This window comes from Danaus plexippus, chromosome 6 (assembly GCF_018135715.1).
Source record: "Danaus plexippus chromosome 6, MEX_DaPlex, whole genome shotgun sequence".
NCBI lineage: Eukaryota > Metazoa > Arthropoda > Insecta > Lepidoptera > Nymphalidae > Danaus > Danaus plexippus.
The window spans coordinates 3,249,226-3,537,583 of NC_083540.1; the positions used below are offsets into that span (position 1 = coordinate 3,249,226).

Below are 288,358 nucleotides of genomic sequence, written 5' to 3' on the forward strand. Positions count from 1 at the left end.
AGTGCCACAAGCCACTTGAATATACAAGTTGTTCAGTAAAAGAAGAAATTGTCTAATATCTATAATAATACAATATTCGGGGTAGGTCACTATTTAGATGCTCATTTCAATTGAACTTCCCAAGCTTTGTTCAGTGGCTCTTTTTTCTTTAAAGGATGTTCGGTGAATTGCAAATCTTTTCAGACTTCAAGGGAATGGCTTGGTCGGAGACTGTGTAAATATTTAATGCATATTTCATGGAGCCGGCGTTTTCTTTGTAAGAGATCGGATAAAACAACTTCCCGGTATAATGATGGCTTAAGATTCTCTCCTAAGTTATTAAAGTGTTTGAACGTATAGTATAGCACCGTTCAGTTATTTTATATGCTAATGTTAAGTTTGAAAACTATAAAAGTTTTGTGTTATGTTTAATTTTATACTAATATTTATTGATTACATACTGATTTACTATTCCTCATCAAATAAAAGAAATAGTTATCATCTGACTCTTAGATGTTAAAATAATATGACAAATGTGAAATTTTGTATATTTTGTTGGTTAAAAAAATCAAGCAAAAAATTACAGTGGCAGTGAAAATAAAACATAAAACTCTTTATTTCTCTAGAGTCCTTTGGGTTCAGGAGTCAGGACTGTCACACAATATTCCAACATGGCTAACGTTTAAACGATATACAACGACTCATAGATTACATTTAAATTTAGGACCAAATGCTATCAATAAAATCAAAAAATTTTCCGTCATCTTTTTGTTTCCCAATCACATTAAGAAGAAAAGGAAATTATCTTAAAAGTAAAAATTTTTTTTGATCAAAAACAATTTTTTCACTTTTCCTGTTCTCTTCCGTTTCAAATGTCATACATTACCTTAATTACTTTTAGTATTACGATTAGGTTAGGATACGCTACTGTTTAACATAATTTTTTTATCAGTTTATTATATTTTTCTAAAAAAATATTTTATTACCTTCATATTTGATTTAAAGCTTAAACGATATTCCTTTAAATTAAGCCTATTGATGTTTTTGTTACCGTATTTCTGGTACAAGAGAGACAAACTCTCATATCTTTTTAAATCAAAGATCATACTTAGCTACACATAAACGTAGATATCTACCACATCACTTAAATGTGATTTCCTATAATGCCCACCTCCTCATAAATATAGAAAAACTTTTATAGCCTTTCTGTCTTTGCGTAAGGGACTTAAACTATTCCTATTTTATAACTTACAAATAAAATATATTTTTTAACGAGTTTTAAATTTCACATTTTTATTTTAATCGAAGCATTTAAAATGATTTGTAATTTGTTTGCCCGTAGCTGTACCAAAGTTAACGAGGGCTATTTAAACTGGTAGCTCGACTCGTTTCGGGGGTGGAAAAAAATCGTTTTGCTTTGAATAATATCCCGAAATAATGACGTAAAACTCATAAGAGTGGACGAGACTGAAATAGCCCTCGAACCCCTACACCCGTTTATATTAAGCGCCGGCGACGGTCTGGTATGAGAGATAATAGCTCCATTTCAGACCGCTATGTATTATAACTCTTCGTAAAATTAATTTCTTCAAACAACAACATGCAAATAAACTGAATATTATATAGGATAGACAAATAATAACTCAATCTAAAAATAAAATATCCAAAAGATTCTATAGGAATGAAATGTTAAAAAATCTTGTAAGATTATGTTAATGAATCTTGACTTTTATAATCTCAACTAAACTCATTCTTTCAAATCCAATGAAAAACTCGAAGGACCTTCGTGAATTATGGGCTTTTGGAGCACTAAATCTAAATTTCGACAGAAGTGTAGGGTATAAATCCATGAGATGTTATGCGTGACTCGCTCGCGTGCCTTTATGTACAATTTATTATAGGGGAAAAGGAAAAAACGACGCTCCGATGGGTAACGTCCAATTGCAAACCACATTTCATACCACTAAAACAAATATTAGATAATTTCTACATTTCTCTTATTTCAGGAAAAGGGCGTGAATAAAATAGATATATGTGAATGTTATTATAGTGAAGTTGTTATTTTGTATTCAGTTATATTTTATTCTGCAAAGGAAATATAGTAAATTATAAATATTTTCTTAGCAACAAAGAACTTCTAAATTCTACATGAGGGTATAATCATATGGATGAATGTACAGTGCTGGTTGAATACACTATATAAATAGGATAAGATTTAATATCGAAATAAACCTTTGTATGTATTAACAAAATAATTGTAATTGTATTTTATTAAATAATAGATCAAGAACACAAAATTCTTTAACTTATACTTGATAACATAGCAGTAATATTAAAAATTGTGAGATGTGTTTTACGAAACCGTGATCCTGCATTGTAAAACAAGTAAAAAAAAATGAGGTCATGTCATGAGACTTCGGCTTTAAAAAAAAGTAAAGATTGCAATCTGAATGTTAGCGGAAGCTTCAAATATTTTCAAATTCCTAGACTTTACATAAGCTATTATACAATAAAATAGTAATTAGAAAATTAAAATTACTCTTAATTCTTAGCTTGATTGAATCATCATAATGAATTAAGTAATTGATAATAATCATAATAAGTTATTGTAAAGTGGACTTGTAACACTTAAAATTGTATTAGTTAGTTTTAGTAAAGATAAGACGAGATAAATATATATATCTTTAATTTTTAATTTCATAACATTATTTTAAAAAATAGATAAAGAAAAATAAATCAACCCTACACAAATCCCCCTCTAAGTCCTTAAGATCTAAAAAGCTTACTTACTTTAAAATTATAGTTTCGCGAAATGCACATTTAACCGAACATGTAGCAATATGCTGACATGATTTTGAAACACAAAACGTTCAATTGTTCACGTTCTGTACCTTCTTTTGTTAAGGAAAACGAGCGTGAAGAAATATTCGCTGCGACATCAGGTGTGCTAGTGGAAACAATCGCGCTTCATTAGGGCAAATCATTTTTGTTCTTTCTCTCTATTTTTATACATTCTACATTAATGTCGCACACGCTCTGGCTTAAGGATATGTTTCGATATAACTTTTTGTCTATTTATACTATATATGAGTGTTACATCAATAAACAGAAAACGGTTCCCTATAAATTAACCTTTCATTATAATAGCATTCCCTATAAAGTATATACGAACTAGTGGTATTAAAGTATAAAGTATCAGACATGCCGTACAAAAATCTTTTTACCAAAATGGCTTAGCATTCGGACGTTAATGTTAAATCATCAGATATATAGCCCAGTTCGGAAGACCGGGCTGATGAATCACTCCCATGGGTGTCGCTTCAACGTCGCGTTTAAGTTGAAAAAGCTACTGCCTCTTACATCCTGACCAATATACGTATAGATCAAACACGTTTACTGTAAATGTTATTACAAGTTTAGTAACAATAGAGTAATTTTATATCTTAAGTTAAATTTATTTTTAATTTTATCAAGTCGGCAGAACAAAACCGTATCCGTTAAATGTTTAGCGGTTACGGTAGCCTAAGTAAAGCAACTAAATTTTTTTAGTATTAACTTATTACAATGACAAATCATTTAATAACATATTACTAACCTAAACGAACAATAAAATTTATAAGTTCATTAAAAGCGATATAGAATGGCTGCGGACATAATAAATAACGAAATAAAGGCGCTAACGAATGAATTATAAAGCGAGCTTAAAAACAATTTTCACAAAACACTTAGTCGTTTCCTTGAAATATTAACAAAAGTCAGTTAGGTAAAGCAAATGCTGTAACATTGTCACGAAATGGAGATTTCCTCACACTAAATTAATTAGAGGAGGTGGCAGACGTCAGAAAGGAAGCAAAATTGACTCTTAACTAGAAGAAATTAAACTTGCAATTTTCATGAAAATTAACTTGACCTAAAATATTTGGACCCTTTTATTCTGCGCTTAGTTGCGACGTGAATGCTAATAATTTAAGGGTTGTTGTTTAAATTTATTACATAATTAAAGTAATTTCTTTGAGTTGTTATGTCCAATGACAAGATTTTTATGTGAAACAATATATTTTTAAGCACAATTTAGAATGTTACCAAGACAATATTTTTCATTCCCAATAGTCCCATATTTGATAACGAATCATAAGAGTAATAAAAAAATATTCCATGATTTTATAAACAACAGTTTTTCATTCGTTTCATTCAACAAAGACCCAATATCCACTGAAAGGATAACGATGTACGTCGCGCCACAAAATGTTTGAACTGTTGTTGAAAACTTTTAGTAAAACGCTACTCACAGCCTTTCTTCTATCTTCAAATGTTACGAGAACTTGTTTTAAGATGCTGAATAAATGACAGTTCAAGTTTTATAGTCTTCAAAGCTTAAAAGGCAAAATACTTTTTTATTATTTTAGACGCAGAAAAAAAATATATAACGAAGGATTATCTATTACTTTTGAAATGTAATTTAGTTTTCATATTTTAATTTAGTACTAATTTAATTACGATTAGACTTAATTCTTTATCATTCGGATCTTTGGATCGCCGTTTTTAAAAAGTTTAATTGTTTAAAAATTTAAATTAGAAGTTACATAAAAAAATATCTACATTCAATCCAATATCTTTTAAGACTTTTAAAAAATATTCTAAGTGAATCTGAAAAAATGTGATCTTTGAAAGAAAATGGAGATACGTTTCAAATATGTTTAACGTTTTATAACGTGATGCTGTAAATACATATATTAATTAAACTATTTATCAACCATTTTCTCGTATTTACGTTGTTGAGAGCGGTTCCTGTCATCCTACGCCACTGATTAACGGCGATTGGACAGTTGCGGTCGTGCTCCCCGGTATCCTGGCTTTACTTTTCACAATTATTACAGTTGTAGTTATTTGTATTGTCATCGATATGTTGTATTGCATGTTGTAACCGATGTACACCGACGAACCCACTGAATCATTAAATGATTGTTTTTACAAAAGAAAGAAAAATCATTTTATGTTATTGTAAATTCAAATTATCATAGTAAGGATAACAATCTGGGTGTCTAATTATAGCTATCCACTATCATTAATAAAACATAGATACCTAGACAGCGTAAAGTGTCTCTAAAAGATTCCTTACCTAAATTTATATTGTAAAACGTAATGCGTCTAGGTTGTAATTTAATTTGCTCGGCTTTAAAGCAAAGACGTGTTTTCATACAGAACGAAGATCCCTGGGAGTTATTTAACTAATTTTACATGCGGCCCAAGTTTTAACCTCACTATCTCTCTATGTTACCGCTGGAAGTACTACTTTCCGGATATCTTTTTATATAAAGTATAAATACCGTCTGTTTTATTATTTCGGCCTTACCTCTCATTCATATATCATCATACATATGGTCATCACCATGGCTTATTCATATAAAGATTTCATTCGAATTAAATTAAAGTATAATTCTAAGTCAGTAAATATTAACAGACTTAATAAAATGTCTAGATTTTATTTCTAGCAATAGTCTTAGAAGTTCTTTTCGCTAACGCAATAAATAATGCTTGGCAATAAAAGCCGAAATGGGAACAGTTTCGCAAAGAATAGTAGCAACAACGAGCATATTATTCAGTGTCACCAACGGGACGTGTTGTAATATATGCTTTAATAAAAAGGTCTCAGTTCCCACTAGTACGTACATCGCAGGAAAGTATCAGAACCTTGAATTTATTGGTGATGGTTACAGGTGCAGCTGTAAATCATTTTTAGGTAAAAATACATCGAACGCTTTTAATTTATGTAAATCTCCATTATTTATAGCCCATTTCGTTCAAATAAAATGGGCTAATTTGTTAATTTTTTTTTATAAAAAATATTAAATGTATATAAGTTCACGATAATTGTTTATTCTCTTTATCTTGCTATAAATATTTATGTGTAAAAATTGTATATATTTTTATATTGAAGAACACATCGTCCCGATCTTAGAACCAGTTTACATTGAAGAGATAATTTTCTGTTGAGTCCCACTAACTGTATATACTACTGTACCAACAAATATTTTTTTCTATTTTCATTTAAACTTCACTTAATTTGTGTACACTGAACTTTTATTATTTATTAAGCAAAATATAGTTTCATGGGATATTGAATAAAAATAATGTTACATGACTTCATTGCATAACTTTCCATAAAAATTGTAATCCTCATCACCGTGAGACATCTTATTTATCTAGCCATGGACAAAATCATTGTTTCCTTTATTTTCTCTCAAATCGCCTAATTACTACCTCGGCCAACAGATGAACTGTAGGCCTCGCACCGAAGGGTCAATCACTAAACAAGTAGACTACATAATACATAAATACTATTTGACATTAAGATTCTATGACTATAAAAACATGAGTGACAATGTTTTATAAGTGAATCATGTGCTTTAAATATAATTATTTATTATAATTTTACCAGCTTTAAATTACTAAACGTTAAATATTTACTATACTAAGTTGCTGTTAGGGATATTAATTCCTCTTTACTTCACGTTCCATTTGATTGCACATTCGTAAGAAGAGTAAAGAAAGAATATGCCGCGTTCATGATCTGTAAAAAACAGCCCTTGAATTATTTCTGGTGCTGATGTATGAAAATTGTAATTTGACTTTTATAGTCGAAGTTTTAGGAAAGTGACTTTTAGCACTTTCTTCGTGAGGACCTTATCAAAACGCATACGAGGGGCATATTTATAGATTAAAAACTTACAGAAGTAAAAGTGACAAGAGAAAGCGGAAATATTTTCCCTCCTGTTATGGAATGAGGTCGCAGAGATCTTTCGACAAACAATCTCATGCTACTTTTAAACCTTCGTGATCTCGGAGTCCAATCACAACTATACACTGCGTGTGACAATTGACTACTCTGAAAATAATAGAAATTTCAAGTTAATTTTGATTAACCATGAAAATCTAAAGAACAATTTGCGCATGAGCTCATTCATACATTGGAATCAATAGTGTTCATTAATTCATTTAAATGAATTTCACTATTTTCAGTGGCCTCTTATCGAGATTTTGCATTTTTCTCTTTTTAAAATTTTAAAACTTATGTTATTTCAAGAACGAACTTTCAGCAACTTGGAACTTTTATTTGTACTAATTATTATAAGCTCCTTATTGTTATTAAATTTTTAAAGATTTAATATCTTTATATCTCATCAAAATATTATAAAATCATATTTAATATTTCTAAATGTGGTCTGTAATCGGAATTTATTAATGAATTTAAATGTTTTAAATAAACTCTCTTATACCTTGTCCATGATCCGAGCTCCAAAGAAACATGGCACAAATATTTGGATAATCATAATAAATAAATAGCTCCCTAAGAACAAGTAATATGGTAGGGGTGCTGGCTGCAAAAGGAACATTTTTTTATTATTCTATTTTTCATTTTCAACTTATTATTGAAATTGCTTAAAAAAAACTCACCTGAGTTAAACGGTATAAACAAACGCAAATTACAAACGAAGACATACTGAATTGTACGAAAAGAGTCACACTAAAGACTTCCTCCACTAGTAGGCAAAATCTAAAATTTAATGATTTCAAAAGTTCATAAGGTATTTCATAAAAGTTTTTATCTCACGATTGTTAAAAGGTCGAACGGTCACATACTTGCTTATATTATTATAATGCAGAATACAATCATTCAATTTTCTTATACAAATTTCATCAATGTCTCTGTTTACCATCCCATCAGCATCCCAGATATTGGTCGCAATATTTTTTAACTTTTCATCTAGAATATCGATTTGTGCGATCGCTAATATCAAGAGACCAATAAAAAACGAGTCTATATTAATATTATAAAGCATATTAAAATGAATGCCAACTGCCTGAAATAAGTAAATGTAATACAAATTCTCTCTTCTACGATCTTCAGACAAGAAAAAATAACCACTGACTGGGAATACCACTGGTACTGAATCAATTAGATGAAGAATTATAGGAGTAGAAACATGTGTGATGTTACTGGAATATGACAATATAGCAACTACTTTCCAGTACTTTTCGTTAAATTTCTTAGCAGCGTTTATAATTTGCATTTCTTTTTCATTTTTAGGTTGAAATTTGTCGCCATCCAGGAATCTTAATATATCTCTTATACTTTCTTTCCTAATGAAATATGTCAATACTTTAGACATTATTGAGAGGCAAGTAAAATATAACACCAAGTCTTCAATAATCACATTCAAGTCGCTTGGCAAAAAATACAAATTTATGGTAAGCAGACAGTTGTATAGAAATATAAACAGAAAGACAAATATTTTAGAGTAAAATTTGTACAATTTGAAATTGATTTCCAATGGATAGATTCCAAGGAACATCCAAAATTTCAGATTATTGTTGAAACAATCTGTCTGTTGAAGGAATTTCATTTTGTTTTATCTTCTTGCAAACAAAATTATTGTAGCACGCGTTGCGAACTGAATAGTCGTTTCCTCTTTTACTGTCGCCATTTCTTTATATAGTAAACCTTTAACACCCTTGCTTTGTTATTAGTCTTTTTTTAATTAAAAGACTAGTAAAAATTATACCTCGCCTCAGCGTCAAAGGAGGCCTCCAGTTATTTTTTATATTGAAATATTCACTAGATAACATCAGTTCAAAGGAATAAATTCTCAATAAACACTGCGTTTATAATAAAACGATGTAGGTCAACTACAGGTACCATACTTTATAAATGAGATGCAATTAGTAAAGGAAATGTCGCCGCACCAGCAAAATAATCCAAGAACCCTCACTAATTGCAATCCAACGATTCTTAGAAGGTCTTCTATTTACAAAAAATATATCTTGTAACTTATTTTGATTACAAAAAACTACTGAAGGACACCGACATATGCTTTTATCTTTGAAAATCTGCAATTTGGCACCTCGCAATCGGGCTTTATTACGGATGGACGCATAATATTTACTCTTGAAGTGAATGCATACGAACAGTAATAAATACAACGTGAAAATTTTCGTTTAAAAAACAAGAGATTTATATCCTTTTCGGAACAAAGGATTACAATTATTTGTGATCAAATATGCTATTTGATACAAAATTTAAAAGAGTGATTGATAAAACTGCTTACAAAAAAAGTCCGTGAAATAATTCGACGTGGTAAATATTTGAATCTTTTCAAGTAATTTGTGTTATTGTTTGTTTATTAAATGAGTTCTTTATTAACGATTAAAATTAAATGTGCCTAGAGTTCTGATTAGTCTTTTTTAACTCCTTGAAGAATTTTGACAAAAAAGTAAATAGTTTAAAATAGTATATATTATTTAGAAACAAGTCAATATATCCATGCATATATATACATTTATATTAATTTTTATCACTGTGAATAATTAAAAAAATTAACAAAAATATTCAGAACCCTATATTTTTTAAGACTGATGGATATTGAAGAAGCATGTGAGTAGAAGTTAACGCATATTATAAAAAAATTTAACACAATTTTTTCTCAAACTAACCGAAACCTACTTAAAATTATACCAATTCTAATAATAATTGCTATTTCACTAGGAGTATATAAAAATAAGATTTCTATTCGCATCCTACTAACATCAACATTTCGAACAATTCATCGATGTAAAATGTTAAGTGTAACATTGTGATATTGTGCTCCTAAAAATCAACCAACTAAGCTAGATGTTTGAGATTGTTGTTTTGTGTGGAGGGCGATGAGCCTCACACAAGTCCCACTTGATTCTGAGAGCGTACAACAAAGGAACACGCGTAGTGCCATATTTTCAGGTAGGTTCATTAGGTACTACCTAAACAATACTTTTATGCGCTAGAAATTCCGAGGCATACTACATTCCTTTATTTTTTTACAGAACCAGACTAAACAAGAGTCACAGAATGCATCCAATAATCTTTATTACAATCATAATATAAAATACCACTACAATTAATTAAGAACGTTTAATTTAACGAACTTTTAGCTGTGGTGAGTATTGAGTTCTGTTAAATTCTGAAACTTTTAATATCTATATCTATAATCATTTGATTTGCGTAAAATGCATAGATAATGGTGACAATGTTGCAAGATATTTTATAAAATGATCTTCGCTTCTGAATACTCTCGTACAATAATAATGGCACGTTGATTGCGAAACCTCTTATGTCATAAAGCCCCTTTGTGTCAGTTAACTCATTATTTGCTAATAATTAAATCTGGCACACTTGAATGGTTTGACATAATTTAAATGTAACTGTATTTAAATATTTGAATTTTGTAAGGGTAATTATGAAATATAAGCAAAAAATGTGTACCATAGAAAACATAATTATTAAATTTATTATTTGTTTTGTTCCATCTTTACAGAAGCGTTTTTTTTTGAAGTTTCAATTTCGTTTATGAATTGAACGGGGTTTAGTTCACGTATAAGCCTGACGTGTACTCAAGAAGATGGGCTTAAAAACGCCTGATAGAGGGTGATATAAACGGCTTTTGAAACTCTGCAAAAACTCTACCATGACGGAGTGCTACAAATTTGCAAGAAAATATATGGTTTCAAACTGGTAAAAAAGTGGACTTTGAAAACCAATTTGTATGTATATATACACATGAAGTGAACTGATTCATTACAGCGACCTTATTTAAGAATAACGTGAATGCTTATGCCGTCCCACACTCGTATTATAAATGAGGAAATTCTTCGATTACCTATTTATGCCTTGTTCATATGAATAAGAGAAAAATAAATTTATCTCACAACAATATTAACAGGTCAATGTAGTAATTAAAAGCTTAAATAAAATGTTAAAGTGCAAAATAGCAAACGATTATTTCATGTACTATTTTCTTAGAATTTGTTCCATAAGTGTAGGTCTAAATTTTTTAAAAGGTACTCAACTCACAAAGTGTCATTCAGTCCAAAGATTTCACGGAGTCCATAACAGGCTCATTAGCATTATTCAAGGGCACTACGCATTTTAAGTAAACAAACTTAAAAATAAACATGAAATGTGAGAAGAGAAATGAAAGTTTTTAAAAGGAAATTCTAGCATTTATTTAGAAATTCTTTAAAATTTTCATAGTCCATTGTTCTATAAAAAAAGAACATTACGAAAGCGTTGAGTTCCATCTTTCATCCTAATTTAAAAATATCTGTAACATGAACTTTACATGTATGTTTGTAAATATTGTCCTAAACTTTTTATTTAAAAATAAATACCTATTTCTTAGCTCCTTAGTTATTTGACATGTATGCTCATAAAATATACCTATATAACCGTAAGTGGAGTTAGAGGTTGTAAAATTAAAAACATCCGAAAATAATGATAAAAATACAATAGTCAAGTTTATGAATATCCGTTTTTATCCGCATTTATGGCGAGTCTGAACCTTTAATATTTCATATTGACTGTGTTGGTTTAGGTCAAATACTAACACTGAATTCCGTCTATTTATTCAAGATTTGTGTAAACATAAAATTTTCTATATCTTTTTCTCCGACATATAATAACTGAAAACAAATAATGTTTTAATTTTAATGGAAAAAGTTTCTTTTAAGGAAATTTATTTTATTGTATAAATATCTTCACAACGCTATTTGTTTCTACTGATATTCGTATAAGTTTTTTTTTTAAGCAAAAAAAAATTATATTACTGTACTTCAAGTGGCGGCTGTACTTTCCCCAACTAAAGACAGCAATCGGTCTGGCTAAAAAGTATTGTTGTTTTTTTAAAAGATAGTTATAACTATAGTTTAGCTGTTTGTCATGTTTTATGACATATCAGCAGTACTGTAAAATCTTACGAATATCTCATCAGTTGATTGTGTGTGAACATCATAAATGTATATTTTTTAGCTTTACTAAAATGTATTAGAAGCACAAAGCTTTTTAAACCGAAAAAAAAATTTACTCATCCCATTACGTGTTTAACATTTTTTTGGGTTAAATTATAACACAGTGATAATATAGCAGATTTAATCCATAAATATATAGACTATTATATCTATTTACTAAACAATAGGAATACATGAGCTACATTTATATATCGACACTATCCGTAGAATACTATAAATTAACTTGTCAAAACTATTGTATTACTTATAAATAAATAGTATATCATAATGACTATACAAATATATTTTTTTTGTTGTTAAAGAGTATAAGGGTTCAATTAATTAATTTATTATAATTTTTAGATCAATTCAACTATCCATACGTATACACTTATATAATTTGTTATTATGGAATATTACTTTCATTTTGCATATTTCTCACCAACGTCATAAATGAATAAGCAGTTTTCATGATCTGAAAAACCCAGTTAATACATAAATTTTGGTGACGAAAACTAAATACAACAACTGAATAAACTTACCGATGTAAAAGTTTCTAACGACAAAGGAAACAGTTTTAAGCCATCAATAACAACGGGTGTGTTGGTTCGTACCATAAAAATCTTAATACTCCTTTTAAATGACTCCGACCTCGCAAACCAATCGCTATTGTACGCTGCGAACACTAACTCTTGATTCTAAAACAATTCACACTACCTATGCAACTGAAAAGCGGTATTGTACCAAAGAAAATATGTCAACGTGTCAACGTGGCTAGACTTTTGGTAAGCACTAACTTCTTTCGATTTAACGACTGCCTCTGCACACTCAGCTTATATATGTGACATTGTTATTTGAATAATCTCGGAAAATATTTTATTCCGAAAATCAAATTCATTCTAATATAATAAAGGTCAAATGCGTGCTCTGTAGCTTTTATTTATTTTGCAGAATATACAGTTGTTTCAACTTTAATGTCAACATTAATAAAGTCAAATGAGAAACAACTGAAGAGAATTACTTGTATAACATAATAGTTGTTACTCCTCGTAACTATACAGAGCTATCCATTTTACTCTAATGTTAATAAACCTTTTGCCTAACATTTTATATACCTATATATTTTTAGTTTAGTATATTCAAAAAAGATATATATTTTTTGTATATTTTTAGATATTTTGTAATAATAGTACTTACCTGGTAAGTTATTAGAGTTCCTAAAAAAGACGGAGCAAATATTTGTATCACCATGCCAAATAGATATGCAAACACAAAAGCATATTGCTCCTTCGTCAGTGGCTGAAATAGAAAACGAATTAGTTATCTGACTGTATATATAAAAAAAAAGTATACCAGTAACGTCTCATTTTACAAGAAGTAATCCACAGCATACGAAGCAAATGACCAACGAAGACATTATATATTGGACGAACAGAGTAACATTAAAAATATCCTGAATCCCTTTGCAATATCTGAAAATTAAACAAGAATATTACATAGCATATTAAAAATTGTAACCTGAGGCTATTTATTTAGCAATTTTGATAAAAATTATATATATTTCCTTAGTGGAAATGGACCGATCATATGTCCAGACAATCGGATTATGATTGAAACAGAAACGTAAAAGAAGGGTCTCTCCAGCACGTTGCATTGACTATATGACAAAAGTAGCATTTAGCAGGTGAATGCGGTCTAGCCCACAATCGTTAAAGTTGGTGCAGCTTGAGCGAGTCCATTCAGCGGCAAATCACGATAGGCTGACTTTATGACAAATATTTTATAGAAAATATAAATTACCATTACATAAAAATCAATGTGAAAAATATGTAATTACTTTAAAATGTTGTCGTAGTGTTTCAGCATTTGTTTAAGTTTCATCATATTAATCCTTTCTATTTCATATTTGTTAAATTTTGAATCTCGTTCCGATTTAAAAGTGCTAAATTTATAATTCAGAATTTTCAATTGTGTTATTGCAAACGACAGAAATCCATTCACAAATGTGTGAATGGATATGTCGTACACCATCAACCCATAAATTCCAAAGGATTGATAGAAAAATATAAGCATGAAATAATCATTTTTAAAATCATCACTTAGAAAAAAGTAGTTGGATGTGGGCAGCTTTATTTCATATGAGCTAAACAAGTAACTGGCGGCTACAGGAACAATGCACTTAAAAATGAAAGCCAAATTTCCGTTACAGAACATCACATTCCAGTACATATTATAATAAGAAATATCCGTGTTTAAAATATTTCGACAAGCATTATCCTTGGGCTGAAAATCTTCGCAATCTAAAATTTCCAAGACTCGATAAATTTTTTGTTTCTTTACAACCACCATTATAACTTTTGATGTGGTGGCTACTAAGGTGAAAAAAAAAGTCACTTCTTCGATTAGTATTTCGATTTTGAGAGGCGTATAGAATAAATTTATTAAGAGCAAAATATCGTAAATTATTAATGTTAATAAAATGAACAAGTAGGAGCAAATTTTGTAGCATTTGTTATTATTATTTTCGGGCCAAATGCCTACATATTTCCAACACAGAAAAAATTTATTTAAACTGTGCAATTGCCGCGGCTCCTCCATGTTTGATTTTTAATTAAATAAAGTAGCAAGAAAGCGGTGGCCGCTGAATTTATACATTTATTTAATTCTTAAATAAATCAATAATTCATACTCGTACATTTAACATGCTATTACACGTTTTTTCTATTACAATGAGTATTCTATTATTTTTAAAAGGAAAATTATTATAAATGTCTTTATAGGTTCCGTTAAGGAAATCTTTGTCATAGAGTAGGTACTCTGAAATTTTAGATTTTCTTTTTTGAGTTATTGATTTTATGTAACTTTCAGAAGATAATATAAAACAGAAAAAATATGTGTGCATATAAAAGTGATTTAATATAAAACGAGCATCTTTGAGTTCCTCAACATCTCAATACCAATATCTATAAATGTAATAAAAATATGTTTTTTTGTATTTTAAAAGCATAAGCTATATATGATTTACAGCTTCAAATAAATTCCTATTCCTAGTTTCGATATTTATTTATTATTTCAGGTCCGTTGACATGTTATAATAATTTTACTATTCTGTTACTTACGTGCAACACTTTAAAAAACAAATAAACATCGCCGGGGTAACATCGTTGTATGATTAAAATATCATATTACGAGTGACGTTGCTGGCACCGCGGAACGAACACCAAGCCATGTGAACCAGAAGATTCCTAATACCACAGAAGTAATAGAATGGCATTGCTATCCTAACATCGGGGCAATCACGAAATCTTAGTTAGTTAAAAGTTTTAATATGTAATTCTTATTATAATATACATATAAGTAAGTTTCGTAGTTTTCCTGGAACCTCTGGTTGCCACCCTATACAACTATTTTATAAATATTAAAACAAAACAACGCCGATCTTCAAGTTCTATCATGGTTTAAACGTTACGTATCCATAATAAAATGATTATTGAACTCATTAATAAACAATGAATTCTTAATGCAATTTCAGTGATAAACAGACAACACATATCCCACTCTAAAAATTATTAGCCTATATATATATTATACACATTATTATTCATATGGATGCTCACATAAAATAATTCGGACGTAATTATTATTACTAACATAGTCATTTTCTGAATGTTAAAATTAACGCTTTATAATTTATGTACTATTATACACATCAATTTCAGAGCCATGAGCTCGTGTTTGCTGCATACAGCAACGAGTGGATACAGAGATTGGAGAAATTCAAACGAAGTCGGAAACTTTTTATGGGACGAGCTAACACTAGTATTGTTTTAACAGGATGGAGGGCTTTGCTATACTAACTAGCTATTGGTATATATAACTATCTCTTGAGACTTTCATATCTGTAATTAAAAGTAATATTTCTTAATGTTTTCTAGAATTTTCGTGCACCAAAAACAAAGTTTTCTTATAAAATAAAAATATCTGGAACGAATATAGAAGTTCACCGATCTATCATAATAGTTTTAAATAATACTATCTGTTTTTAAATTTCCATGAATAAGTCATTTAACATATATAACAAAGTACAATAGTGGGCGAGTGAACAAAGTGAAAAATTTTGAAATTTTTGCGTTTAGAAACAGCCATGATCGTCGACTGCCCTTATGACAATTGCGTTTGACCGCATTCGAAACTTCTTTACAAACTTCTTTTCTTTACTACATGAGAAAACTTTTAAAAATATTAAATAGATATAAGTGAGAATTATTTTTTTAATTATATATTAGGATAATTGCTTTGTAATAATTGAAATATATTTTTAATTGTTTACTTTAAGTTTATACAATTTGCCATAGTTTTAATGTCGGGTCTTAAGTTTTTAATACATTTTATTTCCGTATTTTTAATATGAAAATAAATGAGATAAAATAACATGATATTCTACAAATATCGTTGATAATATTTAAAATTCATAAATGTAAATTTTCTATTGAAATGAATACCTATTCATTCCCTTAAAAAAACCTTAAATTTTAGATACAACCTAACAGATTAATCCAATCATCTACGAGTATTACTAAAATATGTTATTATATACAAAATTTACACTTTCTCCTTACTTCATAATTGGGCTGAGTTCCCAACCAAGCTGGAACATAAATTTGTAAAACGTCGGCTACTATAAATTTCTTAGGTTGAGATCTAATTCAAAAGTTTTTTCACCGTATATAGGTATCAAAGTATTATAAGCGGCGTAGAGTTGAAAAGTGTAGTGGACCCACTGTGAACGCTGGTTTCCGTCGCAGCCAACGTTCGTTTTAGTTTCCCTGGTGTTCTTGCTTGTTAAATGTACACGGCATTGAGCACCGACATGTTTTTTTTTTTAACTGAAACACCGGTGACAGTAAGGGGCGGTAGCACATACAGTATTATGGATCAAATGGAAAGTCGGCGGATCGTAGGGAAAATCTACATAAAAATGTAGGGAAAGACGGTTATCTTCAATATCTTGCATCTCAAGAAGTGGCATGATCAAAATAACGCTGCGTTTGGTCTGAACTGAGGGTGGAGCGCGGGCTGGGCAAAACGTTACCGCATCCGCCCTCCTCCTTTGCGGTGAGGAGGAAATACGCTGGTTTTTTCTATGTAGACTGGGCTCTTTATTCTCAGGAGTCCCGCATAATACAGCTGACGTCCCCAAACTGCGTTCCACTTCGACACAGTAAGCAACCAAAGAGCTTTTTTCGTTGGTGGCGTGTTCCTAGACCTGGACAGTCTAGGTTTGGGTCCCCCACGGATCAAAGGGCGGCCAGCGCTGTACCTTTCGTCGGGTCTCCCGAGACCCAGTGAACACGTTCAAAACGTCAAAACGAATTTAAGCTGATGTAGGAAAGAAGTCATTGCACAAATCAACAAACCCGCGAAAAGGAAAAGGTGAGAAAAGGAAAAAGGGCAACCGGTTCTCGCACTCATCTGACGAAACGCAGCGATTAAAAACTACTTTACGCCGAACTTCTGTGATAGGGTGGTACTTCCCGGTCCAGCTAGCCCTAGCTATGTATCTAGTTATGGACTCAATTATTGTTGACTTTATTTTCTCTCAAATCGCCTTATTACTACCTCGGCCAACAGATGAACTGTTGCTATTGCCTCGAATCGAAGGGTCAATCACTAAACAAGTAGACTACATAATACATAAATACTATTTGACATTAAGATTCTATGACTATAAAAACATGAGTGACAATGTTTTATAAGTGAATCATGTGCTTTAAATATAAATATTTATTATTTATTATAATTTTTCCAGCTTTAAATTACTAAAACGTTAAATATTTAATATAATAGGTTGCTGTTAGGGATATTAATTCCTCTATACTTCACGAATTTGATTGCACTTTTGTAAGAAGAGTAAAGAAATATTTTTTTATTATTCTATAGTTCATTATACAACTTATTATTGAAATTGCTTTAAAAAAACTCATCAGATTTAAACGGTATAAACAAACGAAAATTACACACGAATATATAGGGAATTGTACGAATAGAGCCACACTAAAGACTTTCTCCACTAGTAGGCAAAACCTAAAATTAAATGATTTCAAAAGTTCATAAAGTATTTCTTAGAAGTTTTTATCTCACGATTGTTAAAAAGGTCCAACGGTCACATACTTGCTTATATTATTGTAATGTAGAATACAACCATTCAATTTTCTTACACATATGTCATCAATGTATCTGTTTATCATCCCGTCAGCGTCCGAGATATTGATCGCAATGTTTTTTAACTTTTCATCTAGAATATCGATTTGTGCGATCGCTAATATCAAGAGACCAATAAAAAACGAGTCTATATTAATATTAAAAAGCATATTAAAATGAATGCCAACTGCCTGAAATAAGTAAATGTAAAAATTCTCTCTTCTACGATCTTCAGACAAGAAAAGATAACCACTGACTGGGAATACCACTGGTACTGAAGCAATTAGATGAAGAATTATAGGAGTAGAAACATGTGTGATGTTACTGGAATATGACAATATAGCTACTACCTTCCAGTACTTTTCGTTAAATTTCTTAGCAGCGTTTATAATTTGCATTTCTTTTTCATTTTTAGGTTGAAATTTGTCGCCATCCAGGAATCTTAATATATCTCTTATACTTTCTTTCCTAATGAAATATGTCAATACTTTAGACATTATTGAGAGGCAAGTAAAATATAACACCAAGTCTTCAATAATCACATTCAACTCGCTTGGCAAAAAATACAAATTTATGGTAAGCAGACAGTTGTATAGACAAATAAAAAGAAAGACAAATATTTTAGAGTAAAATTTGTACAATTTGAAATGGATTTCCAATGGACAGATTCCAAGGAACATCCAAAATTTCAGATTATTGTTGAAACAATCTGTCTGTTGAAGGAATTTCATTTTGTTTTATGTTATTGCAAACAAAATTATTGTAGCACGCGTTGCGAACTGAATAGTCGTTTCCTCTTTTACTGTCGCCATTTCTTTATATAGTAAACCTTTAACACCCTTGCTTTGTTATTAGTCTTTTTTTAATTAAAAGACTAGTAAAAATTATACCTCGCCTCATCGTCAAAGGAGGCCTCCAGTTATTTTTTATATTGAAATATTCACTAGATAACATTAGTTCAAAGGAATAAATTCTCAATAAACACTGCGTTTATAATAAAACGATGTAGGTCAACTACAGGTACCATACTTTATAAATGAGATGCAATTAGTGAAGGAAATGTCGCCGCACCAGCAAAATAGTCCAAGAACTCTCACTAATTGCAATCCAACGTTTCTTAGAAGGTCTTATATTTACAAATAATATATCTTGTAACTTATTTTGATTACAAAAAAACTACTAAAGGACACCGACATATGCTTTTATCTTTGAAAATCTGCAATTTGGCACCTCGCAATCGGGCTTTATTACGGATGGACGCATAATATTTACTCTTGAAGTGAATGCATACGAACAGTAATAAATACAACGTGAAAATTTTGGTTTAAAAAACAAGAGATTTTTATCCTTTTTGGAACAAGGGATTACAATTATTTGTGATCAAATATGCTATTTGATACAAAATTTAAAAGAGAAAAGAGATTTTAAAGAGAAAAGAAAATTTCGATTGATAAAACTGCTTATAAAAAAAGTCCGTGAAATAATTCGACGTGGTAAATATTTGAATCTTTTCAAGTAATTTGTGTTATTATTTGTTTCATTAAATGAGTTCTTTATTAACGATTAAAATTAAATGTGCCTAGACTTCTGATTAATCTTTTTTAACTCCTCGAAGAGTATTGACTAAAAAGTAAATATTTATACTCTTCGCACTATTTGTATAATAATATTTGTACTCTTCGCACTGTTGAACCGCTTCTCCATCAACCACTATAGGGTCAGTGCGAGGGGTAAGCACATTGCACAACATGTACTGGGTCTTCGAAACACTCAGCACTAGGCCACCTGCCTGCAACTGCCTCTTCCATGCCTCCAGAGCGTCTTCTAGGGCCTTGCGAGCAGTTGTACAAATTGCTATAACATCCGCGTAAACAAAAGTCCACGATGCTTTCTGTTAAGCATCCTCGGTGAGTGTGTCCAACACGAGGCTGAACAAGAATGGACTTAAAACCGAGCCTTGATGAACTCCTGTGACTGGGATGGATTTTGTCACTCCTACAATAGTTCTTATGAACGATCGAACATTTGTGTACATGTCGGCAATAACTGAGACGTATGCATCGGGGACATTTCTTGCCCTGAGGCTCCACCACATGGTACTTCGAGTCACACGATCAAAAGCCTTTTCCATGTCAAGAAATGCGATGTGTAGCGGCTCTTTTTTCTCTCTGTATACTTCAGCGATCATGGTCATGGCGAATGTCGGGTCAATCGTTGACAGGCCTGGTACGAAGCAGTACTGGTTTTTGGAGAGTGAGCATTCCATACGTAGCCGGCTATCGATAACTCTCTCGTACAGCTTCATGGTGTGGCACATCAATTTGATACCCCTGTAGCTGTTACACTCATACCGACTTCCCTTGCCTTTATAGAGAGGGATTATCTTACTCATCCTCCAAGCCTCTGGCATACATGCGGTTTCCAGTAGTAACTTGCTGAAAAAGTTAGCCAGTATTACAACTCCCGCCTCACCCAAACACTTCCACGCCTCTATAGGGATGTCACCTGGACTTATCGCCTTTTTATTTGCCATTTTCTTAAGCGAGTCATTAACCTCTTGGGGTGTTATCGGTGGTATAAGGCCCAGATTTTTGCTCACTGCTGGTAAGGAGACGTTTGTAGTGGAAGGGTTTGTGTTAAGCAACTGGTTATAATATTGGTACTATGTTTCTAAGATATCACTATTATGGTATACTAATGCTCCATCTTGACTTTTCACTATTGTAGACTTTGCAAAATCTTTGGTAGCCTGGTTCCGCAACTTTGCAAGCTTAAAGATAAGTTTTTGGCCGTTTTTCGTCTCAAGGGAGTCGTTTGGATCTTTCAACACCGACCACTTTTCTAGCTTCTTTCTTTTTTTCCTTGTACAACTTCCTATCAGCATTAGTCTTAGTTGACAGCCATGTCTTAAACGCTTCTTTCTTTACTTTAAGCGGTTCCTGCACTGGCGCCGTTCACCACCATGTTTCTTTGGGTATTCGCTTTCCACCTTTCGTTTGTCCAGGTACTTTATTTGCTGATGTAAGAATCTTTGCCTGCAACCAACTTTGTTAACGTCATTGACATTATCTGCAATTTTGAGATCATTAAGTTTATCACGAAATTCCTCCATCTTTTCAACCTTTAGAAGCCACCATTTGGTCAGCACTGGTTCCTTTTCTACTCTCTGTGTTGTTCTGGATCTAAAATTTATGTCCATGACGACAAGACGATGTTTCGGTGCTATACATTCTCCTGGAATTACTTTACAGTTCTTGACCCTTCCACTGAGATGTCTGTTAAAAAGTAGATAGTCGATCTGAGAACAACTCGTTCTACTTTTGTAGGTAATCGGATATTCTGGCTTTTTAATGAATAACGTATTAACGGTAGCAAGATCTTGGGACATAACATATTGCATAATTGATTTACCGTCCTCATTTGCGGTACCATATCCGTGTCCTCCATGAATTTGCTCACATGGTCTATATTTTACTCCAACATTGCGTTAAGGTCAGTCCCCAATACCTTAATATTGTTTCTTGGTATTTCTTGTAGGACGTCATCCAAGAGGTTCCAAAACAGATCTTTTTGTGGCGAAGCGGACTTTATGATTGCATTCTGGTACTTGCTTCTTTAGTCAGATTCGTCCTTGGTCCGATAGCCCTAGCCCATTTATCGCAGATGTAGGGCCATGTGTCTGCACGTCGTTTTGCGGCGACGCCCTATCCATATACCGAATTATTTTATGCAACCTATTCATGCTTTCTTTAATAATAGACTTTTTTTAGGATTTATTAAATGCTGTACTGACTGTCATCTGATGTACAAAAACCTTCTCTTGTGAGATAGGGAAACCCGCGAAGCATTGATGTTGTTTCTTCGTTGTAGGTATTTAGGTCTACACAAAGCGATATCTGGTGATACCGCTATACACTCGGTCGCCAGAGCCTCATCCGTTATCTAGCAGGGAGCACCACGGTGGCTGTTAGACCACCGTTGCCGGCTATTCATACAAACTACCGGCGCGGGCAGGTGAGGTTGACAGTTGCGCCGGGTAGGATGTTAGTTCCGTTCTCCCCTTACTCCCCTATTTTCTATTACAATACAAATTTCTATTAAATTTATTTGAATGTTTTAGTATAGTTGAATCTATAGTTAATTGCTCTTTGTATCCTCTGTGGTACTATATTCCCAAGCTGGCTTATGGTTCTTTTTCTTCTGTATGCTTGTAACTTCTACATTACCTGCCTTTATTTTATAGTCAAGTTTTGTTATTATTACTAAAGCAGAACAATATATTAATGTAAGTAGATGCGGTAAATCGGAATCCAATGTGAAAAAATTAGAGAGTATAGAATTTTAAAGGTGTAAATAAGATCATAAAGTAATTTACTCTCTTTTAATCGCGGTATTTTTGGTCAGGTTTTAGGATTAGTACCTTGAAATTTTTTTTAGTGCTGTTTCTAAAAGATTTTTTAATTCTTCAATGTTTTCTTGTTGTAAGATTTCTAAGCTTGTAGCTGGAGTGTATTCTACTTCTATGTCATAAACTAGCGATGTCAAATTTGTCTGTGTAGCAGCATAAGAAAGAAGAAATAATGAGAATCTGGGATTTAAATAAGATATATATTGTCCCTATCGTGCTTTCCACTACTGGAGTCATTCCTAAATACTTACACCAAAGTTTAAAAATTCTGGATTCACCACCACTCACATACATCACCATGCAAAAAGCTACTATTTTGAATACCTGTCGAATATTGCGTAACTTTTTGGAATCTGATAAAGAGTCGACTGACTGACTTTTTCACACCCAGAAACACTTGGTCACTGACCCGTGTGACTGGAATATTTTGCCCCATTATTAGGGACATAACTAGTATAAACCAAAAATAATAATAATAAGAATGATCGCCACTAGATATTCCGATTTTATAATTTTCATAAAGCGGTGATCAACAGCACGTAATACTTTTAAGGTACTTTGATAGATTTATAAAATATATATTTGTTAGTTAGTTTGTAGGATTTGTTTGTTGTTACCCTACCCCAAATCTCTGTGAACACTCCTGGAAAATAGTACTAAATATTACTTGTAATTACTAATGTAAAAGTACTAAGAAATAGCGGAAAGATCGTCCATCCTTTTATAAAAATATTAGTCTAAGCTCGATCCATAAAAAGTTTCAGACTTGTTTTCGGAATTCCTCCGATCTCTATACAGAGATACCCGCTCGCTGCTGTATGCGGCAAATACGAGCTCTTGGCTCTGAAATTTGATTGTATAATAGTTCATAAATTGTTAAGCATTAATTTACATATTCAGACAATTAGTAGATTAGTAATGCTAATGACGTCAGAATTATTTTCTGTGTACAATAATTATTCTCTATGTGTACGAAATGCATATATATTGTAGTATCGGGAATATTTGGTCATAAAGTAGTCGTTAGAAATACGAAAAAGTATTTTTGTAAGTAATAAAAAAAAAGGTAGAGGTTCAGAGTTTCCTAAAATTGTAAAATGTACAGTATAGATGTAAGAAGGTTTAGGGTCTAGACTCAGGTAGAAAATATTGAAGAGGCAGAATGGTGACTGCTCTCGAGCAGTAAAGACGTACACACAATTTGTACATTTAATATAGTAAGTTTAATTTTATGTCCAAGTTCGTTTCTTAAACTTAACATTCTTTCCCTTAGTTCCGATAATTAATTTACTTACGTAGTTATCTTTCAAAATAGACACTACATATAGGCTTATAATTGTTTGAGTGGGATATTTGTTGTCAGTTTGAAATTGCATTAAGGATTCAGTAAAGAAAAGTTCAGAATAAATACTATTAATGAGTTCAATAATTATCTTATTACAAATGCCTAACATTTCAACCATGAGAGAACTTGAGGGGCGACGATGATTTACTTTAATATTTATAAAATAGTATAATTATTATAATTTATTAATAAAATATGTATTCTTGCTGTGGGTTGCATATGCAGTATTATTATTGCAGTATGACGAAATTGATGAGCTGCGACTGTGACTACGTGTACGGTAATGATTACGCTGAAATTTACGTCTATAATTATGTTGTACCTTAACTTGTACAATTTCTAAAGATAACTTTTTATTAGGTGCTATCAATTTGACTCGGTAATTCTTGATTTATAGTAGGAATTGATGGTGTTGGGTCCCCGATGACGTAGCTATAGCGGATATTTCGTTGTGAGAATGTTCGAGCATTTTATTTGCAGGCAACGCTATCTCCTCAAGTAGGGTATGGTTGCTAATGGTTTCACTGGCAGCTAATATTGATCGTACGTTTCGTGACATTATGTTTGACAAAAGCAAACGTACCGCACAATCAGGTACATTAGCGCGTGAGAGGCTTAGGCTTTTGGTCACCTAGGTCCATGACCGATAATAGTTTATGTAGCTGTCGCCTCTCACTTTCGTGTCGGTGTCGGTTTGTCGAATGTCGTTGGATCGTAGGGAAAATTGGTGGGTCGTAGGGAAAGTTGCTAATCATGACGATATCTTCTATCTCAAAAAGTAGAATTGGTTTCGCTTCTGATCTTTAGTAGTAGCCAGCGACGTGGCATACCATGATTATGGTCGAGCTTTGTCATTGATTTCACCTGGTGTAGACATAGTAGCTGTACTGGATGAGGACGTAGCTAGCGATTTACAATGTTAAGTGCAACATTTCGATATTGTGCTTCTAAGAATCAGCACACTATAATAGATGTTTTAGTTTATTGTTTTGTGTAAAGGGCGATGACTCATTATTTGTTAATAATTAAATCTGACACACTGCAATGGTTTGACATTATATAAAGTATCTTACGTAAATAATTGAATTTTGTGACTTTAATTATGTAATGGAGGCAAAAATTTTGTACCATATAAAATTTTATTGTTTAATTTATTATTTGTTTTGTTTCATATTTACAGAAGCGCTTTTTGAGAGTTTCAATTTCTTTTATAAACTGAACGGGTATTAGCTCATATAAAACTTTAACTTATAATTTTATTACGATTAGATTTCATTCTTTATCATTCGGTACTTTTGATTACCGTTTCTACAGAGTTAAATTGTTTAAACATTATAATTAGAACTAACATAAAAATGTGACTACAAAGCCAAAATATATCAAATATTCTTAAATTTATTCTACTTGAATCCCAAAAAATGTGATGTTTGAAAGAAAACGAAGAAACGTTTCAAATTTCTTTCGTAGTAAATAACGTGATTCTATGAATACATTGGTTTTGATTTTCATTTATGAATTAAATGAATTATCAAACATTTTCTCATATGTACGTTATGGAAAGCTGTTCCTGTCATCCTACGCCGCTGATTAACGACGATGGGACGGTGGCGGTCATGGTCTCTGGTATCTTGGATTTACTTTTCACAATTATAACAGATGCAGTTTTTTTACTGTCATCGATACGTTGTATTGCCAAATTTTAAACTACACCGACGAACCAACTGAATCATAAAATAATTGTTATGCAAAAAAAATATGTTTTATGTTATTGTAAACTGAAATTATTATAGTAAGGAGTATCCCGTTGTCTGATGGTAGGTTTATTTAATGACATATTACCGCCAATATTGTTTGAAACTTGTAATATATTTATCAGTTTTTTTCTATCATTAATACAAAATAGATAACTAAAAAGCGTAAACATTACCCTAAAAGGTTCCTTAAGTAAATTATTTTATATCGTATAACGTAATACGTCTAGGTTGTAGTCTAATTTGCTTTTTAACCTCACTATATCTCTATGTTACCGTTGGAAGTACGTCTTTCCAAATTTCTTCGTATATAAAGTATAAGTACTATTTGTTTCTATTATTTGGGACTTACCTTTATTTATATTCACATATGAAGACCATATCTTATTTATATAAATATTTCATTCAATTGGAATTGAATCATAATATAATTCTAAGTCAGTAAATATTAAAAGACTTTATCCAAGTTCTGAAGATGGTAATGTACCAGTACCATAAGAGAGCTAGAATAGGTGCTTTAGAATAGAAGTCAGTTCAGGAAGTCTTAAAACCTTCTGACGTTGAGGGACGACAGGACAGCACGTACAGAGCTCTGGGTTAACCACACAATGCGAATTATAAAAGCATGCATTTTCGGAAGCATATTCGGAATGAAACATACATTTCATCAGAATGTTTAACCGCTTATCACATGTTCAAAATAGCATCCGCTATTGCGTTCGCGCACATCAAAGGATCTTCCGAAAAAAGCAGAGCTGCCTCCAGTGACAGGATGCGTAAAATTCTCGTAATCCATCCCAGTCTGCTAAGTTAGAGTGCCATACCAAACGTCTCCTAGGTGAACGGAGAGTCGTTGTATGCACAAGTTGTAACCCGGCGTGTACCAAGCAATGGTCAGATGACCCAAGGCTTGCATTGACAGACACCCGATAGCAGTCCGGGCGAGTAGTCAATAGAAGGTCCAATAAGGAGGCATATGGTCTGGTGATCAACATCTGGGATCCGAGTGTATACCAGTGCCTAATACCAGTTGAGTTTAACCTTAAGTCAAAGTAACGTTATTTGCGACTTTCCCAGCTCACTTTATGGTACCTGAAACTAACCATTCACAATGGTGGGCGTTAAAAGCGCCTAGGGTCACTCTCTCCGCGCTGAGTATAAAAGACGTTCCACTTCGATGTTACCACTATGGGACCTGTAGAAGCACGCTTTGATATGGTTTGAGCTACTGTTATCCAACCGCACCCACGTCACTAACAGATCCCTGTGTTTAAAGCTTTTAAACACATCGGCCCACGATATAAAGATGTAATACAGATATTAATTGAATAATTTTGTGACCTGCAATAGCCCACTATAAGAGAGGCAACGGTTGCCGATGTAAAAACCTTTTTGTTATTATTATTTAAAGCCATAGTTTTTTTTAAATATTTTGTTCAAATGAAGGGAATGACGGAAAAATGCTGATAGTCCAATAACCATACTATCACGGAGCGTTGCCCGTGTCCAAACTGAGGGCGAGGCCGCGGGCTAGAAGAAACGTTGCCGCATCCTTCTCCTTTGCGGTGAGGAGGAAATATGCTGCTTTTTAGTAGAGAGACTGGGCTCAGAAGTCTCACATAACCACTGCTACCCTACCCTCGGCCGTAGGGTGTGCGAAAAATATTTTCCATGTCGACCGGAAAAAAGTTGGTCTGAACTGAGGGTCAAGTTGTGTGTGTACCAGCGGGTACAAGGTATGGAAGGGGCCTCGATCCTACACATGGTTGCAAACAACATTCCACTCTGGCACGGCAAACAACCGACGGGTTTTTTTCGTTTGTGGCGGGTTAGCTTCCCAAGTCTAGGTTCGGGTCCTCCAAGGACCAAAAGGGCGGCCAGCGCTGTACCGTTTCGTCGGAGACCTGACGAATCCCATGCTAATAAAACAAACTCTATACCTCCAAACGGACTTAGGCTGATGCAGGACAGAATGTCATTGTACAAATCAACATACCCGGAAAGGAAAAGGTGAGAAAAGGGAAAGGGCAACCGGGACTCGCACTCATCGGACGAAACGCAGGCAATAAAAACTACTTCACACCGAACTTCTGTGAGAAGGTGGCACTTCCCGAGTCGAACCAGCCCATGTTCGAGTTGTAGTTGCTTGATCAGAACCGGGCCCTACGATTCATAAATTTATTTCTAGCAACAGAATTAGAAGCTATTTATAGCCTGCTTCGTAGAGATATAATGGACCTATTTGTAGTTATTTTTATCTATTATAAAATATTAAATTAATATAGCAAGTTGTCAAAAATTTCTTATTGTATATCTTTATCAGTGGCGTGTACACCATAGATGCAAATAAGCACTGCATACCATACCCATATAACAACTAAACTTATAATGTTTAATTCTTACTTGCATACTTTTAATCATACATTACGAAATACAAATGTTTACAGACATTTAAAATGACATTTGATTCACTATTTGTTGAAAGTGCCATCTATCAATGTAAAAACGAGACATTTTCGATCGGCCGCTGCTAAATGCTACCGCCGCTATGCAGCCAAAGCGGTGGTAGGCACAATTACTCGATGCTTATTTTCTATATAAAAATTTTTAAGGACGATCTACAAATCTCATGTTGTATTAGAAAATATTTGCATGTGTGTGTGCAAAAACCTGTGTTGCATTCGAGAAGCACTGCATCCTTTTTAAAATGTCGTAGAAAGACGTCAAATGAAACGGGACTCTGATTGGTCAGTAAACTGTTCATATATTTTTTTCGGCATTTTGTTGTTGTTGAATGTTGTGAATTAATTTATTAACAAATTATGGAAAATAATAACTGGTTATGTGTGTTTAACGAAATTCATTACGAGTAAATTTTCAATTGTCGTTTGAGTTTTGAATTTGTCATTGTCGTTTGTAGTTATTTGATGATACAATTAAAATAATTACAAAGGGAAGGTGTGTGACCAGTTGAGGAAGAACTAAAAGAAAGGAAATGTTATTAGTTTTAATAAAAAGTATTATGATAGTTTTAATTAGCTAGCAGGTTGGGTATACACAAATAAGCTATTTTGCTTTCCTTGTTTGTTGTTTTCAAATAATAATAATAATAAGAATTTTTGGATCTCCAAAGGATACTCAGATTTTTATAAAGCGGTGATGAATAAATCATAATCGTTTTAAGGTACTTTCGTGGCTCAGATGTATGTAGTTGAGAGATTCATAAAATATATAGATGTTCGTTCTAACTGGACTGCTGTAACTTTATGCGAAATATTATCGATGTTTAAATGAAACTAATATTTTCGGATTACTTCGCGTATTTTATAAATAGAAAATACCCCTAGGATAGTCTGAGAAGGGGGCGAAAGATCTGTCCAGCGATCGATACCTAAGGTGAAAACGGCGCGAAAACGGACTTGAAATTCCCTACGTGCTGGAAACAGTACAAGAGACGATCCTGGTTTATCAAACACCTAAAACACCTAAAGGTCAATGGAGGTCAATGCGTTTCTACGGTTACGCAAAATGCTCCTTTTAAATTTCTCGGTCGTAAGATTGATAATATAAGTCGTACTCCATCTTTAGAAGGAATAGTAGATAGCTTTTTGAACGATCCTAACAAGGTCGATAACCAACCGATTAGTAACGTCAAAAAAGCTTGGATCTACGATAATTATCTAATATCACGTTTGAATTCGCCTTTCCTCGTCTATGATTTTAGTAAGACCCTTCTGTCAAAACTAGATGTAAGCGTCGTTAAGGTTTTGAAATTGTGGCTAGCGCTATCGGCTGATTCGTCAGCATTATTCAGATCAGATCGAAATAATTTTGGGATGAATCTAAAAATGCCATCGGAGCTCTATAAACACCTAAGAGTTTCCAAGAGACATATCCTGGGGAAATTCCAGGATGACGTTGTTATATCACTCCCAAAAGACAATGATGCCCTAGAGCTAGAATCGAGACTTCAATCCTACAAACAGTTTATGATAGGGGCACAAAGTAATAGAGTAGGGTTAGGATCAAGTAGGAAGGCCAAAGATACGGATATATTAGAGACCCTTATTCGGCAAGATGAAAATACACCTCGTTTCGATCCTAACACCAGTTTTCGTTGAAGATTGATTTCGTTCTGATGAGTCACGCTAATTGTATACCAAGATATTTTTGCTGTCTTCATTTAAACTTCACTTTATTTGTATACACTGAACTCATATTATTTATGTAATAAAATTTGGTTTCATAGGTTTATGAATAAAAATAATGTTACATGACTTCTTTGTATAACTTCAAGTGGTTCTGTGATAATATGATGAACAATGCCATAAAACTTGTCACCCTCATCACCGTGAGACATCTTATTTATCTGGCTATGGACACAATAGTTGCTCTCTGAAAACGCCTTATTACTACTTCGGCCAACAGATGAACTTTCCGTTGTTGTCTCGAATTTAGGGCCAAATCACTAAACAAGTAAACTATACAATTATATATAATCTGTTTGATATCATAATTCAATGAATATAAAATATGAGTTCATATTTTTTTGAAAATGGTTTAATATTTATTATTTATTATAATTGTACCTGCTTTAAATTTCTATAACGCTAAATATTGACTAATATAAGACGTAGTTAAGAAGATTAATTCCTCTATACTTCACGTTTCATTTGATTGCATATTCTCAAGAAGAGTAAAGAAAGAATATGCCGCGTTCATGATCTGTGAAAAAAACGACCCTTGAATCATTTTTGGTGATGATGTATGAAAACTGTAATTTGACTTTTACAGTCGAAGTTTGAGGAAAGTGACCTAAAGAAGTTTCTTGTTCGAGGTCCTTATCAAAACAATCGCATACTAGGTGTATTGGTTGTTATATTTATAGATTAAAAACTTACAGAAGTAAAAGTGACCAGAGAAAGAGGAAATATTTTCCCTCCCGTTATGGAATGAGGTCGCAGGGACCTCTCGATAAACAGTCTCATGCTGCTTTTAAATCTTCGTGATCTTGAAGTCCAATTACAACTATACACTGCGTGTGACAATTGACTACTCTGAAAATAATAGAAATTTGTAGCAAATTTTTATAAATCCTGAAAATTTTATGAACTATTAGAGCAAGAGCTCATTCATCCATTAGAATAAATTGTGCTCATTTATTCATTTAAATGAATTTGGCTATTTTCTGTAGTCTCTTCTCGAGATTTTGCATTTTTCTCTTTTTTAAATTTTAAACTTCTATTATTCAAGGTACAAACTTTTAGCAACTTAAACATTTATTCGGACTAATTATTATTATTTTCTTATTTTTATTCTTTTATACTTTATTAAATTTTAAAGGATTGAATATTTTTATATCTCATGAAAATATTATAAAATCATAATTAATATTTCTAATTGTGGTCTGTAATCGGAATTTATTAATTAATTTAAATGTTTTAAATAAACTCTCTAATACCTTGTCCATGATCCGAGCTCCAAAGTAACATGGCACAAATATTTGAACAATTATAATAAATAAATAGCTCCCTAAGGATAAGTAATATGATGGAGGTGATGGCTGTAAAACAACATATTTTTTATTTTCCTATAGTTAATTATTAACTGTTTATTGAAATTACTTTATAAAAACTCACCAGAGTTAAACGGTATAAACTGACGCAAATTGTACATGAAGATACAGTGAATTGTACGAAAAGTGTCACACTAAAAACTTTCTCCACTAGTAGACAAAATCTAAAATTAAATGATTTCAAACGTTCATTAGGTATTGCTAAGAAGTTTTTATCTAACGATTGTTAAAAAGTCCGACAGTCACATACTTGCTTATATTATTATAATGTAGAATACAATCATTCAATTTTCTTATACAAATTTCATCAATGTCTCTGTTTATCATTCCGTCAGAGTCCGAGATATTGGTTGTAATGCTATTTAACTTTTCACCTAGAATATCGATTTTGGCGATCACTAATATCAAGAGACCCAAGAAAAACGAATCTATATTCATATTATAAAGCATATTGAGAAGAGCACCAATTGCCTGGTAGAAGTAAATGTAATAAACATAGTCTCTTCTAAAATCTTCAGACAAAAAAAAATAACCATTGATTGTGAATTCCAACGGAACTGATGTAATGAGATGATGAATAACAGGAGTACAAAGAAGTATTACGTTACAAGAATAGGACAATATAGCTACTACTTTCCAATACTTCTCGTTAAATTTCTTTGCAGCGTTTATTATTTGAATTTCTTTTTCGTTTTTAGGTTGAAATTTCTCGCCATTTAGGAAATTTAATATATCTCTTATATCTTCTTTCATAATGAAATATGTCAATACTTTAGGTATGATTGAGAGTAAAGTAAAATAGAACACCATGTCGTCAATGATCATATTCAAATCGTTTGGCAAGAAATAAAAATTTATGGTAATCAGAGAGTCATATAGAAATATAAATACAAAAAAAAGTATTTTAGAATAAAATTTGTACAATTTGGAATTAATTTCAAATGGATAGATTCCAAGGAACAGCCAAAATTTCAGATTTTTGTTGAAATAGTGTGTTTGTTGAAGGAATGTCATTTTGTTTTATTTTATGATTGCAAACAAAATTTTTGTAACACGCGTTACGAACTGAATAGTCGTTTCTTCTTTTATTGTCGCCATTACTTTATATAGTAAACCTTTAACACCTTTGTGGATATGGGCTTGGTAATTAGCATCATTTTTTAATTAAAAGAGCAGTAAAAATTATACCTCTCCTGTGCGTCAAAAGAAACCTTCAGCAATTTTTCATATTTAAATATTCACTAGATAACATTAGTTCAAGGGAATAAATTCTCAATAAACCCTGCGTTTATATTAAAACGGTGTAGGTCAATTACAGGTACCATACTTTATAAATGAGATGCAATTAGTAAAGGAAATGTCGCCGCACCAGCAAAATAGTCCAAGAACCCTCACTAATTGCAATCCAACGTTTCTTAGAAGGTCTTCTATTTACAAATAATATATCTTGTAACTTATTTTGATTACAAAAAACTACTGAAGGACACCGACATATGCTTTTATCTTTGAAAATCTGCTAGTTTGCACCTCGCAATCTTGAAGTGAATGCATACGAGCAGTAACAAATACAAGGTGAATATTTTCTTTTGAAAAACAACAGATTTATATCCATTTCAGAACAAAGGATTAATATTATTTGTGATCAAATATGCTTTTAAATAAAAAAAGGAAATAAAAAAAAATATTTAGAACCTTAGCCTTCTTAAGCCTGATGTACATATTAAATATTTTATATTTAAGCATGCAATTAGTAAAGGCACATTTAAAAATAATCAACACAAATTTTTTGTAATAAATTATACCTTTTTCAATAATAATATTTTATTTAACTGGTCTATACATCCGAACATATAATAAAATTGCAGTGTTTGTTTGAACTCGGTAACCCTTTTTTCACTACATATATAAGAGTATAGCTTACGTTACATACCTCAAAACTATCTTATATACAATTTTAGTCTGTCTGTCTGTTTGTTCTGGCTAATCTCTGAAATGGCTAGACCGATTTTGACAGGTTTTTAATGGCAGGTAGTTAATGTAATAAGGATTAACTTAGGCTTTATCAAATTGTCGAGTCTTTGTCCTAAATCCCAATCCCGAAATTAAGCATTATCAGGTGCGAATAGACCGGGGCGCAAGCGAGCGCGGCGGTCAACAGTTTTGTCATTGCTTTTTGTTTTTTTACGCAGACCGAGCCGCTGGTAACAGCTAGTAGTTTATAAAAATAAGTATTCGATTCGCATCTGACTAATATCAACAATTTGAATAATTCACTTTAATGTAATATAATATATTGTGCTCCTAAAAATCAACCAACTACGCTAGATGTTGGAGATTGTTGTTTTGTGTGGAGAGCGATGATCACATAAGTCCCACTTGATTCTGAGAGCGCACAACAAAGGAACATGCCTAGTACCACATTTTTAGGTAGGTTTATTAGGAACTAACTAAACAATATTTTTATACACTAGAAATCCCGAGGCACAGAATGAATCCAATAATCTTTATTACAATCGTAATATAAAATACCGTTTCAATTCAATTATTACGTCGAATTTAAAGAACTTTTAGCTGTGGTGAGTATTGAGTTCAGTTAAATTCTGAAACTTTTAATATCTATATCTATAATCATTTGATTTGCGTGAAATGCATAGATAATGGAGACAATGTTGCAAGATATGTTATAAAATAATCTTCGCTTCTGAATACTCTCGCACAATAATAATGGCACGTTGATTGCGAAACCTCTTATGTCATAAAGCCCCTTTGTGTCAGTTAACTCATTATTTGTTAATAATTAAATCTGGCACACCTCAATGGTTTGACATATGTAATTTAAATGTAACTTATTTAAACATTGGAATTTTGTGAGCGGAATTATGAAATATAAGCAAAAAAATTGTACCATAAAAAACATAAGTTTTTAATGTTTTATTTGTTCTGTTCCATCTTTACAGAAGCGCTTTTTGAAAGTTTCAATTTATTTTACGAATTGAACGGGGTTCAGTGTTCACGTATATGTCTCACGTGCACTCAAGAAGATGGGCTTAAAAATGCCTGATACAGGGTGATGTAAACGGCTTTTGAAACTCTGCAAAGACTCTACCATGACGGAGTGCTACAAATTTGCAAGAAAATATATGGTTTCAAACTCGTTAAAAAAGTGGACTTTAAAAACCAATTTGTATGTATAAATACACATGAAGTGAACTGATTCATTACAGCGACCTTATTTAAGAATAACGTGAATACTTATGCCGTCCCACACTCGTATTATAAATGAGGAAATTCTTCGATTATATATTTATGCCTTGTTTATATGAATAAGAGAAAAATAAATTTACCTCACAAAAATATTGACTCTTCATTATATTAATTTTTACTCTTTTTAGGTGGTAGAGCCTAGCTGTAGTGAAGTTACTATAGCTCAAACATGGGCTGACTCGACCGGGGAAATACCACCCTCTCACAAAAGATCGGCGTGAAGTAACCTTTAATGGCTGCGTTCCGTCTGATGAGTGAAAGAGCCGGTTCACCTTTCCCTGTTCCCACCATTTCCTGCTATTTCCTTAATCCCCCCCCCCCTTTCCTCATTAACCAGGGTTGGCAACGCATCTGCAACATATACGTTGCGGATATTCAGGTCGACGGTCACTACTGCCCATCAAGTAGGCCGTCTGCTCGTTTGCCACCTTTAATATAAAAAAAAAATTAAAAGCTTAAATAGCATTTTAAAGTGCAAAATAGGAGACGATTATTTCTTACACTATTTTCTTAGAATTTGTTCCATAAGTGTAGGTCTAAATTTTTTAAAAGGTACTCAACTCACAAAGTGTCGTGCAGTCCAAAGATTTTATGGAGTTCATAACAGGCTCATTAGCATTATTCAAGGGCACTACGTATTTATAATAAACAATACTTAACAATGAACATGAAATGTGAGAAGAGAAATGAAAGTTTTTATACAGTTTCGAGCATTTATTTAGGAGATTCTTAAAAATTTTCATAGTTCATTGTTCTATAAAGAAAGAACATTACGAAAGAACTCTTTTTCAACTGAGCTTGGATACATCTTTCAACCTAATTTAAAAATATCTGTAACATTAACTTTACATATATATTTGTAAATATTGTCCTAAACTTTTTATTTAAAAATAAATACCTATTTCTTAGCTCCTTAGTTATTTGACATATATGCTCATAAAATATACCTATATAACCGTAAGCGGAGTTAGAGGTTGTAAAATTAAAAACATCCAAAAATAATGATAAAAATACAATAGTCAAGTTTATGAATATCCGTTTTTATCCGCATTTATGGTGAGCCTGAACCTTTAATATTTCATATTGACTGTGTTGGTTTAGGTCAAGCACTAACACTGAATTCCGTTTATTCAAGATTTGTGTAAACATTAAATTTTCTATATCTCTTATTTCTTTTTCTCCGACATATAATAACTGAAAACAAATAATGTTTTAATTTAAATGGAAAAAGTTTTTCTTACGGAAATTTATTTTGTCTTATAAATTTTGAAAATGTTATTTTGTTTCTACTAATTGTGATAATATAAATGTGATGATATAAAGAATTCGTATTAGTTAATTTTAATTATCATAAAAAAATTGTTATTTCCATAGTTTAAACAAAGGCTGTAGTACTTCCCCAAACTAAAGACAGCAATCCGCATAATGCGTTAGCTCATTAGCATAAAAGATGGACCGACTTCCCTTCATAACCACCCATGTTACTTTGACATTTATATACTTCAAAAGTTTGTACTTATTACATTAAAATTATGTACATACCAGAACTGATAAGAAGATTATAAACATCTTAACCTTCCTACAAGTACTTGTAATTTATTAAAAATAAAACTTATGCAATTCAAGTATGCGACATATTCAAACAATTTCTGTGGGGGACTTTCCGGATTTTAAAATATTCTAGAAAAAAATATCCTGAAATAACAGATACTTAAAAAATATATCATTGGTTCTTCTATTTGGTAGTTCTTTATATTTCACTACGCAATATACTCTACAATTTCAGAGCAATGACTTCAATTTCCGAATAATTCCCGAGACAAAAAGTTCGAGTTTCTTTTACAAGTTTCTCTTCTTGCACACATTTCGTTTTCATTTTTTGTGCAATTATGCAAAAAAAAAATACTTTTAGCGGAACAGCTCTCGATCTCACAGCGTTCTAGATAAAAAGAAACTAACACAAAAACTCGTTAACTAAATAACTTAAATGCAAACATTCATTTAATTATATTAGATACGCTGCGAACGATATCAGGAAGAATGAAATGTTTAAAATTTTACGAAAATGACATGTAATATGGAGATTATACCCTATAATTATTTCTCTACTACGGCCACCATGTATGGAGTAACATACATTAGTTCAACAATTCTTGCATATTTCTCTGTAAAACATACAAACTTTAATAATTAAAATTGTAATAGGTTTTATACAAACAAAACAGAATTATATATTATATTATTTATTTCGACAGAAACAATTCAATATGATTTAGCAGTAGTAATGGCTATAATTATAACGGATATTCATTACTAAAAGCAATTAGCGCAGACTGTCGATATAGCGCTAGTGATTTTAATCGACGACAATCCTGAGTTCTCACTAATGAGTGTTTGCAGGTGTTACCGGCTATTAGCAGAGCGTGAAAGCTCCTTTATAGTTTCTTGAAATTTCCAAATAGGATAATGGAAGCCACGCGTGGCAATTGTGAGCACGTTTAGAGTGAAAGCGCCAAGTAAAACTTATTTTATCTTACCGATTTTAAGCCTTATAAGTAACCAATATTAAACTTAAATAATACTTACCTGGTAAGCCTATTACATATATATTTATTACGATAAAACTGATTACGATCAGTAGCAAGGAATCACAATTTATGTACAATAAATTAAAATTCAATAAAATAAAAATAAATTCTATTCTTGGAAAGCAAAATTGTAAAACAAATAGATCGGTAAGCCGTTTTTCTTTACAAGGACTTAAAAAAAGAAGTAAACTTGAAAATTATTATCGCAGTTACCAAGAGGCGACAAGAAATTAATATTTCAATCAAGTATAACGTTGCCTTCCGCGTGGCTAACATGCACCAAACGGACTAAAACCCTTCCTTCGATGATGCTCCAAAACATTTCTAGAGAGAGAGGGTTCAAAGTAAACTAGAAAATATTATCATTCTGTATAATATCATTCGGGTTTGCAGAGAAGATTAGAACAATGAACGTGTTTGCAATTTCGAAAACGGTGCAACCCTTTGGGTGCGTTTTAATTGCACGGAGTTGAGAAGGGAAATAATGCCTATAAAATCTTTTGCCTTAATTCCTAAATACCATCCCGGTTACTTCAATGAATACTAATAATGTGGCTATATTAATTATTTGTGGGAATGACATTGGAATTACGCAAGGAAAAAAGCATAACGTTATTAAATAAAACCCATTTCCAAAATGTAATTGGTACAAATTGTATACTTCATTTTATAAATTAATTGAAACTTAAAAAATTTCGTCATATCTTCATAGAATTATTTTATTTTTAAGACATTTGTATAGTATTTAGCATTTTTTATAACAGATTTTCAATTAGGACGTCATTACTAATATGCCGCTTTACATTTATATGAAATAGTAATAGTAACATACAAAGTGAAAAAAAAAAACTAAAAATGTTGAATTTATTATTTTAAGCAAGCATATATCATATTGGATTAATAAACATATTTAGTACGTTGTTAACTGCACATCACATTACAAATACCTCGAATACCAAGTCATTTTGGTTGTAATAAGCATGCATGTTGGCTTTTGATTTACTGGAAATTCGGATTTGCATGTAACTTGGAACTGTTTCTAGGGAACCATTAACTACAGTTTACCAACGATACAAACTATTGAAGACGATACACCTATCATTTCTGTTTAACGAATATAGATATATGTATTTTTAAAACACGATTATAACTCCGGGTTTTCTAAATATTTTTGTTATGTGTTATGACATATCAGATGCAATACTGTAAAACCTTTCGTACATCTATCTGTTCAGAAGATTTTGTGCGAATTTATAACAAAAATTTATATTTTTACCTTTACTTATATAGATAAACTAAACTTATTTTACTTTTTTTGTTTGACCGTAATGATAAAATCTACTTAATTCATTCCATCACTTGTATAACATTTATAATATTTTTTTATTAAGTAACATAGCTGGAGGCAAATTGAATGTATTTTTTATTACTCTCTGCATGTTGTGACAATGTACAAGTTTATAAAAACTTCTATTGTCCATAGAGAAATTTTATTGAATTGGCAATTTTTATCTAAACATTTTAAAATGGTTTCACTATAGACACAAAGTCGTTTTAAAAAAAAGTGACAATAACGAACATTTGGAAAAAAAATGGTAACAGATTCAGCTTTCGCGTGGACATGGCAAATAGCAACAGAAAAATCACCGAAACAGCGAGACACTCCATTGAGTTGGATTTCGAATTTATTGGCCCAGAATAGAACAATCGAGACCCAACTGAAGGAAAATTTGTAACAAAACTTTAAAAGACAGTGAGAATTGTTTAAAATATATTAACTTGAAATTATTAACATACAAAATTAATTTCCGCAACGGTTTCATGTAATCATATATTTCTAAAATAAATTGTAAATTTTAACGTTTATATTTTAAATAATAAATATATGATAATATTGCCAAATTTATAATCCTCTAAATATTTCAAACGTGTAAATATAAAAATACTGTGATAATATAGAAAATGTAACATTAATATGTATTTACTTAACAATATGAATATACGGGCTACATTTACATTCTCTAATATGTCAAAACTATTGTTTTCAATACATATTATAAAAGAATGTGCCTTTCTGCGTCTGTGTCTGTTTGCGATTAACGGAAAGACTACTGCACCGATTATATTATCAAACAGTTATCACCACTCGGTAGCGTGATTCTCGAGAAAGGTTTTAGTACATAATTTGTTAAGTTTTTGTATTTATATAAACATATACCTATATAATAAGGTTTAAAAATGTTAGTTGTTTATGATACACTTCACAAATATATTATTTTTGTGTGTAACTCTTATGGTGAAAAGTATAACTACAGATTAAACAATTTATTGCAATATTTATATTTCATCTTGCATATTTCTCACCAACGTCATAAATGAATAAGCAGTCTTCATGATCTGAAAAACTCAGTGATGTAAAATGTTATTGAGGGAAACAAAATAAAACAACTAGTTTAACTCACCGATGTGAAAGTTTCCAACGACAAAGGAAACAGTTTCAAACCATCAATAACAACAGATGTGTTGGTTCGTACCATAAAAATCTTAATACTCCTTTTAAATGACTCCGTCCTCGCAAACCAATCGCTATTGTACGCTGCGAACACTAACTCTTGACTCTAAAAGAATTCACACTAGCTCAGCAACTGAAAAGCGGTATTGGACCAAAGAAAATATGTCAACGTGGCTAGACTTTTGGTAAGCACTAACGTCTTTCGATTTAACGACTGGCTCTGCACACTCAGCTTATATATATGTGACATTGTTATTCGAATAGTCTTGGAAAATATTTTATTTCGATAATCAAATTTATTATAATATAATAAAGGTCAAAGTGTGTTTTGTACTTTTTATTTGTTTTGCAGAATATACGGTTGTTTTAATTTTTATGTCGACATTATCGAAGTCAAATGAGAAAGTACTGAAGAGATTTAGTTTTTATAACAAAATTGATTAAGTATTTATAATATAATAGATTTTATTCCTCGTTGGGATACAAAATTATCTTAATCGAAATAATTATTTGCCGTATTTCAAAGCATAATAACTTTAGTGTAAGTTATATGTAAAAAGATTTAATTTTTTGGCCACCAATCTAAGTGTATGAAATTTCTAAAGATTTAAAAATAATATTACTTACCTGGTAAGTTATTAGTGTTCCTAAGAAAGCCGGAGCAAATATTTGTAACACCATGCCAAATAGATATGCAAACACAAAAGCGTATTGCTCCTTCGTGAGTGGCTGAAATAGAAAACGAATTATAAATCTGAATGCATATATAAAAAGTTTAAACAAATAACATTTCATTTTACAAGAAGTAATCCACAGCATACGAAGCAAATGACCAAAGAGGACACCGTATATTGGATGAACAAAATAACGTTAAAAATATCCTGAATCCCTGTACAATATCTGAAAATTAAACAAAAATATTACACAGATAATTATATATTTTCTTGGTGGTAATGGATCAATTGTGTGTTCAGCCAATCGGCTTATGATTGGAGCAGAAACGTATTAGAATGGAGTCAGCGTTTAGGTAAAGAAAGCGCAGGATACCCTACAACACGATGGACTAATAATATGAGAAACATAGCGGTTAGCAGGTGGATGCGGTCTGCCCAGAATCGCTACAGTTGGCTCAGTATGAGCGGATCCGTTCAGCAGTAGATCACGATAAGCTGACTTGATGACACAGATTTTCTAGAAAATATAAATCACCGTTATATAAAAATCAATGTACAAAGTGTATTACTTTAAAATATTGTCGTAGTGTCTCAGCCATTGTTTGAGTTTAAACATATTATTGCGTTCTATTTCATATCTGTTCAATCTTGAATCTCGTTCCGATTTAAAAGTGCTAAATTTATAATTTAGCATTCTCATTTGTGTTATTGCAAATGACAGAAATCCATTCACAAATGTATCAATGGATATATCGTATATCATCAACCCATAAATTCCAATGGACTGATAGAAAAATATAAGCATGAAGTAATCATTTTTAAATTCATCGCTTAGAAAATAGTAGTTGGACGTGGGCAGCTTTATTTTATATGAGGTAAAAAAATTATGGGCTACTACAGGAACAATGCATTTGAAAACATAAGCAAAATTTCCAACACAGAAAATCGTATTCCAGTACATTTTATAATAAGAAATATCCGTCTTTAAAATATTTCGAGAAGCATTATCTTTGGACTGGAAATCTTCGCAATCTAAAACTTTAAATACTCGGTAAATTTTTTGTTTCTTAACAACCACCATTATAACTTTTGACGTGATGGCTACTACGGTGAAAAAGAACGTTACTTCTTCTATTAATATTTCAATTTTGAGAGGCGTATAGAATAAATTTATTATAAGCAAAATATCGTAAATTACTATCGTAAAAAAAATAAACACATAAGAGCAAATTTTATAGCATTTGTTATGGCTGTTTCCGGGCCAAATGCCTAAATATTTCCAACACAGGAAAGTGTTATTTAAGCTGTCCAGTTGCCGCGGCTCCTCCATTTTTGTTTTTTTAAAGAAAATACCAAGAAAGCGGTGGCCGCTGAATTTATACATTTATTTTCTTCTTAAGTAAATAAATAATTCACACTCGTACATTTAACATGCTATTACACGTTTTTTCTTTTACAATGATTACTCTATTATTTTTAAAAGGAAATATATTATACAAGTCTTCATTGGTTCCGTTATGGAAATCTTTGGCATTAAATACCTATTTATTTGAGAATATAAAGAAAATTAACGCATACGAGTTTAAAAATCTATTTTAATTTAAACTGTTCTGGGATTTTGTCATTACATTATAATTAGTTTTCGCTCGCAAATTTTCCCGATGACTGTGATGAGTAATTAAAGTTTATTTCATTTAAATCATAAATTTTACATCCTTTACTATAATATAAGATGCCCAGGATTTTAAAATATAATACTATCTAAGCTAAACCCTACTTTTGTTCAAGCTACTTTATTACGATATGATTATAGTTATCAATAATACCGGTAGAATATCATGTTATATTACCTCATTTTATTATTACCTTTTAAGTGTCTGGTTGTTTAAATGGAAAATAATTTTTAACCTACTTCAAGAAAGCAAAAGCTTCCCCTTTCATCATTCATTTTTTATGTTTTTTTTTACACAATATTTCCGCTAAAATGTAGATCTGTTACAGGGATATTTTATTTCGTTGCTCATACTTCTTCGATGGTTCTATATAAATTCAATGCAAATTATTAGCTCTGTGGTTTTTAAGAAAACCGACAAAAACAAAAATTGATACTCAGGTAATGCTAAGGATTTTGTTTAAACCTTAGGTAAAATTTTGAAAGACTTTCTTATTTCAAATTTAGAAATAAAAATTAAAAAGCCGAAAACCCGACATTAGAACTATGGCCAATTGTATACTAAAAAAAAACAAAAATAAATTTAAAAGCTATTATTCTAATAGGTAATTAACAAAACAATTCATAGGAGCCATTCATTTATTACGAAAAACAATTTAGAGGGTAAGGGGGTCGAACATGTCTTATTTTTTCTCACAAGGGGGTGGGAGGTAGTCTTGACAGTTCTTACGAAAGATCACAAATGTGAAATGTTAAAATTATACTTTTAAAAAATGCGGGCAACGACGCGAGTCTGGCATTCGGGTATGCATTTAGACTATAGGTACGATATCCTAATTTTATGTAGGCAAGGATTTTCAGATGTCTGATTTTGAGATAAATTATTAAAACCAAAGTTTGTTACTAATCAAAAATAACAATTGTTAGAAGCTTTGTAATTTCTAGAAATTGTTACTTAGAAAATTGCTTCTTTCGCTTGGATTCTAACGTAATAAAAATTTTATAGAGGAGGAGGTCGGCATATTCTTATTTTTTCTTATAATAGGAGGGGAAGGGGTCAAACACAAGCCAAAATAGTCTTACTTAATTAGTAAATGGCCCCTTTCTGATATCTATTTAATATTTTTAAAAGTCTATGTCTAAGTGGCCATTGCATGGAACTATCGATTTGGTCGAACGCAAGTCGCAAGGCAACAATGATGACAGAGTCTAAATGCAAAAATTCGTGCCATAATCTCGTCCGTTGCTGATTTAAGACTAAATCAAGAGAAGAATAAATACCACACTGACAATTAATTAAACTTATTTCCAAGCGTAGAAAATAAATGGAAAGCAAAATAAAAATCACCTCGCTAATAATTTTTTCATCAGATTATCATAAGTTATCCTTGTTCATGATCCTCAACGTTTCTTATTAACGTGAAAAATGAGTATGCTGTCTTTAAAATCTGAAACGAAACAAAAATAAGAATTTTTTCCCACCATCGAATTGCGAAGTTGGAAACCTAATATTTTCACTGTTCACCATTTTATTTTATTATATACAATAAATGACTTTTTTAGAAAATATTAAAAACAAATAATATTATTTAAAACAATTGTGAGAGTTCGGTGAATATGGTTGTGAATATTCTTGCTAGATATTTTTATTACATAAGAAAACAGGTCTTTGTTTTTGGTACACGTAAGTTCTAGAAAACATTAAGAAATATTTCTCGTAATTACTGATGTGAAAGTATCAAGAGATAGCGGGAAAATTCTCCATCCTGTTAAAACAATATTAGTGTTAGCTCGTTCCATAAAAAGTTTCAGACTTCGTTTGAATTTCTCCGATCTCCGTATCCACTCGCTGCTGTATGCGGCAAACACGAGCTCTTGGCTCTGAAATTTGATGTGTATAATAGTAAATAAATTATGAAGCGTTAATTTGCATATTCAGACAATGATTAGATTATTAATGATAATGACGTGCGTATTATTTTCTGTGAGCATACATGTGTATAATAATAATAATTCTCCATATGAATAGTATGCATATACAGGCTTATATGTAGTTGTTCGAGTGGGATATATGTTGTCAGTTTGTCACTGAAATTTCATCAAGAATTCTGTGTTTATTAATGAGTTCAATAATAATTTTATTATGGATACCTAACATTTCATTTGTCGACGGCCGTGAAATAATAATAAATAAATATCAAAACTAACGATAAAGAATATTTATTTGAAGCTGTAATAATTCATCGCTAAGGCTTTTAAATACAAAAAAAATCCATATATTTTTTTTACGTTTTTAGATATTGATATTGAGATCAACAAGATGTTGAGGAACTCAAATATGATCGTTTTATATTAAAAAACTTTTATGTGCATACATTTTTTCTTTTTTATTTTATCTTCTGAAATTTGTAACATAAAATCAATAACTAACAATTTGTAATGTATCCTTATGGAAAACCTAAAATTTTAGTTACAACGTAACAGATTTTTAAAAACATCTATTACTAAAGTATACAAAATACAAAAATTCCACTTTTCCCTTACTTCATAGTTGAGCTGAGTTCCCAACCAAGCTGGAACATAAATTTGTAAGATCATGGTAAATAGATAGGTGACCATAAACATTAATGCTTCAACAGATGCTGTCTAAAAAAATATAAATATTTAAAAGGATTTTTTTTTAACTAAATAGTAACATAAATTATACGATCTTCATTTCAGTAGTCACCGTTTTTAATTACTTACAAATCTTAATCCAGACAGAACTACGCAAATTATAATTGATGCTATTCCAAATTGGACGAACATGGATAAACCAACTATATCTTGAATAGCCGAACAGTAGCTGCAAAAACGGAATCAAAGCACATATAAAGCTTTTTTTCTTTATCTTTGTAAAAAATGGTCGAATAATAAGATAACTCACTTAAGTAGTTCTTCATAATGCTTCAAATGTTTATGAAGTTTAAATATTTGTGACCTATCAGTCTCCCTTTTATCTTTTAAGGGGCTGTCAGGTTTGATATTCTTTAGTTCATACTTCAATACTTTTACTTGAGCTATCGCCATTATAAGTAAACCAGAAATCAGAGTATCGATATTAACATTGTACTGCATGTGACCATAAATTCCAAGAGACTGATAAAGGTACAAAAACACGAAATATCGTCGAACATATTCCTCGTCTAAGAAGTAGTATTTGCATATCGGCAACTTTATATTCGTGTTGAATATGAAATATACGATTATCGGTACAAACACTTGCGAGGAATACGCAAAGTTCGACAAAATGGCGTACAAACTCCAGTAAGTTTTGTACTTAGAGACATGGCTTTCGACAATTCGTCTGCTGATATCGTCCTCGCCTTTAAAAACTTCACAATTCAATATATCGAAAACACTTAAGATTTTCTTGCGTTTAAACATTATCATTAGCACTTTACCAGTGACTGCCACCTCTGTAAATAAAAATATTACCTCCCGTATCATATATTCAATTTTACGTGGAGTGAATACGAGATTCAGAATCAATAAGGAGTTGTATATGATGAAATTCACAATAATAAATATGGCCATGTAATATTTGTAGTATCCTTTCCAACTTTGACCTGGCCATATTCCAAAGAATTTAAGGTGCAAGAAATTTATTTTAAAGCAATCAGATAGCTTGGACGTGATCATGTTAACCAAACAAGTTTAATGTTTCAAGTGAAATAAACTCCTTCATTTTAATTGACATCGGAAATAATTTTACGTTACATTTTGAAGAAAAATTGCACTATCAAATTATGTGATTATCAATGTTGATTTGATGCTAGCCGTGTTGGCTGTGTGGTTAAGAAATTATACGCTTATGTAGGGTAATTATGCAATTTTCTAAATGAGACATTAGAATTTTATAAGCCTTTCCTCAGAAAAAAAGTATAACTAGAAGTTTTAAAATAAATATTTGAAATTTATTATGATTTAAAAGATGTCTACGACATATTCAAGTAGGCAGCATAATACAATACTACATAAATATTATACATTAATTCCATAATATCATAACCGTATATTTCAGACCGTATAATAGAAATGGGACTTTTAATATCCCGAAAAGCATTCTAGCAACGCACAACGAAGTTGGCTGGAACCAGGAATGAAAGACCCAGTTTATACCTACAGTAATGATGGCTGCAGGCCACAACTCATTGTGCCAACAGCGCCCGGAAAATTAAAGCAACTAAACTTAGAGGAAATTTTACCATAGGCGCAGTTTGCATTTCAATTTTCACATACTTAAAATGCCATATGCGTTGCCTGTATGTTTTACGCTTATTAAGTTCCTTTTGCATCTGGTGATTGAAAATATAATAAACAAGAATTTTATTTTCATTAAATTGAAATTTAATTTCTTTTTTATACATATTTTTTAATAAAATAATATATTAACCAAATCTCTTTTCAGTCAGCCACGTTACTTAAAATATAATATTTATAATTTATTAATTATAATTCAAAAAAAATGTATTCATATTTCTGTTGACAGAATAAAGCATGTATAACTTATAAATGCGTATAACAATATATGTATATATATATTTACAGTAAGTAGAACTCAATGACAATAAAAACTTATGAATGGTTGAGTACTCGTTGTTCCCACTATTATTCACAATACCGCATCTTCGCTTCCAAGCCTACGCTTCTTTTATTAAAATCAAAAAACTTTTCACGCCTCTTTCCTGTTTTTTAATTAAGTGTAACTAAGAGGCTCCTTTATACAAACCTCGGCTGTTAATTGCCGGCAGTCAGTCACTTGTCTGCAACAACGCTTTATTTGCCTACTTGTGTTTATGAAATCTACTGTTTAGCAAAAATTAATTTCTTAATAGCCATTACAGCCTTCGGCCATTAAAGAAATTTCAGTGCTGTGATTAGATTGTAAGGAGAGATTTTTTTACGTCCTAATTAATCTTATAAAAATAATTACATTATATAATATATTTCATCTTTGAATTGATCTTTTAAGATGATGGGTAACAAAGAACTGCCTCCGCAATCTCATAGCAAAGTTCATCCTATTTAGTATGCATTAATCACGTGCGCGTTTGTAACCTGATTGAATCTATATCCTGGGGGACCTTGTTTACCACCAACTGACAACGGGCTTCAACATCGGGACGGATTAAACCGTTTTAAACCAACAAGGACTACACACCAATCAATCATTTATCATAACAAATGAAATATATGTAAAAAAATACTAGAATTAGCCGGATATTCGATATCTTATTAGATACCATTTAGTTAGTCGAATACTATAAATGTATACGTTAACAAATAATGACCACGCTCATAACATTGGTACAAAAGCGTGCATGTGTTTCATTGTTGTAATAATTCCCAAATTTATATCAACAGAATATAAACAGAATATATACTTTTAAATTATCGTAGTTTTATTTCTACACAAAAAAAAAATATCTGAAAAAGATATCTCTGTTTTATTCAACATTTATTACCATGAGATAACTGAAATAAACAGAATCTGATAAAAAGCGTTATCTGGCGCGTGTTATAAAGTAATGAAATAAAAATAAAAATTTCAATTTTCATATTGTGAACAATAAATAATTTACGTCAAATAATAAATAATTATTACGACTATCTTCTCGGAACAGCACGGATAATAAATCAGTTTAAGGCTGAAGCAGTTCTAATTCTTCCAACAAAAGCTTCAGGGGCTATTTATCGTGCAATTCAAAGTTTACACTTGTATAAAGTTCCGTAAATCCGTTAGCACATCCTAAATTGACTTTAATTAAGGTTGTAGATTTAACAGAACAAAAATGTTGTTAGTTAGTATTACTTGTTATTTCATTAATACTATCGGTTGTAAACATTTCTTGCCGACGAAGTTCATAGCTTGCAGCAGACCAATATCTATAATAAACTTAACTACCTTTTCACGGAGTCAAGGAAAACAAAGTAAACAATATAACACAAGCTCATGAAACAAAGAGTTAAATTAAAGTTCGCCAACACTATTTATCTAATGGGTAATCTGGGAGACATATATCTTTACGCTCATGAAATAAAATGGATGAAACGTGCACATCCAACCTTTCTAAGCCACTTACATAATCAGTGTCCGGCGAAACATATTAAACTTTTTCCCAGAAAGAGAAAACGAAGTGTACTTTTTGTACGTCTGAAAAAGTGGTGTAATTTATTTTCCCTTGGTACAATATTTAGTGCTGTCCATTACTACAGTTCGCGGCCGGACATTATTCACGGCCATCCGTCTTTTTTCTAACGCCACTTCCTCCATATTAACTTTTTCATTCCCATCCATGAGGATCTCCGATATTGCAAGTCGTTTTGTAGATTTCTCATTTTGCATGTCAACAAAAAAAACTTATCGGTACTCAAATTGCATCTACTGATATTGCAAGAGAGATAGTAACTTTCTTTTAAAAACTAGTTCTCTTTTTAGTACTTGCATTAATTCTCTCTTTATGACTTGCATAACAGGAGTTTGAATTCTTGCGTGTATTCCATTTTAGGTAATACTCCTCGCCGGAATGTTTGTGTTGTTGAAAGCTTGGAGTGTTGTCGCAAGTGAAGGCGGATGTCCGCCGGCGCCGCATCGCTAATGCGACTTGCACTTAACCGTACTTGGCTCAATCACCAGAACATGCTCGTATGACAAGATAAGTACCTGAGTCGTAAAATTTCTGTTCATTTTGGCAACCATAACATCTGCAAGTCCAAATAACAGCCACACTTGGTACAAGTACTTAAGCAACGTCTCTATTAAATTTAGATCGTTAAGTTTTACTAAAAGGAAACCTATCTAATATAAACTCCGGCTCGTCAATATGAGAATATTGATCTATCATAATCATATACATATCTAAACAAAAGATAGCAAAATAATTATTATATATGATTCCGTATATATCATTAATAATCCGACTTGTAAGTGAACTTGATTTTTTGATAAAAGAATATTAAAGAGCTAGCGAACGTAGAGGAACGTCTTGCTATACCAAAAAGACCGATGACCTGCCAGCCAGACGGGGACCTAATATCGGTTCGCTTTTATACGAACTGAATTTATTTGCGATACCTGACCCACTTCTGCTACATCATTTAATATGAGGGTTAAGTCGGAAACTGAAGATCTGTGTTGAGTTAATGTTAATAGTACGAATATTAAGAATTGAGGAATATATTTTTATAATTAAAATTGATACTTGATCAAGGTTTTCATAATGAATCAAATTTGTTTAAGCTGAACTTATATTGAATATGCATATGTATAAGTAATTTTATACATAGGTAACATAATTTACATAAACTAAACTTATATTGAATATATGAATACATGTAATTATTGAGGTAACATTTTTTAAAATGAAAAAGACTTTAAGAAGGAATGCAGTGACTATAACAAATTTAAAGTGCTTTTAAATTACAACGTTCGTTAATTACTTGGACACTTTAAACATTATGGATATTCTTGAAAACATACTGAGATTATTAAAATATTAAGTAAGCAGAACATAAAAGTAAAAGATTTACTTAAGCGAGGAACCTTTCGTTTAACCTTTTAACATAGAATCGTCTCAAGATATAAATCCCCATATTCATAAAAAATTAAATATCCAGAACAGAAAGGATTTGTGGAATATTTTAGTAGCTACGGGAAGAGTTTCTACAGAGAAAAAAATAAGCGACTCTCTAGTCATTCACGATAAACGCGGACTTTTATGAAAATGTATCAGATATTAAAATTTATGTAAACCATCCCAGCACACCTTTGAATAAATAACAACTTGGAGTGTCGTGTTTGTTTTTCGACCTTAAAGTACAAGGTATGCATACATAATTCAAACGAGCTAATAATTATGGCAAGTGGTAAAACGACTTCAAATTATTAAAAGAATTTAAACTATAGCACTTGAACAGGATCGATATTTCCATAAAATTAAAATGCAAGTTAACCTCAAATGGTATGACTTAAGTAAAATGTTCTGTATCACGAGCTTTAATCATTGACTCAGTACTCGTAAAGCCCACTGATTAATTCCCATCTGTATAATTTGGGTCCATTGTCAAAGCATTCGGTGACTTGGATTATAGAGGCAAGGGATTTCACGTAGACTAGATGACAAAATGTTAGTAAAATTTTGTAACGTTTAAATAAAATAGATTCATGTCAAAATATTTCATGGACTAATACAACTATGATGTAAAAAAAATCGATTTCTTTTCATGTACGTACATTACAAATGAATTTTAAATGATAGCAAAGCCTTTTAGATTATACCTTTTTGGTAATAACTTCTTACTTATAATATTAATACCGTAAAACATATCGCGGCAATCGTGTCGTTCGAATTAAATGGAACTAAACAAAGCAATTTACGTAAACACGCCACACGTAACGTAGTCGTCAAAAACGTTAGGAATTATGTACGTTGTAAATACGGAGGAGTGTTAACAATTTAATGAAGAAATGCGGCCTATTTATTATGGCTTTATTACCGCATTATAAAAGCAATTTTTTTAAGTATGTCTCCGGAAAATACTTATTACGTTTTCTGTTACAAAATTCCTTGTGAAAATAAGTGGAACCAATTTATATCAATGTAAAATCAAGTCTTAATTTTTCGTTCACACATTACTCATTTAAAAACTATCCCATATACGAGACACATAGGAAGCATTATAAAATTTAACTCAAGCCTAAATACTTTCTCCATATAAAAAATATACTTATTAAAAATTTTAGCTCCAGTTTTTGCAGTCAACAGAAAAGGTTTTTAGACTTTTACCGACCGGTTACTAAAAGTCACAGAATAAATTATAAAAGCGAAACTACAAACCTGATGTTATAAAATGTATAATTGTTGTGTTAGTTTTTTTTTTAATAAACATTTCATCAAATTATATCTCCAATTCACTATACATTATACACAACACAAATATTTAAAACTTGGTTTATTATAAATTACTAACGATATAAAATAAATATTCATTTAGTTAAATTTAAAATCTATAAAACGTATATTGATAAAAGTTGATCTAAGTTTAATAAGAATTGCACCTTCTACTACACCCTATGCCCATATTGTATTCTTTGGTAGGGGTCGTTATGGACCCGAGTGGTCGTGCCAGCTTGCATTAAGCTCTACATAAATGCACCAACGCGCTCCAAGGCGTCCGTACACTTAAAAAAGTTATAACGCATCTTCCCAGAACGCTAAACATTTACCTGCCATGAAATCCTACACTGAGCCGTACTAATTAATTCGCATGCTTTGGAATTTATGAGAATGCGCATGTGTGCCTTTGTTTTAGTTTCTTTGTACATTGTTCTGAGAGACAACGACCCCAGGCTATATTAAAAATTATGAAGACTACAGACATCGTAAGAGTAGCTTCGGCTATACTAATTATACGTTAAATAGCAAAATTGCGACAAGCCAGAGATGTCAACTAGAAATATTTTTTATACATAGAAAAAGATAAATACAATTATTATTTCATTATTTATGAAATACTTTTTACAATTTTATGACAACAATACGAGTCACTCTAAATGTAAATACTTTTAATTTTTTATAAACACTTTTTGCCGGAATTTTCAGTCCTTAATTTAAAAAGTAATAACAGTTGGCACTTAAGTTAAAATCTCTCATTATTTTTCCTTCTCAATGTTACATTTTTTTTGATAATTACTTATTTATAACAAATTAAAATCTTCAATGGTCGTAAAGCATTTAAATTATGAATTATTTAATCTCGACCTAATAACAAATATGTTGGTTTTCATTTATACTGTTAGAATTATGTCTTTTCCTTTCTATAGGTATAATTTATTAAATCCACACGACAAATACTGATATTAATGGACTTTTTTAATAGAATTCGTATGCTTTACCAATACATGTTTTGTATGTATATATTATACATTGAAGAAAATTTTGTTGTTTCAATTCTTGGGTTTGATACCAGGTTTAGGGAAAAAAATATTGTAGCCAAACTTATCAGTCTTTTTCTCATTACCTCCACTTTATCAAAAAGTACTATAAGTACTTTAGCCTTTTTGTTTCTTATTTCTTTTTAACTTATGTAGGTTTTATTAACAAATATAGTTATATAATCGCCGTAACGTTATCTCACAGAGGTACTAAATGTGACCAAACGGATACTTACATCTTATAATATCAAGGCTAAATTAAATGCTCGCGATCTTAGTGGTTTAAATTTTAGAGCATAAATTTGCGTCCACAAATTCTAATTTGACCCCAAACCGTTTGGAGAACATTAATTTAAAAACATAGCTTAGGAGTTTCCCCTGTAAGATTTAATGAGAAAATTAATATTTCAATACAGCTAATATACGATATAATTTACTTTAGCATAATGTAAATAATCTTAATACAGCTTTATTATGTCGGGCAACATTCAATGGTACAATAAAACTTGAAGGGTGAATAACCCTTTTGAAAGGGTAAGATGCTATTGCACTAATTAATTGTTAACGCAACATAAAATTTAAAATCTATTCCCCAGTATAATAAGGGGAAAAGTATTAATTACTTTATTATATTTCACAATAAAATGAAATATTTCTTTTACGTTTTGACATTTAGATGATGTAGTTTGAGACTTGGCTTTTAAATAGACATATTTGTACATCATCAGATGTGATAATTGTCTATTAAGTAATGTCACAAAATATTAACTATAATATAAAGTATAAAGCAGCAATAACATAAGACACCTTTAACATCAATTTAACTGACAACTAAGAAAATTAATCTCAATCAAATCTACTATGAAAGCAACATATTATGCGTTCAAAGACTTTGCATAAAGTATGTGCATAATTAGTTAACTGAGATATGCTTTAGAATATAATTTCAGGATTTTGGAGGTAGTAAATCTAACATCAAAGGAAGTCAAAATTGGAGACAGGTCATTTTAAATCCATCCGGTCGGTTGGCAAAGTAAAAAAACCATATACATAAATTTAAAAAAAGTAATTAAAAATTTTAAGCTAGAGCTTAGAAAATGCTGATAATTGTGCATTGTGATTTGATTGTGACAGCATTGTGATTATATTTTTATTATGAATTAGTTGCTGTTAAATATAAAATAATTCATTCATATATTCAAACGTCATAGAGCCTCGAAAAATTTCTACCCACGTAGTTGTTAATTAGGAAAATAAAAAAAATAATTAATAGAAATATTCACTTATAAATTTATTCTTTTAAAAATCATTTTATAATTAGATACCAGCTAATTAACACTATCTTGAAACATAAATTAATATAATAAATACATACTGTGAATAAAGTAAGAAGAGGATTTAGATTTTTGAAAGAGGAAAAAATTAGATCGATAAAGAAAAAATCTTAAAAAATACACAACAAAATATAAAATAATATTATAACGCAATAAATTTGCACACATTAAAACAATACGCTAAAACAAACTATGTCTTCATATTAGGCGCCTAATAAAGAACTTATTCAAATAACAATTCGTCACAGGTAAAACATACAATACGTCTCAAAGTCGTAAGTCATAAATTCAGTCTTTCAGAAAGTAAACAAAATTAAATTATATCGCCGCATTAAGGCTTGATAAAATTTTCTTTCCAAGTACATCTGACGAAACTTGTAAAACGATTCCGGCAAGCTGTCTGCTGTCCCAACTGTTTTGCATCAAGAACTTAGCGGCCATTTTGTAATCGTTGATTCCCAGCCCGGCCAGGTAATCGTACACGATATCGAACAATTCAGACAATTTGCCTTTTATATCTTGCCAAATGTCCCGCATTGACACAGCTAAAATAAAATTTTTAACTTAAACCAAATCCAAATTAATACTCTAATTACGAATTATCAATCCATCATACCAAGTATAGCAAAATCTTTGAATATATTTAATTGCAGCCAAATTAAAAATTTCCATTTATTCTTACCAATAATTCCAAGCCCGCACACACCACCAACCGCTCCGCCAACAGCTGCTCCAACTTTTCCTCCATAATGTTTTCCGATTAAACTTCCAGCCAGAGTCAATCCTGTAGTTATAGCAATTGCACTTTTTACTCTGCTATCATTGAGAAGTATGCGAAAGTTAAACTGATCACTAATAGATAAAATAATATTTTCAATCGATGTGGGATCAAAGGGCAAAGCACATGTCCCAGATCCACGCTGGCAACAGAGATCGTATTCATTTTCAGTTTCGGATTCAGAAAAATCTGATTCTGTATCTGAATCACTATAATTCTCCATTTTGGGATTTGTTATTTAATTATCTTAATTAGAAAATGCAAGTGATATTTAGCTTTTGAATGTTTCTCCAGTTGGACGCTACTGAAATTCGTCAGACTTAATGTTCAATGGCTTCTGATATCTGGAAAATTATTCCGAAAAAAATATTGACATCTTTTTCTTACTACCCCCATTTATATTTAAATTATATCCTTAAATATTGAAATTAATAAATATCCATATGTTTTTATAATTGTTTCAAAAATAAATTAGCAATTTATTCTTTCATAAAAATAAGTAAATTTAGTAAACACAAGTTAAAATATTAAATATTATTAATGAAATGATTTTTTCCGTTAGAAGAAAAAAAAAACATTTATTATTTCCAATGACTTTAAATATTGGTACATTTATTTAAGCTTTTAAGACCTCGTTATTATGTAGTAACTTATGTGGGTTTTAATAAATACCGTTAGTTTTCAATTTACTTTATAACTACTTTCGTATTTTTTGGGCTTTTTCGCCGGACATGGTCATAATAAAATCGTGTCAATCTGAAAACTTATATGGTTTATTATAAATCATTGATACGATTATAGTTCAGATTCTAAATTAAATTAATTCATTATTAAATATATTTAATTAATCAATACTTTAGTTTTCTTATAAAAGATGAATCTGATTATTTAATCTTCTAACTTATTTTTTTATTTACTTTTTCTCGATAAATTGGTAAATTTTTTATGCTATGTCTTTTTGCCAATGTCAACGTTTTTATTTGTGGGACAAATTATATCAACTAATTATTTTACGACCACTTTAATGTGTGCTTGTTTCATCTGTGTCATTGACACTTAAAATCAGAATCTAATATTTTTAATTATCTAGGTAAGATATTGTTTGACAACTGACATCCTAAATATTTTGAAAAGAATTGCCGCCTGGTTTCATAAAACTCACTATACTTTACATTTGCAATTTTTCAATTAGGAAGTCCTACGTTTACATAAATTTTAATTCTAATTACACTTTTTATTTCGTAAAAATGCGATTTATAGTAACAAAAGCGGGTTGCTCCAGTGAACGCATTGGTAACCTAACTGGTTTTGTGAAGTGTCCTAATGCCGTAATAGAAACTCCTACTTCTGGATTGTTTACTCAGGTATATTACATTAATGTCTGATTATATTTCATGCTAAATATCTCAGATTTTTATATCAAATGTATAAATTCATGTCACGTGGCTATCGACAGGATTAACATAGACTTACCTTCTCTATGTATACCTAATACATAGTTTATATTTGTTAAAAAATTTTACTTTTAAATTTAAGCTAAAATCAACTTCAAGTCGGACAGAAATGTTTACAGTATTAAAATTTTAAAGACAGGATTTTTCCTGTAGTTTAATTTGATGTGCCAAGTAAAATATATGGTGAAATATTACCTGGCTAAGAACAACTTTTTATAACTTTCAGGGAGGAAGCATTGTACATTTAACAGCTGATGTTCTTGCTCGTGTTTTCACTAATTCACAAATACTTGTCATGCCTTTAACGAATTCGATTCAATTAGAAACAGGTGTCAAGGCCCAGAATGAAGGTGTGACAAAGTTTGCTGGCCTACCTGAACATGTAGCATGTGTTACAGTTAATAATTTCTATGAGACTGTACCACCTGGTCATTTTGAACCAGGTAAAATTCCTTTATGGACTAAACATGGAAAGAAAATGATCACCGCTGACAAGTACGGTCCTAACATATATAAAATTCATACTATATAGGAGTACCGAAATATTAATGAGGTAACATTTGGTATCACATAATTACAGATATATGGATTTAATGGAAATATTCAGACCAGATATGTTTTTGGCGATTGCAGATGGCTGCATGTCTGTCAATGAAACACCAAAAAGGGCTAGTAAGGCTGTCGAACGTACCTGCAAGTTACTCAACACATGTATAGATAGATATAAAGCATCTAAGGAGTTGAAGAATAGCGCTCTGGTGGGTGAGTATTACTTGTTAGCACATACTATGAATATGTTATGACCAATTTTTTTTTTTGGAATATCTTAATAAATTGATATTTTCTTAGTTATGATAGATAGTGTAACACTTCAATGGGTTTTCAACAAGAGTCAAATTTTAATATCTTAAACCTATAATGTTATCTAAATAATCATTTAATAAATCATTGGAAACTGTTTATAATGAAAAATTTATATATAAAAGTATGTATATGTGTTATTTCTATAGAAATTAAATAGTACAAATGAAAAGGTACACAAACTAATGTTATATAAATTATCATTCTTCATACAAGAATCCAATTTTAAGTTGAACACTTACACTTCCAAACTCCAATTAAACTTCTGGTATTTGCATACATAGAATGCAATAAATTCTTTTAAGTGTTCCATGAAAAAGTGGCTTTGTAAGCCAAGTTGAAATAAAAGTAAAGGAAAAGATAGAATAAAAAACAAACTAAAAAAAACAACCAGTAACTAGAATGTCATTTAATTGGGTATTAATGAATATTCTAATTAAAAAAAATGTTTTTTTAATAATTATGTTTGGTATTATTAAGGTATTTTTTAAAATAAATAATTGTAAAAGAGACAAATAAGTGCCCTATAGAAATTTGAAAACAATCAAAACTTATATAATAATGAAATAACACTTAAATATAAATATAATATTGTGTATTGTAAAGAATTATACATATTTAATTTTCTTACAAAAATTAAATTCCTACGGCTGGACATTATTTTTCGGGATGGAATATTTTGTAAATGACATTTGATAAATGAAGTATACATAGATAAATAATAATAATAATTGCCAACTGATGAACAATAATTGGCTGAATGATTTAAACCAAATACTAAAATATATCAATATTAATTTATGAATTGTTATTTTTCCATCTTCCAGGTGTCGTAGTCGGTGCACAGAACCAAAAGAAATGCGATGAATGTATTGAAAATATATTGAAACATGTAGATTGTATATCTGGCGTAGCTCTTGAAGGAATCACCGACGGAACTGATTTCCTAAAAGAATACACTAACCAATACTGTGATATATTTAAGAAAGTTGGTGTAAGTGTTTTGTAGACCTGAATTATAAATACAAAGCAAATGTTAGCCTTATACCGCATTACAGAGAAACACTAAGTTTTTATGAATTAAACTGTGCTTTTCAAGTTATTATATTGCCTTATTATTGAAGTGATATTTTTTTATCGCAATATTAAAACAAATGAATTGTTTCTATAACCATAAAACGTAATTCAATTATAAATAGAGAGATTTTTTTTATGTAACTCAGTAAATTTTTATAGCAAAACACTTATATACGCTTACTGCCTAATAGATGCACAGATAACATCTGTTTATGATAATTTAATTAAAGTAATTTCGCATTTTTACTTTGTTTCAAGGAAACCATATTCAAATATCCGAGTTCAAGCTTAGTTAAATTAATTAGATCTTAGATTTCATCATAGCAATAATAACTTGTCTATTGATACATATATAAAAAGTATGTAGAACTTATATTTTACTAACTTCTTATTTAAGGATGGTCTTCCCAAAGAATTTTTCCGTATTCTAGAAGGATGTTGGAATCCTGCAATGACATTATCAGCGATTGAACATGGCTGGGACATTTTCGATGGAACTTATGCAGTCAAACTGACGAATATGGGAATTGCTTTGAAACTAAGCTTTGATGTCACCAAAGAGAATGAAACTCCATACTTATTGGATATGATTGATGAACTGTGAGCTTAATTTACACATTAAAACAATATAACATATAATAAGATTCTGAATTTATTTATATAGAATTAAGTCACAAACTAAAAATTTAATTAAAAAGATACAATTTTTTATATATTTTTTTTAATTAAGTATAGTGTATTTTTTTTTATGAATACTAATGAAATTTTATGTAAATAATTTTCTATTTTTCAACATCCCTTCTCATCGTAATTTCTCATATCGATCAGAATTCTTTATCAATTTTCTAGAATTTTATTATCAGATATCCCTTTAATATGTTTAATTTTTGCAGGTACAAAGAAGATTTCAATCCCATCCTCAAAGGTTGTGAATGTTTGACTTGCAAGAAGCACACGCGGGCCTACATAAGACATTTGTTGAACACAAGGGAAATGTTGGCCTCTGTGTTGTTGAGCATGTAGGTTTAATTTTTTTGTTTTAAAACTCCTTTAATATTATATTCATTAAGATTTGTTTGCAAAATTTATTACATAATCACATGTACAGAAATCTATGCATATGTATGTTATGATTTTTATGTATTAAAAAAAAAAATTGCTTTAAGTTTTAATCATTTCAAATGTATGAAATAGACATGTTTGTCAAAGTTAATTTATATCTTTTTTTTATGATTTATATTCATAGTATACTAATATTTTCATATTAACAAGAATTATGTACCAATTAATTAACAAAAGCAATTACTGTCTATTATTAAATGTGGCTTTGTATTCAAAAACATGAAAACTGTGATGTGAAAACATTAATATTATTTGTAATACTTATACTCAAAAGAAAAAATTCTTTCTTAAATGTATGAAATAATTCATAGTAGGTATTCTATACAATCTCCAAATCATTATTAAATATATTATAATTTACTATTTATTAGTTCTTTACATTTATTTTTTATTTACATATATCTTTTCAGACACAATCTCCACCACTTCGACCAGATGTTCATCCATGCTCGTGAACACATCAATGCAGGAACATTCAACACATACAAAAATCACATCACAAAACAGTGTGACATGTTGAAAGAATTACCAAAATATCGATATAAGGGCTCAACGAATACACCGGAGAAAACCAATGTTCATATAAATAAGAAGAAAAAAGTAGATGTTAATAGTAATTAACTGAGATTAATAAGATTTCAGGTCATTTTTTTAAATTTATTTATTATTTTAATTTCCCTGTTTAGTATTAGTAAGTTTACGCCCTTAAGACAATCCGATAAGTCCATTCCTTGTTTATTTAACAATTTCATTCAAATAATTTACCAAACATGTGATGTTTACTTGAAATGCGATTTCATAGTGAGAGAAAGTAAGCCAAATATATTTATAATTGTTGTGGATAAAATATGTATGCATAATAATAAAGAGACAAAACCGAATACGGCGTAATGATGAAAAGTAAGCTATTATGAGCTTGTTATTTACATTGGGGTGATTTTCATAGTGTTGTGATTCAAAACATAATTTACGATAAAACTTTTCAATACCTTTCACAGATACTAGGAATAGTTTCTGAAATTCAGGATCTAATTTTTTTTTAATGTCAATAAAATTTTCTTTGTGCTCATCACTAAATAATAAGTTTCAAACAAATAACTTTCAGTCAGAAAGACAATAACTTTCACAATTATGTAATTATTTTAAATAAATCAACTAATTTGTTTTATTTCATTCAATATTATCTCAATATTGAATTGTCTTGGATATATTTTGGTCAGTAGAATGTTAATTTTATTAAACACATTCAAACTAATTATTAATATTTTTATTATTTTTTCATATGTGTGTATGCTGTGTGATAAGTGAAAGTAGTGAAAGTAGCTTAATTTTTAGGTTAAATGTGTGCATTAGATATTTTTTTATAAATTTAAAATGTGCTTATATTCCCATATTGAAGTTGTAATGACTATTAAATTGGGAAATATATGAATATTAAATTAGTAAATTTGTTATATAACTAAGAAATTGTTCTTAAATATTTTATCCAGGTTACTGTTTTAACCCTCTGGCTCAGTAGTTACCATTGTGGCTTGGGAACGATAGTTCTTAGGTTTGATTTCGAACCTTACAAATAGAGTATGTCATGACAATCAATAGATCTAATAAAGGAATTTAAATTTCTGTAACTTCAGGTTATAAATGTACAATAATGTCCAATATTGTGAACATAAGGTACCTCGTGTAACTACTACCAAAAATATTTTATATAGCTAATGATAGTAAGGATGCTTACTCTAAGTTTACACTCACGCTACTTACGGAGCGCATCCAATTTTTCATTCGTATATCTTAACAGATTATAGTATTAGCGTAGTGTATTGAATGAGACCGGAAACGCTTCGTATGTAGAATGACGATTCAAGCTTGGACTATACTAATAAATAGTAAGCTATGAGTGATGTTTGCTATTCAAGTATTTATGATAAACAGAACCGGCACTTATGAAAAATATGTAGCTATTTAATGTTTAAAAAAGGATTTATATAACCTATCAGGTATTTGTCAAGGTACAAAAATTGTTGCTAGCGTAAAAGTAAATGTCTTAAATATGTTAAATAATTGGTACCTGATTCTCATTACTCGCGTACACAGGCTAGTGAATATCTGAAACATGTTATGACATTTACGTATATATATTTTTTAATATATATAATTAACGGGCTCAACATTCCGCGTCACAGTTTGTGCTAGAAAAATATTGTAATTTTTAATCTATACTTAATGTAGGTTATTTGTTGTAAGCGTTTGATTAAAAATAAAATTAAACTTGCATTTTATTTATGTAACTCACTTATTTCCTCTTATATACATTGTTTGAGTATATTTATTTATTAAATAATGTATTAATCACTTGAATCGACAAATTATTTGTGAGTATATACCGGCTGCGTTATCTGAAACAATACTTTCTTTGAAGTGCTATAGAACTTTGAACTAAAATAGAAACATCAATGTCACGTATAGATCACTTTTCTAATAAATTTTCTTTTATTATTATTTTTTTACAAAACATTGCGGTTTGGAATAGTTTACTATGATATTTCATAGAATTACAAATTATCTCGTAAACGTATACGAACTGGTTATAATGATAATATATCCATAATGGACTTAAGTCGACGGGAATATGGTGGGGTGTAGCATACCCCGCCAATTCTTTTTACTAGCGTACATTTTTATTGTTTACTCCTGTAAGTTACGTAGTAACGGCCGGATGTAAGGTAATGCGGGGGGGGGGATCACTGGCGTAATAGATTCGTGGTGTCAGACACACGTGTAACACGTGATCATACCTAGATGGGGTAAGTGATACCCCGACAAACAGTTTACGTGTGTATCCAATGCTAACATTATTCATATTTAATTTTATTATTTCATGTCTTTTTTATCATTTTGACAAACATTGGTGCAAATAGTAAATAAATTTTTGAGAGTGGTAGATCTTGAGACGACAATCAAGTTTCAAATAAGCGAAAACTTGGTCTTTACAAATTGAATCGGCAGTCTAAGTCTGCAAGGGATGATCGGAAGAAAATCGAAAATATGACTCATATGAGAACTTACACCAATTTGTTTCATACTGCCAAGAAGCTTACATTCCACATGAATACATGACAATTAATGAGATGCTGTAAGTCGTAAGTGTTTAGAGGACGGTGCCCTTTCCGTGTTTGTGTGCCAAACCAACTAACGAAGTACGGAATCAATAATTCTAGCACTCGTAGATGCCAAAAGTTTCTACATTTTTAATGTAGAAATGTATGTATAATGTGACAGTTTTTCATTTAATAATAATTTAAAATAATGAATTTTAATAAATAAAATTAAAGTTTCATTTACATTTACATATGGGTACAAGAATTTTTATTCGTGGACATGTCATACCCCGCCACATAGTCGATGGAATATTTTTATTTTTTTTAATACACTCCCGCCGCGCCGGATTAATCATGTATCAAGATGGAAAACTAGATCACAGGATTATTTATATATTTAACACTAAGAGTCTATTTCTCGCTATCTTTATCTTTTTGTTATGATATTTAATTAATAAAGTACTAATCCTCTCTAAAGCAAATAAAATTTCGAAACAGAAGAGTCATTACCTAGGGATGGCAATGGAGAGGATGTGCAATGCATTAGGGTCCACAGCTTTCCTACTTTTAGTGAAACTTAATCATATGTAAAAAGGGTTAAATTTTGTATGGTATCCGAAGCTCTAAGTATCAAGTTACAGAAAAACCTCGCCCCACAGGGTCCAACCAAACCATTTGTGTTTCAACTTGTCAATAAATAACATTCGTTAAAAAGTACTGTCGATTCAAAATGTCCGGTCAGCTGACAGACTTCGTTTGCCATTGACATAACGTTTGTAGACATGTTAAGCAATTTTTTTACTTTCACCTTTTCAATGGAATAAAGATATCTATTTCGTAGTCCACACACTATTATATGATTTAAAACAGTTTTAGATGTATCCCATTAACTTTAAAAAATGGAATTTGGTACCTGTTTGAGGAATAGTTTCAGACTTGATTTTTAAAGTTCAGCGTTACTATCAGTAAATGTCTTACAAAATGTTCCATTACGGAATTAAAATGGTTCAGTATTATAATTAATTACGATTAGTCATAAAAATAATTCTAAGGATTATAGAATATTATAACCAGTACGGCACTGATGGCGCTTCTTGTAACACTACCATCAAACAGTATCGTGATATCGATTTATTGAAAAAATGTAGATAAGCAAATTTTTGCATATGAATACTCGATTAAGTGCCTGATGCGGAAATGACGATGAGTATTATAGTAATGTCTTGTTGGTGTAGCTGGTAGGTGAAATAAATAAACATTTTTTACATAATATTTTACTGACAATATTTACACAATATTTATAGTGACCACACTTATTGAGCTAGGCGTATATGAAATGTGCATTGTGTAATTGAATTACATTACAAATCTTTATTACATTCTAAGGTAGATTTAGAGGGTGTTTGGCAGGAATTTGCTTTAATTAATATCCAAATACAGATCTAATTTGACGTTTTTTTTTTTTTTGGAAAAAATATTAAAATTAACAAAATGTTTATAAAATATATAATGAACCATTAAAACTGTTAAATGTATAACAATATAAATATACATTTAAATAAACTATCAAATGATTTTAATTTACAATACCTATAATTTAATTAGGATAAAATTTTAGTAAATTTTGGCGAATGGATTCACAAAAAAATTGGCACAAATACAGCAATGTAAATATACTAACTACTCTATGCTACATACATTTCATAAAACATTCATAATTCCAATAAATTAATATTTCTATAATATTTAATATGTAAAAGAAAAATAGTAACATTCTTATTTCATTTGAGTATATTATGACTTTAGATATCAGTGATAATTTTCAACATGAAGCAATTTTTATACAATTTTATATAACTTAAAGTAAAAAGTAATATATATAAAAAAAAATATATAACATTAAATTACAATGCACCAGGCACAAGCACACATCAATACAATTACATATAAAAAATTGTTCACAGGATAGAATCAAAGAAGAAAAATCATGGAGAAATATTAAAAGATCACACCGTATTTAGTATGCGATATGTTGACCACATTTTATCATGTAATTGCAAAGGCGAGAGAGAAACTGATCTTGCATTCAGACATATTGTGTTAGAAAAGATTCAATCATGTGACAATCGGGTTATAAAATTTTGAGATCCTCAACAAATTGATTATGTTTGATAGCAGACAGCGAACTCTGTTCCAATGAGCTCCACGATTCACTGCACTATGCTATCAACTCACTACATAATGTTAGCTGATTAACACTGGTTTACACTTTAAATTATCACATTTCCTCCTTTTTCTTTTAACATTTAATGACATACAATTATATTTACTGCCAGCTCGTACACTATACAAAGTCATTTGTACCAGGTGTATTGAGTGGTTCCTGGGCCTGTGAAGAAAACGTTTCCATTAAACAAATGATAAACCAGAATTTTTACATTGACATAAATATTTTATAAAGATTGATGATGATAATTCGTTTATCTAAGATAATGTCATCTACATAGAATGAATTACGGTTGCTAATTGATAACACTTACCAATATTTTTAAAGCCCTCGTATGTTAACGCATGAAAAATAAATATCTCAGCAGTAAAACAACAAAATTTCGTCTAATTTTACATAAATTCTCCAGAAATAATGGAGCATTCGCTATACTATTTACACGACACCTACCATTTATACCATATTTTGGCAACTATTTTTAATACTGATGTGGTAAAAATGTTGGCACAATTTATAGCCATATCTTAAACTAACGGAAAAAATATCATCTATAAATTCCTTAAATAATTCCTAGTAAGTATATTTAGACTAGATACATCAAATTTAAAACGTCTTAGGCAGACCTTATGGCTTATATCCATTTTCGACTACATAAATATTTTTTTTTTTTTTACTATTTACATTAACGGCATAGATTTCAAGGAGGGGGTTGTATAATGTAAAATTGTTAAAATATTGTTTATCGAGCGTAGATTAAACAAAGTTGAGCTTAAACTACAGTTTATAACAGATTATCTGAGACTGTTCTGTATGTTGAGAGTACATTCCATAGCAACTAGCGCCCTCACCTCTTCGCCGACGGTGCTGGGGTACAATTTGCCGCCCGGTGCGTAGCCATTTTGTTCCAATGAGAATTGATTCTCAGTCGTTTTGCGGTAGACCGGATTGTCGAAATTCATTGATGTGACATTACGATGGACGTAATGCCGGTACATTACAACCGCGATCTGTAAGAAAAATATGAAATCTGTTCAGATCTGGATTATGTAAGTGTTGAGAAATACTTTGTTCCATGAATTAATTTCCGCGTTTTAATTAAAGAAAAGATAGAGTAATCGATCATAAGATTTTATCTTAACTTCCTGATTAAACGTTTGATGAATTCGCTTTTGTGAAGATAAAATATTAATTGCAAGTTTTATTATAGATATGAATTAGATAAAAATAATTAGAAGCATCCAAGAATGTTTTGCAATATTCATTTAGAATTTTGAATGCTCATGTTCGTTCGATTCACTATAGCAAGGACAATCGGTGAATGCAACGCTTGGTACGAGTTTTGAATATTTTTAATGTCACCTGTAGCTCTCACTATTCGTTTAATGTTTACATTTTAACCTCAATAAAATGACAAGAAAGGTCCAGGTCTAAATGTTAAGATATTTATTGCTTTTATAATACTGTAATAAAATATAATATTAATACGAGATTTATTTTTATATATTAAATTAATTACTATAAATCTATTTTATATATTAAAATTTAATGGCAGTTATTTATAGTAAATTATGAATAAAAAACTATAGTTATACTCATGGTATTGAAGAACGAGTTTGTTTAATGTTTGTGATAGCTTTATCGTTTATGTATGGGGTGTATTACAAATTATTTGTATACTAACCAAAGCAGCGAGTATAATAATTCCTGAGATTACAGATACAACGATGCCGGCCACCACGCTCGCGTCGCGGCCGCCGTTTGAGATTCCAGAACCTACTTTAGGAGTTTCAGGCACACCTGCAAACAAACATCACTTATGAGCAATTGAATAAAAAACAAAGTTTTTTCTTTGACCTCCATAGCGTATTATCGAATCGATTAGTTTATAAATTCGTGGTAATTAAGCTTATATGAATGCAAATAATTTCAATGTATACATTAAAAAAAGAAATTTAGTATTTTATTAGTGTAATTTACGTACATATTAATACGTTTGAAAGACAAAGAAAAATACATATGAAATTGTAGTTTTAACAATGTTATTCGTGCACCCGTCACCGTAGCAAGCGTTTATGGCGAGTATGGAGACGTGATTATAACATACAGACAAGACAAATAAATTATTATATATATTATTCGGTTATCTGTAACGAAAATAATATTAATGTTAGTGTACAGGAATTTTTTTTTAGTCTCAGTCTCAGCCGCAACAAAAAGCTATTTACAGACGTCATAGTAACGTGCCAAATGTTTAACAGAAATATCTTAACCTAGAATGAATGTACATTTTTTTAATTAACAGTATGAGCGTCAGTTTTTATGATAATGCTTATTTTTTGCATAAGATTAGTTACAACCTCCTCGATAGTTCAAATGTAAACAATTCCGATTTCTCGGTATTGCACTTCTATTAGCTTACTCTATGTTTCGAATAATGAAATGTTATTCGTTTTATTATTAGCTTAGAACACAATTTTATGTTATAATGTTCATATACACTAGTGCATGCGCCCGAATCTGTGTGTCTTCCTATCATTCTATATAAATCAAATTATAATAATAATACATTACCCTTAACGTTAAAGTTTTTGAGAGCGTCAGGCAAATAAACAAGACTCAATCTTTCGTAACTGTAATGAGATTCTTGGATTGGTTTTTCCGTCGTGTCTGGTATCCTGTCAAGAGCCGCGTCTTTGAGGAAAAGGTCTATGAACGGTTGTTGTTTGTTTTCCAGTTCCTCTTTATCGCTCTCCCAGTAAGCCTTCATTGGCTCAGCTTCAGGATCGACCGTGGGTTTTGTTTCTTCGGGTTCTTCCGGAGCGTCTTCGGAGTTAGCGAGAGCACGCCCCAGCTTAAAGAGAAGGCCTAGCCCTTCTCTTCTAAAATTAACCATATGTGTTGGCCCTTTCCTTAATTATCGACTTTCAAATAAATATTCATCACTTTGCAAATTAGGAGTTTTGCATGCCCTGCGAATCAGTCAATGAATCCCATATTGAAGACACACAGATATATATCTTGACATTCACAATGTTATGTTAGTAGACAGCGATGAGATACTATGGCTCAGTTTACTGATCACCCGATTATATAGCTATGTATAATCTTTATCTTATCTGATGTAATGGAAATGATTCAACCCAATTTAGTTTAAGCATCAGGGAATTCAAATTTTAGGCATGACTTTATACTACAAATTTAATATTCCGCTTACTAGATATTTAGTTGCACGCTGCATTAATTAATGCCAATACATCGTTACTTGACCTCGCATGCCACAAATTTGACCCTTACCGATACAAATGCACAGTTAGGACAGTATATGACAAAAAGTTATAGTTTTTCATAATACTCACTTGGCTTAGAATTTTCCTCAACTATATTAAGTTTCTTTGAATCATTACTTGGTTTATGCACCTCCACATCAGGTCTTACTGAATCTGTAGATTTATTTAAAGACCTTCATGAAATTTCTTGAAAAGTTATAATGCGAAATAAACCTTTGATATGTTTATACACAGAACAACACAATTTTGTTAAATAACATTAGCCGGCCTTATAATCCGTCCACACGTACACAGCCGGCCATGAAATGAAGTGAAATGACAAGTCAAAACTCCACGCCGACTGCGCGCCATTCAAATGACGTTCCCCTACTTCGGCTGAGTATTGCCGGTTGGTTACATTTACTGAGCGCGATCCGGCACTCACTTTCATTTTTTTTTATTCAATATTTCAATACATTTTATATTTTTAGTATTAATTAACAAAATATATTACACTATATATCGGTTACATATGGCAAAACAACTAACACTAACTATTTTAATATTATTACGTAAACCTACAACAGAATATTGTGTTTTTCGTATAAAGAATAAACATTTTTTATTGCTCCTAAACAAATTATCTAATTTTAAAACTCGAGGTCGTGCCCACCGTTATAGTAGGCGCACACCCGGATCGCGTGCTGATTGACTAACAAAAGGTGGCGTGATGTCGTGACGTCACTTCGCCTCATTCACTAAATTGAGCCTTATTGTAATACATAACTAGAATCTATGTAGTAGGAGTCGGTTAACTTTTAATTAATTATTAAAGTATAGTTTATTCTTCAATTGATTACTATAAAATTATAATTCGATTTTAATCGCTCGGAATTTATTTATATTGTATCGATTAAAATTCCAAGTATACCATTGATTCTGCCCTCGATAGCTTATTAAACAGCGGTTTCATAACATCTCTCTTCATAAATTCATATCAACTGCAATTACGATAATTGTTGACATTAATATCAATAATTTACAATTACTATTAAGATAACGTTTACGATGTAGTATTTGATGTGATAACAAAAAGTACTGTGATCACAAATAGATTTAAAGCTTCTTCAAAATATCAATATTCGGTAGGACGCATCGCATTTTTAATTATAATCGAAACATCGTACGATTTTGCGTCATTCAATGACGTGTCTTTCTTTTAACAGTTGCGGTAAATATCATGTATGAATTTTAGATTAGGATATTTATTGTATATTAATGTTTTTTTTAAGGCGTATTCCATTATATAAATTGTTTTCGACGTATTCTTATGAGTGGTAAAATTAAAGAAATCTGTGTACTTATACCGTATCATAAATTTTTTAACCAAAATATCACAACTAAATACTTCAACTACAACTATTTGTTATATATTATTATATACTTATTTAAAAAATAATAATAATTAAATTATAACTATTTGATATTATTATTTCATTGGGGTATCTTTGATTTATAAGAACAATTCTTGTACCTCCGCGTACGTCTTTTAAAGAGGCCAATTATACACGTAGTATTTTAAAAGCACTGAGTAATTTTAAGTAACGATTTTAAATTTTGGATACGAGATATATATTTGTAGTGCCATTTTCTCGGATACTAAATTCCTTTTGTAAATGATTTAAGAATAAAATGATTTTTCTAATCCGTATCATACTTCACGAAATCATCTCTTTTCAAACTAAATACTTAAATGACTAGCTATGATTACATAATATTGTATCCTCGTGTGTTTATTGTTAAATTGAATAAGAAAATAAACTGATGTATATAAAAATGTAACTAACACAATGACATACCTACGTTTATTAATCAAAATATGATAGTATTCAAACAAAATATTAGTTATTATATATCTATTACCTTATAAACGTATACCTGTTTTACCTATTACCTATTTTACCTAAATTAGGAGAGTCATATAAGAGTGGTGGAAATATATATTTTTTTAAGTTACAAGTCCTAGATAAAATTGGATTCCAGAGCTGAAACACATTATTAAAATAAAAAAAATTCGTTCCATTACTCTACGTTAAGGTTTAATATTATTGACCTTTTGTTTGTTACTAATAAAATATATGTGGTCATCACATTAGAAGTATGAATTCAACTATTCAAGCACCTAAAGTAACATATTACTAGATAAACATAGTTTGTTTTTACATTTACAATGCTTTTAAAAACCATGTTATTAAAGATTGTTTGTATTAATAAAGTAAATATTGTATGAATAGTAACAATGATTGTATAACAAAAATCACGTTTTAATAAAAAAAAAATACATATATAATTAATTTTTAATCATGTTCCGTATTTACATCTTACGTATTCGGTTTTTTTTTATAATGAATTTTGGTTTTCAAATTTTTTTTGAACATGAAAAAATATGGTTAAAAAAGTTAATTGTTTTTGGTTGGCATCAGTTACAGAAGCTAATGGATGTATTTAAAAAAAAAATGTTCTAGACTATTCTTATACTTTGCAGTGTTCAGTGTAATTGTTATGAATATTTGTCGTTAAGTTCGTTTTAAATAATTTCATCGTCGTTATTCCCTTACAAGGCGTGCAAATGCAGGAATGTACAAACTAATAATAAACTTGACAGACACGGTATTAACAGACATTAAAAATGATGAATGCATAACAAAAACAAGATAAGATACTGGTTCTGAGAATGGATGCAGCTTTTATTTATGCATGATCTAATAAAATTACCAGCTTGCTTATGGTAGCAAAATTTAGCTTTTTATGTAATTATTATTGTGTTATTTTTTTGGCTGAATAAATATTTGAACATCTACGGTATGTCAGAATGCAAAAAAAAAATTGTTTGGGTCTTCATAAATTACTGAAAGTGTATTCATAATTTAAAATTTTATCACAAAATTCAATGTGGCACGAGTCTATAGTCTAAAGACTTTTGTTTTTTTATTTAATTTGTTAAAACGTCTTGTAAATTTGCACCAATTCGTCAAAATCGGTTATAATTTTTCCAAAGAATTGTCCTTGAAATCTACAATAACTATAATAATAATTGTAAATAAAATGTAATGATAATAATTCGTTTAAAATAATGCGTTTAAATAAAAGTTTAATATGTTTTTTTTTCGAAGCCCGGCGAATTTGTGAGATAGAAATTTCCCACAAAACATCGTCCCTGTTTCGTGTAAGTAAAAAGTTTTTAAAGATTTCCTCCGTAGAAAGACAGAATGATGCATACATTTTAATCTGTCTGTTAAAACCGAAATATGATGTTTATTGTTTTTTTAAAGTCATGTTCTAATCCTGACTCATTGATTATTGAGTTTGAAATTTAAAACATGACGTAATTTAGAAACAGATCATTTAACGTAATGCAATGACGTGGTATCATTTTACGTTAACGACGATCGTGTTCCATATTTGAATCTCTTTTGATGATTTGATATATTATAATATATAAATTTATGATGGAGATCATACTAATATAAAAGTGTAATAGACATATAAAGAACTAAATATCAAATTCTATCACGACATAATTTTTAATTGCGATTCAATAATTCAAGAATTCCAACGACATTGGGTGTCTTTTTATTAACCTTGTTCAATTGTTCAATTTGCCGTATAGCATCAATACGTCAGACGTCAGGCTTCAGTTTAATTTGTTGGATCGTTGTTTACATCATGCTCTCTACATACAGTTGATAGATATTTTTTCTCATTTTCTTTCCTTTGTTTTATGAGTAAATGATGTTACAATTTTATAGAAATGGAAAATAGTATTTTGAATGGAAAATAATTTATAAAAAATAAGGTTTCATGGTCGGTTGACGTACACGGTGATCAAACACCGACGGTGGAAGGTCGTCCATTAGCTTTGTCAGATGATGACTCATTACGTGAGGCTTATTTTGTATACAGCGCTTCATAGACATAATATGGAAAAGTACACAATTGAACTCCTTTTTTTAAGACGCAAAAAAGATAAGATATAACACCTTAAATTACCTACAAAATAAATATTATCTATAAATAAGGGATAAATTAAACGAGGCTTATAGAATTATTTTATCTGACTTACATAATAAATATGTCTAGATTTCATAGTATCTAACATTAATTAACATTTATGTAACAAAAAAAAAAAAACATTTAATTTTAAAATTGGAATTAAATAGCATGGAATGCAAAATTAATCAAAAAAAGTCGTTCTATTTGTCGACCGGACGCTGGTTTGATGTGAACGCGCCCTAAAAAACCTAGAAACGTATGTATTATAATAATAATTGAAGAAAAAATACAATACTCACTGTCCTCGACGCACATCTGGTTGTCGGGAAGGAGTCGGAGGCCGTTGGGGCAGGCGCAGGAGACTCGCGGTGAATTGGAACCGATCTTTGGGGCTGGGAGACAGAGGTGAGAACAGTGACCGTTGACAGCGGCGCAGTAGTTGACACCATCCGGCTGACGGTACGGATGGTACACGTGGATCACCATCGGGTTTTGAAGCTGTTCACATAATAATAAGTTAAATTAACTCAAAGATGTTTTGATATAAAATGATTCCATCGAAATATATGAAACTTTGGCATTTCGGTTACATACCTTCGCCCGATATTGCATTGTAGAAAAGTATAATTGTCTACGAATATGAGAATTGTTTATGTACAATTTTTGGATTTTTTTTTATAATACTTGAGGTAAAACGATTCAGCAAGTTGGAAAAATGATAAATATATTTCTACCATTTAAATAACAAAAATTTATTTTTACATTATTTGTAAATTTAATCCCACAAATTACCGAGTCTAGACATGGATATACTTATGAAAGCTTGTATGAAATAATAAAATATACACAGGTTTGAGGTTACTGACCCCCAAAAACTACAAGCAACGATATATGTACAGTGCGATGTTTGAAAAATAAAACAAATGAAATCCTCCGACTGAATTCAGAGAATAGCAATAAGAATGTGTTGCCAGAATAAAAAAATAATTGATGCATGATCGGACCAATGTTATTTCAAAAGGAAGAGAACACGACGCTGTCAGTTAAAATGTATGGTATATTTTTAAATGTTAAAAATGTTGATCGCTATAACATAACATATGTATCTTTTTTATGAATATTTTTAATCATCAATTACGTTTTGTCTTCATTCCATTTTTAAAACGTTAAGGTCTGAATATAATAATAAAAATATCTTCTGATTGCTTACAAAACTCTAAACAATTATTCTTAATTCATAATTATTCTTAATTCGTAATAGTCACAATATTATTACGTCTGTTATGAATTGAATAACTTAATAAATACTTTTTTCCAGAAAACCTATATACATAGTACGAAAGAGACCGCAAGTGAGCAATACTTAATGAGTATAGCATCAAAAAATACTATCAGTTAGAGACGAAAATATATCTAATTGACCTACATAATGTTAATATTATGACTGAAAATATTGAAACACCAATTGTCATCGGATGATAATTAAGCGATCGATTTTATTTATCGCGTGAGAATCTATAACAATATAAGACTAGACAAATATAATGTAGTAAAAGGCCAATGTTCTATCATTGTAATGATAAAGCGTTTTGTATAGCATTATACCTTTTTAAGCCGATTTATATTGTAATTTAGCCTTATGCACGCTAATCGTAAACGATTTGTCATATTGCAAATACATTTTCTCATAAAACGAAATCATTATCTGCGATGAAGATAATAATTTTATTTAATAGAAATAAAAAATATATAGATAAAAAATACAGATGAAAAATGCTGATTCTAGAATAATTTTTAAGGACTTTTTTTTTGTAATATCTACTTATTGGTTGTTTTTGTGTTCTTGGATATGACAATATTATTTGGTCGCATTTCGGATGTATCGTTAACTGAATAAAATACATCAACATAATAGTTTCACTTTTATAGAGATTACCTTACCTTATACACGAGTATATACACAAAAACTTTTTCTTTTTTTTTTTTAGTTTTTACTACAGCATAGACGAAATGTTTTATAGAAAATATAAGGCATAGCATGTATGGAATTAAATTGTTTGAGAAATTATGTACCTACATATTACTATAAATGTTACCGTATGAGTTGAAGTGATAGCTTCAATATCTTTTCCATTGAACTTGTTGGCGCGGTAGACGGCGGTCTTGTCCCAGTCGGTCCAGTAGACCCAGTCCTCGAAGGTGGTGATGCTGAAGGGGTGGCGGAGCACCTCGCTGGAGTACAACACCACGCGCCGACCCGAGCCGTCGTAGTTGCATGACGATATTGTGTTCACCTTCGCATCCACCTAACACCAAGTACATATACACACTTATTACTAGAACTTTTATTATTATTGTTTAGTGATTTATATTTTAAGATTTATTTAAGAAGAAAGGTTTTATCTTATTTTTTACATATTTTTATTATAGTATGTAGATGTTACTAACAATCATAACGCCTTAATTTGTGACTTTTTCGGTTATATTTATTTATATGTAAATAATATATTTGGATAGATAAGCGGTTTTCGCAAACAAATTTTTAAATTAAAACATCTCTTATTTCTAAGATCTTAATGTAAGTTTTTTTTTACTAATCACAAACGGATGTCACTTAAATATTATATATATAATTTTCTTAATACTTTTAACGCGTTATTTAGTTCTTTAGAAGCGAGCGGAACTCTACACTGGCGACTTAGGTCGATCATCCAGGGAAATGATCTCGGCTAACGAATGTCCGATCGATTCTGTTGTTTTTTGTCCGATAACCCATTTATTTGGAGTGCCTAGTTTTTATCATAGAAAAATTTTGATTGGAACCCATGTCCAATAGAAGAACGGTTCAGTACCGAAACGCTGAGGTAGTTTCACTCAACTAGTTTATTAAACAAAAAGAATACACAATCACAAATTAACAGAATTAAAACAATATATATTATTTATTTTTATAAAAATTTTCTTTACCCAGTATACGCGTTTCCGGACGAGGTCGAGAGTCAGACCGTTGGGCCATTTGACGTCATAGGAGACGATGGTCTGTCTATGGGATCCGTCCATACCAGCGCGTTCGATCTTGGGAACCTGGCCCCAGTCGGTCCAATACATCCATCTGTTGAAATTAATATAATTTAAGAAATATTACAAATAATTTTGTTATCTACAGAGAATTATAAGGAATATTTTTATAATCTACAACTTCCGAAAAAAAATAATTTGATAAGTTGCAAAAAAAAAAATTATCATACAAATTATGCTAATCCAATAGTTGTTTATGAGATAATTATATCCATAAAAACAAAATAATGTTATCAGCACCACTTGTCCGATTATACTAGATAAGACTTTAGCGACATTGATTAATTATGTTTAAGGACTGACCCATCCAGGGGGTTTAGAGCTATGGCTCTCGGTTCTTCGAGCTTGTCTCTGATGAGTATCTTCCTCATGTTTCCTTGAAGGTCGGCCAGCTCGATGTGGTTCTTGCCAGTATCTGTCCAATACAGGTGGTTGTAGATCCAGTCGACAGCGAGACCATCGGATGTGATCAGCTGATCTCCTATCACCACCGTGCGTTGGCTACCTTCGTCTATTGGGGCCCTGTGATAATCATTGTAAAGACATCTTTAATTTTTCAAAAGCAATCACATCAGGCGTGAATCACCTGATGATATCAATTTAATTGTTAAACTGTGTTTTTAAAACTATCAAAACAATTTGTAAGTCATTATTTATACACGTGTCATTGTAAATGACTGGACGGAAGTGACGTCACAGGTCACTTTATGGTTTAAAACATAGATATGTCGAGGCTGAGGACATGTTCTAACGTAATGGGTTGTTCGTGATATCATATTATAAGTCTTGATTCTCATAGTTATGTAACTACAGATCACGAGCTTAAATACTTATTTATTGATGTCAATTAATTGTTAACACATGTAGTCATGGGCCGTTCCCGATAAATTGTGTCATATAAAATCTGTATGTCATATATAATAAGTGATCATTATTTTCGGTTGTCTTTGAGAAGTAAATTATTCTGAACAAAATTTTTGTTTTTACAGTTCGTTCTTTGGGTTGTGAAGGTAATAGACGTTTAATATACCAATAATTATAGGTAATTATCATATGTCCAGAGAAATGGATCGGAACGTATTTTTCAATATTTCCTGTGATAACATTTGAGTGATTATTTCCAAATTTTTATTTGCATAACCCTTGTAGAGGGAATACTATAATTTTATCATATCATTCATATATTTCAAATAGCAACGAGGGAAATTAATATAATGTATATATAAGGTGTATTATAGAGATTTACTTGTAAATTTTCTCATCGATGACGTCACTCCAGAAGATCATTCCGGTTCTGAAAACGTAGTCGAGGGCTGTGGCTGACTTGGTGTCGTTCACTATGGCGACCATCTCATGATGGTCCAAGCTGATCTTCCTGATGTCGAAGCGTCTCGCGAACAACAGTGACGGATGACCCTCGGTGGCCTTACAGCGGGTCCTGTCACGAGGGTCCCTCGCGTAGCCGGGGTGACACTCGCATTTGAAGGTGCCTTTCTCGTTGGTGCATATTTGGGAACACGCTCCCGGATCCAGACATTCGTCGATGTCTGGAATTAAGGATATTATTATGAAATCGCTGTTTCTCGGATTTAACTCAGTCTTATTTTTATTTACTTCTTTAGATGTGTTTTTCTTTAAATATGTGATTAATTTTGGTATTTGGTATTATGAACGGTGTATTTACGTTATCATCGACTAGAATGTTTGTTATTTATAAAATTTGGATTTCGTCGAATTTTATGACTTTTTTATTGCCTGATTACATTCTGTTTTGTTATAGGTCTGATTAAATCGTACGATTGATACAATATAACGGCTCATGTTCGGATTGCCAAATGGATAAAGGGATTTGTGAACTAAATATTTGCCAAACCGCATCCGAACTCGTTGAAATTTCGTTCCAATTATTAAATATCTGACAAAACTAAGTGATAGATCCTAATTTATGTGCCAATAATTTAAATCTAATATTTTAATTTAATGTAGGTAGGTATCGGATACGATATTATCGCTCATAATCCAATCATGATAATACTCTATAAATCCAGTTATTACCAGTTCTTATCGGTTTTGGAAAATTCATCAACTCACCTTCGCAAGTCCTGTTATCAGACAGTTTGTATCCTTTCTCACAGTCGCAGTAGTACCCCACTGGGGTGTCCACACACTTTTGTGTACAGCCTCCATTGTTTACGGCACATTCATCTTCCCCACATCTATCACGAGGTTCGTCTTCGAAGTTGGGACAGTCCGGTCGTTTGTCGCAGACCTTAGATAAGGGTATGCACATACCGCCGCCACAATCGAATTCTGTCTTTTTGTCGCACACGTGTTTTGGTTTAGCTGAAATAGTTTGTATATTAATCGATTGTTTGTTCTCCAGGTAACAATATTATTATTTTAATTTAATTAATCACTGAAAATCATATTGACGAATACATATATATCGTTTTTAAAGCTAGTAGTAGTGGATATATATAAATATATATATATATATATATATATATATATGTATGTATGCCTTCCAAACTTCTGAGTTTCGTTTTCTGATGTTTCTTGATAGTTTATGGACGTCATTTAGACACACTTTTCGGTTAAACCATACTTATTGTTATTATATATTGCCATTCAAGAAGTAACCATGAGTTTTAATTTATATAAACTAGGTAACGGACACGGTTGATAAAAATTAATTGAAAAATTAATTTTAAATATTATTTATATTATAACAAGAACCGGTTCTAAATATTTAATACAAAGCATTGGAAACCTGATTGTCCTATTTATTGTTAATATTCCACTTCTTATTAACATGCCGAAATAATATTATCGTGAATATTAGTGTTGCGCTCCAAGAGTATTGTATAAAGTGTGTAAAACAATTTATATAGTAACCAACGTTGCAGCCTTTTCATTTTAAATAACCTAGATACGAACTGCAGTGCCATCTGTCGGTCAGATTTTTGAATCTAAACCATGTAGGGCCGCACCCAAATGCATATAATAAAACATAGTATCTCATATTCAAAGTACTTGTGTGTGTGCTTACAAATACAAAATAGGTATGAGACGAAACCTCTCCGCATTCCATAGATTCACCGTGCGGGTGCTGGGTCCATAGCGTTGCAGAGAGAGGAGCTAGGAGAGCTAGGGGAAAGGAGGAGATCCCCTACGGACTAACGGATGGCCAGCGGTTAACCGTTTCATTGGGTCTCAATGGACCCCCATGCCAATGGAAAACGTTCAACACTTCAGAACAGACGTAGGCAGGACAGAGGGTCAATGTACACATCAGCATTCTGGGAGAGGAAAGGTTGGGAAAAGGGAAAGAATAACCGGCTCTTTCACAAATCGGACGAAACGCAGTCAAAAAACTACTTCACGCCGATCTTCTTTGAGAGGGTGGTACTTTCCAGGTCGTGCTGGCCCATGTTCGAGCTGTAGTCGTATGACCATAGCTAGGCTCTACCACCTTAGGAAAGTACCTTTAACAGTGCCTGGGACTTGCAACTCAGGAGTATTTTTAAACTCTTAAACGTCCAAGATCCTCCCTCTACCTAACCTAATTTGAAATGAACCTATTAGGGCTGCATTCGAAGCACGTTCCAAGAACGGATTGATTTTGGTTCCGGACATGCTCAAGTCTTTTAGTAGGATGTAGAGAGACTTGGCTGTTATATTCTCGCTCCTCCTTCTACCGCATACAAATATACAATGACCCTTTTCTAAGTGAGTTCGGTATCAATTCCGAACTTCACTATGTAAATGAATCAATAATATTATCATTATAATACTCACTGCAGTTAACTTCGTCGCTACCATCCGGGCAGTCTTTATCTCCGTTGCAGTACAGTGCTCCTGGTATGCAGCTGTGGTCTTTGCATGTGAACTGATCTAGTCTGCAAGTGACGTTCCCGCGGCAAAGCTCAGGAGCTTCATCACCGCCGTCAGCACAATCCTTATCACCATCGCAGACCCAAGCTCGGTGAACACATGTGATGCGGTCACGACATTCAAACTCAGTCGCTATACACGGGGATGTTATTTTAGGTGTTGTCGCGCAGCCCTGGAATCGGAGACAGGTTTTTTTTTAATTTAACGGAGTTGGTTTTTCTGTTTTAATATTCATAATGACGAAGTTTCTTTTTTATATAGCCATTTTTGTCTTACAATTATCTTCTGTCAAAGTAGTCCACATAAAATTTCTTGCATGTGAATTCTAGAATTATGTCAACATAGGTCTATAATGTGTGTTGTTTGTCACTTAAATTGTCATGACAGTGTGATGGTACGATACGATTAGACTAGATTCTGTATAATTACATAAAAAGCGGAGCATAACAATTTCACGGTACCTACTTACCATTTCATCACTACCATCAGGGCAATCAATGTCGCCGTCGCAGCGCCATCTAGCTGTGACACAATGTCCGTCAGCACAGGAGAAGTGGCTGTGGGGTTGGCAGGTCGGTGCTGGACACTTGACCTCATCGCTTCCATCACCACAGTCGTCATCACCATCACAAACCCATCTTTGTTGTATACATTTACCATTTCCACATGTAAACTCATCGGACCGGCAAGTTTCATCTATATGAAGAATTTAATGTTATCCATTCGTTCTTTATATCTTAATTCTAAAAGAACATTCTATTAGAGACGCAACTAATTAAAGTAAAGATGAAGCTAAACAGTGCAGGCGGTATTAAAGCATTCCACGAGCGAGCTCTAAGTGGCCAAGTAATGAAGGAGAAATAAGAAATAGCCAAGAACACTATAATGAGAAAAGCAAAAAAATACCAGCAATCATATTGTTGAGAACTAACCCCTGAACTTAAGTAGTTATATTTGAATGAGAACATTTATAAGTTTATGAATAAATGTAAAAATAAGCGTTCTATTATGTTAAAACATTTTTCTTTGCAAATAAACAAATTAAACATTTAGGAAATATAAAAATACGGAATGCAAATATCTGTAGCAGAATGGATCCAAGAGTAAGAAACGACAAATGTGTTTTTCGTGCAACATTTTATAATATGGATGGAAAAGAGATCTTTCTCTAAAACAGTCCAACTGCTGCGACGGAATTTATGTAAATATTACAGCTCAGCTAAAAGTTTTCAGAAAACCGTTTTCAACTGGAATACGTTGCTCAAATCAACAGCGCTGACGTGAAGTATATCATGAAATTAATATATGTATATTGCCTCTTTTATATTTCTCGTATTCATTCTCACTCTTGGATTTTTTTTTATAATATTTAATTACACGACAGTTTCAAATTGACACAATTTTGAATATTGAGGTTATATTAAGGTTATATTTTAAACGTCTAAAAAGGAATTGAATTGTAATAAGCTAATACAAGAACCCTGTTGATAATTTTTTTACAAATTTTCATTATTATGATGATTACATTACATTTAAATTCGTTTTTTACAAAAGAAAATGTTATGTAATGGTATCCTTAGCATACATATATTAGAATATTTTAAACTAAAATATTTTATATAAAATATATGACTACAACTTGAAGCGATTTAATCTTATAGAACTCTGGCTATCGGCTGAGTAAACAGTTTTGATTGAACGATGTAATATCGGCATACGACCTCTAAATCGGGTGTAAAACCTCTATCCCCGGATTTAATAACACTGGCTTTACGTCTACCACTTCCGTTTAGTTATTAAAAATATTGTTATATCAAAATTTCATAAGAATACTCATATATTTAAAGCATTAAAATAATCCAGATATGAATAGTGTATAGCCATACAAATGTCATACCATGCTTGTGAATTTAGAGTTAGTATGTATTGATATATATAAATAATGTTTAGCATACATTGTTAGTAAAATGAGCTTACTGCATGCTTTCTCGTCAGAACCATCTGAGCAATCAACGTTATCGTCACACATCCAAGTCAATGGGACGCATTCTCCACGTTTTCCTCTGCATGTGAATTCCTCTGGGCCGCATGACTCCACCTCTGCGAATACAAGCCATGCAATGTACAGCGCTTCGGTAACAATGTCAGTGATTCCTTTATGGAAATCGATGATTATTGATGAGATAAGTTGAAATAACCCGCTATGTATATTTCATTCGTAAATCCTGGTTGCTTACAGAACGTATTATAGTTAAAACTACCAAATTCTGTATTCCATTTATATACTGAAATAAACTTAAATAATAATAAAAATTAACTGCTTAATAGAATAAAGTAACGCCATCATTATCTCAATAAAAAAAAAATGTTAGTCCAAAGTCCAAAAGTCAATGAACCTATAGGTATTTAAATAACATGAATATTTTATTTTATAAAAAACGTAATATTTTATAAAACTTTCGAATGATGTAAAAACAGATGGCGGTTTAATTGCAATTTTCAGGAACCCGCGATTTATAATTTGCCTTCCGTTGTACTGTTGCGGCCTTGTAAAATTTCAAACCGTTATCCGGAAGCCGAGTTTATTAACCTACACAAGAGATGTTTGAATATAATATTTTTGTTTATATTATATTCGGTACTGTGCCTATAATTTATCATCCTAAAAGACTCCTAAGTGTGTATCTTCGCTCTTATCTTAGCCTTAATCTTAGCGCCATACCATAGTGTAGACATGAACTCATTTGTGTATGTATACCCGAAGCAGATAGCCCATGCTGCATGCCTAGTTCAATTTAGAATCTTACCACAATGATGCTCATCAGAGCCATCAGGGCAATCCGGGGTGTCATCGCAACGCCAGGCCCCGGGTATGCAATGCCCGGTTGCACAAACAAAATTGTGACCAGTACAACTACGCTGCGACGCTGGGTATAAAAGTATTGGTGACGTATTTGAATGTATTGTTTGTTGGATATAAATAGGGATGGATAGAAAGTAAGATAAATAAAAAAAACAAAAAGAGTAAGTATGTTCTAAACGTTTCTAACTAGTAATGGGCTAATTCTCAGAAATGTAACAGCGCGAAGGTCTCAACGTTACTAATAGATAGAACATGAACTTACGTTTAAAAGGCTTTAGGTAGTAAGTTAAAAATGAATTTTCTTTATATATAAAACAAGGTAGGTATCAAGTAAAACATAACCAAGCCAATAAGTCTTACTCTTCAGTCTTGTTGTGAACTAAAGTCCGTATCAAATATTAAGAATTAAGTTTTTTAAAATATATACATAAATTTTCTTTTCACTTCATAACAATTACAGTTGAAACATACACAAGTCTCGTAGGCTTTACACAATAAATGCCCGTAACAAGATATTGTATGACATTCAAAAGCTTTGTGGTCGAGACATTTATATCTCTATGCTCCTAAGCATTTGTAGAAAATACAATACGGTTTTAAGACAATGATATAAAAATAATGGTATACGGCCTGACTACTCTTTGATATAAATTTAGGTAAATATTTTACAAGTTTCATATATTACTTACGAAAATGCTACCTTTATAATAAAACAGTGCGTGTTCGGGTATTAGAGGATTTTCCATTATAATGGGTCCACTTAACTTGAAGTAGACAAAGTAGTGGTCGAACGCTGAGACCTTTTGTGAGAATAAAATAATATCTATGTGTTTATGCTTATTAAGAAAAGTTTAAAAATGTCGTCTATTTGCAGATTTCATATATACAATTAGTATTAAAATTGAGAACATTATTCAATAACTTTAAATTTATTATGTTTCAAGAGATCTCGTGAATCTTCACATTTGACATTTATGGATATGCAGATATGCGTAGGTTTTACTTGTTTAGATTTACAGTTCGGAGTAATTACATAGCTTATAAGTTCAGTGACACATCGGCAGACTTTAATTTTGCTACAATTTGATATATGACGAATAGTAAATAAATCAACGTCCCGATCCTCATAGCTGCTGAGATTTGTAACAAATAAGAAGTCTCCTTATAGGTGCATGATTTTGTTAGAAGTAAATTTATCGTTTGTTATAAAATTTATTTCCTAAAAGCAATAGATCTCACTAAATTATTAACAGAACCAGTCAGAACATAGAATGTTCGATACCAAAAGAATCAACTGACTCGCTGATCTAGAAACAGTTATTCTCGAACATTTCTTAAAAATAAATACATTTGGACAATGTTTCGTATTTATAAGTCAGGCGAAAATTTTGACATCTAGTAAGTAATTAAAGGAGTGATGTTATTTACGTAAATTTACATAAATTCAAAGTATTTAATTTATCCCGTGTTGGTATTCCAATTTAATATTTAATTCAAATATTTGAACCGAACTGTATAATCGATGTATTCAAATGGAATTCTAATTCACAATTCATAACTGAAAGAAGGTGGAAAGGGCAAGGATTATAATATTAGTGAGGGGAACTTCCGAACCGTAATTAAGATTTTAATCCGCGTCGGAAGCCCCGCCGAGGACAACGTGCTACCTCAAAACTTTCTTCATAAATCGCTAGATAATTATTTTTTGGGGAATAATAAAAGTTTTTACTACCCAGTACTTAAGATAGTAAGCATACATATTTTTATAACGTCAGCTCAATATATTTTTGTTTTTATTTTAAGTATATTACTATATTAGATAATAATTTACCAACTAAATTCTAATCTTATATTAAAAAATAAATTAGAGGAATGCGTCTCGAAGTTAATAAATCTACGTCTTTAATTTCGTAACGGATGTTTTTCGATTTTTTTTTAACTGATTACCTTAGATAAAATCGACTGACATGTAAATTTAGAAAAACTTATCGTACGTATACTCCTTTTCATAGTGATTAAAAAAGGTACCCGTGCTGAGGTTATCATATCTAAAATATATCTCTAACATCTCAACATCGCTATTCAATAAAAATCATGACAACCTCTTAAAAGCTCTTTAAAAATCATGTTTATACGTGGTTATTATAAATGACAAAATAATTTAAGCTCTATTTGAAATACTTCAGACATTATGAAACACGACAATAATTTAAATGGTTACTCGACTAGATTGGCTTTGTAAGTAATTTAATGTAGGCTTACTGTTAAGCAATATTTATATCATAAAGGAAATTTATGATCTTGTATAATTTTTAGTGTTATCATCATAACACGTCTAATTTGAAAACCTACAGCTAACTCTATCTGTTTTGGAACTGTACAGCTCTGACATTTGCATTTTTGACGTGGCCCGTATCGTATAAAATTTATTTTTGTTCTGTTTATTTAAAATAATTCTTTTCTGTTTATTCAATTCAAAATATATGTATAATCTTTGCTAAATTTCATACAAGAAATTAGGAAAGTTATTCTAAACCCTATATTTGGCTTCAACATCATTAAGAAATATTTCTTGAAATATATAAATTATGAGTTCTTTTCACGAACGAACATAATGAACGTAGATTTTAATCTAACATTTTCTGTGATTAATTACAGTATAAGAAACGTTTAAACCTTTCGAGATGGATTCGACTTAGCGTGTTGAGATATAAATAGATTATAACAATTTTATAAGGAAATTCTAAGATTTGTAAGTCGTTTAACCCGTTAAGAGTAAATTTTTCCAATAAAGACGGAGACTTGGACAATAGAAGGCCCTGTAGACTTAACAGTATTTGTTTAGTTCCTCGAAGAATATGAACAAGATATAGTTCTACAATACGATTAGATTCTTCTCGTGTAAATGCTACGTAAAAAAATATTTCATTATTATTTGGAAACTATTTATTGGTGTCTTAAAAAGATTTTTTTTCTATAATACTGAAACTCGTCACTGTATTTCATGTACAGAAATATTTTTCTTAAAATTTTGATCTACCAAAAGAAAAATCTAAGAAAACATATTCTTTGGTATCGAGCTGCAATTTCGCTGTTCACGTCACATTTTCCACTCTAATATTTAAAATGCAAAATCTATTTATTCTCTTTCAATGAATGCGAAAGAGAGCTCTTCTTTTTAGTGTCAAAAATTCTACTATGAAATGGTTATAAATATGGTTAACTATTATACTACAAATAATAATAAATATTAAAAATAATAGCTGTATTGAACACAAATTAACAATATTTAATAAACAATACAAGTTTTCAATTACAGCGACCTGTTATTATATTTATGTAAATACTCCCTATTGCCTTGGGAGAAAAGATCAATTCAAATCATTTGAATAAATAAGTCTCAGTAGGAACGTCACATTGGAAGATGAGTTACAGTTTAATATATACTTAATGACTGTATGTTTTTGTGTGATGTCAACTTACTGCAAGTTCCAGGTTCTTCGTCCGATCCATCTGAACAATCCTTCTCGTTGTCGCAGCGCCACGACATCGGCACGCAGCGGCCAGTTTTGCATCTGAACTCAGACGATGTGCAAGTTCGACTCTCTGGAAATAAAAAAAAATAATTACGTCCTACACATTTCTCTTGCAATAATTATTGCTATTATACCATTACAAACGATTTTTATCAAGCAACTGTCCCAGTTCCTAGATATACTTAAAATTTCTACAATACTATAAACTTATTAAATATTTTGATTGAATCCGTCGCCCGTAAATAAACATACTCGTATTCGATAAATCGTAAGACAACGAACGACGACGTCTGATTCGAAATTTATGACATCCATTTCAACGAAGACACGAAACGTTGTTTAAGAATATCAACTTTATCTCGTAGTGATTCCCACGCGAACGAACAATTTGTAGGCAAAACGAGAGTTCGAATAATAACAACAAGACGAGAGTTTAGAGTGTGTACTGCGCACCCGTTTTATTATACCCCTTGTAATAAATTGTAGTATACGACATCACTTGTATCTTAAAATGTTTATTCAAAATTACAGTACCTTATCCCGTCATTGTTATTAAGTCACTTTAATACTTAATCACCAAGCTTTATGAAACAATTTAGCATTTTAATTATTGCCCCATACAAGTATTATATGTATCTAATATAATGTTATCTCATTTATTTATAACCGTACTTAATTAGATACATTGGATTTGATTTACTATTGTTGAATTTCACAATTATCTGATTAACAGTTATGTTCAATTTCAGCCAGAACGCATTTTAAACAATATCTTTGATGATTATTACACAAAATCGATTCATTTATGCTACTCGTTTGTTTGTTAATGAAGAGCTGGGTTTTTTTATAATAAAAGAAAGCTTTCCTTAAACTTTAAAAAGGTGTCTACTAAAAGAAAATTGTTATAACGACTCTTCTAATTGGCAATCGGCATCCATTTTCAGCAAAACAGAAGGTCTAAAACGTTCTCAAGTAATTGACTTTACTTGAGCAAAATGATCCTTAGAAAAATTCACAAGAACAGTAACGGCGAAAATAAGTTTTCAGGCCGAAGTATCTGGAGAGAGTGAATTGAGCTATATGGAACTGAATTTTTCATACACTGACCCTAATTTAGAATGTGAATGTTATTCAAGTTGTAAAAATCTACTTTTATACAGGAGTAATCCTCTTTGGAGCGCCACGACTCTTGGAAGCTCGGATGTTATTTTATCTTAAGAACGGTGTCTGTAATAACCTAGTTAATGCCTTGAGCACATTATAGTGTGGTGTGTTGGGGAGTCATGATACTTGTTTCAAGGCTAGCTTATCGTTGTATGCAAATGAATTTCTTGCGTGACTAAAATTCAGATCTATAAACACTGAAGGCACTGAAAGTAAATTGCGCTATGCTAAAAGTTCTTTCAAATTTTTAATTATACTTCCTTAAATATATGAAAATTCATTTACAGGTGAATGCTTATTGTTGTTTGATACAAATATTAAAGTCTAGTCACATAGAACACCTAAACTGTACCTATCCACTAAATCCACATCAATAAAACAAGGAGATTGGAGATAGTGAACGTTTAATTAATCCCTTGGATATAAGGTCCTATTAGCAGAATAGTATATACCGCCATTGGTCGCAATGCAGAAACGCAGGTTGTTAATGCTGACGACAGTTACATTTTAATATGAATATAGTGATTCCGGCAATAAACAAACTATTACATATACAATTTGTCTTTGTTTGTAATTTTGAATGTACCTACATTTCTGTATTACGTTTATATAGTTGCAAATAATATCTTTGTTTTATTTATCTACATATGTCTTTATTTTGTCTACTTGATTAGGTATTGTGATGATTTTATTTAATGGCTAGATAAGGAAAAATTAACAAATATTTTAGTACACCAAAACCAGTCAAGGCTACTGAAATTTGTAGACGAAGCCACGACGTAACGGAAGTGTCTATACGTAGATATAAAACCAAATTTCTTTATAGACTTAGATTAATTTTGACACCGACAACGATACAAGTAACGAAAGCCTCGTTCCATAGAATATTAAATTTTGAAACAAAGAAAGAAACACAATACGGATATTTCTTTTTTTACGCCTCGGAACATAAAGCCATTATAACACTAAATGAAAAAGTTAAGACTTATTCATCTTATAAATTGCTTTACACTTGCAATAACATTATCAAAGGAGAGGAAAGTGGAATTATAATTTGAATTAGGTCAACACCGTCGTTTCTTAGACTTCATTAAAGGTAATTTCTTGGTTTTTATTTGGTTATATATATAGGACATGTAATAGTAAATTGCTATCTTAAAATTGCCCGGAGCTATCTTACATGGATTGTGTTAGCCACTGATGTTATTATCTTGGTGTTCGAAGATTGGATTTACGGGTTTTACGATCCCTTTATATTCTATATGTATCTACATCCTCGTAAAATATCCTTCCTAAAAATTTATCTTAAAGGTACTTGTAAAAATTAATAAAAAAAAAAATCTGTTTTACAAAAGTACACACGTAATAATTATGTTAATTGTTATAATGTTTATAAAAACAAAAAAATGTCAAATTGTACAAAAAGACTCGCTTAAGTGTGAATTTGAAAAAAATATCTTAATTAGAGTTATAGTTCTAGTACATGTTGTGTTGCATTAAATAAATAGTACGTTTATCGTGTACTTATTATAAGAAACATCGACATGAAATGCTTAGTCTTAGTGCAGCAGGCATTTGAATAACGAGAGCAGCCTAATTTTTCAGAATGTCGAATACTGATTATCAAAGTGGCATAAACTTTCTGGTACAAGAAAGTTTATCCCCTGCCAAAATAGATGAACGATTGGATGGCGTGTAAGATGGGTCTGTCCCCTTCTATAGCGCAGTGAAAAATTGGGTCAAAGAGTTTCGTCTCCGAAGAGTAACCGTCAAAGACATTAGCCACGATGGTCAACCTGTGGAACTGCGCATTACCGAAACGTTTGCTCTTATCGAAGAGGAGATTTTGAGTCAACGCCGTTTGCAAGATTAGAGAAATTGCAGCGCGACTTGGGCTTTCTTAAAGTACCGTCCAATGTGCGATCCATGAACATCTTCATATGAAAATGGTGAGTAGAAGATGGGTTCCGAAACTTTTTTCAGAAGTACAGAGACAGGAAAGAGTGTGCGCGCTTTAGAGTTTTTAAACCTTTGTGGCGCAAATTCAAAGGCCTTCGATCGAGCGGCTAGTGACTAGTGATGAAACTATGATCTTGAATTATGATCCACAAATCAAGCGCACGTCAATGGATTTTCGTTATAAGTGTGAAAAACCCCCCTGGAAAGGCAAAGTTGCAACAATCGATTAAAAAACTGATGTGCAAATTCTTTTTGATTTCCAAGTCATTTTGATGGTGGATTTTAAAGAACGTAATACAGTTGTGAACGGCGAGTACTGCGCTTCTTTAATATATAAACTACGGGACAAGATAAAGAAAAACGAAAAGCAAGGTGTCTAAAGATGACATGTTGCTTCAGGACAACGACCCGATTACCGCTGTATGAAATGTAGCAATGTAAAAATTTGGTAGCAGTACGACTTACTTAACTATTTATAAAAATCCTACCATAGAAAATTCCTGACATATTTTTCTTTACGATAAATATTTTCATAAATTTACTACAGCACGTACTCAATATAAGCTTATACTGAATTATGCATTCAATGGGGCGAAACATTTTTATTTAGCATCAAATTGTTACATACGAGATGCAAGCATTAGACAAAATTGTTCCCAAAGCGGCAGTAGCTTCGAAGTGCAGAGAAATTGTATTACCGGGCCATCTTCGCGAGGCGATAGCGATGTGCATTCGTTACTCTAACAACGGACCTGAAGCGCACTTAAACCTGACGTCCTCAACCCTCGACTTCCATTTCATTATGAATGTTGCATAAGTTTGCTCAATTTGTTTCCCATTTTAGTCCAGGAATTATCTTGTATTAATACATAACAGCTAGGCGATAGAGTCGTTTATTGAATGCCGCCAATCCGTACATCCGATGTAGATAGGAGTGGCATCCAGTTGCCTATTATTGTTGTAGATTTCATCTAGTAGCGTAAATTGAAACCAAAACAATGTTTTGAATATACTTTAACATTTCTCGCATTGCTATTATTGACGTTCGCCTTTTTAAATATTATTTTTTATATGTTTCATTGAAAAGTGATTGGTATATAGAAATCAATTACATTTTCTATCAAAAGCAAATTACTTGTTAATTCATACAGTGGTCATTATCACTATCAGATAGCAAAAGGATACAAATCTATTAAACTAAAGTCAAATGTATTCATTTTAACTCACAAAAAATATATGAATTATATTTGGATACTCAATACATGAAAAGGTAATAATGTTTCCAGATAGAATGTCATGTCATGACATCAATAAATACATTACAAAAATCCGTAATGCATGGAAAATTCTGTTCGAGACTAAGTAATGATATTGATGTTTTAAACATGTATTACTTATATTTGCTCTCTATTAGGTGAGAAGATTTTATTACAAAATTTATAAATTTGAAAATAAATTATTTGTAAATTAAATGACTTTTAAAATAGACCATTGTTGGATGACCTACTAATTTGTTACTTGGATTACTCATTATAAGTCATTTTTATGTGACCATTTTTTACTTTGTTTAAATTTGAAATATGGAATGTATGGAATTATGAACACTAATGACTTGCAACGCTGGAATTATATTTTCCAAAAAAACAATATCCCTTCGATCTTGTCTGGTGATTCTTATAAATTTTATGTTCTTTAAATACAATCGATACCTTTTAAACAATAAAATTTTAAAATGTTTAACGTGATAAAAGCTGTTAAAAGACTTAAAAAATACTAACCGGATGATGCATAGTCGTATGTCCTTGTATATGGGTCGTATTCGTCGTCATAAAGAGTCGCATCGATCCTCATTAGGAGGCTGCAGGATGTCAGCCAAAACAACCACCACACGGCCATTTTTATTCGCACACAATTTTTAACACTTGAAAGGTCCACTTACTCATTAGCTTTAATATTATTAACTAATTTTATTGTGGCTAAAAGAAATGACAAGTTACAAACGTATTGAGATTATTTATGACGCAACCAATTTGTATTAAGTATGCAATTGGCAGCATCAATAAAATATAGGAAAAAATATCCCAATTGCGTAATAGGAAAAAGCAGCCGCACTAACGTTGACCCAGTACTATTAACGTACGTATTAATGACCCTCTATATCCATGAACCGACGAGATAGGTACCCTAGTTTTATATTTGTGTCACACTGAGAACCCGCATATCATTCGCACTCCTGGCGCACAAATATTTAACATATCATTACGTTATTAATGTATATATTATGTAAATAAGGCGCGGGAGACAATCAAACAGAGATTATCGTCCGACAACGATGTTGTAAACGAAATGTTTTCTCGTATTCAGTTCAATTATGAATCAGGAACACCCTGAATTAAAGCAAGTACCGATGTGGGATTATCCCTTGCCCCTTATCCGACGTAGATTTGTAAATATGTATGTGTATCAAAATTATAATATGGTACCATAATCTCTTAATTATTCAAGGATATAAAATTTTTGATAATGGAGTCGTAAATGTAATGGATAGATTCACACGTAAAGAAAATTTACGTCTATTTAAAAGCAAAGAACAAACATTAAAATACACCACCTCACGTTTCCTGCTCCCTAATTTTGAATTAAATGCCGAATAGAAACTTTTGAGAGTTAAGCTGAAAAACTTGTTTCACGAAGTAAGTCTTTTCCTGGACATAAAAGTTCGAAGTTTTCTATAAAGACCGATGATATTAATAAGATGCCTTCAATATTATACGTTAATTGTAAAGGTATTAAGAAATAAATTAAATTTAAAAATTAATTATCACAAAAGAGTAATTCTCATTCTCAATATAATAAATAGTATGACGAAATTCAAGAAAATAACCAATAAGAAATATTTTACGAACACTTTTTCCCTATCAAATTTATGAAACAAATACACAACGAAAATAAAATGAAAAGTTAATGAATGTTAATACGAAAAAAAATCGAAACAAAATCTTATTAAATAAGAATAACGAAGTGTTGAACATTTTGATGAGTGTACCAATTGTATAAATTTTAAATCAATATCTTCAGAAATTATTCGTTCGATAACAAAAAAATAAATAAGATTTGAAAAAATTGTTTAATCTGAAATGAAGTTTGTAGCTAAATTTATACGTCGTCTATAATAAGAACAACTTGCCTTAGACCCACGAAAGGCTAGAACAGATTATTAAATTAGTTTGCTTTGTTAGAAACCGTTATATTTTGTACTTGTGAATAGAATAATTAATATCCTACGTCAAATTCACACCCATCACTCTTTACTCGACCACGCCTAATTTGGTGTAAATTTCCAATTGAATTAAACCAAGATTGTAATTTGAAATCAAGAAATTGAAAGAAAGATTTATTTCTGTTAAACTAAATTAGAATATTTTAAGAACCAACATTTGAAATAATACGTATAGAAAGTATTTCTGTTCCATTTATTATCAAATATAGGGTTTTCCATTAAGGGCGCTTGATCGTGCAGAACTTCCATCGTAGCGTGTGCTGTGTGGCACGTAGCGCCGTCCTGTTGAAACCACATGTTGTCCAGATCCATATTCTCGATTTCAGGCCAAAAGAAGTTGGTTATCATCGACCGGTATCGCTCACCATTGACGGTGACGGCCACACCATTATCGTTTTCGAAAAAATACGGACCAATCACGCCTCCGGCCCAAAATCCGCACCAAACAGTCATTTTCTGCGGGTGCATTGCCACTTGGTGAACCTCGTGTGGATTGGTCTCGTCCCAAATACGGCAATTTTGCTTGTTGACATAGCCATTCATCCAAAAATGCGCCTCGTCGCTGAAGATGATTTTTTTGCCAAAATCGGCGTCAACTTCCAACTGCTCTAATGCCCAGTCAGCGAACACACGGCGCTGTCTATGGTCATTAACCTTGAGCTCTTGGGTCAGCTGGATCTTGTACGGGTGCAGGCTCAAGTCACAACGCAAAATTCGCCAAGTTGTCGTCTGCGAAAGGCCGAGTTCCTGTGCGCGACGCGGAATTGACTGCCGCGGGTTTTCGAGGACACTGTCGCGCACAGCGGCGATATTCTCGGCAGATCTCGCGTTACGTTGACGCACGGGAACCGGCTGATTGTTAACTGACCCGGTTGACTCGAATTTGTCCACCAATCGACGGATAGTCGACTCGGCAGGACGATCATCGCGACCGTAAAACGGGCGAAGTGCGCGGAACGTTGCTCGAACTGAAGACCCATTTTCATAAAACAATTTTATGATTTGCACGTGCTGCTCGACACTGTAACCTACCATGGTGGTTTGGGAGGACGGAATGAATATAACACACTGCATTTGACAGCTGTCACTCAAACAACATGGCCGCAATCAGCTGTCAAAGTTCAAGCGTCCCTATTGGAAAACCCCTTATATAACTACAGTTTCTACATTTGGACATACTTTAACAATAATAAGAAGAATTTTGTTATCATTCTTAAAATCATTTATAAAACATGAATTAGAAAAAAAAAAATAACGACACAAAATATTTAAAAGGTAAATTAATTCAGTTTATACTTACATACGTAATATATGTATTTTGCAATATGAGTGATAGTTATGAAGACTGAGCTAAATTAGTTTCTCTAATCAAATTTCTTTCTAATATACTTTGAAGTCGCTACAATTATGTTGTATGATTCAATCATATTTCTAAAAGAACCTTTTTTGTTGTCACGATTTCTTACAGAAGATAACCGTTTGTTTGTATTAAATTTATTTCATAAATATATATTACCTTAAACAAGAAATCACGTTTGTAATAGTATCCAAGTCGTAATAACAAATTAGTAGTGAGGGTGATTACGCAGTGTTTCAAGTTAATAATTCAACATCAAACCTTTCATTACGATTGCATTATGTACATTTAAAGCTAGTCTAAGCTACATTGTAGGCTTCCTGTGAAATAACATCAGTGTGTATGATTAAGAAAGTTGTTGATCTTGTTTAAAACCTGACAGGTATATTTCGTTGAAATGCTTTCCCTTCTTATATATTTATGAGCATATTCTGATGATAGATCGGTGGGTATACTCAGGGGTAACAAACGATATTATAATTTTTCCATTATCTAATTCTGATCCTATATATTAAATTTCTTCGTTATATAACATTTCGAAATTAAGTGCAGAATCGTTTTACACACTAATGAATCGATGCATCAATTCCAACACCCCCATATAGTGGACTATTTTCGTAAATTTACGGTTCCGATGTGATACGATTGTAAACTGGTTCCATTTTAACTTTTTCTAAATGTTAGGACCATATTGGTAATTAATGTTTTGGATTTATAGCACACAGGCTGAAGCTATTACGAAGAGATATACCAGACATAGAAACTAGCTTAAGTGTCCGGATCGAAAGCGCGACTTAGGTTTTTATGTTTAAAGCTGCATGCCTTCCAAGTGGAGTAGAACAAGTCGGTTTACGTCTTACTACATTTACGGTTTGATACTTTGCCTACATTACTTAAATGAATTAAATTTTCAGTTTTTTTTTTTGGTAGTCTCACTACTATATTGGGGCGGACTTAAATGTATATGCATTCGTAATTTGGAAAGCAATGTTGTATTTCCTTTATTAGTAGCTTTATTTTATAAACTAAAAAAATATTGTGTGTATACGTCAAAGTAAATTTAATTAATGTAACGTCTCAAAGTATAAGCCTGGATTAGTGAGCGAAAGAAAGATAAACTGCCTGACGCGTGAAAAATTGCAGATGGTGTCCGATTGGAAGCTGGCTTGATGGTGAAAAATGATCATTGGATGACATTTTACAAATAGAGTCGATCGATTAAATATTTAACTTAAGATGGACAGATGGAGGTGTCTACGTGATATAAGAGTTTACTCAAGGAACATAGAACAATGAAAAATAGGTGGAGAATAAAAAGAAATTAAATACTTCCAAAAAATAAAACGAGCAGTTTTAAAAAGAAATTATTAATTTGGAGAAAAAATACTCTCACTAAGTCCTTCTTTCATTTTAAATTAAAAAACTGAAAATATAATTTAGGAAAATATGTAAATATATATTTTTTATTACTAAAATAATTAAATATAAAATCACCAAATCACTTCAATTAGCCACAACAAACCTTCACCGTTTGAAAATAAAACACGCTGCGTAATTTAGTAAATACGGTACGCGTAAATTATTGAATAATCGGGATAGCGAACGGCGCGATCGGTTGCGCCGAGAGCCAGGACGCGAATGCGGGGGCGATCCACTTCTACCCAGTACCCAGTTTTCCTTCACCCTCCCCCGCCATCCCTCCCGGTACGTCTGATAACCTGCTACTTCCTGGAAGTCACTAAACACCCATGAATGTCACCCACCAACGTGACGTGATATAGAAAACGTGATTTTTATTGAAAAAGGGGTTGGGTGAAGCATAGCTCGCTTTGTGTGAAAATCGATGCTTTATCGCTTACTTATTATGTGTTACGAAATCGACCCGTTTGCCGTCGGTGCTCTAGGGACACTGTTAAAAAGTCGATAGCGCTCTGCAAGATCTTTAATTCTCACACGTTATGTAGATAACTTAGCACTTTTTACATTCACATTATTCGTTTCATACACATATGTTGTATTTAAAATATTGTTAAAATGGTATTTCTATTTATATTACAAATTATATATAAAAATTATCAGAACTTAAAATCGCGTAGAATATTTCTATTATATATCGTTAATATTTTACGTAATTAACGTTCGTGTAGTTTAAATTTATGAAAATGTAAATTATACACTTCATCTATAAACCTCATAGCGATGTTTCATTCATGTTTATTATGAATCCATTGCGGCTATAATTTAATATAATATTATTTCAACTGGCAAGCGTAACGAATGAATATTGGAACATAAAAATCGGTATTAAGGATAATTTTGCACCAGGAAGAGTTTTTAATACAGACGGAATTCTCGAGCGTCGTAACTTGAAAGTTGGCGTATTTTGTTATGCGCGGGCGCATTGCGTCAGATATCAGGGGGGGCCCAGATAGTTACCGATTGCACTGTAACTCTCTTATTGATTATATTTAGCGTTCTAATATAAATTGTATACTATTATAATTTGAAGACAGATGTTTAAGGTTAAGGGTTATTATCTGTAATTCAAAATATATTTTTTGATATAGGAGTTATTTAAGTGTATTCTCTTAAGTTTCCAGACAGGTCAACGGTCGGAGCAAAAGTAAAGACGTCTGGAGGGAATATCGCATAGGTAAGACTTGTTATTGTGAAATGAAATAAAAAGTGTTTGATACGAAGTTTAATTTCGACATTAAAGAGAATATTTATTTACTCTTAATACAAACCTATCTAAAAAGAAATTTAAAGCGAAATCATTATTTAAAATCAGTCAGTCCAACACGTAATACTGGATTCTTATCGACGCCGTCTCAAAATTGCATCAGAAACATAATTACCATTGCAGGAACTGGTCTCTTGCACGCAGTATACCTGGCTTTTGTTATAAAAACACTTAAATAACTGTTTTGAGCTTCCATTTATAGCGAAAACAAATTCTACGCAAGTTTAATGCATGTTGATAATTGTATGTTAAAAAAGGGAATAATCCTTCCATAATATTGTAGAATACTAAAGTAGCTATGAAAATATAAAATTTACAAACGTGAGATTGGGATACATAAAAGTTGCAAAATGAAACCTAATACTACGTACTATGTTTTGTAAATATCATAAATATTTGACAAATGATACTGATAATAATGATTATGTGAGAAAATGTTAAACAAGAAAGAAGCATTTCAAAAATTTGCGTATACCATTCATAATAAAAGTATATTTATGAATGGTATACGTTGATACTGTCAGTTTAGAGTTTGATATAAACTAGTACTAAAAATACAGGTAGACAGACGGCACTAATGAAGCTGAGTGTAATGTATCACTCGCTTGGGACGTAACACAGAGTGATCTCTCTTGATAAACAATCTCTATGTAATTCATAATTAATCAAAATCTCAGCAGTGAACATCTTTGTAATCCTAACGTAATTTGTGCGCGTAACATTCCCTTTAATGCTCTGTTTACACTTGAAACTCAATTGGAAGTGAATTAGGTCGCTTATAACACTTATTTAAACTCTTAAGAACATCCGAATCAATATCAAAATATTCAATAAGAAATAGGAAGTTCCACATTTCAGTATAAAGAAGTATCTTATTAGATTTCAAGATGTTATCATTTAATTTATTGTTATTTTTACAGATTTTATCAACAATGAATATTTAGTTTTCTTATTTATGTGAAAATAGCTAAAAAAATAAGTTAAATACGAGATATTAACAGGAGGCCTAATTCAAAGATGTCAACCGCATACATTAAATGTCATTGTCGGTAGCATTGAGGTGCGGCACGTCGACACATGAGTGACGCCTTCTCCCTCGTTTATTTGTAAGGTAGATACAGAATCTGATGCGACGCAAATATAATCTTCAAATCAAGACCTGTGTCTATGCAGTGTGACAACTCGGGGGAGCTTTGTGACTTATAACCTATTCTGTGATACGACTGTTTACGTAAACGTTGTATGTTTATGCTCATTAATATTATTGCAATATATTAATCTTAGCGTAGCAAAACAAATCTAAAAGTATTAAATACACGAAATAAGAACTATTTTTTTTTGGACAGTAGTAAGATCTTACGAGCAGTCTTAATTAGGTGTAACCAAGCTTCTATAAACAACTAATACTTTAACAAAATCTCGTAAGATTTCCTGAATTAATCTTTTATTTTGCGCTTCATCGAGTTTCACTTTCTACTGCTAGGAGTATGCCAACAAATTCTAGGTATACTACTTGTAGGTGCTTATTTCTTGGAAAGTATAGATAAATTATAAACTCAGAGAAATACCTTCCTGTTACGGAAACTTAAATATTGAAGACTACAGCTTTTATTCCTCGTAATAAAGTTTGAAACTCCTTGATGTCACATTTATTAAAAAAAATATATATGAAAAAAAGTTTGTACACATATTTTGTTATGATAAACAGTACAAATGTTATAATTTTTAATCATTATGATTACACTTAATTACACACGAACAATTCAGTTCCTTGCTAATGTTTTACACGCCACAGATCTATTAACTGCCACGGCACAAGATCAAATAGCCGAACATTTAAGTCTGAATATTTACTAAGCTTTTTGTGTTATCAGATCCCTTTTTTATAACCTACAGATCAAGAACTGCCACAGCACACAATCAAACAGCCGAACATCTAAGTCTAAATAATTAATGCGCTAATTGCGATGTCGATAACTCCGGATACGACCCAGTTTCTCTGTATGTGGGCTACGATAGCACTTATGCACCACTAACAAGTTAACATATAAACTACTATCCAAATTCCAAGAACTGATTTATATGATTATGATTAATTCAACTATAAATTTCTATATTTAAATAGTTTTTTAAAAGCTTATACTTAATATTATTTTTGTTTTATAAAAAACTTGTGATTATGTCCAAATTGTTTTTAATAGAATTTTTTAAGAAACAAATCTGAGGTGTCTATGAATTTAGTCTGTTTTTCTTTTCTGTTATATAACCTACGCTAAAAGTTTCTTAAAAATATATTGAGTAAATTATGAGTAAGAAAAAAATATGTATATATATACCTGCAATTTCTAGATAATTAATTATTAATATATTCGAATTATTATTAGTAATAATATAAATAATTATTTAATACTTTTTTATATGAATAAATTATTCCCGGGTTCGATCCTCAACGGAGTGAATGAATGAATGTATGGTCACTAGTCGTATTTATCAATAGCTGTGCGCCTAAGGAAAACTTTGTGACAACACCAGCATCATATAATATTAGTATTTATAAGATTACATGTGTGAGTAGATAGGTGTGGCATTTTTTATTTAAATTGTGCATTTACTTATGTGTCTTAAGTATACCTTATAAATTAAACTTGGCTCCTTCACCTAAAAGTTACTTCTGTTCCTTTAAAACGCAACCCAATAATTTCAAGAAGAACGTTATAAATTAAAACCGTTTTCACATACCTTGGAACATTTAAAGTTTCCCGACAAGTTTGTTTAAAGGTGACGTCTTATTCATCGTGCGATGTTTCTTAAAACTAAAACCTCGAGACATTAAATGAAAAGTGATGTGGTGTTAATGAAGACGGAACGCCGCTATAAGAATTACATTTAGACGAATTGCGACCATTATTCGTCAAGGAAGTAAGTTGGATCGAAAATGAAAACGAGTAAGATATACTCGTGTAGGAACGAAATGGTTGTTTGCTGACTTGATGCGGGCCCGAAGTTGACACGCGTCATGAAAAAAATATCGGAAAAGTTTATGTGAGAGCTCCTTAATCTGCTCGACAATTTGATGAAAGACATTTATGTGCAAAGGATCGCGGCGTTTCATTATTTTTATCGTTTAAGAACATCGTAGTAAAGACGTAATATTTGTTACTATTTGTGTCAGATCTCTCGATGTCGCAGATACATGTTTGTAAATATTGCATGACTGACCGAATTTCCTGCGTGCGATAATGTTATCTAGTGTTCCATAGGTCACTGCGACATGTCACACTATTTCCGACGGATATTTAAAAGAAATAGTCAACCACGGTTACAGACAGATCATTTTAGGAAATTTCATACAATGTTAACGAAAATTCACGAGATAAAGTATGAAACCTTTAACTCCCCATCCTAGTGCTCGCGGGGGAGATATAAATTAATTTCTACGGAAGACCATTTAGTGAAAAAAATTATAGAAGCTAATTAAACAAGACGTCCTTCTTCATTACATAGACTCGGACGCCTTTTTTACTTCTAATGAATTTATATTTGTTCTCATGCTTCCATCTCCTTCATTATAAAACGAATTCACGGACAAAAGGAGTGCCAGCGTTCCTGTTTCTATATTTATTATTTAATAATGAACTTTTACAGCGTCGCCTGTATAGCAATCTATAAAGCTTTCTATTATAATGTAGCCAACAGTAGTACAGGCATCTTTGAAATTAAAAACAGTCATTTACTCATTTTAATTAAAATAAGTAATCATAAAAAAGTATTTGTCTTTAAGAAGCACAAAGTAATTTTTAATAAAAATATATAAATAATAAGGTGAACTAAAGCTGACTTCTTTATTTTTATTGGGCATTTAATTGATGATATCGTTATAAGATATAATCAAAATAATTAATAAACAGATTTATTTGTGTATCATGTTTTGTTTAATCTGTGATTTATTATTGTTTATTAAATAAAAATAAAAGTTTTTTTTTTAATAATATGTATTCTTTATGAGTTATTGCGGCCAATAAAACTATTAATATCATTATCATAACAATAAGAGGAAGTAAAGATGAATATACACCATAAATATTATATTATTATATACATATGATTAATTTTTTATCACGTAGCTATAACCGAGTTTAAACGAGTCCGTTAACTTAGGACTTAAGAGAACAAGTTTAATGACACAAGAAAAATATAAATATTCGTCCCGACGTTTCAATTTAATTGACAGGCAGTTTGTTATGATAAGGTATTTAATATAACTTATTACCGCTCACCCGTCATGGGCTTATTATTATGTAATGAGTATATATCGAAAAGTTTAAAATATAAAAAATATTTAGTTTTTATACAAAATCATAAAACACTGTGATACGGCCAACAAAATAAAATGTTTTTATTTGCGTTTTAACACACAGAAAAATGGTTTTTCTATTAGAAAAATAACATATTTCGAAGCACAAAAACAAATTGATTGTATAAGAGCATTCTACGGCTCGCTGTATGCGAATGTGTAATAACTGTTTGGTTTCGACAAATTCATATTCAGGCTGAAAGTTAAAAGCCTATTTTGCGATTTGTCACTTTTTTTTTGACGTTTTGTAGTGTATTCATAAAATATTTTTGGTATTCTTAATGACTTGTTTAAATAACACAGTTAGTATATAGAAATACAAGGTACCAACAATGCCTAAATTCAAAACTTTTTCAAGATATTTGCTGTCAAAATGATGTATTTAGTTGAATACGTGTTACACTTAAACTTATGACAGTTTATTATTTTATAATCTTATCCACAATATATTTTACTGACCTCGCTTAAGATTTAGTTTGTGCCGTTCGATAGTATCTACCCTAATTAAAATACATTATTTCAAGAGATAAAAAAAATCACACACATTCACTGATAATTTGAACAGTCGGTTAACTTTAAATATTTATCTCATATTTTCTTATTTAAAACCTAAAACCATTTTTTTTATTCCAGAAATTACGGTTTCTGTCATTACCAATTATATATTTTCTCTAGAATTATTTAGAGAATATCAAAATGCATACCACATTCTTGACAACTTTAATAGTTTGCGTTTAGGTAAGTAGAAATCTTTTATTAATTAGAGCACTTATAATCTCTATATAAATAATTAAAACGGATCTACCGTTTACCTTTATAGATTTAAACTAAATAGGTCCATTAAAATTTTATCTATTCAGCATATATTTTAAAGTTTAATATTTTATTTATTTTATATTAAAATGTTTTCCAAATGTCCCTCGTATAAATTAGGCTTTCACGCAATTTAGTTGGAGCGGTACTTGTGATCTTTTTGTAAGATGACTTCAAACGGAGTTGCCGATAAAATTGACTGCTACAAAAGCCCAAATTCCTAAGAGTAAAGAACAAAAGAGGATACGGATACTCTGTAAGGTTATGATCCATCTTAAACCTTATTTTATTAAAATTGAACGGAAAAGCCTGAAGCGCTGCCATAAACCAGCTTAGAAAATTTTATATCATGTGGTCTGAAACGTCGAATGTTAAACTTTATTAAGCAGGAATCAAGCTTTATGTATGGAAATTAACAATAACTTTACACGTTAAAGTTATGAGAGAGAATGTGTATTTACTTCTTAAAGAGAATACGTTGGCGGAGAAAATTTATAAGAACTTGTTCGTAATTAAAAAGACAGGATCGTTGGAAGTTTCCAACTTGGTAAATATATGGTAAAATGTTATGAGTAATATATATATACATATATACATTGCATCATGGTAAACGGTATTGAAATGATATTTTTTAATATCAAGACCGTAATATAAAAAAACTTACAGAATTCTAATATATTACTATCACAGATAATTAAAATAATAGTTGATGCATACTTCTAACAAAACAATAAAAAAAAATACTTAAGATTGTTAAGATCCATAAAATAATTTATTGCTTTGTACCAGTTATAAAAGAGACATTCACTTTTTTTCCATCTCATATGTAATTAATTTGTTTCCTCTTAAGAGCAGACTTTATAATTAATAGGGGCTATCATCTATCATGTGTATAAATAATGTACAAAGATAACAAAGGAGTTTCATTAGCGTGGATGGCAGCCGGAATAAATAACAAATAAATATATAGCTTGGGATTACAAGTAATAGCCTCAACTCATAACACTTTAGGGTAGTTGATGGACTTTGACAGTGTTGTTTACTGTTACACATGCTTTTTACGTATATTAAATAGAAGAGACTATGAATTACTTATTGTGGAAAAATCTCACAGTTAATTATATTGAAAATGTTTGAACGAGTAAGGTTGTTTGATGTCTTATGTAACCGATCTTCCACTGGACGGTGGCAGAATTTTCGATATAAATTGAAAAAAATATAATTATTAAATCGATTAAAACTTTCACTGCACTATTTCAGAACCACATTTCAAACGAAAAGTAAATTTACTATCCATGTTTCATTATAATTCAAAGATAATTGTGGCAATCCTCGTGTGTCTGGGCTTGTTTATCACAAGTGTCTATTGACCTTTTGTCTGAAAAGTTCAGATTTCTCTGCCTTTTAGAATTATTTAAATATCTCATATATGAGATTATTTTTACATGTTAAATTTATCAGTATTATGTATATATTATTAATTAATTCGATAAATATAGAAAACGGTGAGTGCATTTTTTGCACTTTAGGTAACATGGTTATGTACTAATAATGTTGTAATTCAATTATATACGACACTTTACATATTATAAACGCACTTAAATTTACCTATATGTATTAATATTACAACATTTGGAAAGTATGGCTATAAAACAGATCATTCTTCTACAGAAACTTAAAAGCATTTAAATTTATAAACTATTGATTCTCAATACCTTTTTCTTTATCTTATTGAACATATATATGACATTTATCTAAATAATGAAAGGTTTAAATCATCTGACGTAAAATTTATTTTAGGGGACAAAAAATTGTATTAGCGTAAATGGACTTAGGATATAATAATCATATTAGATAGACAACATACTCAAAACATATTTTACAATAAAAGTTTATTAAAAAATGTGAAAGAACCTTTTGCATCTTAGACATAAAAGAAAGTAATTAGTTTGTTGGTCTTTAAGGCTTCTAAGAAAGGGGTGCTTGAGGAGCTCCCACGGTCGCGGTTTCATTAACAATAAATATTTTATTCATATTTTTTTTTTTATTCATAAAACCACATCACACTTCACAGTGGAAAATAGACTTTTACATACTTCGGAGTATCTATCTATTGTTTTAAAAGAGAAACCTACGTTATCGTTATATTGTTTTCAGGATATAATAACCAAGACGAACAAAGAATGTTGTGAACAAGGCAGATCATAAGCTTTATATGGCTTCATATTTTTGTCCATATAGGCGACTTAAATAATGTGAGCAGTAAACTCAAATCGAACCTAGTAACTAATAAACACAATATAGTATTACGTGCTCGGATATTGTAAAAGAATTCGACAGGGATTTAACAATACAGCAAAACTTATATGATTTCATTCTACGTAAACACTCTTGTGAACAGATAAAGCATACAAAAGATGTATGTTATGTGAATATAAATTCTAAATTATGTAATAAAAACCCTCTACGGCATCGCGGTAAAATGAGACCTTAAACAGGCCCAATTTTACAGCAAAAGCTAATCTTACTGAAGCAGCTCCACTTTCATTAGCATTTGTGTAATTTTATCAGTAGATCTTGGTGCGAGGGCGTCGTGTCCCGGGTTACTTTCGCCTCATTTGTCCCAAATTTTGTTCCAAAACGAACTCGGATTTTGATATTTTATGAGGGTATAGTAAAATTACAATTTTTGTTATAAATAATATTTCCATGTAAAAAAATTTACACGAATATATATTACAAAACTATACAGGTTCCTGAAATGTATATAACTCTATGGTACAGTAAGTGATGATGGCGGTAAGGCTTCTACAAATGAAGCGAAGCTCCTACGTGTGAAAAATAGTTTTGTTACAGTTTTTTCATAAAACTCTAGAGCTTATTTAATTCGTCGTATGTGGTATTGGCATTAGTTCCATTTATAGCTCTTTTAATAAATTTCATCCCACATCCCAACTCTAAGCGAAATATACAAACTCTATAACTACATAATTTCATAACTACTATAATAAATTGCCTGCGACCAAGGCTTTGTGTAATTTATTTTTAATTGGCATCCAAAAAGTTCGTGTAATATTTCAAATAACTTACTTGTTTTGTGAATATTGCCACTAAAGTGGACTATTATTAAATGAGGAAAGGATTTCAGTTAGTATTATTAACGAATTTGTTTACTTAATTTATAACAAGTTGTTTATTTTACCAACTGTGGCTTTGGAACAATAAATCTAAGTACTTTGCCTTTTGTGAAACTGTAATTAGACCTTGTTTTATAAAGAACTGGAAACAAGAGAAAGCAAATCAAGTCATTAGTACAAGTCTTTGTTTATCATTTTTTAATTTGTCATTAGTATTAAAATCATCCTCATATGAAATTTTCTTTCTGAGGAAGTAAATTTTACGAAAAAAAAATATTAATGTGAAATGATAAATCGGACTATAGCTTTAACAAAAAAAGGGATATCAGTGACTGATGTGACTTTATACATAAAAATTGCCCATTATTCTTTCGCATTGCCGGTCTGATAACACAGATAGCTTTATATTTATTTACATACATGTATGATAATGCATTGATCACAAGGAAATTTCAGTACTTCACGTCGAAGGCGGTGGCTTTACTTATACCCATTCCCCGTGAAAAATATGTCACAACAAATTTGTGGCTTTTCCCATCTCGCTTGCGTTATATCGCTTTTTAAGATATTCTTATAAAACGTGCGTACCGCAAAGGAATACTATGGAGTTTTCTTCCATATTATTTATACTAAATATAAATAATATGGAAGAAAACAGCGTTCGATTACTCTAGTTCAAGGACATGCAGGGGTCTTTGTGACAGTTGTTTAATAAGTTAGAGGAACGTGGAGAGCGCCGTCACAATGCAACACGTATTAAAGTTACGGGTTGTTCATAGAAGTTATATGAAGTAGACTTTAGGCGAACCCCTGACGGGCAGTTTCGAAAGCCACATTGAATAGTCATTCTATCGCAATTTGGCCCCAAAAGTGCCCGAGGGTCTTGTATGGAACCTTCGATAAAGCTTTCAAAGTAAAATGTGTCAAGTGAGGACGATGGTCTTTTATTATTATATTATATACATAATAATACCTCTGCATAGTTTGTTTCTTTCTTCATTATATTAATTAAATTAACGTTTAAACTCCGTGTTAGGTCAAAAATAAAATCAAATAATTCTATGGTGTCACGGGAGCAGCGTGTTAGATTAACTCCAAACATATTCCCTCTTAGGATTCGATGTCTGACAACTGTAGTGGGATTATGTTTCTTCCTAACAACTTGCTATATCTATATTCTGCTTGATTCAGAATTCCTTGAAATTCTTAGCACCACGTCAAAGGTGGGATTTATATTTATCGAGGAGCTAACACTTTAAGTACAATGGAAGTTTTCTTAGAGGATTCTTTTATTTTTTTTAAATAATAAAGTTTCCATTTCAATCATGCATATCGTTACAGATTACAGATATCTGACAAAACACTTCTTTTGCAAGTGGACCATCGGTTTCTTTGTCCTCTTAAGTTAATAATTATATATTTACATCGAGCCGAGGTTATGGCATTTGGAGTACGACATCAAATCCAGTAAAAGTACAAAAAAAAAACAAAGATAGAACAGCAATGTTACCAAATATACAAAGTTTTAAAAAATAACGGTCAGAACGAAATAGTAATTTTCACTTATAGACCCATAATTGTTTGATATACAGCCATCAGAAATCTTTTATGATGATATTGTATGTTTTTAGCCTTTAAGTAAAAGTAAAACTAAGAAGCAAAAGGGCGAATAGTCAAAATAAATAATAGATCTTCATAGAGTCCCAATTTTATTTAAATATCTTTTTTTAGCTTTTTGGGCTTCACTAAATTCTTTTTGGCATAAACTATTTTTACCTTCAATAGACTTACGAGATATCTAGGAAATCAAACAACAAAACAATGTGTAACGCTGTTGAAATTGGAAGCGAATTGGGGCTTGTTTACCAGCGGGTCGTCTGATTGGTTCGTCCACTTTACTCTCAAGAAACCTTCAGTAGCCACTAACGAGTTCCTATGTTCAACGTTCTTTTATTACCAATTCAATCGGCCGTTGTTTGTCGAGCTTGTCGCTTTCACATCAACTTCAATAAATTTAAATTTTCCTTTTATGTTCGAGTTTTCATACAATTATACTATGAGTTCAACATTGTTATTATTCATCTAATAGAAAAAATTGGTATTAGTTTGGTATATACGACAAAATTGTAGTTTTGCATGACAGCAATTTTGACTGTTAAAATTAACTTTCGAACATTTTGTAATAAATAAAATTCATATCCTCTAAACGGTGATTATCTAGACGTAGAATCTGACGTACAGCGCTTTGGTCACCAGTTTAAAGCGAGATAAGAAGATTTCTTACTTATTGTAAGTCTGGAGACTGTTTCCCAGCTGCGACTCTATTGTCTGCAGTTGGTCGTCAGTTTACACGATAAACCTCGGTCTTAGAAATAAATAGCGCACAACCTTGCACGGACCATTTGAGAAATTTATTGTGCGCACTTAACCGCAAATAAATTGGCCAATGCCATGTGAACTACTCTGTAACTGGTCATTTCTCTCAGAGTTCAACTATTCTGTCGTTTCACCTTAATTTCTTTTATTATACTACTATCAGATATAAATCGAAATATATCAATCCTTACCGTTATAGATTTCAGTTACCAGTTAAAACTTTTGTAGCGCTGACGTCATGCTAATTTATAACAGTAATATGAATTGTTTTTTAATGTTCTTATATAATATTTATGTACATCTATACTTGGAGAAGCCTGCTACTGTTTCAAAAAGTAACTCGATTTATATAAAAAAAAATGTATGTTTCAGCGATGCAATTGATAAAATGTCAAAGTGATGCAGATGTAATCATATTCAAAATAGTACGGGGAATTATATTGTAATAATGACATATAAATACGTATATACACATGTGCACTTTATTTAAGGTTTCATAAAATGTTGAGAAATACATTTCTGTTCATACAACCTCATCACTGGTTTTCTGCGATTTAATAATAAATTCTTCATACTTAGATGCTTCTTCGAGTCGCTGAATATTTTAAATTTCCGAGGACTACATTTATTTGAGTTTTTTTTTTGTATAATATTTTAATAAAACATATGCACACTTCATACAAAAGAATAAATATCACTTGAATATATTAATGGAAAGATTTTTAAAATAAAAAAACGAAAAAGAAACTAAAAAAAATGATCACAAATTCACGTGAGATTTATATTTATACTTTTAAATGAAATGTGTATGTGTGTTATTAAAGTTATGACTGAAAAATTCAGTTTCAACTGAAAGTTAAGTGTCGTGGAGTGAGATTAAAAAATAGGAGTATTACGAAAGCCTATTGTTCTGTGAACTTTGTTTTGAACAAAAATGCGCGGTCAATCTGAGTCCTACCCTCGGGAAATGAAGTCCATTCGGAAAATGCAAATTACTTTTGTAGATGCGAAAATAAGAGCCGACATAAAAAAAAAAATATTTTAAATCAAGAAACTAATTACACATTGCCAGACTGAATATAAAATATGCATTCAATGACCCCTCCTTGATACATTTTATGATATGAAATAAAAATATAACAAGTTTTACAAAGTCAATAAAAATCAAAATACCATAAAGATCGTACATCTATAATGAAATTATTTGTATAATATTTCCATTCATATAATATTCCGATGATGATGATAATTTCAAAGTAAATTAAATATTATCTGAATTATTGCGAGGGGATCTCAATGGGAAACCCTTTTTTGGAGACAAATGTTAAAAGTTCGATACTCACACAACAGAGGCATTCGACAGAATTGATTATAAACTTTTCTCGGGGTACGAGTTCTTTCAAAGCAAATGTATGTATTCAATAACATTTAACAAATAACTTCAAATAAAAGTATATTTATATAGTATAGATACAAATAAATTACTCCTCAGACATATAAAATTCTTACTAACAATATATGAATATTGATGTATGTTAAGTACTTTAATAAGTACTGATGTGGATCCTTTTCATATTGAGAAAAGAACTGTTTATAAATAATACAGAATAACTCGCTACGTTTACATATTAACTTGTTTATTGAATAACAGTTAATATAACTTATTGAATATTTTGCATACATTGTTATAGCTTTAAAATAAATATATACATTTTGCTTTGAAATAATAAAGAAGATTAATTCTTCAAACCATTTTTAGATTAAAGAAGTAAAAATATCAATCAAATCAAAAGAAATATTTATGTATAAAAAAGCGTAAATATATGTGTTCAGAATGCCTTTGCATGTTTCTTAGAATTAAAGACAGGTGTATTTTGACAAGTTATCCGTAAAACAAAGAAAAGAACTTAAATTGTAACTTAGAGTGTCAGTTACGCTCGAAAGGAGGGCAACTACAATGATTTGAACACATCATAACGAATTACTACCACATTATTGCATACATCCACAAACTTTCCTTTGTTTTAAAAATTATACTAAAGGCAGCGGTTTTGTTTTTGCAGCCCCGTTTTACGTAACGCTTGCGTATACCCTTTTTTGTAAGATTTAAAAAGTTAATTGTATAGTTTGTTTGAAAAATTTATCAAAAAAATATAGAAGTAAAATAATCTCGATTATCTAACATAGTATTGAGGGTATAGCCAACGCACAAAGATAGTAGACAGAGGAAGAAGCCTTTGGCATACGAATGAAGTACAGACGTGACATGTAGCGCGGCTACAATACATTGGACTAGTTCATGTACAAACAATTACAAAAGAAAAGAATATATGTATATACCATATGTCTTGTTTCTCATCATATACAGATATAATTTTTTTTTTTATTTGCAGATAATAATATTAACTCGTAAACTTGCTGATATCAAATTTTATTCTAATGTATTAATAATGCTTTCCACACTCACAAAATTAATAAAACTATAGTAACTATCTCGTCTGCCCGTGATCACGGTTGCTGAAAAGTAACCGAAACGTCGGGATTATGTAGTTTTTTAAATAATAAAAATCCACGTAGTTTATCCGAAAAATATTAGTTTCATTTAAATGAATAAAACTCGCGAAAATCTTGGATCTCACTATAGTAACTTTTATTCAGAATTAAAGTTATAGTTTTTATGGTTGAATTTAGAATTAGTATGAAAGTTAGAGTTTTTTTATCATTTTCAATTTCATCCTCAACGGAATACAGATACAGAGTAAGCCTCCTTTAAAGACAGGAGTTAAAAATACTTTGATTTTCTTTTATTGAAGGCTTAATTTATCTTTATATAATCAACACACATTAGCATAATTATGCGTCTCAATTTATTTATAAATTTCGTTAATAGCTTTTATTTTGTTATGCTAACTTTTTTTTGTTTGAAAAAATTTGATCTGATTTTTTTTTTGCTACGCATAAGCAGTGCTTTACATAGTTGTTAAGAATCTGCAATATTGTCTGTAAATATTCAAATAGGTATATAAAAAATACATCGATCTTAGCATTACATACTTGATACAAACACTGAGGGAGCAGGTAATATAATTAATCCATTAGTGATGCAAAATTTATCTTTCAATCTTATTTTTAGGATATTTTTATAAAAAAATAACAAAAATGTTTTAACATTTTTTACATTTTGACGATTTACCAAAAAAGCATATATCATTTAGGTATATGTAGTTTTTTCGTGAGTATTATTTGAGTATTTTGTGCTCTTACCGAGATTAAATGGCCATGTTGAAATGACATTTTTTTTTACTTTTTTGCTGAAACGAAAACGCGAAATGTTTGTATATAAACATATTTTACTAGAATTTCAATATCTGAATATTATTCGCAAATATTTATTTTTTTAAGCTCGTTGATGTTTTGACTAAATTAATTTTAAAACACTGCGAATAATTGAGAAACCTACGATTGTTGCCATATGTCATATATTATGTTTGTGAAATATATTTTTTTTACACCATTGAAATTTTAAATGAATGACTCCGTTGCAGTATTCTATTCAATTAATTGTGTTCAGATTGTATTGTGTTACTGTTGCAATTGATAGTAGAATTTCTTGATTTATGTTATTGTTTGTGACATTAAAAACAATGATTTTATTTTTATGTTCGTATTTATCTATCGATATTTTCGTAAGCAGACTAAAAGTAATCTTAGCAATTTCTTCTTAAGGGTTCGTTACTTTAATCTCTCAGAAAATCTGTTTTAACAGAGTTTATCTTACAATGAATTTACTTCAAACTTTAAAGACTTTAAAGGGGCTATGAAGCTCCATAATCATAAAGCGAAAGGAAAATTCTACTGAATTGATAGGGCTGCTCAATCAAGACAACAAAGGAATTTCGGTAGTGATTGAAAAGTTCGTTGCCGTGGGAGCAGTTCACCGCTGCTAATCCCAGTAGATTCGGACAAACCCCCATTACCCTGATTGATTCTCGGCACTGTGGCCCTGGTTACAAATACAAAGGTCTGCAGCAATTCGGGAACGCTTTCAATTTGCTAGAGCCGCTCACTCCTCAATTTGTGGCTGGCGGAGCGTTCAATCGATTAGCTCAGCCGACCATTGACATCTTTATGTAAAACAACACAATTAAAGGTATCCGAACGCATATATACAATACACAACAAGTTTTAAGACAAGCAATCATAGCGTTATAGAATCCATTGTCACCTTTTTTATTAAAGGAACATTGTTTTACACTATATTTTATATGTTGAACCTAACGTAAAAGAATCTTAAGTAAAATGACGCAATCAACTTACGAGTACATACCCAATCGAAACTTGAATTTAGTACAAGTTTTATAAACGGTTGTAATAAATAAAATAATAAAGATGTAGTATAAGTTGTAATGAATGCGTTTCTTTTCATCCATTACCATATGATATGTGACGGTATACTTGGAAGTAAGCGGGCTGCCTACTGCGATATTCATGACGTGTGCTGCTGCCTCTGACTGATTGAGACTTGTATTTATGTTCACGAACATTTTCGTGTCCCGAAATATGGAAGGTATCAAATATCTTTATTTTTATTAAACATTTTAGGCAACAAAGGTATAAAGTTATTTGAACCATAGAATATTATTTATTAACTGATAAAAATGAAAGATAGGTATATAATAACTATATAAGCATAATCAAGCTGAATTCTGGCGATATCCTTTTATGGAAGAATAAAGATGCATGAAACCCAGCCAGCAGTATAAAAATAGAGCAGATAGTCTGCTATAAAAATTATCACAAAATTTTTCCGAATAATTTCATTGCAAAATTTGTCCGAATCTTGAACGAAAATGAATAATCCACGAATGTAGAGCTCGGATTCACCTAATTCTCACGCTGACTGAAAATTAAAGAAGTCCTAGGAGAATCCAATTTCACGGGAACGGTAATCTCATTAGAGACGTCTGGCATTCATTAACATTTATACTGTTCTGAGAGGAAACTTAGAGTCAGTTGCCTTTTCTTCGAACTGAACTTGTGATGCACTAATCTAAATTCGGAGCATCGAGCCGCAGGTGTTGGTATAGAGTTGGTTTTGCTCTCACATTTCCAGACTTACAACTTATGCTAAAACTAAAGTTATTTTTGTTTTATATTATTATCTGTTTCCTTTTCTTCGATAATATACAAATAGAATCGAGATTTTTTTTTTAATTTTTTTTATTTTATTATAATAAATTAATTGTAAATAGAATTTTATACTTGGTAATTTATATAATGCATTAATTTTTTATCCTTGTTGAGATATGCTTTAAAAACTAAAACCAAGTTTTTTGAATGAAAGTAATAAGCAACCATTTGATTGAACAAAAAATTTAAATTAAATTCTTAACTAAAAATATCCATATAAATAAATTTACGTTTATTAGGCAGAGACAAAGGAATCAACTTTCCTCGTTTATCGAACTGCAGATCCTTTGGGATAAGGTTGCGCAATCTAGCGGAAATAGAAATTCTGTGACTGTTTTACATAGAAGATTTATCTCTTTAAAATATTGCCACCATACGTATGTGGGTAGATAGCATTTTCACACCTGCTGTGTAAAAAACAGGTCGCAGCAAGTGATTTATTCTACGGTTTATTTATTCCTCGTTGAAACTAATTCGTTATAATATGAATAGGCACTAAACAAATTGATTCGAGGTATCGTTCATTACTTTTGCAATGAGAAAACCACCTTTTAACCTCATTGATTAGAACTCACACCTTTAACTTGTCTAAATGTATTGTTTAATAACATCACAAACCCAAACGGTTTAAACTGTCTAAAACTACATCTTAATATAACAAATTTTACCAGCACTTCTCCCTCTTTTATGATAAGTAAGTTAGTATAAATATTTTTACAACAGATGCTTATTTTATGGTTTTATATAAACCGTTAAACCTTTAATATGATCTATAAATGTATTAATTCATATTAGAAACTCTCACGAGAACTACCCGTCAGCTTTAACATGAGAGTATTTAAATTTTGACAACATATGCAAGTTAGTATTAATATTTTCAAAAGCGGTATAGACTTTACAAAGAGATGTGAAATTGGAACCGTTGATTTTTGCTTGCAATGTACGAAGCTTTTACTGCATACTTTTTTATACTGGATACGAAAATATCGTATAACGTTTTCCTTTTAGTTTTCATATGTTATTGTGTCTAGATATACAGCACTACCACCCTCACTCAATACAGTTAACTTGAATATGTACTTTAGACAAGTTGTCGGGGGTTAAATTCTTTGGAAGTGTCTCTAATATATTTGGGAATATCCTATAATATCGAGTATCAAAGTAGACTTATTTACGAACTACGAATGCATAATTGTATAATTATTTCAATTGTCTATTTTATTATTGGATTCGTGACAAAATTAAATTAAATTAATCTTTATAAAAATTCAGTGTAATAATAAAGATAAAAATTAAAATTTTATCTTACTTATTGGATAATGTCTGAAATTATATTTTAAAAATGTATGTTTACTTTAATACATGAGATTAATCGTGTTTGTGTAATTTTCACATAGTAGTAGATTTTTTACATTTTGTTTTTATTTATATTCAAACTTTTGTGAAATAAATTTTCATTTCATTGATGATGCTAATTAATGAAAAATATTTTTTGATAATTGAATAAATATATGTCTCTTTTCATTGTATTGTTTTTATTCCAAAATTTAATATAGAATATTGAAATTATAAAAAAAAAATCGAAATTAATATTTTCTTACAACACGCGATACTGACTGATAGAGTTATGTCTGATCTTGTTGTTATCATTAGTGTACGCTTAACCTTTGTATTATAAAACTGTTTGGAGTCTTCTATTGCGCAGTTAAGAATCCACAAAGACAATATTGACATTAGTATCTTATCCAGACGCTTTGTTTCTTCGTCCCCATATTACGCATTATCAAGATGTGACGTAGCGACGCGTGCGGAAGGTTATCAGAAATTCCAGCGCCCAGACGACCCCTTTCTGACCCAATTAGTTATCTCTAACGTAATGAGTTTTGACTATCTCGTTCTAAAATTTATTGGTTACAAAACACAACCTTGACACTTTAACCGATTTTACATGGGATTCATTTTTACAACATTACAACCGATTTTACATGCGATTCATTTTATTGGTGCTTGGTGTTTTCAACCAACATTACTTTTAAATATATTTATATATGAAAATCACGAAAAATGGAATTCATGTAACGGATTTGAGAGAAATATAAAATATTCATTTCATGCCCAAAAACCAACTGGAAAAAATTGCAACTTTAACCATACCAATATGATGTCGGCTTGTAATGCATTTACCTGAAACGAAACAAAGCAATTAATTATAGAAAATCTATTAATGATATTTGTTACCTTATTGAATTTGATTATGAAAATAGCTATAACAGTGTGAAAAATATTTAAGGAAATTAGGAATAAACCGCAATGTATTTGCGTAATGCTATACTACGAATTTTTTTTAAATTACGAGCTTCAGTGGGTCTCCCTGAGGCCATTATTCACGCAGCCAACCACCCACCTCAACATTTGCGGGCAGCTTCAACTAATTTATGGCCCTTTAAGTGCCTCCGACGGCAAATGCGTTTTGGTCGGAGGTTAGAAACAACTAACATCCCAATGATCCTAGGAAACTCTAAATTACATTAAAATTAGGAAGCACTATATTTGTCAAGAAAATAATTTGGTATTAATTGTTTAAATTGATTAAAACTCTTTATTAAAACTTCTGCTCTAAGAGCATGTAGACAGTTTTATAATTGCCCGTTTTAGAAAGTTGTAAAATTGCCCCTTGAAGTCAGCTTCACGACTTCGTGGCAGTGAGTTTGACTTGAATGCACGCTTTAGGAACACGTATTAAAAATAAAGGTGAAGTATATCACAATAAAAAGTATTTATTAACAACTAAGGCATAGCAACGTATAAGTCATCAAAAAAAGAATATATTAAAATCCATTACCGCTGACTCCAGAATATTCTTTTTATATGAACACAAATTCCTATCACGCTTTAGACAATTGTATATTTTTTAATCCGAACCGAAATAGAAAAACTGATGAGCTGGAATTCAATTTTCCAATTTAAACCCAGCGTATATGGATTGGAATGCGCCCAAAAAACCGCGCCGATTAATACAGGACATGCTGTATTGGTGTTCAGTTACTAATCACGATACCAGAACTATTGCTATCGTGAAAAACTTTTCACTTAATTTTCTTAACATTGACATCTACCTACATATTACTGTCGAAATAAATTTAATAAATATGAACAAATAATTTATTTATGAATAAGAACCGGTAGAAGCAAACTTTACCTCGACAAGTAGCCGCAAAAGTAAGTTTTCACAGAAACGAACTGTGCTAAATTATTGCACCAGGAGACATTGTCGACTTTTATTCTTAGTTTAAAGGTAAGTTATAAAACACTTTGCTCCTATTCTGTTTAAAATATTTTACCGGTTAAGATTGTGTACATTTTCAACTGTCACTAACGTACAAAACCTATTTGTGTATAAGCTTGTATTTAAACAAACAAGCGTAATATTGCAATGTTATATTCAAAACAACTTAACTCATCCCAACAGAACTGATCTAATTATGCAATATGCTTCGTCATCTGGGAACTGCGATTAACTTACAATTTGTTATCGTATACCAAATAATTGTAAAACGACGTATTTGGTCTTTTGTTTTTCGTGTAGAATATTTAAAAACAATATTTAAAAATAGAATTCCTTTAAATATTTACTCATATCTTTTAATGAACATGGATAAATCGTATGAGAGTAAAAAAAACCAACAGGCTTCCATAATTAAAACATCATCGGTCATATTTCACTTAACGGTGTTCGCTATTTAAATAAATGCTTGTTAATTTTACTTTTTACTTATAATATTTTAGCTTTTTATTCATTTCTGTGTAATTCAAGCTAGGTATTTCTACTTATAAGGTAATTCTTTTATCAAATCTTTTATAATATAGTAATACCTAACCAATTATTTTGACGAGGCAGCGTGTCTATACGGTTAGAAAATAATTCGAAAGCAAAATTTTATCTCAATTGCTTTAATATTCCGAATAAATAACCACGTAAACAAATTCTGTCTGAAAATAAATCATAATCTTCAAAATGTGTTTTTTTTTAATTTCACTTCATTTCAGACATTAACAATAATAAAGTTATTTATCAGCTAAATTCTTATCACATAACATCCAATAGAACTGTCCTGCAATAAAAATTGAACGCAGTTTAGAGATAGTAATACAAAGACATAATAATCTTTTATTAGTCCGACGTTGTCTGCCCTTTGGCTTATTACCTCGTTTGATGGCAACTTATCTGCACTTAGGAATAGTTTTATTACAAAAAATTATCCAAAAGACATAGTCGACGAAAGAACGTCTAGTTGATTATATATTCTTAACAATGTTACTTAGACTTATAGACCATAGTACACAGGGTTTATATACTTCTACAATAATCTAGCCATGATGTTTACATAATTTTGAAATCTTTTAATAATTTAACATTTTAACGATTCTTAGGCGTATTTACCTCAAGAATTTACATCTCATTCAAATGTGGTTTTAAGAGGAAAATAACTGTTACCTGAATTTCCTCGCAGTACCAAAGATATCCTTATGGCTCCAAGTGTCCTTAGTCCAAGTATTACTTTGAGCATTAACTCAAAAGGTCACAAAGCGTTTTTTGATGGAATAATTATTTTCTTCAATTTCAATTCAAATAAAATTTAAACGTAAATATATATATATTTACATATATATATATATATATATATATTTACATATATATATATATATATATATTTACATATATATATATATATATATATTTACATATATATATATATATATATATATATATAAATCTATTTTTACTAGCATATGTGTTTGTAGAAGTTTTTATCCTAGAGCCAATACAAAGGAACCTGATTTTCAATTATATCTACAAATATATGTTACATGACGCGTTCATGGGTGAGGCCAATAAACAAAAGTTGATTTTATAAATGAGATATAAGCAAGTGGAGTGGGTCCGATTTAAAATTCAATGCAAAGGAATATCGTATCAATTTTTGGATGGTAGTTTTCTCTTAAAAGTAATATGGCTTCTTGAATACTATTTAAAACCAAGAAAAATATCACAAAAAAAAAAATTAAACGTAAAGTTAAAAAAAATTATATTGTTGTGAAATGACTATACGTACTTATACATAGAATAAGCTTTTTAGAATTTATTGCCGGAACAATATATTTTCTCTTCTCATTTTTAATATGAATATAATTGTATTTGATTTTTGTTAATGTTTAATACCTTCTTTTATATACCAAAATTGTTGATAATTAATTAGTTATGACATTGACAAACTACAACTGGGAAGAAAGCCCTTTGATGGAAAGCCCTACCAATGTACATTTTAAAGGAAAGTAACGGAACTTCATAAAATGAATTAAGAAAACTATTATGACATGGACACTTATTACTAAGCAATATAATCGTTTATAATGATAAGTTATTAATAAATATTTTTCTCATACAGAATTAAATTTATTCGTCGGGTGTGCCCTTTCATATTTAAACTAATCTTTGTATATTGAAGTATTCGCACGTCTTCGATTTATATGAAATCTGAATGTTTCCGTCGTCACGTCTCCATATTTGTCTGTATTGGCTTTGATTTGATCTCAATAAATACAAAATTTATGGAAGATTTTGTGTACTTGCGTAATTCTGTTATTTTAATAAGCAATCACCAGTATCCAGGAAAATTTACGTCGAGTTCAGTATACGTATCTGCAGTTGAATTGTGCAAACACAATCACTTAAACCGAATTGCCTTTCGTTACTATTTAAACACGGTGTTTTTAGGCATGTACTTATTTCTCTGCTAGAAATAGAAGTGTTTTTGGACAAAACATTTTCTGATGTGGAGGAAATTTTCACAAATAAATATTATTCTTTTTTCTTTCATTATTCATTTTGTTATGTTCATTTCGTGTTTTAATTATTTATAATAGGTAGGAGTTAAAATCGATGTCATTATTAAGACCTTTCAATAATCTAACAACATGTTTTTCAATATCTATCTTTGTTCTTAAGTCAAAATAATATAGCTATTATAATGACATTCCATTCATACGGGATATTACGGTAAATTTTTACGGAAGTAATTTTAGCAGGCCAGAGCAAAGGTTTGCCGCCTTGACGTCCTATTTCCGGAAAACACTTCCAGGTTGTCAGCAAGCGCTAAACCTCGTGGGAAAGAGCAACGGTCAGGATAGCTACAGACAGGAAATTATCTGTCGACCTACGTCAGTGTGCCACACATTCTGAGTAGCCGAAAAGTGAAAAAGCATGAAGTGTTTTCACTTCAATGTGATCCTTTAAGTTAACGATTTCCTTTTATTGTTCGAGTGTTCCAAAAAATAGACTTATTATGTAAGACTTGTAAGTTACAATAATATTATAAAACATTTTATAGCTAAGAAAGTTAAAATTTTCACTTAGTATAATATCCTGTACTGTAATATTGCTGATAGCAATTTAAATAGCTGAATACCGTATCGTATTCGAACAAATGTTTAAAACGAGAATTCTGGTATCAGATTGTTACATTAACAAAACCCCGCAGTAGAACTCATTTATAAAACAAACATAACACTAGACAACAGCTGCTTTAACAGTGAACTAGGTTCTAAAAGAAGGTACATATTCAAAACTCGAACTATGTAAAATACAAAACATTATAAGCTATTTTACGCATGTGACCACTATATGGGCGGAGTATCTTGGCAGGGATCCAGTAAGTACGACCATTTTAGCAATTTCATACATACATTTTACTTTCCCACACCTACTACATTCAGCCAGGTGTGTGAGAGGAATAAAGAGATTCGTTGAAAGGAAAACTTTTAAATATCTAAGTACCTGCTAATACTCTACTGACTCATATTGGAAAGCTTTCGACTTTTCATTTCAGTATCACGAAAATTGAGTCGGAATTTTGATCTTTTAAGGCTTTATTCATGTAGGTTTTTAATACTAAGAGCCCTGGGCTTGTTGTAATAAGAGCAAGGGAGAACAGACGTTTTAAAAAAGATCCAAAACAATTAAATGGTACTTTCTTGACAGGTCTTGGTTGGTTTCAAAAGCTTTATTTATTTCAAGGTAACATAAAGTTTTACTCATACGTTTATTTTTGTTAGTATTTATGTTATTAGCTGATTTAGATTTTAAGAAGTTCTAAAATAATAAACGTAATTATTAATATAAATTATAGCAGAGAAACGAAAAGTTTATTATCAAAATAAATATGAACACTAACTTTTGTATGGAACTCAATACGATAGTGGAACTCAACTCGATACGATACAGAGAATAAATAAAATGTACAAGGATGAGAATGATTGATTAGCCTGAAATAAGATCTAAAACATATTTCATAAATGTTTCCTATCTATTAGTTAAGCGGTATTTCTAACGACAAAATTTAATTATAAAAAAAAGTTTATGCACAGGTGATATGTTTAATTACTAGCGATTTTACAAGCTTTTGCCTAGTCTACAATGTTCGGTGTTTATTTTTCTATTTTCGTAGTAGTTTTAGGTAAAACTTTTTTAACCTGCAGCTATACTCTCAAATAACAACCTCTAATCTAACGACACGTCAGGCTTTGTTTTACCGGATTTTTCGCTTGCATAAACAAACTGTTCTATTAAAAAATAAAAACGGTTCAGATTTCTTTACTTACTAAGCAACGATTTATGCTTGTGCGTAAACGGGTTAATAATATTTTTTTCTCAACATGTTTTTTATAGTAATAGTGATTGAAACTAAAAATAATTAAAATTAACATTTCCATAAGAGAAAACAATAGCAACGAAAAGTTACAGTGAGTTACTTTACGATTGCAGAAAACATAATACTTTCACATTGATTTTTTTTAAATAGTATTTTTTACTCTAAGTAATTCTTAGTCGCTTGCTCGAAGATTTCAGTATATATATCTAAATATGTGTAAAACAAGAGTATCCCAATGAGTTGCTCTTACACATTCTAACTTAAATAGGTTCATATAAATTGGTATGCTATTACAATACGAATTGTTTCCTCCGAAACGTCGGATCGTTATGAGCAAAGAATATTACTACAGAGTTCGTAAAATTTACGAAGCGGTTATTTGGCAAGATATAAACGACGTCGGTCTGGACAACAAAAAATTTTACAATGTAGACATAAAACAATATATCATTTTTAATTATAGATTATTTTTAACTCGTATATTTGTGTTAGAAACTGATAAAATATGTAAAATAAAATACGAGCCTTGGGTAGGAAATACTGGGAGGTTTATTTTGTTCTATTGCTTTTATAAAAATTCTAATAAGCTCTGGGAAGCTAGCAGAAGTAAATGGAATGAGATTAAAATTAAAATGGGATGACATTTTCCGTATGAGAGAGCAACGAGCAGTAACTTTTAATCGATAATGAATTATGAAAACAGCTGCATTAATGGTATGGAGGGCTAGAGTTCTAGGACCTTTTCCCTTTGAGTCCAATTCACAGATTTTTGTCCAAAGTTCTATACTCTTTAAGGTTGAACCGCACCAAAATCACTTTTAAAAATCTATTATCCACTGCTACTACTTTTGATTAAGTTACTTATTTTTTTTTTATTCCAACTTCAATGTTTATATTGGAAAATAAGCTAAATAAAGTAATTACTTATTTTGTAAATATTTTTACTTCTATCATCAAAGGTAAAAGGAGAAACATGTTCAAGTGAGGTAAAAAATATATTTTATATTAAATATATTACTTATAAACGAAAACACTCATTTTCTGATTAATCATGAGTCCTCTACAACTTTACTTATGAATAAGAAATTGGCTACGAAGTTTGTGGGTATTAGACTTTAGTTATGAACGGTTTTTGTGGTCTTATTTAATCCAGTATAAGGGTTCTTGAAAGCCTGAAAAGTCATTAGTTTTACTAGTATTGTGTAAATTAGTACTTGCAGGCTATTTTACTTCTATACTTCTCTTTTAATATGTTTCACCGGGACGACGATTTTGTATTTTAATAATCTATACATAACTTCAACTAACAAAATATTATTATTTTACACATAAAAAATTGGAAATTATGAACATATCTTTTTTCATTCTTATCTTAAATGGCTGCCTATCCGTGAACGAAAATCTTCTAGATATTATTGCCACTTATTTTTTATCCTAAACTAACCAATTATTTCTCAATAACGAAGAAATTCTCAAGACTTACATCTTCGTTCTTCAGCAGGATTTACACTTTTAACTTCTTCGCATCGAACTGGTTTCCTCTCCAATTCTTTCACAGTTCAGAAATCCAGCACTGAAATGGCTTAACAGAACTCATCAGACATTCCCCCAACAGAAAAATCTTCAAAAGAACTTTAACAGAGCATTTATAGGAAATTTTAAAACCTCATAGGGATGCTTTATAGTTATATTTATTTTCTCTTTTTATTTATATATCTGTATTTTGATTAGGTATGTATGCATCTGTAATTTTTTAAGTAAGTTATTCTTTATATTTCCTTAAGCACTATGTTTTTTTTTTATTACACTGGCTTGGTTTTGTACAATTGTTTTATCCTTTAGGGTGGACTAGTAGCCAATGCTTTTAGAGTTAAATTTCTCTTTTTGATTATCTTTTGAGCAATAATAAATATATATAATTGGAATTTGTCCCAAAACGCTTTAACAGTTCTATCGCGATCTGAAGTCCCACCAGTATAATTATTAGTAAATTTTGTTTATAAATAAGTAAGAATTTATAGCTATCTATTTGTATGATGAAAGCAATATCCGACGAAATTAAAACTTCAATATTTTTACAAACAGCGTCATCTTGCCAAGACGTGAGTAGCAAACAGACAATAAGTTCGCCATCAAAGTTCAACTATTTCTTAGCCAAAACAATATATCTTCTTATGACGTGAGAACAATAACTTCCGCACGGCTCGACTCCATTTACAAAAACGAAATGGAATTCTTTTAAAGTTTATAGTATAATTAATTATTTATTACTTATAGTTGGCATATTATTATAACGATTATGTATTCTTTTATAAAAGGTACGGAGGTTTTGAAAATAGGAAACAATTAGAAATTATAAAAATTTTATTTAATTTGTTGAATTATTTAATAAAAGATAAAATTGTTTCAGAGTAGGAATTATTGGCAGCGATTAAAATATAAGTACGTAGCCGCAAGTAGGGACTGTAAGGGCTTCCTCCGCCCTTTTACAGTATGTCGACTTGGAGTAGCTATTATAGCTACGTTTCTTTCCGAGAGATTTAACTTAAACCCTCAAATTTTCCCCCAGTCACCTTTGAAATAAAGCGGATATTCACGACTATTTCATGACATTTGGTAATCACGTCGTTAAAATTTACTCATAATGAAACTCCGAAACGTAACAAATAATCAAAAGGGCTTATTATGCTCTGATTTACCAAATATAGGAATAAATTAAAGTAACCTCCAACAATTTACTTTAAACATTTATATTTTTTTGTTTTATTTATATTTTAGTTATAACCTTTAAATATATATATATATATACATATATTCTATTACAGCTTACATAAACTTTGACTTTGGACAAGACTGGATTCTGATGAATGTTTAGAAACAGCTATTAGCTAAGCTTTCACTAGTCATATGCCAATATAAACAATTTGAAATGCACTCCGAGACGTATCACAGGGTATTTGCTTCGTTTTCAGTTGAAGAAATATCATTTCAACGTGATTCAAACAAGAAAATATACCAATATTGTAATGTTGCAATATGTGTTTTATTAAAATACACGTAATTAAACAAAGAATTATATATAGCATAATGAAAATGCATATTTTTACATATAAAAAGTTACAAATGATACGCTAAATTGAAAGATTAGAAGACGAGTCTAATATTCGCCGGCACGAAAGTTGGTTGAGACTTCAAAAAAGCCTAGTAATGGAAGAAAACAAGCTAACGAAGACAAAGTATGCAAAAATATTTTATTCAACGGAATTTAGGAAGGAAATCTCATTTCTGAGTTTCAAAGGCAATATAGCTAAGATTTCTTTTGTATTTACCTTGGTCTTTTATTCGCCTAAATAGTTAGAAAATTTCTGATTATATTTAAGGTAAAACATGAAAATTAATTATTTTACTCTTTTCCTTCCTCGCCTGAAACTTGCAAATGAAAAAAAACTTGATGTTAGGTCGTAGCAACTTATATAGTAAAACTACTCAGTCCGTCATAACGAAGTTGAAATTTTATGAAGTGAAATTTTTGGATACTTTTAACGTCGGAACGTCGGAGCCACAGAAAATTTTCATACATATAAACTTTAAACTCTCAACGTGACTGCAGAGACATTAAAAAATCGAAATATATAAAACTTTTTAAGTGTTTGAAGAGGATAAACTTTGCAAGAACCAAATTGTTAGTGTAATTCGTTTTAATGTCAATGATAGCATTCTCTGTTAATCTGGCAGAGATCCAGCTTCCGCAAAATCATGTCAGCAAACAACGTTCCGTCGATCGAACAATGTAACCAAACGAATATAACAGTAATCAAATTTTTACTGACTGAAAATATTTTTATCACCGACAATATTTTACATAAGATTCTAAAAGTACTAGAAAATGGATCTGTTAAATATAATAGTCGTTGCACATTCTTTTATAAAAGTCTTGAAGTTTTATTCACCTCTAACTAGTATAAAAGAAAATCTTAGAAAGCAAGGAAATAAAAGGTTATATAAAATTAAACAAAGGCTTTCTTGCGTTCTATTATTTATCAATGGCTGTATGTACACAGCATAACTAACTGCAACCACAAAAGAGATTGTTCACTAAAGTTCATTTAATTAATGTTATTTTGTATTTAGTTAAAAGCAGTATTGCTTGTGATATCTTTATATTCAAAAGAGGCTATAGATATATCAATAACACTACTATACAGTGGTAATGCATAGTAGTTTTAAGGGATTTTTTTTTTAAATATACTAATTTTTCATTTACACTAATCAATACCTTCTTTTTGACTCATACACAAAATATCAACGTGATTACAAAAAGAGTCGAAGACATTTTTTTTTTTTTAAACATCTTAAGGTAGAAAAGGTTTAAAAATGAATCTTAATCCGTTGAGAAAATACCGGTTTTTATAATTTTCGCGAGTACACCTTTTAATAAAACTATGTTTTCCGTATAATACAGTAATCGATTTTTTTACTTTACTTTTTACTTGACATAACGGTAACGTAACAGATAAAAGGAGTTAAGATGATCACTAGTAAACGCAATGGAATTGATCATCGTTCCTATAAATTAACAGAATGGTCAGCTAAAATGTAATTAATATTATTAATTGCAGATTGTTTCCGAAAATAATAATTTAATTTAAATCGTGTTTTTTTTTAAATATATTATGTAAAATACATACATTGTTATATTTTAGAATCCTAAATACTCTGAGCCTGTTATGTTCCAGTATATTCAAAAATGCAGCGTTATCAGGTAAGATTTCCCCAGAGTTTCGCGAGGGAGGTCTTTGGATATTTAGATTATATCGGAATAAAAGTAACGCAAACAAATACATTTTTAAAGTGTCCGATGATTTTTACAATAGTATCAGCTAAGATTTTTTTATTACCAAAATAAAATATTTAAAAGTAAGTGAATTCCTTTTTTTAAGATTATCAATATGTATATGTTTATATATATAAATCAAACAAACCGCGACTCTGTGACAGTTTAATAACGCGTGGTCTTTCTTATTATTATTATAGCTGTCAAAGCATTAATGTTTTTTAAGGACTGAATCTTATTCTCAGTCTGTAAATTAAACTGATTAATTTTACTTTATTTAAAACTTCTGACTTACTATGGTTTTTTAAGGACAAAGGAAACAATAACTACGGAAAGGTTTAAATGAAATTAATATATTTCCGATATACTACGCGGATTTTATCATCTCGTCTGCCGATCACGGTTGCTGAAAAATAACCGAAACGTCGGGATTATGTAGTTTTAAAAAAATAAATCCGCGTAGTATATCCGAAATATATTAGTTTCATTTAAATGAATAAAACTCGAGAAAGTCTTAGATATTATTACGGAAAGGTTTTTCATTATATTATTTCTTTTAAAAAAAGATCATAGCTCATTAATACCTAATTAATACTGAACAAAAAGCGTGAATTTAAAAGTCTGTATTTTGTTATTCAGTAATAATAATAGCAAAGTATTTTTAATTGAAACTTATCTTTTATATTAAATCATAAATATTTAGTATGCATTATAAGAAATTTTCTAGAATGACGTAGTTAAACTCATTATCAGTTTAGATAACAGATATTTACAATAAAAATTTTCAAACCGAGCAAGGTGAGATTATGTTTAAGTCTGTGGTTACAAGAATTACTTTATGTTAAATCTCTCCACATCGCTCTGTCGGAAAGTCTGGCGACGATCCAGAGTTTACAAATGTCTAGAAATTCTCAAGTTGAAATCATTCTTGGGTGGAAAAGTTTTGCACGGTGTAAGCGAGGTACAAATAAGCAATAAAAACTTGTTATTTTTGGATTTTTTTTTTTGCTTGATGATGGTGTAGATTGCTGTTGTTATGCTATCAGACTATTCACAATGGTTTTTTCAAGTACACGTGAGCTGCATGAATTTATAATAACATGAAATAGGAACCTAATGACAGAATTTATAAAGATATTTTAAGAAGGTTCAATAGCGATGACATTTATTCTCTGGCGATGTTCTATTGTCAGTGTATGTGCTTTATTCTGTATATAATAAAACTTGTTTATATTGTTTTTGTTTGTTTACAGACCGCAAAAGTCGTAACAAAGTTATTGTTCGGCGCTAGCGGCCACAACCATCCAATGTTCGCCTTCACTGTGTTTGGCTCGTTGTTGTTTCATTATTAAAAAATAATTTCATATTTCCAACAGCTATATTTTAATTCAAATATTAGTTTTATTTGAAAAAATTGTTTTAATATTATGGAAAACAAAATACAACTTAATTTTAATTGATCTTTTTTAACATTCCAATATTCCAAATGGCAATAAACTTTACGCTGCCTCGGCCACAATACCAAATATTTATCTTCAGCTTTTATAGAGTACTATAAAGCTACAGTCGTTTTACTTGAAAGATTAATTTTATAGTTATTTGTTAATTTTCTAATGAATATATTGAAGAGAGATAAATATGATGATTTCTTTTATTAATCATAACCAGATTTGTAAATTTTTGTAGATATTTGTATAATTCATATATTCATAATCATTCATATATATTACCAACACCGGTATATAGAAACGTATTCTATGAAGAGTGGAACTTCCTAGTAAATTGCATTTAAAATTGAATTTCAATAAAGTGGCCGTATGACGTGCTCGGCAGTTTGTATTTTATTGGAAGAGCTCTCGGTGACGGTAGTTTATAATGTTATAATATTTAAATAAGTTATGGTTACTCAACTATATCATGTTGTTATAAATATATTAATTAATTCAATCAAACGTAATATTGACAAAGTTTTTCAATTTGATACATTCTCTAGAATTATTATGAAGATCAGAAATACAATATCGTGGAACATAATTAACAGTCCATAGGACTGAGACTTTGAACCATGAACCACGTCTGTTAATTAACAACTTGTCTTCCACTGTAAAACATTTAATATTCATATTTTCCGTCATATAACCTGCTCTGAATATTTTAAGTGTTCCAAACTTTATATAAATTAAACCACGCTTACACGTTAAGCCAAGGCGCTGAGTATAGTATTAAGTTACACAACATAAATTACAAGTTGGCCTGGCTTGGTCTGGGCTGGCGTATAATAGAGTCGATTCAAGAGCTCACCGCGTCCTTTATCATCCGTTACTTGCAGTCAAGTATACAACAATCACAGCTATATTAACACTCTTAAGCTTCTCTTTGTCCCGGCCGTATCTAATGACACATTTATACAAATGTAAATCAAACGTATTATTATAATAGCTTTAAAGGATTTTCATTGAAAGTTGTAACGGTTGTTTACAATTTAATAATTAACTATAAATGAAGTGACTATTATATTGTACTGATGAACAAACTAAAAGTTAAATTTTTTGAAATATAAAAAATATTGCACCAATGTCTTCGGAGTTTATATTTCTTATAGCTAACTACGCGAAGAAAATTTAAAATGATACAATAGAAGAGTATTTAAAAACCATGTTCCTATATTTTCTATGCACTGAAATAACATAATCAAAAGTCGAAGCGCTTTAAAATTATATTTCTTATATTTCTACGGAGATTGTATCAACAGAAATAACTTCTGTTGATATAAAGCAGCTTTGTGCATACCTTCGAAAGCCTTTCAACGTATATAAATCTGGGATTCATCGAAGTCTGTGTGAGACTTAAACAGTGTTTGCGGACGTATGTGAGCATAAATCGCTTCCCAATAGACGAGACACTGAAAGTCCCCCGAAGTAGCGTGCAAAATTGAAAATGCATAGACAAACTGGAATGTCTGAATAACACAAATCTTCGATTCGGTGTGAACAAGCCCCGATATAAAGTAAGATTTAAATGAATTGTTTCTGCATTTATAAATTTAGACAAATATTCCTTTTAGCTCATTTTCTTTCAATTTGGTATGCTTATGCAATCAATCAGTTTATTTTATTTCCTTTACATCTAGACTTGTTTGATAATTTATTATCTAGTTAAAAGCTGTACCAGCCTAATTTTTATATATTAAATTATATCTAGACGATAATAGTTTTGAAGACTGCAATATAACTTTGATTTTTGATATTTATTTGATAGCTATCGCCATTTTAACGTCTAATTGCGTATTACTTACTCGTAATTCGAATTACTTCACAATAATATTCTAAAGACTACTTTTACCACAACCAATCATACAAAAATATTGTATAAATTTAATCAAACATCCAAACAATAAAGTTAATTCAAGGAAATTGAAATTGGTCTTATTAGCCTCAAGATGAAATAAGTTATCATCAAAGTAAACATAACCCTGACATCAGAAAAGCCACAATTATAACAATTAGCGACAGAATAAACCTTAAAGTGAAAATAATGAAAACACAAAATTTCAATCAAGGACCGAGATGTCGACGTAAATTATTCGGCTAATACGACGCCTGTTGCGCTAAGTGTTCAATTTCGCTTGGGAAATCAAACTGTACTGGAATTTTTAATAATTTGTTAGACTTTCATAAATTAACTCAATAAAAATACGATTTTTTTCATAATATACTTTATAGGTACTTACAAATATTCTGATCAAATTCGTTAAGTAACCTTTAGATATATATAAATTTAAAAAGACATTTCAGTGGGTAACATATTATTGAATTTCGTTAAAGGCTTTTTCTCACGCGTCCATTCTTTGAAGATATTAATTTATATCTATCAATTGAAATTGCTGTTTTAACGGTTTAATATCATAAAATACATATTTAGTTTTAGTATAATTATTGATTCCAATTAGATATAGTAAATGTTTAATTTAGAAGTGTATATAAACAGCATCACATAACGGTCATTACTTTCTGTGCTATATATGTATATGTAGCTATTATGTAAAAGTTAATACATATAAATAGAATATATTAATTCTAAAACTACTTTAATAACAAAGCCACTTGTGCACGGGTTGTTGATAATATAAACTTCGCTTCAATATCTCGGACACTTATGCAAAATATACGAAGGTAATTCTAAAGTTTAGAACTGTATCACTGCAATATGTACTCAAGGACAATTTGGACAAGATAGTGTTTTGAGTACGACTTAATAGTTAATGTTATAACTTATACTTTAGCATTTTGAAATGACATCTGCAATGAAAGATGCGTTAAAGAAAACTTCTGATACTTAAAATAATTCTTATACATATAGCAAGGAATAAAGGTTATTAGCAGGCAAAATAGGATTAAATAATTAATTTCCTTAAAACAGGTAGATGATAAGTAAATATGATAGTTTAGTTGGAAATTATATTCGTTCTAATTAGCGTATGCTGAAAACAATTGCAGTTTAATGAAAAGGCTTTGCGAGCCGCGAGCTTCTAACGTTAGCTATTAACTCAAATGATTATAGCAGAGTCATTATAATTGTTGTTGTATTTAGTTTATTTTGTATAGATTAAACGATTAACATTCATGATATAATTAGTGTTATAAACGAAATTATGAAACTTCAAAAACAACAATGATAATGTTTTCATTGATTTAGTTATGACATTGGTAAAAATAACAACTGCCACTAGGTATTGATTGGCAATATATGAAATGGATTCTGAAATTTAAAATAAATACGCCCAGCTGGCGGTGTTGATGTTTTAAGAAAGATTTGATAACCGTTATATTTAGTGAATAAATATAAAAACCTAACTATTTCTATTACAGAAAATAGATTTTCGAAATAGAATAAATATGTGCCTTTATGTCACAATCGAATCAAGAAAGGACTTTTGTTGGATGGAATAAAAAATAAGGAACAGGGTATAGCCGTTCTGCTTGACGAAGCACCTATATTACAAAGATAAATACGGAGCTTAACTCCCTCCTGGCAACCCTATTCACTGTGGATTAAAGAATCGGAGAATTCAAGTTGTATGTTTAGAAATACAATATTTTGGACAGGCGAACAGTTGTAGGGCAGTGAATCTAAGCTAGTCTGATCTTTCACTATGTCGTATACGTATTTTTTTGTTTCCCGTTAAATGATTTTAATGACATTTTTATCCAGAGGGTGTCCTACTAAGTACTTTTCCAATATTTAGCCTTGGGCATACGGGTACGTGACCCCGGATCCTCGAGCCACCACTTTCATACCTTTACCCTCAGTACATGAAGGTGGTGTCCTGTAACTCCCCCCATTCCCCTTTCCCAACCTCTTTCTATCTTTTCCTTTGTTTGGAGGTCAGACTGCAGTCGCTCCGTTAAAACCACTCCTCACCACTCACATGGTTGACAATCGTTAATGGACTGGGTACGGCTAGGGCGTCGGCGATAAACGACGCGCAGGCACATCGCCCTACACCTGCGACAAGTGGGCAAGTGTCAAGTACGGGTACGGCTAAAGACGTCAGTACCCCAATGGAAACTCCGCTTTGCAACGTGGAATATTGGCTCTCTAACCGGACGATGCAGAGAACTCGCAGATGTACTAGTACTGTATAAGATTGTGGTAGCTATAGGGGCGTTAAGATCATGAGTCACACCATGAAGCTCTTTGAGCGCATGATCGACCTCAGGCTCCGCCGAGAGTGTACTGTCTCAGAATGTGATCCCTGAGACCTAAATTGACATCATCAGGGACATGTACCGCGATTCCGTTTCGATTGCTGTTGGCGATACAAAACCCTTTCCGATCTCAGTAGGGGTTCACCAAGGCTCGGCTCTTAGCCCCTTCTTGTTCAATGTAGTGCTGGACAATGTCTCGGCTAACATCCAGGACCAGCCTCCATGGCTGATGATGTATGCCGATGACATAGCGCTCATTGATGAGAGCAGGTTGACGCTGGTCTTAAACTATGTGACGAAGACCGAGTACATGGCTTGCGGAAGCCCGGACTCTTACCCTATCTAATAGGTCCTGAACCAGCCGTTAAGTCGGAAAAGTTCAGGTACCTTGGATCTATTCTGCATGAGTCCGGAGGCATCGATCACGATGACCAAGCCCGGGTTAGCGCTGCTTGGGCGAAATGGCGTCAGGTCACAGGTGTGGACTGCACCCAAGCTCAAGGGACTAATATACAAGAGCATAATCCGACCGGTTCTCTTATATGGCAGCGAATGATGGCCAGCACTGTCCAGGCACACTCAGGAGCTTCACGTCACGGAGATGAAGATGCTGAGGTGGATGTGTGGCGTTACGCGGGCTGACCGTATACGTAACACATTTATCCGAGGTAGTCTTGGAGTCCGTGACGTAGCGGATAAGCTTCAAGAGAGTCGCCTGAGATGGTATGGCCACGTTGCACGCCGGCCTGAGAACTACGTCGGAAAATCTGCCTGGATATGTCGGCCCCTAGAGCAAGACCCCCAGGACGCCCAAGAAAGCGATGGCTGGACACTGTGAAGCAGGATATGAGAGTCAATGTACTTACCACCGAGGATGCTAAAGACCGTGCAAAGTGGAGGAGTTTGAGCAGGAAGGCAGACCCTGGCTATTGCTGGGATAAATTGCCAGGAAGAAGAAGAAGATATTTTTATGACATTTTGAACTTTTGTACTTAATTTTTGATCATTTCACGAATATATGGAATACATGGAAGCTTGTTTTTGTTATCGTTAATAAATTTGAGAACGCCTGCAAATAAATAATGACATTTTCTAATTAACTGGTATAATTTGCAAATATATTACTACTTCAAGGCGCAAGTAATTGCTATTATATATATCTACTTTAGTTTCAATAAGAAATATTCATTTGCATAAGCTTTCATATAAGTTCATCATACACATATTTGGTGACATTACAATGATATCGGGTATATTTCATTTGGGTTTCTGGAATCATATGGTAAAGCTAAAACAAGCTTTGAATACTATCGAGTATGTGACTTGAATATAGTATATAGATATAATATAAATCCAAACAGAACCTCAAACAGTATAACTGATTAATTCAAAACGTCAGAAATGTACCAAGTAATAATGAATGCAACAAATCCCGCTCTCACGATGTAAACAATGAAAGCGATCTAGCGAAGTTTGCAAGACTCTTGTTTTCAGACTGTGCAAATTCTAGATGGTATCGATTTGTCAAATAGACGAGATTATTGTCCCCTTGAAACTTTTAACCTTAAGTTAAATATATGTTGGATCTTTACTTGTAATCATTATGTCTTTTCTTGTCTTTGCTTTTTCGATAACCATTTCGTAAGTGTATCATATACTATATATTTACATATATTGAGTGAAAGAATTGGTAATAATTGTGACATAAGAGAAGAAGCAGATAATTATTTTCTATATTCCTTTACATTCTTAGCGTTCACATAATTTACTCAACCAGACTAACGAACTTACGTAAAACTTACGCCACAGATTTCAATGAACGTTCGACATCAAATATTCAAGACTTTATTAAGTTTTGCTAATTCAGTGAATTCGCCGTATGAAGTATAAATTTCAAGTAATGTCGGATTCCATTTCTACAAACTCAACAAACTATTTCCCACTGAATTATTTATTCCCTTTTTACTTTAATAACTTTACGACTTAAGACGAACATAATAAAAGATGGGTTTGTTTAAATGCTTCAACGTTTATTGATTAAATGTTAGCACCAAACTTCTTTTTAGTTATTTCCTACATATAATCTTATATTGTCCACAAAATTATAAGGAGTTATTGTTAGGCTTATCTTTTTCTTTTACACATATTAATAATAAATAAACAAGACGGATACTTGTCTATGCAATCTTTGTTCCTATTATACAAGTAAGAAAATTGTGTCAAGTAATAGAAATAAAGGACAATTTTATCACTAAAATAAACTTGCGGATTTTCATAATCTGAGGATAGGAATATGAGGTAGTAGTATTTTTTATGAAAGCAGGTATTTCGAAATAACTAATAAAATTTAACTCCAAAGTAATGTTACGTCATCACAGTAACTTCTTGACCAAACCATAAGCTGACGATTGATTCCAAATCGCAAAGGATTCGTAGCGAACCAAGAACAACGTCCGCGAACTGTCAGCGCTGTCAGTTTTATGTCATTGACAACTGTCACTCCGAAATATTATAATTAATCGACTATTAAAGGTAAAGGTCACGCGCCAACTAACGAGCTGTTAAATCGAGTCATTTGACAGTTATTTTGAGCTGTGCGCGGTTGGTCCCGATATAAAGCAAATACAGTATAATCGAATTTGTGTAAAACACTATTAATATGACAAATTTATTTGGTAGTTTTGCTCTGCTCTCAGATGGCCTACGAGTCTTATTGTTCTAAATTTTTTTATTAAAAAATATTTTTTTTAGGACATGCCGCTTCCTGTTATAATTAAGTCCCTTTCTATATTCTTTATAAAACTTTATCGCAATAATATGTTTTTTTTGTTATTATTCATGGCTAGAATGTACTTGGTAATTATGTATGTCTGTGAATTACAAATTATGACTATGGAACTAAAACATATGTGTACAAATTAGACCTGTTGCACAGAAAAACTAAAAAATCACTGAGTAAAGTGTTGTACAAAATTGAAATCAAAAATATATAGTTGTACATATAATGAACTTTCAGAATTGCATCTTGATTAAGAATCAGCAATATCTAGGCTTTGAAAACTTAAGAATGGATTTTACTACGGTTGATAATAATAAAGTTACCAAACAAGTTTAGAAACACAATTCAGATAATTTCTAACAATAAATAACAACTGTTCTATTATTGAACAAGAATAATATTAATACATTAAATCTAAAGGAAGCTTTCTTAAAATAAGCCCTTTTATTTGAGAGCATTACAAATACATTTTTACATTTTTTTTTACTTTTTAGTTCTCGCAACTAACGTTTTCTTTTTATTCTCAGTGAGCTCTTTTATTTGATATTTTATATATCCACATTATCAAAAAGTATTACAAATATCTTACAAATATAGTCCTCCGTCCTGGATTAGCCGTATTTATTGGAATGAAGAATGACGTGACAAATTTAATCATAAATTGTCATCGAAACTGAAATTGCATTCAAAACTTGAAGATCTGCTTTTCAAAAACAAATTGCGAGCTATCAACCGAAAAAATTAAATACTTTTAACTATGTATATTAGTTGCAAGTCAAATAAATCTTTGTAATATGAATATAAAATAAACTTAATATTACCTCCATCTTTATTTTAAATAATATATTAAACAACAATAAACTAAACAACAAGCCTTTTATACCCATTGAAGAATACAAAACTTGACATTTTACATAGTATGAATTTTTAAAATGGCATGTTAGGCTAAATGAGAAGCTATGAGAAATTGTGAAAAGTAATGAAACGGGACTCGGGTTCGATATTAAATGTTTCTAGATTCAAAAACCTCCTTTCCAGATAGTAATCGAAGCCATTGATGTGAAAAACCCATACCGTGTTATTTCTCCACTTGACAGTGTACAAGCCTCAGAACTAAGTAGAAAAATACATATAATATTAACTAGAAAAATAGTTTTCTTGATTTCAACACAGTTGGCGCGGGCATCGCAAGAATTGTACAGTAGTCATACCGCAATTTTATTGATGAAAGATATTTTAAATATCTACTATAATATTGTAAATTTTGTTCGACGTTTCTGATTACTTCGCAATAATGTTTAGTAATTTGTTGAATTATTTATAAAAGCAATACCAACTTCAAAGTTGTTTGAGTTTGGACATTTGAATATGGATTGAATCAATGACGAACAAATTTATCTACTGAAAGCTTATTTTGCCAATAAGTGAAGTGCCAAAAACGCTTTGTGATTAAACTTTAGCAAATATCCTCATCATGCCTCCTTGGTATTTGGAAAAAAGGTAAATAAATTAACATAAACAGGAAATTTATCAAAAGAAAGTGTAATTTAAGATATTTTGATTGATTTTGATAACTTCAATAAAAAAGCGACAACGATAGAATGATTGTAATGAAGGATTTTTTTAAAAAAAAAAAGATGTTTACTAATGGATTTTATTGGTTGAATATTACTTATGGGAACTTATAGAGGAATTGAAAGGTTCGAGACCGAGGCTCTTTTAAAAATATGCTCAACTTGAACAACACTAACTGCTAATTACAGATATAATATAATCAGTATGGACAATGTTCCCCATTATGTTTAACAATCAATCAGCTAAGATTTAAAAGTTAGCTCACATGATATAAAAATATTTTAACAATAAGAGCTAACTTACTTTTTGTAGTAAGTCTTCCAGCTAGTAATTTATTCATTTTTATCAAATAGAGTAATAATGATGTCCGTTTTTTTCTAAGAATTTCAGTTGCAAATATAAAAATTGAACAAATCCATTGGCACATCTTTAATTTTTACTAAAATATCAGGTTTGAAACCCTTTTCCTCGGTACATCATAGTTTTAGATGTCGACAAGTATGGTCAATCGAACAATTTTGTATATCAGTGGGAAGAAACGATGTTTTTAAGAGTTCCTCCAGAAACAATACTGCTTCTCGTCTTTAAATTATTGTTTTGTTAAATATAAACAAAATAATATTATAAACATTGATAATTCTATACAAGCAGATGTTAAAGATCATCTGAATACGAGACTATGTTTAACGAAGCCACATAAGTTTTAAGTGGCCTCCGGGGTTCACAAGCTGCCAGCGGCCTTTCCTTAACAACAAAGTTATTTGTTACTCTATCTACCATCTTACCTAGAACACTATGCTAACCTACTTTGATATAAACACGAGTTCAATTTCAAAAGCAAACAAATTTTAAAGAAAACTGAATTATATTTATGGATGAGAAAACTGATATAACTTTGTGCACCTTTGTTTATGATATGCAAAGTAAAACTGAAGACGGTCGAAACGTTCATGTAATGAGAGTGAAAATTCATTTTTTTTATGTTACACCCTTACTTTTAGCATTAGTTTCACCTGCTTTTTCTTTAATGTGTGAGGCGGGACTTAAAACTTCCCTTTGAACTAAAAGTAATACATTCGAAGTTTTATGTCGTTGGAAATGTTGTTCGTACTCTAATAAGGTGTCGGGAAAAATTTTCTTACAAAGCTCTTTTCACCTGCCAACTTATTTAAGCGTGTTCTGACAAAGGAACTTGATAATAGTATTAACATTGTGATTAATAAAAGAAAATCAATGAAAGATGTTATTTACATTGTTGTACCAGCATTATTGTACCAGCAATATTTAACTTAAATAATATTTTCCATTTAACAATTTAATTTATAATTTTACATTAAAAGAAAATGAGTATTCTCACATATGTACGTACGTATGTGTGAGTAATATGTATACAATAAGAACACACAGAATTTTAAGTCGAATAAAAATATTATACGCTAGTTACGTTCATAAAAAGGTAAATGAGGTCATGAAATAATGTTAAATCAATAAAATTGATCGCAGAATATAATTCCACAGTTATATTAAAAAATTAAATGTGAGACGTACATTGTCGATTGCGCCATGCAATGTAGCCAACGGGAAAATTGGTTTTGATATGTTTAATCATTTTCATGCAGATTTTTTTTTTATCACGCTACACAAATAAAACCAAGCTTTCTTTACAAAATTTATAAGGGCTGCTCTATACTTATATTTGGACCTAGCATAGGCTTACTTTTCCTTTGAAACAAGGGCTGGATTTTGAAAATTTTATGGCAAAATGTAACACGCTTCTGGAACATTAGAATAAAATATTTTAGTAACTAGAAATGATCCCCGAAATGTTGCACATAAATTGAGAAACTTGATCCTTCTAAGACTTAACTCGTACCATCTCACCGCACTGTAATCGATTAATCTAAAACTTAGAATTTAAACACAACAGAGACCTTCGGGCTGTCATAACATTGTTCGAGGGATGCTTTGGACATTTTATTCCATTACCGACTCTTGAAGCTCACCCACATACCAAATGTTGAGTAATAAGACTGGGTAAGAAATAATTATCGAACAAATTTTAACATACCATCTCCGAGTATGTATCATATAATTGCCGACGGAATGAGTATGCACATATTAAAAAATAAAACAAATTAAATAGGTGGTTCCAAGTAAAGTTTCCACTCATATAATATTTGTTAATAATATATTAGATAATGTATGTTATCTAAATAAGTAGAATTATTTTATCTGAGACACTTTATATATACGTTTTAACATTATCGGGATGCGGTTCTATTTGTTTTTTATAACATAATTAATGTTTCAACGGTTTATACCAATATTGGAACGAAACCGTAAAGGTCTATGAATTAATTTTATTGACAAAGGGAATCCTAAAAGCTTCAGTTATCAGTCGCGGAACAAAGGGTGGCCGCCGACTGAATCTTGCGAATTTCAAAACAAGGGCAAAGAATTTTAATAAAACCCTTATTATCTATTCACAGCAGCAGTCACTTTCTTTTACGACCGAAACGGCAATGGCAACTTGGTGGCGTCATCTTTTACGACTTTCTTTGTCGGAACGCCAATAATATCATTAAGAGTATTTGAACCGCACTTAATTAAATTACACAATGACCGTTATAAATAATAAACAATGTGTTATTACCCTTTTTTAATTAAGACCATTCACAATGATTATAATTTTACTAAAAATTACTTATTTTATTTCATATTAATATAAATATTTCCGGGAATGAATGTCAATTCATTTCATATTTGGTCCAGTGACACATATTATTAGGACGAATGAAGATTATCACTATGGCGAAAACATTTTCTCATAAAGGATACATCTTATGGGAACGGAGGAAGGTCAGAAGGGTCAGTTGATATAAATATAATTCATATTGCATGTTAGTTTTGCCGCAGATGTCTATGTGACACGAATGAAATTAAGTGTTATCCTGTAATCAGAGAATTTTCTCACACATCCGAAACATTACTATAGTTATATTTATTCTGTGCAATTGTATTTATTCTAATAGTCGTATCAACATATAATCCACTTATGTACATACGATAATTAAAGTAAAGACTTAATTGATGTTCTTTAGGGTTTCTTAATTCGACTTTAGGTTAAATTGGCAGTTAGCGGTAATTTATGGTCAAATTGAGCTAAAATGTAGGACCGTGGGGGATGTTAAAATTTATAAATTATAGTTAATTTGTAAGAATATTAAAAATCGTATTTTTATAGTCAGTTTATTTTTCAGAAGGAATGGAGTGCTTTAAAAAGCTTTTTAATAAAGTTTTTAGTATCTCTATATTTCCTCTTTATTCTGTCTGTTAGACAAACCATGAAAAGTTAAATTACTTACGCAATAAAGTAAACAGCTGAGGACAGGTATAAAAATGATAGACAATCATTTGTAAACGACTTAATATATGTCATATGGGCTAACTAAATCGCATTACTGATTCCATTGGACACGTACGAATACAATTCATGAAATGGGCCAAGTTTTCGGACCTCGCCTGTAAGTTTCGCACAGTTTGCAAATAACTAAGAATCTGAACGTAAGATTAGATCACGTCCATTGGATATGGATTTAATAGAGTTCCTAAACGAAGAAAATAATAATTGAGTAAATTAGTTAAAAAATAATATATAAACATTTGTTTAAGTTATCGGAAAAGCTTTCTGATAAAGGAACCCTCATTTACAGAGTCAACAAAGTCGAGCAATTATAGGTTGCTTTTCTTTATACTTTTATCTTCAAAAATCAATCTTTACTGGGGTAAGCATTAACTGTTTACTCTTGAGTTCTGGGTTTGCAACATTTTCTAGTATATTTTTACATTATCGAAGCAATATTGTTCAATCAAAATGTTTAAAAATAACACAATATTATAAAGAATATAATATATCAAATTTTTAGTATTTGTTTTATAAAGAAGAAAGCCTTTTAAAAATACTTGTATAGACGTGTGAGCAAATTTTATAATTGAATTAATATTTTTAGCACTGAAAAATCCGATAGTGATGTTGATTAAATAAATAACAGGCTAAAGTGAACTTAATAAGATTATTTTGTTTTAGTATCAAACTTGTACTACTAATAAAATGTCAGACGCTATTAAACTACTGAAGTTGTATGTGTTTTGGAACGTGACATGGCGAGAAAGAATATTAAGGAAAAAAATGTGTGACTATAACCGAATATTATCATTAAACTTAAGCAATAATTTCAAGTAAAATTGATGTAATATACTCAATTCATAGCACGCGAACCGCTTTTCTAAATAGCTGTGTAATTGCTTCCTGCTTTTTGAATGCCTGCGTTCAGTTTGAAGCACTACATAACTTTAAATCATCGGAATCCAAAACTATTCGTTTCCAGTTCAATGAGTTCGATAAATTCTACGTACGTTTATTTATATTCGATGTTTAATATGTAGAATAAATTAACATTCATCCAAGAGCTATGAGTTAATTTATAAACTTTTTTAATAACAGTGGACTATAAGTAGCAATTTAATATTACACGGTAAGTTAATGTTTTCGCAGCTGTGCCAACACCTGAAACATTTTACTCTGTAAATGGATTTGCTGCACGTACTATTTACATAACTCCAGAGTTCTGCATAAGCCATTTGTGGTTCGCTGATATCTGAGACGTTGTATTGATTTTGGAACCATTAAAGTTAGAAGAATATTAATGACTTTTATAAGCTTAAAAGAAACATTCCTTAAACATTACATAAAGTAAGCTTACAATGTTTTTAAATTTTTACCAATTATTCTAACCTTTGATCATATTTTGATAGAAATTCCATTGAAAGTACTTGTTTTTATTTTGCATTATCACTAAGTATGAGAAAGATAAATAAATGACAGATATTTTAACTATTTATCAAAAGTCACGGGTTTGTATTAAATGAAGTATCTTTTCAATTCAAATCATCTCACAGCAGCGAAGATTTACATTCAGCTTTGAATTCATTGGGCCATTTGAATAAAATTTTTCTTAAGTTAAGAAATCCAATATCATATTTTTTCCTTATAATAATTAAGGCTATTGAATTTATTTTTTTTATACTATCTGTAAGCATTTCATTACAAAATCTTCTTTGAATAAAAAGCTTGAGCAATTTTATGGGGACTTTTATTGTATAGAAACAGTAACTTTCAATTAAAATTTTGGAATTCTGTTATCCATAAATAAAATCTTTAGTTTTTCGTTCATCAATTTCATAATATTTTACATTTGTTGAATATCAAAAACTTTGTCGGAAATAATTGAAATATTGTAATAAAAAAAAACAATGCATAATGAAATTAAAATTTAAATTATTTGTTAATATTTTAGCAAAATCCTATCGGCGATTATATCTAGACCTTATTTATATCAAACATAACGTAGGTACCTTTTTTTTTATGACGCAGGACAACTCTTTTTGCGAGTTGTCCAACCGGCCTTGGTGGGGCCGGAAGGGGTGTGTGAGGCTCGGCCTGGGCAGGCCCCTACTCACTAAAACCACTGCGAAAGCTATCGGCCGCAATGTCGGTGCACCCCGGATCTGTCAGCGACAGGGCACACCAGCGACTGGCCGGTCCTGGCAAAGACCGGACTTACTCCCTCGGAGAATGGGGGCGATCCCGGCAATTAGGATCGCCCCGAAATAACGTAGGTAGGTACCTGACATATATCTAACTGTTCAATGGACCTACTGTTAGTCTCTGCCTTTTCCTATGACGACAAGAATAGCTTATAAATTGAAAATTTTTGACACATCAGACAGAAAAAAAAGTCATACAAAGTTTGTCTAGTAAGAGATAAATTCCAACATGTCAAATTTTGAAACAACAGTCGCCAAAAATGATTTCCCAAAAATAAAAAATATTTTTTGGGAAACCATATAATGATGGACTCTTATCATACTTGTCAAATAAAACTTGTGTTGATATAACCAACGTGTCTTAGTATAAATCTTGATATTTTCTGTCCACTTATTTTTTTTATTTTACACCTTTTCTATGAATAAATAAAATATGTAAAATATGTGATAAAAGAAATACCTCAAACGTGACAATAATAACAAAAGATGGTATTGAGAAAATATTTAGTAATATATATTTTATGCATACAAACTAATAAATAAAAGTATATTCGAACTGTAAGGAAAAATAGTCTATAATATCTGTCAGTTTACTGCCATGATGCAAAGCTTAAATTTTTCTTGAATACTAGTAAACGTCACGGAAATGGGTTAAACTTTGAATGTTAAAGTGACATAATTCGTAACTTTAACGAGAAAAACTTACTGTATTTCATTCAACACGCTTCCAGACGGTTCTAGGTTGTTAATAAGTCTTGTTTAACATTCCCCAGGACGCCATCTATCACTGTCGGCGACATCGTCTGCAATCCTCCGACGTTATATCTTTTACAATACCATTAAATATTTATAGAATTGAAATGCTTACCTACATTTTATACTAACAAAATGCAGTATATATTTTATAAAAGAACCCTTTTTACTTTCAGAGAAACGGCTATTGTCAGATCATACAAAGTATCGGTTAAATTGGGACAACAGGGGCTTTGAAGCGGAGATCGAAATTAATAACATTTAAATCCACCCTAAAGCTAAATGTACGCGATTGAGTTAATTTGAATTTGCTCATATTGTTTAGTCCTCTAAATCTGATTCTATTTGTGGTCAAATGATATCTGCTGCAATAATCTCTGTGTAACTCAGAGCGATTTGGTAGTAGATGACTTTAGCAAGGAAATCTGTTATCGCGATAATAGCAACTGGTAGTGTGTTTGTTTGTCGAATGAATGATATCGCATTTATTTATTTAAAGCAAATATTAGATTTTATTACATAGATTTTAATAGTATTGCTCCGTAGCACAAATATTAGCTTGTCGGTTGAAGTTAAGTTCATATTTCGATATGTTTTAAGAGTTTCAATACAGATCTACCTTTATTGATAACTATCCAATGCTTAATAATAATATGGTTGAGTAAGGACATAAAACATTCAACAGGGATCATTTAACTAGATCTACGTTCAATTTGATCCCGAGTAGACGTTACTTCTGGCCGTAACTTTATATACGCTGAGGAAAATGTAACAGTATTATGTATGCAACGAGCACTAGCATGTACCACAACTTGGCATACCTTATGACATAAATTTCTTTCTTTTCTTCGAGGTAATGATAATGAAGTTTAATATAGAAATGAAATGTTTGCGAGATACGAAAATTATACTCTTGAAAAATATTTTTGAAGAAAAAATATTGTTTTGTACGTTAATGAATACTTGTTTTTCAATACGTTTTAGTCGATGGATTTTACACAGATAACAGCTCGATGAGATTTGGAATAAAAAACACGATAATGAACCATTGTTGGAGAATTCAATGGTAATACATTTCAAAATCAATAAGAGTTTATTGGAAATACAAGACATTTATTAATTTTTTCATGATTTTTATTTCTGAAACAATTTTTTTAAATTTATACATTGTTTGTACATACATAAGGGACTTTGGACATACGTTACTTTAATATGTTATACGTTTTCTTACAGAAATAGTTTAATTAAAAAAGGAAATTTGTTTTCCAGAAATTTAATATATATGAATATTTGTAGGTATTTATGAATAGCAATACTAATCTATAGTTTACTTGAAGACAATTCAGTGAAACGTATTTTGTTAATTGAGTCGCCGTATTACTATATAGGGTTAACTGAAATCTAGGGCGAAGCTTTGTCTCAACAGACACGAATACAATAGACATACCAACAATACCATTGGCGGCCCACGGAATGTTTACTCAATTATACAGAGTATCTTAGTCCGTAGAATTTAATTTACTTGCTGCATACAAATATTAATCATTGTATCGGAAACAATGTTGTTTGTTCAAATGCATCGCATTGTTATTTGTTTATGTGAGCTATTCTAAATTATATTGATTGATTTTACATCATTCGCAACGAAATGCACATAACATGTTTTATGAAATAAGTTAGAATACAAGTGACGTGATTAGTTGTAATTATTCAGGATGCCAGCGGTCAGCCGCAGTATTGAGAATAGTTGAGGTATTTGAACCCTGAACCACAACATTTCTACTCATTCGTTGCGGTTCACCCACTTCACGCAAGGTGCATCGTATTAGGGGTAAATTTTGGAAGTTTACATTTTATAACTATTTACGTTGTATAAATGAATTCATGGGCATAATCCAGCATAACTAAACATTTACATTAATATGACAAACGTATTTGTGATTATTAGGTACATTGCATTAATGTAGTTTTAATGTTTGATTTAATAATAATTCATAAAAATTAAATGACTTCGAGATTTCTTCATTCAAACGCAATACTGGAGGGCGCTCTACTTATCTCTATTTTCGGATACACAACCTGATGTCGTCTAATTTATACAGTGTGAACGTCAGCTGGTACGGCATTTGAGCTCTGGAGTCAGGTTGGTATATTAATCTAATTTATATTCGAAGAATTGTGGAACAAACAAAACATATACGCAAATGAAGCAATGTTTTGGACTTCATTTAATTTGTACATTTTTTAGACGATAAGTTAAGTAAACGAATCCTAAACAAGCTTTACATTTCTTTGGGCTGGTAAAAATGATTGTTAGAAATTTTTAAACAGTTACTGACATTCAACATGGAGTGTTAGAGTGTTACCTAGAAGCTCTCGCAGTGGCGTTCTATAAAAGAATTGAATTTCTTATTCACGTTTAGTAGCTTTATTACATTTTCCGCATAGACGCTTATGTTAGATGCTCAGCCAGTTTTTCCTAGTATTTTTACCTTATGTTATTTACTTGTCTATATTCTGCCACTATATATCCGTCTAAATTAAATTTATTCGGCAGAAGTTAGTTTGCAAACTTACAGATATACCGACTGTAAGGAACTTTTTGTGGTTAATATTTCATTTCCAATATCATTGATAGGAATCGAAACCTCAATAAAGTTTTCTAAAAAATAATAAAAACCTCTTTTCATAGTTTAAAATATTCTACATAACTTCCACGAGATTTAATTGTCTGAAATATCTTCGTCATTCGAAAAACGGATTAATGTTTCAAATTAAATAAACTTCTAGGAATTAAATGGGACTCATTCGATTTTATTTCAGAGAGACTAAAATAAAGTTGTTTATTAAATAATTTAATTATATTGGATTGTATTTAAATATAAACATTTCAACTCAAAATAAGATAATATAGTAACGAAATTAATTTTTATTTAATTTTGAAAACAAAACTCATTTGTTAGATGGCACTATAAAGCAAACTGCAACTACACGCACTGTGCTTCAGAAACAGTCCAATATCTTTCCACTGTTTTATGACCACATAAAATGTATACGCCAGCAAAATGTGGGATACTAAAAAATAACTGTCCCGTGGCAATATGTTGTACCTAATTGATACTTTTAACATATTATGAAGTAACTCAATGTCTTTATAGCTATCGAAATTATTTTATCCGAGCTAAAAAAATACGAGTGTATCATTTTTCATTTTTTGCATATATTCAAGTATTTTATCATTGTTCATGTTTTTTGGTCTCTAAAATGACATAAATTATTTCGACTTTATAATCATCATCTATACTTACTAACCATTAGGTCTGGCCTTGGGATTATTACCATTTGTGGCCTTGGTAATTGGTGAGCAAACCTTATATTTTACCCCCATGTTAATTTGTTTATGATCATGATCATTTCAAATAATATATATATACATATATACTCGTAAGTGTAGTCATATACTTTCGTAACGCACTCACAACTTAAAGGTCAAATTGTCTTAATTTCTCCTAAGGGCCCACTTTCGTTGTCAGGGATGGTTTATGGTTCACACATGTTTTACTGTCTGTTTATGAGAAATTTACGATCACTGCATTGTAAGGTGAGGTAATCAAATTATTTTATTATTTCCAAAATTCCCTTCAACTTTACATTTTTACGGCTCTTAGTCAATGTATTTTTTTTTTCAATCTGTGATCCCGAAAAATTTTATGTTTTGTGATGAAACCCCATTTACGTGAGTGACCTACGGATAAAGCGTCTGCCACAAGCCGATTATTCGTGTGTGACTAGAGTCTAGATATTTATGTTTCTTCTCCATAATTACATTTGTTGTCTAAACTTTATTATAATTACGTTTAAAGGATGCATTAATGATCCTTTCGTTTGAGCTATATAAGCATTCTAATTTATAATAAATTCTATCATTAAAATTAAAACAACAAAACCAAATTGAAAACGAATAAATATTGGTTTCCTTGCTTATTTACAATTTCAGTATGTTTATACTTTATCCTTGGGAATAAATAAGTATTCATGAACGTTTACTTTCCAACATTGAAGCTCGTTAAAACAAATATACATTTATTCTACATATCTCATTGCAGGAAAAAAACTACTTCAATTACATAAAGTTCGTTTCACAATGGTTGCCACAAAGCGAATTGCCACAAATAATTAAACAATAAAACTGGACGGTTTCGAAGTAACAATGCGTATAGAAAGATAAATGAAACATTTATCAATGTCGAGTTTGAACGAGGGGTCCACGGGGCACGCCTTCTGTCCACGTACATAAAGGACATGCGGAACGTTCAGCGGTTATCATCAGCGTTCTTACTGTGCATTGAAATATACATTAATTATAATATATGTATTATAAATAACGTTTACGTGGTCAAATATCAAGGCAGCTATTCATAGCTTTCCAGACAGACAGATAAGTTATGAAAAAAGTAATGTATCTATTATAAAAATTACCCTTTAACGTTTTTGAAGAGAAATTTGCATTTATATAAAACTTATAACAATATGCAAAGTCTATATTATAAAGTGCGTATTAAAAATATTTAGGAGAAAAAAAATATCTAAAAATAAAAAAATAATTACAGTTGCTGTTAATGTAAGGTTCTAATTACTTAACTCGACTCCTCGGAGACTTTGAAAAAGTAGAATACAATATATAATTCAATTGTATATTTTCATGGCTCGAGAGTTTATTGACGTTACTTCAGAGATTACGTAAAGGTTGCCCTCGCTTCCCTTAAGAATAAAGAGATCTCACAATAGGGGATTGAACGACCTACTTCTTGACCGAACGAAAATAGTTAAAGCTTAAATTAAGCTACCGTTTTTGGGGTGAATGCTGTGAGGACAAGAAGGAATGTAAGAAAAGAATGGAATATATATTGTTATTACCATGTCTCAGATAACTGTCGTGACCCATTGGTTGAACATTTCTTTTTACAATTTGAGACAAACCAATCCAGAAATAAAATTAACGCATAATAAACAGTTTTATCGACTTAAACATATAACGAATAAATATATAGAATAAGAAGTTTAATCTAAGATTGTAGAAGAAACAAAAAACAGAATAGGGTAAGAGGATAGTTTTACAGTGGGTTTTTACAAAGCTTGGAAAGTGAAAGAAATTCAGGAATCGAAATGACCAACTTATTCATTTGAATTACAATAGGAGATGGCAGACATAATCATATTCAATAAAATGAAAAAAAAAATCCTATTGCAATTCTAATCACTGCCGTTATATTTAAATTTTATGGATAGCAAAATGATTGTATTTTTTATGGTTCACACACACACACACATATATATATACCGTTTTCGGTACTCGCTAAAATATTACTGGCAATATTGGACTTACTATAAGCAATTCGATATGAGAATAATTGGAAAAATCAAAAATATCAATAATAATATTATAAATATAACCTAACAATCTCTTTCGACTGATTGACAAATAAAAAAAAACAATTAAGTTGGTAGCTGTAGAGATGATAAGCTGTAGGCTGTAGCACTATCTAAGAATCCTATATACACACATATATGTATTTGAGGCAGAGGGGTATGAGCTAAATATAGAAACCTAAACCTAAAAATTGTCTTAGAGGAAGTAAGTAGTTTCATTACCTTCATTTTCTTCGCCGCCAGACAAAGTCGTTTATAGACGATATTTTAGCATTATATATTCAGACTGAAGGTGTGATATATAATTTTAAGTGCCACAAGATAAAACGAATTAAGTAAAATAAAGAAGGACGTCCAATAGGACCCGTTGTTTCAGGGTCTCCCTGGACCCCATCCAAATGAAACACGCTGTACACCTCAAAAGAGATAAAACTGATGCAGCACAGTTCATTGCATAATTCAACATCCCAGGAGGAAAGGGTGGGAAAAAGGAAAAGGCAAACGACAGTCTACTTCAGGTCGATCTTCTATGAGAGAGTAGTACTTCTCCGATCGAGCCAGCCCATGTTCGAGATGCAGTTGCTTGATCACAGCTAGGCTTTACCACCTATTTTTCAACTTTTATAAATTTCACATATAAAGATAATAAAAACGAAACTGTGCCGAAAACAGAATACGGTCTTCTTCTCCTAACGACGAAACAACGTTATTATTAAATAATGAACGAATAATAATTATCTTAATAATCAATTTGTAAGAATTAGATAATAATTATATTGTAATAATTAGATACAAGCAAAACTTGTAAGAAGAGCGTATTTTATAATAAGTATTTATTAATTTTGTGGACGGAATTATTATTTATAAAGAATATTGAAAACTTTAAAGAAGATGTGAATCTGTTAGAATATATTGAAACGCAAGAAGTGCCTTTCATTGAAATTTTTTTTCCATTATGTATCTCATTAATACAATAAGTGCCTATTAAACTATACGGAAGAAGTGTTCTATTTTATTCCTAGATTTAAAAGGAAATATATTTTTATAAGTACAGTATCCATATTTTCAGATATCATAATATACGCGGAGAGTTCTGCGAACCATATAAGAATAATAGAATTGTAACGATGACGGACTAAATATTGAGTGACGAAGCCATTTCATTCAATTTATTGTGATACATATGTACATAGTGTAGCGGCCGCCCAGAATGTAGCGTTCGAAATAAAATCCACCGAAACCTTTCGGAAAAACTTCTTTTGTCCCAAGGGACGAGCCGAAACGTTAGGTTAGATTAAACTTTTTACTACGCAACAACACTTTGTCCTTTTATCAGAATTACAAATATTCTATTCAAATTTATAGGGTTCGAATACGATTTGCTAAGGGGTTCTACTACTCTTTTATAAAATATACACTTCAACATCAAAAACTCTTAGAAATCTCAATCTTTTGTTGAAGCATGTACAAAGCAGTTAAAAAGTCACTTCTCACAACAGACGAGTTATTTATTTATGACTTATGGAACATAATAAACATTATCGTAGAGGTCATTGTTATAAAAAATATATATGACATCTGTATGGCTCAAATATTGTTCTCATTTTTAAGTTAACTTTATTGAATTTAATAAAACTACATGCAGAACTTAACCGCTTTTAGCATAAATATTGTTATAGACAGTTTACTTAACTTAAAACGTATTTCTTTATCCTACCCTAAAATGAAGGACAAATATATTCTCATGGTAAAATATTCACAGACGAACTCGTTTTCAATAAGAGACTCACCAAATATATAATTCAAGTCCAGCTTACGACGCCATAACCAATACGAGTATATACATGTAGACTAAACATTAACAACAAGACAAAATATTAAGTCAAATAAAAATAATGCATTTATATAAACAACTTTGTACATACATGAAATAACAAATAGGAATACCTAAACTAATGTTCAAGAATGCTCTAATAAAGCCATTGAAGTGAATTTCAATTAAAATCTCGACATTTCTTCAGATAATATTATTGTAACAAGCGTTTCTTGCTCGTAACTTTCCACTTCTCACTACTCATAATAGGAATTGAATAACTAAACTTCAACTGACTTTATTACTTTGATATTATTGTAGATCTTAATTCGAAAGGAAATCGAATTCTATTTTCTATAGATCCCGTGATGTATATTTAAAATTCTATGCAAGCTTAAATTTAGTACACAAGTCTTACATATCATTTAAAATATCATGAGTAATAATAATACTTCCGAGCGAAAAACAACCGAAAGCCAGTAGCTATTTGTTAGAATTAATTATGAGGGAAGGGGGTAACTAATCCAAGGGTCTGAATAACGCGAACGTTAATTTAGTATGTGATTGAATACAAACAATTTCTGGAATAAGCGCTTGATGTTATTAAGTACGAAGATTTGTAGATTGTTTAATAATAATCAATTAGGATTACGATCACAATTAATGCATGGCAATTACTCTTTAGAGCGGTGGTAATGAAACTCATCGAAATATATATAAAGACACTTACAGTAAATGAGAACTGATTATAAATAACAGTGGTTTAAACTTCGTGTCATACCGTAACACTGAGAAACTCTCTTAGCGTGGAGGATATCTGGCAGAATGTGAAAATCATCAGCACGACTATGGGATATCTTTTCCAAACATGTGAATTCCTCAACCTTGTATACAGAATAGAAGAAGGCTATATACGGAATAGAAGTGAAAAAGCAATTAAGAAAGAAGAATAATAGATTTATAATTAGAGAGTTGATATTTAATTTTATTTATACATTTTATTTATCACTTTCCAGAAATTAAATTCAAGGAGATATTTGTTTTTTTTTTTGACATTATTTAAGTTTTAATCACTTTGAATTTTTAATGTTGAATTATTTACAGTGATTTCTATATTAAATGTCATTAAAGTGAAGTAGGGTTTGTTTGAGACCCTATAGCGATAAAATTTCATACAACCACGAAAAGTATTTTCTACGACTCGCTTTATATCGTATATTAGGTACATTACCTTAACGCGACAGTACGCTCTCTTTCGATTGGCTAAAAAAAAATACATATCTATATTTGTTGTCAGACATATTACCATATAACAGACTCAGGTTATAAAAAACAATTTTTCTTAACGTCTTTGAATAAACTTCGTAAGTACAAGACACTCGAGCTTAAACTTTTTCCGACAGATAAATCATTGTTAGGAACCCTTAAGTGATAAAAACCGAAAGAAAACTCTTTTGAACGCAAATGTTTATAATGTAAGTTAAACAAGAACGCAGTCTGCAAGAAATGTTTTAAGTCCTCGAAACTCATTTCATACATCCGAGAGGGTGGCAGCCATAAATTTATGCTTTTGTGACACTAACAACGCCAAATCTACAGTTAAGTACGATGTTTTTTTTTTTATTAAACTAAAAACAAAATATGCAACATGTAATAAACAGAACAATAAACAGAATTCGTTATAACGTTGAGATTAAAGTTTTCTTTGTTGTAATAAAGAATTCCTAATCTAGAAAATAAAAAAGAATTTATGAATATAATTCCATTTTAATAATTTAGCTTAAGTTATATTTTTTTACATACAAAACGCTTATTTATATTCCAGGCGTTTATAAAATGCTTGACCTTTATACCTATATTACGCTAATGATGTACAGTATTAATATGTTTTATATGACAATTTAACTGGAAGGTAAAGGAGGTACTTTAACCTTGCCATAAAAGCGACCCTTTACGACAACACTAAAACCCAACAACCGCGACGCATCAGCGCGAACATTATTCTGGAAAATACTTTTATGTTCAGAGGTCAGAACTATTTATAGATTTGTAAGTAATGTATCACGAGAAGGAAACCGTTATGATTTAGAGACCTGTTACGGATGAAATATATATAAAATATCGATAAGTACAAGATATATGACAGCGATCCCCTTTATTTATGGAGGTGATACTTAATGGACATAAAGGAAATGATTTCATTGCTCTCCGAGCAAAAAACGCTATAAAATTATATACAAAGAACATAATTTTTTATTCTTAATAAATGAATTATAATTTCAAAGTCAAAACGTACTAATTTTCGATTTATACTTTTGTTAGTAGGGACTGAGGATGTAGTATATAATTTAAATAAAAATATTCGTGTAATACTTTTCACTTTTAAAAATTTTCTTCCTCGGAGTAATGGCCAGTTAGAAGAGATTTTAAATAGATAAGTCCATCAATTGAGTCTTCATTTTATTTTATATATTTTGTGCATAGATAAAAAAAATATTTAAATAAATATCAGATATTATCATATTTCATACTCGTAAACTGTCAGAAGATTGTTATGATTTTTGTAGTGTTGGAAAATATATCTTAACTGGAAAAATATACAGCGAAATAAGACATAATTGATAAAAAAGGTAATTTATAACAAACTTGAGTTTGCTTGTTCCTTTAATGAGAGTTCGATTTCCTTATTATAAATTATTTCTTGGCTTGTTTAATGATACTATAAAAATATCTTCTTGGAATATAAAAACAAGCATAGATCCTTTATTAACAGTCTAAATCGACTTTATGTAAAAGGTTCTAAATAACCTTTATTATTAAGATTAATAAGAAGTATAAAAAGACATTCTTAATAATCAGTCTCTACTCAACAACTGCTTTTAAACTTTAGAGACAGACTTTTCTAAAAAAAAATTAAAGCAAAAAAAATCGATAACTATAATTAAATTGTAGTTACATCATCTCCGGTTGGTTTTACAAGAAGCACTTCGTTACAAGAAAACAACAGAGAAAAATTAATATCCTGTGATATTTCTACATCACTGAAATAAAATTATTGTTAAAATTAGTCCTTAGTGTAAATCACTTTTTCTACTTATTTTATTAAGCATTACTCATCACAGAAAAATAATTTACCTATCATATCTTGAGAAACATTCTAAGACTGTAACACAATTGTGACTTTAACCAAATCGTTTCCATATAGCAAACGAAAACCTGAGCCTAGAAACGAGATATTTTATTCTCAGAGACTGTCTGTCAGTTACTTCAATAAAAATCCAACTTTATTTAAACAACTGTATTTTCAGATTTAACGGCCGTATATTGGACTACATTTTTTATCAAGCCAATGCAAAATTAATTTTGTTTACGCGAGTACTGAATAACAGTGTCAGACTAAAAGCGTACAGTTAATTTATAAAATTAATCTAAAGGTTTAAACCAAAAATATAATTCATTTAAATGAAATAATCCGATTAAGGTAATCGTTGATTCGTCGCTCTGAACTTTAGCATTAACGAAGCACAAAAGCAGTTAACATTAAGTCTTAGAGGGTTATTCTAAATACATTTGCAATGATGTTCTCACATTACGAATTCCTAACGCTTACCTGAAATAGACGTGTGACAAGGATTCAACGTGATATTTTTATGAAATCTCGTAGTAAAGATACCGTTCCAGTGGATGCGCAAGCTATCGAGTGCGTACGAACCAATTAGTCGCAGTCAGCCACGTTGTTAGCGATGGTTACAGTCAGACTAGTGAACGTCATTCGACAATACGTTAAAAATATTAGAATAACTTTTATTCCAGCAGGTAACAATGTAACAATAGTATTCCGTCATAGAACATGACATAGAATAATATTTTTTTGTACAAATTGATGCTTCCACATATATATATATATAATGATTATTAGAATTTCACCGTCTTACAAATAATATCAACATAAAATGTATGTATCCATGTATAAATCCGTACATCAGATACAATGCCAATTAATTTCATAGTTATCTATTGAATAAGTATGTTGTCAACAATATTTAAACTAGATTAGCTGTTCATTTTGTAAATACGTTTGTCATTAATTATGATAAGCCCGTTCTGATTTTAATGAATCAAATATCGACTATTTAATTATTATATAATCAAGTCTTTATTAATGACTGTGGATTTTAATGACATATTAATATAAAATATTTTAATGAATGACTTGAGTAAATTTTAATATTGTACAAGTTATTGAAAAGGTATGTTAAAAGATTTGACTTGTCTAAGCTCGTCTGCATATCCTGTAGAGAAGATCTACACTCGTAGCACCTCGTAGCATGTCGTCTAAAACGTAGCACCATTATGCAGTAATGTACTTTAAAAGGATACAAATTTAGCGTTCCATTAACTTTACTGTATCTATTTATTTTTCGGAGATAGCATTTTTGTAAACAAGCTTAATGGTAGTAAAACATGTTTATTGATTTTTTTTTGTTTAAAGTAATGTTATTTAAAATGCGTTTAAAATTTACTCATTGTTACATAATTTTTATGTGAAATTAATAAAAATGCAGCGTGATAGAAATAAGATAAAAATTATAATTTTCACGTGAAAAAATTCCGCTCAAAGATCCGAAATGTTCTAAAAAAATATTGTTAAAATAATATAGGCTCTGCGACCTTTTCCGAGCATAAAATGTGAGATGAATATTTCGAGTCTATAAAAAGTAATATTGCGAATATATTTTTTATAAAAAAATGTATATTATCTTCCACAATCTTCGAGGGGAGATTAAAGCGTGAAATCTCGGTTTCCTTCCACCCGAAGCATCCGCTCCTGATATCAATCACACGATTATTGAAATATTATTTTAGGATTGAAAATATTGTACATTCAGTTAATTATGAATTCTAGATAAACAAACAATCGCTTTTAAAACAGTATTAAATAAATAAAAGCTCTGAACCTTTCCTAGGTATTGGAAAACTACACACCGACGGTTTGACTTACTTAATTCATATATACACCTGACAGTATGTATAAATAAGTGATATATATGAATAACTGGAAATTGCTCATGTTTTGTTTGAGAATTCAAATTCCTTTAAGGATAGGGGACTGGTGAAGGAATACCAACTTATTTGCGAGTGACTTATAAAAATACCAAAAATAATATTCTTCAATTCTTATAACATGCCAGATACGTTAAAAGCATTTATTTTTATCAAACGAGCTGTGTAGCACAATATAAATTGTATATAAAGCTATCTTTTTGTTCCATTAACCAAGGCGAGACGTTAAGAAGGGGTTGCTCTTGTTTGAATGATATGAATTGTATGTACCTAGGATTTGGGGTAATGTTTTGGATTACGATAACATTCGTGGCAGTAACGAAATTATTTTTATTTTCATTTAACTTTAAAAGAAGGAAATTTTAATTACAATTAATTGCATTTTAATTTTTTTGGTATTATTATGAATTTTATGTAATGTATAAAGCTTTATTTACTTATTAATGTGAGTGGAAATGTTGAAATTAATTAAAATGATAGGACGCCATCAACAACATAAATATAAACACTCGTAATTTATACAAAATTATAAAAAATGTAAAAAAAAAACTTGTTGTGAACAGTTAACCTCGGGGAGCTAAAAATATTTCTGTATTTAAATTGTTATTGAAAGAGAAAAACTCGGCAAATTTCCATCCATTTCCACACTGAATTTCAAAACGCCGTCATATGACTGATAGGTACCAACTCGCATGAAATATGTTTTGGTATCAAAGGGGTCGAGCACTTTTACCATTTTTATTCGAAAGTCATCAATCAGATTGGGTCCTAGTGGCTAAAACAAACGTATATTACGTGTACAGGCCTATATCTATTATTTTATTGGAATTATTTGCTTCGAATGGTGATTTTTTAATTTTAATATTTTTTTGCTGTAAAATTTTTGTTTGGTCTCATACATTCCATTACTTTGTTTCTTAAATAAAATATACATATATTTTAATAGAAAATAAGATGGCAGGAAAAATTTATGGACATTTAATATTTATGTTTGGTTTCCACATAAGATATGGGAGTGTATAGAATGGGTTTGTGATATTGTTTACATTTCATTCCCCTACCTGTGCTCCCGAATAATGTAAATTGTTTTACATTCACCGGTTTTGTTCTTTTTGTATATGGCAATGTTTTATAAGAGTTCACTGTTAAATAATAAAATTATATATATTATACTTATATCTAATTTGATAATTATGTATATATATATATACGATTTTAGATTTTTTTTTGTTTGAATGACGGAGATAATTCATAAATTAATATATGTACATACATATCTACATACCTGTGTGTATGTCTACGTGTGTGTGTGTGTGTGTACGTTACTTATTAGTATTTTACGAAATTACAACAACATGTTATATCAACTTTTCGGCCCAGACGTACCGTCCCATCTATCAAAAAGACAATTATATTGTCCCTTAGATACATCATTCTGTTTGTCTTCCAAAACTTGTGACAAAAAATATTCTTAAAAGCTTTTCATATTATTACTGAGCAAAATAATAAGCGGTCCCTTATCAGTATGTGTTTTTATAACTTTAATATTAATGTACACAGTAACATAAAGGATAAAGAATATATATAATAAAACGCTAGACTCATTTAATTTGTAACTAACAGACGTTGACTTAATATTGATAAAACCGCTAACCAAAAATGCGTTTTATAAGAGATGGGAAGGTGTTTTATAAACGATCGAAGCGGTATCTTTATTGGATCCCCGTTCGGTAAAGCTTACCCGTGTTTTTGAATTTAATTAATTAAAGTAAGGTCTGGCTTGAATATATAGTAAGGTGAAACTAACCATTAGTTTCGATTGACACCTTAAAAAAAGATTATTTAAGGGTTCAACTTAACATGTTATGTTAATTTTATAAGTATTATTAAATACAGAGTTTATAATTAAATAATGGAATATGAAACTTCAATTTCCCCTGCCAAAGTCGAACAGTAAATAATTAAGTAAAGAAATTCGGAATCTACCTTTGGGAACTTGATAAGGATCCACTTGTATTCTGTAGTGAGTCATAGCTTGTAAAATAAGCTTGGAATCAAAATAAACCACATGCAAAACGAATAAGATTTTAAACAAAATGTTAGATTGTCACAAACAAACACACATTAATAATCGAAATACATGCAGACAAATGTACATAGACGCTTGTAAAGGAATCAAATTACTGACTTAACTTACTTATTAACCTATGGTTAAGGATGATTAATTATTTTATGGTGTTTAAAAATATATGAACATGTGGGATTTTTTTTTTTTTTATTCATACAGAGCAAGTAATAAAAATATACATGCAATATATAGCCAACAATATATTTTTAGTAACGTTTTACTATTTTCCCCCACATTGTCTAGGAATCTTCCTAGACTATTAAATGGTTATTAAAAATTAAGGGCAAATATTTGCATGCAGACCCACTAATGATTAAGTCGAGTAAGACTGTACTACTTTAAATTATTTTGGTAATTTTGCAACAAAGAGTATTTTCAAGGAGAGAATAAAGTTAGGAGTATTTTCAAGGAGAGAATGAATTTAGGAGTATTTTCAAGGAGAGAATGAAGTTAGGAGTATTTTCAAGGAGAGAATGAAGTTAGGAAATGAATGCATTATAAGTTTTTCAACAAGATAAAATTAACAGTACTCATTGTGATTAGTCCGTCAGGTAAGATATCGGACCTGTTTATAGATACTGTAGGTTTGGAGGCTAATATCACTAGAATATCAAATATTTTAAAAACTTTTCAACAATCATATTATATTTTTTTTTAACCACTTAATTCATTTATTTTATAGTTTCAGAAGTCAGGAACATCTTAAATTTGAAGAGATGAATAATATATAAGTATAAAATAAATTAAAACATATATTTTTTTTATTTCTTTACACTATGCCTACATATTCGGTCACTTTGGCATAGTTCTGGTTAGAATGATCTCTCATAAAAGAAAACAAAATAATACGGAGACAATACCGATGCAGAATACAATATTAATGAACATTACGTAGTAGGTAAAGGAATTAAAAAAATACAATACATTTTTTTAAAGACGGAATTAATACATGTTTTTAATTCGTCTTAATGTTGTCATATAAAATATATAATACATTTGTTGTTTCATATACATATATATAAATAAAACAACAGAATAAATCGGAATAATGTTTTTATAATTTAATGGTGGTATTAAAAAAGGAGATTTATTGAAGTATTCAATAATAATTAACTGCCAATTGTTCGCAATTAAAAAGAAAATATTTTTATATTTATAAAAATAATTCAAGAGGGAGATATAATACTATATACTATATTTGAATACGTCCAATAAACTATAGTTATTTTTCATTACATACACGCATACGTATATAAATTTTGTAAACGTAATCATTAAATAGAGCGCACTTAATAACGCTGTACGAAACCCTTTGGTTCAACGTCCTTTATCTTTGTGTGCTCACGGTTGATTTACTGCATCATGGAGTCAGAGGTCTGAGAATGGACTACCATGCATCAATATTACAGGCAAATTAAGAATTTAACACCATAAAAATATACATAGTGATTTGATATTTTACTATCGTTGAAGTTATAGTTCATAATGCTTTTGATTTAAAATATTAAATTTAATAGATAAATGTATCTGTTTATATTATATGAGTTACAGCTATCCAAAAACAGATTAAGGAGTTCGAGTAAATTGCCACAAGTGCATAACTAGGTATATAAATTTGAAAACAAAAGAATAATAAATAATGATGACACAATAAGAGTGATGTCTCATGATAAAGTACTTTATTGTTCACAAATTCCACTTCTTATTTTAAGTTACAAAACTGGAAATAAAAATAGTATACAATCTGCTATCATTCATTCACGTTTCGTGGAAGCTATTTGATTATATACTTTCAAACCTATAATATTTTAGTTACAAAAAGTTTTGTATTTATAAGTAGGTAAATATTATATTAATACATATTAAACATATAAAATTATGAATGCTAATAAAGCTTGATATGACTGATGAAACGCAAAATGCAAAGTAATTAAGTGACCGAAGGTAATGAGTTTGATTATACAATCGAAGAGACGGGCTCAATACATTAGGTATGACAAATTGAACTTAATAAACAATTTAACATGGATTTTTTATGTCTATTTTCATCGTCTGAAAACTTCTATATTTATATTCAGAAAACAGATATCAGGACATCTAACCTCATACAACGATTACCTTAACAAAATTATCTACGTCAGTTGTTAACCTCCGCCACTAAAGTGGGCTATGTTCATAAGTTTGGCGATATAAGTATCACTTAAAAATTCGATCAAGTCCATTTTTTGTCCCAGGATAATCTATAATATTATATATATATATGTGTGTGTATTTTATTTAATGGATAGGACTTTTATTAAACTTAATAAAAAAAATAAATTGTAATATTTTGTATATTCCATTTCCAGCTCTTATAGGCATGTTGTTAAAATGCATTGTTCTGATTAATTTAAAATAAATGTAAGTTACGTATTCACACAAATTTTTCACTTTATTTGTTCATCATATAAATATATGACATATATATTTACATTGATTGATATACCTAACGTTTGAATGATATTAACAATTTTATCTTACAACATCACCACGATACAACTCAACAGTCCACGCAATGAGCTCAGTGATATATCAAACTAATTCAAATGAAAATAAACTGTCAGTTGTGCTGATAAGGTGCAAAACATCGTGCGTAGATCCTGATAATCTAGAATGAAGACCGTGTACCATGATATTCGGGGTTCCCGTACCAGCGCGACAATTACATTCATCTCCGGGATAAAACCGCACGCGATCTCGTAAACCCGCGTTATTAAGGTTTCGTTTAATTTAATCTGAAAGCGTTGTTGCTATTATTGTTAATAGAGGCTGTATGTCGTTGACTCGTGGCTCTCGAAAAGAAACATATATAAGGAAACCCATTAGAGAGCATAAAAGGAATAAGTATAAATCAGAGGCGTCGGCCATTACCGTTGGACGCTTTATTGTGCGCTCCGTCACGTTTGGGTTATACGAATGTGACAAAATAACGTTTATAACAAAACAAATATTTTCCCTTTTTGCAGGATACGTGAAATGTCACATTTGTTTATTTACAATTTTATTGTTTCCTATTGAATTGGATTAAAACTAGGAGGATTCAATTAATATTAATTCCGATCTAGTCATAACATTCGATGTAATTTAATTTATACACTTTGACTGTTACATAATTTAATATAAAATATTTATACTCTGGTGCATCGTATATTGCAGGATCTGAATTGATAAAACCTTAAAATAATATCTACTCTTACACTTATATTAAATTCCCGCTAAAAATCAAGAAAGGTACAACAATTTTTATATTACACGCTGAGCTTTTGTATGGTTTTAAAAAAACTTTACATTACCGATGCTTTCATATCGGAATAACACAGTTTATTTTTTTTTTTAAATTTCGTTCTGCGAGTAAACCTGCAAAAAGTACCCAGTATCAAAAAAGTATATGTATACGTAATAGGCATGGTATAGCAGGTTATATTATCTCTGCTAAAGGCAAAAATTACAATGTACAAATTTGAATTCAACTACATTTTATAAAGTGCATTTTAAGAGTGTGCTTCGGGATTATTAATAAGAATAAAACTCATCAATATATCAAATGATTCTTTAGCCGTCCGCCGAAACGGAATCTTATTAGCATGAAATTCCGGGCTAAAATCGTATCCCGGGATCGAACCGTAAACCGGAATGTTAACCGTCAATAAATCGTAAATTAGAGATAACGCTTGATTACAACTTAATTTATGACCAAGTTGCTCTTGTATTTATGGTATAAGAATTTCAAATTGATTTTATCCCGCTATGTTCGTATGGCTTCTTTGAATCGAGTTTCCAGGAATATGTACTTTCCTCGGTATAATGTAATAACTACAAACAGAAGTGACATTTTATAATATAACTACTTCTTTACTCTTACAATACAAAAGGAAAATATAACTGCTGTAGACGTAACTTAGTTTTCAGAACCGTTATTGGTAGGCAATTCCAACGAATGTTTCCCGGAATTTGTTCAGAGACAAGCGATTTTTTTTTAAGCGAACTAGCTCTATTTTGAGACTGAGCCGAAAATAACTGGAGCAAACTCGCTTTGACCTAGCTACTACTTCACATTCGAACATAGATTGACCCGGTGACTTTAGATCTGTTTTAAGTCTGTTTTTAATATAGATGTATCATTTTTGTAATACTTGCAAGGTGTGTTCTCGTATTATAAAGGTAAAGCATTGAGGTAATATCCTATTTTTCCCGTTACAAGTCAAAACAACAAAATACATCACATTCATATTAACAACAAATGTAAAACATATCTAAACATAACTAATTTGCATACTAATAACAGGAACATCAGACGAAAACAACTTTCCTGAATAACGTCTATATATAAAACAAACCAAAGTACTAACTATAAAAGATATAACAGGCGCCTGTTTATTTAACGGTAGGCGAAGTTAATGATGCTGAAAATTTCGCCAAAACCCGAGACTATAGGTTCAGATGACTTTTGCATAACATTTTAACAGCATTCGAGGCTGATTTGAATGAGATACGGTGTTTGTAACATTTACAGTGTTATCTCCACGCATTCTATAAGGCATGCGTGGGTAGTCATAGAATTAAATAACGTGAATGAATATTTATACAATTTCCTTACCTTAAATCAATTTATATAACATGCATACAGAATTTTATGAAATTAAATATGATTTTAATAAAATTCCAACTCATTTTAAACGTACAATATAACATCGGAAAAATCTAATCACATTCAGAATATTTTCAACCGGCGCTCATTAGCATTTAAAGGCGCGGAGGAAAAAGAATAATTCTCCATGGCGGAAATTTCATGTAAATTGGATGAAGTACGAAACGAGTTTTTTTTTGTGATTCGGTTGAAAAAAAAAACAAAAGTTTTTATTATTATTATTAAAAACGATCTCGTCGCTGGAATGCAATTAATTTATTTTATGGTGATACTGTATACGTTTTTACTGGGTCTCATAAACGGTGTTAAAAAAGTACTTTAAATAATTTGCTAGCATAAATTGCATTAATGCGATGCGGTTAACAGAATTATAATTATAACACATTTATCTTTGCTTAAGTAGTTATATGATTTTTTATTATTATTATATAGCCAAATCCTCTGTATTGATATCATGATGTCGTTCGTATCAGCTGTGTTTTGCCTAGTGTGTGAATGGTGAAATTATTACTTTTTCTGTGGATATTGGGGTGCTATCGTGAATTCAGACAGCTGCGTAAAATTTTACAGCGCAACCCTCCAGCTACGTGACCGGACTTACGATAACTACCGAGTCGTATACTTCGGACCATAATTGACTACACATGTTTTTAGGTTAAAATTTTCATAAATCAGTACCTTTCTTTTAATATAAATAGTTTTGACATACTAAATATGACATTTAGGCACCAATCGCATTACGTATTTTTTTAACGAGAACTCACATGTCACACACGTTTTGTGTTTAGTCAAATGTTTGTCTTTACCCATTAAGTAAAAGTGTTTTATATTTCATCTCAACTAATCTTAACTAATTGGATTAACGAATCTAAGAAAAATTATCGTAACAATATTAACAGTATTTAAATTAAGTCATGAATTTTTACTTAATGGATATAAAAAAAAAATTATCACAACAGTTATGAATTTTAATTAAAAATAAATGAAACATTTGCTAGTATACCGAATATTCTTTTCTTACACTCTACGCACGACTATCGATTCGAGCAATCTATAACAATATTTTTTGAAGAATGCTTGCCCACAAATTGTTATTCAAACAGCTCAACAAAGTACTTTGGGCCCTCCAGCTTTACTTTAGAACAAGCTCAGGGATGCTTGAGACTTGAGTATCTTTATAACATAAAAGGACATTTTAAAGACTTTTATAAGATCATCAATTATTGAATCTATACCAGATAAAAAATAGACAGGTTTTTTTTTTTTTTAAAGTTGTTAAACGGTATAGGTACAAATTTTTCAATATGTTCCGATTACGGCGTATCAAGAACGTAATGCCATTTTAATTGTCTCTCAAGATTCAGTTTCATTATGGTATTGGTGTAAAAGCCCGTTAAAATTTAAACGCTCTCAGATTACTGAATCCATACCATGAAGAGATATTTGAAACAACAACGTTAATCTTGTTAATAGCCTAAAGCACTCGACAGAATTGAGTTTAAAAATAAATGAGAAGTATAAAAGCTTGAATCGATGGAAGTAGGAAAATTTGAAAAGCACTAAAATTTTATATTCAGACTTCTTGTTTGGATGATAGTAGGACAGCACATTTTATAGGACAATAGCAATTACTGGCAACCTTCGTCTTGAATCATCTCGAAATGGTTCTACGTTTTATGTTTTTGGGAATCCGGTGGTATCTGCCGTTTCTGTCTTTAATGAAATCTCCTTGAAATGTTTGCTCTCAATATCATATTATTAAGTATTCAACAAATTTCTATAAAAACACAACATCCACCGAAGCGGGATAATGTACCTTCAAAAATTCGCTTTTACTTGCTTATTACTCGAGTGTACTGTATTACCGATAACGTTTGCTATGACTTCTAGACTGGCTTATATATTTATTTGAACTCGTTGGAAACCAATTTGTTAATGTAAATGCATTATAAATAAACTCAACCAGGTATCTATAATATATATTATGTAACATTTACCAGCAACGTACTGTTTATTACATGTTATATTTTGAAATAGTTATAGGTGCATGTTACAACACCATTGTGCGTATATTATGCTACCCGACTCTAATTCGGCTAATTGAAGATAATATACTTATCTACTTATTTTCCTAATGTTCGGTACTGACCCGTCTATTATACTTCACTTCATGTCTTCAGAAATCACAATAGTGTTAAAATTGTATAAACATTTAAAAACTGAACTTTAAAACGTATATATTTCAAAAACACACTCGGCTCTCTTTAAGAAAAATGTCACATTGCATGCATACCGCGAGGAATTAATAGCGCGTGAAATTCACAATATGTCACTTGCATCAAACTATTTTTAACATACAAAATGGCTTTATATATCTTTGCATGGTTCAAAGTTAGATAGACATGAAGTGTTATTCTTATCTGATAAAAAGTTTTAGTTTGGGAGCAGATACAATAAACAACTTATTATTTTTCTGAACGTAACATTTAAGAAGTAAAATGTAATTACAATTCAGTTTTTTTTTTAAGATAAAAATACAATATATGATCACAATACCCGATTTTACCTGTTGTAAATCGATTCCTTTCTTTAGGGCTCTCTTAATGTTAAGTATCAGCCATAAATTCTGATATCTTAATATCAAAACCAATTTATCTAGACCTGATAAAACCCATGAGACTAATGTCAGTTTTAACGGCCAGGGATTGAAGGGCAAAACCTGTGGTCCATTTATTTAGGGTTCGTTCATAGTACAGTACGTTTATCCGTTACTCATCGCCGTTTTCATCGCCGACTTGGAATACGAAAAATTTTCCGAGTCGATTACGTGACCTGCTTTGATGCTGTCTAGGTTTTATAACTTTTCATATTTATCATGATACTCACGTTGTATTACTTAATACTCTTTAATAATTATTTATTTTTGATAATAATATTAACTATTTATAAACAAGTAATAAGGGATATGTCATTATTAAATAAGAAGAAAATTAACTGTAGGCATTTTAATATAATTCTTTGTTCCATTTTTTATCATGGGTTTCTATATTAAAATTCCATGAAACAACAAAGCTGGTAACTAGAAATGAGATATTCATTAACGTATATGTTATAAAAATATTAACATATTCGCATATATTTTTATAATTTAAATATATGCTCTTTAGAAATTCTTAGTAAATTTATTTGTTCGTTTCATTCACAAACTTTTATAAGGTTTGTAAAGTTTCTCAATATATTTCTTAATTAGTTACTGTTTGAAAAGATTACAGAAGAAAACATGTAGAAAATACTTACTTTTTATTCCTCTAGGCTGTTAAGTTATAAAAAGTTAGTTAATTAGAAACTCACAAAGAATGGAGCTATTTAATTAATTATGGAATAAAATTTTAATTTATATTGTTGCTTTCATTTACAATTTTTAATGAATTTACCTTGGTTACCTTTATAATGACCAAAAACAAACCTTCCCAATAATTTATATTATCAATGTTATCACAATTTATTTAAATTGGCTACCTAATAAAAGGTCTAAATTTTAATTAACCTAATTGTCTATTAATTTCTGTAACAGCCATTATAATCGCTGACACAAGCTTTTTAATTAATTATTATTGAGTAAAATTAGAATTTAATTGATATTAAAAAACATTTGTAAAAAAAATACTGCCAAGACTTTCACTGGCATTGATGACACGTGAAGTTACTGAAATTCTGTTTCTTTTTTACATGAACTCGACCGACGGAAATACGTTTTTGACATCATATTCATATCAATGTATCACCCTAATTTCCCTATATTTTTTTCATAAAACTGGCCGCTCTTCAAAGTTTAAAGCAACAGCGTTTTTTAACAATTTCAGCCCCACTGTCCTTAACGCGAATTAATCTTACAATTAATACTGACAGTCTGAATGTTTTTATTTCATAACTCTTCAATTCTTATATATTAAACGATGTATAACTGATATATTTTAATTTTTTCTAGAAATAAAGGTTCACTTTGTGCTGAGGATATCCATTAAGAATGCGAGGCGGCAACTTTGAATGCTATTTTTTATAGAAACACAATTTTGCGTTTTTTACCCCTTCCTTGGGACTACATTACATAATATCGCTTATAAATACAGCTGTATTTGCTATCTGTCACGATGGGTAGTATGTTAAATGTATTTGTTGTTTTTATAGCAAAACCATTTATTTAGTTTCTGGTATTGCTAAAGCGACCACAAACCGACTAAAACCGGCCAAAACAAATATTCTGTCACTTTCGGTTGCAATAAAAAGGTCACAATATATATATACACATAGATAATTATGATAGTATTTACAAATTATTGTTAGTTTATAAAGCATATAAGTTTTATATAATCCTACAAGAACTTACAATAATACTTGTTTTGTACTCATCTTATATTGAATGAAAGATTACATATTTTGCTTGTTTACTCAAACTCGGTACCCTAATGGTCTGTAAATTGGTTAATTGTAATAGAACATATTTTTATTATATTTTTTTGAACAGTTTCTGTATGAAGCTTCTATTCTTTACCTATCACAATATACGTTCTCAAATTAAGACAAACCCAGTTTCAGAGTTCGTATTCAAAAAAAAACGTAATAGCGGACAGGTATCAAGAACGTTCTTAAATTAGGTATGACTTTCAACACAAAAGCTACATTTGAAAGGGATAAAGGAGACGACGGTTAACATTTTAGAGTATTCTTTGTACTGCTGGGGACCGGGTCGGGACCCTTCTTATCATCAAACCTAACGTCAAGACATTAATCGGTTCGATGAACTCCATATAATCAAGATAGACGGAGCCAGTGTTCATTCGGAACGGAAAAGCGTTGTTAGAATTATGACTTAACATTTTGTATAATATGTCTTTTAGTGTATTATAATTTTTAATGTGATTTTCTAAAAGTTAGATATGTTTTAACTACAAAAACTCTCTTCACATGGAAGATATTGTATATATAAAATTTAGAATATAATATAAGCAGATCTATAATCGAAAGTAAATATTAAAAAAAAATGTTAATTTTGATGCAACGACTGTGATACGAGAGTAAAAACTATATATATTTATCATACACGATACTGCAAAAACATCCAGGTATACTTTACAAGTCCGTACTTTCATTTCCGTATAGAAATAAAAATCGCAACGAGCTAAATTGTAAACGGAAGGGTAAATATTGCAATTTTCGTACTACTTCCATTTTGACCTAGATATTATTCACACAATGTAGGTACTACATGAAGTATACTTTAATATATTTTTGAGGTATGATATTTTTGTTTATGTTTAATATGAAAAGGAAACACATTAGTTTTAAATAAGTTTGTTAAAATTAAATATATGAAAGCAATATTAAAGAGGACATTCACATTAGAGCAATCCTTATGGCTGTTGAATTTGTATTTGGAATTTGAAACGAGGATACAATTACCTTAGAGAACCTATAAATATAACGTTTATGTATCTTTCTCCCGTAAATAAGAGTATCAAACCATGTAATAAACTTTAATATAAACTACGGTAAATATTATCCTTGTTAACAGAAACAGCTTTTGCAAATATTTCTTTTTATTTCTACTTCCTACAGGAAACACTGAAAATATTACAAACACCAAATGTTTTCTATTTCATATTTAAAAATAAGTGTATCATTCGAGTTTTATCACATTTTTGTTATTTAACTACATTTAACAATACACCATATTATACAAGATATATGGACATTGAAATTTTTTTGACAGTCTTTAGAAGCTGGACTTATGTTGTTAGATTTTATGAAGTATATACTGCTCATAATGATGACTGACAACTAATTTTTCCAAAAACATTATCTGTTTCGTCCACTATATGCTGTATTGAGAGCTGTTTAGTATTAGTCACGTCCAAGGTTATTATTTTTATTTATTTAAATCTTCACATAATTACATCAGTAACAGACAGACTCGATCATAATACATACATATCTTCTATCTAGTATGAATATTGAAAACTGGCGACGCATGCGCAATATGATGAACACGGCGCCACCGAGTCGGAGCCAGTCATCTCCCATCAATAAAGGAAGCCAAACAATAATAGGTAATCAAATCTACTTTGCTTACACTGTAATTAATATCAAAGGAACGTAGTTGTCTCAGTTTTTATTCGTACTTCTTGGATATCGAATACTATATTTTAAAATGTATGTCTTTTTACATACATATCTTTTGAACAGTATATCAATAAAACTATTGATTTGAAATGTAGAGAATACTTTTTAATCGTTTTTTTTAACCAATTAGTTATTTAAATGTCACAAATTTTATTGATATGTAAATATATATAATAATATATAATAGCTTAATCATATATATAATTGAAACAAAAAATACCTTTATAGGTATAAAAAACCTTGACAATGAATACCTATTAAATAGTAATTTAACTGGTCTCTGATAAATTATCTTTCATATATGAACAACTCAAATAAATAAATACAGTATAAAATGATAATCAATCACGATTATATCCTACTAATTGCTGGATAATAAAATTTAATATGTATGTTATATTACATTAGCACATTCTAGCAATTCGTCAGGATGATTATCGCCGGACTCAAGGTTTGCATTTTTTCCTGTATATAGTTATATAAGGATTTTATACTCTTTACTAGGTTCTCACTATTTATTTTTAAAAGCTTCTTGAAATTTTTGATTATAGAACAATAAAAAAAAACAAAGTATTTCTTTTAAAACTATTATAAGAATACGAATAAATTTAAATAATTACTAAACAGGACTAAATGAGGTGTTTGAGTTGTATAAACATCATTTTATGATAATCCATTTACTTAAAATACTGATTCCGCATTATAAAAGGTCTAATTTACTTTGTTTTTGTCGTTATTTCCTATATATTAACATTCGTGGGTCTAAAGCGCCCTTCGTTTAGAGGTCGGTAAGAGGTTAAAGTTGAAAACAAGTTTTAATTGAATAAACAATGTTAATTAACAGCTATCAATAATGTCTTTAGATAATGACAACCAACAGGTGTTGACACAAACTTTAATGTTATATATATTACGAGCTAATATTTAAGTTACTAATAATTAGTATTTAAAATCATAGGTTTTCATAGATATGAACTTATTACTTTGATGTATTACACGAAAAGCAGAGGCTTTTGATAAGAGAAAACCTATGATTTGAAGTATCCACTAATTTTCAATTTACTTTATAAAATTTCACTTTACAGCTCGTCTATTTCTCTAAATAGGCAAGCTATAAAGTAAAATTTTGAACGAGCTGTACTGTATAAGATTTAGGTTTGTTGATTAAATGTATTTTTTACTAGAATACGACAAGAGCTGGTATGACAATAAGAGCCAAACTATTCTTTAATGTAGCAAAATAAAGTAATAACGTAATTCTGTTAGGTGTTGAGGTAATATTCCTCCTTTCCCTTCCTAATAATATCGACTTAATAGTTTAACGACACAAAGATTTCAAGGAAACTATTTACATTTGTATGTTAGCGCTATATTTACTAATTTAAATTATTTTTACTTCGTCATAAATTCAATTCATTTTTCAATATAAAAAAGTCATTAAAATACTCAGCGAATAATAAAATCTCTGATTTGATATAAAGGAGAAAATCAAAGAGCCTTGATAAGTAAAAATATTTTTATGATTTAAAGTAAAACGGACGTCCGTCACGAATTGGTTGGATTCGCATTAGATTCAAACCGAACCATCAAAATAAGCCTCATTTTAAGTTTTTAAGTTCCAGAGCTTTCAACAAGCCGGGAACAAACCCACGATTTATAGAATGTGAAGTGGCTATATTTTTTTCAAGCACCTGTAAATAATTAGCCAAACAGAGTCAGCAAAAATGTTGCTTGACAAAGGTCTTTCATATATTTTTAATATATCTGCGCATCACCTTATCGAAGTTCAGTAACATATAAAATTGATCTAGTTTGCCGTAAGAGGTATTGATTATTTCATTAAGTACTACACAGAAAAACAATATGTCTTACCTATATAAAATGTTGTTAAACGTGAGTGAAATTACATGTAATAATCCGCTTAAGAAAACGTTAGTTAGTTTTTAGATTGAATTACTTTTAATCTAAAAAGTTATAAGAATTTATAGATATCACCGAAAAAAAATTACTTACAATTTTTTTTTAATAAAAATCTGCAACATAAGTTTTGGGAGTGTCCCAACCTACACATACACATACAAATAAACACAGTATTCGCATATTCCCACAGAACATCTGTCATTATTCCGAAACCGGTAGCCGTATTCAATATATCCATAGATTATATTATCTAATATAAATTTGAATAATGTAATGGTCACCATCAATATACTTATTGATATTCAAGGTGAAATGCATTTTTTCCGTTATATTTTAATAGCATTTATATAACTCTGAAATCGAAATTATAGTGTTTGTTTATTTTTAAATATTCTTATTTGGCCTTATCGAAGTAATAAAACTATTTGTCAAAAATAAAATACATATCTCGCCTTGAGCGCCCGTTTTGATAGATACGGTTAAAATTTTTACGATGTCTAATATTCTTGACAGCAAATACAAAATTTTTACAGAACTCCTTTTTAGCGTCGTCATAAAAATAGCAACTCAAGCATATTTCAACCAAGGATGTCACAAATAGATTAGTTTGTAAAATTTGCAATGTGCCATAACGAGCTTCATATTTTTACCAAATTTAAATATAAATTATTCTACCTTACCTTTCTTACATTCTTCTATATTTTCATCTGATTTGTCGCCGCAGTCGTCGTCTCCCTCGCACACCCAAGCTATTGGTATACACTTCCCGTTCGCACACTGGAACTGCTTTTGGGAACATACATCTGTAAAAGCAGTATAAAAATATTTATAAAAACATTTTCGAGGTTATCATAAAAAAAAAATACATAAAATATAGTAAAATTTTAAGGAATCAATGATGTTTGTGATTTAATTATGTGTTTTAACATAACAATTATCGATAATTTAATTCAAAATACATTTGCACAATTTTTTTTATAAGTAACTCGTTTTAATACATTCCTAATGGCTTTATCATTAGTACGACGGACAAAAATCCTTAAAAGATTTGAAATTCCGTGCAGTAAGAAATAAATAAAAGAGAAAAAATTAAATGTAGACTGCAAGTTGAAATCTCATTATAATAGCTTTCTATATAATTGTTGCTCACATTTAGTGAGCTTGAGATAAAAGCATTTTCGAACAGAAATGGATCTGTGCGGAGCTGCAAGTAAGGCCCGCCTTGGAGGACAATTCAATTTCGTACAGCGGACCCCGCAAGTATACCAGCATCATGATGACGTACAATATTTTCAATGAATCACGAGTTGTAAGCCGTACAAACTACAAAGTCTTCTTAGATCGTGAATGACTCGTATACGGTATAAGTAACTCTTTATTGGTTCACTTAAGATAAGTTAATGAAGTATAAATTGTTGTATGGTTGTTTCTGAATGATCAGCTCAGACTCGGTGGTAAATTTTAGCATAACATGCGTTGATGTTACAGATAAAAATTAATATTTTTTACTGAATTTAATGTTATTTATTTATCGACAAAGCATTATGTTCTTCTAAATAAAACAAAACCAGCTTTACTCGCTTTGAATAATCTCACTTAGTTACAGAATTGCTTTTCAAGAATGGATACAAACTTATTCTGTTGCAACGATACTTAAGGGAGTGGTAGTATCAACGGTATTTTAATATATTTTAAAATATTTGGCCCCCTCTAAATAATATTTTCATTTACAGAAATATAATAATAGGTTCATATTACAGAAATCAATCTTTTATGTGAACTTTTTTGGTATCCGAATCAAATGTTACACAATTTGTTAGATTTTTTAAATATTTTTTTACTTAATATATTCCCTCGATTTTATAGGTTAAGAAGAAAATTCCTTTAAGGTCAGGAAGAAATTTAAGATTCCAGTTTTAACTGATGAATCAGTAATAAGAAATTCACTTTTTATGAAACCCTTGATTTAAATAGGATCATTTAAAAAAAAAGCTGAGTAGGAAACTTTTAATTGAATCTAAAGTCTACAAAAATTTGACTGAAATCTGTTTGTGAATTTTCTCTCCAAATTACTTCGTCAAGTAAAATATGTGTTACGTGAATTATTCCCTTTAGTTTTCAAACATACAGAAGTTTAGGATGCATAGAAAATTATAATTGAATATTACCCATTCGTATGAAAAAAAAAAATGGTACAACCAGCAAAAACACCTTAAGATTCATACAAGTTATTATTTAGAAAAATTATGCATAGAGATAAATTATGCATACATAGAGATCATATAAACATTAACATATTTATTGCCCTACTTTGAACTCTATATATTATGGCAACGTTGACATTGCCCCTAACATTTTATCGTTTACATAAAGTTAAGAATAACTTTTCATCGTATCATAAAGGACAAAAGGGAATAAGGAAATCGGCCATCGAAGGAAACATAAATCTAATATATAACTTTAAGGAAGAAAAATGTGATCGAATGTATATGATCCTGAGCAGCCCTTTGTAAGCCCGTAATGGGACAAGAAGCCAGCGCCCAATATGAAGGAATCTTCTAAATTCGTTGATTTATGAAGTACATTTTGTGTGCGACCAATTTTCTGGAATACTCGATAACTTTATGAATATATTCATTGTATATATTAAAAAGTCAAAATAGGTTAAGAGCAATTTTGTGTATAGTATAGGATACGTTGTTATGCTAAAATATAAAGGGGCTTTCATTGAATTAATATTGGATGGATAAGAGTTTATTATTTAGTAAAATAAAAAATTAAAATAATGATTACGTCACATTAAATTGCTAAGTCTCATAAAATAGAAATGTGTATAAACTTGTTCAAAAACAAAATACCTATAAATATACCAAAATACCTATAATAAAACTATGCAGGATTGTAATATAATTTATAAGTCGAAAACTAAATACTCATCGCGAATATCATATTATATAGTCATACATTAAATAAACCACACATTCTACATAGCAGATTGAACATACGACGGACTAATTTAATTTCATTAAATATCGAGGGTGCTTCTATGCCGGTGACGATCTCACCGCATTGACGGCCAATCTATATGGAGTACCCTCGTCTAGGCAAATCGATTGCAACGGGAACAAAACGTGAATGACCAATATATGGTACCTCTATAGTTTATTCGGATGACGTAAATCATTGAATTCAATAATGTAGGTCGATTGCGTATCATTCAATGTTTGTGACGTTGATGCATTGTCTTCGACCCTTGCATCACAATTATTTCGTTAAATTAAACGTGTCTATTTTTATCTATTGTATTTGATTCACATTTTATCAGTGATAATTTTGTTTATAAATTATCAATATATCCCATAATCACAAATATTTTTAATTAATTCAATCATAATACACCATTCAATGGTATAAACAGATAATATCACTTTGAAAGGACCTTTGAAATTATCCCACGCAAAAATTTTTAACATTTTATATTAAAGATTTATTGCCGTAAATCCTTTGTCAAAATGACTACCAAAAACATTTTGATGTTAACCTTTTATAAACATGTTTTTGTCTATATAATTATAAATTAAATTATAAATCTAAGCGCGTGTTATAGAATAAATATTAGATATAAATATATTAGTATTTCTTCTTTAATGTTATTGTAACGATGTAGCTAGGTATATTTTTACAAATTAAAGCCCCATTGACTCTTCGTCGAGATCCAAGGGTGAAGTACTAGGTGTATTAGCTCATCACCTAAATAAATATTTCGGAGGTACTATTTAGGAGCATGTGTTAAGAGTTAAGGCGTAATAAAGAGGGCTATTCATCTTTAACCCTTTTGCAGCTGACGTATGTAAACATCGCCTGTCTCTACAACCCTTTTTAATCTTCTGGTGTAGACATAATTAACTAGTTTACTTTATATTTTAAATGTTATGAAAAATATATTTAATAATTTCAATATAAACATCAAAGATGTCTCTCCTTTATACCAACAAATCTAGTTCTATGTGAGCATATTATAAATCCTCTTAACTTTTGTATGACTTATCTTACAAACAAAATTTAAGTACTCTCGTCTATATTATATATATTATCCTTTAAGTATAAAAGTTAAAATTCTAAAATTAGGAGACAGAAATATGAAATAATTTAATATTAAATGAGCTTTATTTCTAATTCTCAACTTCTTTATTTTATGAAGAGTGTCTAATTAAAGGCTGAAACTTCGAAACGTCTGTTCTTAAATTACAACATTGGGTTTAATCAAATTATGCTTGAGTGTACCTCAAAAATGAAATTGCCCTTAAAAATTAATTGCCCGCCACTGAGGTACTTATCTTTAGTCTGTATAATTAGATTCCGTTGCATTTTAATAATAAAATAATTAAATAATTGTATTACACTTAAAATAACTTAACTTTGGAAGTAAAGAAAGGCTTCGCAACAGAACTATACTTACAGAAGTCCTTAATTTTAACAACTACATGAATTTAAATGACACGATGCCTTGCTTCGAATGTATTATAATAACATGTTGAATATCAATAATCTACTTACTTACATTGACCGTTATCATAATTAAAAACTTAGTGTCGGTTTAAACAATTGGATTAGAACAATTATGTATCTACTGTACATAAAAATGTCAAGTAATTTTTGTTGTTGTCCAATAAAAGAGCACATTTCTTTAGATATTTTTGTGTTGTTTCAATCTACATTTGATATAAAGTTGTCACACATCTTAAAAATTAAATTAAATGAGTCCATTTTCAGTTCCTACTATACTAAAAGTTTGCAGAACAAACAAGCAAACAAACTAACGTAAGTTTATCTACGTAAAATGTTGGTAAATGAATTGGCAACTTAAACTTAATTGGTAAAGAAACTAGAACGCGATATTCCAGAGGTTGCGGGTTAGAATCCAGCACGTTAGATGAATTTTCTTAATTCATTTGTTTTTCAATTAGACAAATGGTAGCAAATTTAAATACATGTATAATCTGTAACACCATTAATCTGGTGAGACGTTCAGAAAAATTAAGTATAATTAAAGGCATAACTTTTACATCGTAACAATCACATGTTTAAATATAAATATAGGTAACACTAAAAAAATATCATCACTATATTGCATTACACTCTAAAGGCAATTTGAATACAATTGAGACTTTAAACAACGCCCTAACGACTATTGCTTCCATTACAGAAATATCCATTCGCATTATACGGAAATTCCTGATAGTCTAAACGTTAGGATATCTGACTCATTGAATTTGCAAAATCGTCTTGATGGAGGCTGATGACTTAAGACGAAACGTGGATAAGCAGATACTGCGCCGATTCAAATCGGAAACTAGATAAATGCTCAGCTTGCTTCTGCCACCGAACTGGGGTCCTGTGGTTGAATACAAATGGAGCGTTTATCCCCAAAAGCCAATTTGTATGTAAATTACAGGTCCGTTTAACTATTCTCGTTAGTTGCTCATTTTAGGTACGGCTGCATTTTTAGATGTCTCTAATTATTTATCGTTTCCATCAGCTTTTAAGGAATAAACTTTTGAGCATTTAATACGAGTAATTTAGTACAGGTTTAAGTTTATTTTTAAATAATAAACGTAAATGAACGAAAACCCATTAATTTGATTACTGCAAAACCCATAATTTATATACATTTCATTTGGAAGTTCATTTTATCGCATTAAGTATTAATAATTACCTGTAACATAATTTGCATTGAAAGATGCTCAACTATAAGAATTATACAAAAAATACCTAAAAAAATTACGACCGAGAGTTACTCATCCCGCATTGAATTAATAATAGACTTTCATTATATATTCCATAGAACGGATATAACATGTGCTTGTATATTTTAATACAGAATTAGTGCAAACTTATCTAATGTCTTTCATTAGTGAACACGTGAAGATTTTTATTTCACTTAACAAGCCGAAACGTTAAAGAGGTACGCGGCTGTTGTCAACATTTTTAAAATTGAAAATTATACCAACATTTCGTTTCACTGGACGCTGTCAGTGCGACATTCGAGCCACTTAGCAATATCATTTCCTACCACAAACCAGGATTATCATTATTGTCATACAAATAAACAAAAAGCGTATCCCAACGTTTACTTTATCCGATATGTAAACGACGCTGGAATACCGACCCCAAATTTTTACCTTTTGTATAAATTAATATTAATTCGGCTTAAATTTATACCCTTAGCATACTGACTGACCCTCTTATGAGAGAAAATGTTTTATGTTGGATTTATTATTTGATTTATATATTTAATGTGGAGCTACGAATGACTGTAATTATAGTTATGTTTATTTTTAAAATGTATCAACATTTTGTACGTAACATGGAGTTAGTCATCAAGGTTCGACTGTAAATGGTCATTCAAACAAAAAAATTCACAAAGGTAATTGGAATGTTTGAATTGTAGAGAAACTCGTCCAATCAGTACCACCAATATATTACAATTGCCACAATGTAATGGTACCAAAACGAAAGCAAGGGATTTATATGGCGGAGTTTATTACGAAAAAGGTTAAACCATTTGTGGAATAAAACTAAAACCCGTGAAACGTATAATATAAGACATTTATATATTGGAAAAACATACCTAAATGTTACCCGAAACAATATTACTGAATGTTTACTGAAATTGTTTACACGAACCCTAATACCAGACGTAATATAAATATATCATACTACAAACTTGTTTAATTCCAATTCCCATTAAATCTAGCAGTGTCGGTACCATCGTTATTAAAACAATAGAAATTGAACAATGATTTCGTCTAAAAATCATCATAGAACATAATAAAGTACGCAAATTAGTTATTTCTGTAGAAAATGATGTATTCTTCGAAACAGTATAATGTAATTACCGCTTCCAATGCTTTCATTGTTCAAAATAAATTAATATTTATAGATACATAATAAATTTAAGTTTTTATTTATGCTTAATTTCCGTTATAAGTAATTTCCATTTTCTCATCATTTATTGTAATGGTAATTTATTCTTCGTATAATGCGTCTCAGCCAGGATTCATACAAATCTACTTAGCGGCCGTCAGCGAGCTTTATCTTCACACTGCGGAAAATTATATTAATATGAACTATTAAATATACCAGTTTGTACAGCTTTGTAACGTATTTGTATTATACGAGATTATATCAATTCTAACTTCAACATACTATTATTTGTCAAAGACATTTATTTTTTATTTCGTAACGAAATTTGTATATATACATACATACATTTAATATACACATCAACCACAGAATTGTGAACAAATAGACGTGCCGTGGCAAAGTCATAGTTTATATGGAGAAGTCTGCATAAAAATCGCATAAGAAGTATGTACTTACATTAAAGTATTTCAAATAAACACTATCACGATTCGAGAAGAGTCTCCTATCACTAAATGTCAAACATAATGACACTTCTACTCAACACTTAAAATTAAGAAACAAATTATTGTCCAATGTCCAATATTACGTGATATCTAAATTAATGAAAAGTATATGATCCGTGAGTCGAAACTTATTTAGCAATTAGTTAATTGCTTCATCAGATATTATACCAGTCCGCCTGCTCTACCTGATTAGAGATAATAAAATTTAGTTTATACTAAAACATCATACCTATAAACATATCAAATGTCATTAGAATTGGTTCCTTTGTTATTACGTGATCGGATAGTAAGCACAACACACATAGAAACATTTTTTTATTTAGTTGCGTTGTAGTAAAATCAAAATCTATTCAGCATTACAACGTCATAAAAAAATCTTTGTCGTAGAAATAAAAAATTGCTCAGCTTAAAGTCCGTTTCTATAAATTGTCTTTAAAAATATAAAGAATAAACTTGAATAATATAAAAATGTCATCTCTAAAGTATGACGTTTTATTAATTTTTTATATAAATCCATCTCCTATTTACCATTCCGTTTCTGTTAAAAGCGTTGTATATTTTCGCAAACGTTAATCCTCTTGCTGGTTGACTCAGAGTTATCAGCTTTTCTTTTAACATGTTAGGTTAATGAACGCAAATTCGGACGCTATAAGGATTATATAGGGCTGAGGAACATGGTATTGTTGGCATTTCCTCATTAAACTTACCTATATACCTATACAAATAAAAACGAATTGTCTAGTCGTACAATTAGCCATAATTATGAACATACGGTCATCACATTAAATAAGTGATAATCATATAAATAAAAATTGTTAATGTTTCTACAATATCTGTCTAGTTCTGGCTTATTAGTTAAAATATTATACTAAAAAGATTAAAGTCGATAAATGATCATAAAAAAAACTAATAGGAACCCTGATATAAAGAAAAGCCGTTATGTACTTGCCGTTGTATAAAACTATATAACTTTATTAAATAAACGATAGACTAATAGTTGTTTAACTTTAATTATATAAATAACAACGTGTTTATGATTGAAGAAGCGGCCATTATTAGATGCATTATAAATACGTATTAACACAACCATACATTCTTCCGATCGAAAATTCTCGATAAAAAGATTTTGAACACTTATAAACAATATTCAAAGCGCTGACAATTAATAGATGCTGGAAACCAATTGGACGGAGCTTCAATAACAGCTGATGTCCCTATAGATGCATAGGACAAACAAGCTTATGTCATTCAAAATGGGTTCAAAATCGTTTAGCTTTGGAAATCAAGTGTTCTAAATGTCTAACCCTCGCTTATCGCACAGCTGCCTATCTACATCACGGGATGGTAGCTGTAGGCTTAATGACAATGGTCCATTAAAAGACGAGGTCAACATTGAATACAGACTCCTAACAAACACCAACTGGTGTAATCAATAACCTTATAAATAAGACAAAACTAGATTATTTCATTACTTGAATAGTTACATATAAAATCCTCTATTAGGGTTTTAAATGAAAATATATAACGTCTTAATTATGAGAATGATCATTTAATCAAAATCGATTTTATCAATATTAATATAATATAAAACAAAGCTGGGCAAAAGTAATCAATCACTAATTAATTATTATCTAATAATTGTAACAGATGACCATAGATTAAATAATTATTCTGATAGCTGACAATTCATCATTTTACTATCTACAAAACGAGGAGACAGTATTAAGTAATGTAAGACAAATCCAATCAAAGATTCAAACCGATTCAGGTTTCGTTAACTAAATAGACAATAAAGGTATACCCTTCTGTATACTTCTATTTCCGAAAGTACAGCGAAAGAAAAGATTTTTTTACAAAGTTTAGATTTTTAATTATTATCGTAATAATATTTTCGCGAGTACTCAATTAAATGAAACAGCAGTGTTCGGATAATTTGTTCGGATTTGAATAATAATGTTATTATTATCTATATATATCACTAGCTATTTTACTCATTTTAAAATACAGGAACTTCATTTCTAATTAAGGATATTTTAGTTGGTTTGAGCATAGAACAAGTATTAAGACTATCTTTGTCTATATTACGATGATGCTTAGAACACCCAACCACCCACAAACATTATCAGTTCCCCTTATTCCCGGTACCGATGAAAAGATGTGATCACTCCAATTAAAGGTACATAATACATAGCAAATAAAAGCATAACGTGACATGACAGACAGACAGTCTGAATAAATTTTCTTGCATGATTAACACTGACAAAGAGAAACTGTTAAGCATAGCACAAGTTTGAACCGTCACATTAATTACTTAACTAAAAAACGTTACGTTTCTCATTCAATAGTCCAAATTCTATGTATAAAATAATAAGATTTAAGAATAAAACCGTTAACACTCACTATCTAGCGTAACGATGCACACTTGTGATAAGCATAATATCACGAATATTAAAAATTATATTTCGATATTTAACTCGAGCATATATAATTGAATGTTTATTTAATACAGAAATACACAATTCATCTCGTCTTACCCTGAACAAGATTATTACAAAGTAATCAAAACGTCCGATCGATATGAGACTTATCAATATGCTTATATAATCACTCATATTACATTTAAATGTTAATAACTACACAAGTAACATATAGAATATATGCACATATATACATTTATAAATGTATATAGTTAAAATACTAGCTATACTACTTTATATGTTTTGTCTTATGAAAGTTTTTAAAATATTCACGTAACCTACTTCAAATTATTCCTCATTCAAAATTGTATGCGTGTTTGTTATGCAACCACGCATAAACACGAAATCGATTTAGATGTTATCATTTACTTTGGAAATTTTAGATATTCAGTAACACAGAAGATATGATTTATCCAAAACTCCTTTAAAATAATAAAATGTTATCATCCAAAAAATAATGTCATTTTATTTGCTTAAAAGTGTAACGCCACCGATGGATAAATCTTTTATAATACATAACGCCTTCATATCAATAGCTTTGTACATAGAGGATAATAATAAGGAAGAGATTTATTAACTTTATTATAGTAGCCGAATAAAAAAACAGTAAAATGGTAAATAACATTAAAAAATTAACACTAAAAATTAATAATATATTTCCATATTTATCGAAAATATCAGATTCTTTTGCTTAATATATAATAATTAATTAATTCAATTATCAATCTACCCAAAAAGTTATAAATAAATTACGAAAATATCAACACGAAAAAATATGACACACGCTATTTGTATTCTTTTATCACATAATGACTTTTCTTCTGAACACGAAGCCCATTTTATAGCATCACAATGGTATTGTACTCTTTTCATCGAGACTTTTATAGTCGTCGCGTCAGCTGTGGAATGTCCAAATTGAGACATCCAAAACGACATAGGAAACATTTGGTAGCATAATTTGTCACTGGACAGTTTGTAGACAAACAAATCACAGTTTCATATTTTGTTTTCAAAAACGGAATTTCACCGTCGCTTGCAACGCAACGAGATTTTCATGCAAAATAGTGTTGGAATTACGGATTGCAGTCAATGAATCGACAAATGACTAAAAATACGATATAAATTGGCTTATAGCCACGCATATCTTGAACTTTGTACCGTTTCGGGAAATTATTATTGTCTTATTTTACTTTCAGTTGTTTATGATGCTATTTTGATCTTTTGGCAATGCTTTGTGCTCTGTTTATGCAAAACACTAGGTTGTTCACAAATATAAAATCGGTTTTAGTAAATTAATTTACACAATAGTATACTTATCAATATAATTACTATTATTTCTTGAAAATTAACATAATAAATCACACAAACAACAATGAAACAATATAATCTCAATACTAATTATAGCGCTATACGCCATGCATCGGAAGTACAAATTAGCATAGACAATTCAGTACTCACTGAATACAGAGCAACACAAGCGGATGTTCAGCTCGTAACTAGAATCGAGTTGGATCAAGTTTAATAATTATTTATTACATAGACGCCATATTGATCATACTTATATGATGTCAGAAAGTGTTTGTACAGCTAAGAATAGCTAGTAATTGTGGCCTTGAATTGATTAACAGTTGACTTGTATTAAATAATTATTACTTGGAAATAAGAAATGAAAAACTTGATGTTGTTTGTCTGTGGCGTTGACATTATACGAATGTGGTTATTTTTATTTATTACTTTGTGTATCGTTTCAACAAGATAAATCCGTAATTTTTATGTATTCTTTTATTTTATTACATCTTAAATCATTCAAGAAAAAAATAAAACAAAATTAGTCTTCAAAATATCGAAATTAAATGTCTTTGATGATACGTACCTTTCTATGTCAATCAATTATCTTGACGATAATTTACAAACTAATGCATAATAAACCATCATTCAAGTAATATTTCAAAAATATTATATCTATAATGATTGTTTTATTAGTCAAATATTACCAACTAAACGTGGCGTGACATTAGTTATCTAATCTATATACTTATTTTATATGATTTACTACATAAGACGAACACTAAGTAAACAAGATACAGGTAAAAAACACGTGCATACGGAAGTAACTCTTTATTGAATTCATATGAATGTAAATATTAACTACAGTCTTTAAGAAAAAAAAGTTACCACTAAAACTAAATTCTGTGATCATAAACAAAATAAATTAAAAATATACAAATATTTTCTACCTATATGTATTAAATACAGTCAGTATCACAATAAAAGAAACTTACTGCCGACTTGCATTGATCCGGTTGCATTTGTACCAAGCACTTCAATTGTTTTAGTAAAAACTACACAGAAAAATATATACCACCACATAATGGCACAATATTTGGGGGCTGCCCGTTGACAGCCCACCAAAACGAACATTTGTCCTTAACTTTCGTTTTTGACAGATTCACACGTATGTAACACTTTATGTCGAATCTAATGCAATGAATTAAGCAACGCAAGCAACTCTACTGTTTTTATAATTCACGAATGTCACTGATGAACAGAAAATTATGATAATACTCTGTATGGTTAGTGTTCAAATATTTTGAGGTTATTTTACGTGCCACTGGTGCGAGCGCGACGGCGAATGTCGTTCGTCAGCTAGCATTGCTCGAAACAGGCAGGTGGGCTGTTAGTACCAAGCCCGCCGCTAGATGGCAATAGTCAGTTGATACTTGGTTGGCGTTTAGTTTCGGCGGCTGTACTGTGGCGCTCCGCTACTGATTCTAGCTACAGATTTTTCGAAACGCATCGCGAGAACGATGTATAATATTAAGTGGTGTTCACACTCATAATTACGTCTTACTCATATAAATTTTAGTTATGACTGCGACATTGACTGTCAATAACACATTAAATTTCATGACGTAATCATATGATCTCATTGTATATAAATAACGAATTTTTATATTACGATAAGATTTTTCAATAAACCAAAAAAATTAATAAAACTACTATAAGTAATACTGAATGTAAACAATATTTGACTTCAACAAATATACCGTTTAACATATACAATAGATATTTTGGATTTACTACAGAATTTAAGTGAGAATAAATTCCAGCTTTGTTTCTTTGATAACGTTAATTCATCCATATAACGTGACCTTTAGATGGGGTAGATTGCGCGCGCATCTTCGCAATCGGACGTTAAAAGACGGTGAGGGAGGCGTGGCTCCTGAGCCCCCGACTAATACGCACATTCACCACGCATCCCAAAAGATAAGATATCGTGCACCCGACAAAATTATGGCAACATCATCGTGAAGTTGCAGAATTGTGGAATCCTACCAACATAATTTGGACGGGTATCACTTGAATAGATCTTCAGAATTTATTGTTCTTGACTCGGGTTTATTCAATAACCATATCGAAAGTCTTTGAATTTAATTTTAAAATTAATACTTATAAAGTATAAAATAGAATCGTATATGAATTAAATTATATATACTCAAAGATGATTACTGTCGAGTAGTGAAAAGCATTTTATTTAGGTAATTTCATAGCTTCAACAATGTCTTAAATGTTAGTTTTCTTGCTAACTAAATATTAACACATGTAAAGTCTACCCAATTTAGTAGATTTAGTCCTAATGCATACCAGAGCGTCACCCCACAACGAAATGTCTTTATTAAGTATGTAATAAGCTCCAAGAAAAGCTTAGAACGTGCATAATTTATTTCAGATTGTTAATAGATGATGTTCTTTATTTGTTTCTAGACTTGTATATCAAAACTCTGTTTTGCATTTTTTTTAGAAAATTTACTTATCAAATTATTCTTATTAACCGATACATAAGTCCACAATTGTAAAATTATCCAATGACAAAATTATTTAAGCTATTTCATATCGACAGCAACTCATATTCATATTAAATAAAAAAAAAACACAAAATAAATAAGGAACAAAAAATATAATATATTTAATATTAGCATTTAGCATTCATTCAAGAACTACTATGTAACATTTCTCATATAAAGAGGGTATGTTTATTGCTTATGAAGGAGACAGAGAATATAAAGACATACATGTATGCGCATAAAATATCTATAAACAAAACGTTTGTCATAACGGTAGCTTGATGGCAACTCCAAATCGATGTTGGAGAAGGCGCTAAAGGTAATGGATCGTACGATATAGGACAACTTTCAGAAGAATAAGGAGAAAGTTTCACCAAACAGTCGTTGAATGGTAACAGGAAACTCCCGGGTTGTAAGATTCGACCTTCGGCTCACGCACGTTCTGAACGAAAAATCTGAAGCCCTCTTTGTATTCAGGCGATGCGCGACCCTCACGAATTATATTTACTTTCATAATTTATACCACCCCGTGCCGCTAAAAAAATGTATAAAAAAATTGTGAATAATTTTCAGCCTGAATACATTTAGTGTGACATACGAGCTATACAGTGACAGTTTAAACATAATTTACTTTCCCTCGTGAAATACAGTTGGTAGAGATAGTTTTGCATTTTATATATATCAGTTTTGTGGGCATAACTTTGTCCGCATCAATGTGGGTATTTCATTGAGAGACAAACGAATAATGTGTGTTTAAATATATATATGTATAATTAAGAGAACCAACCATAGAGCCATCTAACATCTGTGCCAAATGACTTCATACAAAATATAACTGACTTCCTGCCGCGGCTTTGCTTCGTCAAACTCAAAACAGATCTTTGCCAGTTTTTCATTAATGTACGTATCTACATTGGTACTATAATGTGCGATATATGGGTTAAACACGACGAAAGTCCTGTTTTTAGTTTTAAGATACAAACGAATGATAACTGAACTTTTATACTACAATCCTGCGAGAACTACACAATTTTTTTGGAATTATTTTAGCCTATAAGCAATTTCAATTTATGACATATATTGTGATGCATTTAACTTAACTTTTATTTGTAAATTTTTTGTATAATCAAAGAAACTATTATGAGATGCTACCGTAGAGTTTTGTTTTTCGGATCTCCCCTTTAGCGGTGTAACGTCAAAATCTTCGATCAACACCAATTCCATTAATAGTTTTAATTCTCAATTAAAGGAGTCTTCTTATAAGAATTCTCTTTTGCGGATTGAGGCCAGAAACCATAATAATACAATCAAATAAAGAACCCTCTCCACATTTCAAACTTAATACAAAATCTATTTTGTTTTAGTTATGGCGCACAAATATATTTCACTTAGTGAATACAAGGTGCGACAACATCAACGTCAGATTTAATGAAAATCTGATAAGTCTACGAGTCAATCTTTACCATTAGTGTTTCTTTTGTATTCAGAAATGGGTTAATACATGTTTAATGTTTTGAGAACCAGGCCTTGGATCGTATGATAGAATCATGATGCAAGTTTAATTAAATTAGAAGCGATTAACAATAGGGTAAGGCTGTCAATCAATATTTATTAGTGTCGTCAAGCATACGTAAGTTAATTGATTTTTATAAGAACAAAGAGAACTTCCGTATTAATTTAACATTAGAAAAATATCTTTGTAAAAATAAATTATTATTTTTTAAAATATGTTTTACTCATTTTTCTTGTTGTTTTTTACTTTTTATTCAACTATAGAGCCAAGACCAAGCCAAAATGTTATTTGAATGTTAATATTATACAGGAATAAATTGATATCTATCGAAAAAAATGGCTAAATAATAGTCGCAGTTCATTTATTTATAGGTGGTAGAGCCTAGCCGTAGTCATGGTCGAACATGGGCTGGCTCGACCGGGGGGGTACCACCCTCTCACAGAAGATCGGCGTGATAGCTTTTAATGGCTGCGTTTCATCCGATGAGTGAGAGAGGCAGTTGCCTTTTCCCTATTCCCACCTTTTCCTGTCATTATCTTTATTCCACCTCTCCCTATTCCTAAAAAACCAGGGTTTGGAACGCATCCGCAACAGAGATGTTGCGGATGTCCCTGGACGACAGTGGCTACTGCCCACTAAGTACGCTGTCTGCTCGTTTGCTACCTTTCACACAGAAAAAAATTGTTACTAAGATAATTGGAAAATCAACATAGAAGTTATGGTTAAACGTAATTAAAGGGTTACAAAAAAAACAGTACTACTGGAGGTCAAAGGATTGAATAATTAATAAAGACTTCGTAACCGGCTTTTGCTTGGCTTGAAAAAGAATTTACTACAAAATCTTAATATAATACGTGACATTTATGCAATATGAACTCAAATTATTATTTTGTATTGGGTGTCCACTTTAGAAATAGACAAATACAAATCGCAAACAAATGAATAAAGGATAAAAAGATATATGATCCTTTGTCACAATTATCAATATTTAAATTTATTTTTGACACAATGTAATTTATTCAGATAGAAAAATCAGGAAAATGGTTATATGAATCCACTCCGTTTATAGAGGATTTTTACATGTCAGATTGTGGCTTAGTAAGTGACCTTATCCTTTGGAAGAAAAGGCTTTGTCTTGTCAATTGGAATATATTTTTCTGAAATCTAAATGTAGGAGTAGTTTTCCTGTATTATATCTTTATAGAGGAACCGATATTTCATTGTCTTATTCTACAGATAAAGAAAACGTGCATTTACAAGCGCATTAGGAAAACTTTAAATGAAATTTAAAACAATAGAAATGACAATTTTTTTTACTATATTATTTTTATAAAGATATATAAGCCCTTCAGTTCAGACACAATAATTTTTTAAAACGATGTAATAATGGTAGGATGAGAAAAAAAATTAAAATGATGTCTAGTGCCAGCGAAAAAAAATATTTTTTAATAACAGTGTATAAAAACAATATTTTACGTAAGGGAAGGTGGTGGGAGAGGTTATACTTTTCTACCTGTTTTTAATAATTTGTTATTTATTATTTTATAAAATGGCGCACTTTAATTAATGATTGGTCGCCAGCACTGCTAAAATTTTACCTCAATGCGTTCCAGATGACTCTCCCAGATCAAAGTAATTTAGTAAGATGGGGCAAAGGTACCGACAAAACTTGCTACATCTGCGGGGAGGCAGTTAGAACGGCTGAGCACTTGCTGGTGGGGTGTAGGGTACTCCTGGATAGCGGTCAATACTCGCGTCGTCACGATAGGGTTTTAGAAATCAAACGTGAAGCGGTTAATATAACGGTAGCAAGGGCGCAAAAAGAAATAACCACGAACCAACGATTAATAGGTTTTGTGAGAGAAGGCACTAGGGCTACAAAATCAAACGTCAAACCTTACTCTATTATTAAAGCGGCTTCGGATTGGACATTAATGATGGCCACGTATGAGAAGCAATATAAGATCCTAGAGGATATTTCGTCGGCGTCTAGACCGGACATATTTTTATATTCGCGAATTTTAAAGCGCGTTGTACTAATAGAGTTCACGGTTCCTTGGGAAACCAACATCCCCAAAGACCATGCCATCAAGGTCAACAAGTATTACGAGCTCACTAACGAACTCACTAAGAATATGTTCGTTGTAAATTTGTACGCGGTAGAAGTAGAAGCGAGAGGTATAACAGCCAAATCTCTCTACAACCTGCTAAAACACTTAGGCCTGCCAAGAACTAACATCAGTTCATTCTTGGAACGTACGTCGAAGGCAGCCCTAGCAGGTTCGTTTCATATTTGGTTAGGTAGAGAGAGGAGCTTGGACAGTGGAGGTGAGCGTTTAACGCGCGTTAGATAGGGGCCCCTTAAACCTACACCTGGGTCGCAAGTCCCAGGCACTGTTGAAGCTCCTTTCCCTGCAACGCGATGGACCCGGCACCCGCACGGTGAATCCATTAAATGCTGAGAGGTTTCGTCTCGTCTTGAGAAACTTTACCATAGTGATTTACATTTTTTAAACCCCGAAAAGCAAAGATGTCGACGTAATAAAAAAAAAATTGAATTCACGATATAAGCACTGTACTGTAGTTATATTTCACATACAATCCTTGGATCTTCATAAAAGCTATACAATCACGTTATTCGCTGTGGATAATAATAATACTTCAACAATTATGCTGATTGAGTATTCAAAAAAAAATATCAACAATCGATTGAACGAGGACTACATAATATAGAGATTTATGATACCCTTTATTGAAATTTGAGTTGAAGCTTTAGAACAATTTATTAATTTTTTTTACTTATTAATTATTATTATTATTTATATATTCTTTATTCGATTACATATTATCCGTCAATAAAGCTTAATGTGCAATATTTCCAGAATTATTCTGAATATTTATACAACTCTATAAAAAAAACAACATCGAACGAAAATACTCCGAAACGATGTCAGCCCCAGAATCTCATGTCGTTAAATTATACCACACCCTACAATCTCATTTCACAAAAAACATAAATGTAAATGAGAATCAAAGATCAGTTCAAACGAAAAGCAGTGTTGTTGTCTGTGACGATAAACGAATTGAGATTCAAGTGGGTAAAATTTTTTTACAAAATTTCTTTCAATCACATTTACATGTGTGTAGAACCTCATAAAGGAACATTTGAACCTCGCTCACTCCGAAACAATGTTTTTATTTAAATATTGTAAATGTTTTTCAATAACATTATAGAGGATTATCTTGTTGTTATTGCTTAACAATAAAACATATAATACATTGATGAAATACAATCGAAAAAAAACGAACAAAATCACTTACTTGTTAATCATAAAGCGTCAGCATTATTTCTTTTTAGATTCACTTATACGTGAACGATATTTGAAAAAGAGGTCGGAAGAAAATTCATTATCAAACTACACTTAAGCAAGGCCCAGCTTTTTCACTAATATTTAAAAACAGTTGCATCTTAGTACAAGAATAAACGACAACTATATATATAATTCCTATAAAGTCGTTTGTAAAATAACATATATGTATCTTCTTCTTCTATATTCCTCTCAGAATAGACGGGGTTTTAAAGTTAAATTATTTTATTTTACGGACGTTGTATTTTGTGATTATTATAGCTACAAAGAGTCTGCAATTTCAGTATAGGATCGTGACGAGTGAAGGGGAAATTTTACAATTTTAGATTTATTAATAATGAATATCTTACGAAATCATTCACGTAATTTGTTCAACAGAAAATCATTACATTTGAAAGCGAGAAGGATCCGTTAATCTTTAATTTATTCTGTTTCATCCATTTCACATAACAAATCGGTTGTAACTTATGAAGGACGAAGGGTAACACAATTAAATTGTTGGACCCATTTGCTGTAAATTCCTTTCATCACATTTATGTAGATATATCTTCAATAAAATATTTATCTCCATTATTAACATTCCCCTAATTTTCGACTATATAATATATAAAATATAAAGGAGACTCTGCGTACCGAGTAACTTCTATTAACTTAAGAATTTTCTCGACCTAACTTTTAAATTCCACCTATTACGAGAGCTGTAAAATTGTGAACAGTAAAAGAATTTTATTTCAACGATCTAGCTTCGTAATCGTATAAAGATCGCCTTACTATGTAACCTCTTTTAACATTTCTTTTGAATCGTGTAGGAACGTTTGTTGATCAGAAATTTTAATTCAGTCATTGATCACGTCGGATCCGATTACACTATTTCTAATAGAATACATGTTTCTTGTGCTATATATTAAAACATAAAACATAAAAATAAAAAAGTAATATAAAGGCATTCTAAAATATTTTATAATGAGTTTCACAAAAAAACATTAAATCATTTTAATTTTGAATTAAAAAAGGGATATTTAAAGTTTAACGTACGTGAGTGTTTGTCTGTGGCATCATAGCTCTCAAACGAATTGACCGCTTTCAGTGCAATTTTTATTTGAGAGCCAGTTTTCGAGAGGTTGTTCTTAATTATGCTTAGTAAATATTTGTCTCGTAGTGTAAGAGGATCAGCACTGTTCTAAAATTATGTAAGGTATTTTTTTCGTATAATTACTAAACTAAATGATTAACGAGTGTCAATTAACTCGTCAAATGATAAAAAATGCGAATGATGTTTGTTTTTTAATTAAATGAAACGGAGTTATAAGCATTGTTTATCTCTACGTGGGTGCTAATTTTATGGACGAATGAATACTGCTTTTTAAATAATCCGATATGCATTGGTACTTCTGTGTTAAATGTGAAAACTCATTTAAATTTTATACCCATTAGCGTCGTGGTTTTTGAGTGTTCCGTACTCCTCCACACTTAAACGGATATAGATTATAATAGCTTACATCAAACCTTAAAATTTATTATAGCAATATATTAAACTATTCTCATTTATTATTGTATTTAGATCGTTGTTCATTTACGAAGTATAAGAAATTAGGCTTTTCTTTTTATTCAGTTCAGTTTTAATTTATCTGTCCCTAATCATATTTGTCTTGTACGGTGTTCTTAATACCTTTTTGTATAAACTTTGATAATCTATACATATAATAAGACAGTAAAAATCGAATGTCTGTACATTAAATATTTTCCCAAAAAACTGATAGGAGGCAACATATAATTAGGAGCACTGTCAAAACTTTGTTTCGTCAAAATCGGTTAAGGGAAAAAGAAGTTATGGTCAATTGAAAATTTACTTCAAGCACTGCTTCAAAACTTTTAAACACTACAACTTAATATTGATTAATTATATATTAAATATTAGTTAATTAGTTATATTAGTTACTTTAAAAAAAAATTTCTAATATATGTTAATCTTAATATTGAAACTTATGAGAGGTAACAAAAATAAAACAACAAACAAACAAAACAAAAAACAAACAAAACAAACAAATAACAACACGCGGGCGGAGCCGCGAGCAACAGCTAGTGTAATCTATGAGAGCGAAACAAATAATCTTTGGTTTCTCAGGGATAATTAAGTTGTGAAAAAAAAACTTTTTATTTGTAATATGATAAAACTTGTAACAATTTATAATAAACATAATATCAAAAGTTAAGAAGACAACTAAAAGTATTTGAGTTGAATTCAAATAATAGATCTTGTTGAGAACATTGTGAATACTTTATACACTAGTTCAGATTTCCAAACAGAACTCGTTAAATGTAGCGTTTTCTATTTCCACTGTAGAGATAAGAGCATTTTAATGAGCTATCCGTTCGTCCCTGAGATGGCAATAGCTTTGCCGATGAAATCGTAAGGTGTATTAAATGATTAAATTAATTCGAAATTATATTTAAACAACGTTTCCTTGCTATTTCTTCCGCTTTGATGTTGGTATTGTATAAGCTCAGAAATGAAATAAATTTTTGCAGTTTCATGAAGATTTTTTCTAACATTATCATTACTTTTGTTCGTATTGAAATTTTACATAGCGTTTCGTTATAAAAGGCCAAAAATAATACAGCATTTTCAGTCCACACTAGTAGTTCCCTTAATTTAAACAAAAAAGGGTGATAAATACCTACTATTGCCTGTTATAGATTTGCGTCCATTGTGTTAATTGAATATTTTATTTATTAAATATTTAACGCCTATTTCGACCAACAAAATTTTTATTTAAACAAAGCTGGTTTTAATCCAGTTTAAATTATTAATCCATAACACAAACAGTAATTTTTTTTTGTTACTATTTGCCGAATATTTAAAAAACTAATAGTAATTATGAAGAAAAGGCGACTGCGAATGAATACCTGAATAGCAGACATCGATATTCAAAACAAGGCGATATAATAAAATTGGGAATTTGAATAATTTGCTTTCCTTTACTGTTTTATGTATGCCTCCGAGTGATATTATTACGTATATCGAATCTTGTTTCTGTATTATTTATCCAGGTTATAAAATTGTATGGGTTTTAGTTTTATAGTCAATTTATTCATATATGACGATTCTATTTTTTTTTATTGAAATGTCCGAACAACCTCATCTTTTGTTGTTATTTATTAAATTCTAACCCCCAGTATGCATTGCAAGAATGCATTTTAAAAGTAGTTTGTTCGGGATTATTACATTAAATACTATGTAAAATAATTAAATATGATGCTGTTGTGTCTCATATTGACGATGTTGTTTATAGAACATTTATTGTATCATTATAATTACCAGGGAATTAAAATGCAAAATACGAAATCCTTTATTGAATTATATCGAGTTTTGATTTTGATGTATAATTTCTTTAAATTTTATTATTTTTGTTATGTCATTATATTTTTAATCACTAAAATATATATTATCATTAAATAAATGAAACGATCACATTGTAAATTAAAATTTATCTAAATCTCCCTAGTTCTTACGATATCTATATAAATTCTTTTTTCATGTTGAGAGACCTATGTAAGTATAAAAATACACAACGTGAAGATTATTTCTAGTTAATCTTTAATTAATCTGAAGATTTATTGAAATAGATAAATGGTTGAATGTTTTAATCTATTCGTAAAATTTATCTCGTGGGTCAAAATTCATGACTTACTTTGTATTGCTGGAAATTATCTAATTTTGAATGAAACTCGCTCGTATTCCGACTTTTGTATATCATTTATTCTCAACACACATAAAATAAGGTTTTATATGATAAATAATAATATAATAAAATCTCCTTAAAGTACTTTCTGCTTCATTAACAATTCATAACTAAGTTAATTTAAAGTATTATAATTTATATTTCCAAATTAAAAGTCTCGTAGTTCGGCTTATACAATACTATATTAAAAAAATACGAGTACCTATAAGAAAAAACGTCAAAATTGAAGGTATAACTTTAATTGAGAACTTTTTTTTCTTGTAAGATGATCACCGCTTTTATGATATGAAAAGATGAAGATTAAAATATTATTCTAGTCATTATTTTTAACAAAATATTAACATCAATTCTTCAGTGCTTCAGAAAATGTAATAAAGCGAAATGAAGAGAATTTTTAAAACTCTCGAAACGGCAGCAGTGTGCTTTAATATGAACATATAATTTAAAACATATTTGACAGTCATTTTTGCAATATTTTTTCATTAAATAGATCTAGTGTGAATAAGAGATCTAAAGGAATCCAAAGAGAGATTATTATAGAGCCCAACATGCAAAAATAAAAATAAAGAAAAAATGTCTCATTTGTATTTAAATTTTGTTTTAAAAGTTTAGCAATTTTTTGTATAAAATAATGCTAAACTTTTAAAACATAATAAGTATTGTATCAATTGCATAAGAGTGGCGATAACTAACATTTAGGACGAGTTTATGTCTGCATCTTCTGGCTTGCAGCTACTTAGTATTGTTGTATATATTGTACCTATAAGACATTTTTTTTATTTTTATGTGATGCACAATGGAAATTTTAAATAAATTCCATTCAGTAGTTTTAGTGTGAAAGGACGGCAAACATTCATACTTAGTGAAAACTTCTGTATTTATAATATTAGTAGAATTTTATATGAATAGACATCAATAATGTCATATAGTAGATGCTTTCTCTTGAGGTTACACAAAGGCAAGATCTTAATATTCGAAATTGATTACAAGGATTAAAAGATATAAATTGTATAGCTTTTACGTAAAGAAGTCTTTTGATCTTTCTTTTAAGTAGATCTATTAGTTCATAAAAAACATATAATATCTATTTTTAAACAAGATTTTTCATAAAGAGGTGAATAGAAGTCACCCACAATCTTCTACAAGTTAATAAACCTTCCTTCAAGTTAAATCAATAAGAAAGAAGAGGACTCCGATCTAATTTAAAAATAATTTATTTCTTTCGTACAATTTTATTTTTTATCGCATAAACGATAGATGATAAGCAATCATAAAATTTAATACTAAATTTAATATTGATAGACAGTTTCAATATTGTTCAGTGAATTCGAAGTTTCTTTTTCATATTAAAGGTGGCAAGCGAGAAAACAGCCGACTTGGTGGGTAGTACCTACCTTCGCCCATTGACATCCGCAACATCTCTTTTGCGGATGTCAATGGGTTGCCAACCTTGGTTTTTTAGGGATAGGGAAGGGTGGGAATAAGGGAATGTCAGGAAAAGGTACGAATAGGGAAAAGGCAACCGCTTCTCTCACTCATCGGACGAAACGCAGCCATTAAAGGCAACTTCACGCCGATCTTCTGTGGCAGGGTGGTACTTCCCCGGTCGAGCCAGCCCATGTTCGATCTGTAGTTTCTACTACAGCTAGGCTCTACCACATACAGAAGATTTCTAAAAGGAGTCCGAAAAATCAATACAACGGAATGTATATATATTATATATTTTTACCAGATTCTATTTCAGAATAACATACAGTACCAATATATAATACTTTGAAGTTTTTTCAATTCAAATACTAAATTAAGAACCAGTGTTAGTATTTATCAAGTTTTTTTTTACATTTCATTTATTGTTTTTAGCATAGAAGCTGAAGAACAAATTGTAATAAAACGATTTTCAGTTATTTTAGCTCTTACAATACGTTCTCTTATCAAGAGTGCACTCATTTGTAGTCAATGAATCTTCGATCCAGTTGACCCAATATATTGATGACAAATAGCTTCGCTGGCATTTATTACAGTAATAAATCTTTCCCGGTCATAAATTGAAATATGCTACTTAATAATATTATGCACTTACAGTCTATTGTCACTAACTTATATATAAGGAATAGTATATAATAACTATACTAGCATCATATATTTTATTCAGAGGGTGTCCTACTAAGTATTTTTCCGATATTTAGCCTTGGGCATACGGGTACGCGACCCCGGATCCTCGAGCCACCACTTTCATACCTCTATCCTCAGTCCATGAAGGTGGTGTCCCGTACCTCCCCTCATTCCCCTTCCTAACCTCTTTCCCCCCTTCTCTATCTTTTCCTTTCCTGGTTTTACCCGGAAAACGGGGTTTTGGAGGTCAGACGGCAGTCGCTCCGTTAAAACCACTCCCGCCACTCTTATGGTTGCAAAAGTTTATGGACTGAGTACGGCTAGGGCGTCGCCGATAAACGACGCGCAGGCACATCGCCCTACACCTGCGATAAGTGGGCAAGGGCTACCGTGTCAAGTACGGGCACGGCTAAAGACGTTAGTACCCCAAAGGAAACTCCGCTTTGCAACGTGGAATATTGGCTCTCTAACCGGACGATGCAGAGAACTCGCAGATGTACTCATGAGACGTCGGGTCCAGTGTGCGTTCCTCCAGGAAACTCGCTGGAAGGGCAATAAGTCTCGGAACATCGGACAGGGTTACCGGCTGATATACACTGGGTCGCCTTCAGGTAAAGCTGGTGTAGCGGTAGTGCTATCTGAAGAGCTTCGGAATGGTCTTCTTGAAGTTGATCGTCGCTGCGACCGCCTGATGCGGGTGCGGGTACTGATCGAGGGAGTAATTACTAACTTGATCAGTGCTTATACTCCTCAGGCTGGATGTAGCGGGTCCGAAAAAGAGTCATTCTGGGAGCAATTTGAAGAGGTTCTACGTGCTATACCAGCTGCTGAAGTAATCATAGTTGGGGGGACTTAAATGGCCACGTAGGTAGGGCTGCGGAAACGTTTGATCGTGTACACGGTGGTTTTGGTTATGGTCGCCGCAATGCAGAGGGAGAAAATATTCTCAGAACCTGTATTGCGTCTGACTTAGCCGTCGTGAACACGTTCTTCCAAAAGACTCCACAGCACCTTATCACGTATAAGAGCGGGTCCCACTCAACCCAAATAGATTATCTGCTGACCAGACGGCGTCATATCGGCAAGGTGACTAACTGTAAAGTCATTCCTGGTGAAAGCCTGACGGCCCAACATCGACTTCTTGTCATGGACTATGTCGTTATCCCGAAAAAGAAAGTGGCCGAGAAACGTAAGCCTCGCATCAGGTGGTGGTTGCTGAATGGAACGATGCAGACCAGCTTTCGGGCAGAGGTTGAGAGTCAAAATCTGTCGACTAATACCGAAACTGCTCAGGAAGTTTGGGATCGAGCCCAGTCAGCAATTATCACAGCAGGTAAACGAGTTCTAGGCCTTTCTAAGGGAGGACGGGTCATTGACAAGGAGACATGGTGGTGGAATGACGAAGTGCAGGAGGTGGTTCGTGAAAAGAAGACTGCCTTTAAGAAGTGGCAGCAATCAAACTCTCCTGAAGACAGACTAGAGTACATAGCAGCGAAACGTGCCAGTAAAAGGGCTGTTGCCAGAGCCCGCAGTGATAGGTTATCACCATTATATGATACACTTGAAACTGCGGAGGGGCAGAAGCTCATTTACAAATTGGCACGAGCTCGGGATAAGGCGACGCAAGATATCGCAAAATGTCTTAGCGTGAAAGATTCCCAAGGCACGTTGCTGTGTAATCATGCCTCTGTGAAGGAGAGATGGAGATGCTACTTCAAGGAGTTGCTAAATACTCAGCACCCGTGCAGTCTTCCAACCGAAATACCTCCTAATCTTGGACTTATTGCCCCGATAACACCTGACGAAACTCGGAATTGTCTTCGACGCATGAAGAATCGGAAAGCGGTGGGACCTGACGATATTCCGATCGAAGCGTGGAAATCATTGGGCTCTCTTGGTGTGCTCATACTGACGGACCTTTTTAACCGCGTCTTGAACACTGGGACTATGCCACATCAGTGGCGTTATAGTTACATTACCCCTATATACAAAGGCAGGGGCAGTGTTCAAGATTGTGGTAGTTATAGGGGCGTTAAGATCATGAGTCACACCATGAAGCTCTTTGAGCGTATGATCGACCTCAGGCTCCGCCGAGAGTGTACTGTCTCGGAATGTCAATATGGATTTCAGCCAGGATCGGGCACCTTGGACGCCATCTTTGCCATCAGAACTCTGATGGAGGCATACAGGGAAAAAAGGAGAGCTCTGCATGTCGCATTCCTAGATCTGCAGAAGGCCTTTGACTGCGTGCCTCGTCAATGTATCTGGTGGGCATTGCGATTCAAAGGGATCCCTGAGGCCTATATTGACATCATCAGAGACATGTACCGCGATTCCGTTTCAATGGTTAGGACTGCTGTTGGCGATACAAAACCCTTTCCGATCTCAGTAGGGGTTCACCAAGGCTCGGCTCTTAACCCCTTCTTGTTCAATGTAGTGCTGGACACTGTCTCGGCTAACATCCAGGACCAGCCTCCATGGCTGATGATGTATGCCGATGACATAGCGCTCATTGATGAGAGCAGGTTGACGCTAGAGCGAAGAGTGAACCTCTGGAAGGGTACGCTTGAGAACGGTGGTCTTAAACTAAATGTGACGAAGACCGAGTACATGGCTTGCGGAAGCCCGGACTCTTGCACTATCCATATAGGTCCTGAACCAGCCGTTAAGTCGGAAAAGTTCAGGTACCTTGGATCTATTCTGCATGAGTCCGGAGGCATCGATCACGATGTCCAAGCCCGGATCAGCGCTGCTTGGGCGAAATGGCGTGAGGTCACAGGTGTGGTCTGCGATCGCAGAATACCTACCAAGCTCAAGGGAATAATATACAAGAGCATAATCCGACCGGTTCTCTTATATGGAAGCGAATGTTGGCCAACACTGTCCAGGCACACTCAGGAGCTTCACGTCACGGAGATGAAGATGCTGAGGTGGATGTGTGGCGTAACGCGGGCTGACCGTATACGTAACACATTTATCCGAGGTAGTCTTGGAGTCCGTGACGTAGCGGATAAGCTTCAAGAGAGTCGCCTGAGATGTTATGGCCACGTTGCACGCCGGCCTGAGAATTACGTCGGAAAAATTTGCCTTGACATGTCGGTCCCTGGAGCAAGACCCCCAGGACGCCCAAGAAAGCGATGGCTGGACACCGTGAAGCAGGATATGAGAGCCAATGGACTTACCACCGCGGATGCTAAAGACCGTGCAAAGTGGAGGAGTTTGAGCAGGAAGGCAGACCCTGGCTAATGCTGGGATAATTGCCAGGAAGAAGAAGAAGAAGAACTATATTAGCATCAGCACAATCAGCTAGGCTGTTGCGTTGGATATAGATTTATATTTAATAAATTTCACTATAATATAGTTTAAATTATGTTCGTTATTTACTTGTACCATGTTTGTTAACATTACGTTTATGATTTTCATTACATTGAATGGAAAAATTACAACAATATTTTTTTACCACAATAAGGAAAATTTTTTTCTTAATACGCTTTTTATGTAATGTTATTCATGGAAATAATTGTTACGGATGTTTCTAAACTGCTTCTATAAATAACACATTTTCATACACCATAGGTACTGTTATACACTAAAATATTATATAAAATAAAAATATAATAAACATTAAAGATCGTTTAATATCAGTCGTCTGTGTAGAGATATCATCATGCTTAACACAAGTTTACATTTACACAACACACGAAGCGTTACCCGTTTTTCATTAAATACATACGTTAATACAATGAGGTGCGTGCGAAGATTTAGGAATGATAAACTGTAATTCGTGAACCTGATGCAAGAATATAATGAATAAGATCTTATTATAATCATCGGCTGTATTTCAATCAGTGTGACACTTGATTTTCAATCACAAAATGTTACCCGAAATGTGAATGCAGTATAAGGAAATAGTTAACAAAAAAATTTGTTGCTATCTTTGTTATTAATTTTTTATACGTAAAAATGTCGTCACTTTCTTGATTGTGGAGTGAAAAAAATTATGCATTTTGAATTTCATTTAATTATCTCTAGAGTCCATAAAACCAAGTTTTACTACTGTCTCTGAAACATAAACGTGACCTTTCATAAAATAAATATTATTTTAAAAGTCACATATCCCGGAGTCATACTATGTGACTGAATTTTAATGCATTCATTCTAGGCATTATTAGTCTATAATATTCGTATTTGGTGGAACATGGCAAATGAAATTAAAAAATTAATTGTATTGTAATTGTAATTTTAATACAAATGTATAAATTGTAAATTCATTAACAATTACAGTCAATTTCTTTCCTAAGTTTATGAAACGCTCATAAATATCATTAAAAAATTATAAAAAAAAAATGTTCTCACTAAATTATAAATTAAAAGAGTTTGAGAAACATAAAAACATCAAGAAAATTGTATTTATTGGTAGGTATTTATAAACGGAAAAGTGGAAATAAAGTTAGTTTATCTAAAATTCATTTCAATTCACAATAATGTCAGGAATTTATATAACCGTTCGCGTCGGTTATTGCGTTTGAAAGTATAAAATCATGAATAATATTAAATGTAATTCAACCTCTTACCCTAGATTCATCTTGCTTTCAAAGTTTTTATAACAGGAATGGTTACATAAGTTATATGATTATATATGTTGCTTCATTAAAAATATATACTAAAAAGACGGGGTTAAGGCTATCAGCTAACTAAGTTACCTTCTGACCACAGCCTGTGGAACCAGGCGAAAACTTAGAGCCAGGTAAATAATACGCGGTTTGAACATATATTAGTCATATGTCATGTCCCTAAGAGAAAATTTTTGTCACAACATATTTTAAAATTATAACTAACTTAGTACTATATCAGTACTTAAACGAAACTAATAACCATTTCACTTTTTTTGTTGTTTTTAAAATATCTGTAACAAACATGATTTTCAAATAAATATTCGTACTCACTACTTCATACTGAGTTGTAAATCTAAACAATATGAAGAATTAATGAAATGACAATGAAACAAATTCTAAAATAGCCGGAGATGAATTACATAAAGCCTGCTATGTAGACAATTTATTACAATAAAAGCGTAATAAATCATCGTCATGTTCCACAAAATTACACAAAGAACAGTGAATATAAAAGAACTTAAAATTCAACGGAATATACTAATAACATTATTACTTTTAAACGTACAAAATTATAAAACTTGTACGTGGTCGTCTGTTAGAAAGGATTTTATGTCCTCAATGCGTTCTGAAACCAGTTATAGAATTTCGGTCGGCTGAAAGATTGTTTGTGTGGACTGTGGATGCCCGAAAGTATGATGACGTGTTTTAAAAAATCTAAATTAGATGATAAAAATTTTAATGCAGGATAGGACGTTTATTAACAGAATTATATCCATGATGACGTGTTTTAAAAAATCTAAATTAGATGATAAAAATTTTAATGCATGATAGGACGTTTATTAACAGAATTATATCCTACAAAGCCTATAATTAATATAAAACATCATAAAGTAATAAATAGAAACAAAAAAAAAATCATCAAAAACTATTCTTATTAATTTAATAGGAATTCTCAATTCTTGAAAAATTTTACTAAATTAATTTTGTTTTAATTTTTTTTGAGTTATATTTTGTTGTGTGTTGCGAATGTTTTTTTTTGCGTAGTTTGCTATACTAGTGGCGCTGGTAAAAATGTAACTTGAGTGATTTTTTGAAAGAACAAAAAACAGCCATAATTAGACAAACTCCGTCGTGTTTTCTCCAAACATAATTCACATTTATATTATAATTAGTTCATTAAATAAAAACGTTGCTTTTGGCAACATATTTCACACAATCAATATATAAAACCATAGCTTAAAAAAAGCGAAAAATTCAATTTTTATGCTTTTTTAAAATTATATTTTTGACTTCGTCCTGTTGTTAGATTAATTTTGTTTTATTAATACATAAATATATTTTAGAATAGTAATAACTTACGAGAGTCGTTTTGCTTCATATCAACAAGTAAGGAAGGCATTTTTAAATATATGATGTTGGTAAATTGTTTTACTAAAACTATGAATTCCCTGTGAAAATAGTCACAGTCTAAAGGTTTTGTTTTCGATATAACCCACATTTCTAACTGGTGACAGATCCAATTTCTACATCAGGTTGACACAATAGAACGATCTGTAACTGTATTGATGCAAAAAAATAACAAAATTATTTAACTGGCCGCTTGAAAACTGTAAACATTGATAATGTTTGTATAAAGTAGACCTGTTATTCAGTATTCAGAAGAGATTTAAAATTTTATGTTAACAGCTAAGGTAAATAACCATTAAGCACAATTATTAACATAGACAGTTTTAAACTTTAGATTAGTTTCGTATACAGTCATTAATCTTTCAAAAGAACTCGCTTGTAACCAAAAGAGATTTTAACTTTTGAATCCGTTGCCGAATGTGTAAGTGCATTATTAACTTTAAGGTGTACTTAGTACTAATAAGTTAGTTTTATTACGAACTAAGCTGTACTCTCGCCTTATTGAATATTTAAATAAATATAAACAGCTGGAATGATACATAAATAAACTGCTGTACATAAAATATTATATGAAAGACTACTACAGTAGTAATAATAGCACGATCACTTATTAATGAAAGAACAATTTAGTCTAATTTATTAAACACATTAAATTATTGAACTCCAATAACCAACAAATACTTTAAATAAATGTTAACAGTGAATACAAAAAAATTGTTGTATTGATAAAAAATATATACGATTATGTTGCTTTTCATCACAAGGTATACACTCAAGTGAGCAAACGAGAGACTTTTAAATTTATCGTTTGTACATACTTAAACATAAAGCTGTAAAAATGTTAATTTCAATGTTATTTTTACATTTAAACTTATGATATAAAGTTATTATCATAGTGTAGTCCCTGAAAAGGTTATGAGTAAAATGTGCTTTTAAAGTCCGGCCGCTGAGTTCGCTCCTATGATAAGTCTGGTTCGAAAGAGCGGTGTAAATCTGAACTGGCGATAATTAACGGCGTAACTTTTAAAGATATTTTATTTGAATTTGACAAGTTATAACATTTAAATTTAATAAAACTGCCAAGTCACAATAAACATTTAAGATTTTTGCCAGTACCCATTGAAATAACACTATAAGGTCTGGCAAAGTAATCACGGACATGTAATTATATATTTTTGGTGAAAGTATCCCAGGTGTTAGATAATTGCCAGCCATCTTCTCTATTGAAATAAGAATGTTTTTTAAGATTAGTGGCTTCGCAAAAATAAGGTTGTTATAAACTTGTCTTAACGAGCGAGGATACTTGTTTTGGTCAAACGGGATGTTATTAATTGATTTGTCCACTGTTCACACACTGCTGAATTTTACGCCATTCTGTTTTAAGACTCAAAATATTTTTTAACCTTGAACTGATGCTATGAATCGTTTGCCAAATATATGACTATTATAATATAAGGAGTCCAACACCTTTGTGGTACTAAAAATCTATTGCCCAAAATGCGGCATATTAAGTATTTTTTCAACAGAAACAACCTTCTTATGCATTCCCAGCATATCAAAAACCATTTGTAGCCACCCAGTAAAGCGATAGATAACTGTGAAATATGTGAACGAAATAGGTGACAATTTTAAGGACAATTTGACATAACCTTAACATTGTCACAAAAATAAACATATCCTACATTAACATTTTTACAAAAATAACGAAACAATTCTAATATATTTGGAATCTTAAAATAAGATCAATTTATAATTTAGTAACTTAGTAAGACATTTTTTAGAAAATATTGTGATATAATTCTGATGACTTTAAATTAACAATTTTATTTACATTTTGATTTATATATCATTACTATGTATTGAATGCATATTATAAATGCTATATTAAGTAACGTTACTGAACACTTTTAATGACGTTTTGGCAGATGTCAGAAAAGCACACTGAGCGGCCAGACTATAACCACCAAAAGTCCCAAATAATAATAAATTATGAATTTCAATAATAATATCGTAATATTATCCTTTACCTTATCCACACGGTTTGTTATACGATAAATTTAAGTCTAAGAAGAATAATTATATCAGTTGTATTAAATTGTAAAACTGAAAGTTATATGAACTTGTCTTTGATATAAAACTTAGATCAGTCCAGAGTTCGTAACAACAGCGGACAAAGATATAAGTTTGTTAATATCAAATATGTAACAAACTTCAAGACTTTCTACTTTTAGAAATTGAAAATTTAATATTATGTGAGAAAAAAATAATATTGTTGTTAAAGTAAACAACGCAATGAAATATTATCAAATTAATTTTTAATTAAATGAAACTAATATTTTTCAGATGAACTACGCGCGATTTATTTTTGTGAAAAATTATATACTCCCGACCTTTCGGCTACTTTTCAGCAACCGTGATCACGGGCAGACAAGATGTGAATGTCTGTCAGTTGGTCCTCCTCCATGAATATATGGGGTTTTCCAATAGGGACGCTTGAACTTTGACAGCTGATTGCGGCCATGTTGTTTGAGTGACAGCTGTCAAATGCAGTGTGTTATATTCATTCCGTCCTCCCAAACCACCATGGCAGGTTACAGTGTCGAGCAGCACGTGCAAATCATAAAATTGTTTTATGAAAATGGGTCTTCAGTTCGAGCAACGTTCCGCGCACTTCGCCCGTTTTACGGTCGCGATGATCGTCCTGCCGAGTCGACTATCCGTCGATTGGTGGACAAATTCGAGTCAACCGGGTCAGTTAACAATCAGCCGGTTCCCGTGCGTCAACGTAACGCGAGATCTGCCGAGAATATCGCCGCTGTGCGCGACAGTGTCCTCGAAAACCCGCGGCAGTCAATTCCGCGTCGCGCACAGGAACTCGGCCTTTCGCAGACGACAACTTGGCGAATTTTGCGTTGTGACTTGAGCCTGCACCCGTACAAGATCCAGCTGACCCAAGAGCTCAAGGTTAATGACCATAGACAGCGCCGTGTGTTCGCTGACTGGGCATTAGAGCAGTTGGAAGTTGACGCCGATTTTGGCAAAAAAATCATCTTCAGCGACGAGGCGCATTTTTGGATGAATGGCTATGTCAACAAGCAAAATTGCCGTATTTGGGACGAGACCAATCCACACGAGGTTCACCAAGTGGCAATGCACCCGCAGAAAGTGACTGTTTGGTGCGGATTTTGGGCCGGAGGCGTGATTGGTCCGTATTTTTTCGAAAACGATAATGGTGTGGCCGTCACCGTCAATGGTGAGCGATACCGGTCGATGATAACCAACTTCTTTTGGCCTGAAATCGAGAATATGGATCTGGACAACATGTGGTTTCAACAGGACGGCGCTACGTGCCACACAGCACACGCTACGATGGAAGTTCTGCACGAGCAATTTCTGGACATGGTCATCTCGCGCGGAGGCGACGTGAACTGGCCACCGAGATCGTGCGATTTGACCCCGCTGGACTTTTTCTTGTGGGGTTTTCTTAAGTCGCAGGTCTATGCCAACAAGCCGCAAACCACCGATGCCCTCAAAGTCAACATACGCCACGCCATCGATCAAATACAGCCCGATTTGTGCGCCAGAGTCATCGAAAATTGGACCTTTCGTGTGCGCGCCACCAACCGAAGCCGTGGCGGTCATTTGAATGATGTCATATTTCATACATAATGGGGTCGATAGACCTTCCAAATAAAAAAAAAATTTCGCAAATATCTTTCCTACATGTATTTTTTTTTGCATTTCAAAGATCAAGCGCCCTTAATGGAAAACCCTATATCAGAGACACGGGGGAAACCGGCGAACCACCCTATCCAGTTAGCTACCGTTGGCAAATCTTTGTTACAGAGAGCCCAACACCTTTGTGATGCTGACAACCTAGAGGCCGAGTTGCAGCATCAAACACCTGGAACCCTCTTCTTAAAAATATAAAATCCCATGTCCGTAATCACACCGCAGGACCTCGAGACACCGTAGGCGCAATCTGCCGGCATCTAGAGCGGTACACCAGAAAATTAAAAAATCGGTAGTTTAAAACAGTTTGCGGTAGATGATAAATAACAGGACCAACTGACAGACATTCACATCTGTGATCACGGTTGCTGAAAAGTAACCGAAAAGTCGGGAGTATGTAGTTTTTACAAAAATAAATCACGCTTAGTTTATCCGAAAAATATTAGTTTCATTGAAATGAATAAAACTCGCGAAAATCTTAGATCTCATTAAATTAATTTTTGAATTAAATAACATACCTTTTTTTTGATTTCCAGTAGCTATACTATCACTTATAGAATTCAATATCATTGAATATGACAGCCTTCGATACAGGGTTACGGTTAACAATTTAAGCCGAATTTCATACAGAGACGATCAGGGGATCAAGGTCAAAGGAGGTAATATCGATTTTGCATAATATTGGCGACAACTCCAAGCAATCACATACTGGTATATATCAGGGACTTTGATTCTGATATCGTTGATAAGTAAAAAATTGTGTATGCTTTTTAACCGAGTTCAAAAAAGGAGGAGGTTAATTCGTCCGTATTTTTTTTTATTTTTGTTACCTCATAACTTTCGACTTCCTGTGGTCTTATTTTAATTTGGTCCAGGTCTCAAAATGATGCCTACGAGAAAACCATATAAGTCTAAAATTAGCATTAAGTATGTGTGCGACAAAGGATCGTGTAGCTTCGACGCCAACCGATATCGATTATTTATTTATAAGGGTAGACTTCAGAGATTGTCCCATGATGATAACAACAATACCTGATTATGGAATTTTGAGAAAATTGAGTAAAATCTTAAAATGTGTACATACATAATACACATTAAGTAATGGTCGTTCTTATGTAGTATTCCATTATTATATATTAGGGTTTAGTGACTCAATCTGTAGAAGACAACGACTTCGAAAGGTGATTACCCATTAGGCAATTGTACATATTCAGTTAAATATGAAATTACATTATTGGAAAGTAAATAAATATAGTGTTCGATTTTTGTACAAATATTTAAAATTCATAATTAAATTGGTGAGGTCACAAAATGGTATTTAAATGTATAATCTCTTTTTAGTTTCTATGTTGTTTGTTTAAAATCGTTTTTTTTAATTTAAAAATATTTTTTTCAAATCATCTTTGTTTATTTTTGAGTTAACTTCAGTTGGAAGGATGGAGAAGAAAACAAAACTTACTTTTAGTACCTTTTTTTGATTAAAAAATATTTTACAAAATAAAACTAACTTTACAAATAAATAATTTATTCTAGGTAAGCTTGTAACAATACAACAGTTAGGAAAATTGTAAATCAGAATATTCATGATTCCTAATTTGCAATTTATTCCCGATAAATGTACAACACTATTTGTTTCTAAAATACTCTGCATCAGTTAAATTCCTGGAGCGTGATGAGAAAAAATATCGTAAATTATATAAAGCCTAAGTTGCAATTTAAATACACATTATTCCTTGGTCCGAAGGAAATCTATGACAACTAACTTCCAGAACTATGTTTTTGTTAATATAAATAAAAGATACATGACAATGAATACAACTGTCTGTGACTGAAGTAGTTTTATCAAATTTGTTAATTTAAAAATAACTATCACCATATTTAGAAAGTTGCAAAACAAGTTAAGTTGCTATTGCTAAAGGTTTTTTATAAGGTATAAGGATGGAGTCTTTTTTTCTCACTCTGAGCCACTGCCTAAACGTGCCAAGATCTCAATTAACAGTTCGTCCCAATATTCCAGGCGTTAACGGATTTGATCTACTTCTGACGTTTGTCGACTGCGTCTATTTGCCAGACTATGCCAGAATGTCGAAGAAATTCATCATGCCACAGATACCACCGTGGCGAACAAAATATTTTGAAAACATTAATAAATATTTTATTTACAGACTCAAAATTTACATTTGATTTAATGTTTTCAAACAAAAACCTTTTAAATTTGTTGAATACAACGGTTTAATGTAGTTTACTTTACTTGTCTTTATTATCTCAAGCAATAGTTTCAAAATAACTTTGAATCGATTTAGTTACGGTTATTTATATAATAATGTCTACAAAAAGAAAAAGCTTATTGCCTTTGTCCATTATAACTTATTTCATAGAATAGCAATAACAATGTTGTCTTTCTTTCAAACGTTGGTTTTATAGATAACGAGATTCTGACACTTTTGTATAATAAACTTTTTCTGACGCCGTAAGCTGATGGAAAGATAAACATTTTGTGATGGATAAGTTAACTTAATTATATTGAACCGTGCCTTAACTTAATTTTACTAAACCAATTTCAAAAAGAGAAATTTTATTCGAGTCACCAGTGAGATCTAAGATTTTCGCGAGTTTTATTCATTTAAATGAAACTAATATTTTTCGGATAAACTACGCGTGATTTATTTTTGTAAAAAACTACATACCCCCGACGTTTCGGTTACTTTTCAGCAACCGTGATCACGGGCAGATGATAGTTTCATTTAATCGAGTCACCAGATTACAATTATTATTAATGATCTGTTTTTTGTTTACTTACTTTGAATTACTTGAACATTAAAAACAGTAAATATTGTATTAATGCTTTCGTGAAATAAACGCGTCAGGTGAATGAAGAGCCATGCATTTGGATGAACATTTGTATATTTGACTGAACAATATTCTAATACATTCTTTATTTTTTAAATTTTTTTCATTCCAAACATTGTTATTTTCAACCAAAATTGTATATAAAGCAGTTAATCTTACATTGTGGTGTAGAAAAAAGTATTTTTTCAAGTGTGTGTTTATTAAATTACAAAAGAACATTGGTGACAAATAAAATATAAGTACATAATAAATATGACAGTAGTATTGCCCCAATTGAATTGTATATATTGTAGTGGATCCTCACGATACTGAGCATGTAAGAGTATTTACATAATATTGTCAATAATATAAATACATTTCGTCAGTAACGCTTAGCGTAAGCGATGCTTTCATAATATTCATAACATAAGAATATATTACGGTGTGTAACTTTTTAACTAAATGGTTAAATACTATTATTCTTACTCAATCATTAATAATATTTCCTTGCCTCATGTTTCTAAGTAACTAAATATGTAACATAATTATAATATTTATGGATAAAAGTTAACCTATCAGAATAACATTTTCAGACCTATTATAACAAATTATATGTTAAAAATATTTTTTTGAATGTATAACTAATACACCGATAATTCAAATTCGAATAACACTCTTCATCTTCATATTTTATAATACTACTAAATAATTTAAAACGAAAATAGACGTAAGCTGTGAAGATCCGATATCACAAATATAAATTAACAAATTTTACGCTCCGATTTCACGAGTACTTAACAATTTAATCCATTTATTTACTGAAGGCCATTCCAGACAAATCGGTGTAAATTTACAACTACATTTATTCCATTTAAGATTTTTGAAAGTTTTGAATCTGTAAATCCATCATGTACCCTTTTTAAAAAAATACCGAATTATTTTTCCTTTCCGTCTTGAAATCAAAATATCAATAAGGAAAATTTGTGTTTCCTTATGTAATACTGTTTATCATGACTTTGCGTACACTATGAATCCGGATTGGAAAAAATTTAAGTACGTTAAGTATATGATAATATATAGAATACCAGTACTAATCTTCGCTCTCTGATTGAATTTATTCACCTCATAATTGCTTCATTACGTATCTAATTTATATTGATTGGTTCTGTTACACAAGTATATAAATTTTGTATTAATAGTATTATTATTATATTTTTGTATTAATAGTAGTATTATTATTTTGTATTAATAGTAATTTTAATATTTAAAATATGTCTATACATAACTATCTATTGGTTGAATGTGAAGATATACTCTTTCATTACTAATGTCTTAATTTTTTTTTTGATAACAATTCTTCCAATGATTTGCTGGTAACGTCTTTGGAAATCGTAAAAAGCACAACCAATAAATTAATCGGTATTTTATTATTATATAGGTTTTTTGTTATTTCCTAAATATTTAATGTTCTGTGGAAGGTTTAGAGTTACCTGGAATGATGTTATAATATCGAATATTATATCACAAAGCCAGTCTGTAACTTAATTAGTGAGCAGTCAATATAACTTGTAACACAATAAGAAACTACATTCAGTGAGGTTTCTTGAATGTTGAGGGAAACTTTGTAATTTAATATTTAAGATCTTTACTATAACACTAAAATATAAAATTCTAAAATATCCGGCTAAGCTCATCGATATTCATATTAAGTTAAACCAATTGAAAATTTTCGAAAAATATTCCAACGCCGAATAATACGATTCAAACTTTAAGATTTCAACAATTCGCGTATAATTTTATATATTGTAATCTACAGTAGGGAACAAACACAAAATTAATTTTGAATACTTCGATGTCACAGTTGAAAATGTGTTTTCGCTAAATAAAGACTAAAATCTTGATGAATAGATTTTTATACTAAAATGATAATAATTAATGAGCAAAAAGGGTGGGATAAATAATGCTGGTCCAGCAATTTTACGTTATAAATTCATTACAATATATAAACAATTCAACATTAGTCATAGCTGTTCGTGCTGAGAAATAGCCTTATAATTCTTAAGCACTCCTTAAACTCCAACAATTAGTGAACGGTTGATCTTCAATAAAATATTTAGCTTATAGCTTAATTTTTTTTATTAAAATGTTCACCCATCTTTTCCATGTATAATTAATGGATGATGTTGACATTTCAAACTTTATGTTATTCCCTTCCAATGAGTTAACAAAGTCGCGAACATTAGATAGTTATCAATCATCACTATCCATCATCATTATCAATCAATCAATATCAATACATATTATAAACCAAAGCCCCTCGCCGCGTCTGTCTGTCTATCTGTTTAGGATAAACGGAAAAACTACTGCACCGGTTATCAAACAGTTATCACCACTCGACAGCGTGATTCTCGAGGAAGGTATTAGTACATAATTTGTTAAGTTTTTGTATTAACTTGTGTGTATATTAACGATATTTGTTGAAGATGTCGAGAAAACATGAGCCGTCTGTGGGCTTTTAATGAAATTATAAATAGTACGTAAATATAAATAAAATTTAGTAAGACTTTCAACAGATTCATCAATAGATTATTTCAAATGCCGTTGTATCATACGTTTATTAAAGTTTCATGTGATTGTTTTGTCATTACATTTTTCAAACACAGTTCAATATCACTTAGTTTACTAGTTAAATGACAATATAATTCACTGCTTTGATGTTTCTTTCTCATATAAAATCATTCAAACAAGTATTATATATACATTACTATGTAAAATTACCAGACTTAGAATCTACCATTAATACGAATGTACATTTTTATGCAACGCAAAATTTTATAACCGATATAATATTATAAAGCTAAGATACTGTATTATCAACCAAGTTGTGAGAACACAATGCCCTTGTAATTTCCCTAGAGTGCTGAGTTAGTATATAATTGAAAATAGTTGCTTCTAGGACACTCAAAGTAAAAACATATTTTCTTCCTGATTAATATACTGTCATCATATCTAAAACATGCTGGATAAAAATACAAAATATAAATTAATGGGTCTTTATTGCTACTCAACAAAGTTTCCGTTATTACAAAAAAGACTTAAATTTTAAAATTAAAACTTAATTTACACGGTGCTAGGTTTCCCGTCTGCTTTGCAGCTTGCCTTTTCTCGTAGGTGTCCTTAACGTAACCATGCCGGTCTATCTATTTTCTACAAATCGTCTCACCATTCCATTCTACTATCTCTTTTGCAACTTTTTGGGTACCATCCGGTAATTATTCTAATAAATTTCTGGTTATTTTCCTTTAGCATATGCGTTCTCAGTTTTCTAAAGTCATTTCAGTTTTTTGTACGTGCTTACGACATATGGTCAAGTCAAAAAAAAAACACTCAGAAGTTTTGTTATTTTCTTTGTGTGCTGAAGTATTTCTCGTTAAAGGTCAATGTCACCAATCTTCAAGAAATTGCTCCAAAATCCATTTTGCTTTTATAATTTTTTTTCCGGAGATATTAAGAAGTGTAAAGAATATGATCTTTGAAAAAAAATATTTATATTTATATATTGTACATTATCCATATCGGCCTATAATTACTCACGTCTCCCTCGGTCCAACAAAACCTTTATTGCTTATGCCCAATTGTCTGATAAAATGTCGATTTTGATTATGTCATTTAGTAAATTATTAGTTAGTATGAGGACGATATCGGGCATTCATATATTTCTAAGAACATCATTGGTAATATAGTTGGGTTAAGATACTTTTCCTAACAGCTGTTAAATAGGTCTTTCTGTTTGGTCCTTTAAAATAGATTGTACAGGTTTAATATATTCTGTAAATTTTCTTGTAGTATACTTTAATAATTCATATTTAATATTTAAGTTTTGATACTAGTGCATTAATTTTTTTTTTATTTTATATAAAATGAATCCAATTTCTCTGTTTCTAAATTTATAAAAACTTTCTTTATCCCGACTGTTGTCATAATAGATTATGATATGTAAATGTGTTTATCCTTTCCTCTACCGATCTATGCTTACGTTTTCGTTAATCCCTTTGCTTAATACCGAAATCTCTTAACTTATAATCTTATTTTTGTTGCTGTATTGTAAAAGCATTTTCCTTTTATTGATTACTCTTCTTGTGAGGTTGATAGAAATATTATCTTGTTTATTTATTCTTATAGGACTTCATTTTTGAGTTAAATCACAAAGTCTTTTTATATCTCCTGAAATGTTTTATTTCGATTAATCGATGTCTTTTATCTCCAACTCGTTTGAGAAAAACCATGTCTGTTAGGAAGATCATGTTTAGAAGTTTAAAACAAGTAAATAGCAATGGTGTTTTATCAGACTAATTATTCAATTAATTTGTATTTATTTAAATGAATATAAAACTATTTTACTGTGAGTATATATAAATAAATTTATTTATTTATTTCAGTTATCCAACAGTTTTTACAATAATATCATTTTAAAATTTTATGGGGTTTTCCAATAGGGACGCTTGAACTTTGACAGCTGATTGCGGCCATGTTGTTTGAGTGACAGCTGTCAAATGCAGTGTGTTATATTCATTCCGTCCTCCCAAACCACCATGGCAGGTTACAGTGTCGAGCAGCACGTGCAAATCATAAAATTGTTTTATGAAAATGGGTCTTCAGTTCGAGCAACGTTCCGCGCACTTCGCCCGTTTTACGGTCGCGATGATCGTCCTGCCGAGTCGACTATCCGTCGATTGGTGGACAAATTCGAGTCAACCGGGTCAGTTAACAATCAGCCGGTCCCCGTGCGTCAACGTAACGCGAGATCTGCCGAGAATATCGCCGCTGTGCGCGACAGTGTCCTCGAAAACCCGCGGCAGTCAATTCCGCGTCGCGCACAGGAACTCGGCCTTTCGTAGACGACAACTTGGCGAATTTTGCGTTGTGACTTGAGCCTGCCGAACCCGTACAAGATCCAGCTGACCCAAGAGCTCAAGGTTAATGACCATAGACAGCGCCGTGTGTTCGCTGACTGGGCATTAGAGCAGTTGGAAGTTGACGCCGATTTTGGCAAAAAAATCATCTTCAGCGACGAGGCGCATTTTTGGATGAATGGCTATGTCAACAAGCAAAATTGCCGTATTTGGGACGAGACCAATCCACACGAGGTTCACCAAGTGGCAATGCACCCGCAGAAAGTGACTGTTTGGTGCGGATTTTGGGCCGGAGGCGTGATTGGTCCGTATTTTTTCGAAAACGATAATGGTGTGGCCGTCACCGTCAATGGTGAGCGATACCGGTCGATGATAACCAACTTCTTTTGGCCTGAAATCGAGAATATGGATCTGGACAACATGTGGTTTCAACAGGACGGCGCTACGTGCCACACAGCACACGCTACGATGGAAGTTCTGCACGAGCAATTTCTGGACATGGTCATCTCGCGCGGAGGCGACGTGAACTGGCCACCGAGATCGTGCGATTTGACCCCGCTGGACTTTTTCTTGTGGGGTTTTCTTAAGTCGCAGGTCTATGCCAACAAGCCGGAAACCACCGATGCCCTCAAAGTCAACATACGCCACGCCATCGATCAAATACAGCCCGATTTGTGCGCCAGAGTCATCGAAAATTGGACCTTTCGTGTGCGCGCCACCAACCGAAGCCGTGGCGGTCATTTGAATGATGTCATATTCCATACATAATGGGGTCGATAGACCTTCCAAATAAAAAAAAATTTCGCAAATATCTTTCCTGCATGTATTTTTTTTTGCATTTCAAAGATCAAGCGCCCTTAATGGAAAACCCTATATTAAACAATGCTAAGATCAATACTGCATTACACAGTCATTTTAATGTGAATTTACTTCTATACTTACATATAAATAAATTTAATTAAATCAAAATGACTTTAAATAAATGGGTTTTATGTCGAAAAATATATACATATAATAAATATAAGGAACGAAATTAAGTATTTAGACAAATTTTAATTATTAAAAAATGTCACAACCATATTTCCAACTCTGAAAGCGAAATGAAATAGAATACTAATATTCATTTTTCAGACAGGGATGACGCTATAGAGATTTTAATTTGATGTCACTTTATGTATTTTCCATCAAACTACTATAGAGAATAGTATCGAAAGCTGATAATTTTGTATATCCATACAAGTAAAAATTATTTAATCATGCTTTAATTAACCTTTAGTTTAAATTTGGTAAGATTATCGTAAATACATAAAAGATAAACCAATAAACCACTAAAAACTCTGTTAGATTGAATTCAAATTTGTCGTAAGCGCAAGTGTCGTCGTACGGAAGAGCAGATAGTTCGTTATGAAACTCTCATCTCTACAAGTGCACTACATTTTAACGAGATCTTCGAACTACTTTACGTAGATAATTATAGGACAGACTTGAAATATTATTCGAAATATTTGGTAGCTCTTGTAATGCAGGAATGTGTTCTAAAAAAATATTTTAGTTCTTGCTAGTAACACAATTGTCTTTATTATTTTGTTTAATAAGGATAAATTATTCTGAGAGAAAAGCCCCAGTATCTAAATGAAAAATATTAAGGAAAATTACACGTTTTCCTATACAATTATTATTTGATTACCGTTACTTATTATTTGGTACAGTAAATTTGTATAGTCAGTCTTGATAAAACAGTATCTCCTTTTCAGATATGCTTTTCTATTAAACACATGATAATGTAATTTATATACATATTATGATTGCACAAAAGTTTCGAGCTAGGTCTTCCTCAACTACATTAACGCTTATTAAGAAAGGTGACTTATACTATTGTTTTCAGTCACATAACCTCTAACAGAATCCGAAATACGGTTCTTCGATGTAAAAATTTTGACAAGAACTGATCAGACTTTCCCAATTTGAATGGCTGTAAATACTCTTCCTACGATCTGAATAGCTATAACCTCACCGATAGTGAAGAATTTTAGAAAACCCACTACGTTGGTCCACATTAACTAAATTTCTTCTAGATATGCGAAAAACATATAATGCAGCTACACATACGATGCAGCCAACGATCTTTTAAAAGAACATATATCGGTAAAACTTTTAAGGAACTTATTTTTATGTTTTTTTTTGTAGACTGTAAGTGTGGGTTGGCTGTCAATGATACTAAAGAAGACTTTCAATAATTAACTTCCAACTCTTTGCCCAATGACTATAAACCGTTTCCTGAGGTTTCATGCTAATAAATATATCGCATTCAATCATTACCATGATAGTTACTTGGACATTAATACACTACGTCTACAGGATTTAGCCGGTAATTAATCTCTAACCTGTTGCCCTAAGTCATACTACAATAAACTGTAATATATACAAAATAAAGTGCCATTATACATATATATTTTTAAGTACTGCGTTTCTGTGATTTGTTAATCTTTCCTTTAATACCAAAAAAATATACCGCTTTATATCAGAACATAATTAAAGCATAAACTCAATAAATGCTTTCCAACATTAAATGACTTACCGGAGAAAATAAATTTAATACTTCGGTTTTAATTATATTAAGCTTAAGTATAAATAAAACACAGATTGATGTAAACGTAACGAAAATAAATCTTTATCTCTGCTGTCAAACTTTAAACTGCCTCAAGTAATAATTCATATATTTAACTCCATAATAATTTCAATCAAAACTTGAAATGAAAATACGAAGTGAACTTTGTTTCTAAATATATATTTATAAAATAATAACATTCTCAATTCTAAATACACAGGTTGTTATATTTTGTAACGGACAAATGCCACTTATACAATTCTATTCTTAGTATTCTTTGTTTACTATTTTATTGACGTAAAATGTTACCAAGGAAGGTACATGCTATTTTTCATTTGCCACCTTCTTAATTGAGAACAGTAATTTAGTGAAGTTAAGTTTTTAATTAAATTTCTTGTCGACACGATGTCAAGACTTTCTTCACTGTTGAAGTAATTTACAACAACCAGCTTTTAGGTCAAGCAACTGTATTACTTCCTTTTTAACTCAAACCGAATTCTATTCATTAATTTTATTACCTACGAGTACTTCATACTTAAAATATTAATATACCCAAGATAAAATTATTATGTAGCCGTATGTTAATATTCAAAAAGATTTTTATTAAACTGAATAATGCGAACAGTAAAAAAAATGATACAACTTAGAATAAACAAAGTATACACGTCAATAACTGTTCATATTACTTGAGGCGATAAGCATCCCAGTTGATGCCACTGCTCAGATTTAAATGTCCATAACTGCCCAAATTCTAACGGCCAAGTACATGCAGTACTTTAAAGATGTCTTTTCCTGATAGTTTTAACATTTGATATTACTGAATTATAATATCAAACTTGAAGTAATTTTTGAATGTCACTAAAATTTTGTAGAGATGGGTATACACGGACTAATAAAGTTAGTTTCAAACCGACCGCTTGAAATTAGGAAACTTAGATCCTTGTCGTCTGCTGTTTTGAACTTTGAACTGTCCCGAGTTGGGTTCCATATAAGTTATTTATACAAAACAACCATTTTCTAAACTATAATCCCATTTTATTCTCATAATCCCCATAAGTGTTTGTAAAGTTTTTAAACATAACTTGAACTTTTAACATTTAAATTGTTAGTAAAGATGGAATAATATTTTGATTTTAGTTTCTCTAAGAAGTTACTAATCATCAAAATTTAGCACTCAAGAATATGGGGTTAGTATATTCTATTGTTACATATTATTATTTATAAAAAAAAACGTTCATATCAGACAAATATAATCCAGACAACAATTAACTATTATAAGACAAATTTAACCAAATCGTAATAGGTAATGCAATTTAATGTGTATTTACTTCCATTTATCAACCTGAACAAGTTTTAATATATTATAGGTGTAATAGTATTATTACCTCAGTATTAATTATTACTTATTTATCCTGGAACATCAAATACGCTACCACTATCCTCAATTAGTTATACCAATCTATTTTAAGATAAGGAAAATTAATATATTGTATTACATAAATGTTTTTTTTTTAATAAAAAAATATGACTTGATTTATTATCTGTGAATCACTTTATTTTTTATGAAAATCACAATCAACCATTACATGCTTAATAAAACCGCCAAAACGCTGAATTCTCAATTTACTACGTCATTTACTTGAAACCAACAGCGTTCGTTAATAATCCATTGGCCAAGCTTGAAAATGTTATAATTTTTATAATTATTTCTAATGAAAATCGTACATTTTTAGATGTAGAATTTGATAATTTTGCTTAAAAATATAGTAACTGTTTGATATATTCACTATATTCAATTATTTTATATATTCACTATATGCAAATACTATTTAGGTGGAAGGCCCTAGCTGTGTTCAAGTTACTACAGTTCGAACGGGGGCTGGCCCGACCGGCGAAGTACAACCCTTTCACAGAAGATCGGCGTTAAGTAGCCTTTAATGACTACGTTTCGTCCGATTCGTGAGAGCCGATTGCCCTTTCACTGTTCCCACCTTTTAATGTCATTTCATTGTTCCCCCCCCTTTTCCTCAACAATGAAGGTTGGCAACGCATCCACAACATCTATATTTCAGATGTCCATGGGCGACGATCACTACTACCCATTGAGTAGGCCGTCTCCTCGTTTGCCTCCTTACACAAAAAAAAATATATAATCAATATGTATCTTAATCAATACATCATCATCTTTAAATAACATAATAATAATTACTACACAAACTTACATATCGATATAACTATGAAAGGTTCATTGTACGCCGACTTCAACATACAAACTTTGACTTAAACTTTGAAAAATAACGAAACTTTAACGATCTTGAGAGCACATTATGAAATTGATAGTAATATTTCCGTTAACATGCAATTTTTAAATATGTGATATATTTAAAAAAAATTATAGGTAGCTTTTTTACTACAAATATTACTTCTGAAACCATATCAAAGGAATATTCAAGTTATTACATATATACAGCTATATTTTATTAACAAATAAATTTCTAATAAAATTTTCCGAATCAGAAAACCAAGATAGGACAGACCGTGTATACATTTCAATTCCTACAATTAAATCAAAGCCTAAACTCTGTTCCTAACTACTTTTGAAAGATTAATGATTTTGTGCACGAAACTAATCCCAACTTTGATGCTGTGGAAGTAAATACAAACTTGTAATGGCATTTTCCTCTTGCATACAAACATGCGAAGATATTACACGATGCTCTGAATTTATGAAATAACTTTTGATATAGAAAAAAAATCAATCATTTTAAGTAATAGTTAATGATATAAAAGAATATATAGAAGACTTTTCATAAATTGTTTTTTATGTACAAAAGTGTGCTAACATTGTACCTTTTAATGTATTTTTGATTAGTTTATACTTTATCATATTTATGATAATGATGTAGGTTAACTTTCAAAAGAAACAATTTAATTATTGTTGAAATTACTTTGATGAATATTAGATGACTTATCTAGTTTAGGTTCCTTAGACTAATACTATCTTCGGCAAAGTCAATAATTTTTTGATCATTTTCGTCAGTTTACCGATAAACTCAATCCAGATCACGGGTCAGAAGCTCCACTATGAGGAAGTTATAATTACTTCAAGCATAGTTGCTAACAACTTTACTTTTTCCGGAATAACGAGTAGAATTTTATACAAAAAATTCTGTTACTATGACCCCCATGAGTTATATTATTAAATTTTACGCAACTTCATCATCGTGACTATATTTATAGGGTTCATTTTATTTGAAATTTAATCACAATAAAAACACGTTTTACAACCACACATTAGTTCTGTCATATGAATTTCAATATATAACAGGTTATTACATGCAGCTGTAATGGCACGCGATGACAAAATGAAGGGGTTTGTCAATTTGTCATGTCATTTTACCTGCAATTTTTATAAGATAATCCAATAAACGCAAATAAATAGAGAGTTTTAACTAACCACAAAATTTACCTTTTATTTTTCCTTAAGCCATCCGGAATTCATCTTGAGTCAAGCACCTGTCCTTTTAGCCATTTATTCCAGTTCTCGCGCCCTTCCGGTGCAAGTGCTGCCCTCTAATGTGAATTTGGCGGAAGGAAACTTGCACATTTTAACAAATTAAAAAATCTAACTTCATTATACCAACTCGAAATGAACCAGGTGGAAATTCCCTGGATTCCGTATGTCTTAAGGAAAAATAATAGGTAAGTTTTATTGTTGGTTAAAAATCTCTATTATTGTTTCCATGTTGACATCCGGAATCCATCTTGCTATAATGTGTCCAATAAAAATTAAAGTATAGGAATAATTAATTTTAAATAATTTATTTTAATAACAATTTGATTTATCGAATAGACTCAAAATAGCTTGACAGCGAAGCTTATGTATTTTCCTGTGACTGATTTAATACAATTCTGTTAAAGTATCTTCTAAAAGTATGTGCTTGCCCCCAGTTTCAGTTTCTAATATTTTATCTTTTGGAAAGCATTCAATCCAGTTAAGGGAAGCTACTGCAGACCCTACAGATCTGGGAGAAGCTTCAATACCAACTTCTTTGAGTAGAGATAACTATTTTCGATGCCCTCTAGCGGTCAAAAATAATTTATTTAAATTTAGGTACCCACTGTGGCGGCCTTTGGATAGATCAACTAACCAGCAAATCCAGTAAATACTGTTTTCTATTATATACTATACTGTCTGCAATTGATTCTATCAGTCTTGGATCCAGATCATGGCCAAAATATAATGGCGTCACCTTGGTCAATAAGTTTTTCTTCTTCAAATTGTTTACATCTGCCAGATGTGTACTCAAATATTGGACGGTAAGTATCTAGTGTTGATTGTTGCCAGCTAGATAATAATAAGGCTTTTTCCTTATTAGTCCAATCGTCAGTCATTTCTGTTCACCTGAAATCAGTCATGATACCCAAATGAGGGTCCCTGACATTTAGCGGGTGAATTCCCGTCAAAGTGGTTACTAAGACTTGACAAAGATTGGGAATTTGTTAAAACTTTTACAGAGATTGATGTAGTAGATGCCCAAAGACTTTTTTGCCATAACGGAGCTATTGCACTGAGGCATCGGTCATTATACAATGTGTTACCGAGCTCAAGCGTATCGGCGGTGCTGATAAGACAGCTTTTAACCGTCAATGCAACTTGAGAACCTTTGGCTCTGCGAGTATTTTCTGGTGATACGGATGTTTTAAAGGGAGATTTCTGCTGTGGTTTGTAGTGTCCAATAGTGTGATCTTCCCCTACAAAAAACCAATGAGGCAAAGTTGAGTCTTCCCAAGTCTGGGCCTTTTCGGGGGACCAATTGACTTGGGCAATCTAATGCTATGCGTAAGGCAATGCACTTCGGTTCCGACAGGGACTTCGTGATCAGTTTTGTATCCCATAAAATGCCTAGACATTCTAGACATTGAGTCAGTACCAGCACAGATTTTACGAAATTCATTGTCCAGCCCAGTTGTTCCAGAATTTTGATGGTGAAGGCTACCTGATCGCTCAGAATGTGAGGCGATTGGTTTGCAAATAAAAAATCTTGTATATAAACTACGCATCAGATGTAGTGATGGCGTAAAAACTCTGATATCCAGTCTGCCATGCATGCAAATATCCGGGGTGCCAATGATAAACCAAACGGCAGGCAAGTGTAATGTAATCTTTGTTTTGTAAAAAAAAATGCTTGAAAGATGTTATATAAACAAAGCCATTCAATTGTTTCAAATTACATATCCCACATTGGGCACCGTCGCTTTTAGGAATAAAAAACAATGTTGATAGAAAACTGAGTGTAATGTTAATTATTTATAATTATCCTTTAATTATTTTACAAATGAAGTTCATAATTTACTTAAATTTAAATTTATTATTATAAGTTACATTATTGAGGCAAAAATTTTTTTTTTTTTGTTAAACCAGATAAGCTGATCGTAAATATGAAGTAGAAGGTCTGGAGTTTGTTTTAATTGATCTGTGTTTGAAAAGTTGGTATTTATCAATATTTCATCAGCCCCCATTTTTTGAGTGTCAATAGACAGTCAATACATGAAATAATATTTCTGAAGACGGAGGAATGTTTTGTAAAGCCCCACAATAAAAATTCTCCGTTACCTGTTTTCATAAATCTAACCTTCAAGATTGTATGCAATCAGCGCGCCTACCACAAACAGTTTGAGGAACATTGTTGGTTATCTTGGATATTCCAAATCTCATTAAAAGTGGTTTAATATATTTTTTTAAATAATGATTGAGTATTTAATTTTGTACTATTACCACTAGATCAGTCTATGGTTTTCTGTTAAGCTTTTTGAAGCTCTTCTTTCGTAAGATCTGCAATAAAAGCTCATAACAACGTAATCTATGCTCAACCCTCTAGATCCGATTGCATAAATTCGTTATAAGGACCAGTCATCAAGACTGATGAAGATCTAATATTCACTTTGTTTCCATGTAACAGGGTAGGAAGGCAGACAATATTTGTAAGAATTAATGTCCACTATATCTCTTTATCACCATGTGACAGGGAGAGAATAATGCAGGGGTCGGGTACCGTACGAGACAGTCATCCGTATACCGAGACGCATCCGAATGAAATGCGTCATTTACTCTCATAGCGATGTATTTCTTCGGATGATCGTCCAAACGAAACACATTCCAATCGCTACATTAAAATGTTGTATTTGAGATAATTAAAATCAGTGCAAATCCATTAGTTTTGTGAATTTTGGTCCCTCAATATTAGTGGTTAATTCAGATATGGTCAATTTGAATTTCGTTACTTTCGTATTTGAATTTTGTTATTTTACATTCCCAAAGGAAGGCGCAGGGTTAACTCACTTATTAAATATTCTTTAGTATTTAAACGAGGATTTGTTGTATTTAAAACCACCGGAATTAAATGTTTTTTTTTTGTTTTGCGTAATGAGGAAAGTCAAAAAAAAGAGGGCCTTTGTTTAGACCCACATTTAATTTGTTAGTTCCTTACAGCTTTTCGAGATCGTTTTGGTACACGGCTAGAATAATACCTGCCAAGGCTAGAATCTCGTGATGAATATTCATTGTCGCTCGTACTTTTTGTGTTTCACAGTCCATGACGTTAGAAGAGGGAAATTTTTTTAAATATTAACACTTTTCGATAGGAACACTTACAACACTGTAATAATGAGAACTACTAATACGTATGTGTAAAACTGGACTACTGTTCACTTTGAAAGACGACGCTGTAATGTAGTAAGAATTATCAATTAGTTAAAATGTGCAAGTTTTCTCTCGCCAAATTCACATTAGAGGGCAGCACTTGTACCGGAAGGGACTGAAAACTGGACAAAATGGCTAAAAGGACAGGTGCTAGACTCACGATGGATTCCGGATATCAACATGGAAACAATAATAAATCGTTTTGTATATGAGAATAGTAAAATTTACAATAAACCCGTTTAAACGAAACTATAAAGTTAATAAACAAAATGCTAACAATCGTGAACATCTGCTGTGAACTTTGATATTTGCCCTCGCTAGTTTGAGAGTGTGCATTTTCTCATAATAGGCAACATTTTATACCGTATATTTTAAAGACTCGCTAGTGTTTCTGAAACAAAGAGAATTTAATCAAATAGCTCGAAGTCAGGTACAAATGTGATATGTTTTATGGAGTTTTCTTTTTCAATAATATAATATTATTATAACGTCTATTCAGTGTAAGTTTGTGACATCAAAAAGTATACTTTAATTCTACAAGAATAGTTATAATTATGTAAAATTTTCTCATATTTACGAATTATCAAATCAAAATGCCCAGCTCGATAATTTAATTGAATCCAGACCAGAATAATTTGCGTTCCTAGTCGGAAATGATACATAAGTTAATTTATTAGGATATCTAAGATTTTCGCTTGTATTCATTTAAATAAAACTAAGATTTTCCTATATACTACGCCTTTGACATTATTTTACAACTACATACTCCTGGCGTTTCCATTCCTTTGAAGCAATCGTGATCACGGACAGATGAGATGAAAAATATAAAATATGTTTTTTTTCTCATCTTGTCTGCATGATCACAAAAACGTAGGGAGTATGTAGTTATAGAATTAAAAAAAACGCGAAGTATATCCGAAAATCTTAGTTTTACTTACGTTAAAGCATTCATACTTAGACTCAGAAAATGATATTACTAATAAGTAGCTCCCAATAGTGTTATTTAAATATATATATGTTAGAGGCTCTAATAATTAACAACACAGTCCTTTTGTTACAATGAAAAACCATTCATTCAATTACATTCTCTTATAAATATTCTTTTCATGCCGTTTTTGACATCCATTTTTTCTGAGTTTTTCATATATTCTCTTCTATATTTCATATATTCTATTCTTCTCTTCTTCTCACGAACACAGTTACTGTAAAGTTACAGTAACTGTGTTCGTGAGATAAATGAAAGTACTACACTGTAATCGAAACGTCGAATCTCGTATAAAAGTAATGCCAAATAAGGAAATTAAACTGAAGATATAGTTTTGTTCCTGTTTGTTCTACTACGTATATATTTATGCAAAGGAAATTGTAAAATTATTCGGTGTAAAAAAAGCCATGAGAGTGACTACATGAAATAATCTGTAAAATTTTCTACATGTAAAATGTTAGTGTCATATAGATATTCATATCTGTGTGCATACAAGCCTTAAAAAACATTTATCTGGAAAATTAAACTACATTGAGTTTTAGATGCATCTTTGTTTTATAATTGAAATCTTGGATCAAGGGATATAGATCTTTATTTTACCAAAGTTAAAGTTTTTTTAACAGTTTCAGACTTTTATTAATTACATATATAACAAAATCAGTCAATTATAGTGGAAACTTTTATTTTGGGTTTTTTACACTTTTATTTTAGTTACTTGAAACATTTTCACTTCATCATTTAACGAATACCATCAGTTTTTCAGGATTACTGAAGAAAAACGACGGACTTATCGGATCTAAGGGCAGTAATCGAAGGAGCTGCGACATCCTTCTCATTATCCATTCTACTTTGTTCAGGGATAACGGATGCTTTCTTATTGTAAACGATAAGTTACGTTTCTAAATAAGCACAAAAAACTGTGCCTAATCACATCTTTGAGTAACAAAACTTTAACTAAAAAAGAGATTACTGTGAAGACAAACGTTACATTACTGTAATTTACAATGGTTTCTATCTTTTTTTTTAAACTATAAATCATTAAATAAGAATTTTTGTGTGTTGATTCACGAATAAAAAATTTTAAAACCGTCTTTATTAAAGTGGACTATGTGAGTTCGTACTAAGGGTAATGCATATTAAAATTGTGAATGGCTTAGTTGTTTTCGTCGTACAAACAAAGAGACACGTTCCCAAATTAATTACCTAGAATTGTTAGTGAACCCACAGACAAAATTAATTGGTTTTTCCTTCCTTCACAATGCAACGAAATTTAATTCTGCAAATTACAAAGTATGAGGGTTTTGTTTTGGTGGAAGTTGGGATTTCATTAAATTTAAAATCTAAAAACAAAATATACAATATTTAGAAATGAAATATACAAAAAAATTATCTTGATTAACTATTAAATATTCTGTACATCTATGTGACTATAACAAAGATACATGATATTGCTATTTTGTTTGTATCTTTTACGAATCAAACTTGTATAACTTAATAATTATTTTATTTGAGCCATAAATAAAAAGGAAGTCACTAATATCTTATGTTTTAAAATGTTCACCTAATCCTGTCAGACCATACAAAAAAAATGTTATATCAATTGACTTAGGGTATTTACGTCTACGCAATGTGCGAGTGATTAAATTTGCTCAGCCACCCTAAAAATGATAGACTGTTGTATCATGTGGAATAATAAAGTTACTTTACCCTTTCCGTTCACCTCACATTATAAAAAGAATGTTGAATATTTTGTTACATAATTATATCGTTAAAATATAACTAAATCGCAACTGATTTCTAAATATATATGAAAAATGTCGTTGGCACAGATTGTTGGATTTCCATTTATAATTTAATTTCATAATACCTTTATAAAAGCCAGCTGCAAAGCCGCTTTAGATTCATAGTTTTTACATAAAAGAAGAAAAATTTTGTTTGAAATACAAACTTTCTCACAACCAAGATTACTTTAAATCACTTTTAAATAGTTTACGAAAAGCTCCGTAACAGCAGAAGTTTTCGATAGATATTAATTATCAAGTTCATTTTCCTTCAAAGAATATTTAAGAAAATAAAACAAGAGAATAATGGAAAGACTACGAAGAAACTAAAGTTTATTAAAATAATATACTTATTCTGAAACTGTTATTATTTATTGTTATTATTTGTACTTTGACTGATTTTTCTTATCTTTATGGTCTATAACATTAATCTCGGCTTAAATGAAAGAAAGGTATGTCAGTAAAAAATTAATTTTAATTAAACTAAGCACTGCTAGAGAAAAATGGTGTTATACCAAGTGAGCTAGTCGATGTACGAGCTGAAATCAATCGACACCAGCTGGTCTTCCAACTAACGTATTAACCAAATTTTATATTAAACAATTTAATCAAATAATTTCTTCCGTTTAATTTCCTCTTCACGAAATTTATTTGTAACTATGTGTTTATTTCAAAACATTATTTCGATGAGTTTACTAGGGCTACAAAATTAAACGTTAAGCCTTACTGTATCAATTAATCGGCTTCCGATTGGACTATAATAATGCATACCTATAAGAAGCAATATTTGTACGTTAGCGTCCAGACCAGACATATTTTTTTTTAGGGAAATTTAAAGTGCGTTGTGATAATAGAGCTCATGGTTCCTTGGGAAACCAATATCCCCAAAGACTATGCTATAAATGTCCCATAAGTCCATGTCCATAAGTATTACGAACTAACTAACGAACTCACTAAGAATAGGTTCGTTGTTTTGTAGGCGGTAGGAAGTGGGAGCGAAAGGTATAACAGCTAAATCTCTCTACAACCGACTAAAACACTTGGACATGTCCAGAACCAACATCAATTCGTTCTTGGAACGTGCTTCGAAGGCAGCCCTAGTAGGTTCATTTCAAATTTGGTTAAGTAGAGGGAGGAGTTTGGACGGCCGAGGTGAACGTTTAACGCGCTTTAGATAGGAACCCTCTCAACATAGAACTGGGTCGCAAGTCAAAGGCACTGTCGAAGCTCCTCTCCCTGCAACGCGATGGACCCGGCACCCGCACGGTGAAACCATGTAATGCCGAGAGGTTTTGTCTCTCTCTTTGTATTTTTAATGCTATTCTCATTTATATGACAGTACTCTTATTTTCATTATGAGATACTAATAAAGCAATACATGACATAAAAATATAGTGTTTGAACGCAATAATAATTATTGCTTAAAATGAGCATTCTCGTAAGGACGACGAGACTGGTCCTAATTTATTACTAGTTTCAAAATAACTTCTTGGTTTGACGATTAGCTATATTGTTTCTTTAATTAATTGTTATATTAAATTACCTGAATCAAAGAAAAAGTAGTATAGGGAAAAATCATGTTTTAATCTTAAAACATAAATAAAATTAACAGTAAGTTCCAACAAACTACCTACTCCTTTCTGAAGGTTAATAAATTTCACTATCATAGCAAATAATTTAATTACAACGCTAGCGAAACTTAATAAGGTTTGAAATGTCTAGGGCTTGGAGTAGCAAAAATTATTAAAGGCTCGTAACATAATGAGTGGTTTATGGTAATTATATTATTAAGTATACTCTGTAATTTTATCTTTACCCTTAAATAAAAAATATATTTTAGGACATGTTTTTCATTGTTTTACACATCTGTTGCTTTTTAATATGTACGCTTTAATTATTTTCTTGCATCAATTTGTTTAACTTTATAATTCAGCTCTAGACACATTTTTGAGATTTTAAGTCAACTATGTAATTTGTTTAGCGACACTTTTCTTTAGGCTCAATGTATTATCTACAACTGGAAATGAATAGCAATTATATGTGATTCAACGTTTATTTAATAAAATTTGTTTTGTGATGTAGATGTACATGTATGTTTTTTTATACTCGTGTTTGTGCCTTTCTAATGCTAGAAAATAAAATAAATTGATCGCAATTTAATTTTAATTTATGACTAAAATTTTTTAATTCTTTTGTCTCCGTTCACCAAAATATTGAAAATTTTAAGTTTCTAAATTGTAATGAATGAAGCGTTTTGATCAGGTTCCTCAAATCAGAAGTTGTTTAACAAGATTTATGTCTTAAAATAAACTCGTTATTTGATATTCATTTAAAACATCTAAAGCAGTTTTTTAGTAAAACTTTTGTTACTTTAATATCCAAAATATGTATTAATATTGTGTATTATACAATATAATTTTAAATATGAATAAATTGAACATGTACAATTCCAATAACGTATCATTGGAATAAAGGAAAGTGTTCAAAGTGCGACGAAGTTAGATTCGAACGGGTCATATGAAATTAACAAACTTAGATCCTTGTTCACAACGGTTATATATTTCAACTATTTCAATTCGAACTGTATAGATAATATAAATGTAATATGCATATAGATCATATTAAATGTATAGTTACCTTCGCCTCGATTCTTTTGCCTTCAATGCATTATGAAATACATATGTATTTCGTTTTGTTAAACATTCTTTAATTAGGTGGTAGGGCCTAGCTGTGGTCAAATTACTATAGCTCGAATATGGGCTGGCTCGACCGGGGAAGTACCACCCTCTTGCAGAAGATCGGCGTAAAGTAGCCTTTAATGGTTGCATTTCGTCTGATGTGTGAGAGAGCCGGATGCCCTTTCCCTTTTCTCACCCTCTCCTGCCATCTCCTTATTCCCACCCCCCTTTCCTAAACAACCAAGGTTGACAACGCATCCGCAACATCGAAATTAGAAAAATTATCTTGAACATGAAAGACAAAGCAGGGGGTGTGGATGATATCAGTAGTAGAGTTTTAAAGTCAATAGTCAATGAAATTTGTTGTCCGCTTGAATTTGTATTTAATGAATGCATTAGCAAGGCCACTTGGCCGTCTGCACTAAAAAAAGCTGATATTATCCCAATCTTTAAATCTGGGAATAAACATTTAACTACGAATTATAGACCAATATCGCTTATCTCCAATCTTGCTAAAATATTTGAAAAATTAATTTACACCAGGCTGTCTAATTTTTGCTCTGAATATAATTTAATATCTGATAATCAGTTTGGTTTTACGAAAAACAAGGGCTCAAATGATGCCCTAGCTTTTACATCTAATTTTATATATAATAATATTGATTCGAATAGACCTACAGTACTAGCCTTTTTAGATCTTGCAAAAGCATTTGACACTGTCAACCATAAGCTGCTTCTAGATAAACTGTGGAGAAAAGGTATAAGAGGTCTACCTCATCAACTACTAAAAAATTACCATACTGACAGACAACAATGTGTAAAGGTTAATAAATATACTAGTGAATATAAGGCTGTCAGGGTTGGTGTACCGCAAGGCACCATTCTTGGCCCTTTACTATTCATACTGTATAGTGATGATATTTTTAATGTAATTCCAAGTAATAATATTGTTTCTTATGCTGATGACACAGCTATATTATGTAGTGGTAATAGCTAGGATGATACTAATTCACTCTTAACAGAATGGTTGCATAAAATAGATTGTTAGCTCAAGGGTAATCAACTTTCCCTGAATATTGATAAGACAAATTATATTACTTTTGGTAGTTACATTGATAGTGTTCCTAACAAATACAAACTATTTATAAACAATAAAGAGATTAATAGAGTAGATAGCTGTAAATATCTTGGAATAATCTTTGATAAGAACATGAAATGGAACATTCATATTAACGAACTGGCAAAAAAAAATAAATTTTTCTTGTATTTGTACTATAAGTTGAAACATTGTATACAACCTATTGTATTGAAAACAATATATTATGGGTTGTTTGATAGCTTAATTAATTATGGAATAATTGCTTGGGGTGGAGCATATGAAAACTCCGTTAAATATCTTGTTAATGTACAAAATAAATTAATAGACAGAATATTCATTAATAATCAACTAACTGCCCCGCTAAAACTCAAAGAAAATTTTATTGTCAGTGCTTTAACCAATTATTTTGAACATTGTAAAAATCAGTATGTTGAAAGACCTTTAAATACTCGAACTAAACAACTCCCTCTCCCGAAAATAAATAAGAAATTAATTACTAAGAATGGCTGTTATGTAGCAATAAAATATTTCAATTTTTTACCTAATGATATGAAGCTGTTAAGTGTTTCTAAAAAAATCTTGCGTAAAAAGTTACGGATGTGGATTAAATCCAGTCCTACTGTAGTAATTTAGATTTTAAGTTACTCTGCATGTGTTTAATACTTGATACTTTGTACAATAGAACATGCATTCTATAACTCTATGTAAAACATTGTATAACTTTTTGTATTCCTTCTGGTCTCTATGCACAGGTGTAACCCACCTCTATAGAACTATTTCCAGAAGTAAAATAAATAAATAAATAAATTTTACTTAAGTATAAACAATATGTATTCATACATGGTATTTTTTTTTGTAACGTTCTAGTAAAAGTAAACTCCGTTTCTTTAAAAGTAAACTTAGTTACTTAGTTCCTCCTTCATTTTGTGTGCCCAGGGAGGATAATAGGTTTTTTTGGTCCTGACATTTTTGTTTCCTCGAGAATAACTTTTTTGAATTAAAATGGTCCTACAGCTGTAGCCTCAGATAAATTTCAGAACTAATTCTAAACTTTTAGCCCTAAAAGTCAGTCTTACTATAAAATAAACAATTATGGTTTTTTATTAAAAAAAAATAGGAGCACAATCCAATTAAATTTTTACCATTTTGGGCAATTCACAATAAATGTTCATAATTTTTTGTATTATGTAAATCTAATTTATTACCATTCCCGTTCAGCTAAATTACCCACCAATTTATATAAATTATAAGTCGATGTCAATCTACGTAAAATCAATTCGATATTTCTTGCAACGAAACTCTTATATAATGTAAAACAAAGCATCAGTGATGGAAATAATAACAAAGAAAAAAGTATCATTCATCAACAATCTTAAATGCCTATAAATATAATTAATTTAAATATAGAAATTTATTTTTTTCTTTATGCCATTATTATGATTTTTAAACTCATGAAAATCATAGTTTTGACGACGTTCAACGATTTTTGAAGTCTGTAGCTATAATTCCAGCCAGCCAGATTTGTAATTAATATTTTTTATAGATAGGAAAAAAATATATATATCTCTGCAACTAATTTGCGAATTATCTATTCTAATTCGTTTTTCTCAAATATGAACGAATCTTTTTCTTTTTTTTCGATGAATTTTTTACTAATGTATGTATATGTTGTTAAACATACTAATTATATAATTATAATAGTTATTAAACTGAATAGACTAGACTATAGACTATAAGTAGCCTTTGAAGCAATTTTCGTTTCCTTTGTTTAAATCACTCCTAAATGAAATTAAAAAAAAAACAAATAATGTCTACAAACTGGACGTTTAAGGACAGCAGTGTAACGTTCAAAAATTTTTCTTCCTTTTTTAACACAGTACATGTATCCAAAAATAAATTAAGTCTTTTGTTCAAAAGTAAACTAGTAGTCCTTTATTGACCTGTTTTAATTAAAACACGACTTCGATATAAACGGACCTAAAAAGAAAAAAAAAAGTTAAATAAAATTAGCTGTCGAAGATTAATTTAATTCGGACGTTTATTTTGAGATTATTATTAAATTAGGTTTAACATTTCATTTGACATCTTGTCTTCTAAGTAGATCTTAATATTCTATATATAATATAATTCTTAATATTCTATATATAATATAATTCTTAATATTCTATATATAATATAATTAAAATCCTATATTCTGTATTAAAGTTATTCGTAATAGGGAAACTTTAAATGCTCATAAAATAATAAAATATATGATCTTTTTTGGAGAACGCTGAATATTTTTTTCTTATACTCGATCTCAGTATTGATATTATCTACTGAAGCAATTTGAAAGAAACAAAACTAGATGGATGTTTCTTACCCCTAGCCAATAACATCCTGGAGTCGATATTGCGACCTATATAAAATAGTCAGTCTCCGTCATAGAAGTAGCACTGAGCTGTCTATAAATTTTATCTTTGATTATTGCATCATAGTTTTAACATTTTTTTGTAATAAGAATGTTTTAGAAAACAATAAGAATATATTAACTTTCAATGGTCCGGTGAGCGAGAAGTGTTTTATATCGCAACGTAAAATGGTCTGAATTTTTTTTATATGTGATTAAAACAATAAAACGGATGTAATAAGCAGAAGCTCTGTTTAACTTCACAACGATAATGGTTATATATAACAGAGTGGTTTTCCCTCCAAAACATTGCCGGAAGGAAGCCAGCGCCCAACTGACTCGATTTATGATCAGCTCCAAAATTACACAACGGCTTTGTTCCCGAGCAACCACTATCTGCGTGAATTACTTGCTTGAAAGTCATTTTAAATTCATTTCAAGTATGGATAATAAAATGAAAAAGCTTTTTCTTCCAATTCAATTCGTATTTCAATAAAAATATTAGGAATAGAGGGTGTTAGGTATTAATTTGAGAGAGAACCCTATATTTTTTTGGCTTTATCAATGTATTTATAAATTGAACAAATCGTTTGTATTTGAAAACATGAAATTAGTAACAATTTTAAACGGTCCAGTGAAGTTACAATTCTATGATTAAATTATTTACCCTCTTCAAAGACGATCTATCAATTTATTCCAATGTAACATTAAGAGAAATCAGTTAATAATGACTAAATATAAAATCATCACATACGAATGCATTAATTAGAAAGACGCAGTTATTTTTTTTAATACCATTATAATTAACCAATTATTTCATTAAGTTGGATAAGCATTTTAACAAATCTGAAAAACCTCTATAAATTCTTTACGTAACACTCGCAATGCCTAGGCTTATAGCCCTTATAGCAATTTAATGGGTCATAAAAGAGTGAATTTACGAGTGTCGTCCGGCTCTGGCGCCGCATACCTTCAAAATTATCCCTCCAATGGCAAAATCGACACAATCTACATTTAAAATCGCGTTGTTACATTCATTTTAATGGCATTAAAAACTGCTATATATTTCTAACTTAAGCTTTATTCAATAGTTTAAATTTCATTAACAAAAATGTCCGGTTCGGCTGAATTTGAATTAATAGAATGAACAATACTTATTCAGATTATTTTGTCATATTATGTGAAGTGAAATCTTGTAATTAAACACAACTTATTCGATGACGTTAATTGTAGCATATGATATAGAATTATAAAGATTAGAAAACAGAATGTCAACAAAAGTGAATGTCATAATTATATTGAAAATTATATAATATAATAAGTCATAATTATATTGAAAATTGCTTATGTTGGATACTTACTTACAGAGAGTTTATTTTATATAATTATGTCATTTATATTCGAATATAAACAAGAATATAAAATATGTTGTAAATAATTTTGCAATTATAACAAAGTGCTCGCCACACACTACGTGGTCTCACCTTTGTGTTGATTTTGTTGACCAAACAGAGTGCAGTTGAGTTATATTAATATAATTATGGTTAAACCAATATTGGTTTGAGTTTATCGACATCGTATGTGCTTGAAAACATATCCATTAAATGTCAAAAATTTTCAAATTATTATAGACACGAAAGTGCGACAACACTGAATAAAAATTAAAAATAATTATTTATTATTAAGATGCTCAACAGTGTAGGGTCATTGAAAAGCATTATAAACTGACACACTCGAACATAATGAAAATATAATGAGATCTAATACTTTCGTTAGTATTCATTAAAATAAAACTAGTAGATGAGACGTTATCTCCTGTACCCTTGATCACGGTTGCTTAAAAGTAACAAAAACGTCAGGATTCTGTAGTTAAAATAATAAAGTTTGAGTAGTAAATCCGAAAAATATTAGTTTTATTATATTGAAAATATTTATTATAAACAAATAATAAAGAATTATGATTTCGACGGTCGGTGGATGCAATGAAACCAAAATTTAAATGACTTAATTTAATTTTAAATCTAAATTACAATTAATTGGTTCGACTATATTGTACGAAGGGTGAACAAATAGTGACACAATATTCTAAAATATTCTAAAAAGAAATATAAAACTAAAAAGTCTGTTCACACGGAACTGCTGAGTCAGACCCGTGTAGAATGAACAAGTTTACTTAGAAGCTTAGCGCGACCTGCGATTACACCGCAATTCTTTTAATATCTAATTTAACTATCACTATGACACCGTCACGTAACAAAAGAGATAAATTATGTTGTCCCGAGTAATATTATATTTTTGTATTTTATATATTTTATTAATATTATTAAAAAAATTACCATTTTTATTTCAATTCATTATGCCTCCGTTCGTCTATCAAGACATTATAATAATTCAATTGAATAGTTTGAAATAAAATTAATTTTAAATATTTAACTGCAGAATGTCAAAAATTCTTAGTTAACACAAATGAAATAACATTTAAATCTCCCTTAGTTTGACTTTCCTAATTTCATTCGAAATATTTTGGCACTTACTCAATGTAAGGACCCTACAATCATAAAATTTCGTAAGAAACAATATCCTGAAACACAAGTAAGGGAAAAATAATCAGAACTGTTAATTTGCAGTTGCGTCACAAAACAGTTGCCGTCTTTTGGATCATAAACTTGTTTACAGATGATAAACCAACCGCGACCAATAGCTATTATCTTACGCTACGTATTTTCAAAAGAAAGAAAATTACTAACTACAATTAAACTTATTTTTTTGTATCTTGCATTGCAAGTCAGATTAGATTTATTTTTTTATTTCATTTGTTTTGTCGTTATCGATCATCTGATCTATACTGGTCTTTTGATGTTGTTTTTGCAATTCACTATTAAGTATCTCAATTTTAAATATTACAGATCAAAAACTGTGAGACGTATCTTCAAAGTGTTATTAAAGTTGTATCAAACATTTAAGTGTTTCTGAATCTAAAAAATCCTTCAAAATAAAAGCGAAACAGGGGAACTATAACATCAGTAGGATTTCAAGCACATTTTTTACATTTCAGGCAAAGCAAAGACTCGTAAAATAAACAACGATTTTGCAAATTCCAATAATTTTTTTCCGAACCGATTTATATATTTAAGTTAGTTTCTTACAAAATTCATTTGTTTCAATAAAACTTCAAGTAAGTTGTAAATTTATGTAAAATAATATTATGTGACTCAAAATGTTACTTCGGATAAATTTCTACCAAAAAATTTGAATTAAATTCCATTTAGAGATAATAACTATCGTTACTATTTAATGATTCCTTATAAAATATAATAGCAAAAATCACTATCTCTTAGTACACTAACAACTTAGTCACAAAATATAGTTCAACATATCTTTTTAATATCTATCGTTAAAATATTACCTATTTACCCTTCGGGAGTAAAAACGCATAAATAAAACCACTTTTCTGTAAGTCCTTGTAAGGGAGTGTAAAATTTTAAAACATCTCAGTATTTTTACAACCTTCTAAACTTTCAAAGTCACACTCAGGAGACATTAAAAATAAGTTTTGGGTGCTAAAATATTTTATATAAGTTTCACCAATTCTTGAGCGTTCCATCAAGACTTAGGGTATGTTGTTGTACTCTCCCATTTACATTATATCATATTACATGTATTATATAATGTATCAAAAATAAGAAGCCTGAATTTTTCGCAATGCTTTGTCGACAACATCCTTAACATCTCCCACATCGACAGTAATATAAATTTTAATGATTTTTTATCATAAAACATTAAAAAAATTAAGATATTTAATGTTTATGGACGAATATAATGTAAAACAATAAAATAGATCAGAAAATTGCACTCTACCGGCATGGAAGCCTTCTTGTATTTGAGGTTTGGGGTCAACCACACAAGCTTTAGATGTATTTTAATGTTTTGTGCTTGCAAATGTTAGTTCTACCAACGATCACTAGTCAAAGCAGTATGCAATCCAATACCATTCAAGAGGCAACACAAACATCGGCTCTCCAGTAAGCAACACAAATCAGAATCAAGTGGATCAACAATTTTATTATAGTATCAAAAGGAACATAGTTGTATAATAAAAATGTTTTCTATTATTCAAATGTCATTAATATGTTATTAATGTTCATTTACATATTATTTTCTATAGCTTCGTAAAAGCACGTATTATGTCCGTTACTTATATTTTATACACATACATTTATCTGAAGGAAATTTCAAATTGTTTATAATCGATTCATTGGATAACATGATAATATTATTAAAGAACTTTCAGACATAACAAATAACATTTTTATTTATGGTATTCGAAGTGAACTAGTTTTAATAAAACGAGTATGCATCATTAAGCATTCTCACAAGCTGGCGCAACTAAACAACAGCTTTAGACTGAATTACTACATTTTTTATATACTCCAACCTTTTAATGCAAGAATTTATTATTTCTTTTTGATGGTTTATTACGTAAATTTTAATATTTTATTATTATTATTTACATTGCTGTAAATAATTCAAATATACCATTACAGTTCGCATTGCCAAGTAGTAGTAATTGAAAATATTTTAAACAACGTTTCTTTTCACATTTGTTCACAGTATTTTTTTTATAGTGCATAAAAACAAACTGGGTTTCATTGATAAAATTTAAACTAAAAAGAACATAGTAGAGTGAGCGCTAGACAAGTATCATTAAAACTTTTGGTGTTTGTATTTCTGTTCAAATAATACAGAACGATAGGTATTCGGGTTGATCAACTAACAAAGCATGACAGGGTACAACCACTTAGCGAATTAATTGAAACCCTTTGAATCAGCGGACCGTCGTAATCATAAAGCCTGGAAATATGTTTGCGGTTCCAACGCGTGGGTCGTTTACATACATTTCATATTATCCTTATTTAAAATTCTGAAGAGGTTTAACAACCTCGAAATACACAATAACTTTTAATAGGTTTACATAAATTTTTAGAAACAAAAGAAATGCGATATTATTTATAACAATAAATCAGTTTTCCATATGATGAATATCAGTAAAATACCTGTCACTAAAAATGGTTAATTACTTTTATAACTTCTTGAAATAAATAAATATGCAACCTTCAATCCATAACCTGTAGCGATAGGTTTTTAAACAAATTTTGTACTGTGTTATATATTTTATTATAACATTATAAAAATTACATATGAGTTTTAAAGAGCTTTGAAATGAGAATATCCAGGCATTAAAAAATGTATTCCGTGTAATAAGGCGAGTTTTGAATTAAAAAAATCGAATAAGTGTAACCGTGACTAACTCAAAGAGTATTTCGTAGCGAAAAGTAGAGTATCTACTGTTGGCAATGCATTCGAAACTCCATTTTTATCGCAGATCTCTGACAATAATCGTTTGTCCGCTTTTACCATAAAAATAAATTGTCTTTTAAAACCAAGACCTTTCTAATTTATAAACTTGTATCCGTTTATTTTTAAAATTTAAGTTGGTTAATTTATATTTTTACAGCACTACTGCATACAAAGACTGTAGAATTATATTAACACGTTGTCTTTTTACTTTCCCAAATAATATTTATTTGTCTGTAAAACAGTAAATTATATATATAGAGAGGTTGTCGAACCCAAAAACTTAGGAACATTGTACTATTTCTCATTAAATTATGAAAACTTCAATAGCTTTAATCAATTAAAATATTTATTTCACATTTCCGATGAATATTTTATTACTTACTTAAATTTATTTTATAAATTTATTAAATTGCAGATTTCGTATTGTTATTGTTTTTCGTATTTTAATAACGATAAGACTTAAAGTAGTTATACGATGGATTTTTTTATTTCTTTGGGCCAGAAAGGTAATGTTAGGATATGAATAATTAAAAACAAAGGATATGAATAATAGCCATAGATAGCAAATACGTTGGTTATATATAAAATATAACTAAGGTATTCGCTGTATATAAACATGAAGGATTCACTGACTATCGCTCAACACAACCACGTTTAAAACGATGTTACCTGACCCAAAGCTAACAACCCAAAATCACTTCATTGAAAATGAACACTGCGCGAGTCTTGAAGTAACTTAAAACAAACAATAAATACAACAACAACAGAATTACAATACAATTAATAACAACAAAAAAAAAATAAAAAAACAGTTACATATTATAATCCTTCGAATAAAATCTCCTTTCATTGTTACAAATAAATAGTGTTTAATTTTAAATATTACTGTTGATTGAAGCCTTAATCATTTAAAACAATAAATTTACTTTGCTCTATAATATTGTATCTAACCAAAAAATAACAATAAAATTTGTATTCAAAGTTATCCCGGTTTCAGCTGGTTATTTTCCTAGATGCTCCGGCACTCTAGTGATCAAAAATGTCAACGATACAAAAAACTGTAAAGCCTTGCAATGTTCAAAGGAGAAATAAATAGAACACAATAAGGGTAAACTTGAAAGAGCTCAGGTCATACTGAATAGTTCTGTCATGCCAAGGGAAAATAAAATCTTCACAAAGGAATTCTCTATAGTATTGTATCGGTGGAAGCGTTGCCATTCGATACACATAACCTACAACTGAAAATTGTATGTAGCATATACATACTTAATTGTTTACAGGAAGTATTGTTGTGTGTGAGTGATGATATTACGAAATAAAATGTCACGCTTTAATACATGTATAGACATAACCTTAACTCATAGCAATTTATTATTTTACACACACACTCATCGACATATACAAATTAACAATGTTTATTCATATTGTTTTTAACTAGCAAAATAATTACATAAGTACTGATGTAAAAACGTGCACACATATGTAAAAGTGGAATGTCAGCAAGCGCTCTGTAATATTGAATATTCAATCATTTTTTGTACAGTATTCAAATAATATGACTACATTACTGTTAAATGCAAATACTATGGCCTTGACTGTTAGATCCAATGTTTCTGCGGTTTCCTTATAAAGCCTCTATGTAGGTTGATAAAATATAACTCAAGTAAAATATTTATTTAATTACTTACTTAATGTTTTTTTACTGTCATTTAAATTAAATACATAATAAAAGTATCATTATTTATAATTTCGCCTTAACAATGATATTTGTTCCGCCTCTTTAACAACAAAATTGTTCTTAATTCCCTATCTGACAATTATTTTCAAACACGTTTAAGAAATTTAACACGGAAACTAAGGCAACCGAAACTTATAACCCTTTAAAGTCTGATATTTACATATTTACATATGTATATATTAAACTGATTGTAACAAATATTTGAGAGCGTAAAATTAAATGATACGCATGATAACTTTTTATAATCATTCTACAATATAAGTTCATAACAGAATTCAGGTTCTATTATTACGTAATCAGTGCTTCGTAATTTACAATATTACAGAAGACATTTTGTCTCTGATAATCCTTGGGAGCTAGAGGCGATGAGATATATGATATTGCTATACAGCATTAAGCCGTCTAGACGTCAATTACGATATCACTCTACATATTTCATATACATTTCTCTAGTTTTATCCTTGCTTATCTTATCTTATCTTACAACGTACATGTGTATTTATGTTGCCATATTTTAATGAAACAGTAAAATTATTTGCACTTGAATTATACGTGAGATTAGTTATGCCTATAAACAATAATAGGAGCGATATAGTTTTGCTACTATACCATAACTAACGTATGTAATAGAAGGAAAATATAATAATGTGCTAATTCATAAAAGTCCGCTATAATGATAATATAAATTAATTCTAAAATACTAATATTCATTATTTGTCATCGAAAACAAAGTATTTTATTTTATTCACTGTCAATGATAATAATATCCATGTGATGTGCCATGTAAGTGATCAAGTTTCTAAAATTGTTTATAAAATCTTAAAATATGTAGTTTAATAGAAAAAAAAATATCATAAGTTAATCCTTTTTTTCTCTTAATATTTCGTTTTAATTTATTAGTCAGCATAATTACGATATTGCGAAATTAATAATTTAAAATGTAGAACTAAGCATGTGCTAACTTCCTAATTGAAATTCAATCGGCGTTATAATTGTTGTTAATTAATTTAATTTCTAACCCTGTATACTATAACATATTGTTATTACTGACGGTAACTGAAATAAATAAATAGTTATTTGAAATCATAATTTTAGCTCATAAAGTAATACAAACATTATAGAGCTTTATATATTATATATGTACATACATTGAACACATAAAATATATGCTTCGATACTGTTGTGAGAACATAATAAAAAATTACGACACGAACTATCAGTAAATTAAAGATAAAAATAATAATCAGCAAGCGACGTAAGATAAATAGTTGAGTATATAGTTTGTGCATGCTTTATCACGTAAAATCTATATGGAGCGATAAGATAAATGAGATTATAATCTACACATGGATGTTCATTTACAATTGCTGCCCTTTTAAATACATGTAGATAAGAAACCTCATTATGTACATTCAATTATTTTTGCTTTTTAAACCACAATAGCTTTGGATATTGTAAAACAAAAACTTTTCGCGAGTATATATTATATAAATAAAATCGATAATAATAGATAATGGATAATTATACACCAAAAATTAACTTTAATAGTCTCTAAATTAATTATGAAAGATTTTAATCCCTTATTATATTACATATTTCGCTTGTAGTCAAAAAAAAATGACATTGATTAAAATAAAAATTACATGGTTTTATTTTAGGATTTAACCACCTGTTTACATTGAAAAGACCTTTTTTATGTAACTGAATTTTAGTACAATACAAGGTTTTAGGTACAAGGTCTTTGAGATAAAGACGTCCATCGCCAGCTTTTTGCTAGGGTCATCTCGCCTTTTTACAGTTGATCCATCTTACGAGTATGACGAGACTAGTAATATGTAACTTTAGTTGAATTTGTAATTTTATATAAAAATAAATTTTAATCTTTATCATTATGAAGTTGTGGTAAAAAAAAATTGAATTGCTTATAATTATATCCCAATAATGTTATGGAAATAAAACAATGGTAACCAAACCCCACGAACTCTATATTGCATAAGCCTATTCCTTTTATATACTACTGATAATAACGAGTTATCCTCATGCTTGTACTTCCTGCACAGTTTAACTTTCCACTTCTAAAATAATCCAATTAAAATAACATTCTGATTCCTTTTCCGACATAAGCAGGATTAACATTTACATATAAGATGCTCTCACACTCAAGGAGGGAGTGAAACAGGCATTTGTTTTAAAATACAAACAATATTTCAATAGCAATAAAACATCTCTACAACAAATAACTTAAAACTGTATCTAATATTTATCTTTTCAGATTTCTGAAGTAAAAAAAAATAAAGAATCTTTTTATATATATTTTAAGAATGACCAGAATAGTTACATACAATAGAAACACAGTCAAGCGACAAGTGAGCAGTAACATTCAGTAAAAGGAATTTAAATAATGTATATAAATGGTAATAGTACTCAAATCATTAAAAGTACTAAGATTACTTCAAACACTAAACTATACGACACAACATAAAAATCGGTCTCATTTTAATGAAACACTGACTTTTTAAGTGAAAAAGAAATTTAAATTACACTGAAATGGCAAAAATTATTGCAAATGAGATTAAATTTATTGAAAAAAATTCTTTCCATTTAATAAAATTTTAAATAAAAATTCAAAGTTTTCATAACAAAACCCTCGTTTTCTTGCATATGTGTAGATACACTAAAGAATTATATAAGGTGGCAACCGGAGGTTCTAGGAAAACGACGTAACATACTTATATGCATATTATAGTAAAAATTACATATTAAAACTTATAACCTATATCTAAGACGACATGATTGCCCCGATGTTAGGATAGCAATCCCATTCCATAGCGTGTTTGGTATCAGGAATCTTCTGGTTCACACGGCTTGATGTTAGTCAGCGGCGTCACCAGTTATATGATATTTTATCCATACAACGACGTTGCGCCGGCGATGTTCATTTATTTTATAATATGTAGCGCGTACGTAACAAAAGTACGTATTACGTACATTATATAGAGCTTAAAGCCTAACAGTGTTTCAGTGCTGAAAAATATTTATGTAGGTTTTGAAAAGTCAATATATATATATATATATATATATTACATATACAATTGTAAAATAACTCCTGAGTATAGGGTATAAATGAAATCCATCACAGTAGAGCTTCACAATTTCGATTTATTACAATACTTTCACATGCATTTACACCAAATATTTTAAAACAGTTCTTCCCCGCCCGATCACTCCTTCATCCTTTTATATCTCCTCCTTTGAAATTTTTCTACTTTAGTCATCCCTTCCTCGGACGATGTTGCCAGAGGCTATATGACGATAATTAATTTATTGCAATACTAATGATTTACAATGTTTGGATGGTCTTACAAATAAGTTTTGATGATAATAATATTGTTTAAAGTGTAAATTATAAATTATTGAAATTAATTTACGCTCTGATTTTATTATTTTATAAACATAACCTTACATAATAAGCCACTTAACAAACGTTTGTTTTGAAAATTACATAATTCCGAATTTGTTTGGAACGTTTATTATTAAACCCATGTTTACGAGCGGAATAAGGATAATGTCAACAAATGTAGGCGGATTTCATTTTTATTTTATATTAATAAATTGTAAAAAAGGCTTTTAAAGAAAGGCAATATTTAAATTACTGATTGTTTTTAAACAGCGGTAACTATAAGGCCTGAATAACATGTGTGTCGTATTCCTGATATTAGAACGCAACTTTAACATCATTTTTTATTTTTTTATAACTGAAGAGTCACCATAAAACCTCTGTGGTTGACATCAAACCTGTCCTCATAAGACATGTCATATCTACTTATTTACATCATAACTTTACAAGTATCTGTCCACTTCCAGCTTAAGTAGATATTATAGTCAAGGCAATGATATGGCATTGTTTTAAACAAACGGAGTACCTAAATCCTAAATCTCATTTCTGTTTATTATCAAGCGACATTGTGGTAAACCAAATTTGTTATACATTTTTAACATTTGTAAAAATTAAACCACAGTTTATTGTATATCCAAAGTTATTTTTATAAGTCTTCAGAGAATTTCAAGATAAAATAATATAATAATTAAGATGTGTAATTAAGATGTCTTGATATGTATTGTCAATCGTTCGACCTGATAATATAAATCCTTAACATTTAACAGTTATTAGATATATATAGAATTTTTAATGATTTTAGAATGAATTAATGAATTATAGTCAGTATAAAGTAACTCAATTCTCAAAGTAACTTTTACAAAAGTTTATTTTATATAAGTTATTTACACAGCATTACTTGATTTAGCGATATCGCTTTTATGTGTCAAGTAATTTCTCTTGAGATTTCGTATACCAAAATGATGTAACTGGACTTACAGAGTTAATACTTGGTGTTGTATGAAACTAACACTCATTAACTAACACTGAATATTAAGTTAACATGATAAGGAATTTAGTTTTGCAACACGAGATCTATACAAACTATGTCCTAACTACGTCAGACACTTCTAGATAAATATGAACGTGTATAAGTAAACTTGAGGTAACATTATACTCTAGGTAATATCTGAAAAAAAAGATAATAAGCAAAAAAAACTAGCCACCAAATAAAAGGTAACTTGTTCAAAGACAGTTTCCGTTGTGTTTTGCATATATGTAATAAAATGGTTAAAAATTATCGTAGCCTATAATCCTTAAACCCTATTTATTTATTTCGGTTGAAAGATATTGTAAGAATAAATAACATTGAAAGATAATTTCAAGGTATTTATATATAAAATTAATGAGAATTATCTCCTTACTTCAAGCATTGCATTAAATAGGCTTTTTATATGTTTATTTTCAGTATGCTTAGCACAAATCTACATCTTGACAATTTATCCGGGGCGTTTCTCTTTTGTCATTGAACAGCCTACGTTAATACCATAATGCGCGAAGATTTTGTAATGAAAAACTTTTAACGCTCCGTATGTAATGACATGATGTTAAGTTGGATTAAGCATATACTCGTAGAACAGTTCGTATATTTTCTTAACGACCCTTGATAGTTACAAAAAATATCGAATGTTATCGAACAATTATTAACTGCAATTAAAAATAGACAATGATTATATGGAATGAATTAATGACATTTTTCAATCAAGGTAATCATAATAGAGGAAAACGGTAAATAGAGATGTAAATCATTTTGTATTAAAACAAATAAGCAAGGGAAACGTTATCGCAATTCGACCTACTTTTTCCAATGCCATTGATTGATGGTGACATGGATGTTACAGCTATTAATGGAACCTGAATTTATAACAATCTACTTCATAATTGCGACTGCTAAAATAAAATAATAGATTTATAGATATTAATTTACCGAAACAACACAATTCTGCTGAAATTCAGAATTTCCATTTACGAAAGCTAAAGTAATTTATACCGAATGCATCAAATAATGGTTTATATTGAAATAGCACGTTCACACATAACCATGGTCGTCACCCACACTATACTAAGCGTGTATTGTTATTTTGAGTTTATTTAATATTAACCTAAGCATTTTATAAAGATTCGGGTATTTGTTAATTTAATTTAATTCTTACACATTTACAAATAAAAATTATCAGCGTTTATTCTTTTTAAGTACTCTTTAAAATACTGTGCACAGTTTAAAAAGCGATAAAAGTAATCACTGAGACTTTGGTCATTTAAAATTTAAATGTTATGTAGTTTTAGTTCTTTTCTCAAACTAATTTTTAAACTCTTTGAGCCGTTGTGAAACCAACAAACCCGCGAGAAGTTTTCTAGACCAGGTTCTAGGGATTTGCTTAACTTTCTGTCAAGTCAAAACCTAGCATCTCACTTAATCCGACAGATCTATTTTCTATAAGTATATTAAATATTATATTTTAAAGAATTTCACAATAATTTTACGTATTTGAACCACTGCTTAATTTAAATTTATTTTTATCCAGTCTGCAAAACATTTGTATGGAAGGGCTTGCATAAAAATGTTCGCAATTATTATAATAGCTATTGATGAGAATGAGTACAAGGTTATTACTACCTTTTAAAGCTATTTATCATACAGGAAGGACGCTTTTCTTATAGTGGTGTTTTTAATTTTAAATTTAGAAGAATAATAATAACATTTAAAAATGTAGTTATTCTAAATAGAATCCTCTCAAAAACCTTCTGTAGATACTTTTTGTTTACGCTCTTATTTGACAGTTTAATTATTTTTTGTGTTTTTGATAAACAAAAACAACATGTCCGTAAAATAGCCTCTATGTATATATATCAGAGACTATGCTTCAGGCTACACTCGTGCTTACTCTGGCAGATAGAATTTCATTTATAGATAAATTGAAAGCCTGAAAGAGTTCCTCGGCAACGTATAAATTCGAAGTTCCCAGTTCGAGGAAGTCTGCGGATAGCCGTAGGCTGTTATAGTAATACATCCGTCGCAAGCCCAACCTTGGTTTAGAACTATTAGATATCTCGTCACTTATAAGTTTTTATTTTTCCACTTATCAACATATTTGATAGATTTGGCCTAAGTTTTTTTATAAATTCCACGAACAACTATGATATGGATACTTGTAGTACTTTTTACTGGTAAGACACTCTGGTAATTATAAAATACTCCTTATTCGACAACGACGCATTGCTGTGATAAGAAAAATAATTTCCGGATATTCATTAGGACATATACGTTAAGTAAACTTCTATAATAACAAGAAATATTACATTAGGCATACAACACAGTGAATTACAGAGTATCAATACATAGAACATAACAATTATTTGTATATAAACAAAATATTCGTTTGTTAAATGAAGTAAATATGAAATATTCGTATATCACTTATAAATATTCAGATTTCCAAGTAAATTATTACGCTGATATCAATAATTTCAATGTAATTAATGTCATCAATTCATAGCAATCACTGGCGGTTTGTGGTGAAATTCAATGCTGACAATCCAATTGTTTTAACCTTATCGTTATATAAAATATGGTGATGTAAATCATTTCAAGAGAATTTTACAATAATATTAATGAAAGGTCCGTTGACAGACCTGTTTATTACACATGACTACAGCTGTGTACTCACTATTATTGTCATTGATACCCAATGAAATTGTAAAACTCTGCTATGTTCTTCTACCAGTTTCTTTTCTGTTAAAAGTACATTTCGTCTAGCATGGATGAACTTTATTTTTGACTGAGCATACTACGTCTTGTAAGTTAGTATGCATTAGTATATTAATTTAAATTATTTTTATAATGTCTTGTATTAGTTCCCTTGAGGTTTAAAGGGTATAAAGTTTTTATTTTAATCATTTTTTATTTAAAGGCGGCAAACGAGCAGACTGCCAACCTGATGGGAGGTGGTTACCATCGCCCATGGACATCTGCAACATGGTTGCGGATGCGTTGCCAGCCTTGAGGTGAAGGTTCTGAGCAATGCTGATGCTCCAATAACCAACCGTGGTTTAATCTGAGAGTCGAGTTTTGTGTATTGCTGGCACAAGGTACGGAAGGGCCCCCGATCCGACCCGAAATTACAGGGTTTCCCTGGACCCCTTGCCAATAAAACACTCTCAACACCTGAAAACAGACTTAGGCTAATGCAGGATAGAAGGTCATTGTACACATCAACATCCCGGGGGAGAAAAGGGTGGGAAAAAGGAAAGGGTATCCGGCTCCCTCTCCTCGGACGAAACGTAGCCATTAACGACTACTTACTTACTCCGAACTTCTGTGGGAGGGTGGTACTTAACCCCGGTCGAGCCAGCCGATGTTTGAGCTCTAGTTACTTGACCACAGCTAGGCTCTACCACCTCTAAAGTTACATAAATAACCAAAATTATATGGACATTAACGAAATTCCGCAAAATCAATTGTACCTTTTAAGGAAGCCAGTGATGCCAAGGAATCATGTCTTAATGTATACCTAGTCAAAAGCATGTAACTGTCTACAATATATGTATATTGAATGAACGATTGATCAATACGTTTATTTATAATATTCTGTTACATTTGTATTATTTACTATGTCTATTTATACCTTTCGTTGCTAGAAACAGAGTAGACTTAGGAAATTTGATGATTGGTTGGAAGATAATTTCTACCTCCATATTAAAACTCAAACCAATAAATTACATTTTTAAATACTACAACCTTGTGTCGGTTTTTGCACTCAATTACATAACGACAATAGCGTTCATTGCCATTGACTGTCTTGTATATCGTTATAATAAATACATTAATTAGGTTCCTTTACACATAAGCAATTAATGATGTTGTAAAGAATTTTGGGTAACAATTTAATTTAACTCTTATGCTGTATAGACACATGGTACAATTTTTATAACTCTTAAAATTCCTATACTACTCTGACAGACATTATTACGAATGGGAAGCATTGATAATTTTCATTATATTTTAAATTCAAATCATTTAATATTTACTTTGTTGTCAATTTTTAGCAAATATTTTGAAAGATTCCGAGTCCTCTTTGAGTTTTGGAATATTTTATAGGTCCCGTTCAATTTCTCTAATAAAACAAAACTAATTAATGTTTTTATTCTGAATTAAAATTCTATACACTCTCTTATATTTTAAAAATTCCTGTTTCGTTTTTTAATTCTTAATATATCTGTTATTTCTTTATCTCATTAGAATTAATTCGGTTAAATACAGGACAGTATTTCACACAGAGGTTTTCCTAACAAATCATAGCTTAAAGAGCTTTGTTTGCAAATTTTATTCTGTAATAGGATTAAATAATTTGTTTGCCCTTTTGTACAATTTCACAATGTAACAGCTTATGATTTACGCTCGCTTCATGTTGAAGCCATTAGATACAGAAATATTAGTATAAAATTGCTAGTTAACACTTCCATCAAATAGCCTCATATATCATGTATTTCACTGAGGTAAAAAATGACTGATCCGCAGTTTTTTAACAATCTCCCATATTGATCTTAGAAGGAAATAAATTAATCGCGCATTGTCAACCAATTAGAATGGCAATGCGAACTTACAGAGCAATGAGTAAAAAACAACGGGTTAAAGGTTTATTTATAGAATTAAACTTCTTGGAATTTGTCAAATTGAATTAAAGCTTTACAGTCGCTACACAGCAGGAAGCGTCTGTCACCAAGAACAGTACCATATAATTATAAAAAAAAACACGTAAAAAATCTATCAAATGTATTTAAATATTGATACACATAATTTTTCTTTTCAGCTCAAGAACCTTACATTTATTATTTGTTCTTAATTTCAGTTTTAAATACAGTAAAAATAAATACAAATATCAAGAAGACTAACAAAAAGTAATTCATATTTACCTTTTCATACCTGACGCCGCTCTAATTATATACTAAAACGAATTATAAACATTAACTCACCTCTAAACAATTTCACATACCCTGTAGACTATTTTAAGAGATTATGTATCTTAACTAAGCATTAATTAGTAGACCGAATCGTAAAGTCAACCTCGCTCAGTATTCGTTGCAGAAAACATCAAGTTAGTAAACACATGTAATGTTCAGTGGCTTGTTAGTAGATATCATATTAATTAATGAAATGCGTCACAGTATATATTACTCTGGATTGTACTTAACCATCGGAGCGTATATAATAAAATCCAACGTTAGTACACAGACAGATAATAAGCAATTACCGATATTGCGAACTTGGAATTGACCTTTAAACCTTATCCTTTCCTGATCTTGTTTTGTTCGTGCATCATTAATATGTTTACTGCCTTTTATCTCGATTAATTAAAAACTTACATTTTGTTAAGACGATTGTTATGACTAAATCCTGTGATATGTCTACACGAAAATAGTAAATAAATAAATATCGAGATATATTTGCAAAAACACACTCTTCAGCTATTATTTTTGTTTCTTTCTTTTTATGCAGTTATTACTATGTTAATAGACATGTTTTGGTCATATATATTTTTCAACATAGTTAATAATTATTATATCACCAACAGCAATAACTTCTGGCAGCGTTTATAGTGAAGGAACATTTTACATAACATTATAAAACTAATCAGTAATTGTTTTAATAAGACGAGGAAAGATATTAAGAAAAGACGTTATGAGAAAAGATTAACGAGATGAAGGTTAAATAAGAGAAAAAGCTAAGGACAAGAGGCACTGAGGCACTCAGCCGCCTGTTGAGACACTTCGCTCGAAAAGTCCAAGAAAAACTCTTAGAACGTCTGACCTAATTTAACTTCATTAATTATTACTATAACAGTGTTGACATCTCAAATGCTTGTGATTAATAATATAACAAATTATAATGTTCTTAATTACAAAAACGGTCAATATATTGGAATAACACTTTTTTGATATGACATAAAATATTAACAATTTATGGTTCGTACACCCATGATCTTAATTTTAATTCAATTCAAACCATCCATAATCATTATAATATCAAGATACTGATTTATAATTCATTTCTGTTTTTATATCCTCGTTTCTTATTAATTTATAACGTGTTCAAAGACCATTAAATATAAAAACTACCAAAAAAACCAAGTGTATAAAATATAATTTAACTTTTAGTTACAATACAAATGCAAATATAAGAATTTGTAGCATAAATATAGCGTGTGTATTTTTATTAAAATGTTATATATAGCCATATTGGAGTGTGTATAAAAATAGTAGACCGACATAATGTTTTATTTAAAAATAATCGTAGGTATTTTTGAACAAACAACTTGCTTCCATAGCATACCTGGCGATCAAATAGGAACTCCTTTAATAAATAATAATGACTCAAATTATGACGTTATAATATGACGAGTACAAAATGATATTCACATTACAAAGGGTTTATCCAAATCATAAACAAACGGACAGCGCCTAAATCCATCAATTGGACATGTATGTTTTTTTTATTAACATCCAACGACAAGTCGTCCGACACGAACTAAATCAGTGACATAGATAAAAGAGTGACGGCGTTATACTATTTCTATCTCACCCATATGTAGTGCAACGTCATTTTGATACCCGTATCGGTGCCGTATCGTTGTCGTCAAGTGGTGAGACTCCCGTTGTCCGTATCAACACGACCAGTCATCCGAGCTACCATTCACGCTTACGACGAAACGCGGGTAGCACGTGGACGTCTAATATTAATGTGAATACTCGCATCCAAAACATCACAGACAGACAGTGTTCCAACCGCATGGGCTGATTTCCTTGTGCAGGATACATAAATGTTTATTCTAAACGATTGTGGGAAAACAAACAATGAATATAAATCGCAAGTGGAGAGAATATGTGGCAGCATTCAGTGGTTAGTGTTTGAACGGTTATTTTTATTTTTGTGTGGTATATGTGTGCGCACGGGCAACACTGGAGCCGGCTTATCATCAACTGTTATATTTTAAAGCATGCTGCTGTAAATAAGAAATTATATGTATTTGTATTTCAGCTTACATTTGTCACTATAATCTTTGTTCCGTTGCGCCTGACAAAATTTTACATTACAGTCTACATTTTAGTGTGTCATTGTCGTGAAGACTCATTCACCGTCTGCAATGCATTATCAAATAGATAACTAATATATTAATAAATCAAAACGATTTTATCATACATCAAAATATTTTTATTCATAAATTTGAGGAATTTTGCTTTACGGCGTTATACGAAAATTACGATAGCAATTTAGCATGTCCATCTTAGTTTTGTATGAGTTTTGTTTAAATGTCTTTTATAAATAATGTATTATGGAAGGTTATTTGAATTTGTAATATGCTTACAGTTAGAAAATATTCAATTATACAGTATAGTTATACCACACTATTATAGAAACACTTAATACGCTCTAATAATTAATTTATCATTTACTTTTCATCTTTATATACTTATTATATGATTTTACTATCAGTATTAATTATGTATGTGTAATATTAGAATCGAAACATATAAGATAACATTTAAATAGATACATTTCTAATCTAAAATAAACATCAAAATTATATAAGTTAAAATAAGTAATATTTTGTAAAGGAAAATAGGAAAAAAATACAGATTTTTTCATTAATTATGATAATGAAAGATCACGCCGTAATAATGGAAAATGATGACTTAATGTGGGTTATACGGGATGTAACAAATTAGCAACATAATAACATTTTTTACTGTACCTTGAATTTTCACGAGACCTTGACACGTTAATAGCGAAAATACGCCGTTTTGACTCGAAATTGTGTTGCAACATTTATAAAAAGCCAATACACTGCAAATTAAATACGCGAGGAATTATGTTTAAATCACACACTTTATTATAAAACTGTTTAGATCATTTATAATTTAATTAATTTGCTCCTTTACTGGTTGTATGATTCTTATAGATATCACTTTTTTAACAATATGAAAGATAAAAAACTTTTTAAATAAATGATTAATTTTCTATGGCTGACAATAAGTGAAAAATAAAATTGTTTCGTATAATAAAACTGAAAATGTAAAAATTAAAATCCCGTATCATATTTTGTAGATAATAAACCATCAAAACTCATAATACGTTTACGGTATCCTTTAAAATGTACTAGAAAATTTTATAGGTAAACTGGGTAGTCTTAAATTCCTTCTTTGTCAATTAAAAATCATGCCAAAGAAGAACTTATTTAATAAATTACATTTAAAATAAATGTCTACATATTGCGTCTTATATGAATGACCCTATCATTAGTAACATATTCCACGTGTTCAGAAAACAAAATATTCACAACTATTATAATTGCATAAAATGCACATTTAAAATGGAAATCTCGACCTCTGGAACGAGGCAAGAGCCTTCCACGGCCGTAACGTTAATGAACTAAAGAATTCTGAATTAAATTATAAAAACCCTTAATATTTTACCGGATATTAAATAAACATATTATAAGGTTAAGTAATTCTATGTTATGACATAGAGTTATATATGTTTCATAAATATTAATTTTATTTAAGAAAATTTCTTCCTAACTACCTTTATGTCCCAATATTGTATCAAAATGTAAATTGTCTTAAAGTTTCCGCTTTTGTCTTCACAGAGACTGATTTAAACAATAATATCTTTGTTCCCAATCTGACTTTTAAATTTGGTGATTAATATAATTATTGACAAAACAACAAATCTTAAAATACAAACTCAAATATCTAAAGTTCCCTTTCAAAGATTCCCTTCTGATTTTGAATACTTCATAACTTATCTCTCGCCAAAGAGATTTTACTAATGTTTTTTAATTATCCGATTTCTTAACTTAATTTTTTCCCTCTATTTATTTCTTTCTATTGAATTCGTGTCTCATATTTTTTCTTTAACGTCTTACAATAACATAAAACAAGATATGTGTTTTTTAATTATATTTTTGTTTTTACTTTTAATAGAGACCAGCCACAGTTATTTTCGATCACTCATCTTTTATCTAGTGACTGACAGTTTATTGAAATATTATAACATTTGCCTCTAAAGATAAAAATATTTTTTCTTATCATAAAAATATAATTAATCCTTTATAAACCATTCATATTTTAGTTATAGCTAACCTATATAATAATAAGCATAAATAAATTGACCTTATTGAAAGTTCCTTTATTTTGTGAAAGAAAATGATACAATTGATTTAATTTACATATATATTCATACACGTGAAGTTTACTGTCATTATAAAATTTCAATACATTTATTATATCGTGCAATATAATGGACCTGAAACAAATATGTGTTACATTTAATATCATATATATATCAAACAACAATTAATAGCACTTACACGTGCAAGTTCACAAGAAACACGGAAATTTTTCCTAATACATAAAATTCTAAAATTAGCTGTGAAATGTCATCGCTTTTTATTTTATTTCAAAACAAAGAATTTTAATTAATTTATTCGTGATATATTTTTATAACCATTACGAATATATAATCACCACAGGACGTCGCGTAAACAAACGCAAGTCATTTAGCTTAGGACCGTTGTGACCGAAGTCGAAATATTCTTTATGTAAATGAATGTTATGAAGCACATAAATTGTGAGGACATAAAATACAACAAAGGAAATCGACCACATGTTAGCAATGCTGATTGTACTTCAACAAAAACTATACAACACTACCGGAAGTTTAATTTTACATAAGTTTTGTTGCGAAATCTATAATTTTAAATTAGTTATACACTGTCTTAATATCGGTGTTTATGAGACAAATCAAAAGTATATTTTTGCAAATTTAGTTAATGAGTTTTTGATGCATTTACAGTTTAAATACAAAATGATGAAAGTGTAAACATTATTATTATTATTTTAGTGGTTCTTACGTAAGCAAGGAGGGAAAGAAAAAAACGCTAATAAAACGAACTAATATCAATAAATAATATCATAAAAATCTTGCTCAACAATAATCTCCAAAGAAAATACATGTTTTAAATTCATTTCTATGCTACCAGAACATAATCTCAATCAAATTTCTAGTTGTATCTTATAAAATAAAATCTTTCCCGCCGTATATTAAACCAATACAATCAACACTCGTTATAGCGAGATACTTAACTGAACACATATGTACTTCCCTCAACTTTCAATGTTACATTAAACTCGTTTCATTGTATATTAATTAATGACAATCTTTTTTTTAGAGTACCTTCGCACTTTTAGTGCTTAACTTTAATCTTATCTGATTAAAATCGAGAGCTCGCTAAAAGCTTTTAATAAATATTTTCTTCAATATTAATTAAATAAATATAGAAGTTACGGAGTAGTTCAATCGATATTTTTTACTTATTAAAGTCAAAGCAACTAAGTCAACGTAAATCACCCATTAACAAATTTATATAATTTATATGTTGAATTTATATAAAATTTATTTCACTTGAACTGTCTTTATTACTTTTAAATATACATATTTAAAAACAAAATTATCATTTCAAATATATTTTAATGATATGCATATAACTTGTCAACCTTCGTTCGTTTTTTGCGATTTACGTTTCGGTGACGAACTTTAGATGTCATAATAGCAAGGCAATTATTTACTTTTTAAAGATTTTTATAAACAGAGCCTCCAATTGACACCACCATGGTTTATTTAATGTGAAATAAATCAAATTAAGTCCACAGTATATTATATATTTATGTATTTTTGAAATTTATAGAAAAATATTATTTTACTACAGTTTTACCGAAGTTTTGTCGCTCAGCTTAGCACAGGAAATGAATTATGCATGTACGTTAATAGATCAAAAAAATATCTACTTAGTACTGGTAAATATTTATAATAAATAATTTTTATTTTATATTGAAGTTATATATTTTATTTTCAAATGAATTTGATTGTGTTACGAAAGCATAAATAAGATTTTCCTGCGAAGCACTTTACGACAACGCATAACTTTATTTTTTCTATAAAACTGAATGCATCATTGTGTATAATAAAAATTTCAACCAGAAATTATTTTAGCTTCTTTTTCTCGGAACAATGCCATTATAACCTTAGATTTGATACATATTTTTTAGTATAATCTTGTAGAAGAAACTTAAACTAAAATTTATCATTGACACGTAACATTGCTATTCTTTTTAACAATTCTTTGATGTTCTAATTTAAAAAAATAGTATCATTTATACAAAACAGGTATTTGATAAAGGTAATTCAAAATATCACCAACATTATTGATACTCACAGTCATAGAAATTCATAAGGAAAATAAATAGAAATGTCCCTTAATGTATTCTGAATTTATTTATGAAACTTTGCTTTCCGAGAAAAGATTACAGAGATAAGGCCGAATGAGAACAAACAAAGTATATTGGAAAATTATAATTAAAATTATATCTAGTTTTATCTATATCCATCATACCTCATTAGAAATAACTATAATTCCTTTAGAACTACGCAATTATATAATACACGCATCAAACAAGAGGTTATTAAATATAGTACTTAAACAATTATCTAATTAATATATAATTACAGCAACAACATAAGTTATCTAAGGTTTTTTTTTTTTGTAATATATAAACAAGGCGATACTATAAAATGTAACTTTAATAGAACATGCCAACTCGATTATGACGTCATTATGTGTAATGTTATGTAACATTTAAAAGGCTCCGCCATACTATCTTAATTACTATATACATTCTCATAGTATGTAACATAATACAAATATAGTCTTGTTTATATTTCAGCTACACTCATCACAGCTGCCGCCGGTACCACGGTCGGCTGGACTTCCCCTACGTTGCCTCTGCTTCGACGAGACGATTCTCCCATAAAAACCTCCGCGGACGAGAGCTCGTGGATCGCCTCTTTAATGATTCTGTCTTCAGGTAAATTGTCTCCTAAGCCACATAATTATTATTTTTTCTTAAAATATAGCCAAAAGCGTTTTACGACATCTTAATAAAACACGAACAGGTATTATCAATCTTCTGCATATAAATGACAGGTTTAGGTTAGATTAATGTTTTGATTAAAAACAAAGGTGTGGTTGGAAGGCAATCGAAATTCTATATTTTATTTACAATAAACATATAAAGTCGACTAAAAATCATTCTCCACTGTTTGGTTGATTGATAAAGTGAACATTTTACCTAAATATAATTATCACAACTAAAGCTGACAATAATTTTAAAACTATATGCAATGAATGTTAAACGAATACAATATATTTACTAGCTACTAATAATTATGTTTCCTATATTTTCAGCTCTCAGCCCCATCCCAGCGGCGTACCTTGCAGACAGAATAGGAAGAAAGCGCACTCTATTGCTTTCCGCTATCCCGTACATAATAGGTTGGATCCTGGTGATGTTAGCAAAGAATGTGGGTACGATATACGCTTCTCGTCTCATCTCCGGCATTGGCTACGGTATCGCTTACACAACAGCGCCCATGTATTTAGGAGAAATTGCCACAAACGAAGTTAGAGGAGCGATGGCTACTCTTATAACAGTTATGTCGAAGGTAATTATTTTTAGGTGGTTTTTTATACGTATTTATATGATAAGAGACTCTAGCTCTATTGCTAATTACATCGCTTGAGAGAAAATATTCAATGAATAATCCATATCAATATTTAGTATCGTATGCACTCATTTGTATTTGTTCCTCAAATCTTCATTTACTATCCTTTTTATTATATTTATTGTTAGGACCAATGCTTTAAATTTAAAATTCATTCATCATAATTTTAAAATATACGCATATATTTTCACATTGCTCTTATATAAACACATGAGAAATTAGACTAGAAGATGAAAAAGAATCTACAGTGGTGTTGTCGAGCCGGAACGCTCCGGTACTTCCTTTCTGGTCAGGAACGCGTTCTGGAACTAAAGATGATTTTTGATAACGAGAATTGGCTGACGTATTGAAAAAAAATATTTAAAAGAATTGTAGATTTTTTTTTTGTAATTTTTGACGAATTTTTATATGTATTATTTATTATTATAAACAAGGGTTAGAACCGAACCTGAATCGGAACGAACCGGCTTGTTTTTCCGAACCGTGAACCAGAGTAAGGAACTTTTTTTTTTCTGGTGAACCGGAACTCGAACCAAACCGAAACAAATACGTTAACCGGTTTTTCAACCGGTTGAACGGGAATTAAACTTTATTTATAATAAACATCAAGTCGTGGTGGCCTGGAGGTTGAAGGCCGCCTCTGATGCGTGAGGGCGCGGGTTCGAATCCTGGCAAGTACCAATATGATCTTTTCCGAGTCATATGTACTTTCTAAGAGTATTTAGACACCACTGACGGACGGTGAAGGAAAACATCGCGAGGAAACCTCGAGGAATTAAAGATTGAAATCGCCAACCTGTCTTGAGCAAGCGTGGTGATTAATGCTCTAACCTTCTCCATGTGAGAAGAGGCCTTTGCTCAGCAGTGGGCTCCGATAAGCTGATGATCATGATGATGATGATAATAAACATTAGAAGAAAAATCTCCCCCCCTCCCTCGTCGTCGTGAAATTTGTGGACATGAAACCAAAAAATAAACCTCGCCGCCAGGATTATCATGAAAATCACCCTCCGTCGTTAAATTTGGGACATGAGACCGCATAGAGCGGCCGCCTACTCAGGATCGACCCTGTCTATATAATCAATTATATATATGCGTTTCGGTAAAAAAAAAATTTTGCACAACACCACTGAGTTTCTACAATAATTAATTCGATTATAACTAAATAAATAATTGAGTTTGTTTCAAGGAGTACATAAATAGTTATTTAACATCAAACAAAATTTGATGATCGTTTTCTTCCACTGTTTCCTTTAAAATTCCTTTCGATTATTTATTAGTCTAGTTTCTTACATCTTAAAGCTAACTTATAAAATAAGGAAACATTAATTTTAATTCTTTTTAACATTCTCTTTATCGTTTCTAAGTAATTAATATTAATTAATATGTAAAATATCAAATATTATTCCCGAATATCAAATATGGCATATCAAATATTATTCCCGAATATTAATACTCTCAAGCCATTTTAGTATTTGCATTCGATCACCGTTTTAGTGCCTCTTTATATGTACAAATTTTATTCGTTATTAACAGCTATAAACTGTGTTATAGATTCAATTGAACGGAAAAAGAGATAGAAAAATGTTTATCTAAAAATTAAACATTGATCACATATAATATTACAAGTAAAGCATATTCTCACAATTGAAATTGTGAGAATATGCTTTACTTGTAATTTTCGTACGTTTAATTGGAATTGTACTTTTTCATGAAATTGTGTGAATGTTCATGTTTTTTAAATTTTTGGAGGTTTTTCGATAATTATTGGGTTCTTTTCAAAGAAATTATCTTTAAGTTCAATTATATTTTGTAAACTCATAAATGGATTACTCTCATATATTTTTTGCAAAAGTCGATATAAGTTCGGTTCAATGGATTTTTTAAAAGGAACTGCATTGCAATTTTCGTAATACGTTGATTAATTTTTGCATTAACAGATATTCGTTTCACATGAATGCTTCAATTTCTTTCAAAAACATTTATGAACCTCAGTATATTTTTTCATATACTAACAATCTATCATGATAAGGTACTAAAATAATTTTTATTTTAATTTCAGCTTGGCATCTTATCACAATACTGCATCGGGCCATACGTGTCTATGCTAGGACTAGCGAGCTTCAATATAGCTGTTCCCATTCTGTTTGTGGTAACATTTACTGCAATGCCTGAATCTCCATATTATTTTATAAAAACAGGAGACACAAATAGAGCTGAGAAATCATTAAAAAATCTTAGAGGAAGAAATTATATAAGTGAAGAACTCGACAGCATGAGTCATCTTGTTCATGAAAATATGAAAGACAAAAGTCGTTGGAAGGACTTAATTATTGTAGGCGGAAATAGAAAGGTCTCATAATTTCAAGTGGGATATATTTTACTCAACAGTTCTGCGGAAGTACAGCAATTATATCTTATGCCCAACAAATATTTGGGGCTGCAGAAGGTGGCTTAGGTGCAAAGGAATCATGTATATTGCTTGGAACGGTACAGCTTTTGACTTCGGCAATATCATCACAATTAGTCGACAGATTAGGTCGTAAGCCTCTGCTGTTAGTGTCTTCCTGTGGTGTTGGACTCGCAAACATAATTATAGGAGCGTACTTTTATATGAAACATGTAAATAGTGAATACGTTGTATCCTTGAGGTTTATACCAGTAGTCGTGATACCAATATTTATATTTTCATACACCATAGGCTTAGCTACGGTACCGTTCGCAATAACATCCGAAATATTTCCAACAAATATCAAATCCAAAGCAACTTGTATAATACAAATATTAGTAGCCCTAATGACCTTTATTGTTACAAAATTATACCAAGTTACTGCCGATCATTTAGGACACCATGTTGCCTTTTGGTGTTTTGGTTTATTATCTGTAGGTGGTGTTATTTTTATATTAATTCTACTCCCAGAGACGAAAGGCCAATCTTTCGCTGCTATACAAGAAAAATTATATAAAAACGAGAAAGTTATATACGAGAAACGAGAAGATCATTCTGCTAATGTTAGAATATTGTCAAAATAAATCTGATAAGTTATCTTGATCGTACTTAAAATTCCGTCCCCCTCAGCCTTAAGTAAACAATATGTTATGTAATAAGAACGTTTTAAAGAACACAATGTTATTGTCCCAAAGTAATATAAAGACTATCAAGACAAATATTTTGCAAACACCCGTAATAAAGCATCTTTGTCATCTTACAGAATTAATGGACATTTAATCGAATACAAGGGAATGTATTAACGCTTATAGCTTACGTTCGATCATATAGAATTATTTTAATTAATAAGGTTAATTCGAACTAAAACTTAATATGAACGGTCTTCACCGATTAAAATCAACTACAACATGGCTGTGTCCTTATTATTACCTAAAATAGAATATTAATGCTTTAAAGTGTATATTCAGTAATTACGATTTTATTGTGTTAATATATAATTAAACAAAACTATTTTATACATTTCAATAATTGCCTCTAAGTATTATTAGTATACAAAATCAATATACAAATTTTAATAATAGGATTGATTTTCCGTGTATTATTATCTAAGGCCCTTGTTTGGTGTTTCATATAATTCCACAAAGCGTTTCAAAATAATATTGTTATCTATATAGCATGTAAACAGATTAAAAAATATGAATCTCACGACGCTTTTCAAAATTACTTATTATATAATACTTAACGTAATTTACGTGATAAAATGATTTGTTATCTTTAATTGTCGTACTTACTTTAAATTATTAATTTAAAATGTTTATCAGTTGTTGGCTTGCTTTATAGGTAGATCTAAAATAGAAATATCTAGAGTACAAATATAAATATAAAACTGCATATATATACATATACGTATAAGTATTTATTAAAAGGTGATTTGTATTCTTTAAATAACTCTAAATAACAATACTTTATAAAATATTTACGAATTTAAATGTTATGCATTCCTGTGCCTTAAAGTTGTGCCATTTATAAATATTGTTCAAACATTATATTATACTTACTAATTTTATAAAAAAAAAATGCTAATAAACTTCTTAATGGATAATGTTTTTCATTTTAAAACTTGTTCTTTAATGCCTCAGTACTCGATAATTTCATGTTATTCTTAAAAATAATATATGAAAAACGGGCACAGAAATATTTTCTATTTATATAAATACAATTTATTTGCCAAGAAGTAAGGAAATTATTATTATTATTATTTTATATTTCTATGTCTTTCTATTTTTTATATTTTCATGGAAGTTTCACTGTTTATTAACAAACCCTAACTTAGAGTTCTTTTACGTTTATTAATCTTAATTTTACTAATATTACAAATTAATTTATATAAAATTAAGTAAGCAATAAAAGCAAAAATGACAATAAGAAAATCTCAAAAATTATTAAAGTAAAATTAAAACACTTAATGGTGGAATTATATATAAAGAGAATAATGACCTGATATTATTTATATGGCTTAAAACGTTTCTTATTAACAATTTTAAGAAAAGCAGATATTAGAAAAGTATTTCTCTTTGTACACTACATCAGATACATCTCCGTTAACTTTGTGGAAAAGTTTTCGCATTTCCGAACCTTCATTCCATTGTTTTCAAACTTTTCTGACTTTGCATTTCATCCAAAAATTATTTAACGTAAACATCACAGACTTCTCTGTGAAATATTATTGTAATATCAATAATATTATCAAATCAAAAAATTTCAAGGTATTTTTTTACTTATTTATTCTTCCGATAAGGAATTTCATTATATTGTTTGTAGGTTGTTCACTAAATATTGAGTAGCTTATTTCAAACTCAATTACACTGATCCCTGTGTTTCAGCTTCTCTAAGGCCTGAAGTGGAAAATAGAAGTCATCGTTACGCTGGAGTTTGAAATCTTTGTATAGCTAACAATATATCTAGTGTTTGAAAATATTTAATGAAGTGAAGCTATAGATTGTTAAATACTTTCTATAACTATCGTGATACTCTCGAAATTCAATTAGTTCGTTATGCTAAACAACATAATGACGTCGTTTTAAATACTAACACATGCACGATTAATAATAAGGAGATAAATAAAATATAATAGCTTAAAACGTGGCTAATAATTTAATAACATTTTTATCATCAAGTAATATAATTATAATCTTTGCTTCTATTGCGTACTGGAAAATTTAACATCTATTCACTTTTTATCTTGGATGTACCTATTACTAAACTGCAACACACATTTTAAACCGCTCGGCTTATCTTTTTCAACATACCAACCGCTTTCCATAATTTATTTGGTGCTAAAAAACACATGTTACCTAATACCATAATATTTAAAGCTAATACAAATAGAGTTCTGTCAATATTGATGTTGGCTTAATTCGTTGCGTTGGTTCCAAAGCGTTTTTGAAACACGAGAAGGACTTTTATCGGACGATATAAAATATTTTTCAACAAATATGTTTATAAATTCTTCCTATTTACATTCGTCGGACGGTTTATTTTTGGAAGGCTATGTTGGATATGTTTACAATAAACAATTGAGATGGCAGTACTCCTACGAAGGATTTGTAAATGACAACTTTGAAAATTATTTGTCAAGAAACAGCCACTGAATGACGCGAACAATATTTGTCGCGGTGACATTTGATAGCGTTGACAATTAATACGTGACAAAATTTGCACAATAAGTTGATAATTTTCATCAGATTCAACTAGCAACAACAAAATGATGGCGAATGTTAATAAGCGAGGCACGGTATAAGCCTCATCATATGTGTGCATTAAAACCCACACATGTGAAAGCGACGAACAAGTTTAATGTTGTCGTATAATATAAACATTATTTTATGCTCGTGTGCACATATCCAAACTTTTCACGCGTCCACTGCATGATCGTATATCAACATTCTAAGTTGTTTTAGCTATGTACGTGAAACGAGCTTCGCTTATGCTTACTTTCCCTATTTTTAACAAATTTCTTTATACATTTTATTTTCTTTTATATCCATTCAAAAACTTTTCATTGAAAAATACATAAATAGTTATTATAAAGAATTACCAGGTGTTATTATGTCTGTAAATTGTTGTTTTCTTTACATTGTAACTAGTATGACAACTAATAATTTATGAGAGCCCAAGTCTTTTTTTATATTTAATTCAATATAGGCTAGACGATTATAACTTGACTGGTTTATTGACTAAGATTTGCCCGCAACCCATTAGCATTACCAAAAGTACCTAACAATATGGCTATAATTTTGACTCTGTGTTCCGATATTCGAACTAAGCTTCTGACTATTAATTATTATCTTTCTATCAGTATAAATAATAATATGCGAACAGCCATGAACACAATAAACGGATATAATATATATAAAAAGAATAAAACTATCAATACATCTAACCTTACAAAGTGAATGAAAAGAAATATAGCTTATAAATTATAGTTCAAGTTGGAAAATAAACAAAGTGACATGTGTTTTTTTAATAATACACTAATTTTATTTACAGATGTTTCTTAACAACCATTACATCATGTGAATTATAAAATATCATATGTGCGTTTTAGCTTTTAATACATCACGATACACTCCTAGGTGCCTCTATCCACTGCACAATCTTCTCTTTTTATTTACTGGATATGTGGCGTTTCTAAATATGTCTTGAAACCAGATTGATACCTTACACCTTCATCAATCTCCAGATAAACATGATATTTCTTTATATATTTATGCTGCAAACAAGTGTTACTGGTAATAGCATTAATAATGCAGTTCCCGAGGGAGTTAGAATGATTGTAGAATATACCAGTTATGTCAATGACTTATAATACATGGGAAGAATTAATGTTTACGCCACTGCGTATTATGATCTCGATTACGGTGATGATAGTTTTGAACAAAGTAGCAAGTAACGGTTTGAAAAAATATTATTAATACTTTAAAAAAGCATTTCATGATGATGAACAAAATTTTCGTTTGTCGGATATTAGTTTTAAAGAAATTATTCTAAACATTTTTTTTTAAACTTAACATTTTGATCACATATATGTGATGAGAAAAATAATTATTTAAAATAATAGCCTAATATAGATATTTTTCGAAACGTAGTATGTTGAACTCTAAGCCGGGTTGCGGGTGCAAGCGCAATGATGTTCTGCGGCCTGGATCAGAGCAGGAGAATGTACGGGGGGGTTTTTAGTCAGTAGGAGTCTGACACTCACTCTTACCCCACCCAAAAAAAAATATGTGGAAACTCTCTGGAACTTAAATCGTGAAACACCTCTAAAGGATTAGCCGTCACTTTGACTATCTAGTTGGTCCCTAAATAGCCCTCACGATAGTAACCTCTTGACTCTCAATAATCTAACATTACCAAACATTACTCTTCAATAATTAATCGAGACCTTCAAAATATATTCACCAAATAAGTAGTGGTTAACATATATCATTTATCTATGCATAGTACAAAAATGATAGTGCAACTTTCCCTTAACTTTTTTATCTTAAAATACACGAATAGATTTTTTAACATTGAAATTAGCACATGAGAAAGATTAAAGTAATCACCTGACATTCTAATAATACTGGTGTTATGTTGGTGTTTGCACTTCCCTAAACAAAAAGAATCAATATTTAAAATGAACTTAATTAACTGCTAAGTCTCGTTGTTTTATTTTGTTGTGAGATGAGCTGAATATTGGTCTTTCGTTCCAAGACCGGTTTTAAAAGGTAGGACATTTAAAGAATGAAAAAAAACGTGAAAGAGATGTCTGTTGTGAATTTTTTAACAGCTATTAATGGAAAAAGTTGATAAAAAGCAGGAATTTGCTTATTTTTCGTGAACATCAAAGTCAACACCAGATGTCACTAGTTTAGAGGAGTCTAAACTTGGTACGAGATCCAATATCGTCATTCATCTAGACATTTCTGTGAATAGTAATGGTATCCAAATTCCAAAGAAGAAAAGAATGATTAAGATTTTCAAGTATGATAAGCAAGTATAATAAGTCTAATGCAAACAGTTATACTGTGTGAGCTTGACACTACCTCAATTAAATATCAAAAATCTTATTAGAGCTGCATTCAATGGTATAAGGTTTATCTGTACCAGCTATAACACTGTTGAAATAAACACCTCCTCTACAAATTGCCTGGGCCATACTAAAATTTTCAAACACGATATAACCAGAATTTTTTCCCACATTCAATAAAGACTATTTTCTTATTATTTCAAATTTAGAAAATCACAAAACCGTAACAAATGCTATGGGCTTGACGAACCATTAAATTACCTAAATGATAATATATTATAAATCTGTATTTTTCCGATCATTTTATTATTTAAGATTTATCACGTTTATTACATTTGAAAATTTTTATTGTACTTATTATATTATTATCAAATAACCTTCAATAAATTAAACTATGGATAATTGTAAATAGAAAAGATATTTCAATCAGCTCTATTTGGCGACAAAAATAATAATGAAATAAATTTATTAATCAATAAATATTAAGCCATCTTTAATATAATGTTACTTGATTAAATATTAAGACTTAATTATTCACAATAAATAAAATCAGTTATGAATCAAACATTCTTCAGTGAAGAATAAATAGCAACTTTCCACTGAAGCAAACTTATTAAGCGGAACATTTTGCTGAAGATCTTAAAATATATTTAAGTATTATAAACAAACTTGTTTCCGAAATGACGACAAACAAAAGGAAAAAGGAACAAAAAGAAATTTTGAATATTATTGGACTTTCATAATGATAAATGTAGAGCTAAAATAATTTCATTACTTTGATTGTCTCTTCGGAAGGTACTATAATTATACGTTAAAGTATAAGTAAAAATAAAGTTTTAACAACTTAGTGTGTTCATTTAAATGTAGATATATTTCCAAAAACCTAAAAATTTATATTATTCTATTATAATGTTAAAATAAAATCGATTACTTAAAAAAATATGTAATAATAAGAATCTTTTCAGGTCGACCTACTTTAGTACAAAGAAATAACATTTCTGGTCTCAATATTTTATTCCCGTCAACTATAAATATTCCACTGTACATGTAATGTAGAGTACTTCTTAGTGTACGTAAGAATTCTTTTATCTATTTATATTATAGCTTACTGATACCAACATCTATATAAAAGATTATCACGTAAAAATTTATTCACATGTCAAATGGATGTTCACGTAGTTTTCATGTTGTGATTTTCATTGTTACAGTCCTGATTGTGTGCCAATAGACTATCGTGCCTACCACTGCGCGTGAACCAAAATCTATACAGTATTATTTTTATATTGTATTAACCAAAATAACTGTCTCTATAAGCGATTCGTTTAAAGTGTAAGTAGTGCGACAGAGCGCGTGGATGAAGCTAACAAACGCATCTTCTCTGCATGATCAGTTGTCGTGAATATCGGCCTTCTTGTTATCGTTATAAGAGCTACTTGACACGCCGGCAAACTCGCCCATCCGATAAACAAGGAGCAAAAGCGTGCGCCCGCGCCGATTCGCTTCATTCCATTCCACTCAGCGCTATTGGCTCAGTTCGTTCGCCTTCCGCTGTTTTGTTCAGTTGTTCACTCGCCGCCGCCGCGTTAGCACACTCCAAGCGTCTCCTCGCACTATGTACCAGCAAACAAACAACACATAAACCTTCCAAAATGAAGCCAAATCGGTTATAACGTTTTTTTTAAACCCATTAAATTTAGTTCGATTATATTATTTTGTGATATTTAAGTTTTATCTTTTGTTATTATTTATATCCATTATAACCATGGGTCCTTTTTATTATATATAAATATTTTATTATTTTTAAATAATCAGTGCTCAAGTTAATCTCATTCCAAAAAGTCGCGCTATTAAAATTTAGTCTGATAATATCTTTTATAAAAACTGAAATGACGGCAAAAACTCGTTCACATTGGAAGGAATATGGAACAGCGCTCTGTGGTGAGTACATTCTAACCTCATTGTACTATATAATAAAGTTTTCCATGTGTTTGCACAAGTGTTATTCGTACAATTAAACCGATATCTTCCATTATTTCGTTTTAAATGTTCCAATGAATTGATAAACGTGTGGAATGTTTTCATATAACTAACGAGCGACATTATGCTAGTTGCGGTCACGTTTATCGCAAACATAACTCCCCAAACGCGTCGGGCTGACGTTTTAATGAAACGTGTCCTCTGTACGTCAAGTCTAGTTCACGTGTGACCAAACTTCCATCCCCTATGGGCCTATCAGGTCATCACCCTGCTCTACATTGAAATACTTATAATAACATAACATATACTTACCCACTGACATTAAAACCGCTGCTTTCGAATTCCTGTAACGCAAAAAGAACTTGTATTTTTTACTAAGTTAACCGCTTCCTCTAAATTACGCTTCGCAATAAACTTAGAGTGAAAATAAACTCAAAAGTACGAGGTAAACATGCATATTTCAATTCAATCTATGTTAACCTGAATCATATATATATTCATACGAGTATATTAATTTCAAAATTAAAAACCAATTAATAATACATTTATCATAACTATCCTTTTATTGTCTAATAAAATAAATAATATGTCTTCCCCTACGTCAATCACCAACTTTTACTATACTTCTAAATATGTATTTATAAAACAAGTTTCTCTACCATTTGTACTATTAGAAAACCCTAAATAAATTAATAGCAGTATGCCCGAAATCAAATCCCTTTATTAGTCTTAATATCAATTGAATATAAAATCTAAGAAGATATTATAAGAAGGTTAAGCAGTCTGCAAAAATATTCAACATAAAACCAACTCAAAGTACCGCCCTTAGGGACGGGGAAGTCATTTAAACGGTAATCCCGTTTTCTTGGAAACGCCTGACTCAGGTATATTTAGGGTTGCTAGCACGGGGAGAGTGCTTGTATTACTCAATATTGTCTTTCTTGATCTATTTTTCTCAAGCTATCTATCTAGGTTAACAAAGTATTATAATGCACGGTTTTTGTACATGTACATATATAATGAACTTAAGAATTTGGGTTAGTTTTAGTTCTCTTAATAGGCTAGCACGGGGGAGATGCTTACATTACTCAATATTGTATTTCTTGATCTATGTTTTCAAGCTATCTAGGTTAAAAAAAGTATTGTAGTGCTCGGTTTATATATATATAATTTAAGTATTTGAATTAATTTTTAGTCTTTTAATACATGTACACAATATTCTTATCAGTACTAACAAAATTAATATGTTATTGACCTATTTGTATGTTTGCTAGTTCCATGTAGTTGTTAACGTTTTAACCGACTTTGATTTATTGTACATTTTCTGTATCGTCTCGGTAATTCTTCATCTTTCAAATCTATTTAATCATGTTAATGTCAAAAAAAAACTAAGACAGTTACAAAAATTATTGAACGTTTACCAGTAATTTTAATTTATAAATATATATTAATAGGATCTAAAAATAAAATTATCACTATGATTAAGTATCGGATTAATAGTGTTCTTTTTTATATTTAATTTTATTAATTCTGTGTTTTGGTGATTATTGTTTGGTCATCTTAATATCTTTTGGGTTTTTTCCACAAAGATTACTGTGGGAAAAACACTTAAAAACCCCTATAATTTTGTAATTCTGCTGGGCATTGACGATAATCTTTCAAGAAACAATAAAACAAGGTCCCCTGCACCCTTATCTGGTTCTATAATTTAATAGTCTATAGAAGAACTGTAATTCCTTCGACTTGTTTCTTCACCTTGACCAAAACAGGCTCGTCAAAGTAAGACGCCATAGCAGAGTTCAACATAAGTCCCTGTCCTATAAGAATATTTATATTTCAATATGAAAATGTAATTAACTATATACAATACAATAAAAAATAATATAATTCACTTATCTATAAATTAATACACTTCGTTCGTTCGTTGAAAAACCTAATATTAATAAATATCTTGACCATAAATCAGACTGACATGAAAACTAGACAGGTTTAAATTGTTGCTAATTTTATGATTCTTGGAGCGCAATTTGCATACATGGCATTATAGAACATTTTACGGTAACATTTATATAATAATATAACTTCCGTGATATTTCTAAATTAACTGTTTCTTGAATCGAATTTAAATCAACGGAATTATTAATTGCACTTTTATACATTTATTTTGTAAAGCCACGTCAAAATTCTTGTATGTGAAAGAATTTATTTAATTATTTTATATTTGATATAATCCACAAAAAATTAAGAGATATAGAGCTAATCTGTTAAGTACATTCAAATCTAGGTTCGCTAAAAAGCCTTTAAATTATTATAAAACATCAATCCTTACTTGATATACTATTACGGTAGATATAAATTATTTATTTTATTTGTGTCTATAGCATAATAATAATTAAAACATTAAATAAAACAGATGCAAGCTCTAGTAAAGGTGTTGGCGTATAGCTTAACCTTAAATAACCGCTATGTTTTCCAAATCAACTCGTATATTTTCCCCAATGTGATATCTCTTATCACGGATATCTTTTGTATCTACAACATAATTATAACTAACAAGATTGAAATCAAAAATTATTATTTTTACATATAACATTTTTCTTTTGCTCTGTGTGGATTAGTTGAATTTAAAGCGCCACTTTTAAATATACCCACTCATAATTCCGTTGGAAATCAAATATATTATTGTTGAGTTATTTTACACTGCCCTTATTAAATATATAAATTAGTAATTTATCATTAGGAAATAGATGAATAAGCAACTCAAAAAGTCATAGATTATTATTGCTTTGCGATTACAAAGTAATGAAATTATGAATGATTAATTAAATCTCTGATAATTCCTGAATAATTTTAACAAAGTCATATAATGATTATCTAAACAATAATATGTCTATTGTCTGCGATTGCAATACTGATAAATTTTAATTATAGCCTAATCCGTCACAATCGAGATTATACACCTGCGTCAAAAAGTTTTATTCCTTTCAAATTATACACCACAAAACCCCACTAATGATGATAACAATTATTTTTCTATTGATCCATATATTAATACTGACGTTTTCGGTTTTGTTAATTTTATTGTTTTATCATTTTATGCTACTATTTTATTGTACTCGATAAAAATGAAAGTGTTGTTGTTTCAAGGTTGACAAATCTATGTTGAGGCATGTGTCATTACAGACAAATCATTTTGTATCAGCAAGGTAATACGGTTTTATAAAAACAATGCTTCTGATAAGATTATTGTCGCAAACGGTAAGCTATTGGCAATAATTTAACAATAATCATACTGCATTTTAATTCTTGATTTCGCTTTAGATTTTTCAATATTTTTAAAATAAATTATAATTTCATTTCATTTAAATAAACGCTCTTTATAATATTGGCTTTTAGTTCAATAAAATTCTTTACAACGAAAGAGTGCGACATGTTTTATGCTAAATATAAACAGGAGGTACGAATCGGTACATGATAACATGTCATAATTTAAGTACATAAATAACTTGTGAAGATGACATGAGAGGTTATTACTGTCCACGTACTAACGGAAGATTTATCAGCGACATATTTCTACGTTCGTGTGAAAATCGCTCAACACGACCAATGTTTACAAACAGCTGTACAATAGAAAACCGTGATTGTTGTATTCTAAGAAAATTATATTTCATACTAGAGCTCTGCCCGCGTGTTCTTAAAGTTAATATTCGGAATAATTAACTCTAATAATGAACAAGCGGATTTAAAATCAACCCTAATTCTTTATATCAACTTACCACAATACATGAGTGAAGGCCGAGCTTAACGAGCATATTTCCAGACAAAACTCGAACAATAATTGTTTTAGGGTCGACACTATATGGTTTAAATCTCTTCTTTATATTTTTTGTTATGTATCTTTCACAAACTCCGACATTATCAGTTGCTGAATTATTCTATATATATTTTATGTTACTAACTTTAATTACAACGAACAATCAAATACGTTTATACGGAAATGAGAACAATCCTTAAATTTGTTCTCACCTACTTGGTCACATTAAAAACCAATTACTTGAATCTCGATAACAAAATTGTTTGGAGTTATAATAGGTTGAAAATTCAATTAATTTTTTATAGAGAATATTATTTCATTATCGTACCCGTAGCATAAATTAATTAAAACTATGTACAGCTTCACGACCCATAACTATATAAATGATATTGAGACAGTAAGAATCGATATCATGAGCAAAGAAAACAGCTCTGATACAAGTACGAATGACGTCAAATGCAACGGGTGATTCAAACTAAACGTTGCAATAAAGATAGCCCAAATGCAAATAGTAAGTAATGGCGATAGTACTACCAATTAAAACGAATAATCTCATATATAAATGAAAACTTTACACAATTTAACAAACAAACAAACAAGCAAACTTTATAAAAAATTAAGACATTTGTAACACTCAACCAACAACTACTAATTATTTGACAATTTTAATATTTTCTAGTAGATAAGGAAAATGTGTCCGCAATAGTACATGCAAATTCCTCATTTATTACCGTACAGAATTAAGATAAAAGAACATTTAAAAACGTAATTAGTATAGGTTATCACGAAATTGAAAACAACATACATAATGAGGTCCCTCGGAACAAATGAATGAGATCGAATACCGAGAACTTTAATGGAAAACAGAATTCAATAGATTGTTTAAGACTTGCTTTTTCAATAACAAGTCTTGAAGTCCAAGTTAAATTAAAATGAAGTAAGTCTACTTCACAGCTTACTGTATACTGGTTGACTCACAGCGTTGAATGACCTTCCAATTTTATTTAAATATTTGCATGACACGTTCATTGTTTTCTTAATTCATTTTGAAATTTGGCCAAAATCAAATTAACCAACGAAGTATCTTGCGATACTTTATATGGATAAAAATAGTATACAAGTATTTATGTTACTTATCTTATTCTTACTAAATGGATAATGCAAGAAAAATATACATACATGTTTAGTATGAAATTTGTTTGCCGTTTTAATGAAATTATAGTCTCATGATAAAATTACTTTCTTCTGTATCAGAACTATAAAATTTTTTTGTCCGTGTTAAAATGTTACATGAGACTTTATCGATTTTAACAACTTCATTGGTAGGATCAGAATACTATCTTAAATTTGGAATCTATCACTGTCAATTTTGAAAGTTTCTTTGGTTTCAAATTATAAGGGTAAGTATTATTTTTTTCCAAATTTAAAAATTTCAGTCTTCAAATGTTTTTCTCTCTTCATGTGATTGATAATAAATTAACGTTAATAAAATAGATTAACGTTAATAAAATATCCTTTAGTCCTTTTATATATAAAAGTATTTATTAATATACTAAAATATACGATTAAAAATGTTATATAATAAATAAAATTTCATTTGAAAATATTAAATTAAATGTATTGTTATTAAAATTAACTGCCGCAGCCATTATATTAGGTATTATCTTAAATGGATTCGTTTTTATGACAATGTTTGCGTCTTTTTTTTTTAAAGAACAATCTAAGTGACAGAAATTAAGTACTTCTGTTATTGTATAAAACGAGTGACGCAGACTTATACAAAACGATGATTTCAAAGTAAACTCCCACACAATCCATATTTGTACAAGAAAATTATTAAGCCACATTGAGACACACAGAACACTATATCCAAGTACGTACATCATATTATGCGACACTCAATTAAACGATACGGACATGGAGTTGAAATTAAAATAGTCTTCCTGGTTTCGTTTCTATGTATTTTTTTATGAACACTGTGAATATTTTTAGGCAAAATAAAACGTTTATCGTAGACCGTGTGTCAAACTTTCAAGGTCAAACCACATAATTACGAATAATTTAATGTGCCTTTAGTTTTATTGAATTATTCATACATAAAATTATGAAACAAATTATTTATTTAACATTTTTATAATCCAATTATGTATTATATACGGCCGGTAAATAAACTAGGTATACAAGGAATGAAAAAAATAAATCCTTTACTCTTGAAATTATTTACGTACGTTTTATTTCATCTTAAAGTTTTCCTAGAGAGTTGCATAGTTTAAAGTAAAGTTAAAATATCTTGCTTTTCCAACATTAAACGTCATCATTTTCTAAGATTAAACTCAATTGTCAATGTTCAAATTTAAGAAAAAAATACTCCTAGTCATTTGAAATATATTACGTAAAGAATTTAAATACAATCTAGTTTTTTTTGCCTGATTTTTAAACGTATTTTCTTTGAAATTTTACCCCAAGTTTAGATTACTTTTCAACAACGGGGTTTTACGGGCAGACGAGGTGACACTTTCATACCGTCTCTAGTGTCGTGAAGAAAATCCGAAAAACAAGGTTTTATTTAAATGTGTACTTGTGAAAATATACGATATTATTAAGATATGTTGAATGTATTATTCAATACCGGATGTCGGTTATGATCGTCAACAACCAAAGCGTTCAAAACATCCGAATTTTTATCACGATTGTATATTCGCAATATCGCCGTAATATTACAGTATTGCCATAATAATTCCAAAATAAATAAAAATATATATAAGCAATTCTAAGAAGTGATCGTTAAGCCGCACGCTCAGCCAGTTTATATCAGTTCCCCTCTCCCCACCGCCAGCGGGTACGACCTCTCACATAGGTCGCTTAAAAACATACAAGATATTTATATATCTACGACAAAGCGACATTAATTGTTTCTTGATTTTGAACAACCAAGGACGACAGGCGCGACACTATCATATGTTATCATCTAGGATATTATATTTATTTCTAACAAACGATGTTACGAAAGCAAAATTCATTTATAAAATTACAATTTGAAGAACATTTTAAAGCATCATTAACAAATTTGATACTGTATGATAAAGGTTTTATTTCATTTCTGTACGGATACGAAATTATCTTATAATTAAATAACATTCTGTCTCAATTTTATTTAATTAAATAAATATTAATTTTAAACTCCCATGAATATGACACGATAAAAAATATTTCTATAATGACACCGTAAATATTTTCTAAATTGATGATTAAAACTTACGTAACTATGACAACGTCATCAGATTATATTCTTAATAATAATAATCTCTAGATATTATTTTCAATGAAAATATTTATTTATTTTAGTTCACATCAAATCAATTATCTGTTTTATCATTAAAACATTACTAATGATTTAATCATCACACTCGTCAGTATAATATTATTATTAATTAAAATATAAACATGTCAAACAAAAATTAAAGAAAATTTTAGAGTTTAAAAAAATATTTAAATTTCAAAATACCGAAATCGTTTTACTTTGAAACATTTTATTTCTGGACGCGAGCTCCGCTGGTCCGAATGAATGAATAAATCAAAGAATTAAAACTACGTTTATAACTTGTTCCAATAACTTTCTGAAATCGAAATATTTAAATTAAAAAAAATTCACGAAACTACCATGTAAAGTAACGAAGTGTTGTTTAAAAACTGTTCTTGTTTTAACCATGTCTTTCAATCTTGAAATGTAAATTTTAATTAGATACAAAACATACACGTTTGTGATATGTAACGCTATATATTCAAAATGAAGTGCCAACTGGCAAACGCTGAGCGTCCCCAAAATTATGGCCATCCTCTACATCTGCATTCTGAACACGTCACATACAAGCGTGGGATGATCTAACGCCAGTCTCGAATCCAAATAAAGAATCGAAGCAATCTTGCTTTCTAAGCACACTCACTTTTCCGAACAAAAACAGTTTGCAAATTGTAAAATTATCTTTGAAATTATCTCATGGTTATCATTTAAGTAATGAAACTCGGAAAAGGTAAATTATTGGACAATTGATTCCTTTAAACAACTCTCTATATACACATGATCGTTCTTTTCCCGGCTAAATTATTGAATAACCACTCCAGTCTGAGAGGCAAGTAATTTAATTTCGCCTCAATAGCTTTCTTCCTATTCCTTTAATATTTATAATTGGCGAACAAATTTTCTTGTTCATAACAGTCGTAATATCTTTAAGTATTATTGTTTGACATATTTATATTAAATATTAATAACAAAATAATGATATTTTTTGTTACGTTTCCGTATTTTGTCAATGATAAACTGAATCGGGAAACAACGAAATACTAAAGCCGATCATAAGTTTCCATGAGGAATGATAAGTCGTGGAGATAACACATTCTAACTGCGTAGATGTTGCCTTCATATTTTTTTGTAAACTTGGTAATTAATGATTTTACTATTATTATGAATGTGAGTTATTTATAAGTTGCAAATTTTTAACACAAAAACTTGAAACTAAAGGAAAAATGATGCTAAAGTTATATATTTTAATTTCTTCTTTTCATTATGATTTAATTACTCATTTAGTATAAGAAAGCTCTTTATATTTATTATCAAAACAATGATGAAATGTCTCAACCATTGAATAATTTACATGAAAGTATATACTATATGATGGCTTTCTCTCATTAATATGAAGTTATCTTTCAAACGTAACCCAGCTTTGATGTTATCAATATAAACATTTCTAGCTGTTTACTCATGCCATTTTATTGATAAAAAATATGAAATGTACAATGAAAATAGAGAGGTTGCGTTGAATTTTATAACACCAAAATTTTAATTGAATGTGTAAAATTATTACCCTTCCATTATATGACACGTTATGTTAATTATATTTTTTCTCCTTCCAGCTACACTTATCACTGCAACGGCAGGTACCTGCTACGGATGGCCATCACCAACACTTCCGTACTTAAAATCAAGCGAGAGTTCGATACCAACAACAGAGGATGAGGGATCGTGGATAGTTTCTATCATGATTTTATGCTCAGCAATAACACCAATACCATCGGCTTATCTGGCCGATAGATTTGGAAGGAAGACAACTCTACTTATTGGAGCCATACCATTCATCCTGGGCTGGGTGCTGGTCATCGCTGCCAAATCTGTGGCATATCTTTACGTAGCTCGAATGTTCTCTGGTCTTGGTTATGGAATAGTATACACCGTCGCTCCTATGTATACAGGAGAAATAGCAACAAATGAAGTCAGAGGCGCCCTCTCAACCCTCATTACATTATTAAATAAGGTGAGGCTACTTTATTGTAATATAAAAAGGCCGATAACGCAGACGATCCATCTGCTTGTTAGTTGTTACAGCGAACATCGTATAGTTGCAATTCTAGTTGTGTTTAATGGCCAAACGGCTGCGAATTTAAAAATATTAATAATTAAACAATAAAGTAAGCATAAAGTAGGATCTATAGATTTACTTGTAACCTTTTAATAGAATTTTAAATGGCACTGATATATAAATTGACAAATTGAAATAATAGGTAAAAAAGCATTACTGTATCCATAATTAGAAGTTACACATAATAGTGGAGTCATTTTACGCGTATTAGTAATAAAAGACCACAACATACATTAAATGTTTCCTATTTTAAACACGTAATTAAAACGCATTAGTCAACCGAGTAATGCTAAATTTGAACAAGGTATTACGCAGTATATTTTTAAGAATTAAATGTTATTAAAGGACTTACTTCTATCTTTATTATCTTTAGTATATTCAACTTTATTAACAATGTATTGTATTTTTTTCTTACAACTAAAATCACATAATTTTATTATTAACTTAATGTTTTATTAATTTCAGGTTGGTATTCTTGGCCAGTACTGTATTGGCCCCTTCGTTTCAATGCGAACCCTAGCAGGCATCAACTTGATCCTACCAATTACCTTCGTCATTACCTTCATCTTTTTACCAGAGTCTCCTTATTACTATCTTAAATTTGAACGCAGTGAAAGAGCTGAAAATTCACTAAGGAGATTGAGAACCGGCGATATAAGACTCGAATTAAAGAATATAGAAGTAAGCGTCCAAGAGGATATGAAAAATAAAGGTACATGGTGTGATCTAATCTCTGAGGCCACCAATAGAAAAGCCTTATGGATAAGTTTGGGAGTTTTCACCATTCAACAGTTATGTGGAAGTGCAGCTGTAGTGGCCTATGCTCAAGAAATTTTCGCAACCACAGAAACCAAAATTCAGCCTTACCAAGAATCTATTATCCTAGGCTGCGTACAAGTGGCAACGTGTTGCCTTTCCGTTGTTCTAGTGGATCGTCTGGGTAGAAAACCATTGTTGCTGCTGTCAGCTCTCGGCGTGGGATTAATGAATGGTGCTCTTGGAACATATTTCTACTTCGATACCACAAATAAGTCTTCTGTAACACCATTATTCTGGTTACCTATCGCTGCTCTTCTAATTTACATAGTTTGCTACGCAATTGGTCTGTCAACGGTTCCCTACGTGATTATAAGCGAAATGTTCCCAACGAATGTTAAACTATATGCATCCTGTGTTGCACACATTTACACTGGAGTATGTATGTTTGCAGTTCAGAAACTTTTCCAGGTAATTATTATTGGTTTATTTTATATCTTCGCAATATCTACTATAATATGATGATATAAATAAAATGATTAAGGCAATATATCTGGCAATAAAGATATTCATCAATCATAATTAGCAATATACTTGTGCTATCTGTCATGCCAACATTAACAGGATTACAAGTCGTATTGTGACATAAGCTTTTTTCACAAGTTTCATTAAATCTTCACACACATACTATAAAAACAAATATGTATACCCATTACTTGCTTACTTATTTGCCAGAGCACACATAGAACCCAGATGTCAGTCACTATACTCGTATAAAATAACATGCTACTAAAAATATCTACTATCCGGGTACATACATTATATTATTTTTGAAAGAAATATTTTAACCTGACTGTACTTTACGTTGAAAACAATGCATTAAGAAATATAATCTTCAATAAAAAAAGTAATTTTGAAAAACCTTACTAAACCAGAACCTAAATTTTTTTGGGTTATTAACGGTTTGAAAAGAGTATTTCATTAACTTTAAGTTGTTTTTAACATTTCAGGTTGTAAAAGATCTATGCGGAATATACACAGTATTCTGGGGATTCTCAGCATTCTCTATACTGGGTTTGATCTTTATGCTCGCCGTGCTACCAGAAACGAAAGGCAAGTCCTTCGTTTCTATCCAGGCACAGTTGAGAAGAGACGTAGCGCGGGATAACGCCAGAAAACTTATGACCGTTGAGTATTAAAGGATAACATAGACTTAAACTAGGGATCAAGTTGAAATGAAACTTAAAATATTGATTAATTAATGTAATGATAGATTTACATACGTACTTAGTGGCGTTAACGTCATGTAAGTAGCCTATAAAAGGGTAAGAGTGGGAGTAGAGTTGGAACGAGAAGAGAAGCACTGGAAAAGGCGGTGAAATCTTCTGGGTCGTAGTCGGCGGGCAGGCCTCGAGAGGATATTACACTCGTGTACAATTTCGCCGATTCCTTAGCAGTTCTCGTCTTGTTGGGACTATTGAAATCGACCAAGTAAAGACCGAAGCGGGACCTGCAATTGCATTTACAATGACAAGTGAAATTATAGAGTGATTTGAGTTAAAGAGTTTTATTTCATTTCTATTATCACAATCATAAAATCTAAATACATGTTTGTTAAACTTTTGTGGGTGTGGCATTTTAAGCCCTTATTCGTGAAAAAATCCTTGTTAAGTCATTAATTTACAAAACAAATAGTAGTATCATGTTGTAAATAAAATTTTAATTTAGTTCTTATACGTATCAAAAGTGTTATGTTTGATATACAAGTGAGCAAAAAAAGTACAAACAATATTATTTTATTATATAAATGACGCACATATAACAACATATCATAAAACCTTATCTTATCTTATCTCTTATTAAAAGAGATTATTAAATTATATTAATATTAATTTTATAACATTCATATTACGAAACCGGTTGTAATTTGTAAATTCTATAATAAACTTTATGAAGCTTGCCATAATATCTCAATTTAATATTGCCGTTCACTTGTAGCTTTGAATTAAAACAAAAAGCTTGTCGTATAGCAAACCACTTGGAACAATATCAATAAAACAAAAACAACATCGGTTAATATAAAGGTTATTAACTATCATAGACATTTTATTCAATTATATCTTATCTATCAGAGTCATATGGTTAAAATGAAATAACTAATAAATTGACAAATATCTATATGCTATGCAGATCAAATGTTATACTTAATATCGTTCTATTATATTATATAATATTACTATTATTTGATATTAATATTATTCTATTAGCAGCAACGAAGGACTATTGTTTAATTTTATAGAAAAACAATAATTTTACGAGTTATGAATCCTTATTAAAATTTTTAGGTAACATTTTCTGTGCAATAAGAAAGCAAAGGAGCAACAGGCTCTCTTAATTGTTATTGGCTTTATATACATACACTGTTGAAAGACTTGCTGTTGTTTAGCTAGTTTTTTTTTAATGAAAGAAATCTACACTCTCGACTATTGAAAACACTTCATTTTCTAGACCTCAGGGAAAACAAATTAAATTATTTCATAAACTGTACCTAATATACATATATTCGAAAAAAATAAGACTGTGGAATCATGCTAGGTTATTAATTGTCAAATGTTTCAGAAGACGAGAATGATAGTCTAATCGCGTGTGTAAAAGTGGGTGCTTTGTTTAAAACAAAAAAGAAAATTCTGGAATTTTAAAGCTACAATAAATAATTTGTTTCTAGAGATACTCTGGTGACCATAGCCAAATTCTAGGAACCCAACTAAATCCATTTCAGCCTAACGACTCAGACGAAGTGACGATAATACTCAATTCCACTATTTGTAATACTTAATACTACATCACACGACTAAATCTCCGCCCTAGACACATCTTCACGTCTATGGGAAAACAAAGAAAAGAATACAATATTATATTCTTTGTCAAACAGTTTATAGATGCAAACTGCAACTACACATTATAAAAGATAAAGAATTTTTCTTGACCGTTTGTTGATCTACCTTAAGGGTATAATGAACAAAATACTCATATTACATCCGGACAATTACTTCCGATCTTGTGCCATATACAGCACGTCCCTGTCAAGAATGACGAGGTCGAGAAAGCACTGATGATAACTTCGAGTGTACCACGCAGTGATGAGACGAACTAAATTGCATTGACCGATAAAAGGTCACAGACTGTGTAAGTAAAGAGGAGTAATGTACTTATTATCACTAAATCGTCGTTAATCGTAAACCCAATAGCGTCAAACCCTAGTTTCCAGCAAAATTATAAACTTATAAGCAACTTTTATATTATGAGCTCCAATTCAAATGAGATTTACCTTCAGGCACAAGCGAGTACAGTACAATTTATTACAATAAATTGACGTATCTAAAAATACAATATTTTTTTGCTGTTCCCAAATAAGGGTATGGTTTAAATACCCACCGAAATTTATATTCTTCCAAAGATCCATATTTTTTAGTAGTCAACGTTTGCATGAATGAAAGACCCATATCATACCTTTTCATAGGCTGTTTCTAAACCCTGAGTCTAAGAACTATTTAAAACCGGCTGATATTGATATAAAATAGACAAATTGTTCTAAAGAACATGTTAATTGATCAACATTTTTGAAACACTGACTAATATACCATATTCTAAATAAATGATCAATTTGTTAAAATTATTTTTGTAAAATCAGTAAAACCCCTTATATTTTTATACGGTAGTTATCACTGAAATGAAAATACAGACGAAATTGTGGCGAGAGGTAAAAGGATGCATACATCCTTGGCACGAATTGCAATCACTTAAGATCGTGCTTTGTGTAACAAATTAACAATGGTTCAGTACATTTCGCTTGAATACAACGTCATGATGCGTTGCTCGTAATATTCAAATTATAAAACTTTCCACGTATTATATTTAAAGTATCGCCAATATCATGGCAATCTATCAAATTCATTGTTGATTCCAAAATATAATACATAATATATGGCACTAATTTAAATTTGTATAAATTTTAGCAATATGCTGATATTTTATGGGCAAAATACTATATTATACATTGGTTACTTTGGCAAAATTAATTCATGATAAATTATACAAAGCACCAACTAATTGACTAGTTACCATATATAGACTTCAATTTATTTGTTGTATAAATGAAAATATATTTGCAACGATCCAAATGAATTAAATTAACTAAACCCTGACAGATCGTATTCAGATTACGTTAAAAAAAATCGTAAATCGTATGTAAAAAAATCATATTCAATAACATAGATTTTTGTCAAACTAGGTTTAATAAAATATACTTACGCATAGCCGTCGTCCCATTCCCAATTATCCATCAGACTCCAAGCGAAATACCCTTGAACGTTTGTCTTATCTTCGTGTATTGAATGGAGGAGAGAATTTAAATAGTGGCAATAGTAAGAAACTCTAGCTTCATCTTTCACTCCACTAAAGTCAGCATATCCGTTCTCAGTAACGATTATTGGCACGTTATTGTACGTTTTAGTTATCCAATTTAAGAGGCGACGAAATCCAAATGGTACCACCTTAACGTTAATATAAAATATATACATATTTGAATCATTAAGACAAAAAATATATATCAAGACATATGTATTTCGTTATAGTATGTTGATGACGATTTTTAGAAGGAATTGTAAAAAATGTCTTTAAAAAATCCTGAGGAATTTCATAGGTTAACAAGCTCATCATATTTTGATGCTCGGATGACTCGGCTAACATATAAAATTACGTTTGCATATCCCAAATAGTATACAGGGATAATTACGATACTTTAATTCCGTTACTATATAAGAATGATGCAACATTTAACATAATTGTTCAATTCGTTTCAATTAACGTCACCGAATACAAACAACATTTATAAATAATATTATTTTCTTAAGTACCTTTAGCCAAGAGGAAGAGGACTTCGACGGCCACTTGGGATCTTGAACCCTAACAATACCAACATCGTTTGCATGTGATGGCACCTCACCAACTTCACTGTCAGCCATGCTCAAAAGATACGTGGTGTAGTGGTTTAAACCGAAGAAGTCTGCAGTTCCTCGTATATAGGCTATTTCCTCAGGAGTAAACTTGGGAAGTCGAGAGTGGGTGTAGTTCTGTTTCTTACTTTTTTCATCAACAAGTTTGGTAAGCTCTTCCGGATAATTTCCAGTTTCCGAATATACAGGGTGTGCATACCATCCAAGCTGTGAATATATATTTAAGACTTATAGTACTAAGTTGTTAACGTCATTGCTGTTCATACATACATTAATTTCGAAAATCTATTATTTTCAAGCTTAAAGAATTAGTGACCTATATTTTATTCAAGAAAACGAAGTAATTGATCAGTGATTATATGGATACTTTAAATTTTCAAAGTCAAACCCTTATTAATAACAGTAGAGACGGCAAAGCTATAATATTATAAATGTAATTGTCCTTAATTACATTTTAACTACGTAATCCATCTGCAACTGAGAAAATTTTATACCAAAATGATTTCTTTTTTCAAAATAGACAATCGAGTCTACTTGGTGAAGCAACTTGAAAACAATAACCTGGAGATTGCAATTTTGAATCCTATTCGTGTTAGTAAATTTTCCATTCCTTATTATATTTTTAATTTAAATCAGTTGTTAAGTCAATTTAATTGTATGTTCAAAACATAAGTATAGAATCTAAACTATTTAAATTTAGAATTTTATTTATACTCAAAATACTCAAAATATCTTAATAAAAAATGTAATTGTTCAAATATATTATCTACATCGCAAAACAAGTATCACCGGCTCCATTAGGTATAGGTGTCAAGGAAACACAACTGAGAATTTAATCTTGACATCAACATCATTCATTAGTTCATATTTTTTATGGGCAGAATTGAAAACTAAAAAAAATTAAAAACACAAGTTTATTTATTGTATAAATTCGTTACTTTTATAATAGGCTACGTAAAAGCCTCTGGTATCTACTATCATAAATTGAACCTGATGCTTAGTTAAGAGAAATATTTTTCTACTACGAATCTTGTGTCCATACTTACATGAGTTTTGAGGTACAACTCCGCAGCTTTCTTGTCTCTTGGTGTATCTGTTTTGGGTTCTGCCCAATTAGAGTCCAGTGACATACCCATTTTCCCTAGAAACATAAAGTAATTCCTATCATAAATGTGTAATATTAATTGTTCCCCTTTAATAATAAACGGAAAAAACCAGAAAGATTTCAAAATACGAGTTTGATTTATAGTAGTTTTTAAGAGAGGAAATATAGCTCAAGACGTGAGTCGTTTAGCGTTGCATTCATATATATATATACAATATTATAACGGTGTTTAATATTTTGAAGAAAATCTGTGTTCAGAAACTATTTCTTAGATTTATAATCAAAGTAAAACTTATTATAAATAAAAAAAACAACTTTTGTGTGTTTGTTGGGGTACTTGAAAACCAATCAATAATAATTGAAGTATCGAATTACATAGAATTTTATCCACATAATACTAAAGTGTTCCTTGTCAAACTTGTCATCTAAATAAAGTCATCAATGTTAGATATTTATTGTAAGAAAAATATAATACTAAACTGAAAATATAAGATCTTATATCAACATGCATGTTTAAACAGATGAGGTAAGATGAGCAAGAAGTTACAAAAGCCCTGACTAATTTTAAATTATATACCATGGTATTATAACTGTGTCAATGTAAAGTAAAAGTTATTCAAACAATGAGTACAGCATATACATGTATGAAATACTTAAACCGTTACAGTTTTTCCTTTAAAATAGAAAATAAATGAGATTTTTTATGTCATAATGATAAATTTTTCATGACATAAAAGTCTCAGTATAAAAATTAAAGGAACGAAAGGAAAAATTTGAACAAAAACATATACTAAATTACACAATGATTATTCAAGTCATCATTTCGTAGAAGGGAATCGCTACGTTGATATAAGCAATCTAAAGGTTTGCTTATAAATAAATTACTTGTTTTGATGTTGCCACATTTCTAACATTTGGTTCTCGGCTTTCGATTGCATGATCGCTATTTTATACGCAAAGTTTAACTTTTGTACTGTATTAATGTATTTTTCATGTATACATACAGAAGTTACGATATATCAAAAATAATCAATTTTCAACAGAGTATAAATTAAGTCAATTCCTGTTCTATTTAAAATTGCAAAGTATTGGCAAACTAACAAAGAAACATTTTCACATTTATTATTTTGAAACAAGGATCAATTATGAAACTAAGACGTTTTAATACTGTTGATTTATCTTAAAACTTTAATGTAATTGTTTATTTTATTTAGAACCGTGCAATAAACATGATACCATTGTCTCTGTTTAAAGTTGTGATAATAATTATTACCGATTTTAATCTCAGTCACATAAAACCAAAAGAATCAAGTGCATTAAAGCAACTGCATCATTATCAGACAGATAATACACGCCCGTATAATTTACATGTTTTAAACAAACTAATGTCAATATTATAAAAGTATAACTTTCATTACAATAATGTTTAAATAAATAATAATTAAATTATTTTTTATATTTTTATAGTAATAATCAGCATTTTCCACGTAAAGTTTATATAATGATTTTGTTTTAGACTCAAAGAACGATTAAAAGGAAAATTAAAACTGCTTTGCCGATACTTTTTCATCAGATACCTTAAGTTATACTTGCTTTATGTTGCTGTTATTATAAACCATGAAGTTTTAATACTCTTTTTAGTTAAAAAAAATTGTAAATGTACACTACGTCTAAATTTTAAATTAGATTATGATTGAGTTGATTATAAAAAAAAATATTTAAATTAATGTCGGTCCAGTGGTCGGTTAGTACGCTACAACAATAGAAATGAAAACTAATAATATCTAAAATCAAATAGAAAATGCTGATTATATTATAAATTTAATAACTACTTGGTATAATTTTTAAAGTCATTTTTAAGGATTTAGAAATAAATATCATACTAGAGACCAATGTTTGATCAGCATGGCTAGCACAATATTAAGTCGTCACACACGAAGCGTAACTAGTTTTCATTCACAAATCTTCTTACATCGTAGTATATTATTGAATGGGAAACGGTAATAGTTTCGTCTGTGACGTGACAGTGACGATGTAGATTTGTCCTAAGATACCAAAGCGTAAGCACCAGTTGGCATTGTCAAATAAAGCACAGATAGTTTAAGATTCATTGTTCAAAGATCGTTGCACATGATATTATCAAAGTTTGTATATTAATGAAAAACTTGAGACTTCCTGTACATATTTTTACAATAAGAGTATAGTTAAGGACTCTTGAACCAGGAAATATATATATGTGTATTAACTAGTATTTAAATCATAATAATTACCTCCATACAGTGGACGATACTGCTTATTGAACAAATGGTAAACGCTTGCGTGCGCTTTTAACAAATTGTGTGTGCACAGATATTCAGCTATACCGTGTCGGTTCAGTGCAGGCGCTCGGTACGTGTTGCCGTAACCTTCCAGGCAGGTTTGCATTGGCTCGTTGAATGTTATCCAATATTTAACTTTATCCGCGAAATTTTCAAACAATACATTCGCGTAGTCCGTATAATAATCTATGATATGCGCGTTCGTCCAACCCCCAATATCCTGTAATTTCTGAGGTAGATCCCAATGGTAAATGGTGACCATAGGAGTAATATTGTACCTTTCCAACTCGCTTATGAGATTTTTATAGTACTCAATTCCGAGAGGATTAACTTGATTGGCTAAACCAGTTGGTAGTATCCTTGGCCAGGATATTGAAAACCTATACATATTCACTCCAAGTTCGTGGACCATTTCAGCATCTCTCTTGTATAAATGATAGGAATCTGCTGCTACGTCAGGGGTAGATCCGTCTTTAGTGAAGTTAGGATTTACACGCACTAAGTGATCCCATATGCTTTCCGTCTTCCCTGAAAAATTAATCAAAGTTCTAATATGCTTTATCTAAACTTAATATTAAATACATACATCGACTGTCAGGTATTATAATATATTATATACCATCTTCATTCCATGCTCCTTCAATTTGTATCGCCGCTGTTGAGACACCAAAAAGAAAATCCTTGTGAAAAGTGTAGTTAGACTTTGCGCCTCCAGCTAAATTTAATACTTCCGCTTGCCTGATAAAAAAATCAATGTTTTTAAATAATATTCTAACGTTCATTTAAAATCCATTGGAAGATTGGGATATTTACGCTTTACAAGTACAGCAAAATTAGTATACTTGTAGAGGTATGAAACAAATTTCTCTTATATTATTTGATAGCTGATATTAGATGTAAAACATTAGCGATAGTTCAACTGTCGTGCAGAAAGAACCGGCCTTAAAAAGGTCCAAATCTGGTTTGTAATAACTATCTCAAAGGTCTTTATATCATTAATGAAGGAATTGGAAAATAATTGGAACGAAAATAAGATTTCATTGTATTTCATTTCCTAATTTATATACAAATGACAACCTTTTCAAATTAAAGTCAAATAGTTTATTTTATAATTGTTTACATGGCTATTTACAAAAAACCTTGATATACGCGTTATACCAATTAAAAACCTCCGCTATTAATCGTTAAAATTATGACCACATACGATTTATAATACCTAGATCTTTGTAATGCTATTATAATTGTAATAATAATATATTTTACAATTGCAATACTAAAATTATGTGAAGAAAATGAAACAAAACTTTTGGGTCCAAGTTCTACCTACCAATCAATACATATAAGAAGACAGTAAGAATAGAATGTCTGTACATTAAATATTTTTTCCAAAAAACTGATAGGAGGCAATTAAAGAAAAGTCATAGAAACCAAAAAAACAGTTTTTGCAATTTTTGTCTGTCTGCTACGTTATAACTTCAAAACTACTCAACGGATTAAAACGCGGTTTTCACTGTTGGATTGCATATAATTAGGAGCATTGTCAAAACTTTGTTTCGTCAAAATCGATTAAGGTAAAAAAAGGTTATGGTCAATTTTAAGTTTGATATATATATGGTTATGCAAGAAGAGACCACACGCGGGCGCAGCCGCGGGAAACAGCTAGTAACAAATATAATGCGTGTGTGAAAAAGTATCGTTAATTAAGTAGATAGTAAAAGGAACTAGTCGAATTAAAATTGCTTGACTCCTTAGTTTCCCATAGTATCAGAAAAAAATATATAAACATAGCATTATATGTATTATTTAACACCAGGAATTTTTCAAACAATTAACATAACATAATGTAAATTAGAAAACAATTAAATAAAACAAGCAAACGTAAAAAGCGACCTAAGAACAGGTTTCAATAGAATTAGAGGTCGAATGTATAAGTTTTATCCCCTTTTTTATGCTATATTTTAAATAGCGTCATTGCAGCAAAAAAAATACATTGAAATGAATTCTGACTCACTGATTCGTACATTTAACTGCAACCGACAGATACATAATGTATGTAGGGATAAACATTTTGGTTGCCTTATTAATAAATTGTTCGGAACAGTCTCCAACTATTAACATTCAAATATTAAGTGATTTTAAGATTACATAATAATCTACTTAAATGTATATTACGACCTCGATAGTTTAAGCAACAGAAAAGTTCAGTAATTATTTTTATATTAATTTAATCTATTTTACTCGAATTAAATTAATCAAAAAAATAATTAAAATTTTATGATATCGTTAAAACGTCGCAATTGTAATGACTTATTATATAGTAATGTTAAAATTACGAAAGAACTTAAAACACTCTGATATAAAGTTATGAGAATACTTAAATTAGTGCAATTTTCTACAGATATTGTAATGATAATATTATTAAAGTTATAAATTACAATTATTACCAATGACACCGTTATTCGTTGCATACTTTCATTGTCTGTTGCGTTATTATTTGGAAATCATTTTCTTATTTACAAGTGGTTATGTAAACAAATTAATACATTTTTTATTGATTTCATGGGAAACAAACAACTAATATTGCAATATATCATATCATAAAATTGAAACAATTTGTTAGAATAGTTTTCATTGTTACTTTAATACGCATTGCATAAACTACGATTACTTGCTTTTAAGAGAAAGATTTGGACCTACGTGAACAACCAAAGAGTACTAAACATTTATTTTTAAGGTTCTTTATAAACAATATTTACTTATTAAAGGAGATAAACAAACAAAAATATATAAAACTGCACCAGAAACTTATCAAACTATTTTGCCGTATCTAACGCTTGCCTGTTGAAGGGTTGAAGTCAAGGGTTGATAACAATCTATATAATTTAGAGACTATCGATAAACGATCGTAATTTTTATCGAAATGTTGGGCAGATTGGACAGTTCATGGTCATAACTTTGTGGCGTCACAATTTTATCAGACTCTGTATTATAAACGACGATGTGTGACTGATTTTATAAAAACTGGTTACACAGAACGCGTGTTCTATAAGTCGTTAATGAGATTGAAAAGTCTAACAGAAATAAACATTCTTTGACGACATGGAATTTGAATGTTCTTGTAAATTTAACATATATAATTAATAACTTTAAAATTATATTTGTATTCAAACAACACATGTATACAGTGAATTAAATCCTTTTATCACCTATATGATAATTATTTATTTATTTATTTTTCGTATATTTTTTCACTTTAAATTCTAGGTTTTATTGTATAAGCTATATATCTGTTTTACTTCCTGTAGAACAGGAGTTAGTATTATATCTACATATATTCATTATTTAGAATCTAACGATTTCATTTTTCCACATTCGTTACAATCCCTGTTGAGTACGAACGAGGTTTTTTATAATTAACTTAGATGACCTCCCCTCAACGATGAATCTTAGTTTCTTATAAAAAGTTTCTAACGAAGAGGTTCAAGACATGACTTCAGGATATAATGTAATGCATTAAGCGATTTCTGTAATTTAATGATTCCAAAATATTCAAAATAAGACTATCAAGATGAATATATTTGTTAAGGACTAGTGTTAAGTAAACATATTAAATTTAATATCATAAAATTTTCCGAATGATTGAGTGCAGGTGCCAGATGATAATTATACATTTGAACAACATTCTATGCGGGTTAGGAGTGACTGAAATTAATTATTTAATAATCTAGAATGTTATATGATGGTAAGCGAGGCTTTAAATATTTTTAAATATGTAGTGTCACTTGCTATTTCTTTAATTTCTCTAACGTCGGTTGCCGTTTCACAAGAAAATGACTTAATTTTACAATATACTTATACTCAATTTTAAAACATATTTATTTGACTCAATTTAACATACCAATACTTTTGTTTGCAGAAACTTATCACACGAATGTATGCTTAATGGTAGCTTCTTTTGGATTATTGCTCATTGTTCAAATGTTTTAAATAGCATTTCTTTAAACAAATTTATAGGTAGTTAGACTAATTCAGTGTTGGAATAACAAGGCATACAAAAATACAATTTGGTTTATTACTTCCGTCGAGCTTAGCGGTTTGAGTCTATAAAAATGAATAGAATTTACTCCACCCTAACAGTATTCACACCTCATCTAAAAAGAGCGTATCAATCAGACAAAAAGATACCTTCGTGTTTATATTATGTACGAATGAAAATAGGTATACTCTTATGACATCACTCATAAAATTATTGTTTGGCGGTAACGTTAGGAATTATTATTTCTCAAAATAGTTAGAAAGCTCAAATATAAAAACAACCGAGTTTGGATATATATATATATAAAATACACATTTAATTTTTTTATATAAAATTTATTAACATCAACAAAACCGTTAGTTATTATAACTAACAGTAGTTAATAAGCGAGACCTTGTGAAATGCAAGAATTTGTAGGGTGGAGCTATTTCCGCAAGAAAAACCTTCTACAGTCGCCTTGTTGGTTAAAAAAAAAGTAACGCGCATTTGCCTATAAGTGATCAAAAGCTTATAAGAAAACTACAATTGCAAAAAGTAGGATATGATAGGAAATGTATACTTTGAAAAATGTCCCTATTTGATATAATGTATTTATTTACTTTTATGATGTAATTTTTTACATACTTACAAAACGTTTAGAACTTTAAATATAACCATTCGATCAAGATACACCCATCTTGTGAAACAACACGTTTCAATGCCTATACAGAGGTATTTTAATTTTGTTCGATAGTTTTTTATACAATCGTAATTCAAGGCATAAATATTCAAATGATGGTAAATTTATAATAATGGCGATGTGAGACTAAACTTTTTATTCAAATTATTTTAAATTTATGTAAATATGTATAGCTGTTCCGAAATTTGCTAAAGAAATATTATATTTTTAAACTGTTCTCTATATCTGCGTACTGTTAACATTTCTTTTGTTTAATGTCTCCTTACTATGTCCTTCACCACTGTTGTAATTTTAAAGAACTCCGTTCTATGTTAAACATTCAATATTTATTTGATTTATACGATTTTACAGACAGACTGTCGCATAAACAGAAATATTTATAAAGGCATTTAAGTTACTTACATGGACGTTACTTATATGAGAGAGTCACGAATTTGACAATTCATTTATCTTAGTATGGATATGTATTTGTTATCTTTATTATGAACATGATAATTATGTGCATACAACTTACGTATGTTAGGAAAGAGTGATGTTTGAAAAACATTTTCAGTTCTATATTTATTTTTAACAATATTATTATATAATTTTAAAATAATATAAATGTTATCAAAAGACAGCTAGCTGTATATAATAACATAACAATAAAAAAAAGTAAAATAAAATACAGTTGATACTATAACCTTTACCGATGAAACCTTTTTTTTATATCTCACACAGTATTATTTTAATTCATTCTCAAAAAAAAAAAACAATTATTTCACAATTGGTAAAGGTTACAAAAACGAGTATTTAAACAGTTTTCTATCGTCAATGTATTTATATTGAAATTATTCATATCATTTTAAATAAAAAAATATGGAAAATCACTTACCCATGGCATAAAAATAAAGAAAAATAAAAAATATATTTATACATCTTAACAATCTTCACTACTTATTACTATATTTGTAAATATCACTTCTGAATATCACTTTTTACTATGTTAGGCTTTAAGCATGACTACTTGAGTAGATCTATTCAAATATAATCGACAGTTTGACTTTATAAATAACTAAAACAAAATAAATGTATATATAATATGTTATTGCAACGTGCAACGCGCGCGCCAGACGACAGCGCACTGTTCACAACGAACTACAGGCTCTACAAATTACATCTTGCGATCAGACTACAGAGAATGACTGCAAAAGAAACCGCAAGTTACCTCGTCATGTACAGGATAATAGTATCGTTTCGGTTATTGCGAAAATGTTTTAGCCCTTTACAATCACATCGCAAACTATGACGCAAATTGTGTCAATATTATTATTATCACTTAGTTTTTTATCGATTTTTCTATCAACAACTCATCTTATCGTTATCTTTTTTTCCTTTCGCTCTATTAATATATATATTCGTATGAATGTGTTAATTTTTTTATATTAATATTTAATATTCTTATTCTTCGAAATAACGATTTTTCCCGCTGCGACGTTCATTTTAAACCGGACAATTACGTACTGTAAAAAATAATAAAACGCAACACCGATTTCCAAACTTATTATAAGACAAGTTACAAAAAAAAAACCCTACCTGTTAGGACCAAAATAGAAGTGATTTTAAAAGACAACAAAATAAAATGCATATATTTATCTGTTCGTTGTTCCTAAGTAATTTCTTGAGATGTATTTAAGAAATTATACGTAAAATTTTTTGCATGTTTTTTTTATTATACAGTTCGATCAAAACACATTAAGGTTGCGAGTTCATATATCAAATTTTAGATTTTTAATTAATAATAACATCATAAATAGAAAAAAAAATGTTTTATCTGTTACTAACATTGCGTAAATTTCGGCAGAAAATAAAATGTACAATGTACTCTTAATGTAAGTATGCATCATCAAGCTACATTCGGAGACTCAATAGTTTTTCATTCACAAATTTTTGCATATTGTGTCGGTTATTGAATAAGAAACGAGAACCGTTCCGAACGTAGTGTAATGAAAGAAACTTAGACTATTCAGTGGTTCCGAATAAGAAGAGACCGAATAATAATACTAATTTAACAAACTCTGATAAATTAAGAACCTTATCAGCTGATATTTTTTTCTGTAGTTTAAAATTTTTTTAGTTGCTTTCAAGAAAAATATACAAAACATTTAGTAAAAAATATGTTTTTTTTTTTAAATTAAAGTAAGCTAAAAATTTTGAAAAAAAAACGAATAATAATTTATATGTGTACCTACTGTTTAAATCTTCACTAAATATATAATCATTTAGGTAATACTGATTTTTAATAATATCCTTATTAGATCCTTCGATTTACAAAAATTTGATACTCCATGAGACATTGAAAGAGATTTCCTCTCCAACAATAGATCATAAAATAAAGCCTAAATAGAAATCATTTTAAATAGAACTGCAACTTCCAAAAAGTTGCTTTAAGAAGTACTATAAGAAGGTATACATACGGTAGTGAACATCCTTTTACTCTTGGCTGGATGGATCAATTATTAGAAGTAATTGATTAGCACTTTATAATTTATCATTGTCTTTTAATTTAATTAAATGTCTATCAAGGTTTATACAATCTTTTTTAATACCTTAAAACACATTTAATATGTACGTACTGTAAAGTCGCCAAACCTTCACTTCGCTAAAAACATCTAAAACCAAATCAAGGTGCAAAAAATCAAAATACAACAAATAAGACCTACAGTTATTTTCTATAATAATGAATTAAAAAAGAAATCTTGAATTTACCAAAACTTGAATACTTGATAGATTAAGTTAAAAACATCACCTTGGATAGTAATAAAATATTTGTCCATCAAAGTTTCGTATAACTAATCAATTAACAGATAGTATTTAAATTAATTACTACCCAACAGCTTTACAAAATGAACAAAATGTTGCTAATTCGCTATTTCCGGATTCATTTATTATATCATCACATAACTGTATTCGATGTATCGATTGTGTTTACAATGTAAGTGTGTTTAAATACTCGCCTGAGGCTAATTCATGTCTTTAACTCAGTTGTATTAATAATTTGTTTTGAAAAAGGAAAAGAATAAAAGGAAAGTAATAAAGAGAAATCCATTTTTATAAACACTTACTGTTCTTACAAGATAAAGAAAGATTGGAGATTTTTTTCGAAACAAAAAAGTAGTAGAAAAAAAAATTGTCATAAAACTTTATTTAAGTGTTTCTCAAGACCAGTGTATTTTAACTGTGATAGGCTTTTCGAGGTTAGGCCTAGTCGTGGTCAAGTTTCTGCAGCTCGAACATAGGCTGGCTCGACCGGGGAAGTACCACCCTCTCACAGAAGATCGGCGTGAAGTAGTCTTTAATGGCTGCGTTTCGTCCGATGAGTGAGAGAGCCGGTTGGCCTTTCCCTTTTCCCATCCTTTCCCCCCTTTCACACCCTTTCCTACCCTTTCCCTTTTCCCTCCCTTTCCAACCTTTCCTCCTCCTCTTCCCTAATCAAGGGTGGGAAACACATCCGCAAAACTATGTTGCGGATGTCAAATATACATCTATAAAATTTCCGAGAATCCCAAAGAGGGCTTTTACCCATCTATACAAATACTATTAATACCTACTCTACCTTCCTAATCCCCAATATCCTGAAAAAAAAAACTACAGCTATCTACAGATGACTACTGGCACTTACATGTAAAACTTCTGCACAATTTAGTCTTCTTGTAAAAAAAATTAGTTTCCTTTTTTTACAAAACAAAAACATAAAATGTTTTGTGTTCAAAATAAAAAAGATAATTGGTATTATACGGTTTTTTGAGATTAGGAAAAATAAGGTTTTCGACATACACGTCATGAAGCGTAAAAAGTTTCACCGACGCAAAATATTAAGTATTGGAATTCATATATAACGAG

At 30.6% G+C, this 288,358-nt stretch overlaps 11 protein-coding genes across 20 annotated transcripts; 3 read left to right on the forward strand and 8 right to left on the reverse strand.

Moving 5' to 3' along the window:
• Positions 1 to 6,385: 6,385 nt before the first annotated feature.
• On the reverse strand, positions 6,386 to 8,428 carry LOC116779055 (odorant receptor 46a-like). The gene is made up of 5 exons (XM_032673203.2): positions 7,621 to 8,428; positions 7,435 to 7,534; positions 7,257 to 7,358; positions 6,710 to 6,865; positions 6,386 to 6,550 (listed from the first exon to the last, which is right to left on the reverse strand). Exons 1-5 carry the CDS (start codon positions 8,382 to 8,384, stop codon positions 6,488 to 6,490), a joined length of 1,185 nt encoding a protein of 394 aa, XP_032529094.2. The 5' UTR covers positions 8,385 to 8,428; the 3' UTR covers positions 6,386 to 6,487.
• Positions 8,429 to 12,202: 3,774 nt separating this feature from the next.
• LOC133320818 (odorant receptor Or2-like) lies at positions 12,203 to 14,025 on the reverse strand. Its single transcript, XM_061529581.1, has 5 exons — positions 13,634 to 14,025; positions 13,169 to 13,268; positions 12,994 to 13,095; positions 12,339 to 12,494; positions 12,203 to 12,271 (listed from the first exon to the last, which is right to left on the reverse strand). Exons 1-5 carry the CDS (start codon positions 14,023 to 14,025, stop codon positions 12,203 to 12,205), a joined length of 819 nt encoding a protein of 272 aa, XP_061385565.1.
• A 5,866-nt stretch (positions 14,026 to 19,891) lies between these two features.
• LOC133320819 (uncharacterized) lies at positions 19,892 to 26,496 on the reverse strand. Its single transcript, XM_061529582.1, has 5 exons — positions 26,326 to 26,496; positions 21,605 to 21,701; positions 20,956 to 21,375; positions 20,693 to 20,871; positions 19,892 to 20,641 (listed from the first exon to the last, which is right to left on the reverse strand). The coding sequence occupies exons 1-5, from the start codon at positions 26,494 to 26,496 to the stop codon at positions 19,892 to 19,894; spliced, it is 1,617 nt and encodes a 538-aa protein (XP_061385566.1).
• A 3,571-nt stretch (positions 26,497 to 30,067) lies between these two features.
• Positions 30,068 to 32,185, reverse strand: LOC133320876 (odorant receptor 46a-like). The gene is made up of 5 exons (XM_061529897.1): positions 31,327 to 32,185; positions 31,141 to 31,240; positions 30,963 to 31,064; positions 30,403 to 30,558; positions 30,068 to 30,226 (listed from the first exon to the last, which is right to left on the reverse strand). Exons 1-5 carry the CDS (start codon positions 32,088 to 32,090, stop codon positions 30,164 to 30,166), a joined length of 1,185 nt encoding a protein of 394 aa, XP_061385881.1. The 5' UTR covers positions 32,091 to 32,185; the 3' UTR covers positions 30,068 to 30,163.
• A 5,655-nt stretch (positions 32,186 to 37,840) lies between these two features.
• LOC116778714 (odorant receptor Or1-like) lies at positions 37,841 to 45,467 on the reverse strand. The gene is made up of 10 exons (XM_061529595.1): positions 44,713 to 45,467; positions 44,532 to 44,631; positions 44,331 to 44,432; positions 43,512 to 43,667; positions 43,170 to 43,234; positions 40,684 to 41,484; positions 40,241 to 40,340; positions 40,068 to 40,169; positions 39,391 to 39,546; positions 37,841 to 39,325 (listed from the first exon to the last, which is right to left on the reverse strand). The coding sequence occupies exons 1-10, from the start codon at positions 45,465 to 45,467 to the stop codon at positions 39,266 to 39,268; spliced, it is 2,397 nt and encodes a 798-aa protein (XP_061385579.1). The 3' UTR covers positions 37,841 to 39,265.
• A 7,884-nt stretch (positions 45,468 to 53,351) lies between these two features.
• Positions 53,352 to 54,219, reverse strand: LOC116778992 (uncharacterized). Its single transcript, XM_032673113.2, has 2 exons — positions 53,779 to 54,219; positions 53,352 to 53,641 (listed from the first exon to the last, which is right to left on the reverse strand). Exons 1-2 carry the CDS (start codon positions 54,095 to 54,097, stop codon positions 53,415 to 53,417), a joined length of 546 nt encoding a protein of 181 aa, XP_032529004.1. The 5' UTR covers positions 54,098 to 54,219; the 3' UTR covers positions 53,352 to 53,414.
• A 760-nt stretch (positions 54,220 to 54,979) lies between these two features.
• On the forward strand, positions 54,980 to 60,656 carry LOC116779051 (queuine tRNA-ribosyltransferase accessory subunit 2). Its single transcript, XM_061529741.1, has 7 exons — positions 54,980 to 55,238; positions 55,555 to 55,823; positions 55,909 to 56,090; positions 57,017 to 57,183; positions 57,664 to 57,866; positions 58,160 to 58,285; positions 58,799 to 60,656. The coding sequence occupies exons 1-7, from the start codon at positions 55,122 to 55,124 to the stop codon at positions 59,007 to 59,009; spliced, it is 1,275 nt and encodes a 424-aa protein (XP_061385725.1). The 5' UTR covers positions 54,980 to 55,121; the 3' UTR covers positions 59,010 to 60,656.
• Positions 60,657 to 63,375: 2,719 nt separating this feature from the next.
• Positions 63,376 to 179,520, reverse strand: LOC116778831 (low-density lipoprotein receptor). 10 transcript variants are annotated; one of them, XM_061529734.1, is made up of 16 exons: positions 179,153 to 179,518; positions 167,644 to 167,766; positions 84,351 to 84,473; positions 79,982 to 80,104; positions 78,474 to 78,700; positions 77,909 to 78,176; positions 76,202 to 76,453; positions 75,357 to 75,657; positions 74,414 to 74,632; positions 74,000 to 74,144; positions 73,129 to 73,338; positions 71,332 to 71,530; positions 67,070 to 67,153; positions 65,395 to 65,510; positions 64,562 to 64,720; positions 63,376 to 63,875 (listed from the first exon to the last, which is right to left on the reverse strand). In XM_061529734.1, exons 1-16 carry the CDS (start codon positions 179,289 to 179,291, stop codon positions 63,831 to 63,833), a joined length of 2,733 nt encoding a protein of 910 aa, XP_061385718.1. In that variant the 5' UTR covers positions 179,292 to 179,518; the 3' UTR covers positions 63,376 to 63,830. The 10 variants fall into 10 exon arrangements, with proteins under 10 accessions (XP_061385718.1, XP_061385719.1, XP_061385724.1 ...); XM_061529735.1 differs by lacking the exon at positions 79,982 to 80,104 and adding an exon at positions 80,812 to 80,931; XM_061529740.1 differs by lacking the exons at positions 79,982 to 80,104; positions 167,644 to 167,766; positions 179,153 to 179,518 and adding exons at positions 80,812 to 80,931; positions 89,305 to 89,502; positions 93,686 to 93,780.
• Positions 179,521 to 245,387: 65,867 nt separating this feature from the next.
• On the forward strand, positions 245,388 to 255,393 carry LOC116779119 (facilitated trehalose transporter Tret1-like). Its single transcript, XM_032673297.2, is given in 5 exon segments — positions 245,388 to 245,620; positions 250,504 to 250,644; positions 251,025 to 251,281; positions 253,404 to 253,686; positions 253,689 to 255,393. Coding segments are annotated over 5 exon segments (1,413 nt in total). The 5' UTR covers positions 245,388 to 245,574; the 3' UTR covers positions 254,375 to 255,393.
• Positions 255,394 to 260,915: 5,522 nt separating this feature from the next.
• On the forward strand, positions 260,916 to 272,885 carry LOC116777545 (facilitated trehalose transporter Tret1-like). The gene is made up of 4 exons (XM_032671163.2): positions 260,916 to 261,300; positions 270,065 to 270,462; positions 271,033 to 271,794; positions 272,334 to 272,885. Exons 1-4 carry the CDS (start codon positions 261,249 to 261,251, stop codon positions 272,520 to 272,522), a joined length of 1,401 nt encoding a protein of 466 aa, XP_032527054.1. The 5' UTR covers positions 260,916 to 261,248; the 3' UTR covers positions 272,523 to 272,885.
• Positions 272,342 to 285,596, reverse strand: LOC116777538 (myrosinase 1-like). The gene is made up of 7 exons (XM_032671150.2): positions 285,351 to 285,596; positions 280,381 to 280,499; positions 279,714 to 280,289; positions 277,385 to 277,479; positions 276,240 to 276,545; positions 275,635 to 275,876; positions 272,342 to 272,833 (listed from the first exon to the last, which is right to left on the reverse strand). Exons 1-7 carry the CDS (start codon positions 285,392 to 285,394, stop codon positions 272,626 to 272,628), a joined length of 1,590 nt encoding a protein of 529 aa, XP_032527041.2. The 5' UTR covers positions 285,395 to 285,596; the 3' UTR covers positions 272,342 to 272,625.
• Between the last annotated feature and the right edge of the window lie 2,762 nt (positions 285,597 to 288,358).

Bases quoted from the DNA above. Each gene is read 5' to 3' on its own strand.
- LOC133320819 (XM_061529582.1), bottom strand. From the start codon at position 26,496: ATGTTGATCACCAGACCATATGCCTCCTTATTGGACCTTCTATTGACT. The intron at 20,872-20,955 runs GTGAACGGCGCC...TAATGCTGATAG, and splicing joins ATACCCAAAGAAACATGGTG to GAAGTTGTACAAGGAAAAAA. The intron at 20,642-20,692 runs GTATACCATAAT...TATTATAACCAG, and splicing joins AAAGTCAAGATGGAGCATTA to TTGCTTAACACAAACCCTTC.
- LOC133320818 (XM_061529581.1), bottom strand. From the start codon at position 14,025: ATGTACTGGAATGTGATGTTCTGTAACGGAAATTTGGCTTTCATTTTT. The intron at 13,269-13,633 runs GTAATTACATAT...TTTAATTTTCAG, and splicing joins CACTACGACAACATTTTAAA to ATATTGCAAAGGGATTCAGG. The intron at 12,495-12,993 runs GTAAGTACTATT...GAATTGTTTTAG, and splicing joins GAACTCTAATAACTTACCAG to AATCAAGAGTTAGTGTTCGC.
- LOC116778714 (XM_061529595.1), bottom strand. From the start codon at position 45,467: ATGATCACGTCCAAGCTATCTGATTGCTTTAAAATAAATTTCTTGCAC. The intron at 41,485-43,169 runs ACTTATGATAAT...GTATAAATTCAG, and splicing joins GAGGATCATGAACAAGGATA to CGGCCACCGCTTTCTTGGTA. The intron at 39,326-39,390 runs GTGAGTTAAACT...TGAGTTTTTCAG, and splicing joins CGTTGGAAACTTTCACATCG to ATCATGAAGACTGCTTATTC.
- LOC116779055 (XM_032673203.2), bottom strand. From the start codon at position 8,384: ATGAAATTCCTTCAACAGACAGATTGTTTCAACAATAATCTGAAATTT. The intron at 7,535-7,620 runs GTATGTGACCGT...ATTAAATTTTAG, and splicing joins CATTATAATAATATAAGCAA to ATTTTGCCTACTAGTGGAGG. The intron at 7,359-7,434 runs GTGAGTTTTTTT...TTCCTTTTGCAG, and splicing joins GTTTATACCGTTTAACTCAG to CCAGCACCCCTACCATATTA.
- LOC116777545 (XM_032671163.2), top strand. From the start codon at position 261,249: ATGACGGCAAAAACTCGTTCACATTGGAAGGAATATGGAACAGCGCTC. The intron at 261,301-270,064 runs GTGAGTACATTC...TTCTCCTTCCAG, and splicing joins ATATGGAACAGCGCTCTGTG to CTACACTTATCACTGCAACG. The intron at 271,795-272,333 runs GTAATTATTATT...TTAACATTTCAG, and splicing joins CAGTTCAGAAACTTTTCCAG to GTTGTAAAAGATCTATGCGG.
- LOC116777538 (XM_032671150.2), bottom strand. From the start codon at position 285,394: ATGTATAAATATATTTTTTATTTTTCTTTATTTTTATGCCATGG. The intron at 275,877-276,239 runs GTACTTAAGAAA...ATTAACGTTAAG, and splicing joins CCTCTTCCTCTTGGCTAAAG to GTGGTACCATTTGGATTTCG. The intron at 272,834-275,634 runs GTAAGTATATTT...ATGCAATTGCAG, and splicing joins GAATGGGACGACGGCTATGC to GTCCCGCTTCGGTCTTTACT.
- LOC116778831 (XM_061529732.1), bottom strand. From the start codon at position 179,291: ATGTTCGTTTTGGTGGGCTGTCAACGGGCAGCCCCCAAATATTGTGCC. The intron at 74,145-74,413 runs GTCAGTCCTTAA...TAATTTCAACAG, and splicing joins GCTCTAAACCCCCTGGATGG to ATGGATGTATTGGACCGACT. The intron at 71,531-73,128 runs GTAACATTTATA...TTATGTGAACAG, and splicing joins CTATCACTTCAACTCATACG to CTTCAAAACCCGATGGTGAT.
- LOC116778992 (XM_032673113.2), bottom strand. From the start codon at position 54,097: ATGGAGAATTATAGTGATTCAGATACAGAATCAGATTTTTCTGAATCC. The intron at 53,642-53,778 runs GTAAGAATAAAT...ATTTTATTTTAG, and splicing joins GTGCGGGCTTGGAATTATTG to CTGTGTCAATGCGGGACATT.
- LOC116779051 (XM_061529741.1), top strand. From the start codon at position 55,122: ATGCGATTTATAGTAACAAAAGCGGGTTGCTCCAGTGAACGCATTGGT. The intron at 55,824-55,908 runs GTACGGTCCTAA...ACATAATTACAG, and splicing joins AAAATGATCACCGCTGACAA to ATATATGGATTTAATGGAAA. The intron at 56,091-57,016 runs GTGAGTATTACT...TCCATCTTCCAG, and splicing joins GAAGAATAGCGCTCTGGTGG to GTGTCGTAGTCGGTGCACAG.
- LOC133320876 (XM_061529897.1), bottom strand. From the start codon at position 32,090: ATGACATTCCTTCAACAAACACACTATTTCAACAAAAATCTGAAATTT. The intron at 31,065-31,140 runs GTGAGTTTTTAT...GTTGTTTTACAG, and splicing joins GTTTATACCGTTTAACTCTG to CCATCACCTCCATCATATTA. The intron at 30,559-30,962 runs GTATTAGAGAGT...TATTATTTTCAG, and splicing joins GAGCTCGGATCATGGACAAG to AGTAGTCAATTGTCACACGC.